Source organism: Dipodomys spectabilis, unplaced genomic scaffold, assembly GCF_019054845.1.
Source record: "Dipodomys spectabilis isolate Male_0828 unplaced genomic scaffold, ASM1905484v1 ptg000018l, whole genome shotgun sequence".
In the NCBI taxonomy this organism is placed as follows: Eukaryota; Metazoa; Chordata; class Mammalia; order Rodentia; family Heteromyidae; genus Dipodomys; species Dipodomys spectabilis.
Genome location: NW_024870695.1, coordinates 19,504,779 through 19,793,136, shown reverse-complemented (window position 1 = coordinate 19,793,136; position 288,358 = coordinate 19,504,779). Strand labels below are relative to the sequence as shown.

The 288,358-nt window shown below is 39.3% G+C and overlaps 3 protein-coding genes and 1 non-coding gene across 8 annotated transcripts; 2 read left to right on the top strand and 2 right to left on the bottom strand.

Annotated features, from left to right (window-relative positions):
- The first annotated feature begins 7,289 nt into the window (after positions 1 to 7,289).
- LOC122103617 lies at positions 7,290 to 7,396 on the top strand. Its single transcript, XR_006146791.1, has one exon. It is a non-coding gene; the product is annotated as a U6 spliceosomal RNA (small nuclear RNA).
- A 67,919-nt stretch (positions 7,397 to 75,315) lies between these two features.
- Positions 75,316 to 196,720, bottom strand: Stxbp4 (syntaxin binding protein 4). Its single transcript, XM_042672166.1, has 17 exons — positions 196,633 to 196,720; positions 186,160 to 186,286; positions 183,754 to 183,886; positions 175,131 to 175,237; positions 174,763 to 174,976; positions 173,638 to 173,716; positions 171,356 to 171,447; positions 165,144 to 165,240; positions 161,741 to 161,832; positions 153,984 to 154,073; positions 150,813 to 150,878; positions 126,934 to 127,110; positions 121,929 to 122,045; positions 120,910 to 120,959; positions 118,411 to 118,544; positions 87,270 to 87,327; positions 75,316 to 75,881 (listed from the first exon to the last, which is right to left on the bottom strand). The coding sequence occupies exons 2-17, from the start codon at positions 186,204 to 186,206 to the stop codon at positions 75,767 to 75,769; spliced, it is 1,668 nt and encodes a 555-aa protein (XP_042528100.1). The 5' UTR covers positions 186,207 to 186,286; positions 196,633 to 196,720; the 3' UTR covers positions 75,316 to 75,766.
- A 48-nt stretch (positions 196,721 to 196,768) lies between these two features.
- LOC122101738 (cytochrome c oxidase assembly protein COX11, mitochondrial) lies at positions 196,769 to 205,030 on the top strand. Its single transcript, XM_042672206.1, has 4 exons — positions 196,769 to 197,148; positions 201,161 to 201,316; positions 203,156 to 203,281; positions 203,813 to 205,030. The coding sequence occupies exons 1-4, from the start codon at positions 196,786 to 196,788 to the stop codon at positions 203,993 to 203,995; spliced, it is 828 nt and encodes a 275-aa protein (XP_042528140.1). The 5' UTR covers positions 196,769 to 196,785; the 3' UTR covers positions 203,996 to 205,030.
- On the bottom strand, positions 204,610 to 246,979 carry Tom1l1 (target of myb1 like 1 membrane trafficking protein). 5 transcript variants are annotated; one of them, XM_042672179.1, is made up of 16 exons: positions 246,855 to 246,979; positions 244,392 to 244,476; positions 242,573 to 242,651; positions 234,321 to 234,470; positions 233,619 to 233,741; positions 232,604 to 232,708; positions 231,257 to 231,373; positions 222,366 to 222,499; positions 220,350 to 220,410; positions 219,646 to 219,763; positions 218,006 to 218,102; positions 211,980 to 212,031; positions 208,668 to 208,773; positions 208,160 to 208,241; positions 206,014 to 206,078; positions 204,610 to 205,439 (listed from the first exon to the last, which is right to left on the bottom strand). In XM_042672179.1, exons 1-15 carry the CDS (start codon positions 246,910 to 246,912, stop codon positions 206,015 to 206,017), a joined length of 1,431 nt encoding a protein of 476 aa, XP_042528113.1. In that variant the 5' UTR covers positions 246,913 to 246,979; the 3' UTR covers positions 204,610 to 205,439; position 206,014. The 5 variants fall into 5 exon arrangements, with proteins under 5 accessions (XP_042528113.1, XP_042528117.1, XP_042528119.1 ...); XM_042672183.1 differs by having other exon boundaries at positions 204,610 to 205,432; XM_042672185.1 differs by having other exon boundaries at positions 204,610 to 205,363.
- Between the last annotated feature and the right edge of the window lie 41,379 nt (positions 246,980 to 288,358).

Here is a 288,358-nt window from a genome sequence, read left to right as displayed (position 1 = left end):
TTGCTTTCCAACCCTACAGTACCAAAGTTTAGACGAGCTCATTAGAATACAGATTACAGGGCCTAGTGCTGAATCATTAGTGATCTGTGACAGAGACTAGCTCCTGCCTTTACAATGAGCTGTCTAGTTGCCTAGAGTTTCCATCACCGAACTACCCCAAATCCTCTAGGGGAGAACCCTTCCTTACCTCTTCCGGTCTCTGCCTCCATGTCCACATAGTCTTTTCCTCATTGTTGTTATATGGGAATTCAATCATGAGATACACATGTTGAGAATTGGGTGTATTTATTAGGAGGACAATGACTGCAAGTGGACAGAAAACTTCCAAGTTAGAAACAGCGTCACCAGTTAGACCCAGTATCCTTATTTCAATGTCAATGGAGGTCTTGAGTCTTGTTTTATTTTCCTTCTAAAGTAAGGATACTGGGTCTAACTGGCACCATCTTGGCAACATGGTAGATGATTGAGAGTTTCCCAAAACTCTTAGAGGTGGATCCCTACCCCCATCCTCAGGTGGTGAGTGTGTCTGAATTCCTAGAGGCAGGGGCAGGGACTTGGACAGTAGGTCATTGGACCTACCAGATCTGTGAACTCACAGGGCTCTTTAAACTCTTGAGCTTCCTGTGACCCTGCCCCTGACCATGATTCTATTTAAGTCCCCCATTACCGCCCACCTCCCACCCCTACTGCCATTTTTGCATCATGCCTCGTGTCTCCTGACTCTCCTTAGGTCACCATGGCATCCCTCTTCAACTCTTTTCATTAGATTTGATCTGCTTTGTTGAGATTGTTTTTCTGCTCTTTACTACCCAAGTGACTCCATTTCCTGACAGTATTAAGTGCATACAAGGTTGAAAGTGAAATATGGATACTGGATCTAACCTGTGCCGTCTTGGCCACATGGTGGATGATGGGGATTTTTTTTTTTTTGTTAGTCATGGGGCTTGAACTCTGGGCCTGGGCACTTTCCCTGAGCTCTTCAGCTCAAGGCTCCCACTCTGCCACTTGAGCCACAGTGCAACTTCCGGTTTTCAGGTGGTTTATTGGAGATAAAAGTCTCATGGACTTTCCTACCTGGCTGGCTTTGAACTGTGATTCTCAGATGTCAGACTCCTGAGTAGCTAGGATTACAGGTGTGAGCCACCGGCACCCAGCTGGGTATTGGGTTTAACTAGAGCCATCTTGTCTTCATGGTACAGGCAGTGAAGTTTCACCCGCAGGTGAGAGGCATGTCTAAATTCCTAGAGGTAGGGGCGGGGACTTGTGTGATTGGTTATGGGACCTGTCAGTCCTGTATCTTAAACTTGGAAGACTCTTTAGTTTCCTGTGACCCTGAACCCTGACGTTGGCCCTTTTTAATCCCAGACCAGCTCAGGCACTGTTCTACCATGCCATGTTTTCATCCTGTTTCCTGTCTTCTGTCCCTCCTCTGGTCACATGGTATCCCACTTCAGCTCTCCATTGGAGTTGGTTTGTTGGTATTTTCTGCTCTTTCTTTGCTTTACTACTGTCTGGCTCAGTTTTCTCACAGTATTAAGTGTATTTGAGAGGCTGCTGGTCTTTGAGACTGGTGTCCATCTGCAGTTGCTGGGTCTCCAATAAAGACTCCCAGTTCAACCTCTCAAAATAAGGCTTCTCTGTATCTTGTGATTGAATTCTCACATAACATTTTTCCCTTTCAAAGAGACAATGGCCTAAATATCCTAAATATAACCCAAATACAAGATGATTTTGACATCTTTAACTTAATCATTCCAACAAGGGTCCTATTTCTAACTGAGGTCATTGTCACAGGCACTGGGGGTTAGAACATAGATGAACCTTTCATTGTCTATCTATACTTTTTTTTTTTCTCTGTGAACACCCCTGGCTCTTGAGTGCCTAATCTTTGCTTCTCCAGTCATCAGTTTTAGAGATTTAAAAAAACCCACAAGTTTTAGATACAGATATTGCCTCTTAATCAGATTCCTGGAGCCAGTTGCTTAAAAGAGAAATATTAAATGTAAAACCAACAAACACAAAGGAATGGAAGTATTTTCTTGTCTTAATACATTCAGGATTTGTGTTTTGAAACTTGGGGGGGGGGGAAATCATCTCTGTTTCTCCCTGTAATTCCTTATCTTTTCCTCTGCTTTGTATGTGATCAGTATAATTTTACCAATGAGATAAGTTTCTTCCTCTTTCTCTTCCTGTGTGTGAGTGTCCTTCCTTGTCTCAAACCATAGAAAGCTTGGAAGCCAAAGATTTGCAATAATACCAGCTCTTTCTGCAAAGTCTTAATTTCATGGCTGCAATCTGTCTGAAAGAGCCTTGTCTCCTTTTCCATATATTCATTTCCTGCCACCTAATCCTCCAAATATCAATTACAAATCCTGGTCCTCAGGGAGAAAATCACTATTTACCTTTTATGGCCCTTCACTCTTTTCTGCAAAGCAATTCTGGGTCCTAGAATCCTCTTCATAAGCTGTGGTTCACTCTTTGTTCTGTTGATTGTGGGGATTGAACTCAGGGCCAGGGTGCTATTCCTAAACTTTTTTGCTCAAAGCTAGTACTCTGCCACTTTGAGCCATAGTGCCACTTCCAGTTTTCTGGTCATTTAATTAGAGATAAGAGTCTCATGGACTTTACTGCCTGGGCTGACTTGGAACCACAATCCTCAGATATCAACCTCCTGAGTAGCTAGGATTACAGGCATGAGCCACCTGTGCCCAGCTGTGATCCCTCTTTGACATTGTGGTCAAGGCTATTCACACAGAATTCCAGCCCAAAGCACACCCACTGCACACCAATTCCATCCTCAGAAATATGCTTGGTGCCCACACTACCTCTTGGCTGCATTCCCCAATCCCAACCTTGTCTCTCAGCTACTGATCCTACCATTGGAGAATCCACTGCATGCAACCACACGGATGCATCTCACATACAAGGTGGAGATGGAACCAGAGACACACAGATCTGACTATTATGCAGTAGAAAGAGTTTCTGTGAGTTTAGAAGCCATCATATTCTTGGGAATGGGTGGGGTATTCATAAACAAATGTCCAACAAGTAGCTTTCTAAGCAAAAGAATCTATGATCTGTAGTAATGATTGATGCTCACGGCATCAGTATTCTTACCACAGCTAATCATGAATTACTAATATTGTTGCTTAATACAGAATTGGGACAAGATTTGCTTATGCAAGACAGTCTGTGATTTTCCACTAGATAGATTGAACAGATAAACTGTATCGCATAAATAATAGCACAACTTTGTAGACTAATCAGGAAGTAGTAAATTTTGAGTATTATCTATTTCCAGGTTCTTGATCTTTCCAGAAACGTACTCACACATAAACATGAAAGCCCCAATAATTCTTGTGACCCGAGGATACAGGATTAAAATGAATTTCAATGTTCCACCACACATCCATAAAAACCTCCAGTCTAGGGTGAGGAAAGAGGTGACATTGTCCAAAAAGAAATGCACTCTTTTTTTTTTTTTTTTAGTCAGTCATGGAGCCTGATCTCTGGGCCTGAGTGCTGTCCCTCAGCTCTTCAGCTCAAGGCTAGCACTCTACCACTTGAGCCAGAACGCCATTTCCAGCTTTTACTGCTAATGTGGTGCTGAGGAATCGAACCCAGGGCCTCATGCATGCAAGGCAAGCACTCTACCACTGAGCCACCTTCCCAGCCCCCTGAGAAATGCACTCTTTACCTGACTTATATAACTGTGACTCCTTCATACCTTTATAATAACAATTTAAAATGAAAAAAACCAACAAACCCTAGTCTAGCTCATATTGACTCAGCTGATCACTAAATATCAAGCAAGCTATTTTTGAAGTACTTTTTTGACAGCTTTATTTGGGTCTAATTGCCATACAATAAACCAACAGATGATTCGGCATATAATTTGATAAGTTTTGACGTCTGCATAGACCCATGGACTTATCACTATAATCAAGATAATGAATATATATCCACCCCTAACCCCCAAAGGTTTATGCTCTTTCCTGGTCCTTCCTCTTGCCATTCCTTTCTACTCCTCCCCCAGGCCATACTCATCTGCTGTCTGTCACCATATATTAGTTTGCATTTTCTAGAATTCTCTACCTATGCTTGCCTAGAGTTTATTTAAATAGAAGCTTATATGCATTTGTTTCCAATAATGGAGTTGTATAATGATCAGACCCTAAACAGAAAATGTGATCATCAGTGCTCAAAAGCAGCAAGGAGCCCTTTAGCTCAGTACTGAGGTATACACTACATGGAATGGGATCTGACAGGAGATACGGCACTTGGGTGATGTTTGGCTTCTTTTCTTCTTTTTCTCGTGCAGGTACCATGGCTTGAACACAGCGTCTCATGCGCTGGCTTGGTTTTTTTGTACAAGGCTGGTGCTCTTCTACATGAGCCAATCTTCTTCTAATACTGGCTTTTTGGTGGTTAATTGGAGAGTTTCTTGGGCTTTTCTGTCTTTGAAACAGAATCTTCAGATCTCAACCTTCCAAGTAGTGAGGATGGCAGTTATGACCCACAAGTACCCAGTTAATGTTCTGTTTCTTGATGGAGGTGCTAATTACATAGGGATTTCTAGGTCATTAACAATTTATTGAGTGAAAATCTACAATGTGTGGATTTTTCTGAATGTGTTGTAGATATCAACAAAACGTATCACGCGCATGTGTAGGCGTGCACATGCGCACGTAGATACACACACACACACACACTCTCTCTCTCTAAATGGCACATGAATCAAAAAAAGGGAGCGATGATAGATCATTTTTCCTCTGGGTTTAAAATCTGCCTCTGGCTTTCTGCTTCATCTTGGTTTAAATCAAATCTCTCAACTTCAGCTTTGACCTTGTCCTTTGGATTGTGATCCCTGATTATACCTCTGGCTTCACTTAAGTCCACATTCCTTAGACCTGGAAAGCAGACAACATTCCAAGCTTAGGGGCTTTGTAGGAACTGTTCTATCTGCCTGAAGTTCTTCCTGCCACTCTACCCATAACTATTATGCCCTCCTCAGCTATCAGAACTCATCCTAAACATCTTTCTCTAAAGCAACTCTCTTCTCCAAAGTAGTTCTTTTTGTCTCAAGCTCTTTCTTCCCTTTCCTTCCCTCCCTCCCTCCTTCCCTCCTTCCCTCCTTCCTTCCTTCCTTCCTCCCTTCCTTTTTCTTTCTTGATACTTTAAGAAATGTGTAATCATTTATTTGTGTTTGGCTGTGAAGTAATATCAGTTCCACAAAGACTGAAATCAGATGACTTTTATTCATAGTGTGAATAAGGCTCAATGATATGAATCCAGAAAGTGCTCAATCCTCATTTAATGAAGTACTTGTGTCTTGGTTTGGTGGGGGGGGGGGGGGGGGGTTGGGGTGGGAAGCCGTTCCCCAGAAGATGTATGTGGACATAGAGAATGGAAACCAAAAAGTCTTAAGAAGAGAGTGGACAGTTGATTGCACAGCCCTTTCTGTCTACCTGCACCTGCTGAATGTCCCACCACCCCTCTTTCCATGAGAACCCAACAGTGGAAGGACCATCTTTCTCTACTCCAGCAAGCCCACATTTTCAGATCAGAAGACTGGAACCCAGAACGCTCAAGGTCATGGCTGGAATGACCATCTCCTGACTTTCAATCCAGAGCTCATAGCCCTTTACCATACTGTCAAAAGCAGTACAGGGAATGAAGAGGGCATAGGGATGAAACTGGGGTAGAGGAAGAAGCAGCACAAGCATTTATGGGACACAGACATGGAAAACCACCTGGCTGGCTCTATAAATGTCTTGTTTGGCATTCTTAGACCGTCAGAATTCCCAAGCCTGTTTTTCCATCAGTAAAGTGGGGATCAGAACTACTATTCATTGGAATCATGAGAAAGAATTCAGGAGAGCATCCATATTGGCATTACTTTTTTTTTTTTTTTTTGGGTCCAGTCGTGGGGCCTGAACTCTGGGCCTGGGCGCTGTCCCTCAGCTCTTTAGCTCAAAGCGAGCACTCTACCACTTGAGCCACAGCACCACGTCTGGTTTTCTAGTGGTTAATTGGAGAAGAGTCTCACGGACTTTTCTGCCCGGGCTGGCTTTGAACTGTGATCCTCAGATCTCAGCCTCCTCAGTAGCTAGGATTACAGGTGTGAACCACCACCGCCAGGCTGGTATTACTTCTTGTCTTACGGCTTTCAAGAACTGTAACACTTCCATTGTTTTACAACCACTGTTGTTTAAACCATTCAGATTTTGTCTTACAGTTGCTTGATTTCAGTGTTCACCAATAATTCTGCTATGCTTGGACGTCCACCATGCTAGTCATTCTCTGGGACTCTAATGACATCTTCCCAGCCCAGAAAGCATGTCCAAGTGAAGGAGACAGTTCCAAAATTCTTACATACTTGAAAGAAAGCTTGATTGTTTTCAGAATTCTGAACTCACATGGTTTTGCCCTTAGATTTCTAGATTTGCTTTTTCTTAATCTAATAGAATAGAGATTTCTGATATGGAGATCAGCTCAGTCACTTCACCTTTTGAAGCAACCTGACTCGAGGTAGATTGCTCATAGACCATCAATCTTAGATGTCAGATACACATGCCATATTAGAGAAGTAGCCACTTCAGAGTTGATGCTCCATTTTACAAAAAAAAAAAAAAAAAAAGGCAAAGAAGAGCTTTCCAAATTTAGTGATTCATTTTGAACTCATCTCATTAAGATGAAACTGTGAAGAAGAATAAAAGCAAACCCTGGCTTATTTGAACTTGGCTATTCTTTTTTCCTGAGAAAATAATGGTGATGATGTGTATCACCATTTGAGGGTACCTATCATGTGCCAAGCATTACATATCCATAATTTTTGCTCTGATTTCTAGAGCAACCATCCCATATGAATGCAATTATGGCCAATTTGCAGATGAGCTCAATGGAGCTCAGAAAGCAAGGTGGAAGTGGGGCCCTATATGGTGGGTGGGGGTACAGGGGAAGTCTGTCTGTTGTGTTTTTCCCAAACTTCTACTGTTGTCTATTTTGGGAATGATTTTTCCTTTCCCTCTCCTTGGGTGTTTTTATCTGGATTCCATAGGCAGCTGCAGGAATACAAGTCTGAATGAGTAGAAGGCTAGAACTTGTTGAATTTACAGTTTATCAAAGTAATACAATATCCTTAAATAAAGGCTCCAGGAGGATGGATGGGCTCAAGCTTCAATGTGTCATTCCAGAATGTATCTCAGTAACTTAACCAAGAACAAATATTACCTTCCATCGAGTACAGATTCCATACAAAATTCTGTTGTTTAGAAAATATAAGCTCAGTGCTCACTTTGGCAGCACATTTACTAAAATTGGAACGATACAGAGAAGATTAGCATGGCCCCTGCACAAGGATGACACGCAAATTTGTGAAGTGTTCCATATTTAAAAAAAAAGAAAAAGAAAATATAAGCTCAGTAGGGGAACAGCACACCTAGTTTCACAAACACTAATTTCTTTCTTTCTTTCTTTCTCCCTTCCTTCCTTCCTTCCTTCCCTTCCCTCCCTTCCCTCCCTCCCTCCCTCCCTCCCTCCCTCCCTCTCTCTCTCTCTCTTTCTTTCTTTCTTTCTTTTTTGGTCAAAAAGTTTGAACTCAGGCCTGGGCACTGTCCCTGAGCTTTGTTCAAGGCTATTACTCTATCACTTTGAGCCACAGCACCACTTCCAGTTTTCTGGTGATTAACTGGAGGTAAGAGTCTCACAGACTTTCTTATCCAGGCTGGCTTTGAACCACGATCCTCAGATCTCAGCTTCCTGAGGAGTTAGGATTACAGGTGTGAGCCACAGCCTCCCTCACCTTGATTGAAAATACATTTCCATGGATATAAATTGGGCTGTGCAATGCATAATGTTTTGGCACCACTACAAGAAGATGGGAACAATTTAATGGTGATGAAATAATTTAAACAGCCCACGGTTCTGAATTGGTGGCACACAGCATAATATCTGTAGAACCTTCCACAAATCCAGCCCCTCCTGCAGATTTACTGATTGATAATATTGATACTTGAAGATATATGCAGGTGTATGTAGAATCCCCTTCATGGGAGATTTTGTAGGACATCCCTTGTTAACATCATCTAGACTGGAGTCTGCCTTTCCTGGGATATGTCCTTGGTATGTTGACTAGCAACACTAAAATATTTTCCTTTAATTGCTGGCTTCTATGACAAAGGATTATTCTTCCCTGCCTCTTTCTTCATGCCAGGAAACAAAAGTAAAGAATGATACTATGAAATAAAGGCTATCAGCTGTTGAAAAATGGGGGGTTTGGATCATCCATTCTCAGAGAATATACCTTTGCAGTCTGTTCTGAATATCTGATGCAAATAGGGTTCAATGGCCACTTAAGTGCTGGGAAAAGATTTGGGAAATAAGCCTTTTTTATTTTATTTATTTATTTAGTTTTGGTTGGGCATGGGGCCTGAACTCGGCCTGGGCGCTGTCCCTCAGCTCTTCAGCTCAAGGCTAGCGCTCTACCACTTGAGCCACAGCACTACTTCTGGCCTTTTCTGCTTATATGGTGCTGAGGAATCGAACCCAGGGCCTCAGGCATGCAAGGCTAGCGCTCTACCACTTGAGCCACAGCACTACTTCTGGCCTTTTCTGCTTATATGGTGCTGAGGAATCGAACCCAGGGCCTCAGGCATGCAAGGCAAGCACTCTACCACTGAGCCACCTTCCCAGCTCTGGAAAATAAGCCTTTTTAGTGGAGCCTAACAAGGAAACCAAAACATTTTCTTTTCACTCTATCATACGGGGAATAGATGGAATTAACATTGGAAACCCAAGTCCAAGTGCTTTGTTTTACATGAGGAGAATCTGAGCCTAAAATGTGGAAATGACTTCTATGACACCTGACTTTTTTTTTTCTACAGTGCAAACCATTTAATTCAATGGCTAACCAACCTAGGAATACAAACCAAGCTGTTCTTCTTCTCTTTCTTCTTCTTTTTCTTTTTCTGGAACTCTGCCTTCCTGAAATTAGAATGAGCACAGAAACATCTGTTGCATCATGTCCAGAAGTGAGATTCTATTCTTCAATAAAACACTAGCTGTCTGGCCAAGAAATGGGAAGGGAGGAAAAAAGATATCAGCCTGAGACAGATACTTTGTATCCACACAGAGGCCAACAAAGACTACAATTGCCAAAGCTCCCTTTCCACTGCTCTCCTGATGTCTAGTAAATTATTCTTTCTGGGCACATGCTCAACAGTAGACTTCTTCACAGCTTCATCATATAATATTTTCCTGGATCTATTCTCAAAATCAAAAGTGGTCATTTCTGACCCCAATCACTCTTTCTTTGCCAGCCCTTAAAAAAAAATATCTTTGAAGAAGGGAGCTAGGATAAGAATGAAGATTGGATATCAAGAAACCCACATATTATTAACATTTTGTTGGATGTTATAGCTCAATTGTGTACCTTCTACCCAGATTCATAGGTTGAAGTTCTATTCTTCAATATCCCAGAAAGCGATTGTATTTGGAAATAGGGTCTTTTTTTTTTTTTTTTTTTTTTGGGCTGGTTATGGGGCTTGAACTCTAGGCCTGAGCACTGTCCCTCAGTTCTTCAACTCAAGACTAACACTCTACCACTTGAGCCACAGAGCCACTTCTGGTTTTCTGGTGGTTTATTGGAAATGAGAGTCTCACAAACTTTCCTGCCTGAGATGGCTTTGAACTGGGATCCTCAGATCTCAGCTTCCTTAGTATTAGGATTACAGGTGTGAGCCACCGGTGCCCAGCAGAAATGGGGTCGTTAAAGAGATAAATGATTCCAAATGAAGTCCCTGGAGTGGGACCCACTCTAGTAGGGCTGGTTTCCTCATCAGAGAAATTATTCACACACACACACACACACACACACACACACACACACACACACACACACACACACACACACACACGGTTACACAGAAGACTATGAGCCAATACAAGGAGAAGAGAGGTAACTATGAGCCAAAGAGAAAAGCTTCACAAGAAACTATGCCTGCTATACCTTAACCATAGACCGAGGCCTCAGGATTATGAGACAATAATTTCTGTTGTTGAAGCAACCCAGCCCATGGTACTTTGTTATGACAGCCTTAGGATAGCAATACATTGGGTCACTGCATTTATCTACCATGGAGATAAGATTTCATTTAGTTGTTACCCAGTTCATGCTCAGGAAGAAATGTCAGTATCATCATTTTGACACCTCCATTAAAAATGAGAAACTGAACATAGTATCAGGGTTATTTGTGGGAAATTAACAACAATAACAACCAAAAAATCCTCTGAACTCTAAATCAACAAATAGCATGTATTTAGCTAATGGAAATGTCTGAATGTATGGTTTGATCAGGGTGTGGCTGTCTCTGCAGTTCTCTGGTTGTGAGGCGAGTGGTTGGGTTGGTCTAGCTCAACGTAGAAAGATGGAATCAAGAGTTATGGATGTCTCTTCCCCCGCCCAAAGAGAAAGAATAGTACCATCAAAAATAATCCTAGGTTTCCCTCAGATTGAGCTAGTTGTCATTGTACTGGTAATAACAACAACAGTAACAACTAATATGTACTAAACACTTAGCATGTGCAGGTCTGCTTCTCATTGATGCCGTATGAACTCTACCCCTGCCCCTTCGGCAGTATTTGGTTTTGAACTCAGGGTCTTGCACTTGCTACACAGGGGCTCTCCCACTTGAGCCATACACCAAACTTTGCTTTTCTTATTTTACGTTGCACCAACTCTTTTCATAAAAAGAACAATGGTGTGGGAGAAAAATGGGCCAGGATGGAAACAACTTTCCAGAAACAGATGAATAGATAAAGGGAAATGTGGCCTGTCCACACCATGGATTAGTATTCAGTCTTTAAAAAGAAGGGAATTCTGACATGTGAAACAGTATTGATAAACCCAAGGACATTATGCTCCGTGAAAAGTCAGTCAGTCACAGAAAGACATGACATTATGACATGATTCCACATATGGAAAGTCTGCCAGATTCATAGTAGTCAGATTCCTAGAATCACAGCACGGAATGGTATTTGCCAAGGGTTGGGGAAGAAGGATGAGTGGCGTTAGCAATCAATGGGCATAAAGTTGCAGTCAAGCAAAGATGAGTAAACTCTGGGGTTACGTAGACTTGATAATCAATCAAGGGCAATCCTGTGTAATAGATATGAAAGTGCTGAGTGGAACTGAAATCAAATCTCTGAAAAGCCTCTAACTGCTTTGTACTTCCGTTTTCCTTAATGGTGCAATGTAGCATTGGCAAAGCACATCCATCTTTCTCTCCCTCCCTCCCTCCCTCCCTCCCTCCCTCCCTCCCTCCTACCCTCCTTCCTTCCCCCCTCCCCCTCTCCCTCTCCCTCTCTCTCTCTCATCATCCACATTATCTAACTCACCTTTGGCTTCAAGAGTTCTTGTGAATGTCACAGTATGTTTCCTCTTTAGAAGTACAGATACTAACAAGGTGTGTTGGGAAGCATGGAGAGTTCTAGAAATTTCCGAACATGGCACCACCAGCCTTCCTCTATCACCAGCAGATGGTAGTGGCTTTTGGTGGGTTTCAAATCCCTGGTTCTATTCTTCTCCGCTGACATGTGCAGAGAGGAGTGGGAACTCTGTGTTATAAGCTTGTTGCTGCTGCTACTGCTTATTTGTGGTGCTGGTGATCCAACCTGGCACTTGCACATAGTAGGCAAACATTCAACCACTGAGCAACCTCACTAGCCTGTTGTTAGGATCTGGAGAGTCCCTAAAGTCTCCTATAGCTGAAGAGTTGGTTGCCAACCTGTGGTGTTATTGGAAGTAGAATCTTGAGGAGGCTGGGCCTAGGGAAAGGAAGTTAAGTCATTGGGGGGTGTGCTCTTGAAGGAGATATTGGCATGCTGGGCCCTGTTTTTGCTTCCCTGACACCACGGGGTGAGCTGTTTCTTCCTCGGATGCACTCTGCCCTGATGTGCTGCTTTGACACAGACTGGACAGCCACAGAGCTCAGTGGCCCTGAAACACTGAGCTCAAATTAACACTGCCTCCTTTCAGATTGATCTTCTCTCAGGTATGTTTAATCTTAATAATGATGGAATCAAATGGTTGCCATGTTAGGCACTCTTTTGAAACCGTTCATACGAAGTCAGGGAATGTTTGCTTGGTTCCCACAGCCATCTGACTCCCAGCAGTTATTTAAAAGTGGAGGGAGCGGGGAGAGAAGCATTGCAAGGATGTTCATTCAAGACAAGACAGGCTCGGAACCACACGAATGTAAACAATATACATTCCAGCCTTATGCATGGCAAAGACGATTATAGTGAAACACAACGTGAGGGAAGTCTTATGTAACTGTTAGTAGTTCCCTTTGTCTGAAACACATTCTCATCTCCTCTGCCTCACATTACTGCCTGTGAACTCCCACCAAGCCTTCCAAACTCAGGGTCTCCACCCTTGCACTTGCCCTGACTCTTCTGCTTATGTAACATCCGGGCCGTACCTCTACTTTGTAACCCATTGACTTTGCCTATCAATCTCCCTCGTGCATGACCGTTCATGGAGGCAGAGCTATCTTACAAGTAAAAAAAATAAACCAGTGGAAGTAGAGGTGTGGCTCTAGTGGCAAAGCACCAGCCTAGAGCAAAAAAACCTAAAGGGACAGTACCCTGGCCCCGAGTTCAAGTTCCAGTGAATGCATGCATGAATGAGTGAAGACACAGTGAATGAATGAATGACAGAAAAGGAGATCCAAATTACAATTTAAATTACAGATGACTCGACATTGCTTCCTTCCCCTTCCTGTGCATTGTCATCACATATCAACATCTCTTGTAGGGCTGGGAATGTGGCCTAGTGGTAGTGGTAGAGTTATTTGTAATAACTAGATGTGTCCACAAACCTACAAGTAAAGTCAACGGATAGTAAAAGACAAACACTCACACAGTGCGAACAAAGGAGGATGTTCTTAGGAGAGGATCCCAAGGGTTCCATAGCTATGTGCGCATGATCATGATCATACAAAATGAGGCTTATCAAAATGATCTCCAAGACACGGAAACAAGCTTTTTTTTAAATTAAATCGTGCTGTTTGCAGTTTTTTCCCCCTTTCCTTCGTTGTATTCGCTTTAGCCGCTGTTTTTTTATTTCTGTACCCCTTGTCTTGTATATAAGTTAATCTGATTTGGGGAGGGGAGGTGATGGGGGGGCACAGAAACAGGGGGACCAAAGGTGACCCCAGTCCACAGGAACACTCACTGGACACTGGGTTGGAAATGAGCTTTACAACCTGGGTGTGGGGGGGTCGGGGGTCGGGGGTCAGGGGTCGGGGGGGTGTCGGTAAAGGAAACCTGGGAAGGGAATGAAGGCAGAGGTGCGCGGCTCAGACAGACACGTACTGATCGCCTGACTCAGCTCACTGTAACCCTCGGTCCAGCGCCATTTAAATTAGATCCCCGACCCCAGACCTGCGGAACTTGGGGGGCCATGCACCCCGCTTCTGCACGTCCTTTCCCGAATCTCCCCCCCCCCCCCCATGGAACCCACTGGGTTCCCCACACCACGGGTGCGGTTTGGTTTTGCCAGGTGCACGTTCCCCTCTCGGAGCCCGGTGCCCGAGCAGAGGCTGGGACGCCGCCTTGCTGTCCGGCGTGCGCGTGCGCGCGAGCGCGAGGCTCCGACCCCCCCCCCCCCCCCCCCCCGGCCCGCCTGGCATTCATTCCCGCCCGCCCGACTCGGGAGCGCAGCGCTCCTCCCGGAGGAGAACCGGCGAATCTTCGCGCAGCCGGCCCCACGCCGCGAGCGCTCGCGCCCGCCCACGCCCAGCCCCCTGTCACGTTGGCTGCCGAGCGCTACCCGGCTGCTCCGAGGCTGGGAGGCGCCCGGGGTAGCTAAGGGGAGCTTGGTCACGTGAGAGGAGGAGTCTGACCTACTTTCCTCCCCCCCCTCCCTCCACCGCTGGAGCGTGCGCACTGTGTCTTTTGCGGGCTAGCTGGAGGCTCACGTGGAATCGCACGTGCCTGGCTGGCTCCCTCCAGCCCAGGCTGGGCCCGCGGAGGGGGGCGGGGCCTGCGAGGGGCGGGGTCGGCGGGGCGCGCAGGGTGGGGGCTGGTGGGCGGAGCTTGCAGCCGGGCGGGAGGGATGCAGCCGGGCGGGAGGGATGCTCTCTCTGCAGGGGTCTGCACCTGCAGCCCCAGGCCCTTCCCAGCCAGGGGTTCGGTTCCGCGAGGCGGGGCTTTACAAAGTTACCAATTCGGAATGGATTCGACAAGCGGGCTCCCAATCCTCCTGCTTCATTGCCTCGTTTCATCATCGCCAAGGATCTGACACATCTGAAAGCCCCAGGATAGCACCAGCTAAACTCATGTTCAAGGGACGCTGTGATGGGACCAGACTTAAAATGCAGAAATCGCCCTGTAGACACCGACACAGAAAGGCTAGCGAGGCGCTTTGATGCCATATACATGAGAGAAAAGCAGATGAACCACCGTAATTGGGATGGCAACATTTGTGGGAAAGTTTTGTATGTGTATTTGGGGAAATGCAGATGAGACTGTTGAGGGGAAAGCAACATTGACTCTTCATGAACTTGGTGTAACGTTGCAGCTTTGTTCCTCCCATGATTACTCTTTAACAAAAATAATTAAAAACAAAGTGATTTAACGCTCTGTTTAGAGACCAGGTCTTATGTAAATCATTTCCTTCCAGTAAGTCTGGCATGTATTGTATCGGCTGCATTTCCTGTGCTGTTCAGTTCCTCTCTCAGAGGGTCTTAAGCTTTCTGAGAAACTCCACAGAAATTATTTTAGCTCCCAAAATCCGCAATCCAACAAGTGTCAAACATCTCAAAACGCTCTCCAAGACTTCTCTGTAGAGGAAAGGCTCCTAAACTTAGGGCCCTTGATAGCAAAGACTATTTGCCCCCAAGAAGCATAGCAACTTTATACTTGTGATCAGCCTTCCTTTTCCAGTCGCTCTGTGAGATGGAAGTGCAGACATGATTACCCCTGTAATATACCCCTATAGTACATGCATGCTGTGTATGGTTGTAACAGAAAGGCAGCTCTAAGCAAGAAAGCTGATTCAATGCAACTCCACGACAGGATGAACTTGGGGGTAATTGGGTCATCTGCTAAATCGCTACCAGGACCTGGCATGCCTCTCTTCTGTCCCTTTGATGGTGGCAGATGTAGCAGAGGATCTTACTTGCTGCTTCTTTCCACAGGCATCACAGACACACATCTATGCAAACTCATTAACCTGAACCAGTGACCATAGCAGGGACTGAATTTTGCTTCTTTGGGTTTGTTCACTGGCTTACAAGCTTTGAGGGAACGACAGAAGACAAAGGTGAGAATTCCTGGAAGATAACCACATGGCCTTTATATACTGCTGTCACCACGCCTGTAATTCTCTTCCCTCTTTGCACCTACAGGATGCATAGAATGATAGCGAGAGCTCTTGTCTCACTGCAAACTATATAGCCTGTGTATTTGTACTCCCTCACCCTGCCCCGTGACTGCACAGGTCCACTTTTCCAGTGATAGAGAAAGAGCATCCCAACATTAGGAAAATGCACCTCTAAAACATACTATAAACACCACTTGAGTCACGATGAGAAACCGACAACATGATTTTGGCAGAATGATATAGAAGGCAGTATACAAATATCACCATGGATGTCCAATTTCTCCCTCCAATATGTATTGAATGCTACTAAATGTGGAAGCACATGTGGCTAAACAAAACTGAAGACATCCATGACCAGGTCCCTGAACTCACAGGGCGCATGGCCACATCAAGCCGACAAGAGGGACACTTGGAAAGCATGAAAATAATAATGTGAGACAGTGTGCAGGGAAATGCCCCAGTGGATGGTAATGAGGCATGGCAGGTGTTCTGCGTCCAAGCAGAGACTGGTTGCAAAATCGAGCCAAGAGGACCTGGAAAGAGTCGCTCAGATTAGGAAAATAAACATCGACAAAGGGAAGGGTGGTCAGATGGCCGGGTAGAGTCTGAGCAAAGTCATAGCAGTAGAAATAAGTCTGGTACCCTGAAAACTAGAAGCCATGTTGAGTGCGGTAGGGCCAGAGGGTTGTGCGGAGGAGAGAGAGAGCGGATGCCGGTTAGAGCCCCAGGCTCTTCCACCTAGCGAGTGTAGATGCTTTTAATTATTCACACAGTCCTGGCTTCTCTGCTCACCGTTTCCCAGACTCATCCAGGTTCATCAGGGAACATCTAGGGGTTTTCACATACACTCACAGACCAGTCCTTCGGTCCTCAGGGCCTCTGCTGTGCTTTTCCTCTTGCCTCTGGTTTCCCTCCTCTCAGCCTTTTCTGAAGAAAGCAAGAAGTAAGAAGGCTCACTGCCGCTTGACTGGTGCACAATGTGAGCTGGCATGATGCCACTCCAGGACCGTCCCATACTTTGTAATGTTCACCCCAGAGAGGGACAGACCTGCATCTGACACACTGGGTATTCAAACCTTTACACCTCTAACAACCATCGAGTTGAGATCAAGGTGTGGTCTTAGGGCAGGAACAGGACTGTCAAGATGCATTGAAGCTGTTAGAATGCAAAGCTTGAGGCCTTGAGGAGGTATGCCCAGGATGACCAGACATATAGGTGGGCCATATAGGTCAAAACCAGCAACCTAAAAGTGTCCATTTGACTCACAGCATATTGAGAATTTTTGTTTTTATTTTGTGGTATTGAGGATTGAACTCAAGGCCTTGAGCATCCTAGGCAGACATCCTACCACTGGAGCTTTAGTGTTTGGGGTTTTATTTATTTGGTGGTACTGGGGTTTGAACTCAGCTCTCTCTGTCTCTCTCTCTATCTCTGTCTCTGTCTCTGTCTCTGTCTCTCTCTGTCTCTCTGTCTCTCTCTGTCTCTGTCTCTGTCTCTCTCTCTCTGTCTCTCTAGTCAGTCATGGGGCTTGAACTCTGAGCCTGGGCACTGTCCCTGAGCTCTTGAGCTCAAAGAGAGCCCTCTACCACTTGAGCCACAGCGCCAGTTCCAGTTTTCTGGTGGTTTATTGGAGATAAGAGTTGTTCAAGTATTTTAGACTTTGCCAGAAAACCACGTAGATATCCAGGTACAGAGAACAAAGAAAGGTTTATTGTTGGGAAAGGGGGCCAGCAAGACTCCTTCTCACAAGGGAGAAATGAGAAGAAGCACCAGGTATTGTCTGAGGTGACCTATATAACCTAGGAGGCTTAGGAGGGGCTAGAAGGGGCTAGGAGGCAGAGGTCCTGGTGTGGATGTGTGGGCCAGGGGCTTCATCATGGTGGACTAGGATTTATGGCTGTTGTGCAAATAGTAGATAAGGGTCCTGCAGCTGCCCAGAGCTGAAGGTCATTCTAAGGGGCTCTTGTTGCCTTAAATGGTGGAAGCTGCCCCAGAGAAGTGCCATCCCAAGGTAAAGGGGTTGGAAGTTGATTATCTGTTTCCTTTAATACATGGGCCTAGTGCTGCCTAGGAAGGAAGCATGCTAAACCGTGGAAGGGGAAGGAGTGGACTGAGCTATGGGAAGGGAGCTCATTGGGCTAACAAGAGTCTCACGGACTTTCCTGCCTGGGCTGGCTTTGAACCATGATCCTCAGAGCTCAGCCTCCAGAGCAGCTAGGATTAAGTGTGAGCCACCAGTGCCTGGCTTAGCTCTGCCTTACCACTTGAGCCATACCTCTTGCCCAACATTTTGTTAGTTATTTTGGAGAAGGAAGCTTGATGATTTTTTTTTTTGCCCTGGCTGGCTTTGAACTGCCATCCTCCAGGTCTCATTCTCCTGAGTAGCTAGGATTACCGTCTGGCATCTAGTTTAGTTTATTTTTCCTATAGGATCTTGTTCACATTTGCCCAGAGTGGCCTTAAAGTGCCATCTTCCCATATTCGCCTCCAAGTAGTTGGAATATGGAGGCTCTCTTAACAACAGGCAGTGTTAGACTCATGACCATGTATTTTTTTTCTCCTTATTTTTGCCCCCTTATTCTTCTGTTTTTTCCCCTCTTATTCTCCTAAATATCTTTTTTATGCATTCTTTTTATCCCATAGCCCAAATCATACTTTAGACTTTGATTTATAAACCAGATATATGAATTTAGGGAGATATTAAACATAAACTCACCTGTGCATTCAACTGATAATTGGATAACATGTTTTAAGTGTCTAAAAGGATAGGCCAGGGGTTAGTTAGGAAGCCAACAAAAATCCAAGCTTGGGGTAGTCTATAGGAAGGTTGACAGGACTATATAAAATTAAGGGCCGTAAAGTAATGGAAATGCTTGTTAGAGAGGGCAGGGGCACCCAGACTAAATGGCTATCTCTATCACGGTCAGCAGCAGGTGGGTGGTAGGATGTGACAGTGTCCCATCTTCATGCAATACTTAGATCATTAGAGCTAGATCATCAGAGGTCATGCTCTATAATCCAGGATTACATGAATCAGGTAGGATAGGGAAAGGAGGAAATCCTAGGCATTAACTATGCCTCCATCAGAAAGAATGACATTGCCCCAATTGTTAGGAAATGGAAAGACTTAGAAAAAATTATGTTAAGTGAAGTAAGCCAGGCCCAAAGAAACATAGGTCCCATGGTTTCCCTTATTTGCAATAACTAGTATATGTCTGAGACAAGCAGAAAGGTCAGATAAGTTGATGTTAGGTGAAATGAACCCCAAGATAAGTATTCAAGAATTTTTTCTTTCTTGCGATTGTTTCTAACATATTTATAAGATGATTTCTTTGTTGCTTTGTATGTCCCTCCCCCACAGTATAACCCCTGCTTTCATTGTATTTGATGTTGGTATAATTTGTGGAGGGGAAGAGCAAAAACAAACCATTTAAACAGGGATACAGATGGACCCATTGAAACAATGAGATGTACAAGCCGTTATGTTGAAAAATGAACTATACAACTTTGGCCAGACGGGGGCGGGAGGGGGAGATGGGAAGGGATGGGAAGGGGAAACAAAGGAGGAGGCAACAATGCTTGATAATAAATGTACTCATTATCTTGCCCATGTAATTGTAACCCCTCTGTACGGTATTTTCACAATAAAAAAGTTAAAAGAAAAACAAAAACAAAGGCTGGGAAGGTGGCTCAATGGTAGAGTGCTTGCCTTGCATGCATGAGGCCTTGGGTTTGGTTCCTCAGCACTACATAAGCAGAAAAAGCCAGAAGTGGTGCAATGGCTCAACTGGTAGAGCGCTAGCCTTGAGCTGAAGAGCTGAGGGACAGTGTCCAGGCCCAGAATTCAGGCCCCCCAAAATACCCCCAAAACCAAAACCAAACCAAACCAAAAAAAGCTATGAAAAACAAAACCTAGCTGAGAGAGGTGGCATACCCCTATAATCCCAGCACTAAAGAAGGGGGGACGGAGGCACAACTTTGATCCCAACCTGGGCTACACAGGGAAGACTCTGTCTCAACAAAAGAAGCCAAACCCAAACCCCAAACCAAGCCAAACAAACAAACAAAACCCTAGAGGACTGCAACCAGCAAAAACTGCCAAATTGGCCTGAAAATAGAAAACGGCAATGATCCTGAGATAGCGTCACAAGAGGATTCCACTCATTTTTATGAAGGAATGGAAGAAAGTGCACATTGCCTGATGTGGGGGAAGTTGGCGTATGAGTAGCTAGGGCTTACATACGGCTGAATCATGACATCATTGTTGGATATGGCAAAGGATCAGAAATAATTCAAATGTGGGTATTACATCCGGGAACCCCTGAAGTTGAAAGATTACTGGGTAGGGATGATTATAGTTGCATAAGGTGGGAAGTCTTAAAATAACTGCGAATGCCTTACTCACTATCTTTTGAAGTTCGGTATTATTTGAAAACATCTGATGATGAGATAGTGCGCCCTGAGACCAGTCAGTAGAAAAGGATATCAAAATATTACAGTGGTGGAGAGGGGGCATGGTTGGTGACAGGCCCTCCATTGCCTGGTTGAGTATGAAGCATGCATTCAAGGCTAGGCCAACTCATCACCAAGGAATCTTGGCAAGGAATGGCTATAACATTGGGAGCTCGCAGTTGAGCATAATCCTGCTTTGGCAATGCCCTAGCACCGCATTAACTGGTTCTCAGATATAAGGTTACAGTCAGGATAGGGTTGGGTAACTCACAGCAACAAAGAAGCTCAGATCTCAGTGGCTTGAAGAGTAGAGATTGATTTCTTGTTCATTGCAGGTGGGTAGGTGTTCCATCTCACTGGAGGACAAAGACAAAAGATGTAACCTGTATCTGATCTCCTTGACAGAGTAAAAATAGAACCAGAAGGGTCCTGTATCAGCAATCGATTGCTCCTGCCTGGGGATGCCTCTCCTTGCCAGAACTAGTCTCATGGTTCCACCCAACTGAGACCAGAAAGAACAAGGAGCTGAAATATTTGGGAACACATTAACAATCGCCATGGATGTGGTGGAATCCTTTGCTGAGATACTAGGGATGGGATTGATGGTAGGAATCATAGTAACAATAAATAGTAGTCTCATTAGTATAGAGGTAGATAGTAAGTACCTTCCAAATGACCTTGGAGGATGGAATGGTCACAGAAAAAGTCATTCTCCAGTAGCAGTGTAGCCCTAGAGCCATATGGATTTTGTTATTGTCAGATAAGTGAACTTATTTTGCAAAGTGGGACACATTGATTTCAGATACATATCCACTTTGTAAAGGATGAATTCAGTGTATTTTTTTAAAAAAAAGGCAAGAAAGTATAAATTGAGGGCATGACTAAATTAAGTAGGACACTGTTTCTTGTACTCAATTGTCCACAGTAATAATACTTCCTTTATCGACTTATGCACCAAAAATGTTATGGGTTATAACATTCCGAGCAGCTGTGTGATCGGCAAGAGGAACAAGGATGAGAATTCCGCCACTGACGTTGACTTCCAGATGGTTCTCAGAAAGTACTCACGATGACATATTATTTGTAGAAATCTACCAGAGGGACACTTGGAAAAGGTGTGTGAGAAAGGATGAGGGAGAAGAGAAGAGTAGAAGGATGAAGGGGAGAAAAGAGAAGGAGAGGAAAAGACAGAAGGGGAGAGGAGAAGAAAGGAGAAGAGTAGAGAGAAGGAGAGGAACAGAAGGAGAATAGAAGGGAGATAAAGGGAAGGGAGGGAGAGTAAGAGAGACTATGTCTATATATGTCTTGCATCTTTATGTCTTGCTTTTAATGTCTATACTCCTTGCCCAACTATCCTTTATTATCAGTAACTTATTGAGTCTCTTTGGTCTCTCTCCTTTATAGGTATTTCCACAGCCTCTGCCAGGAATCATGTACTGAAATATATCTGAGTAAGTAATGATGATTTTGGAAAACATTTCATGAGTTGATCATAAAAACTGTGAAAGAATACTAGGTAACATTTGAGAGCTTATCACATATCAAGCACCAGGCTACTTTATGTGCATGAGGTTTATCCCTTCTCTCTGAAAAGAACCTCACAACAGCGACCACAGAGGTCCTGAGTCAGGAGTAGGCTTGGCTTTCAAGAAACAGCCAGGGGATCCGGTGGCTGCATTTCACAGAAGAGAGAGGTTGCCACTCAGACTATGTGCAATGGAACTACTGCAGACTAGGGGAGGCTTTTTAGGACATTGAAGGGCTTGGATTTTTGGAAGAATATGAAAACCAGAGAGTAAGGTCAGGAGAAGAGAGGCAAGATCTAAGATTATAAGAACAGCCCCTGGTTGCTAGGTTTAGAAAAAAATCCCACAGTGGACCAAGGCAGGAAAAGGAGAGTAATCACAAAGAAACTGACCATGGCTGAGTCTACAGCAGTGGCTGCCCACTGTGGGAGATTTGCTTCCCTTGCCACAGGAGATATTTGGAAACGTCAGCAGAGACCAGACAGATGTATACGGAGAAGGGTGTGTGCTAAGGAAGATGCGACCTCAAAACCCAGGACTGGCTCCCTTCAGCAAAGAACTATCCAGGCCAAATGTCAATGGAGCTGGGGCAGAGAAGCTGGTTTAGAGGGGTCGCTGGTGGTGATGGAGAGAAAACATGAGATGTATTTTGGAGGTAGTGCCGGTGGGAGTTGCTGATGGATTGCATACAGGCTGAAAGGAAAAGAAAGGAGCCAAGGATGACTTATTGCTGTAGCAAAAGAGAAGGTGGGGGGGAGAGAATGTGGACTTCCACTTGGCTGAGGTAGACCTGGAGGAGCAGATCATGGGAATAGAGGCAGGGGTTCAGCTTGGGACATGGTAGATTTTTTTCAGCTCACTACTCCCCTCCCCAAAGTTGAACAGTGGTCTCATTCCCTATCACTAATGAAAAACGCATAAATAATGCGAGAACAAAATGCCACTCCCCTCTCCTGTTATTTAAATTTAGCGTTGGACTGCATTAAGTGATGCTCTCCTTACACTTGGCTTTCGTGAATATTCACCTCAGTGTGCAAAGCTGGTATATGATCCGCTTGGAGAAGGGAGACAAGGAAGCTGGGAACAAGAAGCACTAACAAGGTCCTCCCCTTAGGGCCTAGACTTGATCTCAAAGATGATTGGGTTTCCCTTCAGGTTTGAATTTGACCCCAGGGGACAATGATCAACTCTTTGTTTGTACTCACTAAGGAACCCCTGGCCTGGGAAACCCTTGTCTTTTTTTCTCAGTAGGATATCTGAGCCCATACCACAGGATTTAGAAGTAAGTGTGTGTGTGTGTGTGTGTGTGTGTGTGTGTGTGTGTGTGTGACATTGAGTGTGCATCCTCACTGGAACCAGCAAGGCCCACGGTCCAGTTATGCCTTTGTCTGTGTTATTAGTATAGATGGATTATATAAATTCTCACAGCTTCGGTTTTATCATCTGTAAAATGAGGCTAAGAGCAGCTCCCCTTCTTCCCCTCCCTCCCACTTCTGAGACTGATGTAAGAGTTAAATGAGTTGTTATGAGAAGTGCCCGGACTACTGAGAGACACACACCATGTGCCCAGGAGAATTCATTTGCTGTGATTGTATAGATTTCAAGCTGGCAAGGAGAAAGTCATGAGTTCCAATTCCAGTTTCATCACCATGAACTTTGGTTAAAGTTCTCTACCACTCAGTTGCCTCGTCTCCCTAATGGCTATAGTAAAGTCATCTACGTTCTTGAGACAGGAACTCTCCACGGGAGAATCTTCACATGGCAGGAGGCACGGTGAGAACTTACAGAGAACAGGCTTGGATCATTAGTGAATGGAACCAGTCTTGAGGGGTGACTTGGACAGAGCCTTTCTCTGAAACACTAGAGACATCCCTTACTTATTTCTAAAGGCTCCTAAGAAACCAGAGGCCAGAGGAACAAGCACCACCAGCTAGGCCATTAGCCCTAAGAGAGGAGGCAAACACAGGCTTGGATGGAATACATTATATTGTGTTATGTTACATTATGTGGTGCTATGTTACATTAATATGTTATATGTTGTGTTATATGGTTACATTTATGTAATGTATAGTGTGTTATTTTAAAGAGGAGAAAGAAGGAAGAAATGACCATAGTTGAGAGATATGAAAAAAAAAAAAGAAACAAGCTAGGCAGGCACTGGTGTCTCACACCTGTAATCCTAGCTACCCAGGAGGCTGAGATCTGATGGTCAGGTTTGAAGCCAGGCCAGGCAGGAAAGTCCATGAGACTCTTATCTCCAATTAACCACCACAAAAACAGAAGTGGAGCTGTGGCTCAAAGTGGTAGAGAGCTAGCCTTGTGGGAAAAAGCTCAGGGACAGCACACAGGCCCTGAATTCAAACCCTATAACCCATTAAAAAAAAAAAAAAAAAAGGAAAGATAAAAGGAAACAACAAAAACTCAATGACCTCCTGTATCCAAAAGAAGGAACCAAGCAGGTTCAATGGAGAGCGGGTATGTTGGGAATGCATTGGGGATGGAACTCTTGGCATTCTTTCAACAAAGTCCAGGTACAGTCTGGGGCAGAGCAGGGTTGTGAAGGAAGGTGTGGGCTTCATACATTTCCGGCCATGACAGCATCCTGAATCTGTACAGTCTTCAATCACTCATTTCCCCCTGCCTCCCATTCACCAAGTGCTCACCACAGGAGCTCTGTCAGCTGATCCGGATGAAGAAAGTGACCCCCCTCACCCCACGCCACCTTACAGAGCAGTGACACATACATACATGCACAGCTACTTCAGAAGCCAAGCTTGGTGGAATGTGAGGTCTTATGAAAAGAGATTTGGGAAGCGACTCATACCTATTGAGAGCCATCAACTACGACAGAGAAGCTGACTGCTGTGATCCAACCCCAGTGCTCAGAAGTGAGGATTTAGGGATAAATAAAATAGGGTTCCTGCCCCATAAACAGTCCTACCACAGACCAGCTAGGGGACTAATTGCACGTGTCACTGTGACTGACAGGTAGCTGAGCAGGTCCCCTGGGTGGCTCTCAGATTTTTCTCCTTGCTAACCCTTTGCTCTCCCTGACTCCTTTGCCAATAGGCTACCTCTGATTTCTACACATCAGGACCAGAAAGGCAGGTTAGGAAGATCCTCAAAGACTGTTCCTTCATTCCATGTTTGTTGTTGTTGTTGGTCGTGGGCCTGGGCACTGTCCTTCAGCTCTTCAGCTCAAGGCTAGTGCTCTACCACTTGAGCCACAGTGCCACTTCTGGCCTTTTCTCCTTATGTGGTGCTGAGGAATCGAACCCAGAGCCTCATGTAGACAAGGCAAGCACTCTACCACTGAACTACCTTCCCACCCCCCCATCCCCGTTCTGTCATTTTTAAACTCTGTCCCCGAGGGCCCCAGGGGAGGAAATAGGAGAGAGCTGAGCGTTCTCTTTCAGTTCAGTTTGAGCTGTTGTCCATTTTAGTTTCCCTTGGTCTTCATTTTCATGTAAGATTTCACTTCAATGATGGGTTTACAAAGCTGGAAATGGTTGGAGGAATCCTGTATTTTTTAAATTTTTATTATTTTTCTGTACTTCTTTATTGTAAAAGTATTGTACAGAGGGGTTACACGACCAAGGTAATGAGTACATTTCCTATGGAGCATTGTTGCCTCCTCCTTTGTTTTTCCCCTACCATCCCTTCCCTCCCACCTTCACAACTAACCCTGCCCATCACAACACAGTGTCTTGTGCGTCTCATTGTTACAATGGGTCAACCTGTATCCCTATTTAAGCATTTTTTAAATATATATTTTTTAAAGAAGACATTGGATGAGAAATGGTCCACAAGAGCTAAGACTTTTGAGCTTGGGTCTCTTACTTGAGGCCAGGACACTCTCTGTTTCAGGAAGAAGCGGTGACGATTCCTGCTCTCTCTCCTACAATGAGCGCATTGGGCTTGCATGACATGTTTTATGTGGGAGGGAAGCGGAGCATGGAGGAGCTGTCGTTGATGGGTTCTGCTTAGCATTGCTCCCTGCCCATAGGTCACACGGTGTTAGGTGGGCTTGTCGGTGGAGTGTGTGTGCTGGGGTCCCTGACTGGGAGAGTTGGAGCTCCTGGGCATCAGAGAGTTAGCTGTGTTTTGAAAGAAGTCTCCCAGGAGAACAGAAATGAGCAACTTTCCCCTGGCACCAGGAGCCCCAGGGAAACTTTCTGATAGGGATAGCTTTGCCAAGTGCCTCTAGGGAGCCAGGGCATCTGATGATGCATGTAACACAAAGGAACCACTATCATCCAGCGGGAGGAGGAGGCGAGCCTGTGTGGTATGGAGCGCCAGGGGGAGCGTCCTGAGAGAGAAGAGAACTGGAGTCCTGTCAAGGGCTGATCAGGGATGCTGCCCCACACACGTAGTTTTGAGCTGACAGGACAAGTGTGTGAGCCAGCAGGAGGTAGACAAGGCATGGCATCATGAGATCATAGCAGGAGGCCTGGACAGGGAAGTCCTGGTCAGCTCTAAACAGGCAAATGGGAGTATCTAGATTTGGCAGAAGCACCTTTTGTTGGAAGTTCCTTTTGGACTACATCACATTCTTGCCAGAACCTGAGGTGAAGCCCCTGGAGATCACCAAGCGGGACATAGATACTAGGTGTGGCTTTGGGGGAAACTTGGTTTTACCACCAGGATCAGACAGAGACTGTTGAAGGTTTCCAAATCATGGAACACCTAACCTCACCTCCTTCTTCTGAGGGAGGAGCAGAGCCGCCATGAGCCTGGGAAGGTGCTCTGTGGATGACATTCACTTGGAGCCTTCTCCCCCACCTCTCCACTGTAAGAAACAGCTTGGAAAACAGCCTGAGTTCACAAGGAGTGATCGTACCCTTCCAAAAGTTTGAAGATGGTGTTTATTATTCCGTTGGCCTTTCCCCAAGTTCACCACCTGACATAACTCAAGGAGTGAACAGGAGACGGAGCATCATGAACAGCGGGTACAATTTCTCCCCTCAGAGAGAGAGAGAAGGGGGAGGGAGGTGTTGGCAAAGTGCCAAAGGTGAAGCAAGAGAAGGAGACGCTGGAGCTGTCCTTGAATGACTTGGCTAAGTCTCAGTGCCTTCACTTCTTAGAAAATCCAATCATTATTAAAGAAACTTGGGGGAGGGGGCAACCAAATACCTTCCAAGAAACCTGGTTGCCCTCGATGAAGCAAACATACACTAGAATACCGTTTCAAGTCCCTTCGCCTTTATTTCTCAGGATACACAAACATGGAGTGTTCACAGAAGCAGGTCCTATCTTAAGATGAGATCCAACTATCACAGAGTAGCTAGAAAGAAGCAACACCTGCTCTAACTTGAGGGACCAATGTGACCCAAGGATGCTTTTTGGTGGCTTTCCTAGCCTACCTCATGCTTAGAATATTTGTACTGTACTTCTAGCTAGCTAAAGGCCTGAACTTCCTTCCGTGAGTCAAGACTGGTCTATACTTTAAACCTTCTGTCCTTGAGCTAACTGTGGTCAGGGAAAGTTCATGTGTGGGTTGCAGAAACTGAATACAAGGGGAGATGGAATATAAATCAAGAATGGTTCAAAGCAGGGTCAGTGGCAGGGGAGAGCCTATGGTCAGAGCCAAAGGACTAGTGTTCAAAGGGAGAGTGGAAGATTAGGAACTGAAGTACTATATTGGGCAACATATGAGTTAGCTGCTGGCTCCTAGGCTGTAGACTGTGGAAGGTGTTTGTTGGGGACTGACTTTTCCAGATTGTTGGATTGTGTAACTTGGCAATGGTTTGAGCTGGGTCAGGTCCTCTGTAGAACTGATCTGTTGAAGCCAAGTGTGTGCCTTGATATTTATCTCTCCTCGATCCCAGATTATTATACTTGGTTCATTGTTACATCTCTCAAAGACATGTAAGGCCTCTGATTCGGTTGTCCATGTGTGAGTTCTCCTTTCTGTCTCTGGGGTCCAGATTTGATTAGCATGTATTCTACTCAAATTCATGACCAAAGGGCCTTTTTGCACTTTCCAGGAATGGTTCTTCAATCTTATGTCAACCATCTTTTCCTTTCTTTGTTTGAGACCATAACCTGAGATACCCCACAAAGTGCAGCCCTCAGATTCATCCGTTTAATGAGTCTAACCCAAACTGACATGAAGGTGAATTTGACAAGACTTGTTTTAGTTATCAGATTACATCTATTTCAGCATTTTATTCCCCTTCAGGCTAAGTGGTCCCAAGGGCTCTAATTTAATGGTTTTTTCCCCACTGAAAAGGGAAGAATGAATTGCAACATAATAGATTGGCAATAAGCTAGATTCATCTCCATGGAAGATACAGAATTTGGTGTGCACCTATTTATTCAATCCCATTTTTTTCACTAGCTGTGTAGGCACATTGCCTGAAGAGTCTAGCTCTCTGAATACCAAATAGGTACCCACAAGGTAACCTGACCTTCACAGCAGACTTGGCCCAGAGTCCATCCATTAGCTTTGCTGGCCTAGAAATTCTTCTATGAGTTTCAGAGAATCAGACAGATTGAGGAAAACCAACCCATCATCAACACCTATTCATTCAACAAATTGATGCATTTGGGGGGAAAAAAAGTTTACTTTGTGACTAGCATGGTTCAAGGTGCTGGGATTCAGCCACGCAGAAGATAAAGTCTCAGCCCTCATGGCCTTCACATTCAGGAGAAAAGTCGTACAACACAAGGAAAGCAAATAAATAAAAAATAAGTTTTCAGAGCATCATAAATGTCATGAAAACGAATGCTGGGATAATCAGGGATAGAGCAAGGCTCACAGGGCTGTTTGGAGAATTGATCATGTCAATTATATTCATTTGTAATGTGGATTCCCCTCCCCTCCCCCACCCCCCCTGCCATGGTGATGTTTGAGTTTCCACGCAAGAATATGTTTTGTAGCTATGGGGGAGGAGGGTCAGAAAAGCTAAACTGGAATCTAAGAAGGAAAGTGCCAGGATGAGCAGGAAGTTCTTGCAAGGTGGAGAGATGAGAAGGAATTGAGATGCTGGCTGGATACGAATGAGTCTGCATGCCAGCTCAGGTTGTACCATCCATCCATATATTTCTCTGTACCCATGCAGCTTCTCTGAACTGCAGTAAAGGGAGGAGGGGCATAATGTAACACTAGGTAGGGTTGTGTAGCGCCATCTTTGTCTTGCTTTCTATTTTGCCCCAGTTGCAAGTCTAGTTCCTGACACATGGTAGCTGCTAAGGTAGAGGTTGAATACTTTTGTATGAATGAGTGAAAATGATAAGAGCTAGGTGACTCTTTCTAGTTGCTGGTCAAGAAGTTATTGTCAGGGAGAGGATCTTCTCCCTTCTTGTTGGCAATGAAAAAAAATCAAGCCAGGACACTGACAGCTACCATGTTGGGAGTGCTGCAGAGACACAGGAAGAAGCCACTTTGATGAGGACCATCACGTGGCAAATCGAGGTGGCAGCGTGCCAGAACGGTGAGTCTAGAGACGGAAGCCAACTTGGGAGCGTGGGATCTCCCAGGAACCTCCAGGAAGGGAGCAATAATCCCACTGAGAACGGGATGTCAAGTCACTGAGCTTCTGCCTGTCCTTGAGCAGTGAAATAACCTCTCTCCTCCTCCCATACTTGCCTCTCTTCTCTTTCCATGCTAATGTGACTTGGGAGAAATGCAGGTATATATTGACGTTTTAGAAAAAATAAACTCCCTCCCTGAAAATTTAAGCCTGATTCTTCCTTCTAGAGGAAGAATCCCACTCAAGCCTAATTCCCTTCCTATGCATTAGTCCTTCAAATAAGAGAGATGGATCATGGGGGAAATGGTCAATTCTCCTTTTATCCGAAAGATCCAGAGGTTATTTCCCTCAACGTATATACCATATTCACTCCCTCGCCGTCACTCCTCACCTTCTTGAGGCTCAGAGGAGAATTTAATTAAGACAGATCATGCTGGTGAAAAGAGCTGGCACCTTCCATGCCCCAGTTCACTTTTCTGACAATCCCAAAGTCATTTTTAGATTGGAAGCATATTAATCTGTCTCTGTTCTAAAGTTAAAATAAATGAACTCATTATCCAATATGGAAGACCCCCAGGGACAAAAAAATTCTTTATCATTCATTTTACATTGTCAAGTTTATAAACTGAAAGCTACATAGAAGCAGTTGCTATTCTGAGTACTCAAGGCTAGTTCTGACCCCAATGGTGCTTTCCTTTGGGGAAGATTGCTCTTATTCCTATTGTTTGTCTCTTGGGATACTTTAACTGGGAGGTGAGGAAGAGGCAGCAATGCTAGAGTTTGAATTCAGGAACTTGTACTTAATCGCAGGTGCTCTACCACTTGAACCATGTCCCCCTCGCCGACCTTTTGGCTTTATTTTTTGGAATAGGGTTTTGTGTTTTTACCCAAGATAGGCCTCACATCTAGGTCTTACTGGCTAATCCCACATATCTGGCATGACATTACACTCAGTGTCTGGTTGAGATACAACCCCAGTAACTTTTTGGCTGGGTTGGCCAAGAACTGTAATCCTCCTGATTTCTGCAACTGACTAGCTGTAATTGCAGTTGTGAGCACTGCATGCAGCCCAGGGGCATTTCTGAAGCAGGAGAGCAGGGATCTGGAAGAATATTCTCATGACTGGCCTCTATCATTTCAGTGTGCACTGTGCGGCAATTAATGAGAGTGTGTGTGTTTGCTATAGATAGTCACTTTCCCTATCGATGGGCTCATGAAACAAGAGCTGCAGGCTTTCATCTTGCCGGCTCTGAGTAGAGAGGAAGTGGTGTGCTTGTGGTGACTCTTGTGAGATAACAAGATCTGGAACACAAGGACTCCAGATCAATGTTTAGAAATATTAGAGTTTGGTATCTTCTTTCGCAACATGCTCCATCGTCCATTGAACTAGCAGGGCTAATTGTCACAGAGAACATTGGAAGGGTACCTAAAGAACTTCAAAATAAGCCAGGCATCAGTGGCTCACTTCTGTAATCCTAGCTACTCCGAAGGCTGAGATCTGAAGATCATGGTTCAAAGCCAGCCGGGGCAGGAGAGTCCATGAGACTCTTATCTCCAATAAACCACTCAGAAAACTGGAAGTGGCGCTGTGGCTCAAGTGGTAGAGTGCTTGCCCTGAGCTGAAGAGCTGAGGGACAGCACTCAGGCTCAGAGTTCAAGCCCCACGACTGACAAAAAAAAAACCCCAAAACAAAAAAACTTCAAAATAATAAAGGCAAATTCTGCCTCTTTCCTCCTCCTCCTCTTCCTCCTCTTCCTCTTCTTCCTCCTCCTCCTCCTCCATCTTCCCTTCCTTCCAAAAAGGAAGAGAGAATCCTTTTTGGCCTTCTCCTTCGCCCTTCCTCTTCCTCCTCTCATCTTTCTCGTCCTCTCCTCTTTCTCCTTGTGCTTCTCTTCTATTTCTCTTCTTCCTTTTTTTCTTTTTCCCTTCCTTCTCCATTTGCTTTTCCAAATGGAGTCCTTAAATTCAAAGCAGACTTTCATCTTAAAATCTAAGGTCTTAAGTTTTTCCAGGAAAGGTCTGTTTGCTCGCTTGTTTGTTTTAATTCTTAGAGACTAAAACTCTGAGAAAGGCCAGGGACACAGTTCTCCCTGCAGGATTTTAGTGACTCTGTCCCAGAGTGAAACAGACTGAGTGAAGAGGAGCTCCCAAGCAGGATAAGGGAGTTTATTGTCCGTTGGTCCTAGAGAGAGGCCTGGCCTTCCAGAAGTAAATAAGACTGGAATGCTAGATGATCGATAGATGATAGTTGAACACAGGCAAGGCAGTCAGGGGGGCTAAGAAGAGGAGAGATCTGCATCTTGCTCACTAGATAAAGCCTGAGAAGGTGGCAGTGACTTAGAGGAGACCTTGCTCTTGCTTTGGGGAATTATGGGAATCAGGGCAGCCTAGACAGACAGGGCTTGAGATAGCATCCCTACACAGTAGGCTGTCACCACACCCAAAAGACAAGATGCAGGGAACTCTGAAGCTGAGCATTGTGGCCGGGAAAAGGTTAAGACGTTGGAAGAGCACCTCATTAGTACTCAGAAGTCTGAGAACTGGACCCTGGAAAGGTCAACACAGACTAGGTAAGATCCATGTGCAAGATCAATTGCTACTAAATGGATCCTATGATGTCTAAGTCACAGTTGACTGGATCCTATGATGTTTAAGTTAGAGTTGTTTGGACCCCACGAAGCGTGAGATGATGGGAATAAGATGAAAGTTTATGTTATGGTTATGGATTTTCAAAAAGGTTCACTGCTTCCCTCTGCTCCCTAACAATAAAGGAGTTTGTTATTACTATGCACACAAATGATGTCTCCTGTTAATGATTGTAACCACAAGACAGATTGATACCTTGTTTTCTGCACACACCTATAGTATGGGCAGAACTTGCTTACAAGAAGGAGCTCCGGGTCCAAGAGCCAGTGAGCCTTGACCCCCTGGTCCTCACTTGCATTATTTTCATCTGTTCTCATCTCTTCATCTCTGGTGTGCCATCATGCTGCTCCAGGTTGTGGGTTAGCAACACAAGAGGTGATTTCCCAGCATTCTACATGCTCCTCAGAAGGGCACAAGGTAAAAACCTAAAAGAAACATGACCATGGGAATGGCTCCTATGTTTGCCACTGGCCCAATCAAGCAGGGCATGCTGGCAGTATGTCAGCAGAGGAAGCAGGGCCCAAAGTAATGATGGGTGTCTGCACACTGGAAATGTATCTTTGCAGGTTGGTTTAAATGTAAGAGAAATGTTTTAGACCCTATAGCATCAATTCCCACGGAAACTCACCCTAAAAAAGATGTTACTTTGGAGATGGGTGGGCAGAGCTCTATTTTAGTCTGAAGTGTTGCAAAAGAAAATCAATTAATTGATTGAATGTACTTGGATTGCATAGATTTTTTTTTTTTTTTTGTCGGTTGTGGGGCTTGAACTCTGGACTTGGGCGCTGTCCCTCAGCTCTTCAGCTCAAGGCAAGCGCTCTACCACTTGAGCTACAGCGCCACTTCCGGTTTTCTGGTGGTTTATTGGAGATAGGAGTCTCACAGTCTCTCCTGCCTGGGCTGGCTTTGAACCACGATCCTCAGATCTCAGCCTCCTAAGTAGCTAGGATTACAGGCGTGAGCCACCAGCGCCTGGCGGATTGCATAGATTTTTGTTAATAGGCAGAATGAAAACTCTTGCACTAAAAAAAAATCATTTTTGGCAAAATTATGTTTGTGCCCCCAAGTTTTATGGCTTGATAACTATTGTCTTGTTTTTTAGGCTAGGGGTGTCCAATGGTTAAAATAAAAGCCAGCTTAGAAACAATAGGCTTCATTTAATTTTAGCTCCCTTTTATTTTTTTGTCAGTCATGGGGCTTGAACTCTGGGCCCGGATGCTGCCCTCGGCTCTTCAGCTCAAGGTTTGTACTCTACCACTTGAGCCACAGCACCACTTCCAGTTTTCTGAGTGGTTTATTGGAGATAAGAGTTTCACAGAACTTTCCTGCCCCGGCTGGCTTTGAACTGCGATCCTCAGCCTCCTGAGTGGCTAAGATTACAGGTGTGAGCCACTGGCACCCTGTTTTTAGCTCCTTTTTTAAACATGGGAGTTTTCCTTTGTCACAGGTAGTTTAATTGTAGACAGGACACAGGAGCAGATGGCATTAGGAGTTCATCTAGGTTTAGTAGTTTATTGTTGGGGATTTTATAAATAACTGCTGCTGTGTAAGATCCCTATGATTAACTAATGGAATTCCACTTTTCTATGTTACTTACACCCTTGGTAGTTTCTTTCCTTGTTTACAAATACCACAATTTAAAGGAATATTAACTGTCATGTTGAACATCAGAATTTGGAGGAATAACAGGAAATGACTTGCTCTTTTCTTCCCATCGCTCGCACCTTCTCATTCTTCCCTGACATTTTGGATGGACTCTAGGGTGGGCTCCATGATGTTTCAGGCCTCCTTGAGATAATTAAAAATTCTTCAGGTCACATTAGTCCATCAGTCCATTAGTCCATTAGTCCATCAGTCACATTAGTCCACAAATATTCCCAGTCCAAGGCTTAAACTTCAGTTGCATTGAAAATGTCAGTGTTGGGCATGAGTGTTCTTTGTTCCTCTCTCTCTCTCTCTCTCCCTCCCCTTTTCTCCCTTCCTTCCTTCCTTCCTTCTTTTCTTCCTTCCTCCCTCCCTTCCTTCTTTCCTTCCTTTCCTTCTTTCCTCCCTCCCTCCCTCCCTCTCTTCCTCTCTCCTTCTCTCCTTCCTTCCTTCCTTCTTTCCTTCCTTCCTCCCTCCTTCTCTCTCTCTCCTTCTCTCCTTCCTTCCTTCTTTCCTTCCTTCCTCCCTCCTTCTTTCTCTCTCTCCTTCTCTCCTTCCTTCCTTCCTTCCTTCCCTTTCTCTCTCTTTCTCTTCCTTCCTTCCCTCCCTCCCTCCCTCCCTTCCTTTCTTCCTTCCTTCCTTCCTTCCATTTCTCTCTTTCTCTTCCTTCCTTCCTTTCCTTTTCCTTCTCTCTCTCCCTCTCTTCATATTTACTTTTTGGTGGTACTGGAGTTTGAGCTCGCTCATGACCTCGCACTTGCCAGGTAAGTGCTCTACCATTTGAGTCATGCTTCCAGCTTTACAAAGGGCTTCAGCTTGTCTTTCAGACAGTGTTTTGAGCTCTTCCCAGGCTGGCCTCAGACGTTGATTCTCCTATCTGTAACTCAACTATCTGAGATTGCAGATCATGCCACCATGCCTTACTGAGCATGGGTTACCACTGGCTTGTGAGGCCATCACTCACCTTCCTAGAGTCCGAAGGGTCAGGAGACAGGGGCAGAAAGAAGAAGAGGCCAGAGGCAGGAAATGTCTCACCTGGTTGGTATTGTATATCACCACTATATTGGCTTAGAAATGTTTAGAGGCAATTTTCTTTTGCACAACTACTTAAAATAATAAAATTTAAGTATGTAATCCAAGCTACAAGAAAGGCAACTTTTTCTTTTTTTGTCAGTCGTGGGTCTTGAACTCTGGGCCTGGACACAGCTCAAGGCTAGTGCTCTACCACTTGAGCCACAGGGCCACTTCTTTTTTTTGGTGTTTATTGGAGCTAAGAGTCTCATAGACTTTCCTGCCTGGGCTGGCTTTGAACCGTGATCCTCAGATCTCAGCCTCCTGGGTAGCTAGGATTACAGGCATGAGCCATTGGTGCCCACCTAGAAAGGCAACTTTTTGTGGGCACTTTGTACAGCCCCTAATTTTGAGGAAGAGATACATTCTCAAGAAGATCATTACAGCTCTCCCCCCAGGTGGGCCTCAGTGTCAGGCAATTTCCCTTTCAGCATCTCTCTAGTGAGGTCTTGTACTGATTATATACACAGCTCCATTTTCATTTTCCCCAGAGGTAATAGGTTTCTTAGCTCTGTTGGTGATGGCAAACAGTTTCTTCCCAATCATACCTGGGTCATCCTCTTATTTTTTTTTTTTTTTTTTGTCGGTCATGGTGCTTGAACTCTGGGCCTGGGTGCTGTCCTTGAGCTCTTCAGCTCAAGGCGAGTGCTCTACCCCTTGAGCCACAGCGCCACTCTGGTTTACAGGTGGTTAATTGGAGATAAGAGTCTCACAGACTTTCCTACGCAGGCTGCTGGCTTTGAACCTTGATTTTCAGATCTCAGCCTCTTGAGTAGCTAGGATGACAGGCGTGAGCCACGGGCACCTGGCTCATCCTCTTATTCTTAGCTGCCTCAAGGCACACAAAACCAGCTTTCTGGGTGGTTCCAGTTAAATCAACCTGCCCCCACCCCACCAAGAGATGGTGGAGGAGGGACAAAGGTGTGCAGTGGGAGGCAGCCTGGGGAATATTCTCTTCTAACAAGTCCCACGCTTCCCGCTCTTGTTCAGTTTTTACCCTGATGATTGTTTGCAATGACAAATACACTGGAGGGGAGGAGCATTTCATAATAGGTGCCCTAAAAGCTTTCCAATGAACACCTTTCTGAATGTAAAAGTTCCATCGCTAGGACCTGAGGACCTATCTGGTTCCAAGTTTATATTTAAACAATGGCTACCTTTCACATAATGATGTGAGAACTGAACACAGCCTCTACAGACATTGACAGGGAAGTTAGTAACACGTTAGGCCTAACCTAAGATAAGATGCTATACTGACATTAAAAAAATCTTACTTTCAAATAATAGTCAATGACAGAAGCAATGTAGCCATATAAGGTTGAGTGCAAAAGAGCAGGAAACACACACACACATATGTAATATGTGCTATCAATTTTACAGTGTACCTGTGTATTTATAATGTGTATCTTCATAGAAGTACTAGAAGAAAGCACTATACAGTATACACTATGCAGTATACACTAAATGTCTGTGTGAATTTTCAGTTGGGGGATAGACAGCTATCACAAATCAATCTCTTCTTTACCATTCTAATGTTGTGATTTTTGTAATTCTGATGAAAGCATTACAAATTGGCTCATTGAGTGGAGCCATCATCTTATTTTCAGCATTTGTTATTTCTCTTTTGAGCCCAATCAAGAGAAATACTATTGGCCTTTTTGATGGCAGCTTGCCAACATCACAGATCAGGGTTTTAATGAATTCCTTCCTTCAGAGGCCTAATTGAAGCCCAATTTAAGGCAAACAAAACAAACATCTTACTCCATAAAGGGGAACGAGCACCCCTTTGTTGTGCAGGCTTTAAATCTCTTGGATCTCTTTAGAAAAAGAAAAATAGAGCAAAAAAATGAGCTTAATGAGCTAAATTCCTTTGCTGCTCAGGCTTTACTCATTAAGATTTAATGACATAAAATGCCATTTAGAGACTCAGATTTATACACTGTTTCCTGGATTCAGTCTCTTCTCCCCGAATGTTGAGAAGAGGGAATATTCTCCATGCAGGGGGTGAGCATGCTTGGGAGATCATTTGTGAGCCAACTTTCCCTCCAACTTTTTAGCTCTTTCCTTCCACTAACGACACATGTGCAGAGAGACACAAACCTGCCCGCACACCTCCTCCCACGCACATATGCACAGGCATACAGATATGTACATACTTACCCTCACTTGTTTTATGAGTTACCACCAGCCTTGTCCTCCCTCCTGCATTCAATCTCAAAGAACATTGAAGAACCCATCTCTGAGAACAAGTTTCTCAGAATGGGAGTGAATGGTGGGATGGAAAGCCATCATCTTAGGAGGCAGAAGCTGTATTTCAGCCTATGAGATGACCAACAGAAGAGTAACAGGTTGTTTACAGCATCTATATCAGATGGGGAAGAGCCCTGACTAGCCAAGTGCAGGTCCAAGGCTCCATCTCTAATCAGGACAATTGGATCATTGTTTGCAAATAGAGGCCTTGAGCCATAGTTTGTTTCCCTAAATCTTCATCTTAGTCTTTCTAGGGAGATATCTGGTATCCTAAATGGATAGGAGAGAAAAAGCGAGGTACTATTTGCTACAGAAGATTGCTCAAGTCTTTGACTTGAAAAGTCTTTGACTTTGAAGTCTTTGACTTCCCAACTTGTACCCTTCATTCATGCTCTGACCCTCTCTCAGTAATGGGGGGAGAGAGTGGTAGTAGGGAGAAGAACAGGACTGGATAAACCTCAGAGAGGCCTGGGCAAAGGGAGTCTCCTCCAGGAGAACTCATGAACAGAAGTCTGGCTAGGGCTGCTGGGGACGCCATTATTTTTGACTAGAAGGGGGAAAAGTGTGTGAGCTTCACACATGGAAGGTGATTGAACTTGAGCTATCAACTCCAGAGTGTGGCCTGTTCGCATGCAAGGACCCCAGAGATATAAGGGAGTAAAGTAAGTTACAGCGGGACACTACAGGACATGTGGGCCATGACTCATATCCTGATGATAAGGTTCTGATAATGATTTCTACGGAACCTACAGATAGACTTTCACAAAAGGGCCCACATTTAGATATCTGCCAAGACACAAGACTTAGGACAACAGGTTAGCACCAGTCCTGGTCAAATAAGGACTTTAGGCTCTTTTCCTTTGAAATTTCCTTTTCGTGCTAAGGAACCTGAAAGGTGGGAGGAAAGGAAGGAATAATGATAATTTTAATAAACCCAACATTTCTTCCCTAGTCACTGCTGTCTCCAGACTCTGATTGTAATTATTCCGGGAGAAGGGGAGAAGTTTTAAATTAAATGTGAAATTGACGTTTTGATTTAGACAGCTAGATTTCTTAATATTAACAGGTTAGCAGAAAAGAAGTTTCCAGATCTGCCCTCATATGACTGGGAAGGGAAAACGTGAAAACACAGACACAGTCTTTTCTTTTCCTTCTTGGTCACCAACTTAGCTGACTCAATAAACCACTTATGCACATGTACATGGACACATGCATGCATTATATATGAATGTGTATTATTTATAACAATGGGGGCTTTTCAAAAGTAGCATACTATTAAAATTTTATAACTGTTTTTTTGCATGACTCAAAATAGTATAGGGCAATTATTATAGACATGTTTTGTAATTTTAATTAATATATAGTATGCTAATAATGAATTCACAAACAACCTTTCCTTTATTTAGGGACATTTAGGTAACTTACAGTTTTATACTATGAGAAATAATGCTTTCATCTATTTCTTTTTATCCAAGTACCACTATTTTTTTTGGTAGGAAAAATGACTAGTCTTGAAATGGTACAATTATTTCAGGTTTTTAATTTTTTAAAAAAATTTTATTGTAGCGCTGCTGTACAGAGGGGTTACAGTTACATGAGTAAGGCAATGAAGTACATTGTTACCCCTTCCTATTTCAGGTTTTGATAGCAAGTACTAAAGTGTTTCCTATAAAAATTGTATCAATTTATCTACTTACCAAGAAGTATGAATTCCTGTTTCTTTATATACTTGTCAAGAACTTCATGTAAATATTTGTTAATGATCAAAACCTGATTTGGGGAGTAGAGCTCAAAGTGGTAGAGTACTAGCCTTGAGCACAAAAGCTCAGGAATAGCGCCCAGGCCCTGAGCTAACAACTCCCATCATTAACAACAGCAACAAAAAGTCCTAATTTTTATTTTGCTTCTCAGATTATTTTTAATGTAGTAAAGTTGTGCTTCTTTGAATAAATTTTTGGCATATTTGTATTTCCTTTTATATACTTTTTCTATTCATCTTGTCTCACTTTTTTAAAGGATGACTTGTCTTTTTATTTTCTATTCATTTATATTAGTGTTCTTTTTTCTCTCTGTCCATGTTTCTATCTCCTGTAACTACTGGGTATGATTCACATCATCATCAGTTTATTTGATTATCTTTAATAGTGCTCATAGTATCTTTTTTTAAATTCTAGTCCCGGGGCTTGAACTCAGGGCCTAGGTGTTGTTCCTGATCTTCTTTTGCTCAAGGCTAGCACTCTACTACAGTCACCCAGCTTCATAGTATCTTTTGATTTTAAAGTATTATTTAATGTAGACAAATTTGTTCTTTGTTTTTGTTTCTTTTCCACTGTTTGGGGGTGGAACACAGGTTCCTAAGTATGCTAGGCATGCTTTATCATTTGTTTTTACTACATGAACAAACCAAAGAAGAATTTCTCTAGCATTATGATTGATTGAATCTTTAGGTCTTTAATTCTTCTGACATTCATTTTATATGATATAAAATAAATCTCTTTTATTTATAAGATTACTTGTAAGATTATTATAGCACTTATTGTATAAATAATTTACAATGTAAATGTATTTATATACAAATCATTTCTTGATCCATTTTTCTATTATATGGATTTATTTTATTCTTGGTTCAGCACTGCACAGTTTTATTGCTAAAACTTTCCAATATAAATGCATTTTTTGGGCTGGGAAGGTGGCTCAGTGGTAGAGCGCTTGCCTTGCATGCATGAGGCCCTGGGTTCGATTCCTCAGCACCATATAAGCAAAAAGAAAAAAGCCGGAAGTGGCGCTGTGGCTCAAGTGGTAGAGCACTAGCCTTGAGCTGAAGAGCTGAGGGACAGCACCCAGGCCCAGAGTTCAGGCCCCACGACCAGATACAAAAAAAAATAAAAAATAAATAAAAAATAAAAATTCTTAAAAAAATGCATTTTTTCTCTGATTACACAAAAAAATGTTCATTGGCTTTTCTCTTGCACGTCTTCTTCCAGAAATGGTTCCAATTTACCCAGTCAAACTCCAACGCTCCTACATAAATGCTGTAGCAAGATTTTACTATCACTGACAGACCAACTTGTTTTAGGTAAGCCCTCCTGCTAAGAATCACAAGGAGGGGTAGATGTTGCAGTTTGGATACAAAATGCTCCCAAAAGGCTCATGGTGCTGAAGACTCGGTCCCCAGAGCAGCTGTATTCAGAGGTGGGAGCACTGAGAGGTAAGAGGATCAGAGGGCTCCAACCTCCTCAGTGGTGAGTCCTAGTGAGTTCATGGGTACCAAGAGATGGGGAAGGCTGGAGAAAGTAGCTCAGTGGGGCATGACTTTGAAGAGTCTCCAGACCAAGACATACCCACACATATTCTCGTTCTCCGCCTTCCCCCACTCTGTTTCTCTGCCTCTGACACTCTCTTTCCTAGCCACCATGAGATGGGCAGCTTTGATCTCTCTACCATGACATTCTGCTTTACCACAGGCCCAGAAACAATGGACTCAGCCAACCATGGACTAAAACCTTTGAAACCATGAGGCAGACTACACGTTGTCTCCCCGTCATTTGTTTCTCTCAGGTATTTTTCCATAATAATGAAAAGTTTTAAGCATACTGGGTAATACATTTAAAAAAGCAGTTTGAAAGTATTGGAGAACTACCAAGATGGCAAGACATATGGATGTAGCTAGGCCTGTTTTTGAAGAAAAAAATGTGTGTGTGTGTGTGTGTGTGTGTGTGTGTGTATGAGAGGAAGAAGTGGAGAGAGAAGAGGGAGGGAAAGGAAGAGGGAGAGAGAGAGAGAAAGGGAAGAAGGGTTAAAGAAAGATCTTAAGGTATTGGTTGCTGAGGAAATAGTGAGAATTTCCCTTTCTTTCTTTCTTTTCTTTCTTTCTTTTTTTTGGGGGGGGTCCGGTCGTGGGGCCTGAACTCTGGGCCTGGGCACTGTCCCTCAGCTCTTCAGCTCAAGGCAAGTGCTGTACCACTTGAGCCACAGCGCCACTTCCAGCTTTTTTCATTTTGCTTATGTGGTGCTGAGGAATCGAACTCAGGGCCTCATGCATGCAAGGCAAGCGCTCTACCACTGAGCCACCTTCCCAGCCCCGAGAATTTCCTTTTCATTTCACATGGAAAAGACACGGTTTTTTTTTTAAAAAAAAAAAAGGGTTCATGGCCCAACCGGGAGGACTGGCCCTTGTAAATAAATAAGGCAGGCTTTCCCTGAGATCTTTGAAGGGCTATACATTAGAGAAACATGTTGCTAAAAGTAGATGAATCTGACTCTCACAAAGACTGAAACCCCGCTAGGAGGGGTTGGGCAATACTCCTCTATTAAGACTATTGCCACCGGGAGCTGCTGGCTCACATCTGTAATCCTAGCTACTCAGGAGGCTAAGATCTGAGGATCGAGGTTCAAAGCCAGCCCAGGCAGGAAAGCCCGGGAGACTCTCATCTCCAATAAACCACTTAGAAAACCAGAAGTGGCGCTGTGGCTCAAATGGTAGAGTGCTAACCTTGAGCTGAAGTGCTGAGGGACAGTGGCCAGGCCCAGAATTCAAGCCCTACAACTGAGGGAAAACAAAAAGTCAATGGAGACAATCTTCAAAGGTACTGCCAAGATAGGCCAGGAGATCATGGAATACCACCACCATATTTTTGTCCACTCACATATTATAACAGCTTTGCCTTGAACACTTCTGGTCAGCTTGTGAAATCGTTCAATCTAGGTATATTATAAATGACAGATATTCATTCCATGTATTGTGCTAAGACATATCTGCTTATACTTTTCTCTGGCTCCAATTTTTCTTTTTTTTTTTCTCATGAGAATAGAATTGGGTGAAATTTTGGAGCTAAGTTTTCTCTTTGTGAATGATAATTCATTTTAAATGATTCTAAGTTAAATTGTCATTCTACATTAAATCAAATCATGCTAAAGGATATGGATGCAGTAATGCCAGGGGGGGACACATGAACTCTCTATAAGGAGCTCTTCCTAAAAAGGGTCAGAAAGGCAGTGGATAGTAATTTGAGTCATGATGGAGAAGAGGAGGGGCACAAATTGCCTTAGCTTTTCAGTTGACATGTGGTGTGTGTGTGTGTGTGTGTGTATCTATACACATCAAGTAATGAACAAGTTCAAGGTAAACTGATACTGAGCCAAATTATACTAAAGAATGAAGCCCAATAGAGAAGGCTTTCAGGGTGGAAATGTCATTCCATCCTTTATGCAAATTGTCTACCATTTATGCTAATGTCCTTGACACACAATAAGCATGCTGAGCTTCATGAAGGAGGCTTCACTGGAAGTGTGCTGCAGTTGCATTGGGTGACGAGCATTCTCTGTGTCGAGCCATGCTCCCAGCCTTGCTGGGCTTGTTGATCTTGGAGCTTCCCTCTCTATTGGAACATTGAACTGTGGAGAAAGCCTGGTGAAGAGGCAACGAATGCAGACAGAGCCGATTTCCTGGTGAAACTCCTCTTGGTCCTCTCCGCCTCTGCGGTGACCTTGGTGATTATAGCTTGATGAGATTCCTTTCCTAGAATATGTTCAAATTCTCTTGGCGTGCTGAGAAAAGAATTGGAAGCTTGGCATGAGAAACGCTGTCATGACTAAGTATTTTAATACTGAAAAAAATTGAATATGTAAATTTAGATTTTTATTAATAACACAAGCCATTGGCATGCTCTCCTCTCCTTTTTATTTTCTTCTGTCCTTTGGCGTCTCCTCTCTTCTTCCTCCCTTTTATCAGTTGTAACCTTTACATTGAAGTAAAAACAGTAATAAAATAGTTCATGCCTCGTTTAAATAAAAAGTAAGAAAGCTCAGCTGATTTTAAAAACTGCTCTTGTAATGATGACTTTAAATACCGGTGTGGCTGTGCTGGGGTGGCTGCTGCTGCCACCAGAGCTGCGTGCTGTCATGGTAACATCTGGACCGCAAGGCTAACAGTGAAGCTTGTCAAACACATCAACCTGGGCATGGGGAATGATAGTGAACGGAACCTAATTTTGACCGCCAGGGAACTTCCATTAAGGAAAGCAGATGTAAAACTATCTCTATAGAGAAAGGAATAAATCCAAAGGAGGCTACCCTTATTAACGCGGAGAGCCAAGAACTCCTGATCTGGATAGAGAGCGCGAATTCCAATGACTTCACTTCTTTCAACTGTCCCATCTGTTTGCTTTTTTTAAAAAAAATAATTATTTTGCTTTTGTATCTAACATATGTACCGTATGTGGTGATTGCTGAAATAATCTTCTGAAAACAGACTTCCTCATTTGGCTGTCTGGGCCTCCAAATTTGTATTGTTTCTCCTTCAGGGTAGATTTCCCCCTGCAAAAATCACCTCTCCAGACTGGCAGGAATAGTTTGACTGTAAGACAGGGAGAATAATGAGACAAGGGAGAAGTGGGAAGAAAGGCCAGCAAATTAAATACCTATCCATCTGTGAGTCTCTCTGCCCCTCATTAACTGGTAATCTAGGGCAACTGAGATGGTTCAGACACTGTGTTTAATTTGTTTCTATACTACAGGAAAGGGTAAAAGCTCATGGAAGGTCAAAGTGGGTTATGGAGTCCCAGGTGCAAGAGGTTATTGTTGATAGGAGTATTCTTGAACTTTTTTCTCCCTTTTCCCAGGGAAGGAATCTTGTCTAGGGAAGACTTGGGAGCTTCCTATGAGTGAAGTCTGCTGCCTGCTCCACCATCGAGTTTGGTGTGGTCATACTGAACGAAGAGAGCTTTCCCTCCTTCCTTCTTGTAAATCATTGATATTTATCAAGATGCTACTATGTAAAAGGCACTGTGCCAGGCAGGGCAGATGCTAGGATACACACTAATAACTTTAGCTCTGTCTTTCTGGAGCCTTCCTCTTTCTGGGAGACAGAGATGAACAGAGATCCACAACAAGAGGAAAAAACACATGACAAACTTTTGTCATGAGTGCTACAAAGAAAAGGTAAAAAAAAAAAGAGGATTAGAAAGACTTTGCAAAAGGAAGGTGAGGATAGATACACATCCCTGAGAGGGAAGCTCCCAAGGACAGGATAGGGGAGGTATGTTGGAATACAGCTTGTGCCAAAGCCCTGAGGTAGAAAGGAAATCACTCTCTAACAAAATAAGTCAGTGAGTGCATCTGGCCAGGTGAGTCAAGAGAAGAGAAATGCAGGTGGAGATGGAAGGCATGGCTAGAAACAAGATAATGTTGGGCTTTAGCAATTTTATTCTATTATGGTCTGGGGATGTGGTTCAAGTGGTAGAGCACCTACCTAGCAAGCATTAAGGCCCTGTGTTCAACCCCAAGTACTGCCAAAGTGGAAGGAGGAAAAGGAGGAGGAGGAAGAGGAGGAGGAAGAGGAGGAAGAGGAGGAGGAGGAAGAGGAGGAGGAGGAGGAGGAGGAGGAGGAGGAGGAAAAGAAGATGACAACAACACAGATCTCATCTCCTAATATGCTGCTGATATTTTTTAAGTTAGAATTCTAGCTATTTTGTGGAGAATCTTAACACACTTGAACGTATAAGTATAAATGTTTGGTTACCACCACTAAAAGAAATCTGCAGCTTGGCCTGTGTTCACTTTGCTGTTACTTTAGAAATTTAATTTGAAAATAGGAGATGGTTTTATGAACCGAGGGTCATTTCAGCTTCTATCTCAGTGGATGTCAAACTTCAGACATTGCTGGCCTTACAGATTTGGGAAACCGGAAAGAACAGATGGAGAATTTCCACCAAGAAGGCAAGCATCTGATGATCTGAAATTCTTTGGACGGAACTGCATCCAGGGGTGTGGGCCACATTGTTGGAGGATTTTCATGGCTTCCTCTGATTTATTTTTTTGTTTTCAAAAACATTCAAGAATCAACAGAGTACTGTTTTTTAGCCAGAATGTGAACAAAAACTATTTTCCGTTATACTTTCTGCTTTAAAATGTCGGTTCTGGGTAGAGTCCTTCCACTGAGCAAAAAAAAAAAAAAAAAAAAAGCTAATTGGACATTTGATTCATCTGGACAGCTGTGAATGGAATGTTTGCTAAGCAGCAGCAGATGTAGACCTAACACTGAATGGCAAAAGGCCACGGGCTTGCAGGAACCCATCCCCAAGCATCTCCAAGGCTTTTTGTATTTTCCTTGAATGTTTTTGATTTTTATTTTTACTAAATCTTTCTTTAATCTTCATTATTAGAAAGGGCCTACCCAATCCCTTGGGATGGGAAGAATCTTGTCACAACTTCCACTCTACTCTTTGGACCTCGGCACCAAAGAGTAGATTGGTGTAGGTAGACCAGAAAGGCTTGTTCCTGAATTGAAAACACAGAGCAGATGCTGACAGGGTGAAAAGAACATTGCCTGCTTGCCATTCATGGCTGGCACAGAGTCGTATGTCATGCTGGTCTCCAGGTAATGCTCTTTCGTGTATCTAGGAATAGATGTCTTTAGAGATGAATCATTGCTAAGCAGAAATGAATGCTCTTGAGGAGATGGTGCTGGTTTGGTTGTTGTTATTCTTTGGTGAATCGGCAAATCAATTTTATATCACACGTTGGTTCATTTTAATTAGCTGGAGTTAACCAGGAGTGAGCCCTGAAAATCACCTGCAGAAGTTATAAGAAAAGACCTTGGGTTCTATCTCTCGAGAGAGTAGTTTTTAATTTCGGACTCTTCCTTGATGATTTTGCTGTGTGCCCCTGGTTGAGGCTGTCTGGGCAAAGTAAGACCTCTGTTAAATTTCTGAACTCTCCTATAGTTCAAGGTGGTATGTTGAACAGCCATGATGAACTCAGGCACCATCTATGTCTCATTCTGAAGGAAGAGTCAGGAGGAAATGAAATAGTTTGGGATCTTCAAGTCCAGCTGTTCTGTGCTCCCCACAAGGCTTTTCAAGTGTCCTAGCCTGAGTTTCTGAATGTAATCAGAATGACTCTTGCCTTGTAGCATCTCTATCGGAAGCCAAAGCTTGGTTCCTTTCGTGTGAGCTGTCTCATTCTTCCTCTCAGTATTAGCAAAGCCAGGAAACGTTACGTTGGTCACTTTCATTCTGAGGGAAACCACATTTTCTGTGTCTATTTAAACCCTTGGAATATTTTCCTCCACACAGTCCTTTCTTGATGGTCCACAGCACAGTTATCAAACTTGTCTGCATAGTGCAATCACATGGAGACTTAAAAAAATTAAATCATACCTCATTCCAACCTCATTGCTCCCAAGTAAGGAATTCATGTTTGCTTGGTTGGACCTGAAACGCTTTCATGTTTCAATAGCATCCCAGCTGATTTTAATATGCAATTAGATTTAAGAAACACTGAGCTATTGTCTTCATTTGCTTTCCACAAGTCTAGGGTTCAGAATTATTATATTAAGAAGTCAATAATGAGAATTTGATTTTTATTCAAGTGTTGGCTGGTTTTGTTAGCAATGAGCTAGAATGTATGTATGTTCTTCATCATAACATTAGTATGACTTGGCCGTTTATGTTATTCTGCAGATACAACTAGTTCATGCAACATCTGCGGGTTTAGACTTCAGACCTCAGAAAGTTGTCAACAAGTCTACTCTCGTATTATGTCTACTTTAGTACTATAAGGCTATTCTTGTAATATCAAACCACCTATTCTTCATCCATCCATTCATCAAATATTTACTGAGTACTTCCTTTATACCACAAGTAGTGGCAGATGCATGGGTAATATTTTAAAGACCTATATGCCTGACAAAGGCCTAATATCTAGAATATACAAGGAGCTCAAGAAATGAACTCCCCAAAGTTTCAATAACTCAGTTAATGCATGAGCAATGGAGCTAAATAGAGACTACCCAGATGCAGAAGAAGTAAAAATGGACGATAAACACACCAAGAAATGCTTAACATCTCTAGCAAATTAAATTAAATGTAAATTAAAGCAACATTGAGATTCTATCTCACCCCAATAACAATGGCTATCATCAAAAATATAAAGAATAACAAATGCTGGTGGGGATTTGGAAAAAAACCAGCCTACAGTATTGTTGTAAACTAGTACAACCCCTATGGATGCCAGTGTGGGGACTCTTCAAGAAAAACTAAGCATAGAACAAACCTATGATCCAGCAGCACCATTTTTGGACACATTAGGATACAGTGAAGACACCTGCACACCTGTGTTCATTGCTGCACTATTGACCATAGCCAAGTTATAGCAACATCCCAGATACCCTACAATAGGTGAGCATGTGTCTAATAAAATTTTACTCATCCTTTAGGAAGAACAATATTATGTCATTTTAGGGAAATGGATGGGCCTGGGAAAAATTTTAAGTGAAGTCAGGCCCAGAGACATAAAGGGTACATGCAGAAGTTCTCTCTTATGTGGAAGTTAGATCTAAGTTATAAACATGTATGAAAACATATACAGCGTCATATACCTATATACACAAACCAATTAAGAATGATATATGTGGGGAAGATACAATGGTGTGATTCCTTTGGACAACTTACAGTTCAATAAAATGAATACTAGAAAGTTGAAATGTGTTTTTAGGAGGATACAAAGTCAAGGGGCAGGAGAACAGATAAATGGAGACTGGAAAGGTGGAAAAATACATTTTAACATTCAATTTACACCTATGAAAATGGCACCAGGTAACTTGAGGGGTTGGGAGAAATAGGGGAAATGCCAGAAGGGTTGACACTGATCAAGATGCATTGAATTCATAAACTCTGGTGTTGAATTGAAACCCCTTTGTACAACTTAAAGAAATTTAGAAAGAGCTTACACCCTCGTGTGGAAGAGATGGAGAAACAAATAATCACAATATAACATCAGGATTAATGGGTACAAAAGGAAGTCACCTACAACAAAAGAAACCCAAATAAATTCTTCTTAGGTAATAAGGGATACATAAAAATAAAATAGAGCTGGGTGCTGGTGACTCACGCCTGAAATTCTAGCTACTCAAGAGGCTGAGATCTGAGAATCAAGGTTCAAAGCCAGCCCAGGCAGGAAACTCTGTGAGACTCTTATCTCCAATAAGCCTCCAGAAAACCAGAAGTGGCATTGTGGCTCAAGTGGTAGAGTGCTAGCCTTGAGCTGAAGTGCTGAAGGACAGCACCTAGGCCCAGAGTTCAAGCCCCGTGACTGACCAAAAAAACCTCCAAACAAACAGAAGTATTGAAACAGGTGAATGGAAGTTCAATCAGTACATAGTACCTAGGGTTGGAGAGAAAATTTTAATAAACGGGAGGATGTTTTGCCAAGCTATGAGAATTCTCAATGACTCTCTGTGTATTATAATCTGAATGTAATTTGGTATAGTTGCCCAGAGAATAAGGTGTGTGGCAGGAGACAGTCTGTAGCAGGCAGCGATAAATCATGGAGTGATTTGTGTCTATATAAATCTATACCAATCAATATTAATCTATATTGCTAATATTAGTCTACATTAATAAGGGTTGTGTAAAGACCTTCATGAAGAATGGGGACCAAAAGAGATTAATTTGAGTATATTTTACAGTAGATTTGACGAAGAGTGGATTCTTGTGGAGAAATGTGATCGAAGAAAGAGGGTATAATCTCATGATGATAGATTGGAGGAAATTTAACAAATTCTTCTTTAAAAATGAGGATGGTCCTTTCTCTTGATACAGTGAAGGGCAGTGCCCTTTATGTGAGGGTCATGAGGTGCTTCATTGGAAGATCACGTGACCTGATCAGGAAAGAAAGGTTGGGAGAAAGTCATAGAGATCATCCTGTACGGCAAAATGATATATTTGGGATCATATTAATTTCCTCTCATTATCTCTCTCTCATGTTCTTGTCAAAATCAGCTTATGTTTTATTTTTAAGCAGCTTATCCTCAAATTTAGTGCTTCTGAATCACACTGTATTATTGTACATATGAATAGTTTTGTTGTTGTTTTTTGTTGGTCATGGAGCTTAAACTCAGGGCCTGGGTGTTTTTCTGGTCAAGACTTACACTCTACCACTTTGAGCCATAGCTCCACTTCTGGTTTTCTGGTGGTTGAGATAAAAGTCTCAAGGACTTTACCGCCTAGACTGGCTTTGAACTGCAATCCTCAGATCTCAGCCTCTTGAATAGCTAGGATTACAGGTATGATGAATAGTTCTCGATAGACTACAAGGATGACTTGTTAATGCCTATTATGAAAGGCAACCTGGTGGACTGATCTTTGGCACAGAAGCAGAACACAGTAGAGAATGCAATGTATGAACAACTGCTCAAGAGCAATGACATATATTTGGTCTTGGTTCTTCGTTCTTGGCATAAAGCTTCTAAAATCCTTTGATTCTCCAGAGTGTCAAGAGAAGGGTTTATATGCTCACTAGAAGACTGGTGGCTGAGTTTCTCCTTCTAGAGAGTGGAAGAGGGCTGAGGGTAAGTTCAATTACATTGCTCAATGATTCAATTAGTCACACCTGTGAAATAAACCATCCCCTAAAATCCCTAAGCAATGAACTTTGGATAGTTTGGGTTGGTGAATATATTAAGATGCTAGAAGGGTAGTATTCCTGGAGAGGGCACAGAAGCTTCATGCATCCCTGTCTTTAATATTTTACCCTAATCCATCACATCTATTTAGCTGTTTCTAAGTTGCATCCTTTATAATAGTGATCTGGTAGTAGGAAATAAAGTTCTTTCCTCAGTTCTATGAGCTGCTCTGTCAAAGTATTGAATCTGAGCTTTGGGAGACCCAAACCTTGTACCTACTGTCAGATGTTCTGGGTAGCCATCTGGGTAGAGCAAACCATGAGGTTTGCTCTGTGAAGTGAGTATCAAGACTTGCACTGAGTTGTTGGTATCTAATCGGTGTCCAGAAGTTCAATGAATTGATTGTGGTCTTGGAGAACACTGCAACTTGTCATTGTGATGAATCTAAAGAGAGACATAGTTTGGTTGCCAAGCCTGAGAATGGTGGTAATAGAAAAAAAATATTAGCGAATTGGAGATTGAGATAGACCTGAAAAGTGATGGGAAGAAATGGAGACCAGAAGACACACCACAGTAGGTAAATTGTAGCAGAAGATTTCTGTTATGGGTTAATTCTAAAAATGACCTCTGAAGGCTCATCTATTATTTAGGACCTGGTTGCTAGATTCTGGGCTTTTAAGTGATTGTGCCATGATGGTTCTAATATCACCAGTGGATTCATCAATGATTATGTTTTGTCCCTAGACCCTTACTCTGTTTCTGTCTCTCTCTCCTCTCTTTACCTTCTGATGACACGTCAGCCACTTTTCTTCACCACTTGCTACCTACCCTGAGATTCTGCCTTAATCATGCAGGGGTTCACAAGCAGTAGAACCAAACATGCATAGACTTGGGGATCTTTGAGACCATAAGCCAAAACTGGTTTTTCTCCTTGTTAAGTTGCAATGTCTGTTACTTTGTCACAGTGAAGCCAAGTAACCAGTATAACTTCTATGGCCCCAGAAACATCCAAAGGAAGTAGATCCTCCTTAAATGGAAGGGGCTGAGAGCCACATTTTGGAATTTTGACAAATGTAGAGAATCATCCATTGTCATAACCATTTAAACTCATTTCTCTGGGAATACAGGATACGACGACCTTTCATGTGGGAAGAGGAAGAGCAGCATTGGCATCACAAAGCCAGCTGGAAATGCCACATCCTGATAATTGAAGTTTGAGAAACACTGAAAAAAAAAGAACACTGAAGTTTGAGAGGCATTTCCAGGCATGTTAGATCATTCCTGTGACAATCAGAACATAGGTTCTAATATTCCCTTCACCACTCTGCCATGAGGCTCTATAAAAACAACCTGCTGACAGTGTGTCTCTGCTTCCTCATCCCTATAGTGGGAAGCACTCCTCATTTTTTAGGACTTGGGGAAAGCTAAAACAATTTGAATGGAAAGGTGAATTTGAAAACTGTAAAGGAAGAATTGAACGTTCAGCTCAAATAGTGGAGTGCAATGCCTAGAAAGCACAAGGCTCTGAGTTCAAGCTCTGGTACTTAAAAAACCAGGAAAATAGCTCTGAAAATGGAATAACTCCACTATTAAGTTTATGATGTTGGGGAGGGAACCTTCACCTCTCCCTGGCTAACACTTATGTGTTTAAATTTACTGCTTGCATTTCTTTCACTCCGATTTTGAGTAAACCTCTCTGTGTGTGAAGGAGATGTGAGCAAGTCAGCAGATGATGCATTTATTTTTGAACACGTTAATTTCTCTATCAGCTCTATTTATTTTCTGAGGGCCTCACTGTATCACATTAATGCCTTGAGTTGTTAACAATACCAGCTGGCACAGGCAGGCATCACGGAGATTCACAGTGTAAAAACATCAGAGGAGAGCATAAAGCACCACCACCCAAACCACCAGGCTGAATCTTCTCTTTGGCATGCTTGCTATCTGTCTTTGGGAACAGCTTCATCATTTCCTCCTCTGTTTTCAAGGCCCTTTCTTGATGATATATTCAGCATCTGCACAATGAATTTGGATCATCTCTCTACGTGTTCAGGCCTTAGGAAGGCAGCGACATCATACCACATTTTACTATTTCTGACTCTTCAGAGCTTGGCACGTAGTAGGAACATAAGAAATACCCATGGAATTGAGTATTGGAAGGAAACACAAAAAAGCGACTATTTTATCCTCATTCATTCATTCATTCACTCATTTTTGGCATCAGCAGATGTTTCTCAGGGTTTTTCTTGACAGGGTAGAACAGGTCCTGTGTCCCCACAGGCTTCTGTGCTACCTTTCACAGTTCATGTACATCTTTCATGAATGCCTTTCCTGATAGCTCTCTGAGGCTGGGCATTGTCTGTTCTGTTCCTCAGAACAGAGATTTCCACATTTCTTGATAACTATTTGTATTTTTTTAAGGATTTCTACATTTGTGGATCCTTTTGGAGACAGCTTTGTCTCTACAGCAAAACTTTTCCAGTTGAAAATCCAGCCTTTTTATGCCCCTATTTCAGAACTATCACCTACTTTCATCCTAATTTAGGAATATTGTCCATTTCTATTAAAAATATCTGAGAGTTTGGAGTGATGGCTCGAGTCTATAATCATAGCTACTTGGGAGACAGAGATTGGTGGAGATCTTGGTTTGAAGCCAGATGAGGCAATAAGATGTTCACAAGACTCCATCTCAACCAATGACTGGGCATGATGATGTGTTTTTGTTATTTCAACAACACGTAGGTAGATCAATGTCTGGGCTGGCTCAAGCATAAAGCAAGATCCTAACTAAAAAATCACCAGCAAACTAGGCGCCAATGGCTCACACCTGTAATCCTAGCTACTCAGAAGGCTGAGATCTGAGGATCATGGTTCAAAGCCAGCCCAGGCAGGAATGAGACTCTTATCTCCACAGAAAACCGGAAGTGGCACTATGGCTCAAGAAGTAGAGTGCTCGCCTTAAACTGAAGAGCTGAGGGACAGCACTCCGGCCCAGAGTTCAAGCCCCATGACTGACAAAAAAAAATCACCAGCATACATGCACACATGCACACACACACACACACACACACACACACACACACACACACACATATACCACCCCCCCCCTACATATGAACTAGCAAAGTGGTTCAAATGATAAACTGCCTGCCTACCTAATACAAGGCCAAGAGTTCAACCCCAATACTAAAATTATAATACCTGAGACAATCAGCTTACAGGAGGAAATGTTTACTTTGTTTCACAGACCCACAGTTTCAGAGGTTTTAGTCCATGATCATTTGGCTCTATTGTTTCTGGTCTTGCAGCAGGAATATGGGTTGGAGGAGTCTATTCATCTCATGACAGCTAGGAAACAATGACACAGAGAGGAAGAAGTAGAGAATCCCCAAATTCCCTCCAAGAGCATGTCTGCTGTAACCTAATTCTCCTCCCACAAGGCCACATATACCAAGGAGTCTGATGCCTCCCAACAGTACCACAGGCTGCTAACCAAGGTTTAACATATGAGCTTTTGGAGATATTTAAGATCCAAGGCCCCTAATATTCACTCTCAGTTCTTTAGAGGCAAAATGGCAATAGTGATTGAATTCCTACATATATATGTATATATGTTAATTACTACTGTTCTAGAAAGGAAAATGGTTCACAAGCCAAGGTCAAACAGCTTCTTCCAGGGAAAGGCAAGATTCTGTTCCTGCTCAACTGAGTTTACAGTCATGCTTTCTGTGGAGCCAGTGCCTGAGTTCTGTATGGACATGTTCTGTCTGGTGTCTATTCTGTCAAGGAAAATGCTGTCTTCATAAGGGTCCCAGTCTGGTCAAAGAACAATGACACTTTGAATTTAACTCCCTGTATAGATTTATTTTATTTTTTTAAGAAGCATCACTTCACTATTCAATCCCGACAATTCCACGCTAAACCATCTCTTTCCTACTGGGGCATGTAACTTGAACTTGTACTTGCATCATTTCTCAGATCTAGGACAGTGATGCTCAGCCTGTTTCTTGAGATGCTCGTTGATGGTTGAGCCTTTCATCCATTTGTAAGCTCAAAGTAAGCTCTGATGCAAACTCGTTTGGATTTCCAGGAAATCCATCTTCTGTCTCCCAGATAAACTGTCTTTGGCTATTATATACAAAGAGTTTTCTCAAGACCTATATATTTAACATGTGTTATTAGTGTACAAATTGATGAGTTGCATTATGATACTTTCACATATCCATACAATATCCCTTGATCATGTTCAACCCCAACTACTTTCTTTTGTTCTTTTCCCCTTTCCTCTTTCTCTCAAATAGTTCCTCTTCTATTTTCATATCTCTTAATTTTTTTTTAAATCTGGAGTGCACATATGAGAAACATTATTCAATATTTGTCTTTGTGAGTCTAACTTATTTTACGTAATGCAATAATCTCCAGTTCCATCTGTTTTCCTATAAATGACATTTTTTTCTGGTCAGTACTGGGGTTTGAACTCAGGGCCTTGCGCTTGCTAGACAGACACTCTACATTTGAGTCACTCCATCAACCCTTTTTGTGTTGTTTACATTTTGAGATAGGATATCACTTTATGCCTAGCCTGGCCTGGACCATAACCTTCACATTTGTGAAGTGACAGGTACCAGTCATTTGTGGAGAAGAGTCCCATGATTTTTTTTTTTTTGCCACAGCTGGATCTGAACTGTGATGTGCTGATCTTTGCCTCTCCAGAAGTTAAGATTACAGTTTGAAACACAGCTATATAATAATCAATTGTGTAGGCAGTCCATATTTTCCTTATCCATGAATCCACTAGTGAGCCTCTAGACAGATTCTATAATTTCACTATTATGTATATACAGTGCCACAATAAACAGGAGTGTGCAGGTATCTCCATGTATATTGATCTTGGTTCTTTTGAGTACATGCTTATGAGTGTTATAGCAGGATCATATGGTGGTTCCATTTCATTTTTCTTGAAGAAGCTCCTTTACTGGTTCCTTAGTGTCTAGACTCATCATCTTCCTGCTGACAGTGTATGACTGCTCCTTTTCCCCTGGCATCTTCACCAGCATTTGTTGTTTGTTTCTTCAGGCATTGTGAATGAGTGAAATGGAATCTTAATGATGTTTTGATTTGCATTTCTTTTATGTCTAAGTATCATGAACATATTTTTCAAGTATTTCTTGGCCATTTGTACTTGGTCTTTTGACAACTATCCAGTCCACTTATTTATTTGCCCATATATTATTTGTTCTTTTGTGTTAAAATTTCCAATTCTTTACATATTTTGGATATGAATCTTTTGTCAGAGGATTATCTGGCAAATATTTTCCCCCCATTCTGCAGGCTGGCTCTTCAGTCTGCTAATTGAAACTTTTTTAATTTGATAAACCCTATTTATCAAGTATTGCTTCTACTTCCTGAGCTATCAGAGACCTATTTAAAAAGTTGTTTCAAATGCCTAGATCTCAAATTGTTTTCCTTTAGTAGCTTCAATCTTCTACTAAAGTTCTGATTCATTTAAATTGACTTTTGTAAAGGGTCAAGATAGTTTCAGTCTTCCACATGTGGATAGTTTTTTTCAGCACCATTTGCTGAAGAGACTGTCTTTTCAGTACAGGTTTATTTCTGGGTCATCTATTATATTCCATTGGTCTACACATCTGGTTTTGTGTTAAGATCATGCTATTATTGCTATTATGACTTTGTAGTATAGTTTGAATTTTAATGTTGAGCTACTTTCAACATTTGCCTTTTTTTGCTCAGGATTGTATTGGCTATTCAGGGTCTTTTGTGCTTTCATTACAATTTTAGACTTGTTTCTTCTGTTTTTGTGAAGATTGTCACTGGAAATTTGACATGAATTTCACAGAATCTATAGATTGCTTTTAGCAATGCAGCCATTTTCTCAATATTAATGTGGCCAATCCATGAACATGGGAGATCTTTCAATTCCTTTCACTATCTTCATCAATTGCTTCTTTAATATTTTATACTTTTCAGTGTTGAGGTCTTTTAACTTCTTGGCTAGGTGTATTCCTAGGGTTTAGTTGTTTTAAGGTTATTGTGAATGGGATTGCTTATTTATTTTTCAGCAAGTTTATTGTTGGAATAGAGAAAAGTTACTGGTTCCTGCATGTTGATTTTGTAACCTACTACTTTGCTGAGTGTTTATCATGTTTTGGTGGGGTCTTTAGGGGATTTTGAGAATAGGCTTAGATTGTCTGAACTAGGGATGATTGGGTCTTTTTCACTTCTATTGGTATCCTTTTTTATTTCTTTCTTTTGCAGTATTTCCCTTGAAGGAATTCAAGCACTATAATGAATGAGAGTGGAAGAAAATGGGCACCCTAGTCTCATTTCTGATTTTAGAGAAAATTATTTCAGTTTTTTGTATCTAGTATGTGGATTTTGTCATAAGTAATTTTTTATTATATTGAGGTATGTTCCTTTTACTCCTATTATCTTCAGGGATTTTATTTTACATCTCTCTTAGTTAATGTTCTTTTAAAAACATAAGATTTCTTCTTTGTCCTTGCTATGTTCCAAAGGTTATGCTTAATTTCTCATTTTCATGTAATTCTAGGAATTCAAAAATTTACTCCCTGATTTCTTTAATGACCCAGGATCATTCAAAAATACATTATTTAATCTCCATATAGTTTCTCTTGCTATTGAATTCTAATTTTATTCCACTATATTATTCTGATAAGACACAACAAAATTATTATAATTTTTAATAGTTGTTAATACTTGCTTTATGGCCTGAAATATCATCTAGTTGGGAGAAAATTTCATCAACTTCTGATGATTTTATTTTAAATTAATGAAGACACAAGAAAGTGATGAATGTCTCTAATCCATCATCTACCCTCTCAAGGAACTCTAAAGACCAAAATTGGTCATTAGTATAATTACTGTCTGGCTATAGATTTCCTGTTAGCCTTTATTAAAAAATACATCATCATAATCTTTTTTCATTTAGGCTCTTAGTTATTGTTTTCCTGGCTACTTTGAACTATCTTTTCAATATTTGTGTACCAAATATATGTTTGATGGCTATGTTCGATTAGTCACTCAGCTAGGCACTGAAAATGCAAAGGGGAGAAATCAAGGACTTCGGTTTCAGATACAATGCGCTCCTACACAAAGTATTGCATCTGCCTAAGGAACCTAAGGAAGTATTCCTGGAGTAAAAATGCTTTGGCACTGGATAAGTGAAAAGAATGAACAGTTTGGGGAGCAGACAGTGACCGAGAAAGGCATGGAAAATTGGAAAGGTCAAGATTGGATGAAAATGGACATAAAAGCAATGATTCTACAGTCTAATACCTTCTGACCAAGTACTCTTACTGAATGCCTTTAAGAAGGAAGAAAGGATTCTTTCTAAAGGAAAGTTTGAAAAGAATCCATGAGAACATTTCAAGATTGTGGTTTTTCTCTGAGCACATTCTAACAGCTTTTTCCTGTCATTATGTGGTCATTTTGGTGGAAAAGATCTCTACATTCCAATTGCCAGGAAAGAAGAAAGCCATCAGGCTGAGTGAAGACAGAAATCTTTTGTGGGGTCCTATAAAGTCAGGGGTGGTTGCAATGTTTTTTGACAGAGACAAATGAGAGCATCTGGTAACTAAAAATAAAATGGCAGCTGTGATTGTAGGCTTTTCCTGTTTATGACAATGCCATCTTGAGCCAAAGAGCTCTGGAGAGATAGAAGAGTGTCTTTTCAGTGGGGTCTCTGCTTTAGACTTTAAGAATAGACTTATTCACCATCTTCAATTACCCAAAGAACAGGTGATCCCAGCTCACTGTCAGATGAGCATCAAATAACTTACACAAAATTACACAGCTGATTAAGGCCAGGTCTTTCTTAATTCAGTGCTACTCTTACTCAGCCTGGTCAACATGAGATCAATGACAATTATTTACTGAATGCTACAACACTACTTGTTAGGCAGTGGATTATCTTCAGTGCAGAGGAAATAGTCTAGATGTGGTTTCACTACTCAACTATTCTCAGGCTCTTTAGTTGTATAACCTCAAAGCCTCAGTTTCCTCACCTGCCAAATGGAGACAGACAGTGGTACTGATCATGAGGAATCAGGAAGATTAAATGAGGTTAGGCATTTGGGGCTTAACAGCATCTGGCCCACTTAATGTTGAGGTTGCTTTGATTTAATCCTTCTGGGCTTTTTTGTCAGAGCAAAAATGTACCATGTGTCTACAGTGATGATGGGAAAAGTTGATTCTTTCCGAGTACTTTCATTCTAAGTCACTCTAAAGCATTGACTGGCAGCTCTGGAGGCCCAGGGCTTTTCGCCCGTGTACCATGCTCTTCTCTAGACCCTCCCTCCCCAGCCTCTGGGTTCTTGGCAGCCACCTCCAGAGGGGACTCAGATGGTTGTCATTATGATCTCACAACCTGGGGAAGGACTTTTGTCAGTGGTATGATCTGTATTTCCTGAATCCTTTCAGCAAGGAAAAGAGGACAGAGTCAGGATGCTTCATCATTCATCTCTGAGATAAGCCAGATTTGGGTTGGTTCACAGGATTTGTGACTGATCATGATCCCTGGCATTCTAAGAATGGGTTCCATAGAGCCTTGGAGTTAAAAAAAGTCATCACATGCAGCACAGGACATCAACCTTTTGACAAGAATCCTGAGAGGAATGCAACTGGGTATGGTCCTAACGGCAAAACAGCATTTTCTTGGTTCCTCCTGAAGTTTGATCATCTCTAATGTAACAAGTCATCTTCTGGGTAAGCTTTCTGCCTAAGCACAGATATCCTGCTTCTCTGGTGTCCTGTAGTCCGTCATCCTGCCTGTGAGTAAGTGCGCTGACTGCTTCCGTGTATAATTAGTTGAAGGGAAAGCTCAACACTCAGGTGCATTAAGAACAGCAATATACTCCCCAAGGTAGGAAGAAACTTCAGCAGAGGAACAAGTTTGCAAAACACTGTCCACATAAAGCAACCTAGAGATTTCGGCAGTGTATTCATTAACCTCATAACGTCTAAGGCTCTTCAATTGCTATCTTTTATGGTAGTTCTGTCTTGCTTCAAGTAAAGAAAGCAGCTCTTTTTTTTTTTTTTTAATATCAGCTGTCTTAAAGTAATTTTAGCTTACTCTTTCTTATCATCCTTGAAAATGTGCATAAACTGGGCACTGGTTGCTCATGCCTATAATCCTAGCTACTTAGGAGGCTGTGGTTCAAAGCACTGGTCGCTTATGCCTATAATCTTAGCTACTTAGGAGACTGTGGTTCAAAGCCAGCCTGGGCAGGAAAGTCTGTGAGACTCTTATCTTCAATTAACCACTGAAAATCAAGAAGTAGCAGTGGCTCAAGTGGTAGAATTATAGCTTTCAGCAAAAAAGCTCAGTGATGGGCCCTAAGTTGAAGCCCCAGGACTGGTATAAAAAATTAAAAATTAAGATGTTGCTGTCAAGTGGAGGAAAGGGGAATGAATGGAGAACGAAGAAAGCAAAGGGAATTGATGTTTACTGATGACTTACATAATAGTATAATTACTCCTCTTTATAACAACTGGTCCTTTAGACATTGATTGACAAAAGATGACAAGGACTTTGTGTATTTCTTGCCAGGCTTATTTGCTTCTCAAGGCCAATACAGAGAAAATGACGGCAACCTTTCCTTTCCTTTACTAGGCCAAGACTTTATTTATTTATTTTTGTTATGTGTGGATTTTTTTTCATCTTTGTCTCTCCCCAGTCCTTATTAGGATGATTAATCAGAAGTAAAGACTCTTCAGAAATTCAATAGGATTCTTGCTGAATAAGACATATTATTTAAATGAGCTGAACTCCCTGACCTTCAAGGCAAAATCTCTGAACAGCTGAAATAAACACAGATTGAAAAGCTGCTACAAAAGTTCACTCCACGGCTGAAGAAGAAACTGAAGAACACACCCAAACATAATAAGCACCCTACGTGGAAAGTAATGTGTGATACCCCACACACAATTTCTCTCCTCAAACTGAGTACAATCAAGCTGCTCATGGTCAAGACCCTCTAAGTGGTTTTTTTTTTTTTTTTGGGGTCCAGTCGTGGGGCCTAATTCTGGACCTGGGCCCTGTCCTAAGCTCTTCAGCTCAAGGCTAGCGCTCTACCACTTGAGCCACAGTGCCACTTCCGGCTTTTTTCTTTTTGCTTATGTGGTGCTGAGGAATCGAACCCAGGACCTCGGGCATGCAAGGCAAGCGCTCTACCACTGAGCCACCTTCCCAGCCCCTTCTAAGTGGTTTCTACCTAAATCATCTCATGTCTTCCTCAGGAAATTACACAGAGACTCATTACTCAATGCTCTGTCTGCTTCACTTTAACACATGTATTCAAAATATAGAGATAACTAAAATCACAACAAAGAAATCTGTGTTTAAAATATCTGAGCTTAAAAAAGTCACATATAAACTCCCACAAGACTATAACCACTCCTCTTCTACCCTTTATGGCAACTGGTAATAAAGAAACTTTTAATGCATTCATATCATTTTTGCTTCCTCATCTAATATTTTTTTAAACCCATAAGCCAGCCTCCTCTTAACACTTCTGAGTTCCTTTAATCTAACTATCATGCACTGAATATTTCTCCGTTTGGAGAGCTTTTCCCTCAGAAACCATTATTTACAATAAATTTTTGACTTACTAAGTGAAATCAAACAAATCTCTTTTAATTTGATTCATTATATATATTTATATATTTTTATAAATATATTTTATATATATATATATATATATATATATATTTCTTTTGGTCATAGGGCTTGAACTCTGGGCCTGGGCACTGTCCTTCAGCTCTTCAGCTCAAGGCTAGTGCTCTACTACTTGGGACATAGCGCTACTTCTGATTTTCTGGTGGTTTATTGGAGGTAAAAGTCTTATGGACTTTCCTGCCTAGGCTGGCTTTGAACCTTGATCCTCAGATCTCAGCCCCTGAGTAGCTAGGATTACAGATGTGAACCACTGGCACCCAGCTTAAAGTGATTAATTCTTAAAACCTCATTTTCCCATGTTTGGTAGTTTGACATATAGCAACATCTCTTCTTCCACCCAAGGTTTTTAATCCTGGAAATTCTCATTTATGGCTTTTGCCTACATAAAGGTAGTTCCCACAAGCTACTTATTCATGCTTTTGGCTATAAATCCATGTCTGTTTTAATGTCAGCTAACACATGGAGTCATCACATAATGGCAGTGCAATATCCTTTTAATAGAGAACATATGGAGGACTGGCAAAGGTTGAAATGTTATCAACCTTCCCCAGCCCTCTTCCTGTAAGAAGGACCACCAGTGTCCTCAATAGTTCCTACAGTACTCTAAATCTGTCTCCTATAGAGAAAAATCAATGCCACACAATATTTGCTATTTAAGGAAGATAGCTTTTCCTTTTACCAAGGTAGGAATGAAAATTGGAAAGGAAACACATGTGTGGAGATGTTAAGTGCCAGAAATAGAACTGTGTTTCCCTTAGCCTTCCTAACAGCCCCAGTGAATTGGTTTTATGCCCATGGGGAAGACATCTCAGCTCAGAGATTAGTGTTTTGCAAAAATGAAGTATCCACTATGTGCCAGGCTGTGTTTGGAGCTCTCCCCTTTCCATCAGACATGAGGAGTAGAATGTAGGCACCCTAGTCAATAATATCTTATGATATATGCATATGGGTGGCTTTATCTTTGTGCCTCCAGATTTAAACTCACCTTTTCTTGTTACTTAATTTGATATAGAAGAGTTTAACAACATGCGGTCTACAGCCTGAAGATACATATCTTTATATTTATGCATATATTTATTATGCATATTTATATAGATTTATAATTATATATCTACATATATTATATTTAATTATGTATATTTATTGTACATCATATATGATATATTTGTATATATCTTTGTATATTTTATATATATAAACCAAGAAAAAGCCTTAGCCCATGAGTTAAAATAAGCTATAGAGATAGATACATCTATCGATATAGATAGATAGATATAGATATATCGATATATACTTTACTTTAACTCTTGGTCTAAGGCTTTTTCTTTGTTTGAGTACCTATACTTACAGCCTAGTTTAGAATGCTAGTAAAAAGCTGTTAAGTCTGTCTGTCTGTCTGTCTGTCTGTATGTACAAGTCATCTAGGGATCAATATATGGCTTTCCCTCTTCTCTGAATTACAGATATGTATACTTACTGTTTCCCAAAAGTTTTAGGGGAAAAAAGGGTTCCAGAAAAAAATTCATGACTCCTGTCATGAGGTAAATGTGAAAGAAGTTGAAAATTTCCTAGGGAAGGGAGAAAATTGTATCTTTGATTTCATTATCATCATAGTAATGTTTGGTTTTGGTTTGGAGGCAATGTAAAAGAGGCTAGACAGCATAGAATGTCAAGTTGTACCATGAAAACACAACAGCCACAGCAAACAATAGTATTTTATGTGTGTTGTTATTTGAATTCTTCAGATGAGTTAAGTAACTATGCCAAGGCCATACAGCTTGAGTGGGGGATACTCACATATGTGTAGGTTGATGACTCTAACTGAATGGCTGCAATAAATGGGGACTATTTGAAGGACATTTGAAGGACAATGAGATTAGAGGAGATGCTAGGGATAAAGTAGCTGGAACTGGGTTGAATGTATGGTATGGATTCAGAAGTAGATTTTTCTATTTTACTTATTTTTGTTCACAAAGCTCAGAGGCTTTGCAATTTGTGGAGTAGAGCTAATTCTTCTAACATAGTATTGCACCAACTACTGAATCTGATCATTTGTTCATCTTCATTAAGTTCCAGTGATATTTCTGATTATCCTAGGGGGAAAATGGGTTTACTGTGACATTTAAAAAATTCTGCACAACCTAAGAAACGAGAAGAGGGAATCCTGATTAAACTATTAGACAACTCTGGCTGCTATCCCTTGCAGACCTGGCCAGCTGCAAATGTTACAGGAGGTGCCTCATTTCCCAAAAGGTGTTTGGTGTTTACTTTAGCTCAAGCTTGTTTCTTCTGCTCTGATAACCAATGTCATCTTCCATTACAATAAAAGCTGTCAGAGGGATTTTATAGGCATATGGCACTAATTTAGCTTTTCCCCTCTGTGGTCATAAGAGAATCTGAAAAAATGGAAACAAAACAAAACAAAATACCCACTCAGCCATTTGTCAAGTTGTACTTATCCGACAGTAGTCATGTGCCACAGAGCCCAGAGAATAGGATCTCTATTTCAAAAGCAAGAAGATGGACACACTCTTTTTAGGGCGCTGGTTTCTACGTACTTCATTCTCCCTTTCTTCTCCAGCTTAGGGAAATGCGATGAAGGACTACACAGGTTTTCTTATGAAATGATGTCAGCCGCATCTTTCCATCACATTATTTGGAATCAGGACTGGGCTTTATAGTTTCCTGAGCCTGTTCATGTCTTTCCACTGCTTGTAACAACCTCCTGGGGCCGACAAAGCAGCTGTGATCATTCATACTCCCTTGAAGCTCAGGAAAGTTGGTCAGGATGCCTGAGCCAGGGTAGAGGCCAGTCTAGGAAAACTCTCTCAGCACTCTAGTCTGTCTGTACCTCAGAAAACCTTCAAAAACAAAGGACACCCTCAGAAGAGGATCGCAAGGGCTCCATAGCTATGTGCATCTGATCATACAAAATGATGTTTATCGAAATGAACTCCAAGAAATGGAAGAGGTGGTTTTATTGCCCCGTTTTCAGTTCTTTCTTCTTCCTTTCTTTTTCTTTTCTTCTTTCCTTTTTCTTTGGTTAATCCCCTTCTGTTGCAGTTTCTGATTTCTCTACCCTTTTTGCCTTGCATATAAATTTATCTGATTTGTGGAGGGGAAGGAAAAGCACAGAAATGGTGGGACAAAGGATGAACAAATTCAGCAGTGAACCTCACTGGACACTATGTTGGAAATGAAGTATACAACTTTGGGGGGAGGGAAAAAACTGGGAGAGAATGAGGGAGGAGCTAACACTGTTCACAAGGAAATGTACTCATTCCTGACTCACCTAATTGTAACCCCTCTGTACATCCCTTTTACAATAAAAAAGAAATAATCAACAATATAGAATTATAGAAAAACATGAACAAAAATATAATAGGGCTGGAGGCATGGCTCAAGTGGGAGAGTGCTTACTTATCAGACTTCAAGTTCAAGCTCCAGTAATGTTTAAAAAAACACACATTCAAATTATTATTCCATTACCTATAAACCAGCAAGGGTTTTCCTAAGATGTGTGTGTGTGTGTGTGTGTGTGTGTGTGTGTGTGTGTGTGTGACTGCGTGTGTGTGTGCATGATTCTATCTATGCATACCTAGTGGAAGTAGAGATCTACGCTTTGTAAATATATAGACACATAAAAGGGTATTTATTATGGGAAATGGGTCATATGATTATGGAGATCAAGAAGTTCCACATATGTTGACTGTAAGCTGAAGAATCAGGAAAGCCAGGCTGTAACTCAGTTTGAGTCTGAAGTCCTGCGAAATAAAGTAGATAATAGTGTGACTTTCAGTCTCTAGCCACAGGCCAAGAAACCTGGGGGTGGAGTAGTGTGGGTGTGAGACATGGTCTGAGAGAGGAAAAAAAGGCAGGCAGTGATTACCTACCAAGAAATGCTTACTTATACATACTCAGTGTCTTCAGCTAGCAGATTTCCTCTGACCCAAGAATGAGAAAAATCAGTGGATTATTTCTTGTGCAGGTTAGCCTCTGTCTGCCCCTTGGTTCCATCTATGATCTCCTCTGTGCCTGGAAACATCCAAACTCCAGGGATTGCACTTTTAGGGCTCTCCTGTGCTGTATTGTGGGGAGGATATTCCAAAGGAGGAGGGCATGGGGAGCGGGAAGAGAAGGAGGAAGCTTAGAACAGTCTCTTTCTCCTCTTGTTCCTCTGGCATCGATACTATGTTCTGAGAGTGGCTGCTCCTCTCTGCCACTAGAACTCTGGCAGGATGCCTTTCTTCTACTTTCCAGTGACCAGTGGCCTCCAGTGACATCTTTATCTTGTCCCTCAATCCCAGGAGCAGAAATGGGCTCTAATTCCTGTTAGCTTTTGGATACCTCACCAATGCTGGCTTGTTCTGGAACTGTCATCACGTATCTATGAGTTGTACCTTCATTTGGACCATCTGTGGTAATTTCTATTTTCTGCCAGGTTTCCAGCAGATAATTGCTCTACTTGGTACAGGTAAAATGATGATTTTCAAGTCCACTGGAATGGCTTCTGTCAGCATTAGATGTTTAGAGGTAATTCTTAAGATAGCTCCAGGTTACTGCCTTATTATACAGACATCGCCAAGAACTTCCAGAAGGCTTGCAATAAAACTTTCCACGTTCTGCTTAATTTTCAGAATTTCTGCTAGAAGCATCAGCAGGTGGCCTTAGATCTCAGAAATAACACAGTTTCAAGCAGATTATATCTATGTACCTATATAATTCAGCAGTGAGAGAATGTCTGTACAGGATTCAAAACTACTCTGCAACATTCTCCAAATTGCTGTCAGTACAGCTGACTTCTTGTCACCCGAGTACCCTAATAGTTCCCTCATGAAGGCCACATCTACACTCAAACTGTGTCTGTTAGAAGAAGGGACATGCTGTGAAGGAAGCTGTAGATGTCATGTCTTTAGGTATTAGTGTTTTCCTTTAAGATCTTTATGATTTTATAACTCAAAAATATTTAATACAGTGAAAGTTATATTCTCTGAGAGGGATACAGGAATGGACTGAATTGTGATGTATGTATTATCTGAAATCAACCATAAGTAGAAGATAGAACCATTGTTGGATCTGAAACACTGGTTTAGAAACAGAAATTGAATTACCCTATGGTCTGGCCAACCTAAAGAGAGTCTGAGTAACAGGGAAATAACATGTATGCAATAGGCATTTAGGGGAAATTTGGAAAAACCAGTTTTAGTTAGGGAAGTATTAGGAATTCACATATCTGTGTCCAGAATAAAAAACTATTAAAACTCAGTATCAAGAGATTTAGATAGACAACTAACCCAAAAAAGTAAATGCAGGTGGGAAATAAGCAGGTAGGTGAAAAGTGGTTCATCATCTTTAGGTATAAAAAAGGAATGAAAATTTAACTTACCACTTGGTGCCTATGAGAATGGCTACCACAAAGAAACACTGATAATATCAAGTGCTAATGAATCTGGGGAGCAACTAAAACATTGTTGACCGGAAATGTTATCACAAATATTCTAAAATCAGCTTTGAAGTTTCTTATTAAGATAGGTGAGATGGATACTGCCCATTCCCTTCAAGATCCTCATGCCCAGTTCCAAGACCCTTGAAAATGTGATCTTCAACGGCAACAGAGGCCAAAGATGTGATCAAGGGTACAGACACTTAGAAATGATGAAATTATCCTGGATTGTCAGCGTGGATCTAATCTAAGCACACCCAAAGTTGGTCATGTCTACTGACTGTGTAAAAGGGAGATGTGACAATGGGAGAATTGCCAGAGGGTTTGGGGAAGAAAGGTTAGAGACAGGGAAAGAGCTGACATGAAAGGAAGGTGACTATCCATCGCTGGATTTGAAGGTGGAGGAAAGGGTCAACAAGCCCAATTCCACAGTTTCTACTGCAAGTATATAAACTCTGCCAATAACCTGAAGAGATTCTCTCCCAAACCGCCTAGAAAGGAATGCAGCCTGCTGATTACACCTTGGTTTTCTCCTAGTGTTGGATACCTGACCTACATAACTGAAAATAATCAATCTCTGTCCTGTCTAAGTAACTTTGTGCTGATTTGTAAATGCAGCAATAGAAAATGACCCAATACAACACACAATCAAGCAATCCTACCTCTACGTACTTCAACTAGAGAAATAAACACTTCTGTTTGCACAAAACCCAACACACGACTGTTCACAGCAATCCTCCCAAGGTGGAAACATCTTAAATTACTTTAAGCAGGAGAACAATTCACCAAAGTGTGGCATCATCATCTCCTGCAATACAGCTCAGTCATCAAAACTTGACACATGTGACTGCCTGAACCAATCTCAAAGGTACTGTGCTAAGTGAAAGAAACCTAGCTGAAAGATCACATACTGTAGGACTATTTGATATTTTTTAAAAAGACAAAAGTGTAGTGAAGAAGAAAGCAGTGATTGCTGGAGTGGAGGAGGGTGTGCCTATAAACAAGACAAGGAAAGAGGAAGCTTCTGGGATGATAATAGTGGTTGTCAAATGTACTAATATATATTTTATTACTTCGGTTTTTTTTGCTGGTCCTGGGGCTTAAACTCTGGGCCTGTGTACTGTTGCTGGGCTTTAATGCTCCACCACTTGAGTCACAGTTCCCCTTCTGGCTTTTTGTGGTTAATGGAGATGAGTCTCATGAGCTTTCTTGCCCAGGCTGGCTTTGAACTGTGATCCTCAGATTTCAAGCCTCCTGAGTAGCTAGGATTACAGGCCTGAGCTACTGGTGTCCAACTTACTAAAATTTTATTTTCCCCAAATCACTTTTTTTTTTTTGCATGTTAACTTGAAAAATAATACACCTAAAGTATAACAACAAGTGAAGCCAATTTTGTTATTGACATAACTTCCTGGGAATTTCTGGTCCCAGGGAAGGAACCACTTGTCCTGATGGAGGAGGGAGGGGAGTCAGTTCATTGTTCTCTGAAGGCTCGTCTACTTCTGAGCGTGAGAAGAGTTCCTGAAGAGTTACCAAGTTACCCAAGACATCAAACATCTTTGAGAAGAGATATCTGAGTTTATCCAGCTCAACTCTTGACAGGTACGGGGTGCCTACCTGTTCTAGCCTGACCTGCCCAAGTTTCCGGAGTTTCCAGGACATAGGATCTCTGGTTTTAATATGGAAAGTTATTTTAACATTACTGTCCCATATTATTTGGGAAAGTCACACCATTTATCTGAACTCCAGCTCCTCATATGTAAAGAAGACAGAATGTGTCTGCTTCATCTCAGTAGACTATCATGAGATGAAAACTTTGAGGAGTGAGTTCCATACAAATGTGAGATGCAGGCATTATTACTAACGCTTGACTTGAAGTAGTCTGATAATTTGGAAAAAGAATCATCTTACCAAAGAATATATAGAAGAGTGTGTGCAAATATATGTGCTTGCAGGTGTTTATACATGCAAAAACACATACACTAAGCATCTAAAGATACTAAGTGTCTAAATATTTATGTTTCCTTCAGATTTCCCTTATATTGAGTATTTTCCACATTCAGATTTGTGCACTTTTTATCTTTGGGTGGCGAACACCAAGGAAAAAAAAAGCTGACAGTAGTTTAAATGTATGGATGATTTCTCCCAATAATAAAACTGCTCATTACCAAGAAACAGTATCTGCTTATAATCTTTTCATGCTCCTTTCTAGAGAAATTACTAATGCTAACGGTCCATACTGCAAGAGAAGTTTATTATTGGCTCAATTTTACTTTTGTCTTTCTGTTTTCCCTGCCCATATATCTGCTGGTGAAAGATGAGTTTTTCTCTTATGAAGCAGAACAATCATACAATTCCAGTGGGGAGAGCTATACATGAGATAATTCTGGCAAATTAGAGAAATGTGGTAATCAGCTCACTTGGACCAAATCATAAAAACAATAGTTTCAATATTGTTGCATTAAAATCTACTAATCTTGTACTTTGTTTTTAGGCTTTATCTATTCTTCCATTCCAAAATTACTCCACTGTATTTCTTCAAAATCTAGGGCAAATCAAAATGTGTGAGTGTTGGGCTTTCCAATTCTTTCACTGCATTGAACTGTGAATTTTTTGGCTAAATTCATGCGGCATACATTTCACTGTTCAATAAAATCCATTATGATACCTCAACATTAGCTAATATAGACATGCTAAGTTCAATTCTCAACCCATTTTTTTTTTTTCAGTCTGTCTTCCTCTGCCTTCTTTAAGGATACAGTTAGAAGAATTTGAAAGCTGGGTACTGGTGGCTCACGCCTGTAATACTAGCTATTTATGAGGCTGAGATCCGAGGATCGCGGTTCAAAGCCAGCCCAGGCAGGAAAGTCCGTGAGGCCCTTATCTCCATTCAACCACCAAAAAGCCAGAAGTGGGGCTGTGGCACAGTGTGAGAGGGCTAGCCTTGCGCCCAAAAGCTCAGTGACAGTGCCAGGCCCTGAGTTCCAGCCCTTCACTGACAAAAATAAACAAAAAAAGGAATTTGAAAACTAAAAATCACGCTTTTTAAACCTATTCTGGGAACATTTATTGAACTGTACTATACTATTTCACAGGTGAGACACAGAATGTAATACATGTACTCTGACGTTAATATCTAGAGTACACTAAGGAGGGACACAGGGGTGGAAGTTCTTACTCCGTTACTCTGAGTGGGAAGAGCTGAACAGCTATGTAAGAATGCAGTATGGCATCTCCAGAATGCCAGGCCTGGGCATGAGGAAGGCGCGTGTTGAGATGCTCATAGAAATGACAAAATGAGACAGGAGTCTTCACAAACAGGAAGAAATGTGATGAGGATGAGGGAGGAGAGAGTTCGATAGAGAAGTGCACTGGAATGCCCGTGAGGGACTAGAAACTAGTTTGGAAGGAAAGTCAAGGACTCAGATAGAAGAGGGTACTGAGAAACCTCTAAAGAGGAGAAGGAGCGTTTTAGAAAGACAATTCAGAAAGCAGTGTGGTGGGTAAATTGATGGGAACTGGTATGGCATAAAGGGAGGAAGGTTATTGCCTGTTGCAATCACCTAGGTGAGAAGACCTGAAAAGCAAATACACAGTGTTTGCACAGAGCAGAGGAGAATATAGTTAATAAATGTTCTAGAAATAGTAAATGACTTCTTTTTCTATCTCAAACACATTGCCTAGTGAAGAGGCAGAGAGAGGCCTAAGGGTCACTCTACGAAGGCTCTTCCCTGAGGAGAAAGTATCAGACTAGGGAATAATCATTCTGAACATTAATTCAGCCAACTTGTAGTTCCTTTCTTTTTTTGTGATCCCCGTTAAATTCCGTGGGAATGTCTTAGTACACGTTGCTGTAACAAAATGTTATTTAGTAATATGGAAAAATTGTAAATGATAGAAATGTATTGCTCACAGGTTTGAAGCCGGAAAGTCCATGAGCAGGGAACATCAGATTCAATGTTTGTGCTTCAAAGATGACACATTCTTGTTGTGCCCTAACAAGGCAGAAGAGGCAAATAGGTTCCTTGAAGCTTTTTTTCTAAGGGCACTAATCCCATTCTGAGTAGAGCCCTTTGGAAGTTATAACATAGGTTTATTTATTTATTTATTGTGAGTCATGGGGCTTGAACTCAGGGCCTGAGATTGTCCCTGAGCTCTTCTGCTCAAGGCTAGCACTCTACCACTTTGAGCTACAGCTCTATGTCTGGTTTTCTGGTGGTTAATTGGAGTTAGGAGTCTCATGGACATTCCTGTGCAGGCTAGCTTTGAACCACTTTACTCAGATCTCAGACTCCTCAGTAGCTAGGACTACAGGCACAAGCACCAACATCTAGCTCAACATAGGAATTTTGAGGGAGACTCATCCAGAGCACAGCAAGGACATGCTTGTTGCCAAGGGACTGTGGGGTTTGAGGATCTGTTCTTATTATACAAAGTAATTTCCACTGACAGGCCATATGGATTGGATAGAAAAGGTTCCCATTTGGGTCGAATGTGTCTTTCTGCTACTCCTGTGATCCTTTTGGGCTCACAGAAAGAAGCACGATCCTGGAGGAAGTTTACTGAAGTTGTTCAAGGATGCATATGCCTGGCCACACCATCCAGTCATTTGGCATGGGATAGCGAGACATGCTCTTCTTCTGCTCTGTAAACCAAAAAATGTACTTGCGGTTTTGTTGCTCCCAGAAACACTGCCCAGGCGGTGAGCCCGGTCCCTGGTCTCTGAGGACCCCCAACATTTTTGTTCTTTTCTTTTTCTTTCATTCCCACAGCTAGAGAGATCTTTCCTTGCTTGGAATAAGAAAGCCTCATTCACCTGTTGCAACAATGAGAAGTACAAAATGTCATGTCCAAACCAGCTTTACAATGTTGGTGGGGGGGAGGGAGGGGGGGTATGATTGGGTGGGGGGGAGGGGGGAGGGTGGGAAGGGAGGTGAAGGGTAAACAAAGGAGGAGGCTGCAATGCTTGGTAAGAAATGTATGCATTTTCCTGCCCATGTAATTGTAACCCCTCTGTACAGTATGATTTCAAATAAAATAAAATAAAATTAAAAAAAAAAAAAAAAGAAAGCCTCATTCTTCCTCATCACAGTGTTCTGCAATCTTGACCTGCCTGCATCATTCATGCTTTCCAGCTCTCTAAGTAACTAGACTTCTGCAACTCAAAAGACCATGCATTCTTCTGTTACGACTTCCTTTCTTGAGGCAATGACTGTTAAGAAAACAGCAATTCAAAGTATGTATAAAGAAGGGTTAAGAAAATAAGTGGAAAAAGCTCTGTTTCATTTCAGTTTTACATCCTTTGCATAGAATACAAATTATAGGAGGGATACAATCACATCTGTCTTCCATTATATTCCTAATGCCAAACAAAGTGTCTGGCACTTGGTAAGTGTATAAGTGAATAAATGAAGACAAAAGAATGAGAGCTAAACTGGAAATGAAGTCTTAGTTATGGGTAGCACAGAACACATTGCATTTGGCAGACATCTCCAACAATTGATATGAGAGAAGCATGGTGCTGGACCCAGAAGATAAAATGACAAAGAAGATAGACAAAATCCTGGCCCCATGGAATATCCCTATTATGACTCCTACTAAGACTAAAAAAAAAAAATCTGAGTGCTGGGGGCTCACACCTGTAATCTTAGCTACCAGGAGGCTGAGGCCTAAGGACTGCAGTTCAAAGCCTGCCCAGGCAGGAAAGTCCATGATATTCTTATTTCCAATTAGATCACAGAAAAAGCCAGAAGTGTTGTTATGGCCCAAGTGGTAAAGTACTAGCCTTGAGCAAAAGGAGCTCAAGGCCCAGAGTCTAAGCCTCAGAATCTGAAAAAATCCCCCAACAAATCACAAATTTCTGAATCATGGAAAAGGAATAACCAGAGTGAAGTGATATTTAATTTGGTGATGAGGAAAGAGAAAAAGGGGGTAGGTTATGGAAAGAGCGACTGATGTAATTATTCATTCTATGCCCAAGTAAAATCAAACTTTAAAAAATGACCAAAGGTAATATGAGTTTAAATGTAAAACAGTAATAGGAGGGAAGCAATACCAGAATGACATTTAAAATTTATAAAAGCATCATGCAGACACAGTGGAGAGAAAGATGTGGTTAGAACACATTGGGTACTTTCTTTCTAAAGATCTACAGGCATATTCTGTTTAAAGTTCTTTTCAGCGTCTCAAGTTCTATGAAATTTAAGATGCTTTAATATTGGTTCAGTTCTTTCTGTATATATATCATAAAAATGTCAAGTGTGTTGACCCTTCCAAAAAACTGCATTTCACTTTGCAGAGAAAATAAAAATGTCCCACTTTCTAACTGTGCAAACACTTTATACGGGCGTCACTTGACTGTTTTGACAGATGCTTTGCATTTATCATTGGAGAAGTTCCTCATACAACATAATTCTCCCCCCACCCTCCTTCTAGTCAAGGGATGCTAGCATTATTTTGGAATTATTCAAATTTCAGAGGTTCTTAATAAACAGCCCCCTAACTGTGGGTCATTTAATGCAACATAAGAAATAAAAGGCTTTTTGAGAAAGTCAAGAGACAGGAGAATGTTTTTAGATGGAACCCCTTGACTTGAAAATCAGTTCCATCCAGTAATGGAGAACTGACATTCAGAGAATGTTTGCTGTGTTGAATTGTCTTGGATAAGCAGCAAGAACCATGTTATACAGGTGGGAAAACGGGTCTGAAGGACTTACAATGCATTTGTATTGTGTTGTACTTTACTAAAGGCACTCACCCAACTTAGTACACATAGGTGTTAAACCCCATTGCCATTATCTGTAGAGTAAGGAAAAGATGAGAGTCTGATGTGCTTGAAACACAGTGAATTAGTGCTCAGCTGCTCTTTAAACAACAACTCTGTCGATAAAGGATGAAGGAAATCTAACACTTAACAATAAACACATTTGGGTTCATGGACAGGTTATTTTTTAAGGACAGAGAAAAAAAAATCAGAAAATCCATCAGCAATCTTGGGACCAAAAAGGTTTCATCATATAGAGAAAGCTTTTATGTGCTATTGTTGTTAGTGTAAACTAGCTGAACTTTTATGGAGGAGAATTTATGGCTATCTATTAAAAGAAGAATGAATATCTTGACCTGGCTTTGGCTATCCTTTGACCTTGGGATTTACTTCTACAAATGTATTATTACAAGAATACTGGGCATAGGGATCCATAAGGAAAAGGATTTATAAATGCATGTGTGTTCACTGCAATGTTTTTAGTTACAGATGAGAACTTACAATAACCTAAGTGTTACCAACAAACTGCTGGACAAACAAATTATGGGTTATCTGTGTAGGGATGATTTATAAAGACAACTAAACAATAACACTAATCTACATGTTGACATGAAAAGATGAGCTTCATGGTAAGCTTTACTGTGTGTAAAAATATTCACTCAAGTTTTGGTGATGGCGAATTCTGGAAAGTATATCTGGTTATCTGTTTCACTTAGTTATTTCCACCGTACTCAATTTTATAATTTTATAAATTAAAAAGTAATTTTAAAATTCTGGCTCCATACGACTTTGTAACTTTAAAAAATACACCCAGGAAGTGAACTGGTGTTCTAGGTTGTGATGGTTCTTACGATGGAGTACAGTACTGGTGCTCAATAAGGGAATGAATGGGTTAGGTGGACAGCTTTGCTGCTTCAAGAAAGAGAGATAGAAGGCCATTACATTCAGATCTTCTGCCCCACATTTGAGTCAGTAGGTCAATGAAGAGTTTATCATGACCACATTGATAGGGCAGATTTTGTGTTAAGGAAAGATTGGTTTTATTTGCATTGGAAAAGAATCCTTAGTGATTCTTTACCATCAGATTCTTTGAGCATCTGTCTCATAAGGATTAGAGCTCACAAAGTAGAAAGGAGGGAGTCTTGGCAAGTTCTCATCTGGCCCAATTAATTCAGATGCCAGGACCTTGTCAGCAACATTCCCATAATAAGGAGCTCAGATGCATGCTGGGACAATGCTTCCATTTGCTCCTTGGTAGTTCTTTTATTATGAACTGTAACAAGTACAACATTTCTCAAAGACTCAACTGGAATCTGCTGCTTTAATGGACTGTCTAAGTGCATCACTGGTGTGGAATCAAAGACCTGCCATGGACCCCAATTTCTATATGGATGTTCTGTGTGACCATTTGGCAAAGATTTCTACTTCTCTCTAAATCTAAGCTTGTTTTCAATCTGGGAATTATAGTTTTTTCTTATTGAATGGTTTTCTTTTATTTTTCCTTTTTGGTGGTATTGGTGTTTAAAGTCAGGGCCTGGACTCATTGGGCAAGTTCTCTGACACTTGAATCATTCTTCCAGTCTTTCATTCTCACTTTTTATTTTGGCTTTTAGGCTTTTTTAGATAGGCTCTTGCAACTTTATCCAAGGCTTGACCTGCATATGGCCTCCCCATGTGTCTGGGAACACAGATACAGGTTACATAACGCTTAGTTTATTTGTTAAGATGGGGTCTTGCTAATGTTTTTACCTGTGCTGGCACTAAACTATGCTCCTCTTAATCTCAGTTTCCCTTTCAATCTCTGCCTACTGAGTAGCTGTCACAAACAGGAGCCACAGTGCCTGGCATGGAGGGCCTTTAAGAAGATGAGAGTTAGGCATGGCGGCCACACTTTTAATTCCATCACTTGGGAGGATGTTAGTTCAAGGCCATCTTGGGTTATATAGTAGAACCCTATCTCACAAAATACTTATCACAAAGTATGCCTGTAAAATGCTCACCAAATATCATTACACTTTTCTAGTCCTTTTCTTTTCAGTATTTGATAGAAATAGGGAGAGAAATGATATAAAACAGCAGCAAAGAGATGAGATGTCCATGGACTGTGAGCATTAGGACTTCAATCTTGGCAACTCAAGCATCTTCTCTGTGCTTTCCCCAATAGAAAGGCACAAAACATTCCAGTGGTGTGTGTGTGTGTGTGGTGTGAATTTCATAGTATTAGTTTGGAGACAGCAAAAAGTCTGCACCTTCACAATTACAGATAGTTGCTTATAAAAATGCCTCTAGGTGTTGAAGGTCAAAGCACTTACCTGGTAGGGAAACAAGGAAACAGCTCCCTCTGGAGCTCCTCTCAGAACTGGTCTTCTTGGTGGGTCCTAGTAGATTAAACCACTGTCACAAGAAGCAGAAGTCTTAGCCAGCCATTTGGTAACTTTTCTTCGGGTTCATGAGTGCCTGTGGGTCTGGGTGTATATCATTCCTTAAGATATAAAGCAAAAACCCTACATGATATGGATGATCCAGAGGGCTCATCCTTCAGCTTGTACTGTTTTGAAGTCAGGGACCAGTTTCCATCAGTGCTTTGCCCTATTTAGGTCACTCTTGCCATAGGGTAAGCTTGTACTCACCATTTATACACCACGTGGAATCAGTAGACTAGGGAGATTTAGGATCTAGGGTGAACTTATCTTGCCCAGCTCTTGCTCACTGTTAACTTTCAGCCTCTTGGCAGTTGTATCTCTCAAGGTGTTAGTTCTAAGAGATGCTTCTTACACTGTTCTCTGAAACTCTAGGTTTGCATGCAGGGCTGGGGACTGTTTATTTTACTTGAGTCCTGGTCTTCATCTTCTTGCAAGCAGAGCAACAATAGTTTAAAAGATCATGTTCTGTTCATGACTTTCCCTCAGAGACTTGCTTTGGTACCGAATACCTGAGTAGAGAAAACCATTGATATAATAAAAATGTCCCTGAACTGCAGGAAGAAGTCTGTTGTAACAATACCATGATGTAGTGGCCCTACCTGGTTATTGTTGGGGTGCGGGGGGTGGGGAGGAAGGGGAAGGAGAGGGAAGGAGAGGAGAGAGAATATTCAGACAGAAGATAGAGGAGTTACAGGAGAGCATGCCTGGCTGAGAGGTGCCTTTTGGTTCGCTGTGGAATGTACAGCTGTGGAGACAGCTGTATCAATAGAACCACAGTGCCCTGCACGGTGGGCTGTAACCACCCTCTGGGTACAGCAGGGTGTGAGGAAAAGAAACTGGACATGGAATTTGAAGACTTAGGTGTGAGTCTCAGTTCTGGACAGGATGCTTCACCCCTCTGAATCACTATTTTCCTAGCTGGAAAACAAGAAAATATTCACTATATCAGCCTACTAAGCAAGCATTCTGTGTGCTTTAAGTAAGGTTTGAACTCAATTTTATAGATAGAGAGCCCATAAAGATGTAAGTTGTATTAAGTAGCCATTTAGATTCTTAAACCTCCAAAAACAAGTTGAGATCATTTCTCTAATGGATGAACAGAAAAAAATTAGTGAATTATCAAATGAAGCGCTTTACTATGTTCATATAATTTTTCAGTATAAATCTGAATTACAAAAATGATTGTTATCTGGTATCAAATTCTGGTAAATGACATATAAAATGAACCACATATAAAATAATGAGCTACATAAAAATTATCAAGGTGCACATAATTATACACAAAAAAAGATATATGCAGTACAAAAATTAATTATATGTGCTTTCGTAAAAGAAAACAATTACTGTAGTGGTAAGTGATCTTTTAAATGTATATAGTAATATCACAAAGCTTCATGAAACTCCCTAAATCCAGAATTAGATACTATTCGACAATCTAACAAGCAGTGCATGCTTTACTCCCATTTCACACATTCTGTTGCAGAGTTGGGCATCCCACGTCTCTACTCAGGTTGTGCATGTAGACAAAGAAGACCACGTAGTTCCACTTCCTATAGAAAATCATCAACTTTTCTGGTTGGGAAGTTCTCTAGAGAAATCCTCTTCATTCTCCTCTGAGCAAGACAGATTCAGGACATTCATCACAGGATGGATCCAAGAGGTGGTCTGTGTGACATGACTTGAGAAGGACAAAGAATAAAAAATTAAACTCTGAAAGACTGTGTTTTCTATCCAGACATGTGACTATTGCTTGTGAGTATGGATACTATCCTTTTTTTTTTTTTTCCTGTCGGTCCTGGGGCTTGAACTCTGGGCCTGAGTGCCATCCCTCAGCTCTTCAGCTTAAGGGTTAGTGCTCTACCACTTGAGCCATAGCACCACTACCCGTTTTCTGAGTGGTTTATTGGAGATGAGAGTCTCATGGACATTCCTTTCAAGGCTGGCTTTGAACCTTGATCCTCAGATCTCAGCCTCTTGAGTAGCTAGGATTACAGGCATGAGCCAAGAGTGCCCAGCAATGGATCTTACTGGAAGGCTTGAGGAAACAGTTAGAACTGGATCCAATAGTATTAGTATGTCTTAGATATGTTTTAAGGTTCAGTGACAATTATTTCTTTCTTCTTTTTTAGGTATTAAGAAGTGCCGGTGAATGTATCATCTTTGACTCTTTCTCTCCCCCACCCCCCACTTACCTTATACTGTCAATCAACAAATCTTGACTTCAGAATTTCTGAAATCTATTCCCTCCTATCTTTTTTCCCCTCACTGTAATAGCCCAATTCACTGGATAGCTCCTCTATGATTTTATTCTAGTTCACCTCAAATTCATTCTCTACTCCAGAGTAGAGATTTCCTTTAATGCCAAATCATATACTGTCACCTGGTAGAAGTTCAGTTACAACCAATACCTTCTGGATCAAATACATACTCTGTAAAGTACCTGATCTCTTATCTCTGATCTCAACAACACCTTCCTAGCTGCCCCTCTTCTGTTCCCAAAGATGTCAAATCTTCTTCCAATATGTGCCCATGGTCTTATCACTTATTATTTTGTATTATAAATGCCTGTTAACTTTTAGGTATTCTCATTACATATGAAACCCCTGGGGACAGGGACTATATTTCTTATCTCTGAATTGATGGTGTCTGACATGTTCATAGAACATGGCATCTGAAGGAAGAATGCAAGTACAGAGGAGGAAGGATGTGGGAAAGATACTGGGAGTGGTTGAACAACATAACCAACATTACCAACCTAGTAAATGGTATTTCTCAGACCTCGTATCTCACTGCCAGCCTTCAGCTGGATGGACAACTGGACGGACAGTTTCTCCCTGGAAACTTTCTAGCCCTGGCTTAGCCCACTGCCCACACACACCCTAGATCAGTTTTCTCAGCCTCTGTCTTAATAACCTGAATCTCAGAAGCAGCATTATGTCTTAGAACATCTAAAGGCCAGTGTAAGACTGGATCTGGAGGAATCTCTAACAAAGTATGTTCTGAGAGGTTTAATAAAATACTATGAAAAACAGAATGTTTCAGATTTACAAATAAATTGGTTTTGTGTGTGTGTGTATGTGTGTATATGTATGTGTGTGTATATGTGTCTGTCGTGGTGCCTGAACTCTGGGCCTAGGCACTGTCCCTCAGCTCTTTAGCTCAAGGCTAGTGCTCTACCACTTGAGCCACAGCTCCACTTCTGGCTTTTTCTGCTTATGTGGTGCTGAGGAATTGAACCCAGGGCCTCATGTATGTAAGGCAAGCATTCTACCACTGAGCCACCTCCCCAGCCTATAAATTGGTCTCCTTTAATGCTGGATTTCCTGGTATCTTTAATACACTGATGTGCTCTATAAATTTTCAACAGTATATAATGTTAAATAACATGCCACTGTTCCATGCACAGAGCTAGTGTGGTATAGAACACAATACAGGAACTATCACAAAAACTCACTCACTTTAGTGGCACAGTGCCAGCCTTGAGTGAAAAAGCTAAAGGACAGCATCCTGGCTCTGATACCACCCCCCTCCCCCAACATAAATCAAGCGGAAGGTGATAAGATGCAGAGAGCTTCACGGTTTCAAAACCTGGATGTGGTTAAGTGGTACAAAGAATCGTTACTTTGACAACTCATACTACTATTTTCTCTTTAAAATGGTTTAAAGGAATTTCTTGTTATGAATGTTAACCTTATTAAAGCATTTAATTGAGAATAGGTTAATTTCATTTCAAGGTCTTTATAAACCTGGAAAATTGCCTAAATTGAAAGTGTTTTTTAAGAAACACAAGTGCAACCTCTGAAAGCTGTGACGCCATGTAAGGTGAAATGAGGACACTGTAACCCAAGCAAAGTACAATACGAAAAGGAAGACTCTGGATGACTTACTTACTGTAAAATCTTATTATCCAAGATCTTAAACCTTGGGTTTATCAGTACATTTAAAATATGCTAATCCAAACAAGAGACTCTGCCAAATTACTTTAAATCCTCCCTCCTCTATAATATTTCTTAATTGTGGAGGCTAGGAAACAAGAAAATCAAGAATGATTACTGAGTGATAAGTTCAGGCGCAGGTTTGCTGGTAGGCTTTAGACAAGTAATATTCTCATGCTTGAAACAGCGTAACTGCCCCAAATATAGACAATCCATTAAATTGGTAATTTAAAATAACCAAAAGGAAAATGCCTAAGATAAACAGGGACAGACTCTGTATAGTGAATGTCAGAAAGTTCCACCAGGAAGTCATTCTTGCCAATACCATTCATTAAGCACTTTTTCACCAACAACTCAACATCAGACCTTATACAAATAGAAAGGTAATAACCATAAAATTGGATTAATCTTATCTTCACAGTATAGTATTCTGCACATACTCAAACACACACACAAACACACAAATGCATACGCTAAAATTGCTATCAAACAAACAATTCTAACAGCTACTCACTACACACAATAAAACAAGGGCAGCAGAGATATGATTTCTGTGCTTTAAGAACACATTTCATCCTTTAATCTTTGCTAAAAACCTTTAGAACCAATGTGACACCTTCTGTGACCTATGGGATGGATATATGTAGTGTCTGGCAAGAGGCTCCTCACTAAATGATCACAGCTAGCTTTATTGAAAAAGAGTTCTCTGATTATTATAAGAAAAACTTGGAATTCTGCCTAAGATGCTGGAATGGGGCCAGTATTGAGTATTCCATTCAATTTTATGTGTTAGTGAGCACTGTTACTAAAGAGCTTTGACATACATAACCGGTATGATGAGATAATCCCAGATTTACTGGCTTTGTGAACATTTTAGTATTACAAATATTTCCTCTCTGGTTTGTATGCTTGATAATTCACCTGAGAAGAGAGAATAAATCAGTCCCATTGACTTTGTTTAATTAATAAAGAAGTCATGGTTCATAAAGGGAGATGTTGCTATTTAGAATGAAAAATGTAGAGGGCTGGCAAGTAATGAAGTTGCCTCTGAAGCATGAAAACCTCTCATTTGGACAGACAGTACCTCTGGCAAATGTTCCTGCAGAGACACTGCATCTGACCTGATTTGAAGAACAATGAACAGTAGTTCAAATATATTTAAAAACCTGAAAAGTATATTTGTCTTTGAATGGTTGCCAGATCTGTTGTTGGAAAACAATAATATTCTGGTTGGGGAGATGACAGTATTGTGTGTTTTCCTAGAATAATATTATCCAATTGAAAGACAAATCTCAGTTTATAAAAAACTGAGAGAACATGTTTTATTTTATTGGCAAAGAAATGTAAGTGAATTATTTAAATCCCATTATATTACTCTCCTTATGTTTCCTACTTCCTAGCCAGAGGAGCAAAATGCTTTCAAAAAAGAAAGCACAATGATTTCTTTTAAAATAAAAATGCAGGACACTATGTTTAGTAGTGTCTTAATGACAAAGAGTGCACTACTTTTGTAGAAATTCATGTGTGTAACTGTGATGATGAGATGCTTTTATGACTTGTTCATTGTTGATGGCACTATTTTTATATACCTGTGGGGTTAATAAGATTTGGCTTTATTATTTTATCATGTCTGAGATTATGAAGCAAAAATGACTTCCAGTGTAATTTTTTTGGGGGGGTTAATTTTAAGTGTATAATATTCAAATGAAACAGAAAACAAAAACAACTAATTACAGTAATATAATTGCTTCAGATACCAGTACATTTTAGTCACTGGAAAATGTTATCTGGCCATAAACTACATGTGGTAATGAAAAGATTTAAATTTAAAAATAACTCTCATTTAAAAGTCAGCAAAAAGAAGGTGTCAGCACAAGGTAAGCTATGTCAATCAAAGTATGAAAACGTCATCAAACCATGACAAAGCATCAGGTGACAGCTCCAGACATTGGCTGTGAGAATTAACTACAGACTGCTAATATGAAATACCCACTTCAAAATATGTCAATGGAAATTACAGTCATTTGGCTCCTACTGACCTAGGAGTTCCTTCTTGAACATTCTGGAATTATACCTTTGGATAAAAAAGGATTATTTATGACTAATGAACTCTTTCTGTAAATATCACAGACAACTGAGCATTCTGTAACTGGGCACCTGGAAGTCCAATAAGGTAGCAATATTAGTAAAATCTCATCTAAATTTTTACAGTTGCAGAGATAAATTTTATTCTATTCTATATGATGTGTTCTATAAAAACACAATTATCTTTGAAAGTCTTAAAATCCAATTAATTAAAAAAATCTTTCCGTCTTAGATATCAAATTACTTTCTAATTACTTTCTAAGAATCTAAAGGTACATCATACTATTGCTCTTATACAGTATTGATATAATTTACTGTCATACTTCTAAAAGATGAATCCTAGCTGAGTGCCAGTGGTTCATGCCTATAATGCTAGCTACTCAGGAGGCTGATAGATCTGAAGATTGTGGTTTGAAGCCTGGGCAGTAAAGTTTGTGAGACTCAGGTCCAATTAACCACCAAAACATCCAGAAGTAGAGCTGTAGCTCAATTAGTAGTGAGCCAACCTTAAGCACAAAAACTCAAGGACAGCACCCAGGTCCCTGAGTTCAAGCTCTAGAATTGGCACAAAAAAAATAAATAAACATATGAACCCTGAAAAGAAAATTCCAGATAAAAATGAGTCAATATTTACATATTTTTTTTTCAGATAATGTATCCAGATCTGTTTTGTCATTGATTGTTAAACGGAGCTTAAAAAAAATCCCAGTCCCAACTGGTAGTTTTCCAAAGAGAAAACAACTCTGTGACTTTAATTTCCGAATCTAAGCCTATTAAAATAAACTAAAAATTTTAAGACATGTAATTTCAATAAACTTAATGATTATAATTTTTCTACTAATGTTTAACTACATTAAAAAATATAAAGACATCAGTGTATGCTACATTAGAAAACAATCTGTAAAATACCAAAGGTAGAAGGTATTTGCGAGGTTCTTTAGAAGACCATTTTTAAAGTAGTGAGGTATGAACACTAAAGCAGTTAAATGTGAATGTTGTGAACCTGTAGAGTGAAGAAATATAGGACTGAAAATGCCATCAGCCTCTCCAGTTCTCTCTTGAACTGGATTTGTTGATTTTTGGACTTATCAGTGTGTTTTGAGGAAACTGATATTGAGAAGGTGAAGCAACCTTACTCCAGGTCATAAACCTGGTACATGTCAAAGCCAGGCTCCAGATACAAATCGACCTTCTCAGAATTTAGCTGTTACATTAAACTCTTTTTATATGGGTTAGTTTCCATAGTGATACATGAAGAGGCTCTAGGATGGATTAAGTGATCATCTGAGAGGGTCTCTTCAGCTTTGCAAGATGAAATTAATTAAAGGATTAACCCCATGATCACAGATTATACCTCTAAAGCTATTATACCTTTTTTTTTTTAAAGACTTGCCATGAAATCCATAAAAAAAAAGCATTATCTGAGCAAACTGTGAATAAAAAGTCCTTGTGTGAAGCTAGAGTCAGAGGTTCTGTGCTTTGCCAGGAGTCATACTTTGTACCACTTGTCAAAATGAATTCTGAACAGGCCTATCTGTCCACTAGGTTGGCTTCTGGGGGTCAGGGACCTGTCCTCACCCTCACAGCCTGCGTCACTCTGAGCAAGTGGAGTTAATGAACGTTTGGTGCATGGATACCTTATATATTCCACAGAGGCTTGCTGTAGTTATACTACTGAGTTACAATACTCAGAGTGGAAGACTAGATTACTTACGACTGAGGAGTAGATTAAGCATCCTCAGATATCATAAAGTAGTGGATATATCCTAATTGGCTTAGAAATATGTTTATAGAAATTGAACATTATTTGGGGAAAACGGATTTATTTCAAACAAAGTAGATTAAGACGCATCAGTGTATGCCCTCTTCACCAATGTCCTCATGGCTAAATAATGTGCAAAGATCTGGAGATACATCTGGTGGCAGGTGATGGTTGAAGCAGTATGATAATGCAAACAATTTTGGCTGCATTTACTTTTTTTCTTTTTTTAGATAGGTGGTAGTCTATGTAAATGTTACTTGGATCCTAGGATTTGTGTTACATTTATACAAATAAATTATGTTACCTACACAACTCTCATTTTAATTATTAGAGTGTGAAATGTTACAAAGACACATCTGATGGCAAAGAGAGCTTGACCTGCCCCACATTCCCTGAGTCTCAATGATTTTATCAGAAGTGATTTTTATCAGATTGGGATTTTCAGCCTCTGAGATGGAAGGAATTCATAGAAATCCATGTCTCTAGGCACTTTATGACCGCGTGAAAGGTGGAAATTGTCAGCAAGTATCTGGTTAATGCTGACAGAGTAATAAAGTACAGTTAAGATCCAAGATCACTGCAGGCTCCATTATATTGGAATTTGTCACTTAGATATAGATGGTCAGGCATGGGGCAGCTGGGTAAGACTTCTGTCAGATAAAGCATTTTGTATTTCACAACAATTTTTGATACTCATTTCCTCATTTGTTTTTCAACCCCTTTTCTCAACATGTTCTACAGTTGAAGAAGTTAAGGCTCAGAAGGTTTAAGGGTCTCATCCAAGGCGATAAGGTAGAAGAGCTAGTACTGAGATGCCTATCTGGAGCACTGGTCTTTCAGAAAGACTATGCAGATTGCATTTGAAATTGCAGTTTTCCTAAGTACTAACCGGATTACCTGTGTGTTGCTGGGGAAGTTACTTAAAACTCTAAAGCTGTTTTCTAATCTGTGCAACATATAGATTGTTAATAGATAACATGTATGAATATACACCCTAGATCAAGCCAGATGCATTCAAGGTATACCGTGACCATTACTCTCTCACTTTTCTCTCTGATACTTTTCTGTTGCATAAATGAATTACTAAAAATTTTGTGGCTTAAAATGACTTAAATTTCCTAGCTTAAAAATCTGAAGTTCAGAAGTCTGACATGGATCTTTCTGGGCTATGATCAAGGTATTAGCAAGGTATTGACAATCTTTTGGGGGTTATCTAAGGAAGAATCATCCCCTGGGTTTTCCAGGATCTAAAGACCAGCCATATTCCTGGGCTCATGGCCCTTATCTTTAAGGCCAGCAATCTATGTTGGATAGTGTATCTTGGATTATGCATCCATTGTTACATGTCTGATGATTGTCTCTTCTGTCTTTCTATTCCACTGTTAAAGTCTCAAGTAGTTAGTTAGATCCACTTAGATACTTAGGATACTCCCTGTAATTCAATGTCAATGGATTAGCCACTTCCACTCGCTACTTTATCATGTAATCTAACATTGTCACAGGTCCTGGAGACTAGGATTTAGACATTATTGGGGACCCATTATTCTGCCTATCACACTTCCCCTTCACAATGATTCTTTCACAAAGACTGCAGACTGAGGGAAAAGGCACTAGTTTGAACCAATTCTTTGAATTAATTTAATTTTGTTTAAAACTTAGTAAAAGTATAGCAAGAAAGATTACATGTGACTTTCTAATAGAGAAAGCCTATTGGGTAAAGTAAAAAGTTATAGAAATCTTAACAGTTTATAATGTAGAAATAGAGAATTAGAGGCATGAACCACTGATGCCCAGTAAAAATAGTCCAAAGAAGGAGATATAGCAGAAGCTTGTGTAGACAACTTAGCTGGAGATATCCCCTAACTAAATGTGTCAGAGTGAGGAGAGGGAATGAAGAAGGCTAGGCTTGTGTGCAGGTGAATTAGACAGGTTCTTCTCATACATCAGCTTATGCACTCTGGAAACGATCCCTATGAAGTGATAATATATTTTAAAGCTTCGAGGCCTGTTAAATGAACATCCCTGAGGACGTTTTCTGTGGCGACCCCAGCACTGGAATCCAGGTTTCTCCATGTCTAAAGTCCATGTTCTTTCCTTTCCATCAGATGACCTTTATGTAATTAAATGCACTAGCACTAGGAATATTCAGTTAATTCAAATTAGCCTGGATGAGCTGGTAATACTATGCTCTTCAAAACACTTGGGGAAAAAGAAGATTTAGGTGGCAGGGGAAACAAAAGGAAGAAAGGAGGGATAGGCGTCTTGAGAACAGCAAGGGAAGGCAGCTGGGTCTGTTCCCGCATACAGCGCCTAATATCCTCTGCAGAACCCATCATGATTTTCTGAGTGGGATCCCTACAAGAACGCAGGCGGTATGCAGTACATAATAAAGGAAGACTTTCGTTGAGAACAGTTAAAGTAAATACATCTTGGTGCTGAATGGGGCTAAGTTCTAACAACAAACAACAAGAAACAAGACAAAGGCAAGAACACTAATGACTCACGGTGAGTACCTCACTCCTCCATGAGGCAGGGTGAAGGGATCACTGATATGCTGGTAGGTTTTTGTTTTAATTTTCAGTCTCTGGCTTTTCTGATCTCTAGAAGATCACTACTATTCTTGGAAACAAGTTTCTATTATGCTGTTTGAAAGTAGATATACAGCAGTCTACCGAAATCAGATCGGTTTGAAATGATTGTCTTGTCCTATATCAACAGATAACCCTAAAATCAGGAGTGGGAGTCATGCAACTTGAACACGTGTGTGGGTGGCTCTGGAGACAGGCATCCTGGATCACATGACCTCAACGGGTCTAGCCTCTTCAACAGTCTCTGTAACTGTAATGGTGAGACAATGGCACCCACCTTAGTCCTTTGGAAAACAAACTTTATCTTTCTCCTTCTGTTTTCTTCCTGCATCAAGATGAGGGAAGAGAACTGCTGGAATGCTGAGTAGAGCAAAAGGGCACAGGTAAACATCACCTCTTCCTATCTGCCCATAGGAGCACTGAATCTCAAGGTAGCTGAAGACTTTGCTAACTCTTTCTGTTTGGCTCAGCTCCTTGAATATTCCTTTCCTTTTAATAGTCCAGTGTAAGGCTGCTCCCATGTGTAAGGGGCAGTGGATTACTCAGCTGGGGACCACAGTGAGACAAGCTGGCTGCTAGGCGAGACGCCTCTTGCCTTCCTTTGCACTTGTTCCTTACTTCTTCTAAGGAATCTTAGTTGGGTTCTGACATTCAGCTTTGGATACTGAGAGAAGACTAAACTTAGGAAAAGACATCTCTACAGGGCGTAGACTCACTTATTGGTTATCTGTCCAAGGCCTAGGTTAGTAATGATAACCTGGGTTAATAAAGAATATGTTCCTTTAGCTTCTTTTGGGAGACCTTCGAGAAGAAGAGTATGGCTGAAGGCAAAATGCAGCTCAACACCACCCTAACTCCATGAATAACAGCCACTGTGGCATCTACTGTCCACCTTGTTAAGGGTTTAAATGATGCAATGCACAGGAAAATACATACAGCGTATTAGTGGCCACTGAGCATCAGTTAGTGCTAAATGCAAATTTGAATGGGAGTTTTGATTGTCCTGTCACCCTTACAGTACATATATGGGATTCCTGGATCCTTATCCCTCAATGTTCGTAAATACGTTCCTTTGCTTAGTAAGCAGTCTAGAGATTGGAAGAAAAAAAAAAGCAGGGTGCTGGTGGCTCATGCCTGTAGTCCTAGCTACTCAGGAGGCTGAGATCTGAGGATCGTGGTTTAAAGCCAGCCCAGGCAGGAAACTCTGTGAGACTCTTATCTCCAATTAGCCATCAGAAAACTGGAAGTGGCACTGTGGCTCCAGTGGTAGAGCACTAGCCTTGAGTTGAAGAGCTGAGGGACAGTGCCCAAGCCCAGAGTTCAAGCCCCATGACTGATCCCCCCCCCACCCCCCAAAAAAGTACACTATGAAACCCTAACTTTTCCTTAAATCCTTCCAAATATAAAACTTTATCTCTTTAATGGTGATATACTTTTTTTAAGGCTTTCCCTTTCACATCATGATGGCCTTTCTACCACATTGTAAAACACTGATGTCTCCTTATTTGGCATCTACCTTCTGTAGTCATGTTTCCAGGTACCCAGCATTCAGCAATACTATTAGATCATAGTATTCACCTCGCTTTATAATATGCAAACAGAGGTTAAGAGACATGTAGGAACATGCGTAAAGGGATAAGGATAGAGAATTTGAAATCTGGAAACGCCTTTGGAAAGTATATGAAAATTTGAAAGGACAGCAAAGACATGTCTTCTCTCTTTTCTCTTCAGATATATACCCAGCCTAATTTGTTAAAATGACAGAAAAAGGAATTTCTTGGGATCTTGTGAGTCCGTAAGTTTCCCCCTTGTGCTCTTATAATGCCAATGCTGACATGAACAGAATTATTTAGAACATGGAAGTGTGTCAGATTGCCCTGTCCAAGGCAACACCAGGCATCCAACAGCTAGAAAATATATTCCTGCTCAGGCGCTCAAAGTTTCTGAGTCACAGTCTACTATGGCAGAAAATATCTTGGATCAGAAGATTACGATTCTAGTTCTGGCTTGGTAATGTAGCAACTGTGGATTTTTTTTTTTTTTTTTTTTTTTGGCATTGCTTCAAGGCTCTTATTTTCTTTATCTATAAAGTAAGGGGAGATGATAAGGTTCACATACCTCAAACAACAAAGGGCTGTTGTGATGCCACTGGGTTAAGTGGTTCCTATACTGATGTGCTTATGTCTTACTAAATGTATTTCCTCACAGTAATATAGATTTCATGATATCAGGGAATATCTTCCAGTCTCTGTATTTTCCTATTGTATCAGAATGAATGATCTGTGTACATTTTAAAGTATTAAATGGCACTTATTATTAACATTGTAAAAATATTTTAAGATATATAAAATGGATTTTTCACTAGATATTTGCTTTTCATAAACACTATTATTTATGAATTCAGAGGTAGCCAATATTAAGTTCAAATAAAGATCCTGTTCCCTTTTTTTCTGATATTTCCCCTGAACAACAAACATTCATTCTCTTGAAGGGTGTGCCAGGGGTATTTCCCCCCCAAGTGACATCTGATATTAGCATTTAAATCACATGCAATAAAAATGTTGAGGCTTCATTTCTTGTTTCTAATTTTTATAACCTCCAAGAGGGTTTCTGGGTTTTGCTGATTATTCTGCAACTTTCAGGTTCTCTCCAGATGTGAGGAAAACTGCTTACTTGCTTAAGATGTTTGCACTTACTTGATGAAGTACTTGATTCCATCTGCTGTGTAAGCTTCCTCCCACCCATAAGGTAAATCTAGAGTGAAAGGAAACCAGAAATACATTTAATAAGGCATGAAGATCGCTTTTTTTTTATTTTATGCACACAAATCTCCCCATCCTGACAATTATTAGAGTACACTTCTTATACAAAAGGCTTGTCTAGGAAGGCAAAATCATGACAATTCAGATGAGCTTGGAGGTTTAGTATCTTTCCAACACAATAAATAAGCGTCGAACAGTTAACAATCTGCTTTAGTTGCAATAACTGGATTATGACTTGTCATTTACATGTAGCGAGCATTTTTGTCAGTGAGATTCAAGGAGAAAAAAATTGTGCTGCAGCATAGTCTGTGCCTGCAGGCAGAAGGATGGACAAGATGGCCCCTGCTTGTCTATTCTGGCTCAAAGTTTCTTTAATTGGCTCCCTTTACATTCTTTCGCTCAGCTCCACAGGGAATCATACATGAATGCCAGATCAGCAGGGGTTTGAAAGTAACTTTTGGATAAGACACAATTCCTTATTAAGTTTAAAAGTTTAGTGAAGTGATTTACAATGGACTGTGGCATTTTACTTCGGTAATTAAGAATTTTGTGCACTAAACATAAACAGCCCAATGATTTGCTAAACTTAGCTTCCATATCTATAACAGGATTTAGAATAGTTAGCTAAAAAGGGATATGGAAAGAAGTGTGCAAGTAATACAGAGGCCATACTGTATCAATAAGCTCACTGCTGTCCTCCTGACTCTGGGACTGTCCCACCCCTTTGCTCTATCTTCGGGTATTGCTAAGGATTTTAATTGACTTTTGGGATCAGTATCATACACTGATATCATCCCCCCCCCCCTTCTCTCTTTTTTTTCCGGTGCTGGTCATGGGGCTTGAAGGCCTGGGAGCTGTCCCCATGCTTCTGTGTTCAAAGGTAGCACTCTACCATTTGAGCCACAGCTCCACATTGCATCAGAATAGTTATTTAATGATTATTCCCATAAAGATATCCCTGTAGACTAAAAAGTTGGTATAATTTATTTTTTGATAGATTGTGTGCTGGGACAAAGTGTTTTTTTTTTTTTTTTTGGTAAGAAGACTGAATACTTCCTTATTTTTCATACAGTTGACATAGACTGTAACCAGACTGAAAGACTAAGTGATCACAACTAATCTCTCAGTGATAAATCAGTACTAAACACAATTATTACCCAATTGTAGGCTGAAAAACACAACAGTATGCTTTATGCAAAAAGAACATTTTTTATTTCTATGTATTTATATGATGGTGATTAACTCAGTTTTCCATTAGGAAAGGCTGTCATTTCTTCACAATAAGTGATTTGGAAGTAATTATAACATGATATAACTGCTTTGTAATAATCATTACTGTCCCAGATACAGAAATATTTCTATATTGACAAAATCTTTACACACTTGAAAATACATAATGCCTCTATCCCCCTTTTAAGTAGTTGTCCAAAGAAGTTGACACTTAACAAAGCAGTTTATGAATTCAATGCATCTTGACCAACGTCAGCCCTTTCAACATTCTCACTCCCTTCCCTTCTTTTTCTTTTTTTTGTTGTTTGGTTTTTGGTCCAGTCGTGAGGTCTGGGCGCTGTCCCTCAGCACTTCAGCTCAAGGCTAGCGCTCTAGCACTTGAGCCACAGCGCCACTTCAGGCTTTTTTCTTTTTGCTTATGTGGTGCTGAGGAATTGAACCCAGGGCCTCAGGCATGCAAGGTAAGCGCTCTACCACTGAGCCACCTTCCCAGCGCCCTTCCCTTCTTTTCTTAATTTTGTAGCATATGCATTGAATTCTTGACTACATTCCATTCCACTTCTCTTCTTCATTAATCTATTTTCCCCCTTTTCATATTGAAAAAGAGAAACATGCTATGACAACTGTAACCACCTGAAATTGTTTCTGGTTGGAAGCCCTGTCTGTGAGTACTTAACATTCCTTCCACCAGAAATCATTTGGTTCTGATCAAACAGTTCATGGGGATGATTCTAAAATCTGCACGAGTATCTTGCCAAAGGAAAAGTCTTAAGCATACTAATCTCAGAATACTGGCTTGTCACCTAGAACTCAACAAATCCAACCCTAACTCATCACGTTTTCATATAAAAGGATTTCATGTCCAATTTCCTATTCTATTTATGTGCCACAGATTCTCTATTATATCTGGCCCACAGGTGCATTCATTTAGCTGATCTTATGTATGACGTGGCTGGCATTTTGGTTTGGTGCTTGACATACGATGATGAACAAATAGACATTTACAATATCTTGATAATGTAGAGCATTTTTTTCCTGCAGAATTTACATTTGTTTTTTAAATTTTATTTTATTGTCAAGATGCTGTACAGAGGGGTGACAGTCACATGAGTAAGGCAATGAGTGCATGACTTGCCGATCATTGCTACCCCTTCCCTTGCTGTTCTCCCACTATCCCTTCCCTCTCCCACCTCCTACACTCCTCCCCACTCCACCCCAAGCCACCCCCACCCTGCCTGAAGTTATAAAGTTCATTTCCCATATACTGTCCTGTGGGTATCATTGTTGCAGTGGGTCATCCTGTGTCCTTGTTTCAGCATTTTGTTATTCTCCTTCCCCTCTCCAGATTAGACAAATGTATATACAAGATGCAGGGTACCAAAATCAAGTACAGTGACAACAGGGGATATACCATAGTGGGAAGAACATACGAAGGAAACAGCAAAAAAAATCACATAGTACATTTAAAACAATAACAACAAAGACAGACCTCTTGAGTCTGTATCTTGGGGTTCATTTCACTTAGTAGCATCTTTTTTTTATTGTGAAAATACTGTACAGAGGGGTTACAATTGCATGGGCAAAATAGTGAGTACATACACTAAAGCTACCAGCACGACTATGTTTATTGCAGCATTATTTACTATAGCGAAGATATGGAACCAACCCAGATGCCCCTCCGTAGATCAATGGATCAAGAAAATGTGTTATATATACACAATGGAATTCTATGCCTTTATCAGAAAGAATGACATTGCCCCATTTGTTAGGAAATGGAAAGGCTTGGAAAAAATTATATTAAGTGAAGTAAGCCAGGCCCAAAGAAACATAGGTCCCATGGTTTCCCTTATTTGCAGTATCTAGTATATATGTCTGAGTCAAGCAGAAAAGGTCAGATAAGGTTATGTTAGGGAAATGAACCCTAAGATATGTATTCAAATGTTTTTTCTTCTTTCATACGATTGTTTCTAACACATTTAAAAGATTATTTCTTTGTTGTTATGTATGTCCCTCCCCCACAGTATAACCCCTGCTTTCACTGTATTTGATGTCGGTATAATTTGTGGAGGGAAGGGGAAACAAAGGAGGAGGCTACAATGCTTGATAATGTAGAGCTTTTAAAAAGCCATAAATAAGACAGGGGAATATGATGCAAGAATACTTCATGACACAAAGGCTAACCTCCACAAGACAGAAAATACTCCTTCAACCTATGTTTTGTCATTAATTCATTCACATATGAGGGACAGCAACTTATTGGTCTTAGATGCTCAGAATGGGATTTTGACTTTCTGAGGGCTGAGGAGACTGCAGGTCAGTAAGACCCAAGTTCATGTCATAAGTTATTTCATTAATATCAACAGGATGTGGCTCTTTTTGTTGTTTTTGTTTTTATCCATGTCTACACTATTGTTCTTGGCTATCAGGTTTCCGAACTCCTTCCCTAACATGAATGTCAAATTCATGGCATTTTCTACTAACACCTACCCTCTAAGATCCGCCCCCCCCATCCACCTTCTGCTGCAGAAGACAATCTCTTCATAATCCCAACACCGAATCTTATTAAAGTACCTTTTAATCTTTACTAATATGGAAGATGAACATGGTGTCTCCTAATAGTTTAATTTCTACTTCTCTCATAAACAGTGAAGTTAATTAAGCACATTTCAAGATTTAAGTCATATATGTTTCTTGTGTCATCCATTATCCATGTGTTTTACCTAGTTTGCTAAATACATTTAACTTCAAATATAAGAAGAAATAAGGGAGATGGACAAGGAGTAAAGAGGCAGAGGGAGAGGTACGGTTTCCTGGTTCACAACCAATGCAGTTCACAATTCTTTACTGAGGAATGTGATACTCATCACAATGGTGAACTTTACACTTGCTTTGTAGTCAGGGACCATGAATTTATATGTAATATCCTTATCATTAGGATATCAATTGTATAAAATCACATTCTCATACATGTATATATTTTGATCATGTTCACCCCCTATTACTCTCTCTTGCCCTTATTCTACTAATCTTCTTTTTCTCAAATAGTTCCCATTCTAATTTAACATTTTTGAAGAAATCTAGATGATGAATATAAGAAAAAACGTGATATTTGTTTTTCCGAGTCTGGTTTGTCTCACACAACATTATTAACTCTAGAAGTTAGCTGTTTTGATAAACGTGAGTGTGAAAATATCTCTATTGCTGACTTTAATTCTTTCAGGTATACATGCAGGAGTATGGCAAGATCACAGGAAAATTCTACTTTTACTTGGTTTGGGAAACCACAACTATTTTCACAATAATCAAGCTAACTTTCATTTCTACCAATATTATATAAGGGTTCCCCCCTCTTTCCTTGCCAGCATTTGTTGTTGTTTGTTGTTTATAATACTCTCCAAATACAAACTGAATAAGCACAAGAACGTTTTTCAATTAAATGGCAGCGATGATTACAGCCATCTCGGTAGTTATGATGCGACTTTTATTAACCAACCTAGACCTGTACAAGGATTTTAAAGCAAGGCTAAGAATAACAGCTCCTTTTGCATTGCTTGTGGTTCTAGATATATAATTTAGATGCTTAACATAGGAAAAAATACAACTACTTATATGAGAAGTTCCATTAAGGTGAAACTTTTTTTTTCTTTTTACAATTCTTTCCTCAAGGCAGGAAAGTATATGTGTAATTTCACCTGTAACATTCACCACAAAACAGCAGGGCCTAGTGGGTCATTCAGAACCTTATCCAACAGTGTGAAGGGAAATGTTTAACGGCTGGCTTTGGAGGCAGGGGAAACTCAGACCTGTAGCATTTGTTAATTTCTGCAGTGTGAACACTAGCACTGTGACCTGAGTGATGTTACTGAACACACAGTTGATAGAAATACATGGTAATATATTGTGATACATCACACAAACAACCTCAAGAACAAAAATAACAGTAAGATGTAGGGCACTAACTCGGAAGTGGTGGGTGTTTAGTATCCATTACGTTTTCTTTTAATATATTCATTTAATTGTCATTTTAAACATTTTAAATTTTGACAACTAGTTCAGAAAAGTCTTGTAAGTCAGTACTAGCCAACTTCACTACTGTGGACATCCATTTTCCTTGTCCTAATAGAAAGTTCCAAAACTCAAGAAAACAGAAACATTGGGCAGGAGATGAGCACATGAAAATGATAACAGGCTTTAAACATGTGAACCAATGCAAAACGATAAACTCTGTATTTATCAATATTTATAATTAAGCTCTCCACGAACCTGATATTCTTTTAGCTATCTTATAAATATTGTTAACTCATTACACCCTCAGCACAAGCATTTGAGACAGGTGTAATGCATTGTTAGCACCAAGAGAGGAAACAGAGAGGGATGAAGGGTATAAGTGCTGCACTCATGGTCACACTGCCAATAAAAGATGTCATCACAATTTCAACACGGGCCAACCTGATGCTGGAACTTACACTTAAAAGTCTTGCTGTGCCAACTCCTCCTCTCCGTGCGCCCCTCCCCCTACATAGCCAACAATACATATTAAATGTTCAAATAATAGTTGCCCAGTTTTAGTAGAACATAAAAAGAAAACAATTCCCAACATCTCAATTTATGCAATATCATTTAGGGCAATGTTCTCTTCTTTTTTTTTAAAGCTAAAATAATTTCTAGGCTTGAACACAAAGTGGTCTATTTTAGAGACAGTTTATGTGAGATTTACAATTGTACCTGTTAATTTGTAGGTTTGACTGCAGTGCCAATTTTAAAGGAACTACCAGCTAATTTTCCCATGAAAAAAGGAATCTATTATACTGAGAGATGATTGTGACCTATGAATAACCATATAATGCAGTATTTCAAATATAAAAATAATCCTAAGGAAATCACTTTTAAAAAGAACTACCTAAAATTTCTGCATTGTGCTTTAAATACTCCCAATACTAGGCTTATATAAAAGCTGTAGTAACAGACATGATTTTTGGATCTATTGACTTGGTTTTTGAATACTTGGTTACATACAGCATTCCTGTCTGAAAGGAGGAAAAGCAAATGACATATACTCATATATAATGTACAAGCCCAAATTCCAGTTAAACTGTTAACATCATTTGATATGAATTATTTCTAGTTAGAACTCACCCATCTTTCAAGCTAAAAAACTATACTGTATTAAGGGAACTAGATAGTAAAAACATTCTCATCCCAAATGGGGAGAGGATCATTCATTTCTACACTGTTCTTCTCAAAGATTCAACACTCAGAATTTTTATAGTTGGAGCTCTTTACTTCCACGTAAGACTGTAGGCTCTCCTTGAACTACGATGAAGTGACGTTTGAGATGTCACCTTAAATGCTGTCTTACATTGTTAACTCTCTTCCCATTACCCAGACTGGGTAAGAATGTTATGATTTTATTGGCAGTTGTTTCTTTGCATTGATGGAATACTGGGGGAATGAGCTGTGTACTTGGGTTTGTTTTGCTTAAAATCAACAACATCCATTGTCCATCATCCTGTGTACTGATGGAGGTCGGCATAGAGCTTGCCAAAGCTTTCCTCTCTAGGGTGTCAAGCCCCATTCTGTACAACCAGCCTAAAGAGAGCTGCATAATCAAACTGTCTTTTCAAACTCTATTCTGTTCTGACAACTTTGCTGATTTAATCAGTGTAAAGAGCAGTAAAGGCTACCAGTCGAGAGAGAGAGCTGCTCTTGAGCATCTCCACGGCCATGGCTCACTTGTACATTTCCTGCAAGGATCCGCTCAGATGTCATTTGGTCAGTGGTACCTTGGTGGTCACCCTCTAAAAATAGCTCATTTCCCTCCTCTGTAATCTCTGGAACATATTATCCTCCCCACCACAGCTGCTTTCTTCTTTCTTTTCCTTTTCTCACACTAGAGGATGTACTTTCTGCTCACTGCTCAGGGTTATTACGAACACAGTAGATTTTTAATTGCTATTTGCTGAATTCAGGAGTCAATGTTTACTATACCAAGTATTTATGGCAATACAAACACCTAGTATTTAATCAGATGTAAAACTTGAGAGGAGAGCTCTTTAGAAAAATGTGTAGAAGGGGTGTTAAATTGAGAGGAGAATTTAAAGTGGTGCTGCAAAAGGACAGACTTAAATATCTGAGTTATTTTTCCATGAGTTGATATTCTTCTTTTGGTTACAGAGATGAAGATGATGTTTATCTTTATAAGAAGATAAAACGTTTCATTCTTTATACAAAGATGAAAAAATTGTTTAAAAAATATTGGTACTACTAAGGGCTAGCTAAGTGCTGGCAGATAAATGGAGTTCTTACTTTTTTTTTTTGGGTCCGGTCGTGGGGCCTGAACTCTGGGCTTGGGTGCTGACCCTCAGCTCTTCAGCTCAAGGTTAGCACTCTACCACTTGAGCCACAGCACCACTTCCAGCTTTTTTCTTTTTTCTTATGTGGTGCTGAGGAATCAAACCCAGGGCTTCATGCATGCAAGGCAAGTGCTCTACCACTGAGCCACCTTCCCAGGCCTAGAGTTCTTACTTTTAATTGGAGACTAGGATCTGGTGGATCATGGTGTAAGTTCAGCCTGAGCAGGATAGACTCCACCTCAAAATAACATATAAAAATGCTGAGGTGGAGGTATGGTTCAAGTGGTAGAGTACCAACTGAGCAAGCAAGTCATGCAAGCTTAAGGCCCTGAGTTCAAACCCCAGTACTACTACAAAAAAAGATACTAAGGGATCAATGGCTGATGAACATGAATTAATGGATTTTTTAGCAAGAAAAAAATGAAAAGAGATAATTGCATAGTTGTACCTTATCTTTTCTGTTCTAGTTTGGAAAAGTGACTTGGTGATCAGAGAGGGTAAAGTTGTTGTTTTTGATTCTAGGAAAGGAAATGTCACTGAGAAAAATATATCAAAGTTTACATACAGAAAAGAACCTCACAAGTAATGATTTTTTTTGGCAAGATATAAAATATAAAAGTAATCTACAATTTAAAATGAGACTTTAAACATTTCCCCCTAATAAAATTAAAATATTGAAAAAAAAATACCAGTGAGCTGGGCGCCGGTGGCTCACGCCTGTAATCCTAGCTACTCAGGAGGCTGAGATCTGAGGATCATGGTTCAAAGCCAGCCCGGGCAGGAAAACCCGTGAGACTCTTATCTCCAATAAACCACTCAAAAACCGGAAGTGGCACTGTGGCTCAAGCGGTAGAATGCTCGCCTTGAACTGAAGAGCGCAGGGACAGTGCCCAAGCCCAGAGTTCAAGCCCCACGACTGACCAAAAAAAAAAAAAAAAAAGACCAGTGTTTTGCTTCATTCTGTGAATTCCAGAGAGAAAGAAAAAAGACAGAGTTGAAAATGAGAAGGAAGTAAGCAAGGAAAAAAAAAAGCTAGAAGTAGGAAAAGATAGAAATTAAAAAAGAATGTTCTTTGCTCTTAACTCACTATGGAGTAAAATCTTATAGTTGTGTGTATACTAATAGACTATAGGTTAAAAAAGAGAATAAATAACTAGGATCACAGGAGGCTAAATTTCCATGGGTATGTGAAGTGACTTTGGGGATGGTGAGCTCCATCTCCTGATCTTACCTTCCAATCTGATCTGGAATCTGCCTTCTACGAAAGACCAGACCAACCTGGATTTGTAAGGTGCCTCACATAGAGCAGACTTAAGAGGTGTGTGCTGGCTGATGTAGCAATGTGCCTACCATGAAGACCTGAGGTTTGGTGAATCTTGCACACATGTAAGATTTTATTGTTGTTCCGGGTCTTTGTACTCACCAGGAGAACGTTCTCACAAATATTTGCACAACTGCCTTTGTGGATTTTGACAACAGGGTAGTAGACTAGATATGTAATACATTTCCAAACATTGTCACGGACTAAATGAAATGAAGCAGCGTCACTCTTTCTTACTCTACAGATAGAGTTGCAACTTTCAACCTCTCTGATTCTTAGGCATCTAGTGTTTTTGTTGTTCATATCCAGTCTTTTCAAACATTCTTAATGCTCTCATATGACTTTCAGGTAAACGTTAACACTATCATAAAAACAAAACTTCCTTCAGACATTTGCCTTGAAGAAGATTTGTTTGAAGTTTTATTAAATGTAACTTAAAACAGTTTCAAGAAAAGCAATAAAAATGCCTTCCTAGAGGAGATATATTTTTTTTCAGAAAATGGCCTTCATAAAGTCAGATAAAGTCAATATTGATTATATTAAAGAGTTCAAACTCAAACTCTATTTATTTATTTATCTTTCTCTTCTATTGTGAGCAAAATCAGTCTAGATAGGATTAAGATCACTGCAAAATGTAAAAACACATAGCCTGGTATTCAAGAACATCAAATCACACATCCACAGCACAATTTCGCTCAAAACCGCTCCAGATGGAAAACAGTCCCAACATCCATCAATTTGTGCAGAATAAATACACTGCATGCAGCATAACAATACGGTACGATACCACTCAGCACTACTAATAATGTTGCTACCTACAACTTTAGGGATAAACCTCAATGCACTGTAAGTGGGAGAAGCTAGATGCTTACACACTGTGCATAGAAAAATGAGAAATGGTAAAGCCAAGGCAATGAATCAGAACAGTGAGTGCACTGACACGGAGGACAGGGCCAGGAACACTGTGTGTAGTATCAGACATTAGTGTAAAAATGTAAAGACCTGGATTTGAAAGGAAAGCAATCAAATCTACTTAAAAAAATCTGATTTATAAACTCCGGGAATCTGAAACATCCTTTCTCTTCATCCTCTCCACAGGATCCCCATCCTCTATTTTATTATCTGTCCATTTCACAGTGAGTGATGTGGGATCTCTTGTGGACCACCCACACCAACAATTTTACTTCTAGACATAGACTCTTAATTTGAAAGACTACTGATTAACTTAAGATAGCTGATATGTGAAAGGGAGCAAAAAAGTCGCTCAATTGTGTCCTCTAAATCGTCTAAGTATGGTATATTGTCCTCTAAATATATATAAGATAAATATATATGGATGTAATTTTATTTAATACATCAGTACTTGAAATTAAAACATATAACCATGTATATATTTATTTGCTAATCTTTATTAGTTCAAAATCTTGTTAATTAGATGCCTGATTAGGGTTCGGTATTATTCAGTATTATTCTTCAGGTAGAAATCATGCTCAAAATGTATCAGCTGTTAGATCTAGTTTTGGTTTCTTTAAAATAAGCTGAGAATTAAGAATAGTTCTAAAACAGTTCAGGAGAAGAACTGGACTTCACACTTCATCGCTTTACAAAGTCAAGCATACAACAAATGCCTAATACCAAGCAGAGTAAGAGTTGTTTTGTTTTGGAGGGGAGGTGGGTAGAAACAATACTATTAAGTTGTGTTACAGTTCTACTGGTTTTCACAAAACTATGTGTCCTTAATTATCATAGCTTTCTTGTGGATTTTTTTTGGTATAGTTTCTTCTTTTCTATAGCTCTTTAATGTTCCCAGTAGTCAGTGAAGAATCTCACCAGAATTCTGTTGAGACTAGAATCTTCAGTGCTTTAAAAATCTGTAGTATGTATATTGAAGACTCTCATACTTATTTCTCTAGTTCATCTTTTGCTTCTGGCTCCATTTAAACAATAATGTCTTTACTCAGAAGTTTCATGGGCAACCTAGATTTAATTTTTTCCCCAATTAAGTGCTGATGTATTTCTCCAAAGCTGATCCTCCCTGCAATCTTATTATCACACAAAGGGAATCTACTCTGGCCTCCTTTCACTTGGAGTAGGCAGCTCTTTGCCTCTACCTTCAATGCTCTTTTGTTACCAGGAGTATAATTCCCTTCATCTCATAAGTCTCTATTTAAGTCTTACAATGCAGAAAGGTCTCAGTTTCTAACAAAGCAACACATCCAATATGGACACAGTAGTTCTCATTTGAAATGGCACATGTAAGGCTTTCCCAATTAACCACAAGCTCTATAAAGTAGGTATTATGCCTGTGAACCTAGCAAAATGTCTGATACCTGCTAGGTAGGTCCTAAAATGTTCGATGAGTAAAATAGCATTTTATTCTTATTTTTGCAAGACTTACTATGGTTTATATCTACATAACTAAACTTTTTAAAAGTGTGCAATTACCACTTACGGATGTTCTAGAAAGACTATGTTTGCCTTATTCTCCATTCAATGCAATGTTGCACACACAGTTCAGAGCACAAGTGTGATATTTAAGTAAATAAACAGTAATCCTCTGCAGTAATCCTTTGCAGTAATCCTCTGAGACTATCAAGTCTAAAAGAAAAAAAAGCTAAACAAACAAAAAAACCCTTGAATTCAAACTAAAAACATTCAGCCAATTATTTGCTTGTTTTGCTCATACAATGTAAACATCTAAACCTTTAGAAACAGCTAGATGAGTCAATATTTTGCTTGTAAAACAGATGTTTGATGTTATTTAGATACAGCTGAAACCATCACTTTACTTTTAGATCTCTATTGCTCTAGGATACCAAATTTTTGCTAGGCACAGTGGTGCATGCCTTTAATTTCAGCATTCAGAAGGCTGAGGCAGCAGGGTCAGGAGTTTGAAGCTAGCTTGGACTATATAGTGAGACCCTGTTTCAGTCACCCTACTTGCCCCGTCCCTACCCCTAAAGGAAAACAAAACCCAACAACAAAATGATAGAATTCTTAAATGAAACCTGTGCTATTTGTTAACCGTAAATGTCGGCAAGTCTTAGCCACATGATGTGTGTTGAGTGAAATAATCCAGACATGATCTAGTGTTTTAATAGGATCTTTGCAGCATAATGAGCCACAGAGCTCAGTCTTCATAAAAATCTGGACAGGCTACAGAAAAAAAAAAAAAAAACAACCCACCACTAGCTCTTTTTTCACACTAAAGGCTCAGCCAAGAGGAAAGGATGATGACTACCATACTGTCCATTTGACATATGATACAACTGGATTGTTGATCATTTTCTAGAGCATGAATACCCACTAAAATGAGACTATATGGTGATACTAGCAGAAGAGAGTTTGAAGAGATGTAGACTAAGGATATTTTTTATCATATAATATCTTTTTAAGAGTCATGGCCTTTGCCTACCAAGAATTCTGAGATCCTATCAGGTTAAAAATAATAAATTATCTATGTATAAGTAAACGAATATTATCATTAAGAAAACAACTTGAATCTTTAAATATTTACTGAGAAAATTCCCATTAGAAATATTCCTAGCTGTATTTAGCTTCTTAAGACATCTGCAGTATCACAATGCTACATACTTTTTCATTAATAAAAGGGTTGATTAAAACCCTTAAACAGATATACCTTCATGTAGCTGACTCAGATTTTTACTGTTAGTGGAGAGGGAATAGATATGTTTTCCACAGGAAATACTACTGAGATTTGAAATCTAGGTCACATAGCAGCACTGCTATGAGCTGAGAATAAGGGACCATTTTTTTTTCTTTTTTGCCAACTATTCAAATAAGAAAATCATTTTTAAACAATAGTTAACAATTACTTCCTTTGTAATTACAGTTGGTTAACTCAAAATTAGTTATAACCACAATTACCCTTTATAAGCTCTTCATAATCTTAACACGTTACCACTATATACAGGGAAGTTTATAGTCAGTGAGTAAACCAAGGGAAAACGAGTAGAGAAAAAGCTAGTTAATAAAAGTTGTGCTTCTGTGAACTCCTCTACTTGGAAGTCTTGAAGCTTTATTAAATACCAGGTTAAGTTGCTGTAGCATTGAGGGTTTGTCACCTGAATTCAGCACATTCCCAGAGTTGCTAGCTTTTGTGGTTTCCTGAGCTGTTATGGTAAATGCTTATCTGTGTGCTGTGATTTAGGCACTAATAGTCATCAAAAGGAACAAAGATACCAACATAATATTTTGAAAATAAAATCTCTAAGCAGGATTCTCAGATTCATGCGTGTTCCATAACAAAGTTTTGAGAGCATTTATCAGGTCTTCAGGAAATCGTGCCCATTTCCTTTGGATGTTTAAAAGTATGTTCATAAGAGTGTATACTTCAACCTTAAACTTTTCACTTCTGAGACATAAGAAGTAGGTTAGGCATGTCAGCTGAAATATAAACAGTCAAACAGTCAAAGGACTAGATTCCCTTGAGTTTGTCTTTATACCTATATTGGATTCCTAAAATGAAGATAGGAACCTAAATGAAAGTTTCCAACAACAATTCAGAAAAGAAATTGAAATCTAGCACATGTATCCTGCTGCAGTAATCCAATTTCCTTCAGACCTGAATTTGATTTGTAAACTGAAGAAACTGGTCCTAAGTGCTGTAGGGTGACATCTCCCCATCCCAAGGGCTGTCCTTATTCTTCAGCTTTGCTTTCCTTTGCAGTTTAAAACCAAGTCTATGCTCCAGGTTCCCTGCTAGTACAGCTCTGCCAAGCAATTATTTTAAACTGGGAGTGGACTAGAGGTTCAAGCATGTGAGTCGACAGCTTATTTTTGCATCATTGTTATCGTAGTTTAAGAAAGAAAAAACCAATGGTTTCTGCTTCAGAAGATAAAAGATGAAAGTATAATTAAAAATTCAGAAAATTCATGAAGAAAATACACATTTCTATTTGGGAAGGTGCACATAAAAAAACTGTAGGATATGATCTGAGGTAAGAATGTTCCACAAATACGACTTTCCTCTTAGTTGATGATGAACAAAGAGAACATGGAAAGAACTGTAAACCTGGTGGGATTCAGATCATATAAGCTTTAGTTCTTCAAATCAATAGCAAGCTAATGATATAATTTATCTTCAGATTATAAAAGAGAACTAGATGGTTTAAGAATTATGTTCAGTTTATTGCATTTATTTTTTTTAAAGGAGTCAATGTGTTTCCTAAGGAAGTCTTTGGAGGTTGATTTACTACAAGGTACTTAGAAAAACCCACAGTAGCCTGTTTCCTTAAGTTAATGTCAATTTACCATCTATACAAGCAATAAAAGGAGAGCACTGTTTTTTTTTTTCAAAAACTTTCCAATGTATAGTTTATAAATAAATATACTTCACTGATCTTTGCCAGAATCTTATCAATATAAACAGGTCAAACTACTTCTGTTATAGATAACTACTTCTGTTATAGTTCTAGGAAGGAGGTATTTTTAGCAAAGGCTAACGTTAACAAATCTTCATAGGTATTTCAATGTTTTGGAGGGTAGTCCTAAGATTTGAACTCAGGGCCTTGAGTTTCCCAAGCAGGCACTCTATTACTTGAGCTATGACCCAGCCCTTCGAGTTTTCACTGTTTTTTGAATAAGTAGCAAATTTATGCCTATGCTACCCAGATTAAGACTCTCCTATTTGTGCTACCTGAATAGCTGAGATGTCAGGCTCAGCCATTGTGTCCAGCCTTTCACTGGTTGAGATGTATCTCATGGACTTTTTTCCTTTGTACTGCACTGAACAGAGATCCTCCCAATCTCGACTTCCCAGTAGCTAGGAATATAAGACCTGTGCAATCATATATGTTTCCAATTTACCAAGAGTAATAGAAGGTGCCTAAGAAACTTCAAGGTTGGCTCTGGAAAATACAGGCGATAGCATTATAATATTCAAAGGGCCCATTGTGTTCTATAGGGAGAATTGAGGGCTTATTTATTTTTCAACTTTGCTCATTTGAACTCAGGACCTTGAATGTGCTAGGCAGGTACTCTACCATTTCCACTTGAATTATCCCAACTCCCCCTTTTATTCCTTTTATTTTTTCAGATACTGTTTTGTGCTTTTTTTTTTTTTTTTTTGCCTGTGCCAGCTGGATCATGATCTTCCTACCTCTAACTCCACACAGCTAGGAATATAAATGTGAACCACAGACCCTGCTTGTTGTTGAGATAAGGGTCTTACTAACTTTTTGCTTGGGCTGTCCTCAAACTGAGATCCCACGTAGCTGAGATTACTGGCAAAAGACCCTCAGGAGTTATGTTTGTTTTCCATCATGGAGCTGAGACAGAGATGTCTACGCTTTTATAGTCATGATTTGCGGTAATGTTGTTTCATAATTATTTTTAACAAAAAGATGAGCAAGATTAAAAAAAAAATCTCTTTATTATACTTAAATGTAAAGCATTTCCTAACATAAACAAATGAAGAAATGGTTCTCCCTTGGGATCTCTGTTCCTTTAAATAGTTCACATGTGGCCTGTTCCTAGAACCATTTCTCTTCCATCGGGTGTACACAGCACAGATACTGGCAGCACAGTGCCCCAAGGAACATATTACTGTTAACAGCCCATTCAGTCATTTGATTATCATTGTGTGGTTAATGGTTTCTTAGGATAATAACTCTAATTCAGCTAATCAAATGCTTTAATCAGTTTATTATCCTTTTTTCCCCCCTTAGAGCAGATCCAGGCCACATCTGACTTTAATGTGGTGATGACTGGGTGCATTGAAATTTTGAGGCCATTATAGATGACTAAATTCCTCACTGGATCCCCAGTTTGTCCTTTGGTCTTGTTCCTAGGAGGAAAGATGGCTCCTAACCTTCATTATATTTGCAAATTAGATTTGTTTATAATAATGTACATTTCAGTTTAATTTAAAATCTAAGCTTGTTTAACTACCCTGGAAAACAGTATGGAGGAGGGTCCTCAAAAAAATAAATATAGACCTACCCTATGGTGCAGCAATTCCAATCCTGGGTATCTATCCAACAGACAAGGCTACAATAAAACAACCCTGCTCATTGCAGAACTATTCACTATACCCAAAATATGGAATCAGCCCAGGTGCCCCTCAGAGGATGAATGGATTAAGAATATGTGGTATATGTACACAATGGAATTTTACTCATCCATTAGAAATAATGATGGTGTACCATTCATAAGGAAATGGGAAACCTTGGAAAGAATTATATAAGTGAAGTAAACCAGACCCAGAGAAACAAAGCTTACATGGTCTTTCTCATTAGTGATAGATACAATGTGCCTATAAATCTGTAAGTAAACATGCTGGGTGGTATGCAAGCAGTTCCAAATGAATTAACTAAACTATAATAGATTCTATAGAGAGCTCAAATAGTACAATTATTGTAGAAAGATGAAATCAAAGCTCAACCAAATAAGCACCAAGAAATGGGTACATGCAAGGGAGGGGCAAGAGAGGAGGAGGGGAAAAAGGGGAGAAGGGAGGAGAATGCAGCCAAGAATTCATCAATTCATCGTCTATATCACAAAATTAAGAAATGAAGGGAAGGGGTGGGTTGAAGGGGGATGAGACAGTTGAAAAGGGTAACAGTGATCAAGATGCAGTGTATCATATATTGCTTTGTTAAATGATACCTCCCTTCAACAACTACTTAAAGGTAATTTTTTTAAACATCAAGAAAAATGACAAAACCCACAAAACATCATCAAAATCACAGCTGAAACAAACAGGAGAAAGGTTCAAAAGGAAAGAAAAGAGAACAATGTCAATAAGGTAGGTGGAAAGAAGATAGGGTCATCTCTGCCTTGTTCCCTAGATACTAGAACAAATAAGCTCACTGAAGAGTCAGTTAATCCTCAAGTTCACAGGTAAGAATATTGAGGGGCAAATTAAAATACTCACCAAGATCATGAGGCAGACAGGAGACAAAGGCAGGATTTGAACACAGGCCAATAGCCAGAGAGAGAGAGAGAGAGAGAGAGACAGACAGACAGACAGAGAGAGAAAGACAGAGAGACAGAGACAGAGAGACTGAGAGACAGAGAGAGAGGCCACTATCTTTCTGTTACACAAACAGCAAAAATGACTAGCAACACAAAAGTGCGTCAAAAATCAGAAAAATAGACTGAAAGTAATTAGGCTAAAATGTACACAATAACTGCCTCAAGATTTTTTTCTCACTTATTTGTTCTTTGTAAATCTTTAGGAAATAACCACATAAAAGTTTTATTCCAAATTTAAAAAAATAAAGTTTAATTCCAATTTTATGTCAGCAAAAAATGAAATAAAAATATTGTTGGCCTAACTAACACTTTTCCTCTTATCTTAGCACTTCTCAATTTAGAAAACTGTGCACACAGTCAAATGACAACTTGTTGACAGCTTGAAGAGCAAGCTCACGGAAGAGTCACCAAAATCTGGACATAGGCATGGATTTGTTCAAGTTAGCAACTTTTAGCATATAATAGGACTATAGATATCAGGTGACTTCTCTAAAACATTTTTCTTTTAATTCATTTTGGATTATGTGTTTCTATATGCAGCATATGTTGACACATGCACAAATATATAGTGAAATTAATATAACTGTCACCATAGTTACCTTGTATATGAGTGTGATGGTAGAGCCAGTAAGAGCACCTAAAATTTACTCTTATCCCAGAACATTTTCTTTTTTTATAATAAGTTTTTTTATCGTAAAAATGCTATACAGAAGGGTTACAGTTACATGAGGAAGGTTATGAGTACATTTCCTATTAAGCATTTGCAATACATAATGCTATCTCTTTTTTTTTCTTCTTAGTCCTATGGCGTTTAAACTAGGGTTATATAGAGGCTCTAAGAGTTACAAGAGGTTCTAAGAGCTACTGAAATGTCTTATGACTCATAGAAAGAAGATTGCACTGACATTCAAAACAGTGTTGGAATGAAATATATTTTTGCCCTTACAAGCCCACTGAAACTTCTTACAGGTCACAAATGCTTACAGTCACAGCCCATGCCTTTCTCACATGCCATCTTGTCAATGGCATTCTGCAGTGCTAATCATTCTTTTTAAATTCTCCTCTCCTTGAGATCCCCACACCCCAACAGCCTACTCTTCCTCTACTCCTATTGGCCTGACTGCTCTCCATCCAGCCTCTCTCTTTCTCTCTCTGTCACAAAGGCTCCTGTTATATCTGTTAGGACTTCAACGTAAATACATTGCTAACCCCCAAACATCAACTCTAAATCCTGGCTCCTCTCCTAACTCCCTCTAGGCACCTTGCAACATATCTGCAGTATTCTCGCATGCTGTTCTTCCTTTCTCCACATCTGTCTTTCTTGAGTTCCTTGATTCTTAAAGGCTCTGCCAATCTCCAACAATCCACACTCACAAATCCAGTACTTTCTCTTCCTTGTTCCTCTTGTTACCTGTTATTTAGTCATATAAGATCTACTTCTGTGATGCTGCTGATTTAATTATCTAATAAATCCTTACTGGATGACTGATTCACTACATTCTTTTGTGGTCAGTACTGTGAATGATACAAATGAGGGCCTGCTTGTCTGTAGCTTACACTTCCGAGGGAAGACACACTCTGAGGTGACAGGAAAGTCTTTGTAAGGCAAATGAGAACAAGTGACTAGTAGTGGTCATGGGGTTGATCAGAAAAAGTCTCTTAAAAAGTGACATTAGAGCAGACACATGTAGGAAGTGAGGCTGTTGAAGATATAAAGGAATATCATCCAGGTAGGAAGAATGGCTAATGCAATGATCCTGGGGTGGGAATAAGCTTGGCAGGTATGAAGAACTACAAAAAGATGAATATTTAATATGCAGAGGAACAGTGGTAGACACAAAAGCACCAGGCAGCTAGTTGGAGTTAAAAACAAAAAGAGGACCTTTTGAATCCACTCTAGGGAGTCTGTATCTTACAGGAAGTGTAACAGAAATGCTTGCAGCATTCTGACTGTGTGAGAGATGTGATCTGATTTATATGAAAATAGAGGGCAAGGGAAAAGTCAGGAAACAGGAAGGGCTTTAGAGCCATTTTCCACCTTCTAAGTCCCCACGACCTGCATCCATTCCCTGTCCACACTGCTGCTTCCTCTTCTTTTATTTCCCCCTGAGTTGTGATTTACATTTATTTATTTTTTAAAAAGTTTTTTTTTATTGTGAAAATACCATACAGAGGGGTTACAATCACATGAGCAAGGTAATGAGTGCATTTCTTATCAAGCATTGTTGCCTCCTCCTTTGTTTTTCCCCCACCATCTCTGCCCTACCATCTCCCCAACTACCACGACCCCCACCCCCCACCCCCTCCCTTCTCCTGCCAAAGTTGTAAAGTTCGTTTTTGGACTTAGCATCTTGTACATCTCATTGTTGCAATGGGACCACCTGTATCCCTATTTAAACAATTTGTTTTTCTTCCTCTTCTTTACTCTGCACCTTAGTGCAGACCTGATAAAACTCCTGAACAACAGCAGTGATCAAACATGTACTTGCTCAAATAGCATCAATGGCTTTTACTGTTTACTACAACTAAAACTCTCCAGAACTTTTTTACCAGGTGTTTAGATAACCCCTGACCAACTCCTAACTTATTCTGTTTTTCCTCTTTATGTTATTTATGCTCTAGACAAAGGCTTGACCAACAGTAGCCTAAGAGCTCAGTCTGGCTTGTCACCTGGGTGTGTGTGTGTGTGTGTGTGTGTGTACTCAAGGGCCTGAGTGTGTGTGTGTGTGTGTGTGTACTCAAGGGCCTGAGTGCTGTCCCTAAGCTCTTTTGCTCAATGCTAGTGCTCTATCATTTTGAACCAGTTTGACCTCCAGTTCTGGTTTTCTGATGGTTAATGGAGATAAGAGTCTCACAGACTTTCTTGCCTGGGCCGGATTTGAATGGAGATCCTCAGATCTCAGCCTCCTGAAGAGCTAGGATTATAGGCATGGGCTACCAGCACCTGATTTGTCACCTGTTTTTTATAAATAAAGTTTAATTGGAACACAGCCATACCCATTTCTACATTCAAATGCTTTCATGCTGTAATGGCAGAGTAGAATAGCTCCAAAAGAGACACTGTACCCATAAAACCTACAAGATTTACTTATCTAGTAATTCAACAGAACAACAACAAAAAAGATGGGCAAACTCAGCTCAGGCAAACTGAATTTCTTCCTGTCTTACCAATAGCTCCATCTCAGAATGTAGTTCCCTAGGTTACTTCTCCCATCTTCACAAGTGTGAATCCCATCTATACATTGTCCCACCTCCCCTGTCTCCTCCTATCTGTCTGCTGTAGGCAGAATAATTCCTCCAAGATATCCAGGTCCTAATTCACAAAACCTGTGACTACATTATGTTACCATGGCAAGGGAGTTAAGGCTACCAGTCACTTGACCTGAAAATAATTATTCATTTATTCACAAAGGATGGTATAAGTAGACTCTAGATGTAGAAGAGCCAGTATCATGTGAAGATGTGAGAAAAGCTTGACTAGCTTTTAAGATGGAAAGGCCAAGGAAGGTGGGTAGCCATAGAATCTAGACTAAACAAGAGAATAGTCTTTCTTAGTGTCTCCTAAAGAGCATACAGCTTGGTTGACACTTTAATTTTAGTGAGACCTATTTTGAAATTATGACTTTCAGAACTCTAAGATAATATATTTGCATTAGTTGGGAGACTAGATTTGTGGTAATTTATAATAATAGCAATGGGAAATCAACTTACTTCCCCTCCTTTAAAACCACGGTTACCCCCTGTAATTCTTCAGTAACATGTCCATACACTAGTTTTTAAGTCAGGAATATATTTTATTCATTATAAAGAAAATGTCAAAGGGCCTCATTTCCCATAACCCTATACATTTTTTTGAATGTGGCCTTTTCAACATTCTATTTTATCACAAAACTAGCAAACACTTCAATTCCCTGATTGATGAATGTTGGAGAACAATTTTGTTTTTAAATAGCTGAGTACCTAACTGGAAAAATCCCTTAGCAAAAGGCTAAAAGTGAAATTTAATTTCTGCACCGAACATACCACTAACTCAGAAGCCTTTGCGTGTAGCTGGTACTAATTCTCCATGAAATAGAAGTGGAATGGAATAGCAACGAGTTCTTTCTTCACAGACACACAGAGCGAATTCTCCAACTGCTAGCATAGTCCTTAGGCTGAGCTACCACCACACTATCATGTCTATCAGCCTGGAGACACCCTATGTACAAAAAAGCAAAGACCCAAGGAATAGGGATGACAGTGTACATGTCATAAAGGAGGGCCAGTCCTCATGAAAGTCACTGTCTCAACAGAGCTGTTAGGTGCTTTAAAAAAAAAGTGACCATCCATATAAATATACCATATTTCCATATTTATTATATATTTTTTCAGAAAGTGACAATCAAAGCCTAAATTGTACGACAGCTTTGTTTAATAAAGTATCACTGATTTATTAAGCAGTTTGGATGAAATGTACCTGAGAGCAAAAAAAAATGGGGGAGCAGTACTGGGGTTTGAACTCAGGGCCTTTTGCTTGCTAAGAAGTGCTCTACCACTTCAGTCATGCCTCTAGCCCCTACGCATGATTTCATTTTTTTCTGCAAAAACCTAGCACCTTAAGGGCAGGGTGCATACTTGGTTCATCTTTGTCTCTGTCATAATGACAACCATGGTGCTTTGTACATAGCAAGATATTAACACACATTAATAATAAAACAAGTGTGACATGTCTGAAAATTTGTAATGTATAATGTCCCATGTATGCTAAGGTCATATAATCAGAATATTTTTTTGTTGTTGTTGTCGGTCATGAGGTTTGAACTCAGATCCTGGGCGCTCTCCCTCAGCTTTTCAGCTCAAGGCCAGCATTCTACCACTTGAGCCATAGCACCACTTCCCTAATCAGAATATTTTACAACCCAAATACTTCATCGCTCAACTAGTCAGAGAAAGTGAAGAATGTATCACTAATGAACAATATTCTTAGGTAAACTGTAAGGTCAATGAGCATTTGTCAGTTCACTTTTTCAAAAGGAACGTTTCATATCAACAAACATCATTTACTAATTCATAAATAATGACTTTAAGAATTGAAATACTGTTTTTTTTTTGTGTGTAGGTTAAAGTAATATGATTTTGAAATGGGTAGTAAAAGCAATAAATACATAATTTTGCCAAATTTCTACTGATATGTTATACAAATTAAGCTGAATTTGGGGGCATTTTTGTCATTAGCAATGTTCAACAAGGCAACTGGGAATTAAAGGAAGTACTTATAAAGAATTCACAAATTGCTAGTAATGAGGTACAATGTATCAGGCATTCAATTTATCAGACAGACATAGATAATGCTATAATTTTGTTTCTCTTACAGGTCTATAAAGAAGGAAGCTGAAAATGAAAATGAATAAAAGATGAAGACATTTCAATTATTGTCAAGTTATAAAGGGGCTGCACTTTTATGTACTGGGAAGACAGTCTAGAAAGAACAAATGAGTGTATTATGCTAGTATCATTTGGAATCAATTAAGCTTCCAGCACAGTTCTGAAACCGTGCCTCATAAAAATCTAAATACAATTCTGTAGACTGAGAAGAAATAAAGGAAACTCAAATAACCATAATTCTTATTATGCTTAAAGGGTTCATTTCCATTTGCAAGGCATTTACTCATTTCTCCTTTTATGGATCATTCATTTTCTTCCTTGTACAAATATAAATATGCTTACTCTTTGATTTAAAGTTCTAAGAAAGATATGAACCATAGAAGGAAAACACAACTTTACTCCTCTTATTAGATTTACAGATGAGACAGCTTAGTTAGTTCCTGCATTCATCAACTACTGAGAACGCCAGTATGTGTGTGCCATGTTAGACACTGGCATAGTGAGGAGGAATGCTGTTCAGGAGAAGATATATGACAGTATTTCTAATATAACAGCAGCTAGTCTCTTAAATAAAACTTGGAAAACAGCATTTGTGTAATCCTCTCAAATTTTCTTTTCTTTCTAGTCAAAAGGGCCACAGGGTGTTTATAATTCATGACGAGTTCACATATTGAGTCAAAGCTCTAAGACTATATTTTGATTCTCCTATTCTACTAGAATAGCATTTATTTGTTTTTTTTTATTTTTTTGGTGGTCCTAGGGTTTGAATTTAGGACCATAGACCCATTTAGCTTGTCTGCTCAGCTGGTTGCTGTACCACTTGAGCAACACTTCCAACCTGGCTTTTTGCTGGTTATTTTGAAGATGGAGTCTTGTAGACTTTTCTGTTTTGGCTGGCTTCAAAGTGTGATTCTCCAGATTTCAGCTTGTTGAATAGCTAGGATTACAGACATGAGCCACTGCTTCCTGGTACCAGAAGGGTATTTTTTTGTTCTACTCAAGATTAAATTTGATACATTTTCTTAAGCGCTGACCTACTTTCAATCTGCAACAATACAAGAGAATACATAAACTCAAAATTTTCTCTGGTGTTAGATTCTGTGAATGCTTACAATGGTAAATACCTGACTTGGAAAAATTTAACCACAAGGTAACAAGTTTTCTATGTACCAGGTGAAATGTTCTTTCCACAATAACACAGTAGTCTTTTCCCTAAGGTTTGGAATATCTTTCCCAGTTCTAGGAGAAGAAATATTGTGTGTATAGCATGATTAGTTTGTGGGGAGTTAGAACCATAGTGCCCATTTTAAATAGTATAGCTGACTTCCATCAAGGAAGCATGGGTTTTCCTTAAAGTCATTCTAGTAACAGAAATGTGCTTTCAGGAGATGTAGGAAAGTAATGATGGGACTGTGAAGCCCTGAATCCGCAGAATGAGGAAATACTATAGCAAGTATGATTCTGGATCTAAAGGTAGGATCTAAAAGATTAATCATGAAAGCATTTATAATGTTGCTCTACTGTTTTTCCTCCAGTTCTCTTAAAACCTCTCATCTGCTTAAGCAACTTCTAAGTATTTTCAGAAAACAAAGAATAAGAATGGTGAATAAACTGACATTTTATTTTTAAGAGTTAAGTATTGCTAATTGTGGGTGAGAACACCTGAACTGTTAAAGGCATGTAAGCAGGAGGTCAGTGCTTGCTTGGCAAGTAGGGGGAAAAAGATATCCATATTTTCAGTTGGTTCAGTAAAAAATACATGTAATCAACCATTTTATACAAGTTGAATAGCCATACTTTTATAGTGTAAGAAATACTGTAATGAAAAATACTCAAACATGCATATATTTATGCACATCTTTCATTATTTTCTTTGTAAAAATACCAGTAGTTAAGAAAGAGTATTGAAACACAATGTAAGATGATTAAAATCTTTGTTTTTGATTTTCAGAAAGCTGTTCCAAAGGACGTTTTATTGCTCTTGATGTACTTATATATATACTACAGAACTGACTACTAAGGATGTTGGGGCAAGCTATGTTCTCACCTATTTGGAGATGCTTTCTTTCAGCAACTCGTAGGCCAAATGGCTGCTCAACACAAGAGTAATTCAAGAGAAGGAAGCACGTGCTGCTGGGGGAACACTGAGGTCTGCGTGGGTGTAAAATCTTTAGCTCCAACTCCTTGTCTCAGTTCTGTGATCCTCTGAGGCTTAAGACCCTAGTTATCGTGACAGATCTAACCTGTTTCTGGAGCAGGAAGGCATTGCTTGTTTTTTGTTTTTTGCACATGCTCGCATGCACAGCATTTCAAACTTCAAGTGTAGGAGATGTGAAAGTTTTATCCTGGGAAGGTCCTATAATCTTGATCTGAAGGTCCATTTAATTATTTTTCTCTTTGGTACTGGCACTTGGAACTCAGTCTCATGCTTGCTAGACAAGTGTTCTACCATTTAAGCCAAACCGTCATCCAAACACCTCAGTGTTCCCCCAGCAGCACGTGCTTCCTTCTCTTGAATTACTCTTGTGTTGAGCAGCCATTTGGCCTACGAGTTGCTGAAAGAAAGCATCTCCAAATAGGTGAGAACATAGCTTGCCCCAACATCCTTAGTATTCAGTTCTGTAGTATATATATAAGTACATCAAGAGCAATAAAACGTCCTTTGGAACAGCTTTCTGAAAATCAAAAACAAAGATTTTAATCATCTTACATTGTGTTTCAATACTCTTTCTTAACTACTGGTATTTTTACAAAGAAAATAATGAAAGATGTGCATCCTTGAACTATTTTTCATACAGGGTCTCATGTTTTACCCTGGACAGCCTTGGATCAGGATCCTCCTGTCTATTCCTCCCACATAGCTGGGATTGCAAGTGTTCTCCACAATAAACAACTTGCTGTTTGAGACAGGATTTCACTAATATGGCCCTTCTCCCACACAGAGGGGTGGAAACCACAATCTTCTCTCTTTCTTCTAGCCATTGTTCTATTCTTGACATCTGTATTTTCTTGCTTTAATACAGTGGATCTTATAATCACATCTTTGTATGCAGGTGTGTGTGGATATGTGTGTGTGAGATGTTATGTGTATATGGGAAATAGGAAGTGAGCGAGGACCAGAGGGGGCTTTGCTAAACTATATGGTATTTGATACAGAAGCTGCTGCATAAGCTGCTTAACGCTTTTACACTTAAAGCTTGTTGTGTAGCACAGTGCATGTTCATCTAGCATATGTTCATGCTTCCTTCCTAAAGGATCAAGTCTCAGCTGTCCTTAAGACCCACTGAATTTCAATGAAGGCCAGTGACTCACCAACATACAATGAGAAGTATACAGTCTATCTATCCCCAAGTCTAGTTATCTATCCACTGCCCCTTCAGCCTACAACACTAAAGTTTCCTCTTGCAGGGGTTCCATTGTTAGTCTCATGATTGAGATAAGAGGAATAGGTTGGCCCTTCCTATTTTCCTTCTATGTAGTCTACCTGCCTTGCTACAGTTTTGAAGATTTTTGTCCTATCTTTATATTCTACTTATCAATTCCATGAGAATCTTGAAGGAAAGTAGTTGAATGATAGTGCTTATATTGCTAACTTACAAACAACTCAATATAGTTTCTTTTTATTAATGACCTCCTATGGGATATCTGGCCAGATTTTTTTTTTTTGGTCGGTCGTGGGGCCTGAACTCGGCCTGGGCGCTGTCCCTCAGCTCTTCAGCTGAAGGCTAGCATTATACTACTTGAGCGTCAGCCCCACTTCCGGCTTTTTCTGCTTATGTGGTGCTGAGGAACTGAACCCAGGACCTCATGCATGCAAGGCAAGCGCTCTACCACTGAGCCACCTTCCCAGCCCCCCGACTTTTCCTCGCAGTTAGCCACCAACAACAGAAAGATAAGGTGCAGATGTGAAGCCGTGGTTACCTGTGATGGTTTCATGCTAACTCAAAGTCAATAATAATATTTGTTCCATGTTGAGAAAAGCATTTATCTACCACAGTTGTGGTAGAAAATGTGGCAAAAAGCCTTAGACAATAATTTAATACCTCCCAGAGAGAAAGAGAGAAAGTAAATGTAAATCAATGGCTTTAAATAATCAACTTGTGGTATCAGTAATAGCTATAGCTATAGATCTTACACTACCAGGGCTCAGCTAGGTACTTTACATGTAGATCTGAGGTTCTATGAGCACACTGCTCATGAGGTCTAACTAGTGCTTGCCATGTTTCTCCACGGGCACTCTGATGAGTTTGGATGACTATGTTGGCAGTACTGCAGAATGTTCCTGTCATTCTATATGAGGCTTCTTAGATGGGATTCAGAAAACAGATGACAAAATGTATGTGACTGCACATTCTAGGAGGAAGGTCTTCATTAGATTTCACTGGAGTCCATGACATAGTAAAGGTTCAGAGTTGTTTTCAAGATATTCCCTTGAGCCTGATTTTAAGCTCTGTCTTATCCTTCGGATAGGATGTTTTTCTAAGGAAAAGCCATAGCACAATATACTAGTGTTTCTATATGAGAAGAAAGTAGAAGCAATTGCCCAAGTGAATGTTTCAAATTGTAACTTGAAATACCCACATAGCTAAGGCAAGGAAATGCAAATGATGATGGACAATCGGAGAGGTTGTGGCTGAATCATCTACCTTGCTTCTTCTTCTTAATTTAATTCCCTGCTTCTCAGTAACATATATGTGAAAACTCACTGCTCAGAGAGGAAGAAAAATGAGCTTAGTTTCTCTCAGTTATAAAACTTGGAAAGATATGGCCCAGAAAGTTATAAAACTACTTGCAAAATATGCCAACATTAGCAATGATATTTTTAAATAAACGAACAATAAAGAAACTATTCACTTACTTTAAGATGTATCATTTTGCAATGAATAAAAAGTACAGATGTAATTTTTTCTCTTTCAAAGAAGTTCTGCTGAATTTCAAATATTTTCTTTGAATAATCATGCTTGACAGATATCAAGGTAATGTTAGAAGGTAATTAAAATTAATGTAGTAATCTCTACTGGATATTGTCTACACAGGTGTTTCCCTCCATCATTAAACATAAAAATGTTTAATATATACAATTTTGAGTTTAAATCTAAGGCATTAGGAGAGACTATTTTCATTCCTCATAAAACCCACAAAATTTCTTAAGATTTTTTACAAAAAACATGTAACTTGTTTCTGTAAAATGTATTAGGTTATACAAAAACTTTAAAAATATACTCGTTTGCATGAAGTATGTGGCTACTATTACAGGTATGATTTCTAATTCTCCATATATATTGTGAAGTAGGAAGTTATACAAAAGGTCCTTGAATATTTCCTTACCAAGTCAATTCTTTTATTATCCAGAGCCACATTCTAAATTTAGTACTAACACTTAACATAATTTTGCATGTACATGCCTATGTACCTATCTTCTACTTAACTACCTACCTAAGTGCACATACATTTCCATTCATCCATCCATCCATCCATCCATCCATCCATCCATCCATCCATCCATCCATCCATTTATCTTCACATATCTGGTCTCCAGCATAGAAATTAAGAGTGAACAAAAGGGTTAGTGGAACATTAGAAACTAGACAACAGATAGTGACACTAATGAAAATGACAGCAAAACCAAGTCCCATATAATACTTTACTAACATGCCATAGTCTAATGGAATTTTGAAATGATTGTACCACGCCATCACAACTTGCATATGACATATTCAAATATGTCAAGTTGTTTTCTCCAAACATGGTCAGAAAAATAACTTCAAACTACATGATCTTCCTATCTGTACATGAAGCCATGCCTCTTTCCTTTGAATCTATGTTGATGAACAGCATATCACAGAAGTAAGGCTGTGTGACTCTTAAGGATGGGTCAAAAAGGTAGTACAACTTCTATTTTGCTCACTTAGCCATTTTTGCCAGGGCCTTATGCCACTGTATAAGTTTAACAACCTCCAGGCTGCCATGCCCGAGATGGTGCATAGAGGTAAGTGTTCTACTTGGTATCTCAAGATGATCGATCTTCCATTGGATTCTACTGAACTCCAGCCCACTAGATCACCAGGGAAGTACAACCCTAGCCGAAATCTGACTATGAGAATCTGAAGAACTGTCTACCTAACAAAAGAACCATGAAACACACTATTAAATGGTTATTTTCAGACATTAAGCTTTGGGGTGATACCTTTTGTGGCCATGGTTAATGGGATAGCTACTGAAAAGGCTGGTATAGTTCAAACCATGTGTTTTCTAGAAAAGATAGTCAGGGTAGGTGTATCATGTAAGTTAGATTATTTAATCTTCACAGCAACTTTCAAGACAAGGCCTTTACAAAAGTTCTTTTCAAATTTCTTTTTCTCTCATGGCAGCTACTTCTTGTCTTGTGGATACAACGTTTTACTAAGTACAATTTACTAATGATAATAAGTACAATTTACTAAGTACAATTTAATGCTAAATTAAAGTTAACTTAAATTTCTTTTTCAATTTTGGATTTTCAGATCACCCACACTCAGGTAATATAAGTTCAGGCCCCAAATCTTCATAAGTACTAGCAGGTGGGAACTCAGGGTCTTTTACGCTGATTCAGTTTTTTCCTTTAAGGCTGGCACTCTACCACTTGGGCCACACCTACACTTCCAGCTTTTTATGCTAATTGTAGATAAAAGTCTTACAGATTTTTCTGCCCTAGAGGGATTAGAACTCTGATCCTAAGATCTTAGCCTCCTGAGCAGCTAGGATTATAGTTGCGAGCCACTGGTGCCTTGCTTACTCTAAACACTTTTACATAGGCTTAATACACATTAATTTTCCCAGGCAAACATTAATAGAATATTTTATTTTCTTTTGTTGGCAATTTTGATCAAGATTCACTTTTTTCCTTTTGTGCAGCACTGGGTTTTTGAACTCAGGGCTTCATGCCTATGAGGCAAGTGCTCTCTGAAGCAAGTGCACTGAGGCAAAAACTCCAGCCCATTTTCTTGCACTGGTTATTTTGAGACTGGGTCTCAATTTTTGCCTAGGCCTGGACAAGGATCCTGGTCTACCTATTTTACATATCCCATTCTGGGATAAAAGGTATGTGCTACTATGCTCAGGTTTTTCCACTGAGAATTCTGCCCTGGCTGACTAGAACTGTAATCCTCCCAATCTGAGCCTCCTGACTGGCTAGTATTACAGTTGTAGCTACTATATTAGTTGGTTTAAAAGACTGTTTGTTTAAAAGACAAGTATATATTTCTAGTAACAATATGCTTATTATTTAAATCAAGAATTGAATTTACATATAAATGTATGTTCATGGGTATCAAATTTGTAGATTTTATATATGGGTGCCAGTATTTGAGATTCAAGTGTCCATGTATTTAAATGCATATTGTTCTATTATTAATTATTTTCCTCTAGGACATGTTATTGATCTTTTTCTTCCTTTTAACGATTCTGCAGCTGGAACTCAGGGCCTGGGTGTTGTCCCTGAGCCTCTTGGTGCTTAAGGCTAGTATTCTACTACTTCAGCCACAGTGTCCCTTCCAGTTTTGGGGTGGCTAATTGGAGATAAGAGTCTCAAGAAGACTTTTCTGCTCGGGCTGGGTTTGAACTGCGATCCTTGTTAGTATTATGCTCACCTTTGGTTCTCAGCTCCACCTAGACCTGGCCCCCCCCTCCCATCCTGGAGTTCCCTCCATACAGCTGGCCCTTCCCTCTCTCTGCCCAGACCCACCTGAACTCCCATCTACCTCACTTCCTATCCCTCAGACCCTCCTGCTACCTGGATGGTGGCAGAGGCCATGTGCTCCCTCTTGGGGGAAATATGGCTCCTCTCATAAACTTTATAATACATCTTTCTCCTGTGCCTGCCTGCCTCTGTGTGGTCCCCTGGAATGGATGTGTGGGATCCTCTTTCAATCCTCAGATCTCAGCCTCCTGGGTAGCTAGGATTATAGGCATGAGCCCCAGGTGCCGGCTCATGTTACTGATTTTTATAAATAAGAACATAGTCAGGGAAGTCATCTATAATTTCCATCGCAGAAAAATAAGAGTATATTAGGAAGAGTTATAAAAATAAATGGGACACAGAATGAAGGAAATGTGGAAATGCCCAGTCATTTAAGTTTTCTACCGATCTAGCCTACTGGGTTATTAGATATTACGCAGAACATAGTTTTGCTCCTCTTTCTAGTCCAATGCTGACTCTAAGGCAACCCGGTGACAGACATACAGTTCTAATAGCAAGGTAGTCTCTTGGCCCTTGCTTAGAAGTAAACGCCTGAGCCAGCAGCATTGAAGAACAGGAAACTGGTTCAGCTATTCCACAACCCTTTAATTAATTAAGGGGCCGACTGCCCCGGGCAGGGTCTGTTCCTGGTCTTCCCTCTCTGTGACCCTGTTTTCTTCCCCATGGTTCTATTTAACTCCCCTGTTTCAGCAGTCCTGTTTTCCACCTTTTTTTGTATTAGGAGGCTTTTGTTTAAGTTGGGCTGTACCTTCAATCTTTTTGTATCTGTTATATTTTACTGAAAATTTCCTCAGTGTTGATTGTACAATTCTAGGTTTTCAGTGCTGATATGGATTCATTTTTATATTCATTCTTCTATTTCAAAGTTAAAGGCAAATATTAATTGGCCATCATCAATTACATCTATTTAGGACACTTTAAAGCACATATTCAGTGGTGAATTAAATTTTTATTCACTATCAATTTTACAGTAGGCAGACTAATATACCAAACGGAATATACTAAAATGGAACTTTGCTTTTGTTTGGTTAAGTGACTTTAAAAAAAAAGTGAGAAATGAATTAGACTTACAATCCACATCAAGGATGGCACGAACAGATTTCACAAGCTCCTTAGACTCCAGGGCCAGGGTTGCTGGGATGTGGCGTCCATTCCTTCCCAGAGGGGAGAGGGAGGACTGAGAGGCAAACATGGCTCTTCTTTCACTATAGTAGTAATGAAATCACAGGAAACAGTATCTTGTTTATTGCTAAACCTGAATTCGTATTCATTACAACTCTGTACAAGAATATTTCTTTTTTGAAATATTTATAGTCTTACAGTCAGATACTATATAATCCAGGAACAGTATTTGTTTTCAATTCTTTCTTATTCAATTAAATAGACATACCTTGAAAGAAATTAACTTTATACATAACAGAAAAGAGCTGAAGAAAAAGTCCTCCCTTGTAAATCATTTGTTGTGCTTATTTTGTAAATGCTTATGTTTTATAAACATGATTGAGCCTTTTATTTAGTTTTGTAAAATTCAAATTGATTAATAGACATTATTCTTTATAGTAACATTAAATATAAATTCAGCATACACAGTTTCACTTCTGAAACGATTGTCTTTGTTGTTCCCTTAATTATTGAGGTGCTGGAAATTGAGTCCTAGGCTTTGTGGTAGCAAGTGATCTAACACTTGAGCTATACCTCCAACCATGAAATTATCTTTTATTCTTTAGGTGCCAGTCTGGGCACTTGAACTCAGGGCCTAGGTACTGACACTAAGCTTTTTTGCTCAAGGCAAGTACTCTACCACTTAAGCCACAGTTCCACTTTCAGCTTTTTTGGAGCTTAATTGGAGATAGAGTCTCAAAGACTTCCCTGCCTGGGCAGGCTTCAAACCACTACCCTCAGATCTCAGCATCCCAAATAGCCAAGATTATGGGCATTTTGATATAATTTGCAACGTTTTCCTAAAAAAAAAAAATCATTGCACTAAAACTTTCACTTGAAAAGAAACAGCTTTTACTGATTTTAAAACCACCATGCCTTATAATCCATCTTTTAAAATATGATAATATTAATTTATAAGAAGAAAGGAAAGAATCAATTTTCAAATTCAAACATATCTTTATTCTGAATGAACAAGGGCAAGGTCTGTAAAGAAGATACAGTATATTTACTAGATCAGATTTCACTAGTGTCTAACTTTTCAAGACAGGGTAAAATATTACTTACTAAAGCTTTTTAAAAATATTCTCTTTACCAGAAGAAGTAAAAGTAAGGGTAGGCTCTGGCTTTTAAATAATTATTTTATCTTTGATTTTTTAATGTACATATTTTTAATTAATCAAGTTCAGAATGATACTTTAGAGCAGGGGCAGAGGGAAATAGTCTTACTGAAAATAATATTCATCGACTTCACATAATTATTTTATATGCTGTATATGTAAAAACAGAAGGGTCAGTTTCTTTCATTATAAGAAATAAAACAGTCAAACAAGCCTAAAATCAAAAAGCTATAGATAATCTACCAAAAAGCATTATGTGGACACCTAAAATACCTGATGTTTTTACAACAAAGGGTAGTGTTTTCCAGAGTAATACACTGATTTTAGTTAAAAGCTGAGAAGCAATGAGTTTTCTCATTTCTCCAAGTGACACTGCTAAAAAAGACATACCAAGTAGTTATTTTAAGAAAATAAATTACTTTAAAAATGCACAATAAAGCTAGGTTCTAGTGGCTTATGCCTGTAATCCTAGCTACTCAGGAGGCTGAGATCTGAGGATTAGATCTGAAGTGAACCTGGGCAGGAAAACCTGTGAGATTCTTATCTACATAAAAAAAAAACCAGAAGTGAACTTGTAGCTCAAGTGGTAAAGTGCCAGTCTTGAGTACAAAAACTCAGGGCCAAGGCCCTGAGGTCAAACCCCAGACTGGCATGTGCATGCACCCCTCATTCCCCCCCACCCCCGCTGCCCCCGACCTATATATAGGATAATCCCCCCACATGCACAGGATAATCAGAATTTTCTCTTTTATATATGTTTTTCACGTGATGACCATAACCTTGTGGTCTGAAATAAATTTCATTTGTATATTTCTAGCTCCTAGTAAGAAACCTGAAGTCTGAAGTATAATGTGAATAGTAAGGAGTGTTCTCTGAATCTATTCTTAAAATTTATATATATTGAAAAATTCTATTTGACATAACAATGAATCTGCTGGGTTGAGGCTGTCCCTTATCAGTACATTAGTGACCAGTAACTTATACACAGATAGGCTGATCAGTGCATTCAAGTTAGTCTCATTTTAACAGATTTCTTGACAAATATGGGATATGTAATTTCACTCAAAAGTACAAAGTAACAACAATTAGCTAAATCTTCCAGGAATTTCTTTGAGATAGTATCCAAAACAATTATTTCCTCACATGTATTTCCAGAACATTAAGGAAGACATCTGCAGGAAAGATGCTGAATCTTAAGATCATTTAAGGTATTTTTGTTATTTTGGCCACAGTTGTTAGATGGGGCATTTAATCAGGGGACATACTTGTGAAATCAGTTAAATATTCTTACCTTATACTTGATAAAGGAGCAGAATTATCAGATAATACTTCTTGAATGGTCTGGCAACAAATAAGATGGTGAAGGTGATATGCAAATTTGACAACTTCAAAAAGTGTCTTTTCTTGCTTATAAATATTTATAACATCTCTTTTGCATTGATTAAACTGATGTTTCTATTATGGCTGGGGGACCAATTATATCTATACAATATTGCAACAATAATAAAAATAGTGATGAAAATATTTCTTTATAGAAAAACGCTTTATAAAGTTAGATATATGGCCTAAGTATTTTCAAAGTCATTAATACACTATGGATTTAGGATCATGTCACTCTCAATCTCCTAGCACTTTATATAACTCTAGCCACTGTTCATGATCCAGGCAACTTTGAATCCACAATATTTTAACACTTCTGTTTTGAGCTTAAAGAATGGGTCACAAAGCACTAAGCATTATTGTGACATTTATGTATGTCAAGTGTCTACACATTTCCTAAAAATGGCCTTCATACAATATACAATTGATCTGACAGAGGATTGTTTTTAGGACCCACAGGATATCAAAATCCAAAGGTGCTCAAGTCCATTACATAAAAATTGTCAGATTATTTCTGTATATAATCAACACACATGCTCCTAAACAGTTCAAATAATTGTAGACTACTTAAATCTCATATAATATCAATATAGTGGAAATGTTGTGTGTCTACTGTTTCACAATAATGACAGGAGAAAGTATATACAAGTTTACTACAGATAGAACCACTGTAGGCCTAACTACCCTAGATGAACAAGACACAGGTGAACTCTGAGAACCTGGTAAAGACATGACCTGGTGGGAGGCTGGAACATGGACCTCTGAATTAGTGTGGATTCAGTGTAGTGTTTGGGGTGTGGCAAATTCAGATTTTGATTATGGGAACATTCTTGAATTTTTTTCTCTTGAATACTTTCAATCAATGATTGGTTGAATCTGTAGATGTGAAACCCAACCAGAAAGAAGGCCAACTGTAACAGAAATATTTACCTCTACAAAATGAAGAAGCTTTTCAGTGGATGCCTCAAAAGCTTTTCGAGCCATTTCTGATTTTCGCAACTGGCAGTCAAGTACTGTGATTCTCTTTCTTAAATCTTGAACACTTTCCTAGACAAGAGACATCAAAAGGAAACAGCTCACGCAATTCTTTGATTTTACTTAACTGTTCCTTATTTTCAGTTTTCATGAGGTAGTATCTTATATCACCTCTTCGTGTATCTTCTGACTGGTGGGGACATAACAATTTGCATGTCTATTTCAATCCAACAGCCCCCTCTATCTTCCTTAGTTCTGCTCCCCCTCTGCCTGGTTCCCACCAAGTTCTCTTTCCCTGTGCTATATCCCCCTATGGGTCAACAGCTTTATCAAGGTTCTTTATGTGTTTTCATATATAGTTGCAATTATTCATTCTTCATCTTTCTTTTCTTGTTCCTTTCTCCTCCTAAGTCCTTTATGTGGATTCATGTTGTTTATCCATATAAATAACTATGGATATGGACATATATATATATATATATATATATATATATATATATACATGTCTATGAATATGTAAATTTTTTAGGTCTAGCTTCCATATATGAGTGAAAACACAACCTTGTGCTTTCTGTGCTTGCTATATTTCACTCAATATAATGTCCTCCAGCCGGGCGCTGATGACTCACTCCTGTAATCCTAGCTACTCAGGAGGCTGAGATCTGAGGATCACGGTTCAAAGCCAGCCCAGGCAGGAAAGTCTGTGAGACGCTTATCTCCAATAAACCACTAGAAAACTGGAAGTGGTGCTGTGGCTCAAGTGGTAGAGTGCTCGCCTTGAGCTGAAGAGCACAGGGACAGCGCCCAAGCCCAGAGTTCAAGCCCCACAACTGACAAAAAAAAAAAAATAATAATGTCCTCCAATACCATTTGTTTACCTAAAAATGACATAATTTCACTCCATGTTTGGTTAAGGGCTTATCAAGCCAAGAACCAACTGTTTATTTTATTGATTCTGTGTATTGTTCTTTAGTCTTCATTTCATTGATTTTTAAAATTTCCTTTTTTTTACTCATTTTTCATTTGTCTTGTTTTTCTCACCGTGTGAGATGGTTATTTACTTGAGATCTCTTTGACTGATTATGTAAAGCATTCATGGCTATGAATATTCCTCTTACCACTGTCTTTGCTATGTTGTGCTAAGTTGTATTTTTATTTTCATTTGCTTCTATGAATTTTCTGTTTGACCTTCTTTCTTCTAAGATATCCAATGATCATTTAAGAATGTATTGATTGCTGGGCACTGGTGGCTCACGTCTGTCATCCTAGCTTCTCAAGAGCTGAGATGAGGATCATGGTTCAAAGCCAGCCTGAGCAGAAAAGTCTGTAAGACTCTTTTTTTGGGTTGTGGGGCTTGAACTCTGGGCATAGGCATTGTCCCTCAGCTCTTCAGATCAAGGCTAGCACTCTACCACTTGAGCTACAGCACCACTTCTGGTTTTCTGGTGGTTTACTTGGGATAAGAGGCTCACAAACTTTTGTGCCTGGGCTGGCTTTGAACAGCGATTTTCAGATCTCAGACTCCTGAGTAGCTAGGATTACAAGCATGAGCCACCAGAGCCCAGCTTGTGAGACTCTTATCTCCAATTAACCACCCCCAGACTGGAAGTGGTTAGAGCACAAGTGTTGAGCACAAAACCTCAAGGACAGTACCCATTTACTGAGTTCAAGCCCCATTTACTGAGGAAAAAAAAGTGTATAATAATCACTGTATGCTTTTCTATTTTTTTGTAGTTTCTTATATTGTTGATTTCTAGGTTTATTACATTGTGTATTTGTTAAGAGCTATTTTATAACCTAAAATATAACCTATTTTGGAGAAAGTTCTCTGGTCCACTGAAAATAATATGTAATCTGTGTCTTTGGTTAGAACATTCTGTAGACATATTAGATATGATCAATAATATAATTAAATTCTGAAGTTTCCCTGTTTTGTTTTTCTTTTGGTCTGGATGAACTACATACTTGTGAGAGTGGGGTATTAGTGTTATACTACTACTGCCTTGATGTCTATTTCTGTCGATAGTATTTCTTCTGTGAAATTATTTTTACTAATTTGGTGCATAATAGTTTACAATTGTAATACATTCTTGATGGATGTTCCATTTATCAATATGAAGTCTCTTCTGAACAATTTTGGTTTGTCTACATTATCTATATTGCATAGATACTCCTGTTTGCTTTTGGAATCCATGGCTTATAGTAACGTCTTCCCTCCTTTAACTTTAAGGTTACATTTGTCTTGACCAATGAGATTCATTACTTGCATCTTGATTCTTAATTCAATCCACTAGTCGGTATCCATTGTGAAGAATTGAGACAATTAACATCAGAGTCATTATAGAAAAGTATGTGGTATTTCCTGTCATACTGTTTTTGTAGTATTTGGTTCTAATTCTCTTCTGCTTAAGTATTCCATTTAATGAGATTCTTTCCTGCATTTCCATGTTTGTGTTTATCTTCCTTTCTTTGTATGTGTAGAATTCTTCTAGGTATCTTCTGTAATTATGTTTCAGTGGTTATGAGTTCCTTTAGATTTTGCTTATCATGGAAAGTTTTTAAAAAATTTTTCCTTTAATGATGAATGATAACTTTGCTAGATACAGTAACCTAGGCTGATAATTATTTTCTTTCAAGATGGAGGGTATTTTTGGTTGTTGTTGTTTCTTTCTTCAGTTTGTTGTTCTAAAAGTTTCGTGTACTTGATTGACCATTTCTTTCCAAGATGTAGAGATTCTTCTACTACTTTAGTGACTATGTTTAATGATATAGGTTGTGCTTCTTCTTCTGTGCCTATAATTCATAGGTTTAGTCTCTGCTGTCCCAGAGATCTTCAATGTTTCTTTTGTACTTCCTTAATTTTTTCCCTTCCTGCAACAATGTTCTAAATGATCTCTTCAAGTCTTGACATTTTGTCTTCTATTTGATCCAGCCTATTGAAGAAGCTTTCAACTCAAATTTTTATTTGACTTGCTGAACTTTTAATTTCTTGAATTCAATTTGATTTTTTTTCAGGATTTTGAATTTATGTTTCTACAGTTTCCTTCACTTCATGTTTAGTTGTATTCTCTTGGATTTAAGCATGAGTTTGTGTCTACTTTTAATTCATTAATCATAATTATAATCAATGTTTTGAACTTTTCATTTAGGTTTCATTCTTCCCCAACATTAGAGGCCTTTATTGTGGAACTGTTTACCACTGGAGCAGTCATGTTGCCTTGGTTTTTGAGTTGTATCTCAGTACTGGGATTTACATGTCTGAGGCCAAGTAACTGATTAGAAGTTTTACTTGCCTCAGAGTTCAAAAATTTTAAAGTCACAATTATGAGAAGTCTTTAATTCAACGATGTATTTAAAAACGTCATTAAAATTCTGTTTTTTTCCCCTAATGTAATCAGCATGCTAAATCTAAAACAGATAATAGAAGATAAAGCAATCACATAGCCAACAGACTTTTGAAGATGAACTAGATATTGTAAAAATATAGTAAGCAATAGGTGGTGCTATTTTCAGAGGTATATATACCAATGAAAAAGAACTGAGATCTAAATGTATATGAAACCTTGATATACAAGAATTGGTTTGCAGGTCAAGTAGAAAATATGGGGCTTTTCAATAAACAATAAACTAGTTGGTTTCTCAAGTAGAATAAAGAAGAATAAAATGGATCTCCACCTCATACAGTACAATAAAATCAATTACTGAAAAATAAAAATTAAAAAAAATTTTAAGCACATAAATATACCTTTATAATCTTAGAGATGGGAAGACAGCTAAAAGGATAGGCAAAAAGCAATTAATAGATTATGAAGATTAATCTCCTCCATTTAATCATAGAATGGAAAAGAGAGAACACAAGAGTAATTTTTATAACAGATTACTCAATAAAGGATTAGTAACAAGGAGAATTGATATATAGCTATATCAAAACCCAATGGAAAAAATGACTAAATGATATGAAAAGGCATTTCATAGAAAAATGCCAATGTCTACATAATATCTATGTTCAAAGAGGAATGTAAGAGCCTTGGTCCTGGTGGATGGCATGGAGGGTTCAAACATCCTTTACTAACAAAGAAAATTTAATGTATCCTAATATTTGCCTTATTAAAACAAAAATTCATTTCATTTGCACTTGGAATATTTAAAGAACTTATCCTTTTCTGCCTACATATTCATTAATTATTTGAAGTTACTTGATATTCCCCGTTAGTGATATATTTATTTTTCTATAGTTGAACAACTTTATGTTTCTTTCAGCTTATTCAATTTTCTATCCTACTTCACTGAGCTATCATATATGTCTATTCTAGCTTTTGAAGGATATTCAATGAACACAGTATGTACATTACAAAAATTAATTTAATTAAAAAACTCAAATGAAGAGAAGTTCACATTGCCTCCTGGAAAGCATTCATATTTTTCTATTAAAATTGAGAGGTTTTCTAATGGAGCCTAATTTAGTTCATTTTACATCAAAATGAAAGACAAAAAATAAAACCTAACTCCAAATCTGGTTTCTTCATGTTCCTGGGTCTTTTGAAAAAATATTTAGCTTTCACACTTCCTTGAGTTTTCTAACTAAAGTTCAAAAACCTATCCTTCATATCCTCTTCTCCCATCTCCACAGGACAAATCAAGAAGTTCAGAAACACAAAGGGAAAACCAATGTAATCAATTAAATGTTAAATAGTTCCAGAATTGAATGCCTGAACGGAACAACGCTGGCCAATGACCCAAATAAATTTTAGGCACATGCTTTTCCATCTCAGAGCTATGTGGCTAAAGGCAGGCTCAAAACTTTCATGCCACTCTCTTCACAATGTATCACCCTATCATTGAATAATAGAAGACAAACACTGACCTAGTTTAGAAGTGCAGATGAAAAGAAAATGAAAACAGGATACATGACAGCAGCAAGGAAACCATGGCAACTAGAAGGGAGGGTTGTTTTGCTTACTTTATTTTGGTCAGAATAATCAGCAAGCTGAGCCTTCAGCTCTGTAATCTCAGCCTCCAGCAGACGGATCACTTCTTCATAGTCCATTTCCATTCCATGTGCCTGTCTCTGTGCAGCTTCAGCAAGATGAATTCGACTTCGCAAAGCTCTTGTTTCTTCAACCACAGCTTTGGCTTCCTGAAGAGTTCAAAGTTAGTGTTATTGGATAAAAACAAAACAAAACATGCAATGATTTTGTATTCTACATAAAATATTTTCTTCCTTTACTGGTTAGAATTCCAAGACTTAATACAGGTGTGTTCATCACTTCTTCACATGCAAAATGAAATATCTTTTATTTTATTATGTGGACTAGCTGTCCGGTCTTAGTTTTTCCTTTGATATTTTCCTAAGATAGTTTCAGTATGGATTCCCTAACTGCACATACCTAGCATAATGCTAGGAAAATAAAAGAAGCTGAAGAGAATTAAAAATGGAAAATAGAAGAAAAAACGTAGTCTTAGACAAAAGAGTAGGCTGAGACAAAACTGACAAGGCTCATATTCTAAAAAGGCTACTGCAACTTCATCACATGTTGCTGAGAGATGGAGCCTAGATTAACCCTCAGGGTAAAAGCTTTTTCTTGGGCATCAATCTCTATGCCTCACTTCTCATTTAAGGCACACGGTAGGATATTTAATAGTACAACATATACCTGTATCTGTAGGATTCAACACCCATAGACATTTATTGAATATTTGTTCTACTTTAAGTGCTCCATTGTAATTTTCTTATTTGTAGAAAAGCATTAGGAGAAAGGCATATTAAACAACAACAACAACAACAAACCCTTTTCATTCATTAGTGACCAGAGACAGAGAAAAGTTGCATCACTTATTCAATTAATGAACTCACAGCCAAGTCTGCTTGACTCTAACATTAATGTTCTCTTTTCACAATTTTACCTCAATTTTAAATAGCAAAGTAAACCCAAACAAAAATCAACGATATACCATTCAAATCCTCCACCTTACGAAGGGGTTAGGTGGCCAGTACCCTTGTTCTCTCATAATGTTCCTTGGAGCTGGGTCAACAGCAGTCCTTGAGGACACCAATAAAATTTGACACAGCAGTTACTACACTGTAAACCACGTCTTTTTCTTTACTTGACATGCATTTCTCTCTTCTTTGCAATGGAACTTTCTGCTCCAATTGCCATGGCTAATATTAAGCTACAGTAATTTTAATTTTCTCTGAGCTGTTATGGGGCATTTGCTTTTGCTTGAGCCTAAAAACATTTGAAGTGCTGAGCAGGTTAGGAATGTGGACGTATTCTTATGGGTCAGTTTTGCACTCATACATTCAATAATTAATATTAAGTACTTACATGTCATGTTCTGGCATAGGCAGTGAATAGCAAAGACAGAAAAATTTCCCTCTTGTCCCTCAAAATCTGCAGTTGAATTTGGAGAAATAGATAGTGAAGATTTCATACAGAAGACATCAGATTAGAGACCCACTGAAAGGACAGAGATGTAATTTTTCCAACAAGGAGCTTTTTGAGCAAAAGGAACCATTTGTGCAAAGGCTCTGAAGTGGAACTGTGCTTTGCATCTTCAGAGAACAGGAAGGAGGCCAATGGGACATCAGTAGTGAACAGGAAAGGAGAGGAAGAAGTCATAGTCAGATATGAGTGCAGAGTGAGTGTGGGGGTGGGTTGGAGTACAGGGGAAGACATCAGGCTATTCTAAGGGCTTTTATTTTGTGGGGGTGGGGGTAAGGAAAGTGATTAGAGGGCTTGAACTGAGAAGTAATAAGTGATATGAGCTGTCTTACTACTTGTACTACTCTGTTGAGAATAAACTAGAAGGACAATGTGAACGCAGAAGAGGACAGGCAAAGCTCACCATGGCTTGGACAAGTATGTCAGCAGCAGAGATGGCGGGAAGCACTTAGATTCTAAATATAATATAGAAGTAGAGCCAGTAGGTTAGGTCATCAATGACATTTATTTAGGAGACAATCATGTGATGCGATAAAAAATACAAAGGGGCCTTTTTTCTGGTTCAGCTTAGAACATTAGATAGAAGTTAGATAAAAGGAGGAAGGAAAGAAAAATGAGAAAATGGTAGACAAAACAAAAACCAGAAACTATAATGTGAACGAAAGAAGAGAGGTAAGAAGAAATGGGGCACCTTTGAGAAATAATATCAGATGGACTTTGATTGGAGTAGCAGTGTCCTGTGGGGAAATAATTGATCATTAAAATGATAATAATAGGAGAGTAGAAATGGACAGATAGAGGAGCTTGCAACTGGGGAAGTCTTGAGGTTTTCTAAGTGAAAAAGAATGATATGGAAAAATATTTAAAAAGAGGGAGTCAGGTGCTATGATCCATGACTGTAATAGCAGCTGCTTGGAAGGCAGAGGTGGAAAGATAGGGATTTGAGGGCAGCCGAGGCAGTTCGCATGAGAATCTACCTGAAGAACAAACTGGAAGGAAAGGACTGCCAGAAGTGAGGTGAGGGCATGATTCAAGCGGTAAAATGATTATTTAGCAAGTGCGAGGCCCTGGGTTCAGTTCCCAGTACCAAGGGGAAAAGCATGTTTTGAGGAAGCAGTCTGGTAACGGAGTGCAGGGAATAGAGGTATATGGCTAGCCAACAATAGAACGTGTGGCCTCCCACACCCCAGATTCCAAAGAAGTTTTATCTTCCTACATTGGAAATATCTTACAGTCGAGGGGCACTTGGGAAGGAAAAGGATGCCTACCTTGCCCACCATATTTGGCAGTCCCATTCAGGCATCCCAAGAAAGTCATCAGTGATTTTTCTGGGTCAAATTCATAGCAGACTGTTGGTGCCTGCATCAGCTTACTGGGACAGTTCTGTTCTAATGTGTCTTACGTGTCACCTCTGCTAATCTGCTCACTGGGACATGAGGTGTGTCTGTTAGCACCCTCATTTTAGATAAGGTAAAGCACAGAAAGGCTCAGTAACTTTCTCACACACACACACGTCGCCACTGGAAAGCTGAGATTTGTGATTTGAACCCATGCAGTTCAATTATAAACTTGATGTTCTTGGTTACTGTTCCCTACTAATCCATCAAATAGAGAAAATGCTTAAACAAACAAACAAAAATCAGTCCTGGTGACAATACCAGGTACTAGCCCTGCATTTGTCCAGGATGTGGTCTGTAGAGTCAAGCACAAGCAGAAGCCACTATACTGATCCCCATTTTCTATTTAACCAGGCTACAAACAAACAAACAAACAAACAAAATTAACCTGCCTCAAAAGGGCAGAAAATTCACCCTAGCTGCAGTGAAGAATAACTAATTTGATGATTTGTCTTCTTCACACTCACTTCATGTGGCTTTTATGCCTCTATAAAAACAGCACTTTTATTTTTGTTCAGAGAATGCTAGTTAATTAAATGAAGACTCTAGATGGAGATGGAGTTTATTCAGCCATTCTAGTGCATTGATGGCAATACAGTGTGAAGTGCAGCTGGGTGGTAAAAAGATGCAGAGGTTTTGATGCTGAATAAATTCATGCTATTTCTTTTGTAAATGTATAACTGTCAGGCTGGTGAATGTGACCCCTTAGCAAAGTTCTAGCCTAGTTCCCCCTAAATGGCTGTTTAAAAGATCAGTGCATGGAAATGATTACTTTTGGAGGAAACAGGAAAGAAAAGATAACAGCAGTATGCCGGATTTAGCAATAAAGGATCACATCAATCCATTTTCTCTTTTCTTCCCAGGCTGCCTTCTAATAAATAACTGCAAAGCCTTCCGTGTCAGTAATATCTGAGCCTGAATTTTCCCAGTACCTCCCCATGAGCCTGAAATTTCATTCGGGAGAAATGCTGTCATCAATTTACTGATTTACTTTGTACGGGAGCTTAATGCACAGTAGAAAGTTAGTTCACAAAAGAAAACCTAAGGTATGAAAATAAATCAGAAGAATCAACATAGACATGATTTCTTTTAGTGCAAAGTAGTATGAGCAAATTTAGTAGCAGAATTATAAAGTATAATCTGTCGGATTTTTTTTTTTTTTTTTTTGCGGAGGTGGGGGCAACATTGAGGAAATGACTCCAGCTCATCCCGCCCCTTTAAAATAAGGGGTTTCCTACCAACAATTTCACAAGGAATCTTTAGAGAAGATGGGACCAAATTCTCCTTTGAAAACATAATTCAAGCTAACGAAAATCCTTGTAGTCTACTGGAACAAGTGTGTTAGTTATGTGAGTATGATGAGATTAAGGGCAGTCTAAACTCAATGAAAGGACTATATGTTGTATCTTTTTTCTATATACAAAGCAACATACTTTCCAAGAAAACCAAGCAACCATGACCCCACCCCCTTGCCTCCTTCTGCCCCACCTGCTAAAGGAGTAGTACAGTGGTACCATGATGCATGCCTAGAATAAAAAGCATGTGTCTTGGATGAGATGTATCTAGGCTAGCATTTTAGGTCTGTGATTTTTCAAGAAAACCAAGCAACCATGACCCCACCCCCTTGCCTCCTTCTGCCCCACCTGCTAAAGGAGTAGTACAGTGGTACCATGATGCATGCCTAGAATAAAAAGCATGTGTCTTGGATGAGATGTATCTAGGCTAGCATTTTAGGTCTGTGATTTTTCTTTTATTCATTTTTCAGCTGTATAATGCTCTGAGAGAGCCTCTTCATTTATATAGTGGGACACACACCTATCTTTTAAGATTAAAAACAACTCTTACAGTAGGGGTTAAAAAAAACTATTACAGTCCTATCCTTGGTACTGTTTTTCCCTTTCCTTTTCATTATTTGAGAAAAATACATATAATGCCCTATGCTATCAGTGAGCCTGAGTAGATAATTTTTTAAGGCTTTTCCTGAGACAGTCAATTAGTAATAGCAGCTCTTGAACTTTAGAGAGGTTGTTTGGCAACATCATTTTCATGTGTCTTTTTTTTTTAATGCTAGCAAAAATTATGTAAAACCATTTCCTCTCTAGTTATGAGTTCTAACGGCTCCCTAAAGTAGCAGGAAGGAGCCATTAACTACAGTTACACATTGGTAATTAGGCTAGCATAGCCATATCGCTAACCCTGGAAGTTCCGTAAATTTTAAGCTAATCAGTAAATCTTCCAAATGTCAATGTCTGACAGGAGAAAACAGGAGAGTGCAAAGAGATATATGTTTCAGTGCAACGTAACTTAGGCTACAGAGTCCTAAAGAATACAGTGTCTTATCAGTTTCCCACATTCATGCATTTGAAAACCTTTCCTGGTCATGGCCCCATGATAGCTTATGAAAAAGATTAAGGGTTACTGCTGGAAGAAGGCTGTTCAGTAAAAAGCGCATAAAAGTAAAAGCAAGTTATGTACTTAACTTGAGGGTAGGGATGGGATGGAGAAAGATAGGGGCGAACCATGGAAAGGGTGACATCAAGATGCACTGTATTCGTAACTTGTGCAAACATTTTTGTACAATTTCTTCATAAAGACAGATAAACAAAAAGCAAGTTATATCTATTATCTTTAACTTGTGTATCTGATTCATTTTTACTACCACTTTCAAAGGCTAACCTCCAAGTGCTTTAGATACCTTTCTGAATGAATTTACAATTCACCCCACAGTCATGGGTACAGATGGGCGAGAATCTGAGTTCACAAAACTTAAATACCTCTGATAGAAACTCTCTCTTTTCTCTTCCTTTTTTCCCCTCTGTGTGCATCCAGCCCTGATACTCACTGCCTTTCTTAACCAGTCACTAAGCACTGGGGTCTTTGATGTAACTGGCAGCTATTTCTGGATTCCATTTGCACCTACAACATTACTGATCCAAGTATTGGCCACTTTATGCTTGGGGTACTAATGAAAATCACAAGTACTGTATATTGTGTTCCTCAACGTAATGAAATCTACATACTTCTGAAGGATCAAATTTCCTAAAATACTGCCCAAATTTAAGTATATTGTTTATAATAAAACAGATCCTCACTTTCCATGTCAAAGTTCTTCATTGCCTATTCCAGATCAGTCTTTCACTCTAGTGCATTCAACTCTCTTATAGTACCAATTTATATTAAAATCCTAGACTACATTCTCCCACTTTGAAGATGCTGTTGGTCACATCATCCACTAGGTGTATAAGCTTTTCCCTCTGTCCACTTCTCACCTGTTCTTCAAACTCTGCCTCAGCTTTCAATCTAATTTTTCTAATTCTAGTTATAGATAATCATTCTGCTTTTTATCCTTTATAAAATCTGTTATTTACAATTAACCACATAGTACTTACCATTTCCTACTTCTATCCTGAAGGAACATTAAAAAATTTTTATTATTTAACTTTTTAATATCAAAGGGTCTTGACTGCCCAAATTAGAACATAAATTGAGACTATGCATATATACTACGAATAGGTATTCCACTCGAAAGAAAATGAGAAATAACTGAGCATGAAAATAACTGAGCTAAAAATAAGTTTCACTTTTCATATATAATAATCATTAGAGAGACCTTTATTAGGCAAGAATCTTCCATAGGAATATTTCTTCATAAATTTTTTTTATTTTAGGTGAATATTGGAATTACATATCATTAAATAACTATATACTATGGAAAATGCATATAATGAAAAACAATTTTGTTATGCTCTTTGGATATAAATTCTAAAAAAAAAAACCCTTCTATTGTATCTATCAAGCAAATGAATATATAAAAACCTAGCAAAATGCTCTTTCCACGCTCGCTCTTTTCCAGCTCTCTTTCTCAGCTCTTTCCCAGCTCTCTCTCTTTCCCAGCTCTCTTTTCCCAGGTCTTTCCCAAGTCTTTCCAAGTTGCATGGAGGGCCAATATGGCCTGGTGCCAGCCAGAACAATGAATAAATCTACTGCTTACCTGAATACCACATGCGTGGTGTGGTTCTTACTCGGCTACCTCTTTTTAAAAACCTAACATAAATAAATGGTGCCGCTGAAACCCGGGAAGGGCTTAAAGTCAGGATAGGTGGGATTCTTTTCTGTTTTTTTTTTTTGTTTGTTTTTTCCCTTTTTGCTCTGAGGAATACCCACAGTTCTGATGGCCTTTTGTGAACCCATCTGTCTGCTGTGGACACAGCGCGTCGATATCATTGCTGCCTTCACATCCACATCCACACCACTTCTCTACTCTGGTGAGTGAAACTACTCTCTATGGTTCTCTGTTGCTCAGTCTCTGTCCAAACGTGGCGCCATGCCAGAGAGCTCCTACAGCCTTTAGCTGAAAGGCCGGTCACTTCTGAAGCCGAAGATGCTTGGTTTTGGGGGCTTGGCCATTTCTCTCTAGAGGGCTCTGGGGGAAGCCAGGACGCGGCTTCTGCCTGGTCAGCTCTCCTTCACTCACCAGACTGACTCTCCTACACATTTAATGGGGTGCTGCGAATCATGCCCGAGTGGTGACACCCCTTTGAAATGCCTCCCGCGCTCCCTGGAAAGCCAGAGCACCTAATTTTATGCCATTCTCAGATGTAGACAGTTTTTGCCACTGCAATGGTAAATGGTCAGAACTCTGTTTACTTTCGGGCTCCCTTTGCTCTCTCTCTGCCAATCATGTCTAATGTTCCCTATCTCTTCTTTTCTCTTTTCTACAACACTTTGGCTTGTGCCCTGAAGAGTGTGATGCAAGCTGGGTCCCAGGGACACCCCCTCTAGGTTCCCTCTCAAAGGATAGCCAAACTAGGCTTGATCTATTTGTTCAGGCTTTCTTTGCATTTTTTCAGAAATTCGCCATCTTGAGTTCACCATCTTGGCCACATGGCAGGTTAAGGGTTTGGCCCCATCTGACCCTTAACCTTCCACTAAGTTTAGTACTCCATCTATTCTAAGGTGCCTTGCTAACAAGTTGCTCCTTTCACAGGCCTGGTAACTGAGGCCCAACCATCTGATGTGCTTTGTTAGCAAAGATGTCTACACATTGTTGTCAAAAATTTTAGGTTTTGAGTTTTGCGTTTTTTGTTTTGTGTTGTGTATTCTACTACTGACTACGTGGTTCTAAAATACTGGGCATATCTGTGCTACAATTGTCATCACATCTAATGAGTTTTGTCATTGCAGAATATTTGTTGGTCAGTTCTTGATAAGGAGCAGGTAAGCTCTACTTATTCTATTTGATCAACTTGTTGCTTTAATTGGAAATAATAAAGGGCTTTTGTGGCAAAGACTGCAGTTCAAAGCCAGCCTGGGCTGAAAAATCCCTAAGACTCCATCTCCCAACTAACCTGCAAAGAGCCAGGCTGGAAGCATGGGTCAAGACTCTTATCTCTAACCAGCCACACACTGGAAGTGGTACTATAACTCAAAGTGGTAGAGCACTAGCCTTGAACATAAGTGCTCAGGGACAGTGTCCAGGCCTTGAGTTCAAACCTCCTTGGATAGCAACTGGGACAAACCATCCTAGCAATGAGCACCTAGACTCAGCCAGTCTGGGGAACAAGGGAACATGGAGAGGAGTAAGAGGAGATGATGTCACATCAGCTACTTTGTGCCTGCCCTTTCAAAATTAACCAGAGCTGGGAGGTCAATAGAAGTAAGAAGCCTGCCCATCCAATGTCTATACCTGTCTACCTATTTTTTTATTTTTATTTTTTTTGTGTCTGGTCGTGGGGCCTGAACTCTGGGCCTGGGTGCTGTCCCTCAGCAATTCAGCTCAAGGCTAGCACTCTACCACTTGAGCCACAGCACCACTTGCGGCTTTTTTCTTTTTGCTTATGTGGTGCTGAGGAATCTAACCCAGGGCCTCATGCATGCAAGGCAAGCGCTCTACCACTGAGCCACCTTCCCAGCCCCCCTGTCTACCTATTAACTGAACAGGAATTTAGATTCTTGCCTTTGTCACTTGACTTCTCCTCTACCTAATCGCCAGATGTCAGAAGTAGCTAGGGATATTTCTACCAACATTTTCAGCCCCAAGTCCTTCCTCTTGCCATTTATTTGTTCTCTAGTATTTTTTTCCAGCCCCTCAATGCCTCATGAGATTTCTCCAGACTTCATCTAAGGACTCATGCCACCAAAGGACAGCTGCTGCTCACTGCCTTCTCTAGGAGGGGACCAAATTCCAGTCTTTTACCCCTAATGTCAATGCCCCTTTGTCAGCAGGAAGTAGCCAGAGAGAATCCGCGCCCTATTTCATGATTATTATAAGGCTGGAATGTAAGGTCCGCTCTTGGATGGTGAGCAGATTCCACCCTCCTTGCAGCAAAGTCTCCACCTAGTACCTCCATTACCTAGGCAATTGGTACACCTGGAAGAGGTCACATCTGCATCTGCTGAGATCACATCTGAATTTGATGTGGCTACACCTTTCTTAGCCCATACCCTAGATAAGGCCTAGCCCAGGCCCAGACTCTCTCTTTCCCAGCTCTCTCTCTTTCCCAGCTCTCTCCCAGATCACTTTCCCAGCTCTCTTTTCCCAGGTCTTTCCCAGTCGCACGGAGGGCCAACATGGCTTGGTGCCAGCCAGAACGATGAATAAACCTACCCCTACCTGAAAAACAACAACAACAACAACAAAAACCTAGCAAAATAAAGCAACTATCAAGGTTGAAAAGGGGTAGTTATAGTTGTTTGGGAGATTTACTTCTTTTTTTTAAATTAAATACATGATTTAAAAATTATATATATACTAATTTATATTTTCTTTAAAAAATGACAATTTCCCAACATGTCTAAATTCAGTCGGACGACAGTATAATCACAAACATTCCTTCCAACCCCCCCCCCCATTATTTATTCCACAATTTATATAGAAAAACTTCCTTGTATGTATAAAATTGTTAGATATTTGCTAGATGAAGAAGCAAAGACTTCTTTAGTTTGTATCTAAGAAACAAATGCTTCCTTTTGCAAAGGAAGATTTTGTAAGCTTTCTGAAGGAAAATCAGGTCATAAAAATTATAATTAGATTGAATTAACCTTCCCTAGAGTTATCAAGTACTTTACCTGCCTTACTCCTGAGTATCAATGAAAATCAAAGAAACAATTTCAGTCTCCTTTATGAATAAGTTCCTAATTAAGAACTAATACCTGAGTATAGCTAACTGATAAGTTTCACTTACTAATATCTGATGATACATTTCACAATATAAATAAACTACTTAAACCCTGTTTTGGCATTATATTAAACACTGAACAAGTATTTTCTTGTTTAGTGAAGGTTGACATAAAGCTAAACTATTCTGGTTACCAACATAGCAAATGAACATTTATAGTGTTGGAAGGGCTGTATTCCCCACCCCCCCAACAGACAATCAGAGTTTAAAACCTTCTTCTAGTGCTGGTGGCTCATGTTTGTAGTCCTAGCTACTCAGGAGACTGAGACAAGAGGATCACGGTTTGAAGCTAGCACACACAGGAAAGCCCTTGAAACTCTTACCTCCAATTAACCATCAGCTGAAATGGAGTTGTGGCCTCAAATGGCAGAGAACTAGCCTTGAGCAAAAAAGCTCAAAATCTAGGCAAAATCTAGGCCTTGAGTTCAAGCACCAAGATCAGCAAAAACAACAATAAAGAACAGAACTGGCTATCATAATAACAGAAAAAGGAAGGAGGAGGAGGAGGAGAAAAGTTATGAGAGAAAGAAGGGAGGGAGTTAAGGAGGAAGGAAAGAAAGGGAGGAAGGAAAGGAAGAGGCAAGGAAAGGAAAGAAGGGAGAAGAGCATGCCACAATATTTAAGGCATATATAAAACTGTGAAATTTGTTACCAAAGACATATATGATGGTCACTTCCCAGATACGTTATTTATAGAGAAAACAACTGTAAAGACCAACTAAGCCCCAAACGGACCCAAGATTATATATGAACTTAATCTGTAATGTTGGAATAAATAGTATAACACATGGTTGCTACAACAAACCAATTTGAAAATAAACTGGAAAGTGTAGACTCACAAAAATGTGAATTGAAGATATGAGGGAGATTTTGGTTAAATATACATCTGAAACATGGTAAGAATGTTTTTTTCAAAGTTTGAATGAAGAAAAGAAAAATCATAAAAAGTACATTGTACAACACAAAAATGGTATTTAAAAATATCAAAAAAGGTAGAACAGTCATTTGTATACAAACTTTGGTTCTGAAATGGAAAGAATTTGATAAATGACCTTACGACATAAAAAGATCTCATGTATTGGTCTGAGGACAAAGAAAAACCGTGATTAACTATAAGAATATAAGAGGATAAAAGAGGAAAAAAGCACAATTGGGAAGGGGAAGCAGAAAAGATAAGATAAATATGGCAAGAGGGACAAGAGTTATATATCACTAGGAACTATATAAGAAAGCCAACTGCTTTCCTTACTGAGAAATTGTAAAGAAAATACTAATCTACAGTTATAGATGATCTTTTACTATCCAACTGGGTGATAACAAATCTAAGTAAATACTTTCAAGTACTTTATGGCTTATTTACATGGGATTAGGCATAACTAGAGAAATCTTGTTTTAAATTCATAATAAGTATTTTGTGAATACATCATTTACTACACTGTCAGGAGGCCCAGGCTGAAAGAAGACTATCGAAAGTGTTTCTCACACAGCAAACTGCCTTATCACCACTTCCTGCTCCAGTAACATTTACCAGTTTGTCAGTCAAAGTAATATATATTGCTTCAACACACACAAAAAAATGCAAGTGCTTGACATTTATGTAGAAATGTACCCTGAGAAGTGCTCTCTCAGCAACTGATAAGGGAGTTTTAAAGATGTATGCTTGTTGGTTTTTAGGTAAATATGAAAAATTATAGGGGATAATGTCACTTTTGTATCTGAATATACTTCTAACAACTTACCAGCTCCATGGTACCTCTTATGAAATGTTTTCGAGAAACTGACAGTCTTGTTCTATTTCTTTGTTTATCTGCATGATACTACTAGAAGTATTTGATATAAATATCTTAGAAATTCTTTTGCCAAAAGTTTCTTCTAGGTTACAACAGGCCTGTGTACAAAGCAGCTGATGAGGAAGTGTGTATGTGGTCTTTAAGAGTATGGAACCAAAAACACTTGTATCATCATGTACTTAGGTAGGCCAACCTGTTCTAGGCAATACTATAATCTAACTGCAGGGCTTCTATGAAAAGTAATCTCTTCCAAACAACTTCACACTGAAAATTCTGTGACTCAAGTTAATACACCACAATTAACATGACTTTTATCACACAAGGAAGGTAATAGCATTTCTCTCGGAATCTTTAAAATTGGCAAGCTTTTTTTCCTCATTAAGAAATGGGCATTCTGCCAGTGGCTCACACCTGTAATCTTTGCTACTCAGGAGAATGAGATCTGAGGATCGTGGTTCAAAGCCAACCTGGGGCAGAAAAGTCCATGAGACTCTTTATCTCCAATAAACCACCCAGAAAAACACAAAAGTGGTGCTGTGCTCAAGTGGCAGAGCACGAGCCTTGAGTATAAAGAGGCTCAGGGACATTGGCTAGGCCCTGAGTTCAAGTCCTAGGACTGGCAAAAAAGAAAAGAAAAGAAATGGGCATTCTGAAATGGATATGTATTAGTCTGTTTTCTGTTGCTATAATGAAATACTTGAGGCTGCAGAACTGGCCAGTAAGTTTGTTTAGCACACGTTGTGGGATGCTGGCAGTCTGGGCAGTATGATGCCCATTCTGATAAGGGGCCCTTTGGATGTATTCCACCACAGCAGATGGTATCAGGATAGAAGTGTGTGAAGGGGAAAGGGGCTTGCAAGTGTGAAAGGGAGTAATCACTTGGAGACATAGGTCCATGGTTTTCCAAGGTACATCTCCAATGACGGAAGGCTCTTTCCCTCTTTCAATGGTTCTACTATCTCTTCCTATATACTCCTGAGGACCAAGCTTTCAACCTAGGAACTTACGGGAGATATTCAAATTATATCTAAAACATAGCAACACCTCTATTTGCCAATGGTTGCTTAGAACGCTAACATTCTTGTTCAGTGAATCATAAAGCGTGGCTGGCATCTGTACAAACGGGAATGACAAACATCTTCATGTTCCTTTCCCAGGTAAGCTTTCTTTACCCATGGCAGTCTCTTGGGCAGAGTCTAATGGCAGAGAATAGGAGAGTCATTTTTTCTGAATCTTATGATTTAGAATTAATGCTGAAAAATGCAACTAATTTTGTGTAATTAGCTTCTTTAGACTACCATCATTTCTAGTTTTATAATTTTATGTATTTTGTAATTTACAATTTTCTTAAAGAGATTTCAAAAAACTGCTTAAGATAACTGTAGATCTACAAGCAGTTGGAAACCACCCCCCCAACAGAATTCCTAAGTTCTCCCCATTCAATCCCAAGTGCTTGTATCTTGCATTACTATAGAAGAATATCATAACCAGAAAACTGACATTGATATGATCCACCAACCTTACTTAGATTTAGGCAGCTTACACACTCACAGCAGTAAAAAGGAGCCACCTGTGTGTATACACAACAATCTGGCTGGATACCAAGGGAGTGACGCTGAGTGAAAAGAGCCAATTCCCCCAAAATGATACACTATATGATTATACTGCTACCATGGTTTTTGGTGGGTTTTTGTTGTGTTTTGGGGGGGACTTAACTCAGAGCTTGGGCACTGTCCCTGAGCTTTTGTGCTTAAGACTAGTACTCTACCAGTTTGAGCCACTACTCCACTTTGGTTGTCAGTGGTTAACTGGAGATTAGAGTCTCATGGACTTTCCTGCCTGGGCTGGTTTTGAACCTTGATCCTAAGATCTCAGCCTTCTGAGTAGCTAGGATTACAGGTGGACCCAATGGCAACCAGCTGAAGGTATGGCATTAATGAGTGATAGAGATAGCTAACAGATTAGCAGCTGTCAGGAATTAAGAGAACAGGGCAATGGCCATATAGGAGTAGTGTGATGGCTCTTTGTGAAGATTTTGAGTGGCAAATGAAAAGCATGCTGCATTTCACTATAGCAAGATTTAAGAACAGAAAGGAGTTACTAGTCAAATATACACACTTTTCCTCTTTTTCTCTCTAAAGATGAAATGGCATCTTAGACACCTGGCAGTACCATCCTGTACAATTAGTCATCATTTAAATTAGTAAGGAAGAATACTAAGGGAGTGAGTGGTCATATCAATTCTAAAGCTCAGAGGTTCATTGTTCTTAAGAATACAACTGCTCAAACATAAAATGGTAAATAATTTTTAAATATTCACTTCTTGTTATTGTTTCTCTTGAGGATAAATTTAATTTGCTGTTGAATTTTTCTTGGTTGCTGTGTCCATAAGCTGCCACAGCACATCTATCAGTCAAGTTCATGCTCAACCTTGACCCTCCACAGATAATCCCGTTCTGGTAGGATCCTACACTTCATTCTCTCCTCAAGCATCTGACTTCACATAGGCACAGTTGAGGAAGCTGCAGGCTGGCTTCTTGGCAGCTAGAGAAGTTGCCAAGTGATTAGGGCCAAGACGGGTTCAGACAAGTCAAGTATTTTGGTTTTAGACTCATCACCAATTTGTTACTGCCTGAAGTCATAACACTAAACTGAAAGAAATAAAAACTTTTGAAAAACAACTTAAGTGTGAGAATCAGTTTTAGAGATGTTGATCAGAGCAAGCTGCTGTAAGAATGGCCCATACCTGTTAAAAGTTGTTAGGACTTGAATAAAAAAAATCAACAACAACAAAAAGTATAATTTCATGGGAAATTGTGCTCATGAGTTGAAAATACTATGGCTGGGTTGTTCTGTAAGGCACACACACAAAAATACCTCATCAAAAACACTGAGCTTTTAGGGAACATAAGCCAATTCATATGGAACAGTGAGCATGTATTCTGGTAGCTATTTCTGATTGAAATAAACAAACAAGGAACCTGATCCCTTATGGCTGCGTTTGATACTTAGTTCCTTCTACTCCTTTCTTATTGTTCATCTGCCCCTTCTCTCTCTTTTAGTTCCCCAGGGCTTCTTTTAAGTCACTGCAATAAATATAGTTAAAAATAATTTCAATAACTTAAAGTAGCTCTTTTAAAAGCCAGGCCACTGCTTGCAATACTCAGAACAAACAGTGTTAGATACTTTTATGAGTGACTAAAGGTTATTAGATTGTGATCTGTTCTCTTTGGAAGCAAGTGATAATCACTGGAAAGCAAAATCAATCTTGTGGCTATTTTGCTTTTGTCATAGAATTCAAATTAAAAAATCCAGAGATGTATAAAATGTGTTCCATTATATGAAATATCATTGTTTTGGATTACATTTCACTTTAAGAAACTGTATTGCTTTGGGTGCCTGTAGCTCATGCCTGCAATCCTACCTACTCAGGAGGCTGAGATCCAGAGGATTACAGATCAAAAAGCTACCCCTAGGGAGTTAAGTCCTGAGAGTCCATCTCCAACACACACACACACACACACACACACACACACGCACACACACACACACACACCCCTAGCAAAAAGGGCTGCAGGTGTGACTCAAGTGGTAGAGCACCAAGTACACCAAGCAAGCCAAGTAGGTAGAAGCCCTGAGATAGAGTCCAGTACCAGTGAAAGAGAGAAAAAGCACATTATATAAGATGTCATAGTTGACTTGTAGTGTCTGTGCTCAGTTATTTGAAGCTGTGTAAGTGTCATGGATACCATTACTAACACTGCTCAGGATATGTGTGTAAATTCTGTGAGTCATCATAATACTTCAAAATTGAAGACAATAAATTTAATAATCCTGTGTTCTTTGCCAAAGGTAGCTGCTAAGCTGTGAAAGGTTTTTTTTTTTTTTTTTTTTTTTTTTTAAAGATTTACTGTACTTGAAGCTTCAATCTGAGATTTGATTAAAAGTGACATGTGGCCTAATATTCACTAATCAAAGAAAAATATGGCAGCCTGATTTACATTTTTCTCATCAAAGCATCACAATGTGTGTGAACAAGCTATATTTTTTGTTGCCTAATGGTTTTTATTGTAAAAATAGTGTACACGGGGTTACAGTTACATGAGTAAGGTAATGAGTATATTTCTTATCGAACGTTGTTACCTCCTCCCTTGTTTATCCCCTACCATCCCTTTACCTTCCCACCTCCCCAATGCCTCCTCCCTGCCAAGTTGTAAAGTTTGTTTTCAATATAGTGTCTTGTATATCTCATTGTTACAATGGGTAAACCTGTATCCCTATTTCAGCATTTTATTTCCCTTCCCCTCCCCAAATTGTATGTGTATATACATATATGCACATATATGTACATATACATACATATACATACATATACACATATATATGTATATATAAGATGCAGGGCACCAACATCAAATACAGTGAAAACAGGGGTTATACTGTGGGGGAAGCACATACAAAAGAAGTAAAAAAAATCACATAGTACATTTTAAGATGTTAAAAACAATACAGGCAAGAAAAAAACAGTTCTGTCCCTATCTTGGGGTTCATTTCTATTAACATCATCTTATATGGTCATATGTACATAGCTTTTGACCTTTTCTGACCGTCCTAGACTTATACTACTTATTGCAAATAAGGGAAACCATGGGACCTATGTTTCTTTGGGTCTGGCTTATTTCACTTATTTCCAAGTCTTTCCATTTCCTAATAAATGGGGCAATGTCATTTTTTCTGATGGAGGCACAGAATTCCATTGTATATATAAATATACCACATTTTCTTGATCTATTCATCTACTGAGGGGCATCCGGGTTGGTTCCATATCTTAGCTATGGTAAATAATGCTGCAATAAACATAGTTGTGTTGGTAGCTTTGGTATAGCCTTGTTTGTGATCGGTTGGGTAAATGCCCAAAAGTGGGATTGCTGGGTCGTAGAGGAGCTCTATGTGGAGTCTTCTGAGGAACCTCCATACTGCTTTCCCAAAATGGTTGAACAAGTTTACACTCCCACCAACAGTGCAGTAGGATTCCCTTCTGGCCACATCCCCTCCAGCATCTGTTATTAGATTTCTTTATTATAGCCATTATAATTGGAGTGAGGTGGAATCTCAATGTTGTTTTGATTTGCATTTCTTTTATGGCTAGAGAAGTTGAGCATTTCTTCATGTGTCTATTGGCCATTCTTATTTCTTCTTCAAAGAAGTTTCTCTTTAAGTCTTTAGCCCACTTATTAATCAGGCAGTTGTTTCTTTTGAGGATTTGTTGTTGTGAGATTTAGTTTTTTGAATTCTACGTATATTTTAGATGAGACCCTTGTCTGTTGTATGGCTAGTGAAGATCTTCTCCTAATCCGTGGGCTTTCTATTGATCTTGCTAGCTATGTCCTTTGCCATGCAGTAACTCTGCAGTTTCATGCAATCCCATTTGCCCAACCTATCTTTGATTTGTTGTGTTTCTGGGTCTTTATTAAGAAAATTTTGGCCTGTGCCAAGAAGCCCTAGAGTTTCTCCTAGTCCTTCCTGTAATGTTTTCAGGGTGTTTGCTTTGACTTTGAGGTCTTTGATCCACTTGGAGTTGATTCTGGTGCAGGGTGATATATAAGGATCTAGTGTTAAGTTTTCTACAGGTGTTTAACAAGTTTTGCCAGCACCATTTGCTAAAGAGGCTGTCTTTCTTCCATTCTATTTTTTTAGCTCCCTTATCGAAGATTAGGTGGCTATAGGTCTGTGGGTTCATTTCTGGGTCTTCAGTTATTTTTTATTTTTATTTTTTTTGGGTCCAGTCATAGCTCAAGGCTAGTGTGCTACCACTTGAGCCATAGCACCACTTCCGGCTTTTTTTTTCCTTCTGCTTATGTGGTGCTGAGGAATCGAACCCAGGGCCTCATGCATGCAAGGCAAGCACTCTACCACTGAGCCACCTTCCCAGCCACTGGGTTTTCAGTTCTATTCCACTGGTCCTCAGGTCTGTTTTTGTGCCAGTACCAAGCTGTTTTGATCACTATGGCTTTGTAGTAGAATTTGAAATTTGGTATTGTTATTCCTCCAGCACTGTTGTTTCAGCTCTGGATTGCTTTTGCTATTTGGGGTCTTTTATTGTTCCATATGAATTTTTGGGTTGTTTCTTCTATTTAATTGAAGAATGAGGCTGAAATATTGATAGGTATTGCATTGAATCTGTAGATAGCCTTTGGAAGTATTGCCATTTTCATGATGTTAATCCTCCCAATCCAGCAGTATGGAAGGTTTTTCTACTTCCTAAATTCTGTGAATAAGCTAAATTTTAAACATACAAAAGGAAGAAATGGTTGGATACTGGTGGCTCACGCCTGTAATCCTAGCTACTTAGGAGGCTGAGATCTGAGGATCAAGGTTTAAAGCCAGCCCGGGCAGGAAAGTCTATAAGACTCTTATCTCCAACAAACCACCAGAAAACTGGAAGTGGTGTGTGGCTCAAGTGGTAGAGTGCTAGCTTTGAGCTGAAGAGCTGAGGGAAAGCACCCAGGCCCAGAGTTCAAGCCCCAAGACTGATCAAAAAAACAAAGTAAACAGGACTGGAGAAGCAAAGGACTTCCACTCATTTTGTGGGATCATTGCTAAATGACTCCATGCTCTTGACCACATCTATGGTATATATATGTGCACAACTGAGGAAAGCTAGGAGTAGGACACAGAATCAGAGGGAAATGGGAAAACATACAAGAAAGGGGCCCATCAGCTATACTGGACATAGATGAAAAGGAACTAAACAACTCAAAGGCAGCGATGGGAGGGAGGGAATGAGAGGGAAAGAGGGAATAGCTTACACTACGCAAAAGGAAAGAAATGTAAATATCACTTGATGTGGAAGAAATAGTTGCATAGAATTCACAAACTTTATAGAACATGATAATGACAATTTGCCTCATGAAGGTTAAAATGTGTTTGTGACTTTATGACTATTCCACAATACTATGAAATATGTGAACTTTATGTAATCGCCTAATTTCAATAAAAATATGAAACAAATAAACAAAAAGGAAGAAATGTATTTGTAAAGCTGGACAACTATAGAAATTTATACTGGCACTGAAACTTTTCACAGCATCAGTGGTTTTTACATATTTTGTCTGTACATCAGCATCTAGGTTGTAAGTGTTGGGCTTCGACTTTTAACATGCATTGAACATAGAAACTGAAACAATTCTGAAGTAGTTCTGCTGATACTGCTATATTGAGAGTCACTTTTGGTGTACGTAATCTCCCATGCGCAGTGAGTAGGATTCATGGATACACTTAAAACAGATGCAGTTCAGAAATATTTTGCTTAAGAAAAAATTACTCTAAAACACAGAAATAGTCTTTATCAATCTGGATGTAAATGCTGAGAGAAAGATTTGTGGTATTTATATATTAGAAACTTTAAAGCAAATTTGGAATAATTTGGATATGTTATCTACAATTTCAAGTGTAGATTTTTTTTTTTCTACATCAAAACATAGATCCAGAGCGAAACTGGTAAAGGAAGTACCAAGCAAGCAAAAGTCTTGAGTTCAACCAAAAAAAGTATTTATAATAGTTTTGGTAGATTTTCTTTCTGTGTGTGTGTGTGTGTGAGTGTGTGTGTGGGGGCGCGTGTGTTTGGTTTTCTTGGTGAATAGAGGTTTAATTTGAGATAAGAATCTCAGGGACTTTCCTTCCTGGGCTACCTTTGAATTGCAGTCCTCAGATCTCAGTCTCCAGAGTAGCTGGGGTACAGGAGTGAGCTACGGGCACCCTGTAGGGTGGGAGTTAATACATAACTGTTTACTATGTGTGGTACACATCATATATCATAAGTGCTATCTCTTGCCACACTTTTCACATTCCTGGGAAAGATCACATCATCAAACCCATTTTATAGATGGGGAAACTGAGGCTCAGAAAGGTGACATAGAAATCTAGCAAAAGGAAGAGTCAGGGTATACACGTACCTGGTCTAACTACAGAGCCCATTATTCTCTAATTAATTCTTATACCAACTCACTGTTCATCATGTAAGATTTTCTGTTGACTTTTTTTTTCCATTTCTAACTCATCTTTTCCTGTTGAATCCTACTTAATTCTGATACAAAGTACTTTTGATGCACACTTGACCTTTTTAATATTAGAAACTAATCCTTACAGAAATAAAGACAGGAGGGCCTCATGTGGAAAAAGTAGGTATTGCTAGGAAAAGACTGCTATTTTACTTTAGGATTGTGTCTTACATCAGCCTAAATTACCACGATCATTTTATCAACATGGCTGTAAGTCCACAGCTTATATAGTCTAAGTACTTAGTAGAAAGAAAAAAAATTAATTCAATAAATATAGGAACAACTCTATCCCTTTATTTACAGATATAAATTAACTGGGATATTTTATAAATGTTCATTTACTGGCCATACAAACTGATGAAGGAATTAAAGGTAAGGAAAGGACTTGAAAGGTGTACCAACCAAGGTATAAAAACATTTAATAAGGGGCTGGGAAGGTGGCTCAGTGGTAGAGGGCTTGCCTTGCATGCATGAGGCCCTGGGTTTGATTCCTCAGTACCACATAAGCAGAATAAAGCAGGAAGTGGCACTGTGGCTCAAGTGGTAGAGTGCTAGCCTTGAGCTGAAGAGCTGAGGGATAGTGCCCAGGCCCAGAGTTCAAGTTCCCTGACTGACCAAAAATAAATAAATAAATAAATAAATAAAATAATAAAGGACTAAACAAAAACATAGACAATAGCCACAAATAAGACTTCTGTGAAGAACATGCTCTGATTTGTCCCCTAGATTTTCTTAATTCACCAGATTCAGCCCAGTACTAACAAGTTCATGAAGGAGAAATAGATATTCAGAGGCTGTTTTGCTGATATTTTGCCTACTCTCAATCTTTCTCATGTATCCATATTCATACGTGGACATACTTCTACACACATGTGTATATGAACATATTTAACCATTTGAGGGTAAATTACACGTAAATTACACAGGCCCTTTATCCTGAAAGACTTCAGTACTTTCTAATAAGGATATTCTGTTACATAACTGTAGCTCAATTCAAAGTTTAAAATGTGATTCAATACTTTCATCCAACCTACCCTATGGATTTCAGTTTAGTTAATACACCTGCATGGTACTTTACATTCCAGTACTGGATCCGGTTTAAGGATAGATACTATATTTAGTTTTCATGTCATTTTTACACCTTTTATTGCTTAATACTTAACAAAAATGGCATTTAATAGTTCTAATACAAACCTCTCTCTCTCTCTCTCTCTCTCTCTCTCTCTCTCTCTCTCATACACACACACACACACATTGCCTATTTCCTTATGGTTAGATTCAGCTTATATATTCTAAGCCAGATCTGCCAGATACCACCCTGGTGATATTATGTCTTTTCAGTCAATGACCTTCTGTTCTTCATTGATGGTACCAAGTCTTAGTACCCAAGTATTTTCTGTAAATTTAGCAACAAATTAAATTCTGAACATTACTATTTTTCATCTTTTAATTCTTTAGAAAGAAGCTTGTTAAGGCCATACACATGTGTAGATAATTTCCCATACTTCAATAAAATAAGCTTAAATTAGTATCTAAAGTTGAGCCTCATTCTGTCTTTACTACAACACATACAAAATGCTTATGTGCAAAGCTAGCAGCTTCTTTGAAATTACCATGAACAAAAATATTCTCTCCTCCTTAATTAACTAATAAAATAGCATTACTATTACTCAAAGGCTTATCCTTTGTTAACATATTGAAACTCAAGTTTGTCCAGAAGACACTTCAGCATAGCTCCTTTTGTCGAGGCTCTTGTCATTTCGCATTTTTTTTTTTTTTGGTAACTCTACCACTTGAAGCACTGCTCCACTTCTGGCTTTCTTTCAGGCTGGCTTCAAACTACAATTCTCAGATCTCAGTATCCTAAGCAGTAGAATTACAGGACTGAGCTACTAGCATCTGACAACCTGTGTCATTTTAAGCAATTTCTTATTTCCTAGAATAAGATATTTCAGGCTTACCTAGCATTCACTATCCTGTGTCTCTGAAATCAGTTGTTTCTTCTAGAAATCTAGGCTCCTTTTAGCTGCAGTCTATATATTCACTAGATTCAGGTTTTCCTTTAGTGTGAGAGTTACTTGATGGATTTCACCAAACTTTCTTTCCTTTTTCACCTCATTTTCACAATCTTGGTTGGTATATTATATGTCTTTTTGTTTGAATGTATTCTTCCTTGGGCAACTGGAAATATACTTTTCATTTCTGATGTGACTTTATTTTTCCTTCTATTTCTCTCCTGAGCTTTAATCAACTCTCACTCTCTTTCCTGTTTTTAAATTTCCATTCCCTTCGTTGTCTTTTAAATTTTATGATTTCAAGTTTTTGGTTTTGATTTTTAGTTCAAAAGGCTTATTGAGAATATTTAACTGAGTTTGGAATAAGAACTGCATTTTTCTTTCCCTAGCTATACAGCTCAATTGGTTTGAAAAGTTGTCATCAGGATAAAAACTTTATTCATCTTGTCTGATTGTCTGATAATGGGGACAGATCCTTTTTCTTAATCTTTTTAGAAGGGGCAGAAATGGGGTTTGAATTCAGTGTTTACTAGCCTGGTATTCTGCCACTTGAGCCACACCTCAAGCCACCATCACTTATTGTTTTTTTAAATAGGGCTTAGGCTGGCCAATACCACAATCTTCCTAGTCACGTGCAGCTGGGATAATAGGTGTGTGTCACTACATCCTGCCATTGGTTGAGACTGGGGCCTTGCTAAATTTTTGCCCAAGTTAGCCTTGAATCTTGATTCTCTTGATCTCTGCCTCCTGTGTAGCTGGGATTACAGGCCTGAGCCAGTTGCCTCTTCTTTCTATTCCATTTTTGTTCTGTGGAAAGCTTTTAGGTCAAATACTATTCTGTGTGTTTTCTTTTATGGATCGAGTTATTGATGGTGATGGGATAGGGTGGCGTTGATTGATACATCTTGTTTCACTTTTACAAGATCCACTTCCTATCTCCTTCACTCATTGACTGTTCCCCAAGGTATTCCATTCTTTCTCTGCTCATCAGAATTCTTCCCAGAAGCAATGATTCTCCAAAGCCCCATTTCTTGTTGTATTCACATTCAAGACCTTGTAGACAGTATTAGGAACCACCAGGTCCTAAATGATGTTCAGTGTTTATTTTGACATTCATTCCTAAGGCTGCTTACATTAATAGTGCATCTAACTTCTCTTCCTAATTATACATTTTCAAAGTTTCGAAGCTTTCTCCTCTCTGTTCTTAGGAGTCAGCCTTAGGAGTCAGCAGCAGGCAAGCTACAGTATTGTCAGAGAATTTTCACTGCATTTTCATATACCTCCAAGATTGCAATGGTTTTTGTCACATAGTCATATTGACCCTAGGTCCTCTATCATTCTATTGGCTTTCCTTGTTAGTTCTGTGTTAGGTCACTAATCTCTAAGCATTCTCTTAACTCTCTATTCTTGTTTATTTGTTATCTGTGCTCTTCTTTTATATTACCATTGCATTTGTTTTGCTCTATTCTACCTCAAATTCTTTAAAGACTTTTATATTTTTACTATTAATAACTAAGTATTTAAAATGTTCTGCTTTAGAATTTTTTTTTTTAGGAGGGGTGCTCCTTTTGTCTTTAATAAAGTAAATTATAAACAACAATAGAAAAGGAAAAAGAAAATACAGCAAAGAGAAAGAAAAAGAAAAAATAGAAAACCAATGAGATAGACTGTTTTGATCCATGAGAAACAAGTTCAAAAAGGAGTTTTAACAGTTCTTTGAGTAATAAATAGTGGCAGGTTTTCAACACGAGTACAGTCTCCAAAAGTGATTGCATTTAAGATCTCCATTGATTTACACTATATTACTGCTTACATCATTAAACTCCAGGGAATTACAAAGCATCATGTTAGTAATGACATCCTGCATGTGTGTGCTCATGCACGCGCGTGTGCGCGCGCGCACACACACACACACACACACACACACACACACACACACACACCATATGTACTTACCTGTTTCACATTCTGGAGCTCTTGTGCCAGTTGTTTCCTATGTGTCTCTGATTCAAATAATTTTTCCTAAGTTTAAAAATCATCGAATTATTAGCTTGTTAATAAAGGTATCGAGCATGACTTTTAGTCACATTCAAAAACCTATTTATTTCCCCAAGCATAGAATTCCAACAGTCTGAAAATGTAGCTTTAGAGAAGAGAATATACTTTAGGGAAGAGCTATCACTGCGAAAGAGCTATGAGTAAGAAGTATTTTTATACACTAGAGAGTATACAGAATTAGGGCTGACTATTAGCTTCCTAATTTAATTTCAGCTGAAGATTACCCATAAAATGAAGGATTAGCAGAACCAAAAATATGCAAAAAGATTATTGAACTAATTCAATGAATGCAAGTCAAATATTTCATATTAAAATTTAGTTAAGTATATATCCTACACTGTCCAATGTTGCTAAATACATTTAATCAGAAATAGAATAACTTAAGGGATGTTTTTCCTATAACTATAAAAGGAACTGCCTGAATCTTAAGTTGAATGATAAAGATTGATGGCAACATTACAATATTTCTAAGAGGCAATTTGCCTCCTTGATGGTATCAGCTCATTCTTGTCCAAGAGTTGAAATGAAGGTATATAAAGAAAATAATATCCAATCTAATGAAAGTGCCATAGATCAGGAGCTGAATGGTGGCTGGCTCTTCTGCTTTAATGCCTTGAAAATCACCGTCATTCTGTGTGCTCTGGACTTAAGTCTTCATCTGTACATGGGAAATACACCTATTTTTGTTAACCTTTACAAATAGGAAGATGTGACTTCTATAGAAAGGCTTTAACTTAAATAGAGCCAATAGTACTTTTGAAGATCATTTTTTTTCAAAATAAAAACTAACTACTAGGATAAAATTATCTTTGTTTCATTTTCATTTGTACCACAAATTAGACATTAAGAATCAAGCTAGTTGGGTACTGTTTGCTCACATCTTTTATAATACTCAGGAGACTGAGGGCTAGAAGATTGATTCTTGGAGCTTGTCTAGTTAGAAAAGTCTGAAAGACTATATCCAATCAACTAGCAAAATGCTGGACTGGAGTTGTGGTTCAACTGGTAGAGCTCCAGCCATGAAGGAAAAGCCAAGTGACAATGCAAGAATTTGAGTTCAAGCTCTGGTACCATTCTCTTCTGGGTTGAGGAAAAGTGATGACACATCATTTGCAAATTCTGTGCATCTCCTACAACAACTTTTGCTTTTGCCTCTGTTTATGGTACAGGGAATAAAACCTGAAAATATTACAAACACTTGAAATAAATTGTCTACTGCTTGGTATACTATTTTGTATAGTGATTTTAAATGGCTCTCAGTCTTGAAATTTTAAGGTAATATAAAGTAGAATTTGTTTTATCAGGGGCTTCAGGTTTCTTTACATTAGGATATGTTTTACATGAACTTTAAATGTGAGCATGACTGGATGGCTCCTAGAGTGTCCTTGTTCAAATGTCACATGAGTAGGCCTACAGTTTTAAATTAAAATTTGAATAATACTGATATTCAAATGAAAACTGAACAGAACACTAAGTTTAGCAGATATAAAATGTGAGGAAATGAAAAGATCTGAGATCATCTGAAAATCTTTATGAAGCACAGGTTTCATGGTTTATACAGGAGCAAATCCTATGAAAATGCTGTCTGTCTGTATATTTTTGTGCTAGTACTGGAGCCTGACCTCATGGCCTCATGCTCTTGCTTAGCCTGTTCACTCATGGTTGGTGCCTTATCACTTGAGCCACATCTCCAGTCTGGCATTTTGCTGCTTAATTGGAGCTAATAGTTTCTAGGACTCTTCTTTCCTAGGCTGGCCTCTAACTGATTATCTAGGTCTCAGTTTCCCAAGCAGCACCAAATGCCTGGTTAAGAAAGAAAGAAAAGAAAAAAAAAAGAAAAGAAAAGAAAGAAAGAAAGAGAAAGAAAGAAAGAAAGAAAGAAAGGCAAGCAAGCAAGCAAGCAAGCAAACTATCATACTAAAGTAACTGACATTGGAGAAGTTTTCTAAGAGAATATAAAGAAACAGCTGCCAATATGTTCTAAAAAAAAATAGTCACTATATATTTTCCATTTAAACTCTTCCCGCACTACAAGTAGAAAGACAGTAATTTCAGTTTTAAACAGGAATATATAAGATCTTCCTTAGCAATGAAATACTCATATACATTTGGAAGGAGTGTGAGCTGGCAGACTTTTGAAAGGAAATTGGATAATGCACAAATAAAGAGGAAGGGGAAGAGAGGGAAGAAATAGTATATTCCTACAGCAAATTAGTGTAAAATAAAGTGGTTGTGTTGCTTTTTAAAAGAAAATATTTGGAAAATATCGTATCTTTCTGTAAAAATCAAAATTTAACATTTTAGTAAAACAAAAATGACAGTATACAAAGAGAAGAAAAAAGCTACAGAGCATATGGGAAGGGAGGGTTTGTGTTCTTCCTCTAGAGAACATTGCCTTAATTTCAAACTGCATTAAGAAAAAAATGAAGCCCATAAAGCATGGCCTTACACATTCCCCAGTGAATATCAGAGGACCAAATTGTCATAGCTTGCTTCCTTGGTTCCTTGGCTAATCATGCTCCTGCCACCGGTATGAGAAGGAAAAAAAGGACTAACAAGTAGACATACTACCAGGCAGAAGCAAAGGTCATTCACACTAACTTCTTTATGGACATGAAGAGTTGAAATAAGAGTAGGAACTAAACTTTTTGGTTTTTTTTAAGATTAAAAAAATTTTAATGTCAAGGTGATGTACAGAGGGGTGATAGTTGTGTATGGAAGGTAATGAGTACCTTTCTTGTCAAACATTGTTACCCACTCCCTTGTTTTTCTCCCACTTTCCCTCCTGCCCAACTCCCGCCCTGTCCCCCAAGTTGTAAAGTTCATTTCCAAAAGGACAAAGGGTGAACCAATGAACTAAAAATTTAACTCTCTAGAGGCAATGAAATTGTTTCTATTTGATAATAACATTTTTTTCACTAAAAATAAAACTAAGATCCAACACAAGATTTTTTTCCTTCTCTCCTTCCCTCTCTCCTTGTCTGGCTCCTCCTCCTTCTCTAACTTCTTTGTTGTTGTTGTTGTTGTTTTTTTCCTAAAGAAAATATAAGAAGGCTGAGCCAAAGTTACCTTAAGCATAGTTACTTCTTCTAAGGCAGCATTTCTTTCCTGCTTAAGGCTTTCCATTTCATCTGCTTGTAAAGGATCACAGGGAAGAAGCTGTCAACATTAAAATACAGAAGTTATACATTAGATGCTAATTATGAGAACATAAAATCATTTTAATGCTTCTGAATTGTAAGAATCAACCAGTTTCTTTTTTTTTGCAGTCCATCTAACCATAGCCTGATGAAGGAAATACTGAAATATGGGGGAGTATCATTCCTTTAAACTTAATCTATGATGTTACAACAGAATTCAGATGCTCTGTTGCTGTGTTTGTGATTCTTACTTTAACAATATAATTTTCCTATGGGTCCAAATGTCCACGATTATGTTCAAAATGCCAAAGTGACTTTCAGGGATATCAACATATAAAAAGGGGATGGTAGTGATGTTGGTACTGCTATTGGATTTAGAAAGGAATAATCTCTCATAGTTTTGATATGCTAATGAGTGTGTGACTCTTCAAAAAGAAAGCATAATTGTATAATTCCAAGTTTAACTTTGCCTGTTTCCTCAGTGCTTTGACCACACTGATAATCTTGTACAACCCTACTGACCCTCCCTCCCTTCTTTCCTCCCTCAGTCCCTCCCTTCCTCCTTCCTCTCTTCTTTCTTCCCTCCCTTCTTTCCTTCCTCACCCCTCCCCTCCCCCTTTTTTTTTCTTACATTAGTTCATGGTACTGTACTTACAGTACAATTTAAGAACACTGCTACTTAACATTTACAGAAACCTACTCTTTTTCTTTTGTGCCTGAACTAGGGTCTTTCACTCAAGGTTTCTCTCTCTTAAATGAGACAGGTTTGACTTGCTTGTTCACCACTGGTGCTCTATCACTTGAGACATATTTCTGGTCACTATTCTAACTTTTTCATCTCATGGATGTAAGAGGATTTAAAAGTTTAAACAAGGTGGATATAATGGTGCATTTCTGTAGTCTTAGCTATTCAGAAAGTAGAGGTAGGAAGATCACAGTCCAATGCCGGCCTAGGCAAAGGTGCTTACTTCAAAAATAAAAGCAAAAAAGCCTTGAGCTGAAGAGCTGAGGGACAGCACCCAGGCCCAGAGTTCAGGCCCCACGAATGGTCCCCCCCGCCCAAAAAATAAAATAAATAAAATAAAATAAAAGCAAAAAGTGCTAAGGGTATGGTTCAAGTATAGAGTGCATTGCTAGTAAGTGTAAGATCTTGAGTTAAAACCCTAGTACTATAACAACAAAAATAACCCACAAAATATTTTAAATAAAATTTTAGATGATGAAGTTGTAGAAATTCATTGTTACAGTCAGGGATTTTAAGAATGTGATCATAGGGGCTGGAAAGGTGGCTCAGTGGTACAGCACTTGCCTTGCATGCATGAGGCCCTGGGTTCAATTCCGCAGCACCACATAAGCAAAAAGAAAAAAGCCGGAAGTGGCGCTGTGGCTCAAGGGGTAGAGCACTAGCCTCGAGCTGAAGAGCTGAGGATCAGTGCCCAGGCCGAGTTCAGGCCTCACGACCAGACCAAAAACAAAAAAACAAAAAAAATGTAAGAATGTGATCATAAACTTCGGAGTTTAATATGCTGGAGGTAAACCACATATAAGGAAGCCATTTAAAGTGGCAAAATAACAGATTGAACAGCCAAAGGATAAACTAAGACTTTAGAAAGTTTGTAATTCCATTGATATTACTGACAACTCAACAAAACATTATAACTAGAGAACTGGATAGTGGATGTTAATTTCTTGCATGCTCCTCTGTGCAAGACTTTATAAAATAAAATTTTATTCAAATATATTTCAAGTATGCACACAGCAAATTAAAAATACAGTTGCTACACAATACCAATGATTCTAGGCAAATGCTTATTTTCAAACTGACTTCCAACCAGACCTTCCTTTCCCTAAGTTTCCATCTTCCTTTCCAGTGTGGCTGTTACCATATCCTTTAGGATCCTAAGGGGCTTGAATCATTGTAACACTGAAAGGAATATCCCTTTGCTTTCTACAATTTCGTTTAGAAACAGCAAGAGACACAGGGAGTCATTGGATTTGTGCTATATCTAAACTTTCCCCTCCCTTTCATGTTGCTCTACCAGTATAATTTTAGTTATTTATTTTTATTTCTATCAATTCTGGATAGCCCCTTTTCCATCCATCTCTTTGGTGAGTCTAATTTTATTGATAAGCCTTTCCATTATAAACACATTCAATGATTGTCTTCCCTTATAAAATTTTGTATGACTGTGTTGATTCTTTTCACCTAAAAATTTCTGTGCAACCCTCCCCCTTTCTTCTTCCTTTTCTACTGTTCATTCCATTTGCTTCTTTGGGAATTTCACACTCTTTTTTCCTTTTAAATCCACATTTCTGAGACAGTATATGCAATTTGATAATTAAAACTGCTTTTCGACAAAGTAAATGCCCCCAACGACTTTAACATCTCTTTTATGTATAAGATCACTCAGGCCTTTTTACTTGACACTTTCTTTTCTAGGTTGTGATATCCTCCTATCTCATCTACCCTTCTGAATATGTAGGCTGCTTTCAATGACTTATTTTTATTTCTGCTGCTTAAATGGGACAGAGAGTGGGTGGTTCCCCAACGTTTGTCCCTTTCCCCCTTTCCCTACAAACTGAGCGATCACATTTACTGTCATGCTTCAATTATCACTCTCCAAAATATTCCCAATCCCTTTTCTGGCATTTGGTTCCCTGGCCTTTGGTTACTTATTTCCATCAGCATTTACACCCCCCCCCACACACACTTTCTAATGCACTACCTATTATAGTCTTTGCCTTGAATAAGGTTTTATTCTTATTTCCCATATCTATTAATATAGCATCAGATTCATCATCATTCTAATCAAACTTTAGGGGCTATCTTTACCTCACTCTTCTCCCTTGGTCAGAAAGTCCTCCTGATGACATCCTCATCGAGGTTATACAGAGCAAGTATTAGCTTGATCACTCTTTCCCATTCTTCTCACCACTACTTAGTTTAGTTATTGCTATTCTACATTTGCAGTTTCTCCATAGACCCCAGTTAGACTACTACTAGTTTCATTTCCTTTCTAGATAACTTAACACATATGGTTGCCCTTTCTAAAACTGTACTTTGGTGATGGCATGATTCTCTTTAATGAATTCCGACTAACGAGTAAATTGCAAAACTTTACATGCACTATTTACCCTTTAAGGCCTAAAGAATTATCCATTAAAAAATTAGAGTACTCCTTGCTTACAATCACATCTATTTTTATCAGCTCATTCTACTCTCTTATTACTCCTTGCTCATCTCTGGTGAGAATACGACTTGTCTTTTAAAATTAGTCCAAATGCCAACTGATTCTTCTAAGCTTTGTTACTATTACTGCTTTAACATACAGTGTACCCTTTTTTAAGGTACTTATTTGGGTACATGACTTTTCAGTATACTTATATTGGGCATGTTTCAACTTTCTTAATATAACATGCCATGAAATCTAACACCACACCGTGAATAGGATAGTTGATGAAGACATACCTCTTCTCTTTTAGGTAAGTCCCTAAGGGAGAGGCTAATAAGAGTTTCCTGCTATATAGCTTGCGAGAAATACCATGTATATTGTCACTCAGGAAAGGTACATATTACTCAATTTTGATCACATGCAGTTTACTTCGATCTTATTCTTCTTCTCCTCTGTTTCATCTGCTTATTAATTGAATAAGAACAGAGATTATGAAGTCTACTTTAGGAAATTTAGTCTTCTTGCTGTATTCTCAAGATGATCCATTCTCAAACCTTGACCAGTTGGATAAAACTATCACATTGTGATGGGAGTACAGCTCGCAGTTGCTAAGTTTGGAGTAGTGCTGGATGCAGGCTCCAGCCTCGTGTCCTCTTTGTTTAACCTTGTGCCAACAGCAGGTGTGGCGCTGTGTGAATTTTTTAATATAGCAATGATGATTAGAATCACAGCAAGATAACTATATTTTTGGTTCTAAATGCCATATTCTCCCAAACCCAAAAGTTCTTTGTCAAATAAAAGTAGGACTGCCTTATGCTGACTCAGCAATTCCTACTTAAAAGATAACATCTCAAAAACTCTCATGAGTCAGACAAAATGATGAGAAAAGAAGCTAGTACAAAAGAGTACCTCCTCTTATGATTCTATTTATTGTGAAGTTCAAGAACAGGTAAAAGTAATTTATACTGTTCTAAATCTAATTTGTAGTTCTAGTAGGGAGTGGGAATGGGCAGTTGGTGGGGAGGCTAATGGGAAAGAGACTTCAAATGATGATTCCACCTGAGGTATATAATAGAAAGTCATCAACTTGCACACCTAAAGTCATCGAGCATGTACATTGCATTTCGCTGAGAGTATTCTTAAAAAATTAATTAAGAAGAGGACAAACTAGGCCAGATGCTGGTGGCTCAAGACTGTAATCTTAGCTATTCAGGTGCCTGAGTTCTGAGAATCATGGTTCAAAGCCAGACTGAGCAGAAAAGTCTGCAAGATTCTTCTTTCCAAGTAACCAGCAAATATCTGGAAGTAGACATGTGGCTCAAGTAGTATAGCATCAGCCTTGAGAGAACAAGCCAAGTAAGAATGTGAAGCCCTGAGGTCAAGCCAGAATCCACACACACACACACACACACATACACACGACATGCTATATTAGTAAAAAAATTAATATATGAGAAAAAAGGCATTTGGTAACAAAATGACTACGAACTTGCCCCTGTTTTTGTGAAACTAAGATGGTTAAAGGGACAGCCCTGATGGAATTTCCCCACCCTCACAGACTCTCAGCCTCCTCAACCACAGATCAGCTGAGACAGCTGAGTACACTATATTGCTTTTTAACTGAGAAAAGTTGGGAATCGTGCTACAAAATGATCAGTTGTCTTTGCAAAGATAGTTGGGAAGCAGTGATTTCAATATTGTTTTTCAAAATGTGTTACATTCTCCACTAATGATTTTGAAGAGTCAATAAAAAAATAGAGTTGAGTATTATTAAATAATAACTCAGTGAGTGTAGAAAAGGTACATGATGCTTTGAGAGCATTTTGTTTTGGTTATCTGTGTGAGTGTGGTTGAAAAAAACACATTCTTATTGTGGATAGATAGATGAATAATAACAGTACCTGCGATGTTATCTTCTGTGTGGTGATAAGTAGAATGTGCCAAATGAATTTTGATGAGTATTGTACATCATTTTGATTTGAGGTTACAGCCGGAAACTACTAGCATGCAGAACCTCTTACACAATTGCCATTAGCCCTAAGCTTTTGTTATCAAATGATCACCAATTAAACACATGCTTATCTGCCCTAAAATCATGTTGGTAAAAGGAAATTAATTACTAATTCAGAGCATAAGTATCTCTTTGCAACTTCTAAAAAAAAAAACAACCCTGCCTCCACATACAGTTTCTAACTTCACTGACACATTGTAAGCCACCTCTGCCTTTCCTTATTAAAACTGGGCATGACAGCTTTGAAGAGTGTCTGGCAATAAAAAAAAAACAAAACAAAAAAAAAACACTTTGCCATCAACAGTTAGTACTGAACAATTAGCTAATGGGTGATTGTTATGGGCAATATGTTTACCAATAAAAGAAATTGCTTACTAACTAAAAAAGGAAAAGAAAATATTTTAAAGTGACATGCAAATTGGTACTGATGGGCTCATTCCTAATTCCAGCTATCAGGAGGCTGATATCTGAGGATCATAATTCAAAGCCAGCCCAGGCAGGAAAGTTCAGTGAGATTCTTATCTCCAATTAACCACCAAGAGCCAGAAGTGAAAGATTGCTAACCTTGAGCAAAAAAGCTCAGGGACAGCACCCAGGCCCTGGATTCAAGTCCCAGTATTCTCTCTCACTCTCTCTTTCTCTCGCTGTCCCCCCTCCCTCTCTCTGTCTCTCTCTCTCACACACATACACATACACAGTGATATGCATTATTTTCTAAATGAAAGAATTATATTTTGTCCAAAATTAATCATGTATTCATATACTATTTCTAAAACTAAATTATATTAAATATGTTAGGAGTTGATGGCTTGTGACTCTAAGCCTAGCCACTCAAGAGGGTGAGATCTGAGTCATAGTTTGAAACCAGTCCAGGTTGGAGGAGTGGCTCAAGGTGTAGAACAACAAACGGCCAAGCAAACAAACTGAGCAAGGCTGTGGCATTAAACAAGACCTATGAATTGCTATCACAGCAAAAATATTTTAAAGATCATGTCCAAGATAAGAATCATGAAGTAAAAAGAAAAAATTAAATGAAAAAAAAACTTAAAAAAAATGGTCTAACTTATCAGATAATAAACCTAGTATAATAAAGCTATAGTAAGAGTGTACTGGTAGAGAGAACTCAATCAATAGAACAGAATATTAGCTCTAGGAAAAGAATTGTATCTAATGAGATATTTATTAAGATTTGCATCAATGGCAAAAGTACAGAAGGAAAGACTGTTAAATGATAGTAGAATAATAACATGGTCACATATCTATAAATTAAACCAAATCCTAAATTAATTAAATATGTAAGTTATAGCTAACATATCTGGGTTAAGTCTCCCTTAAAAATTAACAATTCCGGCTGGGCATCGGTGGCTTATGTCTGTAATCTTAGCTACTCAGCAGGCTGAGATCTGAGGATCACAGGTCAAAGCCAGGCCAGGCAGGAGAATCCGTGAGACTCTTATCTACAATTAACCACTAGAAAACCAGAAGTGGCTCAAGTGGCAAAGTGCTGTCTTTGAGCTACAAAGCTGAGGGACAGTGCCCAGGCCCAGAGTTCAAGCCCCACGAATGACAAAAAATAAAAATAAAAAATAATTAACAACTTTGGTGTGTGTGTGTGTGGGGGGAGGATTGGGTGGGAGGGCGAGGGGAGGCTGGGAAGGGATGGGAAGGGGAAACAAAGGAGGAGGCTACAATGCTTGATAAGAAATGTACTCATTGTCTTGCCCATGTAATTGTAACCCCTCTGTACAGTATTTTCACAATAAAAAATAAATAAAAATTAAAAAAATTTAACAATTCCAAATTCCCTAGTGAGAAGAACTAAAAATCTGATAATATTCATATCAATTGTCATATTGACTGAACTACTTAGGAAGTTAAAAAGCTTCACGATTGCACTTCAACACAGTATAGAAACAGATAAAACTATGATTTTAGAAGGCTGAAGAGCAATACCCTGATTTCTAGAAGCAGAAGACTGTCCATTATTTATAAAGGAACATTAGGTGTGGGAGCGCACCTAGGATCCTTGTCACATATGGAAGTTATGTTTCATGAGGATAGTAAAGAAAGATTTCATAGGTCACGGGGTAGACAACGTTCAGTTTGCATTTACGACAGTGAATCAACATAGGTTAAAATGGGCTCACACACCATACTTATACCTGTTTAGCTACCTGGTTATACTGTATGTTATTTTAGGTAGCTAACAGTCACTATCTGTGATCTGGGGAATGGGTGAGACCAGAAAGACTGAGAAAAGTTGTACACATATTTACTGTTAATTTTAAATATGTCTGTATTTCTTTTTATTTTTTCAAGGAATATCTATCTATTGATATCTATCTGTCTATCTATCTATCTATCATCTAATTTGTATAATTGCCAAAAAATCAACCAGAGAAAAATGAAGAGAAGGCCACACAACCCATCCATTCAAGACTCATGGCTTATATTCCATCAAGGCCCTTCTACATTGGAGAGAACAATCAACACATACTCTACCTGTGAGTCTATGAGGTTAGAAATTTCATGTGTACCAACATTTACTTCATCCAACTGCAAGCAAAACAAATCTCTGGCAACCTGGACAAAATCTAAAGCAAATACACGTGAGTAAGAAGAGATAGTGTAATCTCATCTCAGCAAATGTTACCTTTCTCCATATGAAATCAAAAACTATGTATTATAACTACTGCTTCAATTTAACTTACATAGTCCATTACTGAATTTTAATGGAATATGGACTGAAGGGGCAGGTTAACTGTAAGTTCAGATAAGAAGAGATAAGCAAACTTACTGTTTTGTTTAACCTTGCTTCGTTACCGAGTTAAGACAGCAAAGCAAATATATCACAGACATCTGATTCTCCAACAAGACTTGAAGTATGACAAAGGTATTATGAGCAAAACTTTCTTTGAAACATAGGACTGAATTATGGCTTATAACTTTTCCAGCAGGAAAAACTGAGATTTAGAAACAGCAGTAGCCAATGGTTATTTAACAACTTCTGTATGCCAGGCATAGTATTTAGCAATTCCATCTTAACAATCCCTGTGGGAAGTCCCCTTACCCTTTCCAATTTGCATATGTATCAGTTGGTACCAGGACCTCTTGGTAATTAAGTAGCAGCAAAGTCCATAACTTTCTTCAGATAGGAGAGCAATCTACTGAACTCATTCATTTTATTTTGGCTATGCTATTTTCAATTTACAAGGATCCCTGTTCCTTAATTGTTAGTATTTTTTACATCTTATCTTCATTTCATGGATGCTTTAGCTTCCTTTGTCTTTGTAAAGATGACAATTACAGTTCATTGGCTTATTAGAAGTCCTCCTCTACTGTTTATCATCTCCCTTAACCCTTACTTTGGAGCTCTCTCTAAATGTCTGGTAACCCCTTGTCTATAACTTTATATTTAACCATTGGGCACTAAAAAAGTTTCTTGAAAATTCTGTGTGTGTAACTTGTCAAGGGCAGCTTTCACTATGGGGCAACTAGGTAGTCAGCAGACATTTCTGTTTAGCTTCTTCAGCAGGAATCCATGGCTACAAATTTCGCTGAGAAAATTTGGTGTGTGTTATGAGTCATGATTCACCATTTACTCCCCCAAATTCTCTGTAACTGGCAACGACAGGTTTAATTTCTCAAGGAAATACATTTAATTTTCTCAAGGAAATCTACTTCTTTTCCCCTGGAGGAGTAAGAGTGTGATAGGTGTGAGACAGTTAGAAAAGCGACTGAGAACAGCATGTATGATTCACCTCAGGCTTCTCTAACAATCTTGATTTAAATGTCCTGCATAAATCCAGTGTTTAGTTTGTTGATACTTTCTTTTTTTTTTTTTTTTTTTTTTGGGGGGGGGGGGGTTTGCCACTTATGGTGCCTGAACTCTGGGCCTGGGCACTGTCCCTCAGCTCTTCAGCTCAAGGCTAGTGCTCTACCACTTGAGCCACAGCGCCACTTCGAGCTTTCTCTGCTTATGTGGTGCTGAGGAATCCAACCCAGGGCCTCATGCATGCAAGGCAAGGACTCTACCACTGAGCCACCTTCCCAGCCCCGATGTTGATACTTTCGAGTTCCATTGTAATTTCTTTCATCTACAGACATTTATTTGGCTTTTCCTGCCTCTACTCACTCCTTTATTTTCTATACTTTTCTCATTCCCATCAACCATCTGTCCTTTGGCTTTGGCTAGACCACATGATTCTGTTTCTTGTTCTTATTAATTTAGGATTATTTCTAAATAGTAGACCAAATTAACTTTTTCCGCAATAGCTTTGAAACTAAAAGGTGAGTGTTTTTCTTTTTTGAAAAAAGTAATACAGATTTTTTTTGGGGGGGGGGTCCGGTAGTGGGGCCTGAACTCTGGGCCTGGGCGCTGTCCCTCAGCTCTTCGGCTCAAGGCTAGCACTCTACCACTTGAGCCACAGCGCCACCTCCGGCTTTTTTTCTTTTTGCTATGTGGTGCTAAGGAATCGAACCCAGGGCCTCAGGCATGCAAGGCAAGCACTCTACCACTGAGCCATCTTCCCAGCCCTACAGATTTTTTTACTATGATACAATAAAGCATCTATGTTAAAATGCTTAATGCTGTAATAAAAAAAATGGTTGCATCCAAAACATTTTTGGTAACAGAACAAATAGATATATAAATATCAATCAAAAAAACTGTACATATCAAAATTCTAAATAATAAATATAGACATGTATTATCAGCTACTGAGAAATCAAAATTGTCAGTCATAAAAAGTGTAAATATTAGTTTGTCAGTTATGTTATCTCCAGTAAGGATAATTAAATCACACCATAAAAACCTTTATACCATGAGAAAAAGCTGAACAGAGAAAAAGTAATCTAGGACTTCTATATTTTCTATTGTTTCTTTCACTACTACTGTTTCTTTACAATAAATAAAAGTATATATTACTAATATTGATATTTTATAGCTCAAAGGTTCTAGTAAAGTTCTCCTTTTTGCTGACCCAGGCAGGCCAGTAATTCTAGTTGAGGTTTCTGAGCACTAAAGAAACATATAGCACATGTGGTTTTAGGTTTCAATCTCTCCGCAAAAGGATATACTTTTTTTTTTAATGCCAGTAATTGGGACTGAGGGCTTTGGGTACTATTCTGTACCTTTCTGGCTCGAGGACAATGCATTGCCACTTGAACCAAAGCTCCACTTCCAGCTTTCGCTGGTTAATTGGGGATAAGAGTCTCAGGGACTTTCTTAGCCTCTGGAGAGGCTAGATTACAGGCATGGTCAACAGTACTGTACTCCATTCTCTCTCCCTCTTTTTTTTGGTTGTTTGTGCTGGATAATGGGACTTGAACTCAGGGCCTCAGCAGTGTCCCTGAACTTTTTTGCTCAAGGCCAGTGTTCTACCACTTGAGCCACAGCTTCACTTCTGATTTTCTGGTCATTAATTGCAAATAAGAATCTCACAGACTTTTCTGCCTGAGCTGGCTTTGAACTATGATCCTCAGATCTCAGTCTCCTAACTAGCTAGACTTTACAGACATGAGCCACCAGCACCCAGCAAGGATATATACTCTATGTACTATTCTTTTTTTTTTTTTTTTTTTTTTTGCGGCGGGGGGGAGGTGGGGCCTGGTCCTGGGGCTTGAACTCAGGGCCTGAGCATCAACCCTGAGCATTTGTACTCAAGGCTAATGATCTAGCAACTTAAGCTACAGCTCCATTTCTGGCTTTTCTGGTACTTAATTGGAGATGAGTTTCATGTACTTTCCTCCTGGACTTGTTTTGAACTATGATCCTCAGATTTCAGCCTCCTGAGTAGTTTAGGGTGTAAACCACCAGTGTAGGATATGTACTCTTAATGAAAATGTGTCTCAGTAACTCTCCCCCCACCTTTTGTATGAATACAACATGATAACTTAATATTACCTCCAAAAGACACTGTCCCATTTGAGTCTCCTGGTATTCTTTGTCTTAAGGCTTGTTGTTGTTTCTCTGTGGGTTGAATTCCAAGATAATTTAAAGCCTGGTAGAAAAAGGACTTATGTAAAACAATTTCCAAATCTCCAAAGAGTAAAACTTTTCATTCTAACATGATTTTACAATGCAGTGGGAAAAAAGTCAGTATCACGGACCAGAAAGAAGCAGATACCCAGAGAAAGTGGGCTACTTAAAGATTAATAGCCTATAAAAGATATCTTTCCTTATTCTGCCACCATTTCATTTCCCTCCCTCCCACCAAGGTGAGTACTTTTGCTCATTGTACATTTATAAACAGAGCCCAAGAAATAGATATCAAACTATTTCTTAGCTTATATGATTTGGCAGAAGAAAAATAGTAAAAGAATCCTATTACGTCAATTAACACTCAAAAAACTTGAGATTATTTGGTTGTCATCTTATTTTTGAGAGCAAAACTGAAGTTGCCAGGAAATGGGTTAAGTAGAAAATATTGTAATTTTTGCCTTTTTATGGTGTGGGTTCACATAAGCAGTAATGAAAATAAGCTCAATTTGGCATTCACTTCTATCATGCTCTTCTCTCATAGGTACTTTCTCCATTTATTCCTCTTTCATGAATAAAAATTCAGAGTCTACTACTTATCCTCCACTGTTCTTCATATCTTTGTTCTTTAGCAAAAGAACCAAGAATAATTTTTAGGTAGGAACACTGCCAGCTAAAATACCTAATAAATCCCTTTTGCAGCTCCATGAGGTCATAGGGTTATGTCCTAGCCAATGAACTACCAGAAGGACTGGAGCTGGGTGCCTGTGGCTCACATTTATAATCTTAGATACTCAGGAGGCTGAGATCTGAGGATCATGGTTCAAAGCCAGCCCAGGAATAAAAGTGTGAGACTCTTATCTTCAGTTAACATCCAAAAAGCTGGAAGTGGACCTGTGGCTCAAGTAGTAGGGCACTAGCTTTGATCAAAAAATTTCAGAGAGGAAGTGGCGCTGTAGCTCAATTGGTAGAGCGCTCGCCTTGAGCTGAAGAGCTGAGGGACAGCACTCAGGCTCAGAGTTCAAGCCCCACGACCAAAAAAAAAAAAAAAATTTCAGAGATAGTACCTATGACCTGAGTTCAAACCCCAGGACTAGCACCAAAAAAAAAAAAAAAAAGTAAATTAAATTAAATTTTTTTAAAAAAATGAAGAACTGAGGAAGATTTCCAGGAAATCTCCTGTCAGATGTAGAGATACACACTTTCTGTCTCTTTTTTTCTTCTCTCTTCAAGCCTTCATAAAGGGGAAGCATAGCAAAAGAAGCAAGAAACTACTGCTGGAATGTGACCAGTCACCTTGACCACAAGACATCCCAATAAACATGGTGGAATAGACACCATCTTTCTCTTCAAGACTAAAATACGTGAGTCCCTGAAACTGTACAGCATCCATTGTCATCTCTGAACTATTTTCTTCCTTGCTTCTTTATATGTAGAAGTTTTTAATGGAAACCACTGTTATTTAAGGTTCTCCAGTTATATATAGCAAAACTAATCTTAACTAAGGCATAGGGACTGACTAGATGACATGGTAGATTTTGACAGGAATATACAGGGCCAATCACATTGAAACTAAAAGGTAGTCACAGGTTATTCTTTGTAATTAACCTTTGAAATACTTTCAAGCGTGTCATTTCACTCACCAAATATTTATTTGGTGCTTACTATCTATAGGCACAAAACCACATAGAGGGTAAAGACAAATGGTATAGTTCTGACCTTCAAAAGGCTGATGATCTGCAGGGTGAGGACAACATGTACATAAATACAATGAGTACAGATGTAATTTAACACAACTAAAACCAACAGGCATGCAGTTTGCACAGTTAAGACAGAGACGGAAAGGGAGAATAGCAGGTACATTCTTTCAACAGTGTCTTAAGATTGCTAGCATCATCTACCTGCTTGTTTAATGTGGAATGAAGATTTTTAGCTTTTGAGTGTTACTTTACTCTCTTCAGCTACAAAATGTTACCAATATTACAATAAAATAGAGAATATAGCTTATCATCAAATACTCATTGGTACTTGCTTAAAGTTTATATATATATATAAATATATATTATAAATAATATATAAAAATGTATATATAGTCAGATTTAATTGAAAGCTTTATTGTTCTGCAGCAGTAACTGCTCTCCTAAGGTTAGTAATCTTTCCTGTCCATATTTCAATATTACTTATTATATTGTCAGATATTTCCAAAACAATATGTACTCTAATTTTATGTATTTTAATTTATTATTATTATTGTCAGTCACATGGCTTGAACTCAGGGCCTGGGTGCTGTATCTGAGTTCTTTTTGCTTAAGGTAGGTGCTCTACCACTTTGAGGCACAGCTCTACTCCTGGTTTTCTGGCGGTTAGTTAAAAAGTCTCACAGAATTTCCTGTCCAGGCTGGCTTTGAACTGCAATCTCCAGAGCTCAGCCTCCAGAATAGCTAGGCTTATAGGAACAAGCCACCAGTGCCCAGCTGCATTTAAAATTTTTACATGTCATTGCAACATTATTCACCATAGCCAAGATATGGAATCAACCTGGATGCCGCTCAGAAGACGAATGTAATTAAGAAAATGTTGTATATATTCACAATGGAATTCTATGCTTCTATCAGAAAGAATACCATTTGTAAGGAAATGGAAAGATTTGGAAAAAAATTATCTTAAGCAAAGTAAGTTAGACCCAAAGAAACATAGGTTGTATAGTTTTCCTCATTTGTTGTACTAGAAAGTGCCTATAAATCTATGAGTAAGCACACTGGATGGTAAAGGACAAAAAAATACACCTGGACATGATAAATTATATCAGACTTTAGACATTCACACAGTGAGGTCCAACAAGGATATTCTTGAGAGGATCACAAAGGCTAAATAGCTATGTCCATATGATCATATAAAATGATGCCTATTGAAATAAACTCCAGAAATGGAAAGAAGAGGTTCTAAGTTATTCTGTTTTGAGGAGAGTAAGAGGGAGCATAAATATGGTGGGACAAAGGGTGAACAAATGCAGTAGTGATACTCACTAGACAAATGTTGACAATGAACTATAACTCATGGGTGGGGTTGGAAGGGGAAAAACTAGGAGAAAACCAGGGAAGAGGTTACACTGTTAAAAAAGAAATGTACTTATTACCTGACATTTGTAACTATGACCCTGCTGTCCATCACCTTTACAGTAATAATTTTAGAGTTTTACATGAAGAGTAAATATCCAAAAGGATACCTTGACCAATTACTTTTGTTTTATTTCAAATTTATGATTTCACAATTGCTCGATATCAGCTACAAAAGTAGTCCGTTTATTTTAATTTTTTGCAAATGGCATTTCATTGTATGACTAGAATATGGTTCTTAGGATCAATTCTCTCATTAATTGGCTTTTAAAATTATTTCAATCAATGTTATTACAAAGCAGATAAAGGTCTCCTTTTAAGCATGTGAGAAGTGTCTCAGTCTTTTGTTCCACCAGAGTGTGTTAAGTTACATGGAATACACATTGCTAATTCTATTAAATATTGTTTGTTGTGTGTCTGTGGGCTTGAACTCAGCACCTCATGATCTTGCTTGGTTTTTCACTCAAGGCTGGTGTTCTAGCACTGAGATATACTTTCACTTCTGGATTTTTTGATTAATTGGAGATAAGAGTCACAGGATAGCTTTGATCTATGATCCTCAGAACTCAGCTTCTTAAGTAGCTAGGATTACAGGCATGAGACAGCAGCACCCAGCATTAGGTATTATTTTTAAACTGGCTGAAGCAACCAGTATAGCAATACTACTTTTTTAACTTTCTTAACAGCAATTGCTGTTTCACATTATCATTTTTGTCAATATGTTGGATATGATATGTATTGTTAATTTAAATTCCCCTAATTACAAGTGAGATTAAACATCTCTTACATGTTCATTATCCATATTTTTGACTCATAAATTATTTAGAAATGTTTTAAATTTTCATACAAAGAGTTTTCAGCTGATTACTAATGTGGAGGCAGCCTTCCAATATTGACAGACAAGTCTGTTTCCAGACATTGCCAAATGTCCCCTGAGGAGAAAAAGCTGCAATTCTGCCCTTGAGAACCACAGCTCCAGGGACAAACACAAGTGACAACTTGGTGCGTCACTTTCCAGAGTTGTACTCTGAATATGGTGCCTATATATAAATTTATATAAAATATGTATTTTTTGCACAAATTAAGTTTTATTACATATAATGTTCTGTTTAAAAATTATCAGTAAATGAAATCATCATAGATTTTATTCTATACATTTTAGACCTATTTCTGCTTTTAAAATTTTACAATAGTACAGTGTTTTAAGTGAACTTTTTAAAAGCACATTACAGTCATTTATATTATGTACATACTTTATCTTTGAAAATACAGGGACACAGAGAAGAATCTGAACCAGTACTATTATGTTATACTCCTACATCTAGTTTTCTAAGACTATCCCTTCTTCATTCTGAACCTACGCTTAAAAATACATATTTTTCTGTTTCTTTGGTTTCATTTCCAAAGGTTCCTCTATGTACAATTAGTTTGTAAATTAGTTTGTGTGATTCTCTCTTGTTTATCTTGTCTTCTGTTGTAGTTACTTCTGCCATGAACCTAGGAATGGACAAGAAGAGAGATCTTTCCTTTCCTTCTTTGCAAAGTGAGATGTATAAATGGTGTAGGTAATAAAAGGTAAAGAAGCACATAGTCTTATTGATTAAAAAGGAGATGGAGTCACAGAAGACGGGTGATGGTGGCTAATGTCTATAAATCATAGCTGCTCAGGAGGTTGAGATCTGAGGATTGCGGTTAGAAGCCAGACATGGTAGACACACCTGAGAGGCTATAAATTCCTCCAATTAACCACTGAAAAGCCAAAAGTGGAGAAGAATGCCAAGTCTTGAGAAAAAAAGCTAAGCAATAATATCAGGCTCTGAGCTCAAGTCCTAATAAGAATACACGTAGGTACACACACACACACACACACACACACACACACACACACACACACACACACACACACACACACACACACACACACACACACACACACACACACACACACACACACACACACACACACAGAGGAAACAAAAGATTATGAGGCAGTACAAAGTGATTGTTAGTATTACAGATATACACAATTATTAAGGCAATATCTTCCTCATCTATTTTAGGAAGTCAGGTCTGAATGAGCTAGATGAACTTCAGTTAGCATTTGGAGAAGGGGTTTAACTTGACAATGAGGAAGTTACTATTACAGCACCACACAAAGGTAATGACATGAGAATAAGCACAGTGGATACTCATTCTAGGTAGGAAATTTCATATTCTTCCCGAAATAGCATTCACAAAAAAACACAGGAAGGTAAAAGTTTTGAACTGTCAGCATTACAATTCATATTACACATAAAAAGCAGTATAGCACACTTTCCTTCCCAGCTCACTGGAAAGCTGGTAAGTAGTTTTCAAGTTTTTTTTTTTTTAATCATCCTAAAATTTCTTCTACAGGTAGAAAATCTGAATGTTTTATTCTCCTCAGGAATATTTTCCAGCGTCTTAGTACTATGCTATAATCTTTTAAAATTTAGTGGGCATCGGATGATTTTGCACTTTAGGATTTATAAAAAATGATGATTTCACAACTGCTCAATATGATCTGCAAAGGTAGTTCACTTATTTTGACTGCAAATGGCATTTCATTTTACGGTAGACTATAACTTATAATTGATTCCCTGATTAGCTCTTCTTAAAAAACTGAATAATGGACACCCTCCATTGTAGAACTGTTACATATAAATCCTATTACACTTCTATATCACTTACTTCATGTCTTCATGGCTTCTCAGTTGTAAACCATCATATTTTTCTCCATGCCAAAGAGAAAGAAACTGATTAACTTGTATATCAATGTAATTACAAGAAGTGTTATTTTTGTTTTGTACTAGTGAACTACCACGAGTATCCAAAGTTAATTATTAAGTAATTTAAAGCCAAGTTGTCATTCATTTAGTTATTTAATTGCAAATAATGAACTTCAAGAAATCAGTGGCTCTAGTAGTTGAACCTCTTCAAGAATGAGAATACTTCTTCTCTGTTGGTGTCCTATTTTAAAAAATGAAAATTTAAGGGATTTACCATTTCCAGTTTCTCTGTCTTAAAGCGAAGAGAGGGATTTAGGGAAATCTTTCCTTGTGGTCCATCATTTTCAGCACAGGCAGGAACAGTATCTAAGAAACAACAGGGTGCATATTAATTGGAAACCTAATTGGACAGAACTTTTTATTTGACAGGATGTGTTCTTGGTTCCTGCTGTTCAAAAATAATTCTGTTTAATCAGTTGGCAAGTTTCACTTTTGTTTTTCTGATTTTTTTTTCTTCTGTGAAGTCTAAAATGCATCCTATCAATTAGCTTTGTTTGAGTCCTAAAAGGTATAAAACTAGCAGTTGGGAACTAGTAGATCATGCCTATAATATTAGCTACTCAGGAAGTTAAGATGAGAAGAATCCAATTTTGAAAGCAGAAGTCTATATGACTTCATTCTGAAACATCCGGTCAAAAACAGTGTTGGAGGTACGGCCCAATGGTAAGAGTACCAACTCAGCAAGTAAAGCTGAGCAAGCAGGATGAGTAAGAGGCACTCTGCTGCTGACAATGGAGGGAGGGGAGGGTAGACAATTATTTGCTATTATTCAAAATGAAGTTCCATGGGAATGGCAACTTAAAAGACAAACAGACATACAACCAGTACAATGTCTTACTAACTGTAAGATAAAGGGTTTTTTTTATTGTTGTTACAAAAAAGAGGAAAATCATATTCAAGATTCCAAAAGATAATGGTATTCATTTGAATGGAAAACAAGTAGCTTCCTTATGTGAATTCTGAAAGCACTCTAGAAAAGCTCATAAATGCTAATCATTACAAGTTTGTACAGAAATATGACACAGGCAGAACTTTTTGAGCTAAAAACCCTGTCTTATTTCCCAGAAGGTATATACTGCAACTAGTATAAATGGACTTTTAAGAGCTGAACATAATATACCCCACACCTATCCCCCTAGACTTTTTTAAGAAGCTCTGATGATACAGATATGGCTTCGTCCTGATTGTAGGAATAAGAAATCCAGTGCCATAAGTGAGACCTTGAAAAACTATGTGTTTTAATATGCCAAGTTTTTAAAACAAGTTTCTATAATTTATGTCAATCCATACTATCTAAATTGTCACTTTTCTAAAAACGCTTTTAAATGGTATTTTACTAGTTCTACATAGGAACAAGAGGAAGAGAAAAAAATTTTAAAATGTCACATCTTTATGCAGTGTTTTAATTTTTTTTTAATTTCTCAGAGCATCTGTCTCTAAGTACAAAATGATTTGCATTCTCTTTCTTAAGAACATAAGAAGTGCACATGAAAATAAATAGTCTTCCTCTAAACCTTTAACACATCCTCAACATTCTATGTAAAATCTTTAATATAGCTTATAGGTGTCAAGATTATAAAAAAAAATGGTTACTGACTTTTAGCACCAAATGGAATTAAACCTTGAGAAAGACTGACTTTAGTGAAATAGATTTTTAACAATTCTGATAAAAGCAGGAGAGTCTCCTTTGTCATCAAGAATTTCTGACCATGAATGAGATTTAAAAAGTACCAAACATGCAGTATTTTCCTTAGGGCAAGTTCTATACGCCAGTTCAATGTCTGAAATGTGACATAAAAACTATAGAAGATGACCATGGATTGAAACAATATGGAAGACTAGGCAGCAGGTAAGTCAACTTTATTTTTTTTATCTTTTTGACTTCCACTTAGGAGACCTATCTTCCAGCTTGGAGCCTGACCTAAAATTAGGGCTCAGTAACCATATGTGAACCCCAGGAAACCTAGTAATGACTTCAGACTGATCTTACTCAACTCAAATGTAAATGTATGGATGAGATGCTAAGGAGGTGAGAGACAGACAAGAGGAGAGAAAGAGAAAGAGAGACCAGGACACAACCTCACATATGCTGAGAAGTACTTACCTCTAAGTACCCTTACTAAAAATTTGCTAGGTCTAACAGTAAAGATAATTAAAGGTTCACTCTATTTCTCTTATTTCTAGTCTGGTAATGAACTAACTACATTACATATAGAAGTTTATTAATATTCACAATAACCACAATGACACAGGTGTTGTTATTCTCAACTCAAAGACCAGGGCCCAAAAGGGCTCTGCCTGTAAATGGTCTTAGGGAAAGACTTAACATAAGCCCCTCACGCTTCAGTAAACCTCAAGTCATTTTCACCATAGGGACAACCTGCTTTCAGGCATAATGAAGCCTTATTTAAAGTCTATTAAGTCATATTATGTACTCTTATTGAGAGTGGGAGTAATTGAAACACTAACAGGAAAGAGAAATGAAATGTGTACTACCTGAATTAGACCTATCCCCTGAGCTGCTGTCTAATGAAGTAATTGTAGTATATTCTGTTTTCTTGTATCCAGGTTTCATCTGTGAAAGAAAATCAGAAACAAGTAATTTTCTAAAGTAGGTCAAAGACAGGTCTAGGTGGTCATGTTAACATTAAAAGAAAAAACCCAAAACCTCTCAATCACAGTCATCTACAAACAAAGTCAATTTGGAACTGCAGGTAACAAATGCTTTTAGCTCTACAATGTCCAAATCTAATAAAACATAAGGCCATGTACCTTATCTTTAAAGATAAAGTATAAAGGGTGGACAAAATTTTACATTCTGTCTCTTTAAGAAGCTCACCATACTGGCTGAAAGGCTACCAAACAGTTACAGTAAGATGATACAGTACAATGTTGGCATTAACTGTAATATTAAGAGTTTTCCCATTTTGTATCACTGTAATAGGGTAAACTATCTTCTACCACACACACAGAATAGATGACTGGGGTTAGCTTCACTGTGTTGGGAAAAAAAAACAACTAAGGAATAATAATGAGTGTCTGAATTTTATCAAGTAGAAAATGAAGATGGTGAAGATGGTAATTAATTGAACCATGATAGAGACTGCCTGAAACCAAATGTAACATTCCTCAGAGTTTGGAGTGGTATCTAGGTATATATATTTACAGTATCATTTTGTCATGTTGCTATTTTCTAACTGATGATGCTCTTAGACAAAGGAAACTTTGACTTGAAAATATATCTTTCTTGATAAAACATTATAAAAATATAGAACAACAAAACAAAACAGTAATTGGTTAACAAACAGCATTAATAAAATTATAGTTCTAGGGCTGGGAAGGTGGCTCAGTGGCAGAGCGCTTGTCTTGCATGCATAAGGCCCTGGGTTCAATTCTTCAGCACCACATAAGCAAAAAGAAAAAAGCCAGAAGTGGCGCTGTGGCTCAAGGGGTAGAGCACTAGCCTTGAGCTGAAGAGCTGAGAGACAGCACTCAGGCCCAGAGTTCAGGCCCCATGACCGGACCCCCAAAAAAAAAATTACAGTTCTATATCTATTCAAACAACATAAAGATACAGAAAGTTTATAGATTTTCTACATAAGCAAAGAAGTTTAAGATTACCTGATTCATTTTAAAAGAAGGTAAGGGAGCATCTTCAGTCTTGGGAGTAGATGAGATCTTTGGAACGAGTATTTCACAAGGAGGAGAAAAAAGATTAAATGTTGAGGCTGGAGGTCCACTTTCTCCTTGTAACAGGGATGGACACAAGGTGTTTTCTGGATGACCATCATCAAATTTCTGTCTTATGAATGCTATCTCCCAAGAGGACTCTGACCTAGCATACAAGACAAATCACTTTATGGATATGCGACAAATCTAATACAAATGAGTGCTAAGATAAATTTTTTAATTACTTAACACAATTAAATTACTATGCTGAAAGAGACATGTTAAATGCTTTTAGTCTATCTCATGGATAGACTCATTACCTCAACTTGGCTCTGGTAATTATGTGTTTTGCTTCTTCAAATGATACACCAATCATGGACTCCTTGTTTACTGAGACCAGTTGATCTCCTGGTTTCAAACGTCCATCCTAAAAAAATAAGAATAATAAAATTTAAAACACGACACATTTGCAAAGAAAATAATGAAACTTTTTGAAAAAGTTAATGGCCTTCATTAAGGCAATTAAAAATTACAAAGAATGTCTTAGAGAAAGAGCCAAAAGAAACATATTAGAGACTGTCAATAGTAAATGTTTTGATTAAAGTCTGATTTGGTAATGCAGTTGTATAGTTCATGCATTCCATGAAAAAATTTGCACAGTAGGGAATCCAGTGATATTAGGAGATGAGCCTGAATACCAGGAAAGGAGACCTGTTTTAAAAGCATAGCCCTCTGAGATTGGTAAAGCTCTGACTATAGTAATAATAAAAGTAAGCAAAACGTTCAAGGGATATTTCAGAATACAAGATGCTCATTCGGTGTAGTTTTTGAGGATTCCTGCATCTTCTTCCACCAAACTATGGATGTGAGGAATTATGTAGACTAGATTTTTAAAATGTAGTCAAGGATATTAATTATATTGATTCTATCCATATTGTAGCATCTTCTTAGTCAGCTATGCAGCTTAGTTGACTATGCATATATTAGTCAAGTCCTGCATATAATGACTGGCTGCTTGGAATTGTTCTTGTGAAGTCTTGAATCTGCTCATACATAACTAAGCAAATAAGAGCATTTCAATCTCTATCGTAAGATGTAATGTGGTTGTTAGGCAAGTAACTCAATCACTGGTATTTCCTCTCTAAGATTTAAACTGAAGAGAAATATAAGCTCCCTTCTTGTACAGTTACTAAAGTACTTTTTCCTTATTGCTAGTATAAAGGCAAAAAGTATTATTCACATAATTACTGAAAAAACTTCCTTGGTGCTTAGATCTTGATGGTCTCCTAGAGTTCCATGTGCTAGGACTTGGTCCTAGCTTGGCCCTTTGGAGAGGGGTTAGAAACGTAAGAGGCGGAGCCAAATGTTAGTCTTAGGATCCTTGAAGGTGTTCCCTTTAAAGGAAACTACAGGACTCACAGTTCCTTCTCTTTCTTTGCTTCCTGGACATGAAATCAGCAGTTTTGCTCTGCCACATATCCTGCCATGACATACTGTCATGGCAGTTCAACTTATCACAGACTGAAACCTCTAAGACTGTGAACCCAATCAATCCTTCCTTGCTGTAAGAATCCTTTCTATATCAGGCATTGGTTACAGTAACAGAAATTTAAAATATACAGATTAAAGGCTCACTTTTTATCCTGATAGTGTTGAAATAGCTTCTACAAATTCAGTGAAACATCTGGCTTTAAAGTCTTACTTATTAAGATATATCTTTTAGTTGAATAATCTTCAGTATGAACTGAAATATTTAAGAGAAACAGTAATATTTTACTTCTACTGACAAATGAGTACAAAGAAAACTAAGTAAATGTAAAATGTTCATGAAAAGATTTTATAGGTCCATATCTCAAATATTGCGTAAAATACATGAGTTATAAACACAAAACCTTATGATCCTTCTGTAATATAAACATTAAACAATTAAACTATAACAGGCAATTTGGTTTTAGAATTTTGTTTAATTTACAAATTAATTTGGATTTTCTATAAACACATGATGAATTTAAGTAGCAAGATCAGACAACGTAGCACACAATAGCTGTAGACATCAGTCATATTTTCTTTATATTTGAAAAATGTATGGAAGTACAGGAATATGATGCTAGGAAAGACTAAGTATATGGAGAAAATATCTACCATATGGATCCTTCGTACATATTCAATAACACAGAAGGGCTGATTTTTCTAAGCACAGTTATATCTTCCCTGCATTCTTTTTAGACATAGTTTCACTATGTATGCATTTAAATGAACTGTCCCAAGATTATACTCAGACACTTGTGTCCATTAGCTTGTAATTTACTATGCAAAATTTTAGTTAAGCATACTCACTTACTAAAAATTAAACTAAAATGTCAAAAAAAAACCTAACCATTTACACACACACACACACACACACACACACACACAATATTCCAGTTGCATATACATATATACACACATTAACACATACTGGTATTGGAAGGGTCAAATAGAAAATTTTTTAGTCTAATATTTAAAAGTAAGTATCTGTCATTGTTGAATCCAGCTTTACACAATAAAGTAATTCCTTATTAGAAATAAATAATATTAGTAATAAAGTATACTTATATAATTTATAGTTATTTATTTATAATATTAGTAATAATTAGAAATTATTAGAAATGGCCTTATTAGAAATGGCTTCATAAAGTAGATGTTAGTTGAGATTTAATGTCAACAGCAATATTAACTAATATCCCTAAGCCTGACAGCAACTGAAAGAAAAACATGATCAAAGCATGCAGAAGACACAGACAGGGAGGCAAAGAAAGGTTTTAAAAGTGGTGGTGGCAGGCAGTAAGAAAATTAGGTTATTGTGTTTCAGTGTGAATGTTCTCAGAACTTATAGTTCCTTCCTCTTACTAAATTTCCTTGAAGAGGCAAGATTCTATGATGATGACTATAAATCAGATGATAACTATCTTTCATCTGGGTAGAAGCCTTTAGAAGTAATGAACTGAACTGCAAACAGTGTAGTGTTTAGCAATCAGATAGACCAGAATTTGGATTTGAGCTCTGCAATCTACTAGCTAGACTTTCATAAACAGTGAAAGAGAGACAAGGGGACAGAGGAGTTCACAATCTTCTTTGCGTAATCTTGTTCGCTGTTAACTTCTGTATCCATGGATCCAATAGGAATCACAGTGGGTTTTCAGGGGTGTAGTGAAAAGGCAAAGAAAACACAAGTGGGCCACAACATTTAGATTGATCTATGACTTCCCACTCTTTCTTTCTTGTCTGGCTGTATAGTGTTGGTAGTGCTGAGGGAACTTTTTATGAATCTCACTTAACCTGTCTTGTGTTGAAGTATTCTAATGTAGCAAAGGAGCATTTTCCACCAAGATGAGGGAGAGAACAGGAAAAATGTCTTTGGACTGCGATAGCAATGCACATGAACTGGCATTTTTATGTTTACTTTCCTATTATCCCACGTTGGCCTTGAACTCATGATCCTCCTATCTCAACTTCCCAAGTGCTGTGAGGCATGCACTACTACACTCTGCTTATTTTTTACTTTCAAAAAAGTATTTACAAGATATTTTTTTTAAATCTTTCACTCAACTCCTAGAATAAAATCTAAGCCCATCATGTGAATTTCTGAGCCTGTTTAAAAGTCAGAACCTGAAATGAAAACAAAGTTATTTCTGTAAAACTCTGGCATTCTAAACGAATGAATTCTGCTCCAGCTGGGTTAATGTATATGTGAAATTGTGACTTCAGGGGTAGGCTGAGCCCTCTTCCTCAGTCTGTATTCTCTCTCAGCAGTGACTGAGCAATTACATGACTTGGCAAGCCACCTACCAGAAACTTCCCCATGCTGACCTTCAGACAGACCTTCCTCACACGGACAGTCATGTAGACGTTGAAATAAGTGTATGTCACTAACCATAGCCACATTGCTGTTAAAAACTACTAGCACTCTTCACTTCCAACGATAACATATTATTAGAATCCAAGTATACAGCCTGATTCTGATTTAACTAAGTAATTATGCCCAAAAGGAATGCTCCTTCTGTAAGCTTTTAGATTCCTGCCTGCCCCATACTTTCACAAACTACAGACTAAACTTTTTTGGGGGCGAGGGCAGCATTTGAATTTGAACTCAGAGCCTGGCTTACTTGATCCATGTCCCTGGGATTTTCTGCTTTAATTTGTTTTTCAGGGAATTGGTGCTTTTTGCTTGGACCTACACCTCAGACTGCAGTTCTGCTACCTATGCCTCTGGAGAAGCTGGGGTAAAACACATTCTACTGTGCCCGACTTATTTGTTGAGGTGGGAATCTCTCTAATATTTTACCCAGGCTGGCCTTGAACCGTGATCTTCCTATCTCTGCCTCCTACGTACAAGGGATTCCAGGTATGCAGCACTATACATAGTCCTGTACCCTTCTTTTATCTCTAGTTGTTAATATAAACTTGATGAAAGCTGTGTAATCACTATGAAACTCCATCTATTTTCTGGGCTTCAAAGTGAGAGTAAATATCTATAACATAAGGTTGCTGTACCATTCAAACAGCATGCAAAGTACATTGTAAGTTTTAAATAAAGTAAGGTGACTCAGACTCTTCTATCTGTTGTGGATCATCTTCACATGATTGATAAATTATGTAACTCTTCAACTGACAACTTCTGATGACTGCCCACTAGTAGAAAAAAGGTTAAAGTCCTCTACTTCTAAAAATGAGCACAATAAACTAGCTTTTTTCTCGTCTCATCACACATCTCCCACCCTGGCATAAGCATTCTCTAGCCTATTCTCAGAGAATGTTCATCTAATCAGCTGTAGGCTTTCCAACTCCATGTATCAATTTCTATTTGGCATGCCACCATTTACCCACCTATGACTCTAGCTGATAAACTCTCACTTTAACTTCACAGCCGGATTCAACACTATCTTCTGCTACAAGTTTTTTCCAATTCCCCAGCTTTACTTAATTGTATTAATTTTTATTTATTTATTTATTTTTTTGTCAGTTGTGGGGCTTGAACTCTGGGCTTGGGCACTATCCCTGCGCTCTTCAGCTCAAGGTGAGCGCTCTACCACTTGAGCCATAGCACCACTTCCGGTTTTCTAGTGGTTAATTGGAGATAAGAGTCTCATGGACTTTTCTGCCCAGGCTGGCTTTGAACCATGATCCTCAGATCTCAGCCTCCTCAGTAGCTAGGATTACAGGAGTGAGCACTGGCGCCCGGCTTGTATTAATGCATTTTGTCTTATCTTTGCTTACTCTTACTTCCCCATCCTGAATTACAGACTATTAATTCAGAAATTCCAGAGCTAGGAGCCCTAATTTTTCCAGTTGAACAAATCATGTCCTTCTCATGAATGTTTTCTCCAGTGCAGTGTTAAGAATACAATAACAATAAATTGCTGAGGTCCAGAAGTTGGCCTGAAAAAATTAAGATGGTTATGACAAAAATAGCACTGGCAAATGAGAGTGATCTTGAAAAGTAAGCTATCACTTCCTTAGCTACCACCAGGAAACTGGTCAAAAGATCCATCTAAGTGCCAGGGTAAGGTTTTACAGATCTGTGAACAGATCTGTTCTTAAAGTTAAATATGCCTTTCTGCATCCTTTGTGGACACAGACCAATCAGAAGCACCTGCATCTGTGTGACTTTTGTCTTTAACTACAGGACCTGATAACAAGATCAAATCTAAGATGTCACTGATTATGAGTCAATATTACTTACATAAATAGTATTAAGAAAAAAAATGTTGGCAATTAAGCATGGATTGTAAGACCCATCTCAATTCTAGAGATGTGAAAAAAATATACACACACAAAACACACACTATGCAATTTATATGTATGCATTATATATGGATATACATAGCTTATAAGCATATGTGTTAGCATACATCTTAGAATAAACTAAGCTATCAGGTTTGAGAACCTTTTGATTCTTGCTTGCTTTCCGAGTGTTACTAGGAGTAATGAAATTAACTAAAACCACTTAAAAACCTCAGGTGATATCTAAATGTGACACTCAGGGCCAGAGAAGAAAAGTAGATATGTTGGTATGGTACCCAAATGGCAGCATGGAATAGTAAAAAGGCAAATCACAGAAATGAAATGATCAAGGGACCCTTCAGTCAGTAATAATTAATATTAATTAAACAAGTGATACAAGTCAAGCATCTTACTAAGGACACTACTGTGAATAAAACTGGTTTGAATTTTTGCCCTTAGGAAATATATGTACCAGCTAATAGTTCATTAGGGTTGCTAAAACAATCACAGATATCAAGACTGGTGAACATCTCACCTAGGAAGTAGCCTTTGAATTGGTATCTGGTAATAGAAAGGGAAGAAAGTCTAGTTCCCAGTCTAATGTAACAGTAGATAAGGTAATAAAGCAACCATTTCCAGGGACTGAAAGAAGGCCAGTTTTTGGAAGCATAGGGATGGAGAAATAGAGAAATCAAGGGCAAAAGCCACACTACACAGAACCCTGTAGGAAGGCAGGGTAGATATTACTGAGGCAGGATGGGAGAAAAGGAAAGTAGGCATGGTGCATCAAAGCAGATCATAAAATCAAATGGATGACAGCTTAAGATAAGCAGGGAGAGTAGAATCAAGGGCTTCTTAGTGAGAAAAGAAGTCCTCAGTACATGAGCTAAATAGGTCATCCTGGGAGAGGAAGCAGTTATGATATGGTTAGGTTTTCTGACTTTGTGTTACTTCACTGTGCCACTCATCACTGGAGAAGCCTCTGACTGGGAAGAAATGAGATGAGGGCACTGAGGTGAATAGCATGCCATGTAGCTCAGAAATGTTGAGTTTTGAGATGCCTCTAAATCTACATGGAAAAATCAGGAAATTGGATGGGTGGGTATGAAACTCACAGGACTATTGAGGCTAGGAGAGACCTAAGACCAATTGCTGAATGTATGGACAGGGGTCTAGCTGATGGGTGAAAATGGCCTTGGAGCTTTCCTCATTCCTTAACTCAGTACCTGGGATAGTTGTTCTCAATCTTTAAGCTACCTCCAGAGAGGGAAATCTTGTTTCCTTCCTGAAGTGGAAAACTGTGCTCATTACATGCCAAATTTTGAACTCTGGGATTATGGTTTTCAGAGAAACATGATATATGGCTTAACTGCTCAAGAATTCTCACATTTGCCAGAACAATAATATCTGGTTGTGGGAACCGGATGGGTAAGTATAATTATTTGAAGAATATTCTTTCAGAGTTCCAGTAAGTCCCTTTTAGTTTGGGAATACTTGTGAAAAAAAAAAAAAAGCCAGCTATATACTGTATTAATTCTAAAAACTTACATTAAAATGAAATTACAGCACCTTAAGCCATTCCCATGCATTTCAGAAAATATTAAGCTGACGAAGTCACCTTCTTAATAAGGGGAGCCTTATGAGCCTATCACTTGTCTTATAAGCCATCCCCAATATGCAGAAATTTCTGTAGATTAGGAACTTACTACCATATGCAGAAGAGTATTTAGACCTCAGTATGGACATTATTAAATATTTTTAAACATAATTGTATCTACTTAGTATCTGAAGAAAAGAAAACTACCTATGGTGCTCCACCTTGAGGAAATATTGAGAAGTAAATGTAACCAGTGGAAAATAAGTGAACTCTTCTACATCTTTCTCTACTCTGGCTGTATTCTTTTTTGCCTTGACTAGAACATTAATAACTCTATGCTGCTCTCTAGTGGAAATGAGACAGTATAAGTCCATTAGAAAGTTTCACTTTTTAATTCTCTCTCTTTTTTTTAAAATGAAATTCTAAGCCAAAGCAGTAAGAAAAAGTATTTATCATGGGTATAATTTCTTAGTTTGCTTACAATGACAGCAGAAAGTGTCATTCAGCGCTATATCTATCTAATTATTACTCTATCTTCAAATGGTTTCTAGTGAAATAAAAGAAGCACAAATGCTTGTCTTTTTTTTTTGGTGGTGGGGTGGGTTGCTACTAAGCTTTGAACTTGGCTTCCAGCTTCTTAGGCAGGCCATCTACCACTTGAGTCATGACCACCACCCCCCCCCCCCCCCAGCCCATTTTGCTTTATTTTCTAGATGGAGTCTCTTATTATTTTTGCCTTTCCTAACCCCAGCCTTGCTTTCCATCTACTCACATCTCCCCTGTAGATGTGATTAGAGGCATGAACTACCACATCTGGTTCCTCTATCTTAAAAGAAAATTATCGTCATTCGTTAGGCATCTTGATTTGTTAATGTATTATATCAAGTGTGTTCCCTTCTTCTCCCTTCTAGCCCCTAATACTTTAAAACTAAAGTAGCACTAAATAACTTGATTCACAGAAGAAAATTCTCATTTTTTAAATTTATTTAAATTTAACATTTAAATATGTTCCTATTTAACAATTTAAAATGAGTACCCACAAATATGTCAATATATAAATTTAAAATTTAAACTTTGCACTTGGAAAATACATTTCAAGAACTTTATATGAACAAACCTGAAAAAACCTAAAACCATTAGAACTATTTTTAAAGTTTTTTCTAGAAATAATTTTTTCCTCAGCAAGAGAAAAAAATAATCCAGATGAACAAACTCCTTGCTAAATAAATTTTTGTAGTAGGGGAAGGCATAAGAGCAGGATCATGTATTTAATAAAACCCAAAAGAACAATAATAAGAACAAATTTACCAAAAGGGCTCTTTCTCACATATATTCTCTCTCATAATATCAAGCTATATAGAATAATAGTTAAGAGTGTGACATGTTATTCTTTCCAATATGTAAAATCTATTGTTAGGACAGAGATCCTTGAGGGTGAAAGTCTATTTTGCAATTCTTTTTTATCCTTCATTGAGGACCTCCAGGTTCTACTAAAACTTATTGATAAAGTAGGAAAACAACTTTATAACTGGTGAGTATTTTGTTTGTATAATGGGAGGGAATGTTTTTACTTTTATTTTTACCTTGTGACAATCTCCTCCAGGAATGACTTCTTGGATATATACCAATGGGCCTTCATTCCTGTTAATTCCTCCTAGGATTTTCAAACCCAGGCCTGTTTCCTTGGTAATTGTTATTATCTGAAAGGCAGGATTCCTAGGAGAAAAATAAGGAAGTACTCATAGGTTAGGCTAGAGGTCTATACCCTATCTCTTCTTTATATTGTTGAAGCAGACAACCCAAATGCTTAGCACCATTAGCAACTACATTTACAAAGTATGGTGATAAACAAGCAGCCAAACAGATTCTCTTACTTACCGATATTTTAAATTCTGTTTTTCAAAACAACTAAAACATAAAATGAATTTACAGAAATAATGCTTATTTCTGTGGAGTAAAATATAAAAAAATATTTTAAACACACAAAATAAATAACCTCCATTTCAATCTTTTATATTTAAAAAGAATTTCTTTTCCTATTACAAAAATAGTATTTGTTCCAGCTACCCTTTCTACAAAAGTATAAAAGGATTCTACAAAAGGTATCACCAGTTTATGTTTTTGAAATTCAATACAGTGAATTCTCTGGTTAAACAAAATCTGAATTTCAATTTGGTCAAAGTTTGAAGTAAGGCTTATGTCAGCCTGTTTATGCACCATGGAACTAGACTGAACGATATACATGCATAATGCCATTCAAAGTAATCTAAAAGACTCTGAAGATTTTTACCCTCATTTTCTTTTTCTAAAAGATCCCAAAGTCTTACAGCTTAAGTTGGTGGGCCTAGGGCACAAATTTAGGAAGTGTCAGTGTTATCCCCATTTGCTTTTCTTCAGAGGCAGAAGGTGGTCTAGATCTGCCTCACTGGTGCATTAAGTCATTGCAGAGTACAGAGGATCTCCAGCTAACTCCCAACATACCAAACCCTGATATGACCTCGGAGAAAAGTGACTTCATGCCATTCCATATCACTGTATCTTTCAGAAAAAGCTTTCTGAACATTCTTTTCAAAGGATAAAAAAGAATGAAAAACATTAAAATACAGCATCAGCTATTGGATATTTTCTTCTCTATGTATGAATCACATCTCAGATTTGCTGCACTGTTTCAGCTCTATAAGCCCATGTGGTTACTAGGACAACAGACAATTAGCTAAATAAAAGCCAAGAAGGACCGGGTCCAGATGTTCTATTTATATGGATTTCATCACCTCAACCAATTCTTCAAGGGACATTAGGTTACAAAAGCAGAATGAAACCTCAAAGGAGAGCCTAAGGAGAGAACAGAAACTAAGCTATCTGTCTTTCAATTCAGCAGCCAATCTCTGCAGTGACCTCTACACCCCTCTAAATGTGAATTTCTTTAAAAAATTACACATAACCTTTAGCATACATTATTTTTTTCAATGAAAGACTCATCTTTTCTTAATCCAAACACAGCATGTGTTATTCAAATAATAGTGTACTTACTTCTTATCTTTTTTGCCATGATAGTTTTGTTTCTGAATTGACATTGAACTATATCAATAGGGCTTGAACTCAGGACCTGGTCTTTGACTCAAGGCTAATACTCTACCACTTGAGCCACATAGTCACTTCCAGCATTTTCTGAGTAATTTACTGGAGATAAGAGTCTCACAGACTTTCCTGCCTGGGCTGGCTTGGACTTGGAATCCTCAGATCTCAGCCTCCTGAGTAGCTAAGATTATAGGCATGAGCTAGTGGTGCTCAGCTGTATATCAATAGTTTTACATCTTCCTTTTTACACAGAATTGTTATATGCAAGCTCCAAAATCATAATAGCGATATAAACGTTATACATGTTTAAGTCTTTGTTTCAGGGGTTGGGGGAGGTCTGAACTAAATCTTCTGGCCTGCTAAGCAACTCTCTACTACTTAAGCCAAGGCTCAGGCCTTTTTGCCTTTAGTGTATTTTTCAAATAGGGTCTTGAATTTTAACCTGGGTTAGCCTCTGACTGCGACCTTACTACCTGTACATCAAGTAGAATCTTGCACTTTTTTATGTATGTGCTGGTACTAGAGCTTTTACTTGAGACCTCACAGTCTTATTTAGCTTTTTTTTATTCCAGATGGACACTCTACCAATTGAGCCATACCTCCATTTCTGGCTTTTTGCTGGTTAAATAGAGATCAGAGTCTCTCAGATTTGTCTGCTTGAGCTGGTTTCAAACTTTGATCCTCAGATCTCAGGCTCATGAGTAGCTAGGGTTATAAGTGTGAGGCATCAGAGCCTGGCTTAATGCCTTCCTTAAAAAACTTCTAATTAAATGTTAATGAATAGTACATGTATTTTGCTCACTAATATGTAAATGTTTAGTAAATGGATAGTAATGCTAATTATTTGTAAACATGTTCACAAATAGTAAATATATCTCAAAGTGTGAGAAAGTAGTTAGTTTAAAATTTACTTTTCAAGTAGGCTCGATGGTTCTGTAGCAGACAGAATTTTGTTCATGTTTTCACCCCAGTCCTGGGGACTTAACAGCTGTGTAAATGAAGATCTTGATGAAGAGTTTAGAAATCCTCTTCCAAAGACTGGAACAATAGGAAACAAATTGTTAGGTCTCAAAACAGTTCAGTTTGATGCCAACTTTGCATAAAAACATCATATTGTTGAGGAAGAACACAAGTTAGCCACTTAAGGGACAGCTATTGGAAAAACCAGTTTTTGGAAAAGTTCTCAGAAAACCCACAATCAAAACTGCAATTATACCCCTAGCAACTGCCAGTTAGACAAAGGGTTGAGAAACACGTCCCCAGTTGCTGGAAAATGGACAGGTTGGTCAAGTTCCTGGAAAAAGCAGCTGTAGGGTCATAAACAATTAAAAAATATATTGTTGCCTGCATTCCTATGGGTAGGTAGTCTTATGTATCCCAACCAATGATCTGCTTGTTATGTATGATTTAACCAATCCTGTAATCACTAAGTTGGAAAGCCCCTACCCTTACTGGAAATGATTATGCCCCTAACCAATGAGCCTACCCTGAAACTTGCCCGTGAAATGCTGACCAATTATGTAGAAGCCCGCAAACCTTAAGCCAATCATGTAACTGCTAGGATGGAAACCCCCTCTTCTTGCTGGAAACCCTATAAAAACCTTGCTAAACATGTGGCCGGGACTCTCAACTCTGACCCGCTGCGTCAGTGACAATGTGAGTCCTGGCTCCAGCTTGCAATAAATGGCTCTTGGTACTTGCATCGGACTTGGCTCCCTGGTGGTCTTTGGGGGGTCTGCGGCCTGGCACAACAATATATACATGGCACAGAAATATATAAAAAAGTCATCTAGGCTGGGCACCCGGTGGCTCATGTCTGTAATCCTAGCAACTCAGTAGGCTGAGACGTGAGGATCATGATTCGAAGTTCAAAGCCAACACAGGCAGTTATGAGATTCTTATCCCTAATTAAGTACCAAAAAAGCTGTGGCTCAAGTGGTAGAGCTATATGCAAAAGTACAGGGACAGTGCCCGGGCTCTGAGTTCAAGCCCCAGGACTGGCAAAAAAAAAGAAACAAAAAAACAAAAGCATTAGGTAAACATGACACATATGCATACCTGCATATAGATGCTTATGCAAATCCATACCTTCATTATTTTGCAGCTCTATATAAAATCTGTGTTCTTTGGCAAAAGGGATGCACCGAATGAAATTTTAGATAACTATTACAACTTGCACCAGAGCTAAGCTTAAAAATTACATACCAACAAAAGTTTGAGGACAATGTCTCTTGTGAGGATTAGGCTATAAAGAGTGTGGTCAGAAAAATAATTGAACAATACACTAGAAGAGAACCAAAATTCTTAACTCATCAGCTCTCTTGAGGAACTTCCTGCAGAGTCTATATTACTCTGACTCATTGTACTTTATGAGCTTCAACAGTTTCCTATGAAAAGACTTAAAAAATATGATTTTAATGTCTTCTATAGCTCCACTGTGAAAATTACAGGCAATCGTGTAGTTTCATTTAATTAAAACAATCTGAACAGAGGCTCAGTACTTCTACATAAGAGATCTGAATGACGCAAAGGAACACTATGAATCAGTAGTGCACATAAGCCTTTAACCCTTCTATTAAGTGTCCTCCTGGGAGGTAAAGAAGACAGATGCTCAGGTGGACTGTCAGGTTTAACTAAAGATCAGGTTTAGGTTTTTCTTTTTAATTTAGCTTTAAGGTACAGCTGATTGATAACCAACAGCTAATATTTACTATTGAAAAATATATTAAGGCCTTTTAGCACAACTTTGTCATTGAAGTAACTAAACACAGAGAGGTTGTGTGCTTTGTTAAACAAATGTATAGCATCTGACATAGATCTTGCATGTGTGTGCATTTCTTTTGCTTTGTTTATTTTTTGCGCTGGTCCTAGGCCTTGAACTCAGGGTGAACCACACTTATAGAGCCACCCCTCTAGTCCTGAATTTTCATGGGTTAATTGGAGATAGACCCTCATATACTTTGTGCCCTTTGTCTTTGAAACACCATCTTTCAGGTCTCAGATTCCTACTGAAAAGCTAAGCTTTGAGATTTGAGTTACCAGTATCTAGCTTTATTATTATTTTGAGAAAGGATCTTGTTTCACATTCCAGGCTGCCCCTGAACTCAAAAATCCTCCTGCCTCAGTCTCCCAAGTGCTGGGATGAGAGGCAGGTAACCACCATGCCTGCTCCGACAGCATGGTTCCATTGTGAGCTTTTAGGGATTCTCCCAATCGCAGTTTTCATAGTTAAAGAAGTACACTGACAGTAGTATTGGGATTTTGTTTTTGTTTTCCAGTAGATACTAGTGAAATTCTCTGTTGGAATTTACCAGTGAGTCTCACTTCAAATAGCTGCTGTTTTCTCTGAAGCAATTACAGAGGCAGAGAAATGAAATCATGGGATTCATCTTCTTTTCCAACTACCAAACACAGAAGGAATCACAGATTCTTCTGTAAGATTAGACCCAGAAAAAGGGCCAGCTACCTTTCTGGAGCTGAGCCTGAGCTGTACTTATAGCCTGAAGCATACACTTCAGTTTCTGCAGTAGCATGTGACAGGAACAGTGCAAGTATGCAGATCACCAGCAGCCAGAGAAATGAAGTCACCAAGCAACAGTGTCAGCAGAAGCCCCACAGCCATAAACCAAGGAAGTCACTCAGGACTACCCCCTGAGGAAGAAAGCCTGGGGGAGGACCTTAATATCCTAGGGCTCTGACTAATTGTGATTCAGAGGCAAATCCTCTGTAGTTGTCTTCAAGACTGACACAGCCTTAGGAGAGGGTTCAGTTCTAAAAGTGTATTTGCACAAATTCATTACAAATTGCTTTAGCCCTGCATGCACGGGACACCCTCCTCAAGAGAACTTTTGATATTACCCAATACTAGCTACCACTTACTGACACTATGTGTCATACAATGCCTCAAGCATTCCTGGAGTACTTATTTTATTAATATTGTGAAAAATGCACTAGATGCAGGTCCAAGAACCCAAACCCAAATGGCAAAAGTGCCATATGCTAGTTGCTTGACGTTAGAAGTAACCCAGCCCCTTTGCATTGGCTGATACATATTATAATTAACCAGATTTTATTTGAAAGTTATTAAAAAAACCATGTGATTTAACCACTGTCACAGGGCAGCTGCATGGTATAGTTTGAATTCAGCTTTTTCTGGTTTTCAAATCCAAGTTGTTGATTTTTTGTAAGATAGCATGCTGAGAAACTAATGTATGTGGAAAAACTGAAAAACTTCATTCTCCAAGAAAGTAGGAAGAGAGTATTAAAGTAGTAAGATGTTGGTTTTTGTTTCTCTCTTAAGAAAACAATTAAACTTCCTTACAATAAAGATGGGTTTAACTTATCCATATCAACAACAGATTTTGACCTCAGGACTTCCTGCTCTCCCTTCATTTTCTTGCTCCAGGCTGATGTTTTACCACTTGAGCCACATCTCTACTTCTGGCTTTTGTCTGGTTAATTGGAGATAAAAGTCTCATTGACTTTTCTTCTTTGATTCAATCCTCAGATCTTGGCCTCCAGAGTAGGTAGAGTTACAGACATGAGCCACTGGCACCTAGTAACTCTGTGTGTGTGTGTGTGTGTGTGTGTGTGTGTGTGTGTGTGTGTGTGTGTGTGTGGCCTCCAGAGTAGGTAGTAACTGTGTGTGTGTGTGTGTGGCCTCCAGAGTAGGTAGTAACCTAGTAACTCTGTGTGTGTGTGTGTGTGTGTGTGGCCTCCAGAGTAGGTAGAGTTACAGACATGAGCCACTGGCACCTAGTAACTCTGTATGTGTGTGTGTGTGTGTGTGTGTGTGTGTGTGTGTGTGTGTGTGTGTGTGTGTGTGTGTGTGTGTGTATGTAGAAAGTACCATTGTCACTGCAGCCTTCCTTCTCTTCTGCTATTTCATCTCTACTCCTCTTATTACATAAGTGTTCTTCCAAGGCCCTCAATTAACAGGGGCTGTTGTAATATCATACATACACACACACACACACACACACACACACACACACACACACACACACACACAGAGTTACTAGGTTACTACCTACTCTGGAGGCCACACACACACACACACACACACACATCTGTATACACAACTCCATATCCTTAACAATGACACAGAAGAAAAACATTTTGTTTTCATTAGAAGTATGCACATTCAAGGAAAATAGTGTTTATCTAGTCTGGTTAGTTTTACAGAAGGAAAGGATAGGTCAGCAAAAATAGAGAAAGTAGAACACTACAAGGAAAAAAAGTTGTTTTCTAAGATGAATGCATTCCAGAAAACTTTTTTCTTACAATAAATTTTTTTCTTACAATTTTTTTTTTTTTTGGGGGGGTCTGGTTGTGGAGCCTTGAACTCTGGGCCTAGGTGCTGTCCCTCAGCTCTTCACCTCAAGGCTAGCACTCTACCATTTGAGCCACAGCACCATTTCCGGCTTTTTCCTTTTTGCTTATGTGGTGCTGAGGAATCGAACCCAGGGCCTCAGGCATGCAAGGTAAGCGCTCTACCACTGAGCCACCTTCCCAGCCCTTTTTCTTACAATTTCATTAAACTATAATAATTAGAAATCTCACCACATAAGTCATTATGCATATAGTATTTGGAAAGTATTATTTTTACTAGAACACATTAGTTGTACAAGCATTATTTCATCATGATATTTCTGCACATTTACACAATGTATCCCAATCAGTCACACTTACTCTATAGCTCTTCCTTCATTAAACAATTTCATCATGTTTCATAAATAATGTTCATCATGTTTCATAAATAAACTACTCTGTATCCTCATTCATCTTCTTCCTTATCCTTCCCTTCCTGTTGGTAGCCCTCCTCCCCCAAGCAGAATTTACTGGAAAATACTTTCTAAAACTACTTCTTTTGTATATTCTAAAAATATAGAGAAAATTAAATGGAATGGGATAAAAATACCTTCTGCCAAAAATGATAGTAAATATTAATGAAATGGCAATACTGAAACATACAAATTGTCAAAATGTTATCAAATGGGGTTATATTATTAGTTTTGGAGAACAGTAATGGGTTTTAAACTCAGGTGTTGGCATTTGAACTCAGGGCCTTGAACTTAGTAGGCAGGCACTTTATTGCTGAACCCAGCCTCCAGTATGGCTGTACTAATATACTTCAAATACATGATGTATTACATAACTTTTTGGATTGTTGCTAGTCTCTCTATTTTCCTAAAGAAGTCCATGAGACTTTTTTTTTCTTTATGCTTTATGAATCATGTAGTAACTCTGTTTTTGTGATCTGCTTATTTTGCCATTTTTTTCTACTCATTGATTATTTTTTTCTGTTCAGCTTCTGAAATCCTAGGGAGATTATCCATTTGACAGAGACTAAGATTTGTACTTACATTTTCCCCCACCTTTTGTTTTTGGTTATGGATTGGTTATGGCTAAATTTATTAGTCTTGTATGATTTCTGAGTGTAAGGTCAAATTAAAAAGTCTCTGCCCACTGAGGAATACATGAATGACTCTCTTGCGTTTCCTCCAGCACTTTCCTGATTCCAATTTAACATCTTTGATCCATTTGAACGAGTCCTAATATGCTATGCAATGTGAGGCAGAGGACCAACTCCTATATTTTCTTCCCAGAAGGTCATCTAGTTGGCTCACTATACTTATTAAACAGATATCTTTCCCTCACTGACTTAAGATGTGACCTTTATTATCAATCAAATCTCTAAAGTATTTGGGTCTGCTGTGATTTTTCTTCTCATTTTTTTCTTCTTGTCAGTCATGGGGCTTGAACTCAGGGCCTGGATACTGGCCCTGAGCTCTTTTGCTCAAGGCTAGCGCTTTTCCACTTTGAGCCACAGCTTCACATCCAGTTTTCTGGTGGTTAACTGGAGATTAGAGTGTCCCATACTTTCTTGCTCATGCTGGCTTTGAACTGCAATCCTCAGATCTCAGACCCTGAGTAGCTAGGATTACAGACAGGAGTGAGCCACCAATGCCCGGCTTTCTTCTGTGATTTTTATTCTAGCTTTTGGTCAGTCAATTCATTCATGTACTAAAATCTATTTTAATCACAGAGGTTTTTTTTTTCTTATACCTGGGTTTTTTTTGATACCTGAGGTTTTTTTTTGTACCCGGGAAGACAAATCCCCTCACGTTCTTTCATTAGCCAAGTTTCCTTAGTTATTTTCGATTTTAAAAAAATACATATACATTAACTTCAAAATCTCTATCATGGTTTAAAAAAAGCAAAACAATGGGAATTGTTATTTCTATCTTCATGGAGTTCTTTTTTGAGTCTTCTTATCCAAGAATTTTTTGTTGAAAATTATGCATCTGCAGTATATTGGTTCACATCTAAGTGTACCTTCCCATTTCTTAGCACACACACAGGCACATACTACACATCATGAACAATTACAAGATTTTTCACCAATCGTTGCAAAGATGAAAATAACTCACAAGAGCTTTGCAAGCAGGAATGTAATTCCCAAACTTCCTTGACAAAATGCTTTTACATTTTCTTCAAAGTATTTAACTGGGAGGTCAATGAACTCTCGTGTCTCAGAATAGAGCGAATGTCTATAGAATAAAGCTTACTCTGTAATGGTGGTAAACCCAAGTCAGGGTCTTAGCTGGGCTTGGTAGCTCACACTTTGTAATTGTAGCTACTCAAGAGGCTGAGTACTGTAAGTGCTTTTCAGTTTCCTAGGGTGACTGCACAAGTACATAAAATACTTGTTGATTCATGAACAGTTAGTGATTACTGGATATTTGAATGCCCCTTCTTAACATCTGGGATTTAATTTATTTCTTCCAGTCATTTCTTACCTTGATGTCATTTTTCCCTTTAAGTCCTTCTCCTCGTTGTTCTCCATTTGTTAAGCTACTGACAAATTTTATGACTTAAAAGGGAAAACAACAGAGCTGGGGTTTTTTCCTAAAGAAAACTGCCAATACCCTTTGATTCTTCATAATTACTCTTATGTGAACAAACTGACAGGTAGGAAAAAAAAAAAACGTATTTTCTGCTACTGTGTAAAAACAAGACTCAAAGAAAAGAAACTCACAGAACAATCTGAATTTTCTTCTGAAATCAACCACTTATAGTCTGTTCAAAAAGAAAGAATGAGAGAATGATCCCTGCCACTGGCTTTATAGTAGAAGTGTGTTGCCTCTGAAAGACAAGGCTTGAGTTCAATTTCTGCTGCCACATGCATGGCCTGACAACACCATTCATAACATTCCTTTTTGAACCTATGAAGAGCAAATAAATGCATGACATCTGGCTGACCACTCCACAAGCTCATACACATATCTTGAGGGGGAAGATTTTCTTTCTGAAATGGTCATGCACTGACCCATGAATGGGATATGGCAGCCTGCACTCAGATCTTCTGGGAGAGACAAGCGAAGAGGTGGGCAAAGTATGAGTATGTTTCATATTAATGTTGTCTAAAGAGAGGAAGTAGACATGAGGACATTAGATATCAAGAAAGTAATTATAAAGATTATTAACTGGAAAATAAACTATATGGATTCAATGTAGACTTACAAGAAAAGAATGCCTACTATATATTTACTCACTAAATATCAAAATTTCACATTTTTCTTGCTGTAAATGCAGACCATGAAGGAACAGAAGAACAACAGCATTAGCCAGGCAACAGAAGTTCATGCCTATAATCCTAGCTACTTAGGAGGCTGAGATCTGAGGACTGAGGTTGGAAGCCAGTCAAGGGCAAACAGATCCAAGAGGGTCTCATCTTCAATTAGCCAGCAAAAAAATCCACAACAAAACAAAACAAAAACAAAGCAAAAAAAAATCCCAACAAGCCAGAAATGTTAGTGTAGTATGTGAAAAAGCCTCAGTCTTGAGCAAAAAAATCCTAGTGAGAGCAAGAGGCCCAGAGTTCAAGGCCCAGTAAGCTACCAAAACAAAAAACAAAACAAACAAAAAAACACCAAACGCATTTAGAAACAATATCACAGCATAGACTCTCCAAGATAACATCAGCTATATTATAATCAGTGTTGTTTTCATATACTGGCAAAGATAAAAATGACTATCTATTGTGGGCTCAATCTCACTGATCGTTTTTAAATAATGTTAAAGTTTCAGGAAATGAAGACATTAAAAGGTCAGTGAATAACTGATTTCACAGTCTCCTTTACTCTGTACCCAAAGACAATTTCCCTTTGCTAATGCTTTTTTTTTTTTTTTTTTAAGTTTTAGGAATCCAAGCAGTGCGAAAGTGCAGCTGTTCATTCTTTCTAGAATCCAAGCAGCTCAGGAATGCAGCTCTTTGCCTCTGGAGATGCACAGGTAACAAACAATCTTCCCCTTAGCCCAATCAAATGCTTCTAAATAGCAATCATTGGCTTTTTGAGACAAGATACCTTCAGCATAATAAAGCAGGGTTTTCTATGGCCACACAAGTCACATATCCATGAAGCTGGCCTTGATCTTCATAAATGTTACTTGAACAAAGGCATTGGAAAAATGCCTTGATGAATGGTTTTCATTTTACCTTATCTGTCCATCACACAAACGTATTCAATGTTTTATAAGAGGCACCTTTCCAAAAGTTGACATAAAAGAACTCCTATGCTTCAAAAGGGCTTCCCTTGGCTAGGGTTTAAAAATAGGCTTTGTAAAACTATGCCTTTGTATACCTGCTCTGACCCGGTTTCCTTCCACTGCCTGCTCCGCTAATGATGCTAGAACACACTGGCCTCGTTTTGGGTCTTCAGTCCTATCTAGCTCTTTTCTCTGGGCCTTTATATGTCCTGGAATTGACACTGCATAGGAAGCTCCTTATAGTTCAGGGGTAGGTTCAAGTATCACTTCTAGAAAGATCTTTTACCTTTTCATAAAGATATAACTTTACTACCATTCCTCCTCATCAGTCTCAGTTACTTGAAACCCTTCTATTGTCTTCATTGCAAAGATCTCACATTCCCTTATTTCATCCATCAGTTACAGGATGAGCTCCTGAGTCCTACAGTAGAAAGTATAATGGATAACTGAGGGATCTTGTCTGACTTGTTTTGGGCTACAGTCCCAACAGATACAAAAGTGCCCAGCTCCCAGTTAAAGTGCAACATATCATATTGAATGACTTTAAGTTTCTCGGAATTTCAGCTTCCTCATCCATAAAGGTAGGATCATCAGACTTTCCTTTAATCATCACAAATAAACCTCAACTTGAACTAAATCCTATGCATCAGGCACTGCGATGTTTATATGCTTATCCTCATTTATTATTATGATCTCCACTTCACAAATAAGGCCAAACGCACTTCTTTATATTTAAAAACATCTAAAAACTGCACACAGGGTGAGAGCTCATAGACACAAGCTAGAAAGAAAATTTGTTCTACCCATGGTGAAGAGCAAAAGGAATATTTACATGGTATATCATAGAGTGAAGAATTCCCATTATTTTAAGTACTATAATATACTACGAGTAGTTCCTACTTGACAGTGGATCAATGCACCTGTATTAATAAATCCTCCCATAAGGCTTTCTGTTTGTCTCTTTTAACTAGCCACATGCTTTGCATTGGGTAATGTTTTGGAAAATGACTTCAGATACATAGAATGAAAGATAACTTTTACACGTTTCAGTGGGAGAATACATTCTTGGGGGATTCTTATTTCTTCTAAGATACGAATGTTTCGAGCTAGAGGATGGAATGAGATTTTGCTCAAAATAGTTAACTCCGTGATAACTCTTCCACAGTTATCACATTATGATTATTTTTTAATAAAAGTTACCTAGTTGAATCCAATGGGAGGGGGCGGGTTGGGGGATGGGGGCCTAAGGCCACCAGGTCAAATAACTGGTCTAGAGCCAGGGCCATGGTGAGAACCCGGGTCAGAACTCATAGATGCCTAGCCTAAATAGGATGCTTGCTACGACGTCAGCCTAGGATGGCACTGGCTGACCTCACTCGGGACAATGAAGAAAGCTACCACAGCCTTCCTGGTTTTCCTTTTACACCCAAGATGCCCATCCTGGTCCCTCCCTGCTGGACCACACTTTTCCTCCCGGCTCCAGGGGTGGCGGTTTTCCCGGGTTAAGTAGCCAAGAAGCAGCCAACTCCTGGAAGCCGGAGCACACGCAGGCGCGGAGAGCCGCGGCGGAGCGGGGTGGGCCCCGGAAGCCCCGGACCCGAGCGCGGCCCCCGGGCGGAGCCGGCCGCTGGGGGCCGCGAGGGAGGTCCGCACAAAGGCTCGGCGGAGTTTCGGGAGATCCGAAAGCACCATCCCGAGCGACCACGAGCTCGCGCGCGGAGATCCGAGACGCACCTTCCTCCCGCAAGTTACAGACAGACCTGGGGCGTGGGGAGGGGGGGCGGGGGAAGCGGGAATGACAGGCACAGCCACTAAGCGAAACGCGAACTCACCCTCACCCGGCCGCCCGGCCTCCGTAGCGCCCGGGTCTGAGGAGTCCCGTAGCCTAGGCAGCCAGCGGCCGGCTCTACCCAGGGATCGCGAGACCCGGCCGCAAGCCTCGCGAGACTTGGCTGGGGCCTCCCCGCCCCTCTCCAGACGGGGTGATGGGAGGGCTCTGGCCTGGGGTCTGGGGCCGCGCCGTGTGCGGTGGCTGGCGCCGGTGCCCCCCTGCAGCTGGGTCGGCCGGGCGGGTAGGACCTTTCCTTAGGCCCCGGTGGACGGAGGCCGGAGGTGAGGGGAAGGCTGCGAGGCGGCTCGGGACGTGGGGGCGCCCGGGCCCGGGGCCGGCCTGGGGTTCGGCCGCGGAGGCGCCGCGGCGGCCGAAGAGCACGAACCGGTTCGCGCGGGCGCAGGAGGACGAATGGCGGCGGCGGAACCGGACGCTGCTCACCTACGTGGCCGCGGCCGCCGTGGGCATGCTGGGGGCCTCGTACGCCGCCGTGCCCCTCTATCGGCTCTACTGCCAGGTAAGGGGTCGGCCGGGCCGGGGAGGGTGGGGTGCAGACAGACAGTGTGTGTGTGTGTGTGTGTGTGTGTGTGTGTGTGTGTGTGTGTGTGTGTGTGTGTGTGTGTGTGTGGACATCCCTCTCAGGGGTCAGTCACTGCAGAACTTCACTGGTGTGTGTGTACAGATTGGACCCCCCCCCCCATCCCTCCGGGTCAATCAATGCAGAAATTGGGTCCTTTGGGGGAGGGGGGCGCAGGGTACAGGCCGATCCCTCCCCCCCCCCCCCCCCCGTCCCTAGCCGTCAATCACTCCAGGTCTATCCTAGGTTATCTGTAGGACAGGAAGCAGGCTTCCTACACAAAGTGACCAGCCCAAGGTCATCATCAGGCTGTGAGTTGACGGGGTAAAAAAAAAAAAAAAAACTCCAAGTGAATGAGTTGCTGTAGTGAGCTAGCATCTTCCCATCTCTCAATGACCTTTCTTGGTTTCGGAGCTCCACCTCACCAAAAAGCTTCAGCAGCCTCCACTGCTCTTAACCCAGCCAGCCGCCGGCCTGTGCTTTTCAATATCTAACCTGTATTGACACATTCATGTTCTGAACCACATGTGGTTTCCGTGCTGTTTTAACTGGAAATTCATCCAAAGAAAGTTAGAGGTGTAATGCCTCTGTTTTTTTTTTTCTCCTTCTTCGTGTATAGCACTTTAGATCAGAAATAGTGCTGTGTATCTGAATACGGTTCCCAAAACCAGAAGCATCAACCTCACTCAGGAATCTGATCAAACTTAAAATTCCTCTACCCAACTCCAGATTGACTGAATTAGTAATCCTAAAGGGAAGAAAACAGCAACCTGTATTTTACTAAGTACTGTGGCTGAATTAGAGGCAAATTAATGTCTACCAACCACTGGTGGATTTAGTTTAGCATATTTTATAAATTTCTCCATGATTTTTTTCTTTTTTTTTTTTTTTTTGGTTGGTAATGGGGCTTGAACTCAGGGCTTCGGTGCTATCCCTGAGCTCTTTTGCTCAACGCTAGCTTTCTACCACTTTGAGCCACAGCACCAGTTCCAGTTTTCTGGTGAGTATTTGGAGGTGAGAGTCATATGGACTTTTCCAGCTCGAGCTGGCTTTGAACAGTGATCCTCAGAGCTTAGCCTCGAGTAGCTACGATTACAGGTGTGAGTCACTAGTGCCTGGCTTGCCTGGCTTTTTTTTTGGTCTTGGGTCTTGAACTCTGGACCTGGGAACTCTTCAGCTCAAGGTTAGCACTTTACTAAATAGTTTGCGGGCTTTGGCTGGGTCTTAGAGCCACCTGTGGAAATTCTTAAATACACATGACAAGGCTTGTCCACTTGAGATTCTGGTTAGGTCAGGGGATAGAAAACAGAACCTTGAGTTCAAAATCATGCTACAAGTGAGAGTTATATTGAGTTATTAGTATACAGTGTATAGTTACATTGAGTTCAATTAGTGTACAGTTTGAAATTCAAACACTGCTGTAGAATCACATGGAGAGCTTTTAAAAACCCTTAAGTTATGTCAAGGGCCTTACATCCAAGTGTTTGAGAGCTGGGCATCTATAATTTTCAGGTATTTCTCAGCATGAAGAAGAGTTGGAGAGTAACTAACTTAATCCTATGATTAGTATTCATGGCAGAGTTTATTGCTCTTTCCTTGACACCATTGTTAATGTAGGGTTTACTTTCCCTAGCTTTACTGAGACTAGCTTACCTTTCAAAAGATGAAAGAGCCAATGCCAAAAGGGCATTTCTTTCTGCTCCTAAAACTAGCATTTGAGTGGGAATGTGCTTGATTCAAGCTTGATTGCTTGAATGAGTATAGAATGTGAATTCCTTTTTGCAGGAGGCTAGAGAGGAAAAAGTGTGAACCCTCAAATTTTCAGTTGTTTAGATTATAAGCAGAACTAAATCAAAATAAAAAATCTAGATTCTCTACAAAGGACTGAAGAGGGAATAATTTTGCCCCTTTGAGAACATTTAACAATGCCTGAAGACATTTTTAGTTGTAACAACCTGAGGTGTGGGGAATAGTGGGATAAGATGCTTCTGACATCGAATGGGTCCAGGTTAAGGATGCTGCTAAATATCTAGCAGTGTAGAGAATAGCCCCACCTTTCCAAGAAAGAATTATCCTACCCAAAATATTGTTAGTGCTGAGATTTGAGAAACCCTGCTCCAAACTGAAGTAATTGACAAATTGCAAATTGGACAAGTAGGTTAAAATTGTGTGTTTTGTAATCCTAAAAGCAAGTTGGATATTAAGCAATAGTATTTCCAAAAGAGCAAATCTACTTCTGGAATCACAGTGTTTTAGAGCAAAAATAAACCAATTGTGTAAGCCACTTTAATACAGTGACCTTATTTTATGAACATATAAGATATAACCAAAGAAAGATTTATTTAGGCCTGGTACTGGTGGCTCATGTCTGTAATCCTAGTTACTCAGGAGGCTAGATCTGAGGATCATGGTTCATAGCCCTCCTGGGGAAGGAAAGTCCATGATACTTATTTCCAATTAACCACCAGAAAACTGGAAGTGGAGCTGTGGCTTAAACTGGTAGAGCACTAACCTTAAGCATAAAAGTTCAAGGACAGTGCCCAGATCTGGAGTTCAAGCCCCATGACCGACCAAAAAAAAAAAAAAAAAGATAAGATTTAGTCAGTTAGTTGAAGAACTTGACCATGAAATCTTTTCAACTTCTTTTAATTTTGTAACGAATTTAACTTAGAAACTTGAATGATCTGTACTCATAGAATATATTAGGGAATCTTTTGAAGCAGGACACATTTTTGTTTTTAATTTAAGAGACTTAAATTCTTGAGGAAAAGGAGCTCACTCTGAAGCAGAAGATGATGTGTATATCTTACAGATAGAGACTTGTTCTCTGATGCATCTTTTATTGTTAAAATGTAATTTAACAATGTTGAGTGCAGCGAGGCAACATATAAGAAGCAAAAAACAGTAATATTATGTTTTTATAGGAGCCTTTTCTTGGCTGCAGATTTGGTGTGTATTTTCCTAGTATAGCAGCAGGTATATATCTGGAAACCAGAATTCTGGCAACCTCAAACATCAGGAGAATAACAGCCTTGGAAGTAAGAACCTTACTTTCTTTTTAAAGCATCTAATGATAAAATGATGGCAAGGAAGAAGTGTGAGACCTACGTTACTTTTATGCTTTATGAAAGGTTGATTCAGTGACCAAAGAAATCAGGTTCTGATTAACTGTTGACACCTATAAAAGATGAAAAACAGTAGATCTATGCAGAGATGTAAGAAAATTATACAAAACATTAACCAGGCTGGGGAAAAATGCCTTAGAAAAGCAGACTGACAAATTAGTTTGAACGATAAAAGATGTGATATGGAAGAGGATCAGACAGGATCACAGAAAAGTGGACGTATTGTTTTCATTGATATGACTAGGCCATGTAATGAAAGGTCACCAATAGTAGTTAATATAAGTTACTAACAATAAAGGGAAGTATGTTTAATAAAAGATTAAGCAGAGCCTGGGAGCTGTTTGCTTAACACCTGTAATCCTAGCTACTCAGGAGGCTGAGATCTCAGGGTTGTTGTTCAAACCAACCTGTGCAGAAAACTCCCTGAGACTCTTAGCTCCAATAAACTACTTAAAAACAGGAAAGTGGCTCCTTGGCAAGTGGTAGAACACTTGCCTTGAGCAAAGCCTCAGGACCAGCAAAACAAGATTAAGCAGGAAAATATGAGTTGTAGCATTAGTGACGATAGTTTGCTTATCTATATGATCTGATTTTCCCAAATGATTCATTTTTGACCCAAGGCAGATAACCATGGGATTGCTGAAAAGCATGTAACAAATAACAGGCTCTTTCACCCCCAAAGTGGGCAAACCATTGCTAGGTATAGGAAATGGTCAGTGATAATGCATAAACTTGGCTTCAACTAGAATATTAAGGTATCTTTAAAGTTTTAATTTTATTCACTAAATCAATTTCCAAAAGTATTAACTTAGTATCTTTCTTTTTAGACTACAGGACTTGGTGGATCAGCAATAGCAGGGCATGCATCAGACCAGATTGAAAACATGGTGCCTGTTAAGGACCGGATCATTAAGGTGACCTTCAATGCAGATGTACATGCCAGTCTCCAGTGGAACTTCAGACCTCAGCAAACAGAAATATATGTAAGTAACTAAAGCAGCTATTAGACTATAACTTACCACAGTGTAAATTTTTTTCACCATATCAAGTTTCATCTAAATAAAATTTCAAGATAATAAAAGGTTTCATGAATAATTCCACTTAGTTTATGGAATCTTAGTATTTCAAAATGACTACTTGTTAGTGTCCTCCACTTAATGTATCTACTTTAAGTTTTTGTTCTGTTTTGTTTTGCTTTGCTTTAAGACAGGTATTACTGGTAACCCAGGCTGGTCTCAAACTCAGGATTATCCTGCCTCAGCCTCCTGAGTGCTGAGATTACAGATGTTCACTAATACATACCCAAGTATGTATTTTGACTTCTAAGTGGGGATAGTAGAAAATGTCAGCTTGGAACAATGAAAAATGTCATCTGTTTTTATTATAATACTGTTAAGAGTTGACCAGGCAGTTCTCTGATTACCAGTGTTGGATTTAGCAGTACCTATCATGCTAAATGGCTTCTCACTTTTCCTCAGTTACAGATACTGGACAATCATTTGGTTATAATAAAAAGTATCTCACTAGAGGTCAGTTGTCATGCCTATAATAGCTGTTCTAAAGACAAGATGGGGAGGATCGTGGTTTTAGACTAGCACGGGCAAAAACTTAGTGCAGTTTCATTCCAGCAAATGAGCTAGTCACAGTGGTATATGCTTGTAATCCCAGCTACACAAGGTAAAGAAGAGTTTGGCATCAGTAAAAAGAAAACATAAAAACCCAGAGTAGTTTATTGGTTTCTATCAAAAGTATTCTCTCTAAAGAAAAAAAAATTGAGGTGTGGCAGGATTAAACCAAAGGTCTCATACAAGCTAGGCAAGTGATCTACCATTGAGCTAACATCCTAGAAAGAAAAAAAAATTAAGACTTTTAAAATAAATATTTAGATCATATTAAATAATGAAGTGACATTTGTACTCCAATAAGACCATATGTAAGATCCCCTAAAATTTTAACTCAAATTTTAACAGAAATTTGATCACTACAGATCTAATTTCAATATTTATTGGAAAACTATTGCAAATATTAGTTCTTGTTCAGTTTACTAAACCTGACTGAATCTCCTTTTTAAGTGTTTACTATGTTACGATTTTGCACATCAATTCCAGTTACATGGTGATATTACAGAGTATTAATTGTGACACACAATATCCATTGAATTGTCTTTTAAGTTTGCTACTTTTTTTCAAAGCACTTTTTGTTCAATAAAAGTCCTACTCAGTAATTTACTCTGGTTATGAATTTAATTCACTATAATTTAAATAAAGTTTAATATTAATACCCTTTTAAAAATATGCAATCATGACTATTCCAGTTTATGTTATGAAGAAGTTAGGCTTGCCAAGTGCCAGTGGTTCACACCTGTAATCCTAACTACTCAGGAGGGTGAAATCTGAGGATATCTGTTGCAAGCCAACCTGGGCAGGAAAATTCACACAACTCAATATCTCCTATTAATCACAGAAAAAGCCAGAGGTGGCATTATGGCTCAAGTGGTAGAGTGCTAGCCTTGAGCAAAAGGAGCTTAGGGACAGAGCCCAGGCCGAGTTCAAGCCACAGGACCTACAAAAAAAAAAAAAAAAAAGGCTTTGGTTATGATAGGTTTGATCTAATTTAATTTGCAAATCATTTCTTGAATACTTCAGGTATAGGAGAGAGTAATCTGTAACAGCATTTATTCTTCATTGATTTAAAATTGTTTGTATCTTCAGTTTATTTTAGTGACCGTAGGTATTATGTAGATAATAGAGTAAATGAGTAATAGAGGGAAAAAAGGAGCCATGTGTATTTTAAAGTGTTACTAATGTATACTCTCTAAACAGGTGGTACCAGGAGAGACTGCACTAGCATTTTATAAAGCTAAGAATCCTACTGACAAACCAATAATTGGAATTTCTACATACAATGTTGTACCATTTGAAGCTGGGCAGTATTTCAATAAAATTCAGGTAAACTGAATGCACATATTATACAATATGATAAGGGCCCATGAAACTGTTTAATACAAAACTTCTTAACACTGTCATAGTAGTTACGTGTAATATCTAAAAATCATTTCTATTTGTTGTTGTTGTTGTTATGTGTAATATCTAAAAATCATTTCTTTTTGTTGTTGTTGTTGTTGGTCGTGGGGCCTGAACTCTGGGCCTGGGTGCTGTCCCTCAGCTCTTCAGCTCAAGGCTAGCGCTCTACCACTGAGCCACAGTGCCACTTCCTCATTTCTTTTAAACTTGAAGCTGTTTCTATCATTATTTATACCTGGCTATGTAGAGCTTAAAAGCCCAACCAAATGAGTGTCTGTTTTTAAGAGTAATTTGATTCTCAGTCCTTGAATCAAAACCCAATTGAGATGGAAATCAGATGGTATTATTCTATCATAGAACTTAAAGGTAGGAAATGAACTGTTCCTTTGTTCATTGCTTTGTTTTAGATACTAGAGTAGAGGTGTTATTAAACAAGTATCTTTCTGTAACTTCCAGTGCTTCTGTTTTGAAGAACAAAGGCTTAATCCCCAAGAAGAAGTAGATATGCCAGTGTTTTTTTACATTGATCCGGAATTTGCTGAAGATCCAAGAATGGTGAACGTTGATCTCATCACTCTTTCTTATACTTTTTTTGAAGCAAAGGAAGGGGAAAAATTGCCACTTCCAGGCTATAACTGAAGTAGCAACCAAGACCTGCTTCAAATTTGTGATTTTTGAAAAATCATTTATCCTGCCTTCTCTGAAGAGAAATATTCTACAATCATGTAAATTGAAGCTTCTATTGTTAAATGGCTCTGCTGTTCTTTTTCTCTAATTTATCCCACTTAAAATAGGTTAAGCTTGTACCATATATGCCTATGAAGAATATGTGACTGTTTAATAACACACTGACAGTATTAAAAGAAACTGCTTCATACTTCTTATATATATACATATATACATACATATATATATATATATATATATATATATATATATATATATGCATGAGTTTGATGGTCCAGCTTAATTCTATAGTTTCCTTTTTGATTAGTAACCCTTCATACTTTTAGCAATGAATCTGAAAAAGTTTTAAAGAATTTATGCTCCAGATTGTTTAGGTCAGAGGCCAGAACATCTGGCTACATATTTTGCTATCTCCAAAATATTTGGCTATTTATTTCCTTGAGTGTAAACACTTATTATTTTAAATATTCCAAGTGAAGAGAGAAGAGTCACTGAGGACTAAGGGCTTTTTTTTTTAAGACTTCAATATCTGTGGCTGTTTTACTTTTAGAGTACCGAATAGGTAATTATTTGGAAATTATGGTGGTATTATTGAAATAAAATGCAAGAATTATGTATATCAGGCTATGTTAGCATTTACCTTCATAGTTCCAACTCTTAATACTAAAACACAGGGTAGGATTGTGAAGATGTACTGATGTAAAAGTTCTTTTGAACACAAGACTAAAACAAAGATTATTAAATTATTTTAATAGTAATTTGTCATTGTAGTTTATGAAAATAATGCACAATTGAATGGTTTCCATTTGTCTTTGTTCCAAATAGAGATGTTAATTACAGTCCTAGGGGGAAAATATTTAGCATTACAAAGAATCATATAAAAGCTACCTGATACATACTCCAGTAGTGACTTGGTTCAGGGCACTTGAAATATAATTAAAATACAATCATCAAGTCTTTACAACAATTCTAAACAATAGTATTATTAAAAATTAGTGCAAATTGACTTTTACATTCAACTTTAGTTAAATGAAGGCACTCATTACACATGTAGCATCAGAATCATTTTGTAGTTGAATAATCTTCATCTATTCTTATAGTTGGGTCTTGAGTTTTCTGTGTAGAAAGTTCTATGACATAAGACTGTAGGTTGGCCTAATTACTAAGCAATTTCCTTATGAAGTTTGATTGTTTCTTACAGCCAATTTATATGGAAATAAATTTTGAGCCATCAAGGAGCCACAAATGTTATTATCCTGATAAAAGAAGAGAAATGGCCTGCCTTGGTCTTCATAACTTGGTTGCTCTTGTCTTCCAGGCCTGAAAGTTGGACAGGGTCTGTTCTTTAGAGCGCTGGTATCCTTGTGCTACTAGTGAGCTGATAATCCACTGTAACCAAAAATAAGAAACTAACAATCTCCATCTTAACAATCTTCTTCACTCCCTGATAACTCTTTCCTTTTTCTAATGGGAGGCTGGAGAGCCAATGTCAAGTAGAGAAAAAGAAGGAATATGCTTCTTCTATTTAGAAAAAGGGAATAAAGTTAATAGGTCACTGGAGACCAGGCATTCATTAATAAATAAATGCAATGAATGGTACTGTAAACAGACCTGTTTAGAGAATTAATATTGAATGAGTTCTACTGGTAACCAGTTTATAGGTATTGACTGCACATTTAAGTCAAATGCCTGGTTTCAGCGATGAGTTTCTATTGAATGCCTGTTGGCATTAATGTTTGTATATCATAAACCAACGTCTGCATTTGTAATTGGCCAGATCATTTATAATGGACAAGATTACAAACTTAGGTATTTCATGAGTGAACAATAGTTAATTACTGTTTGAGTCATGCAGAGGATTCATATTAGGCTCTGGTGTCCTTAGAATATATAAATAATATAAAAAGTGACAATGACATAGAAATGATAATGCATGTGAATTGTAAGTTGTATAAACTGAGTTCTTGTACCTCAACGATCTCTGTGACTTTTAGCTCCTTTGTGGCAATGAAGATCAATTTCTTCATAAATAGCTCTGAAACAAACAAAAAAGCCAAAAAAAAAAAAAATGGAAAAAAAAAGTTACTATATATCTGAGTACTATGGTGCTTTTAAATTGCTCGAACCGTATCTAGAAATATGGGGCTATTTGGGAAAGTCAGGAAACATTAGTGAATAGATGCTAAAGTCTCGATCCTAAAGCTTAGGTTTCTAATTTTCTTAAGTTCCAATGTAGCAATTCATACACCTGCTTAAAAAAATACACACACACACACACACACACACACACACACACACACACACACACACACACACACACAAAGACAATTCATTTTGTTGATTTAAAGGAAAAATAACGAGTAAAAATTATTATCCTGGGCTCATGAAGAGCCTGCTGTAAAAAGTCCAGAACTTTTCTGTAAGATTCTGTGCTTTTAGGGAATTTGCCCCTATAAAGGAAGAACCACATTCCATGGCCCTACCTCTCCAGCTTTACTGTTTCTTTACTATGCTCACCTACAGTACCTGTAATAGTACCATATCTACTAACAGCCATACCTAGTTAGTTAATCTGAATATAATAAAAATTCTCTACCTATTTAGATGCAGAAACGTATTTTAAATTCTAAAAATTATATCAAGTTTAATGCCAGTTCCATAAACCACTAATAGATCAATGATACATCTGCTTTAGCAAACAATGTAAGCTAGGGAAACTTCCTAAGTCCTACATCAGGAAAAGTACATTTAACAAGTTTTAAGACCCATTAACAATTCATAAATGATTCCAGAGCTGATGTAATGATTTAATTTTTCCTAATTAAAAAAAATTATTTTGTCGGTTGTGGGGCCTGAACTCTGGGCCTGCATGCTGTCCCTCAGCTCTTCAGCTCAAGGCTAGCACTCTACCACTTGAACCATAGTGCCACTTCTGGCTTTTTCATAGGCGGTGCTGAGGAATTGAACCCAGGGCCTCATACATGCAAGGCAAAGCACTACTATCACTGAGTCATCTTCCCAGCCCTGTATGTAAGGATTTAAACTACATTGTGGTCAAAGTTTCAAAGGCCTAGCCATGCCATGCATGGAGCGTGGGGGTCCAGTGGGGTATCTTTTTGAACAGGAGATACCTCAGCTCAGTGCTGGCACATAAAATACAGATCTGGTACTACACAATATCCAAAAGTATGAGAAGCACAGAGACTTTGTATTCAAATAGCCCATTTCATTGTTAGCAACTATGAATGTGCAGGTTGCCAATTGTTGACCAGTGATTTCCATGCACTTGACTTGAACATTTTTAATGATTCAGTAGGGGGCTACCTTTCTATCATTCAGAGGATATAAAACTCTAATGTGCCTTTCATCCAATATGCACTTGATTGACAAGAAATCATAAAATAATGGTGGTGTAAGGATTTAAAATTTAAAAGAAATTTTATATTCTTTATTTGTCATATTAACAATTTATTCATCATATATGATAAAGACTAAAAAGTTCCTATATATAAGTTTCCTTAAATTCTCAAGGAACAGTTAAAATACTCTGTCATTGTGGCACTTAGTTCATGGGTGAATAGTGCCCTTGTCAAGCTAGAGAGAAATTGGCTTTCTAAGAAGGTATCTGAAGAATCCACTAATGCACATGTTGGTTCCAGTTATTTTTTAATGTGCAACCCCAGCATTTTTATTGTTTAGTCACAGGTTGTGAGAAGACTAAACAACAGCCACTATAACACTTCATAAATCATGTTCAATAAGGTCATCAATCTTTGTCAAGACCTAAATAAAACTAAATATATATATATATGTGTGTGTGTGTGTATATATATATGTGTGTGTATATACATACACACACACACACACACACACACACACACACCTAGATAGATATAGATATATAAAACCAAGCTAGGTTAGCTCTACTATCAAAGGGAACCAGACGGGCTGGGAAGGTGGCTCAGTGGTAGAGCACTTGCCTTGCATGCTCAAGGCCCTGGGTTCGATTCCTCAGCACCACATAAGAAAAAAAAAAAAAAAAAAGAAAAGAAAAAAGAAAGAAAGGGAACCAGACAAGAAAATAATCATTTTATGAATAACTTATAAATAACTTACTCTGTGGTAACAGCAGGAGCTAAAGGATCAAATTCCATTACCTCGTAGTAATTGGGTGGCTGGCTATCATTGTTTATCATTGCTTTAGGTGAAAAAGTAGACCAGTTAATAAATGGTAAGCTTGCCACAGAATGTACACAATATTATACTTAGTGTAACAAATCTAATTGTTAAGTCTTAAATACAAGATTCTGAGAAACACAACCCAAACAAGCAGACCAGTGTTCAGGTACTCTGAAGTTCAACTAATCTATGTATAACAAAAATATTTCCAAATGTTAACATTTCATTTACCTTAGTGTTGCAAATACAGCATTCAGTTCAACACATTTTTATAATATAATGGTGTCACGGCACTACATTTACCCAATATAGCTTGAACATGCAAGTGAGCTTCTCTAATTTCCCCTCTCTGTCCATTTGTTTTCACTTCCTAATAGATTCTCAACAGACTCAGATATTCCCACCAGTTTTCTTATTTGATACAGATCAATGAGACCTCTTGTACCTGGGTGACTGCTGGGTAAGGGTGGTGGCCTTTGGTTTGCTGGTGTTGCTGTGATGGTCTGTAGGCTGACTGGCTGTAGTAATACTGAATTTGAGTGTTCTGGTAACTGAAGGAAGGACATGTTCAAACACACATTCCATGTTAGGCAATTTTATTATTAGATCCTTAGGCTTCCAAGCGTCATTGTACCAAAAGCCATAGGCACTCAATTGGATAAGAACTAGTTATTTAGGGTTTTTTGTTGTTGTTTGTTGCCAGTCCCGGGACTTGAACTCTGGGCCTAGGTGCTGTCCCTGAGCTCCTTTTACTTAAAGCTAATACTCTGCCACTTAAGCCACAGTGCCACTTCTGGCTTTTTCTTTTTTTTAATCATTATATTTTTTATTGTAAAGCTACTATACAAGGGGTTTCAGTTAATGAGGAAAGTAATGAGTACATTCCTATCAAGCATTGTTACCCCCTCCTTTGTTTTTCCCCTACCATCCCTTCCCTCCCCACCTCCCCAACTCCTCCCTCTCCCCAAAGTTGTTAAATTCGTTTTCAACATGGTATCTTGTATATCTCATTGCTACAATGGGTCAACCTGTATCCTTATTTCAGCATTTTGTTATTTCCCTTCCCCTTCCCAAATTAGAAAAATGTATATGCAAGATGCAGGACACCTCAATCAAATGCAGTGAAAATGGGTTATACATAAGGGGAAGAACATACAAAAGAAACAAAAAACCCACACAGTACATTGTAAGTACATTAAAAACTACAACAAGAAAGACAAAACCTCTTGTGTCCTTATCTTGGAATTCATTTCGCTTAGCATCATCTTACATGGTCATACATAATAGCTTTTGATCTTTTCTTCTGGCTTATTCTTTGATAAGAGTCTATGGAATTTCCTGCCTGGGCTAGCTTTGAACTGTGATCCTTAGACCTCAGACCCCTGAGTAATTAGGATTACAGGCATGAGCCCACTGGGGCCTCACATTACTTTAGTTTTTAAGTAAAAACTACTTGGAAAATGTACTACATTTCTGTCTGATTTCATGCCCATTTCCCATTTAAAATGTAAAACATATATTTTTTAATGTTGCTCTTAGTTGTTTCACTCTGAACCTCCAACAGGAAAAAAAATAAACATCTTAAGCTGCAGAAAGGTACAAAATGATATCAAAACAAAAAGATGATTTAATATTTATCCAGGTACCAGTGGCTCACACCTGTAATCATGGCTATTCAGAAGGCTGAGATCTGGGGCTCACAGTTTGAGCCAGCATGGGCAGAAAAGTCCATGAGACTCTTACCTCTAGTTAACTACCCAAAAGCCAGAATTAGAGCAGTGGCTTAGGTGGTAGACTACCATCCTTTAGGGAAAAAAGCTAATAAGAGCTAGCCCTGTGCTCTGAGTTCAAGCCATAGAACCAGTACAAAAAAAAAAATCCAAATTTTAAGTGATTAGAAATATTCCTTACTATACTTCTTTTTTTCCACAAGTTCTGGATACCTAGCTTATAGACACTATCACTGAAGTAATAAATAGGACAGTCAAAGCTCCTGCATTCAGGCTGCAATCAGCAAATGCAGGTCAGTGTCAGATGGCATATGCTACAGTAAGACATAGAAGGTAATGAGGTGCGATTGTGCACTGATAGACACTGATGTGTAACCACTGTGGATATTTACGCAGGACCCTGCTGACATGGGCCTTCTGATTATCTGGAAGGACACTAGTGTACAGGGTCTGAAGTCGAGGTGGCCAGCATGGTTGGAACAGAGTGAAGTCATGACTGGAGCAAAGAGGCAAAAGGTAACAACACTACAGAAGTACCCACACACAAGGTCAGATCAGCATCTCAAGTTTTTACTTAATGAAACAGGAAGAAAATGGAGAGATGGGTGCTAAGTAGATCTGTGACAACGACTTGACTTTTTAAAAACCTTGCTATGATTTCTAGGACTAGAAATAGTGAGATAGGATGGGAGTGCAAAGAAGGGCATAAGGTACCGGCTGATATAGAGCAACGCCCAGTAGGCCACTGTAGTATACTGATGGAGAAGTGGAGGTGGTGAAATACCATTGGATCCCACATACCTTTGAATGTAACGTAACAGGTGGAGGTCAAGCACTTTCCATCTGAGTGGGAAAGTGAAGTGAAAGAGAGAGTCTGAAAAAAGAGCCCACTGAGCTGGGCGCAGGTAGCTCATCTCTGTATCCTAGCCACTCAGGAGACTGAGATCTGAGGATTGTGATTCCAACTCAGCCTGGGCAGGAAAGTTCCTGAGACTCTTATCTCTCCAATTAACTACCAAAAGTCTGAAAGTGGTGCTATGGCTCAAGTGGTAGAACACTAGCCTTGAGAGAGAGAGAGAGAGAAAAAAAAGCTCAGGGACAGTGCCCACACCTTGAGTTCAGGCCCCAGGACTGGCACCAAAAACAAAACACAAACACAACAAAAAAGTGGATATGAGTTCTGAGTTTAGGGAGAAGATCTGGTCTAGAGACGTGAACTTGTCGGTAGACATGACCTTGGTTATTTCAGCACATCAAACCAGAAGACCACAGAGGAGTAAATGTCAATATAGAGAAATCTAAAGCCTGATCCCTGAGTTTCCAACACTGAAAGGTTAGGAGAAGAGAAGGGCTAGCAAAAAAAGGCAGTGAAGGCATAAAAATGGGCAAGAGAAGAACTAACAATACTATCTGCCAGCCATGTGAGGGAAGGGAAGTGTTTTGTTTTTTTGTCGGTCATGGGGCTTGAACTCTGGGCATGGGCCCTGTCCCTCAGCTCTTCAGCTCAAGGCTAGCGCTCGGCCACTTGAGCCACAGTGCCACTTCTGGTTTTCTGAGTGGTTTGTTGGATATAAGAGTCTCATGAACTTTCCTACCCGGGCTGGCTTTGAACCACGATCCTCAGATCTCAGCCTCCTGAATAGCTAGGATTAAAGACGTGAGCCACCAGTGCCCTGCAAGTGGTTCATTTTATACATAGGTAAAACAAAGACTAAGGACTGCAACTTGCTTTTGTTTTTGTGATGCTTGGAATGAAACCTGTAGCCTTGTGCATCCTACACAAATACTGCTCTGCCTCTACCATCTAGCTATATCTCCAGCGTAGATATCATGGTTTTGAACTATCTTTTCTAACAGAAGTATCACTCAACTTGTCCATGTTAGAAAGATTAAAAAGGAAATAAAGTTCTAAACTAGGGCCTCATCAACAGAGTCTAAACAAATGCTCAGGAAAACATGAGAAAAAAAATAACCACTGCTTTGGGGCCATGATAATCTAAGAGCCAGAAGAGGGTTGTGTTACTTACATTATCGTATGTGTGACTTGAGGTGAGATTTTGGCTGGTCCTTTGGGCAAACCTAGGATAGTGTGATAACACAGCATGATTATCCTACAGTGAGAACACAAATGCAAAATGTAAGATGATTTTCCTAGTCTAAAAACCGATCCCGCATCTTCAATAAAAATATAAAAGTAATGCTGAATAAAAAATAATACTTCTAACATTATCTTCTGGTTACAAGCCCTTCAGATTATGAAGCCCATATATCAGGGAGAGCAAAGTTATAAAGCACTATCCTTTGACAGTGGTAGTCCTGAGACCCTGAGGTGTGAATGGTACAGTAGTATGAACAGAGCCTTAGTCTTTCCACCAGAGTAGCTAAAGCCACATCACTTTGTAGAAGAGAGTAGAGGTTACAAAGGAAGGTGGGAGGAGTCCAGTGCTGGGTAAGGTGGACTAATAAACAGGTTATCATCTTTTTTTCCTCTGAATATATGAAGTAAGCATTTAAGGACAGTGAAAATACCAACAGCCTATTTCGAGAAAGATGAATTCTCTCTGTCTCTCTCTCCCCTCCGTCTCCTCTGTCTCCTCTTTCTTCTCCCCTTTCCACTTTTTCTTTCCCCACTTTCTCTCTCCCCCCCCCCCCTCTTTTTTATTCCCTTATTTGAACACAATGTGACCTGAGCCCCAAATACAGCCATCAGTGATGGCAGAGCTCCAAGAGAAGCACTGTCATTTTCCCACAAGGAGCACAAAAGAGGAATGTGTGGAAATCCCTAGCTATGCCTTCACATCTGTCCTCATATCTTAAGCCACAGGTAACCTTTATATGGCTGCAGTGACAACAGACAACAGGAAAATTTTCCTTTCCAGTTACTAGAGCTGCACAATCTTAAAGGGCTGGGAGAACTGTTATTTCTTTCTTTTTGCCTTGCCAATTGGCCACAAGCACATCACAATAGAGGAATGTATGGTATAATTGGCTAATTAATGAGCCTCCTTCATGACTGGAGAACAGAGCAGAGGAGTTACAGGATATCAGTTAAGTGTCAGAGAAATCACAGCAATAGAAGAAGTCAGGGAGGGAGGGAAAGAGTCATAAAGTTGTTTATGAAATCCTGGGCTTGATCTGTTGTATTCACTGGTTGATGCAAGTAGATTCAAACAGCATTGCACAGACTTTAAAATTGTAGCTGACTTCGAAGCCACAACATACAGAGGCGGAGTGAAACAGTCACATTAATCTAACCAAGTTGTTTGATTACTAAAATCAAAACATCAACACCACTCTGGACATATTAAATAAAGATTAAGAATCTCATAGTAAATATTAAAAATGCCCAAGAAAGAATTCAAGATTACCAGACATACAAAAAAAAAACCAGAAAAATTTTAGTGCAATTAAGAAGACAATATAAATGGATGTCAAGAGAACACAGATGTTGGAATTATCTCACAGAAATTTCAGCTATTGTACAGATGCTCTAAGGAACAATTTCCAAAAACAAAAAAAAAGGTTTTAGCAAAGAAACAGCCAATATAAAAAAGTGGAAATTTTAAAAGCAAAAAACATGTACGGTAATATCACAATGAAATTCCTTTTTGTAATTAATATATGCTTAAAAAAAAGACAACTGAAATTGTTTCAATCTTACAGATAAAGCTCCCCAGCAAAATGAGGACAGAAAACAAAAATAGTGAACTTGAACCAGCTCAGAGAAATTATTCAATCTGAACAAAGAGGGGAAAAAAAGTGAATAAAGAAATTAACAAGCTTAACTCATATCTGAGGTAACACAGATCTAACAATGTGTCATTAGAGCCCTAGCAGAAAGCAGACAGTACGTAGTGCTGGGAAAAAAAACCCAAAAAACTGAAAGAAATAAAGGCCCACTGGGTGCCAGTGTTTCAAGCCTGTAATCTTAACTACTTTAAGAGACAGAGATCTGGAGAATCTCGCAGTTGAAAGTCAGTCTTAGACAGAAAAGTCCAAGAGACTCTATTACCAAAATAACCATGGAAAAACACGGCTGGAGGCAGAACACCATCCTATCAAGCAAACCTACCAAGTGTGTGACCCTAAGTTCAAACCCCAGTACTAGCTTTCAAAAAGAAAAGAAAGATTGAAAATTTCATAATTTAGTGAAAGTCATAAACACACATATATATATCATTTTATCTATCTATCTATCTATCTATCTATCTATCTATCTATCTATCTATCTATCTATCTATCTATCTATCTATCTATTCAAGTTCTGTTTCTGGATTAAATCCTAGCCCCTGCTGTCCCCAAGGTTCAAGATTGTCCAAGTCATAATCTGAAAACTGTGTGGCCTTATTTGGAAAAAGAAAACAACAAAAAACCATTTCCACAGATAGCATTAGGAATCTTGAGATGAGGATATTACATTGTTTTCTATTGTAGGGCTACACATGCAATGAGGTTGGAGACACAGAGAAGGCCACCTGGATAATACAGACACAGAAGCTAGAGATGGGGTCAAGGAAGCCAAGGAGTGCCACGTTACCAGATACTGGAATAGGAAGAGAAGAGATTCTCAGACTTCTTGCCTCCAGAACATTGAGAATAAATATCTGTGGTTTAAACCACCTAATTTTCAGTAATTTCCTATGGCAGAACTTAGGAAACTAATACACTCAGCCAAGCCCAAATAAATAAACCAAAAGACATCATGCCCAGACATCACCAACAACTCAAAATTAGAGATCAAAGCAGTATTTACAGCAGCCAGAAAAGGCAACACATTATCTATCAGAAGAATAATGCTTCAAGTCAATGTAGATGTCTTCTTAGAAACTAGGCTATTAAAATATTAGAAACATATGAGTGGAACAACCTTTTGAAGCTGCAAAAACAAACAACTGCAGACCTAGAATTCTATGCTCTACTGAAACTGCCCTTCAGGAACAAAGATAAACTAGTTAAATAGAACTGCTGATAGAACTGTTAAAGGAATTAAAAAAAAAAAAAAAAAAACAACAAAAAAACTTCAGCGAGAAGGTAAATCAAACCAGAAGAGAAGGGCAGCAGAAATAGTAAATACTGGATAAATATAAGACCTTTTCTCTTGAGTTCTTATAATTGAAAGGTGCAAGCAAAAATTAAAATATGGTCTATTGGGAGATTTTCAATAGAAATATGTAAGATAACCAAAATAAAAGGAGACTATATAATTTATATATATATATATAAAACATATATATAAAACATTTCATTTCAAGTGGTTTAATGGCGATTACAAAGGCTGGAAAATTAAGTATACTGCAATCTCAAAAGCCATGCCTTTAATCTTTCTATATACACGTATAAATATACATGCCATAAAAGGTACAACCAAAGCCATACTAGATGAACTAAACTGGAATTCTGAAAACATTCTAATAATCTGAAAAAAGGCGTAAGTGATCTGAAGAAAAGGGAAGAATAGTAAATTATGCAATGTAGACAGTGCAAAATTTATTAAATATAAAGAGTATAAACAGATCAATCTCCAAACCAGGAATTATGAAGGTACATAAAAAGTGAATTACTCAATATGCTACTTCCAAGAAATGACAAATACTTTGAAATAGTTAAGAAAAAGATGGGGAAAGATATCACTCAAACACTGATAGAAAGGAAACTAGAGTAAGCATATTATTACAAAGCAAATATCAGGGCAAAGAAAATTATGGGAAGCTGGGTGCCGGTGGCTCACGCCTATAATCCTAGCTATTCAGGAGGCTGAGATCTGAGGATCGTGGTTCAAAGCCAGCCCAGGCAGGAAAGTCCATGAGAATCTTATCTCCAATAAACCACTCAGAAAACTGGAAGTGGTGCTGTGGCTCAAATGGTAGAGCGCTAGCCTTGAGCTGAAGAGCTGAGGGACAGCACCCAGGCCCAGACTACAAGCCTCATGACCGGAAAAAAAAAAAAAAAGGAGATAAAGGATATTAGATAATAATTGTCAAGCCACCAAAAAGATGAACATTCCTAAATGTACAGTCATTCAATGATAAGAGCTTCAAAATACATGATAAACAAACACCAATTTTAGACAATCTCTTCTAGAAAGTTTAAGTATTATGTGGTTCTATTTAGATGCTATACTTGAAGGCTAACCATACAGATTAGTGATTGCTGGTGCATGAGGCTGGGATTGGCAGATGTGACTACAAATGACTAGTATAATAGAAAAAGGGAAGGAAGAAGGAAGTGAAGAAGGATGTCAAGGAGGGAGGGAGAAGAAAAGGGAAGGAAGAGAGGAGGAAGGTAGGGAAGGAAGGAATTATATATATAACTTTATATATATGACATATAACATTTTATTTATATATATTATATATCATATATATGTGTAGGTGTGTGTATAGCCATTACATTGGTTTGACATCTGGCTGGTGGAAATGTATTACCAATTAACTTACATACCTAACATTTAAAAGAAATTAAAAATATTGTCTTTTTATAAGACAAATTCAAATTCTGTTTATTTTTTGCTCTTTTTATTCTGCATCTCCCTAAACTTAAGTCACTACTACTCTTTTTGGATTTTTCTGCATCCTACCTTTATTTTTTTATGAAAATTGATAAATACACAAATGTTATATACCATACATGTGCTGCTCTGCATCTTTCCGCCCAATTAGTAGTACAAATATTTGTGATTAACAGAGGGCTGACTTTCTCCTCTAATTCTGCAATACTATAAAACTATTTTACCAGTCAGTACTTTACTAGTCAGTACTTATTAATTTGCTGTTCCCTAAAATACTGTAAACCATAAATTTGTCATATCTAATTGTGTAATAAATGAGCATAAATTGTTTGAAATCAGACTCCAGCTTTAAAGGTAACTATCGTCATTTGCACCTTGTAAAAAATAGATAATTTTGGGCTGGGAAGGTGGCTCAATGGTAGATTGCTTGCCTCACATGCATGAGGCCCTGTGTTTGACTCCTCAGCACCACTCACCTTGAGCTGAAGAGCTGAAGGACAGTGCCCAGGCCCAGAGTTCAACCTCCATGACCAACAAAAAAAACAAAACACACAAATACATAATTTAATCCTAAGCACTTGTGGCTTATGTCTGTAATCCTAGCTACTCAGGAGGCTGAGATCGAAGTTTGAAGTCATCCGAGGTAAGAAAGTCAGTGAGATTCTTATCTCTAACCACCAGAAGACCAGAAATGGAGTTGTGATTCAAAGTGATGGAGCATAAACACTGGGCAAAAGAACTCAAGGACAGTGCCCAGGCCCTGAGTTCAAACCCCTAGATTGACAAAAAACAAAACAAAACAAAAACCCACATAATTTTGTGATACTTTTTGTCTTTTCATAGCTAATGAGATCTATTACCAAACATTTGGGCTTTGGTCAATATGAAAGGTAGGAACAAAATGCCTTAAACTTACATTTCTCTAACTATATCATTTCACTTATTTATGGATTATTATGTCTTTGCCAGTGATCTATTAGTTGAAACTTGCTGTTTAGCACATGCATATTGGCAAGTTATATTCACTGTAAGTCTCAATCTCTTGCATTACACAAATGAAATGATTGTAACACTGAAGCAAGAACTTTGGGAAAGATTACAAGATCGTAAAAATTACATAGCACTTATTATGTGCTAGGCATTTCATGTGGCTTTACTCTTAACAATTTTAAACCTTATCTCTTTCTCTTCCTTGGTCTTTATATTTGTTTTCCTCCATCTCCTGTTACCACTAAGAAATAACAGAGATAACTTATTACCATCTCTTGTGTAACATGATAATGGTTATGTTAGGAATTTTCCATACATTGTTTCTCATACATAGTTGTAAGACTCCTGGGAAGTATTCTTAGAAGGGAAATAAATGAAGGTTCACAGTGGCTCAAATCCAATCATAGGTCTTATAGCTAGTGAGAAGCAGGACTGATTCCAAGATCTGTCTGACTCTATAGTCTATACTGTTTGCTCTGATGTCCACCATGTAGTATTAAGTACAAAGAACCAGATGCTATTGGTTTTGTTCTGTAGTATTAGTGATGTACTTACGGGGATATTTCTGTATTTTCTGAAGCTAACAAATCCATTTGTGGATAAAGACTGGGGCTCAAGTTGTTTGTTACTACAGGATTTGGAGCACTGAAACCTAGAACAGAAAATGGAGTTGTATGGCCTTAAAATATTTTCCACAGAAAACAAACAAATATAGATTAATTTGGATATTTCCTGCCACTATCATATAATCATAGGATTTTCCCTAAAGGAGATTAAAGTGTATCATTTATCAGGGGAGAGAGAAATAGAAATAAGACAGAAAGACAAGAGCTATTTGCTGCAATGAAAAGAGATTATTGTAAAGGGAACATATATTATTTTGTTGGACTTTTAAAAATCTCATCTCTTGTCCTATTCAGCACAAAAAGTAAAAGATTATACAGAGCTCTACTCTAATGTCTAACCTTTTAACTTCCCATAATATCAAATGAGGTACTTGAAACAGAATAATTCTTAAAAATTTCTGATTAAAAAATAAACAAGAAACTGGTGCTGCTGGCTCATGGCTGTAACCCTACCTACTCAAAAGGCTGAGATCTGAGGATGGAGGTTGGAAACTAGCCAGGGAAGGAAGTCCGTCTCTTATCTCCAACTTAAGCACAAAACAAAACAAAAAATAAAAAACACTGGACATGGAGCTGTGGCTCAAGTGGGAGAGTGCTAGCCTTGAGCAAAAAAGCTCAGGGACAGCACCCATGCCCTGAGTTCAAGCCCCAGGACAGACACACAAAACCAATCACACATACACACATACCACCACCACCACCACCACCACCACCATCCCTACCAGAGAAAACACTCTAATACGACCCTCTACAAATCTTGCTGGCTAACATAAGCAAGCAGGCAATATTTTAGAAGTGAAGAAAGCTCTAAGAAAACCTCAAATTCATTGCCACTGAGTATTTTTGCTCTGGAAATGCCAGATAATCTAAGAGAAAAACCACAACTAGATTTTAGCATTTTTTCACTGTCCTTATTTTGGAACTTGTTAGAAACGAGGACAGAAGAAGGTAACAACATAACTATATAAAATGGGTGGCCCCAAGCCTACAATAAGTTGTATAAACATCATTTCCTTTACTTTCACAGCAGCCCCTGTAGGAAACCATTATAAAAGAGAGTCTCAAAGGTTAGGTGCTTAATTGTGGCAGAACTGGTTGTTCAACTTTTACTTCTCTGACTCCCTCTATATTTTCCCTCTCCTTTCCACCCCCACATGGATGATGACTCATAATTCCTGAATTCCTCTCGGTGCAATTCAGCCCCTTACTTAATGCTGCTGTAAACCCGAGAAACCCAAGGATGATAACATAGAGGTTAAGAGTATGTGATTCCCTGGGGGACTAAAGTATTGGCTATGAGCTGGACAACCTCTACAGGGTACGCTAGGTACATTTCAGAAGAATTTAAACCAGTAGGATGAATTTCAAAGGCCTCCCCTAACATATCCTATTCCTGTACAGGGTCTGACCCAGCCATTTTCCAGGAAGTAATTACATCTCCTGATAGAATTCTCTGATACCCAAAATGACTTCCTTTCTGGAGGCAGTTAATCATGACACCAAGAACTGGAGCACTGATTCCTATCAAGCTCTTCTGATGGTGTGAAGAGGTCCCCACTGCTTATTTACTTAAGTTTGAAAACTGTGCATTCATGTTGCTGAGTTCTCCTTGAGTGACTGCAGGAACGAAAGAGCTGGGACTCAGGTCCAAGAGATCACAAGATGGAGCAGAAGGCTCACTGGCAGTCTGAAAAGAAAACAGACAAAAGCAGAACTCAGAAAACAATGAGGCATGAGAGTTACCAGGGCAGTACCTCTCCCCATAAACTTTACCCTGGAGCCTATTTGGATTGCATTCCAAAATACTCCATTCGGTGAATAACAAGAGTATGATTTACAGCTCACCATTCACGTGGGGTCCTGCTTAATTTGGGATACTTCTTAGGACTTTTGATTTAAGGCAAATAAATATTCAGTATCACCCAAACCTCCTGAAATTTGTTAATGCGTGTCTCTTTTTAAAGATCTTGTAGGTAAGCCTTGCTTCTTACTGTACCATGGGTAAAAATACTCAATTGTTTATGACATTTCTTTTTTTTAGGGGGGGGGGGTCCAGTCGTGGGGCCTAAACTCTGGGCCTAGGGGCGCTGTCCCTCAGCTCTTCAGCTCAAAGCTAGCACTCTACCACTTGAGCCACAGCGCCACTTCCGGCTTTTCTTCTTTTTGCTTATGTGGTGCTGAGGAATTGAACCCAGGGCCTGAGGCATGCAAGGCAAGCGCTCTACCACTGAGCCAACTTCCCAGCCCTGTTTATGACATTTCTAATCACTTACATGGGTGGCTTCATTCTGGTTCCCCCTTTGCTCCAAAAGCCTCTGTTGGTTTCGAGTAAACCTGTTTGAATAGCAAAATGCAACTACTTAAGATGCTACAAAAGTTAACCATTAGTACAAGTACCTATATTCGTATTTATATGAAATACAAATATTTCAGGGTGGTGAAAGCAAGCCTCGCCTACTATGAAACAAAAAACAAAGGGTTTTCATTTGTTAATTTGTTTTTGCAGTAATGGGGTTTTGAACTCAGAACCCTACATTTGTTAGGTAGGACTTCAACTATTTGAGCCACTCCACCAGTCCTGACAGTATTTGAGAAAAACTAAGAATCCCATCAACAGAAATTAGTGTGCATATTTTCTTGCAGATTTTTGTTTCTCTGAGAATTTTGCTTACTGAAAGTCTTGTTCTATGGCCCAGGTTGGCCTCAAACTTGCAATCTTTCTGCCTCAGCCTCCCTACGCCAAGGAAAGTAGGCAGGCAGACTCTGTAAATTGTAAAAGATAAGGGTATGGCATCTCCAGAGCTTCCAAAAGTACATGTGTCCTTCTCCTACCTTACTCGCACTTAGCTTAGTAACACTCACTCATCTGTGATTCCTGACCTAGAGAATTTAAGTTAATATTTTATGATAACGAATTATTGTCATGAATTATTCTATGGTAAGGAATTATTCTATAGTATTGAATAATTATTGTAATGAGTTATCAAGATTGTCAAAATTTGATACATCACCCACAGGAAACGAAAACACCAAAACTAGTATCTCTTCTAGAGGTGAGAACTTCTCCCTGAACCTCAGGAAGCAGGTGCTTCTATCTCACATTTGCTGTCTTCTCTTTGGCACACGTGAGGTTCAAAGTAGAACCAGAATGAGCTATTCACAAAAGGAGGACGATTTTGCTAACTTCTAGATGACATCAACATTTTTCCTTAAGGAGGCCTTTAGACAGTAGCCTTATGTGACAACAGAGCTCTCCCAAATGAAAATCAGAAGGCAGTACTAGACAGAAAAATATGTCTTTGGATACGTCTCCTCCTTACGAAGATTTATATCAGAGGAAATGAAGGGCAAGAATTGTGATTCTGTTCATTGCTAAGAAAAAAAAAATGGTTCTGGAGCTCACAACATCAGTCAGGCCCTGTCATCTTTTCTTACAAACAACTATTGTCCCTGAGAAGCAGTTAATATGAGATAGTGAAGGAAAGAAACTATCATTTTATACTTCTGGTTTTTATTTGACTGGTTTTCTTGGCTCATTCATTCCCAGTGTGTGTGGAAGAGAAGTCATTTTTATACTGGGATACTAATTGAAAGGTTAAGAAATCAGTATTTAGCTGGGTAGATGCCAGTGATTCATGCCTGTAAGCCTAAGATGTAAAGGATTGTAACTCAAAGCCAGCCCGGACAGGAAAGCCCAAGACACTCTTCTCTCTAATTAATCACCCAGATCAATTGGAAGTGGAGGTATGGTGTCTCAAGTGCTTGAGTGCCAGCTTTGAGCAAAATAAGCTAAAGTTCAGGGCTGCCCTCGTACTGGTTAAAAAAAAAAAAAGAAAAGAAATTGAAATATTTGATAATTTAATGAGTGCCAATATACACTGGCTAGTTTCATCCTTTAAAAAAAAATCAGCCCCTCCAAAGACAGGAGAGTTTATCTGAAATCAATAGCTAGATTTGAATCTAGGCCTGCTCACCACTCTCTTGTTTGTCAGACTGATCTCAACCTTCATCTGCTGTTAACCATCTAGGGAGAGTACTAAATATTACTAGTAATTTTCAGTAGGAAAGGTGCCTCTTTCAGTGTCTAGAAAGTCACTTCAACCAGGAGGAACACTATGATGTCTACTGAGTCATGGCCATATAAGAGAAAACTGTCCCACCAAAGATGCCACAACTGTCAAGTAAAAAGAATCTAGAGTATTTCCTTATGTTTCCTCCAATAGGAATGTTAAGCGAACGATAGTGAAAGTCAGGTCTGAGATGTATCAAAAAGCAAACCAATGGCTCACCTCTCATACCCAAGGATGGCATTATTCAAATCTTCATTCACTTGAATGAGCTCCACAGTTAAGTCCTCATTCTCCACCACCACAAGCAGGTCCATGATCCTCTCTTGCATCTCTCGGCCTATCTTGTACAGTTTCTGTCAAAGAAAGGAGAGATGTTTCTTCTTCTATACTAAGAATGTTCTATAAAGACAAGTAGTTTCTATCTGCAATTGCCTCCACATTGTCGCCTATAAGAAACTACCAAGGTAGAAAACTGCCAACACTACTTGTCCTTCCTAGAAGATTGACTTTGTTTCTCTGAAAGGCAAAATAAGTGTCAGAAAAACAATGAGGGTACACAGGAAATAATGATGGCCTAGAATTAGAAAATGCTCTATGCTAATATACATGCATTGTTTATTAGCTATGCTATGCTAGGAAAAAAATCACTTATTTTCTAAGTTTTAAGTATTCTCATTGATAAAGAAATAACCACTGAGGCTGGGAAGGTGGCTCAGTGGTAGAACACTTGCCTTGCATGCTCGAGGCCCTGGGTTCGATTCCTCAGCACCACATAAGAAAAAAGCCGGAAGTGGCGCTGTGGCTCAAGTGGTAGAGTGCTAGCCTTGAGCTGAAGAGCTGAGGGACAGCGCCCAGGCCCAGAGTTCAGGCCCCACGACTGGACCCAAAAAAAAAAAAAAAGAAATAACCACTTGTCCATTCTATCTCAAGAGGCCAACATAAAAATCAGATGTGATGTGTAATGAACTCTGTAATCTAAAATGTAAGTGTCATTATTAATAATGGTAGACATAAGTTAAAGTACCATAATTTTATTTTTTATACTTAAACATTTAAAGTTTATGGTTATATTATGTTCTGATTACTCAGAATCATTACATTCTGACTACTCATAAACTGACTACTCAGAATCACCGCACAGAACCATGATGCAATCATCCAACTCAGCTTGCCAGCTTGTTCTCATAAGCATCCAAGAGACCCACAGTCCTTTTGTAGATTTATTATAGTCCAAGACTGAGGAGCAAGATCTCTACATTTAAAAACCCAAAACAGCCAGGCACCAGTCACTCAGGCCTCTAATCCTAGCTACTCAGGAGGATAAGATCTGAGAATCACAGTTCAAAGGTAGCCAGGTTTGGAAAGTCCATGAGATTCTTATCTCCCGTAAACTACAAAAAGAGCTGGAAGTGGAGCTGTGGCTCAAGTGGTAGAGCACTAGTCTTGAGCACAAAAGCTCAGGGATAATTGCCTAGGTCCAGAGTTCAAGCCCCAGGACTAGCAAAACACAAAAAATTAAACAAACCAAAACCACAACAAAAACTAAAAATACCAACAAAAATACCAAGCTTCCCAATGTGTTTCTATGTATAGTGACATTTGAAAATTGCTGCTTCACAACTATTTTCTTCAGGAAAACCTCCAGTAAGCCTGAGGTATACCTGGCTGGTATTACTGTTTCCTTCATTTCATCTTTGCCAGAATCTATCACGCTAATATAAGGCCATTTTTTCTCCTGGAGTCACAGGAAACCTTGTTTATACATTGCACAATTACATTCTCCCCTCAAGAAAGGATACTACTGAAAAATTTATGTTTTCGTGAAATCATTTAGAATCTCAAACAATCTATTCTAAGACTCCTGGAACTCTCTAAATAAATAAATCAAACTATTACTAACTGGTATTTAGACTCCAGGGTAAAAACCACTACTCTCCATAAAACGAAAAAGATATTTACAAGATAAAATGAAATGAAAAAGTGAAGCAGACAGACAGATGATGAACCGGGTTTTTATACCTACAGGAGGCCACCAGGAAAACTCTCCTATTTGCTAATGACATGGTCACCATCAGTATTGATATAGCACAGGAATCGAAGTTTTCCTTCATGTTTGAGATGACAAAATATATATTTTATACTTTGTCGGTTGTCGCAACCTGGGGAAACCAGGGACAAGACAATAACGTACACCAAACTGTGGAACTGAGGTTTGGGGCATTAGGGCCTGAAGTCTTCCACCAGCTCCAGATATCCTGGGTCCATTTTACAAGGTAAATTTATGTAAATGTACCTCAGTAAATACCTTGTAAAATATGCAGTCACAATTTCCTGGAAGTCATAAGCACCAATCATGTGTTATAACTTTACTCAAGGGATAAATAATTTTTATCTTAAGAAGCAGGTGTAAGCAGTAAATTACTTACAGTTAGCATAGATTTCTATCTATTCCCAAGTTCCCAGAAAGTCTGATGTGGAATTAGTCTACACCTGGGATAGAAATCCGACTTCTCTTTCAAGCCAGTACTGATTGACCTTTTCAGAAAACTCTCAGTCATCTGAGTGTTCATGTTGGGAGGAGGCATTCCATCTTCCCAATCTCACAGCTGGGCTTTTGGTGGCTCTCACAGTGGGCCATCTAGTCTCTGCCTTATAGTGGAAAAACCACCCTAGAAAATCAGTAAATAAATGGGTGTGGCCAAGTTCTAATAAAGCAAAGGGAGAGGGTAAGCTACCTGCAAAGGCAAGACTTTAGACTCAGCAGAACAAAGGTGTGTTCAGTATACTTAACATAATATTTAGAGAAGTAAGATTAAAATGTAACCCATGAGCTGGGCACCAGTGACTCACGCCTGTAATCTTAGCTTCTGAGGAGGCTGAGATGTGAGGATCACGGTTCAAAGCCAGCAGGGGCAGGAAAGTCCATGAGACTCTTATCTCCAATTAACCACCAGAAAAACAGAATTGTGCTGTGGCTCAAGTGGTAGAGTACTTGCCTTGAGCTGAAGAGCTCATGGACAGTGCCCAGGCCCAGAGTTCAAGCAATATGACCCACAAAACAAAACACACACACACAAAACTATGTTATTTATAATTACAATGTTACTTATAATAACAATAACCCTATGTTACTTATAATACAACTCTGTTTTGCAGAGTTGTTAAGAATAGGAAATGGTTTAACTGAAACCCTATGATGTTTGATGAACACCAGACAGTCAATAAATACATTGTGATTGCTTAAGGAGGAGTTACTAGAAGCTTCTCTAGATAACTAATATAATCCTGTAATATTTTCATTATTATCCAGGACCAATGTCACACAAAGGGGGAAAAAACCCACAAAACAACAGCAGCTAATAGAATCCCTCTGATGAATAAGAACCTTCCTTTGTTCTTGCTTTAAAGTGTATAGACATTTTCCCTCTTATTGCTCAAGGGCAGCCTTGCTAAAATAAGGTTAAGATCAAGGAAATACAATGGGTGTCAGATGCTTGTAGAAATTAATTTGAAATGAATTTGCAGCTAACATCAATAGCTTCAGGTCACATGAAGACCCTGCCTTTGCCCTTTGGAAAGCAGATGGAATGGGAACATGAAAGGAATACCACATCTCTCAGCAGGCTTGCCAAACAGAATGTGGAAAACCTCTTCAAACGCTGGCCCACTCTGATCTTTGCAATTGATGTGTGTCTCAGAGGAGGGCCACACCACCTGGAAACAGCATAGATCAAGTAACAGGGACAAAAAAGATGGGTCACAGAGTTCCCCACAGCAGGCCTTTGCAGGGCCATGGATATGGAGAACCAGGAGAGGTGAATCAAAACAAGAGTGACAGTGGCTAGTGTCTATCACAGAACCCCTGGAATGGTTTCCTTTGATTGTAAAGCCCAAGGCCGGCTTCTAAGGCAGAGTGAAATTAACAACCAGTTCAAAGTTGGAGCTAGACAAAATGGACCTCATTAAGAGCACCCTCTTCTGACCTCCAGATGCCTGCAATCTCTCCACTAAGCACTCAGGAAGAACACAGGAAAGGAAATCCCTCTGCATATTCAGCACCGACGAAGGTAACCCTGGGTTCACCAACAGGGGGCAGTATACTGAAAGCAAGAAGAAAAATGGAGGAGCACAAAGGAAGGGGTGGCATTGCTTAAGATGCACTGTGCTCCTAAACTGTTATGTTGACTTGAAAACCCTTTGTACAACTACTCCAGGATAATGTTTTTAAATGACTGAACATCTAGCTTGAAGAAGGGAAAACAGGAAACAATACGCATGTAAGTTGTATGAAAGTTTCACTAGACAAACTATCGGTACTGTAATACCGTGCTATCAGCCCATAACATATTTCCTCTCTCTTAGTGCTCCCCACCCAGCCTACAAGAGACCAGACAATGTGTCTTATCTGCTCGAATAAAAACTCCTCCCTGCCACACCAACAGTGTGTGTGTGTGAGAGAGAGAGAGACAGACAGACAGACAGTGAGAGAGACAGAGACAGAGAGACTAGGATTTCAATTCAGTTGTGTTTGATTGGCAGGCACTCTATCCCTAGAGCCATATCTCCAACCCTAACACTGAACAGTTTCTGCATTCAAGTTGCTTCTTTATAACTCACAAGCTGTTTCATGCCTACAGAAGCCAATATGTAGTGTCGCTGTCTACACTAGAACATCAAGTCATGGATTCACAGCAAGAAAGGAGTGGAAACCATGGACAGAATTCAGGATTCTGAGAGTGAGTCTCATTCCCATTCCATCACTTGCTTCCCTCTCTGAATATTCAACTTAGTCCCTTAAGGGAGAAAGATAAGGCTCTTTGACTTTAAAAAGTCCCTCCTACTCTTAACACCTTACGAGTTCCTGAATGGTAGAAATAGAAGAATGGGCAGGGGAGAATAACTTTCCTTGTCTTCCTCTTATTTTCATGGTTTACTCTCAACATTTTTCTAATAAACTTAAGTGAGGCTTTCTCTAGTTGTCCTTTCAAAAAGTGAGCTGCCTGATACAGTCGTAATACTCTGTGTATACCTATGAAAATGGAACCAACTAACTTGAAGGGATAGAATGAACAGGGATGGGTGGGGAGGAGAAAGGTGGAAGGGATGAAATTGATCAAGATGTATACTGTACTTATAAATTGGCATGCTGTAAGTAGTTAAATTATCTTGAAGTAGTTGTCAGGGCTTACGTCAATAAATTGTGAGCTCTTTTTATTCTGAAATATTTTCTTCGTTCAGTGTCCTATTCAGGTGAGACAAAACATAAGAAAAACCAAACTGGGGAGATACTAGAGAAAGCTATGCAAGCTAAAAGGAAGTTGCCCAAGGTCAAGTGTACAAGGCCAAGAAAGCAAATATTGGAAACAAACATCGCAATTCTTCATTTTCTGTGACAACAATAGCCATCTGAACTCTCATGCTCCACTAGGGCAAAAGAACTCCATTCTCACCCAGAGAAGTTCAAAGTCCAGAAGGAAGGGCTGTCCATAGTACAGAATGGCTTTATTCTCAAAGAGTCTTCATACTAAAGCACAAGATTTCCAAGAACCACTAGGGCTTTCAGTGATCCTGTGGCTCAATATGAACTGGAATAACACAGAGATTTGAGTAAAATGTATTAAATTTCATAGGGAGGACATACACAGGGAACAGGTTCCAAATAAGCTAACAGTAAGTAGAACAAGAAGGCAGTTCCAAGTATACAAGCTGCCTTTAATGCTAAAGAATAATGTGACAAGACTGTGTTCCCTGGCTTAAGACAGCATGCACAAATCATGGACTAGTTTTTGAAAGATGGAGGCCTTTCCTATGTACCGGCCACATTCCTTTTGCCCACTAGATCTTGGACCATACTTTATGTCTTACTCAGCTTGTTAAGACATTAATCCTATCACCAGGTGCCCTATGGTTCCTAATGGGGTTCAGCTAACAGGGCTTGCCAGTGGTAAATGGGAGACAGGAAGGAGAATTTACTCCTTCTACCAACATCATCGTGTCTCTCCACATCATTCCTTCCATTGGACTTGCCCTTCCACATGGCTGCCCATCTCCTCTGAGGACCTCCTATGTGCTTGCTCCTGACGTACAAGGGCAGCCAGCCAGGAAGCTGACATTACTTGGAGGTCCCACTGCTACTGAATCCAGTAGATTAGATGAGGGTGAGAAGACCTTTGAAAAAATACATACGAAAGAATCATTTTGTTTTTCCATAGTCTGTCTGTGTGGTTTCCTTGCTACTTCCTTCAGTGTAGATGTGCTCCTTATCCTTTCTTTCCATGAACGACATTATCACATTTTTTTTAGATCAACAGTTCAGAAATTAAGAACAGCATTCCTACACCAGATCTTTGTGTTACTAACAACAACAAAAAAAAAAACACATAGAAAAATGTGTTGATCAACAAGTTGATCCAATGCCAGAACCCATTCAACTTGAATTGGCCATGCATGAGCAGTATTCTAATGCTGATTTATAACCTAAGTCTCTTTACTATTCAAGACAATACAGCCCTGAGCCCTGGCATTAAAATAACCCAACAAATTAGCATCACACTTCCAAATTCAATCAGATTATCTACACCCAAAGACTCTGAGACAAAACGGGATTTCATGCTTGATAGAATAAAACATAAAATAGGATTCACATATTTAAATAGAACATACATTTTTACTGAAGGACTGTTTGCCACAGATGGTTGAGAACAGGAGAGAAAAAGTCACAAATCATTTCATTTTCAAGCTCAGAATGGTCTGGAAAGAACATGTGAAATAAGATATATTGCTATGGCCATTTTTGAAAAAAAAATCTGCTTTGTACCCTTGTACTTTGATATTTAATTTTGAATTTAACATTCTTGTTAACATCCTAAGAAAGTTTTTATCTACAGAAAACTTCAGTTATGAATGTTTTTAAAGGATTGCTACAATATGAATTCTATTTAATGCTTGGTTTCCTTTAATTTCATTTATTAATAGGATGTGCTTAGTATTTCTTTTGTTTACAAAATATCATCTAAACTCTTCATTTTTATATTTACACAAACTAAGACCAGTGATGGTAAATGAGTTGCCCAAGGGCAAAAACCTCAAAAAACACTTACTTGCAAATTAATACATGATAATGATCCTAAGTAAAACACTCTAAACCTAACATAATATACTAAGAGCCAATGATCACAACTGTTGATGTGCCTTCTAAGGTATATTACTCTAAAGTTCTATGGAATATTAACAGATATTTAGCAGGGAGGAATTCTTTGTTCACAAAAAATGTTCATTAATATTGGGCCAAACAATCTCTGAGAGTCTTACTATAAGCATCAATTTTACAAACCTCCAAGGAGAAATATAGTAGCTAATTGGTTTTGTAAACTTACTCAACCATGGGCATGATCTCTCACTAATATATTACAGTCTAAGCCCAATGAGTATAAAGAATATAGTTTTGCTTCACCATAATTTGTCATCTTAATTCCACCAGGAGGATCTGCCTAAAAACCTGATCTGGTGTGTAGCACCTCAGCTTAGATGGAGTTGGTTTATTTATTTAAATGTGGTTTGATTGTCATATGCTTTCCTTCTGTAGCCCAGGCTGGTCTCTAACTCATGATACTCTGCCTAGCCTCTCAAGTGCTAGGTGTACCATCAAATACCATGTGGCTGATATGGTTTTAGTGGTTCTTTCTGTCATGTTGATTGATTTCCCTTTTTGGCATGACTTGAAGTCCTCAATGTCCTATATGGCTCATATTTTGAATCTGGAAGTTTATGCTCCCAAGGCACTGCTTTGAATTCTTTCCTTTTCCTTCACTCCCTCTCTCCCTCCCTCCTTCATTCCCTCCCTCCCTTCCTTCCCTCCTTTCTTTGTACCAGTCCTAGGGCATGAATACAGGGAATGGGAACCAGCCCTGAGCTTTTGTGCTCAAGGTAATGCTCCACTACTTATACCACAACTCCACTTTCGGTTTTCTGGTGGTTACTTGGAGCTAAGAGTCACATGGACTTTTCTGTCCTAGCTGGCTTTGAACCTCCATCCACAGATATCAGCCTCTTGAGTAGCTAGGATTACAAATGTAATCTCTGAATCCTTTTCTTATTACACATTCACATTCATTGATATTGTCGTGTGGAGTAAAAGGTGTATCAGAGATCCTGGTGGTTTCTGGGTATAGGCTTGTATACAATAAGAAATAACCTCTAAGGTTTTTCTTTTTATTTTTTAAACAACTTAAAACTATCCATTTATATGACCCTCCTGAGGCCTCAGACAACACAAAAACAAAGACCTGCACGTGGCCTATAGCTCACAGTTTGCTGACTCCTGAGTTAAGAGAAAAAACAATCCAGCACATTCAAGATTGTTCACAATTCAGTCCTGCCCAGAACACGGAAGGAATGCACAGGATGCTCCACACATCTGAAGACTGCTAATATTTGCTCATTGTTCTTTCCAAATGATTAAGAAAAACTGTTATATACTAATATAACATTCTAAGAAATTAAGGAAAGCTAACAACATGAGAAATGAGGAGTGGGAAATGAGGCGTGACTATATCATATAAACATGAACTATATGACCACAGACAGGTCCAGATGCTCTGTCCACTTGTTTCTTTAGTATACTGCCTGCGTATATCTTTCCTAAAAACCACACCACTTTTTTCCTTGTCCTTATATAGGATCCCACCACATTTGGACAGATTTTATATTACATCACTTGTAATAGTTTACTGTGCTGTTTATAAACCAGTTTTATTCACTAGCTATAATTCTCAAAAACTAGGACAGTTTATTTCCATATCCTGTACCACATCATAGTCACTTAAGACATTTGCTGAGCTGGAGGACACAGAGGCAATATTTATACACTGGCAATAGTAAGAGACTAGACTGGACAAAGCTATAAGTGTTCTATTATAAGAGGGTAAGGATTCTACTTAAGTTATGATGCATTTCTGGTCAGGGTTCAACTTAGATCTTTTTAAGTTTAGAAATCAGATGAAGTCAAGCTGTAAGAGGACGGACTAGACATTATTATTAACATGTCTTCTACCTCCAAAGCTCAAAGTTTCAGACCAGCTGTACCAATGGTCCCTGATATCATACTGTACCTGCAGAAGCTCTATGTCATCCGGGTTTTCAGACCCAGGCTTGTTCTCCAGCAATATGGCAGTCATCACTCGCACATTCATTTTCACCATATCCAATTCGCTGTGCAACTTTCCAATCTGTAGACAATAACACCCAGCAATCAGTAAAGCAGACATATAAAGACACCTACTGCCCAGTTCCAGAATATATCCTGGAAACTACCTTCGTAAAACTATTTTAAGTATATTTAAGTTTATAGAATTATAAATATAATTCTTGTGCAAATGAAACTGTCACCTTCTAAATGGACTTGAGATTACTTAAGAAAGCTGTAAGTGAAGATAAAAAAAAAAATCAGATAAGAACCAGTATTGGGAAGAGAGATGGTACTAGGTACCTAGTAGAAGGTACTAGAACCTGGAAAAAATAGAATATATTATCCTGAATTTTTTTGTAACTCATGCGGGGGGGTGGAGAGAAGAAGAAGAAAGAAGAAAGAAGAAGAAGAAGAAGAGGAGGAGGAGGAGGAAGAGGAGGGGAAAGGCGAAGGAGGGGGAGGAGGAGGAAGAAGTGGAGGAGGAGGAAGAAGAAGAAGAACAGAAGGAGGAGGAAGGAAGGTAGCAAGGAAAGAAGGAAGGAAGGAAGGAGGAGGAGCAAGAAGATGAAAGAGAAGAAGGAGGAGGAGGGGAAGGAAGGGGAGGAAGGGAAGGAGGAGGAAAAGAGGAAAAAGGATGAGGATTTTTAAAGTGTTTTTAAAAAATTTAAAGGAGAAAGGATTAAAAATATTACTTTTGTTTCCTGGATTAAATTCTAAGAAGAATTTAAGCATATTAACTTTTATGTAAGAAACACATAGTTGATATTAGTTAATACACTAAGTAAGGTTTAATATTTAATGGTAGTTTTATAAAAGGACATAAATGAGCTTCAAAAAATTATCTCTGATAAACAGACAAAACAACATAATAAGGTGAACACCTAAACAGCTTTCTGAAATAATATATGGACAATCCTATTGGTAGTAAGAGAAAGCAACTGGCAGATGACACAAGATCCAATTCATAGCCAAAGACTCCTCAAAGTCCTCAAACCTGCTAGCAAAGCACAACTCTTAAAAAGTGTGAACTTTAGAATCAGACAGAACTCACTGAAAGTTCTCCTGAGGGATGAGCAACAATTACTTCACTAAGGTTCAGTGTTCTCTAAAATGAAATACCTATATCCTATAGTGTAATACATTTGTATACACACACCTGTATATACATATACATACATATATATATATATACACACACCCCACACACATACACACATGTTGTTTAGAACTTAGAAAAAGTATCAATAAATACAATTATCACTGTTGTTACCTGTTCTGGGACTAATGAAATAGTCGGGTTCTTGGTAGCAGTTATGGATGGAAGAGCAGGAGCAGTTGGGACCGATGTTGGTGCATGGGCTGAGATTGGAGCAGTCTATCAGTGTGAAACATGGAAATGTTACACTCTGAGTTAGCATAGTAATCTTAAGTCTAGTTTCCTCCTTCAGCTAACTCTGGCACTGTCAAGCCAAAGTCCTGGATAAAGGACATTAGCCCACAGTCAGCCATCAGGTACTGACATGTCTAATATGTTGTAAGAGTCTTAAGCAAATGACTTAAGAGTCATAAGTTGTTAGATATAATTAACTGAATTATAATTTAATAAAGTACTCTTGGTTTTTCACACAGGTCTACCTGGTGAGATTGTCGCCACTCTCTGTTGGATTGTAAATCAATTCATGTAAAGTCTTTTCAAATCAGAGCTGGTAGGGCATTTCCTCTAGCAATGAATGGCTTCCTGGGTCAAGACATTCTCAGCAACATTGGATGTACAGCGCTAAGCATGGGGCTTTATTTTAGTATTTATTTATTTACTTATTTATGGTCAGTCATGGGTCTTGAACTCAGGGCCTGGGCCCTTTAGCTCAAGGCTAGCTCTCTACCACATTGATCCACAGTGCCACTTCTGGTTTTCTGGTGGTTAACTGGAGATAAGAGTCTCATGGACTTTCCTGCCTGAACTAGCTTTGAACTGCAATCTTCAGATCTCAGCCTCCTGAGTAGCACCTGGCTTAGCATGGGCTTTAGACCAATGCTTCTTAGCATTAATATGTCAAAAAGTATTTGGAAACCTAACAAAAGAAGACCGTATTTACACCCATACTTCCTTATTATATCAGACATTAACAGCAAAGTCTGATGATGAACCTTTGTTATTTTGTACAATAGGGTGAAATCCTCCCGATAAATTCAGCTTTCTCGTAAACTGCTCAATCCCTTATCTTAAGAGAATGCCCAAGGAACATATAACATTACTTTACATGAGTCAAATGAGAGCCTCCTACCTCCTGTCTTGTTTCAGCTTCTGCGTCTGAGGGAGGAAACTGGACACCTTTCTTCAGCAAGTCCAGGTACACTTCTTTCACCTCAGTTACTTCCACGCCTCCTGGAAAACCCTGTGACCAAGTCTGAGTTCAAGAAAGAGAAAGTCCCAGAGTTACAACCATAACAAAACCGAAGTTCTTAAGCTTATGATGGAAAAATGCAATTATATGATCCTTACCCAGAGAGAGAAAGCTACTCTTTTTACTATCCTGGATAAAATGTTCCTTTTCAGAAGGTATAAACAATGTCATAAAGTATTTTAAATAATCAGACTTGCATGCATCAGTATCTTGATAAAATTCTGGATATAGATGCTATCCATCTCACTTTCTCTGTTTTTTTTTTCCCCCTATACTAAATCCAAAAGTAATAGGAAGATTCTAATAGTAGATCTTTGACAAAGTAGCCTTGAACTAGTCAGTTCTCCACTTTAGAATATAGTTTCCATAGCTACCAAACAGACATACTATTACTATGGATAGAACAAGATCTGACAGGGAAAAAGGGATGAGAGGACTATGAAGTCTTCAGAAGAAAAGGTGCCATTGTGCCAAGAAATTATTATTCCACATCAACCAAAAAGATGCTTTCCAGGTCCTTTTTGACTACCATCTTTATAATCTTAGAAATTTACCATCCCATGACGTGTACAACAGACTTACCTTAATGAATTTCAAGATTCTATTCTGAATGACTAGTGGCAAGTTGTATCTGGGATTCAGCAGCTTAACTAGACTATCTTTGACAAATTCCTTCTTCACAATCAAAGACTGGAAATTCGGCCCACAGTTCTGCATGCACATGTCAATCAGCTAAAATAAGACAGAAAAATTGAGCATTGTACTTCTTGTCTCCTCAATTAAGGCAGACATTGCCAAATAATGATCATTCGTTTTCTCCCCAAATGTATGGTAGCTCAGCACCAGCGGCTTAGGCCTATAATCCTAGCTACTCAGAAGGCTTGAGATCTGAGGATTGTGGTTCAAGTCTAGCCCAGATGGGAAAGTCTGTGTGACACTTATCTCCATGTAACCAGCAAAAGGGTAGATGTGGAGCTGTGGCTCAAGTGGTAGAGCACTTCAGCCAAAGATCTCAGGGACAGCACCCAGGCGCTGAGTTCAAGCCCCAAAGAGCACTGTTGATGACACCAGGAAATAGTGCAAATGCTAAATGGGAAATACAAGCATAACATAGGGGCTCTATAGATAGGTAACATTTGTCCCAGGTTCTCAGTGGTAGACCTTGGGTTTTCCTGTTGTCTTGGTTTTAGTAACTACTCTAAAATATGTCCTGGTTTTCATATAAATTGTAGTCAGCCTAAATATAGACCTTAATAAGCAAGTATGGTGATTTAGGGTCAGGTGTCCCTGTAAGACTTTTTGAAAAGGCTATTCCTAATCTGGGTTTTGAAAGGGGGCTAAGAAAATAGAAATGAGCATAGAGCTGCAATACATTTGGCTACTGTGTGGATCTGGAATATGTATCTCCCAAAGGTTCAGGAGTTAAAGGCTTGGTCTCCAGCCTGATGCTACTGGTGACAACTTTAACAGGGGGGAGCCAGTTCCTAGTGAGTATGCCTTCATAGGGAACTGTCCCCTCTCCCTCACTCCCCTCTCTCCTCTCTCTGGCTCTTTCTCTTTCTCTGTCTCTGTCTCTCTCTCTGTCTCTGTCTCTGTCTCTGTCTCTCTCTCTCTCTCTCTCTCTCTCTCTCTCTCCTGCTTCCCAGCCATGAAGTAAGTGGGTATTTCCACTACGATAGGGTTCACTGTCCAAGCCGAAAAGCAACGGAGCCAAGTGATCATGGACTGAAACCAAGAATTAGAAAGAAAACTTTCTCATCACACATTAGTTACCTTGGGTATTTGATATGGAAGATGTGAGTTCTGAGCATGAAGATAAACACTCTTGTTTGTCTCTGGCTTTTTAATACAGGTAAAGTGGGGACACTGGGATTAGGAGCGGGGATGCCATATTACTCAGACATTTACAAGGCAAAGTAGAATGTGGATTTGAATCCTCTGAGTGGTTTCTGTTAGTTTATTACCATCACATCCCTAACCCAGACTTCAAGACAAAGTAGCATCCTGAAAAGGTTTTAAGGGAGTGCTCTACAAAGGGAACTGGAGGACAAACAGCAACCCAACAGCAACAATGACAATAAACCAACACCAAAATGACAGAACTATCTAGTAGTCACCCACTAGTATAGGCCAGATACTGAAAAGACCTGAAGTGGGGTAATCTGTGCAAGTGAGGACAGGACAGGATTTGAGAAAAACAAAAAATCAAAAAACAAAAACACAACCAGAATAATTTAGAGTGTGTGATGGAAGAAGAAGAGCGAATGAAAGTTAAGTGTTTTCACCTCTGCAACAGACTGAGGGTACCAGAGTGGAAATTTGGGAGTGGATGGAATGGTATTATGGGGGGTTTTAGGAGCAAAAATAATGGGCTGAAATTTAGGTACTTTCAGTGGGAAAAGAAAAGGGGGACATTCAAGTAGATGGAAAGCAGGGAGCTGTCCAGACACAGCTGCAGCTCAGGAAAGTGAGGAGTTCATCATTATTCTGATGATAAACAGAGAGGGGAGGAGAGCTGGGGCACAGGACCACCTATTATTCAGGCCAGAAAAACATAAGGAAGGCAGCTGAAGAAAACAGAAAACAGAACACAAAGTAAGGACAAGAGAACACTGGTAAGGACAAAAGAGAAGATTCCAGGAAGAAGAAACATTAAAGCACTAGAATATGGACAGAAAAAATTAGCAGGGTGTGCTGGTAATTGGGATCATTAGACATCTTCAAATAAGCACTTTGTTGTTGCTGTTGTTAGTTTGTTTGCTGGTTCTGGAGCTTGAACTCTAGGCCTGCCCACTGTCCCTGGGCTTCTTTTGTTCAAGGCTAGTACTCTACCATTTGAGCTACAGCATCACTTCTGGCTTTTTCTGTAACTGGAGATAAGAGTCTCACAGATTGGGGCTGGGAAGGTGGCTCAGTGGTAGAGTGCTTGCCTCGCATGCATGAGGCCCTGGGTTCTATTCCTCAGCACCACATAAGCAGAAAAAAGCTGGAAGTGGCGCTGTGGCTCAAGTGGTAGACCACTAGCCTTAGCTGAAGAGCTGAGGGACAGCGCAGAGTTCAGGCCCCACGACCGGCAAAAAGAAAAAAGAGTCTCACAGATTTTCCTTCCTGCTTCAAACTGTGATCCTCAGATCTTAGTCTCCTGAATAGCCACAATTCCAGGTGTGAGCCACTGGCACCAGCAAATAATCCTTTTTAATAAACATAGGCTAAGAGATCATATGAAAGAATTACATACAGGAAGTTCCTTCCTTAGTTACTTACTGTTTTACTTTGTTCGTTCCTTCCTTCCTTCCCTTCTTTCCTTCCTTTTTGGCCAACAATGTGGCCTGAACTCAGGGCCAGGGTGCTGTCCCTTAGCTTTTTCACTCAAGGCTGGTGTTCTATCACTTGAACCTGAGATCCACTTTTGGCATTTTGTTGGTTAAATAGCGATAAGATTCTCATGGACTTTTCCTGCGTAGAGTGGCTTCAAATTGTGATCCTCAGATCACAGCCTCCTGAGTATCTAAGGTGATAGGTGTGAGCCACAAACACCTAATTTCAGAGAGTAGATTTCTAAAAGCATTCTAAAAGCAAAATTAGCTCTCTATGCCACCATCTTTAGTTAGAGAGGTAACTTGACCAAGATAAGCTATCAGCATCTGTGGAGAAAAGACGTTCTGAAACCTAACTTTCCCCAATACTGTGTATATTTTGAATATTACTTTCATGGTAATACAAAAAAGCAGCAGGGGAAAAGAGCCAGAAGACAATCCAATGCTGTGCCCACGTAAGCTATGTATAACACAAGAAAAAAACAGTGAAAACAAAGGAAAACAGAAACAAAACCCCAGATACAATAAAAGTAATTTGTACTGATACAGCCAGTTAGACCACGTTGAAAAGCTGAATAACAAATGGCCTAGAGCTTGAGAATGTCTTAAAATGAGTAAGTTTTCAGTCGGTCAAATACCGAGAGGGCAAGTAAGTGCCCTAGCTCAATGTCAGTTTATACACATCTTTGCCTGGCTATTTTGTATGAAAGACACGGTCTCTACATCTCAGCTCCTCTCATAATGAAGCAAATAACATACCTCTTGGTAAAATTCTACATTTTTACAAACCAAGTTTTGACCCTTGCATCATAACATTTTTTGGTAACAGTGAACACAATACTCTCAAGAAGTATTGTACACATGAAAAAAAAATCAACTTGTCAACAAGAAATTCTGAGAATGTTAACATCTGGATATCAGCAACCAGGCCCATTGTATTTTCCCATTGGAATCCAGACCGTCAGATTTAATTACTTCTACATCGCTTGCTCCATTATGTCTAAAGTACTCAACCCCCAGCCCAGTTAGTCATAAAACCTATGGTGGGGACTGTAAAAAAAAAAAAAAAAATTACATAGTCAGGTGGGGGGAGGGAGGGAGTATGGGAAAGGATGGGAAGGGAAAACAAAGAGGAGGCAACAATGCTTGATAAGATATGTACTTGTCATCTTGACCATGTAATTGTAACTCCTCTGTACGGTATTCTCACAATTAAAAAAAAAATAAAAATAAAAAAAATTACATGAGCTGCTTTTACGTATTTTGAAACATGGCTTTGGTGCAAATGTGTTCAGAAAACCTCTCTTTGCAAAAAGGACAACCAAGAATCCATTTACTAGGTGGGACAGAACCAAAGTAACCAAAATGAGTGATTCTAAACTTCACTAATTTCCCAGTGTATTTGACTGGGCAAAAACCCCCTTATCTGAGCTTGGATAACTGCAAAATAGACAACATATCTACCTCTAGAAGCTTGCTGCAAGGAGAGGTTTGTTTCAAAGACTCAACAGAACGTTGAGTCCAGAAGTCTGTTTTCAGAACTCAATACATGTGGCAACTATTGTGATCATCTGCTTCTGTGGTGGCTCAGGAGAAAAAGTGCTGATCAACAAATAGTCATGTTCTCTTCACAGAGGGATGAAAGAAAAAGAGCTACTTGGCAGTCTCATTTCTCACTGAACATTTCTACACTAGGCACAGTGGTGACAACCTGGTTTCAGGTTTGACAGAGTTGAAGACTACACCTGGACTACCTCCGGTAACCATGCTAACATCCTTACCCTACTAAAGAATCTTGGAAGAAAGCTGAGTCTTCTCATCTTCTCTCATGACAAGCACGGGGGGCCGGTCATGTTTTATGTGTCTTCTGAAACCACTACAGCTCTCCATCCAGTGGGTATTCCATAATGGTCTATTAAAATCCACTGATTCTCAGGAACCTGTTCAACAACTTTCTTTTAGACAATGAGAGTAGTATCTTGCTGAGATTAATCACAATGGACTCATTCACGGAAAGTCTACAGTCTCAGACTCCGAGCAGGCTTTATAGCCTGGTAGCAGTGCTTTTTAAAAATCAAAACAGAAGTCCTGACTTCTTGGGCTGAGTGTATAGCTCAATGGTAGAGTACTTGTCTGCCAGCTAGAAGGACCAGGGTTTAATGGCCCAGCACTGCAAGAGCGAAAATGAAAGAAATGAATGGCTTCTTGACAAAATTGTTCTTATCAGTTGACAGGAGGGCATGAGGATAGAGTCAGATCCCATCAAAGACTTAATCAAGGATAACAAGTCGATGGAGATCCAAAAAGATAAACAATATACATAACATTTATAATTGGCTTCAACAGGCTCTTATCACTTCATAGCAATTAGAGGAAAATGTCAAACAAGAGGATAGCTTTTTAAGCAGTCTGTTAGAAAATGTACAAGTGCATTTGACAGACACCGGGTGATTTCGCCTATGCCTAGTTTCCCTCATAATTCAGCGGGGCTTACGTGAATACTGAACTTAGCGCCCAGGCCTTGAACACACCTCTGCAAGGTATTTAGGTGGACTGAAGTCTGATCACATAGGCCATCAGAGTCACAACTTGGGGACCCTTATGTACAAATGCCAAGAGTCAAAGGAGAATTTTCTCAAGGAGCTAAGGTACATTCCTGTTATCTTGGTTTTGTTAGTGATGACACACCTTTTCACTCTCAAAACTGTACTGGTTTGGATGATACATTGCAGCTAGCCTCGCTGTGTTTACAAACATGCCTATAGCGTGCAGCCTGCATAAAACCATCAAGAGTCAAAGGCCCATTTCAAGAGAAGTTGAGACACAGTAAGTCTTTTCCCAACCTTAATGTACTCTAACTCTTGGGATAAAGTTGTTGTGTTCTAACCCCTAACCCACGATACTCCTCGTTACTTTTGCACAGATTTTAGACTCTCTTGTTCTTACATACTGATATGGAAATCTCAAGGCAGAAGGTCCATAGCGATGAGGTAAGGTTAATAGAAGAAAAGCAGCAAGCAGGTAGTGACTTAAGCGGTGATGAATGGAAGGGAAGAATGGAGGGTCACAAGAATGAACACTCTAGCCCCCTTCAACTTGCTCAGGGAAGGAAGTGCTCCATCCTCAGAGAGGAGGGACCCTAATGGAGGATGATATAGACACAGAGATAGCACCACCAAAATGTCAAGAAGGCTGGACGAAACACAGAGGCAAACCATTATAACAGGTAAACAATAGTCAGGTGGCAAAACAATAATACTCCATGCTAGAATACAGAAAGTGGTACACATTCACCTCCTCCTATCCTCTTCCTCACTCAAATTCTCCTAATCTTCTGCATCCTTGAGATCCATTTCATTTTAGAGAAAGTCATTCCTTAGAGTGGATTCATTTCTTTATGCCCTAGCTTGCTAGAACCTTATATGAGTCCTTCAGTCTTCACAGGCACTACTAGGAGAGAAGAGGTGAGGGCCAGTGCATGGACACTGAGGCCCATGCACTGAGGCATACCTAGCCTTGCATCACACATGCAGAAGGGTATTAATGGCACAGATAAAGCACTGTAGACTGCTATTTTTAAGAATCCTGATGCTTTTGTGGGGGGGTAGAGCTTGAACTCAGGGACTAGTTGCTGTCCCTGGGCTTTTGTGCTCTAAGTTAGCCTCAGCTCCACTTCTGGCTTTTGGGGGCTTAATTGGAAGTAAAAGTCTCCTGGACTTTGCTGCATGTGCTGGCTTCGGATCTTGATCCTTAGTTCTCAGCTTCCTGAGTAGCTAGGATTACAGTGGCTGAGCAACTTGATTCATTTAGAGAAGCAAAGTAGTACAGAGTCAGAACATGGAACTTAGAATTCAAGAACTGGTATCAAATCTCAACTAGACTACATAATAACTTGTGTGTGTGTGTGTGTGTGTGTGTGTGCACGCGAGCGTGCATGCACTAGGACTTGAACTCAGGGCCTGGGTGCTGACCCTGAGCTTTTTTGCTCAAAGTTAGTACTTTACCCCTTGAGCCATAGCTCAACTTCTGGTGGTTAATTGGAAATAAGAATCTCAAGAGACTTTCCTTCCCTGACTGGCTTTGAACTACAATTCTCAGTCTTTTGTGTTGCTATGATTACTGGAGTGAGCCACCAATGCCTGGCCATAATAGCCTTTTAAAGTTACAAAAATCAGAGTTTCCTCATGTGTGAAATGGAAATACAAGCATCTCTGCTGATGTCCTGAGGATCAATTAGGTCCAAGCATTTCTATTTTGTTTTAATTTTATTATCTTTAAGTAGGGATATCAACTTTACATTGTCAGGGTATGAGTACAATGCATCTTGATCAATGTCACCTCTTCATCATGCCCCCTTCCAACTGTTTCAACTCCATCCATCTCCTCAAGCTATTCCAGGCATTTCTATCCATCATGTTCAATACCGGGCAGAGCAAAAGCAAAACAAAAGAAACTAATGGCAGGTCCACTGTTCTGATATTTCCACAGAAGTACCTTACTCCTTTCTCCATTGTTTCCTTTGTTCTGTTATCTAAAGTGGCTGCCACATAGTTAACGGCAAGGGAGAGTTCAAAATCAGTGAGAGCAGGAAAATGCCCCTAAAACTATATTCAGATCCCAACTGGAGGGTCTCCTTAAGTGGCTGTAATCATGAAGACTAATTCAATTCATGTCTTCTCTTCTAGTTCAATTCCAAGTACACAAGATGGTACGTACTTCCTTCTATATGACCCTAGAGCCTGGAAGCTCTGCCCCACAGCCCTCTGAATAAACATTCTCCCACTTCTTAAACACCATGTGATGTTTGTCCATCAGAGCCATAACCATGCAAGACCCAGGGCCACGTGTAGGTAAATGAAGACATGCAGAAGAAATGAGAAGGTCACACAGGCAGCAGGCAGGACTTGCAACACATACCAAAGTAAAAAGAGAAAACTCACCAATGTGACTGACGAGGTCATATGGCGCAAAACAGAGTGGGGGAGGGGGAAATGGGAACATGTCAAGTAAAAGTCCATACCATAGACTATACAGTGCATATGAGACTTAACTTAAATCAACAAAGAACACTCTCAACATTACATCGCGTGACAGAACTACGGTGAAAAACCCTGGGCAGCCAACACCTCAGGATCCCACAGAGTTGTTCAAGGCAGCAGAAAGTCAACAGAGAGTAAGACTGTAATCACTCCATCTTCAACTAATAACTAAAATATATGTACACGAATTTCTTCATCTGCTCAGCACCTACAAGCTTTTAACCATCAGTTCACCTGACTAGAAAAAAAATTATCTCTATGACTACTCTTTCTTGCTACAAATCTAGATGCTACCATATTTAACTGAACTCCATTCTGTTGATTCTCCATGAAGAGAAAAGTCTTAACTCACACAGTCTATAACTCTTTGCTCACCCAATAGTTACCATATAATATTTGTACTTTTGAATCCCAGATTAAAAAAAAAAGTCTCTATTGGAAAAATCATAGAGTCTAGTTGTAATATTAAAGTACTTACTGACAAGGTGAGTTGGATTTCCTTATGGTTGTAGTTTCTGGAGATCCTTTTCTTCAAAGCTTTCACTGCATCTTTTGGCCTGTAGCAAGAAATACATTGACATCACCCCAAGCAGTATCTCTAAAAAGCAATCTGTATGACCCAAAGAACAGAGGAGAGCAAGACCTTGGCTCTACTGTGTCAAGTAAGGTGGGTCTCTTCACTCCTCCCTTCTCTATTTCCTAATGAAGATAGGCACACAACACCACCTGCCCGTTGTTGAGAATCAAATAAAATGTCTACATAGAGTATTTGCTATAAAGCACCACTCATCCAGGACATGTGCTCAGATCCACTTCACTCCAACAGTGCTCAGAACTGTGCAGGAATGGCAATCCCCAAAATGATGAAGTTGGCCACACTACACTAAGACTACTAGTACTTCTCTGAATTACCTTGTAAAAGGAATTACAACAAACTAGGTCTGTTTTTGATGTGCCACAACTTTATGTTGCAAAGTAAGAATAGCAAGCAGAGGGTCAAAAATCACTTTACAAGATTGCTTTTTTATATTATCAGTGAAGAAACTGGTATTAACAGCAAATAGGAGAAAGCAATACACAGAGGATTTTACTCAAGATTACAGAGGTAAAACTTATAAACACTTAGAATTATTAGCCGTAAACATTTTCCACTAACACACAAAAATAATCAAGTTGTAATGACGATCAGTTCTTACTTTACAATATGGAGGAAAAATCAAGAGAACTGTATTCCTTATGATGACCTATAGTTACCTAAGTTTAAACTAGTTGGCCCTTGCTCATGACTTTGAAAAAAAAAAATAATTTAGGAGCTGGGTGCTGGCGGCTCACACCTATAATCATAGCTACTCAGAGAGCTGAGATCTAAGGATCAAGGTTTGAAGCCATCCAGGACAGGAAAGTCCATTAGCCTCATCTCCAATTAATCACCAAAAAAACTGGAAGTGGCACTGTGGCTCAAAGTGGTAGAGTGCTGGCCTTGAGCAAAGGCCAGTGCCCAGACCTTGAGTTCAACTGTTAGGAATGGTAAAAAAATTTATTTATTTATTTTAGTTTCAAAACTGTATCAAAAGACAACAGATTGGCCAGGCATGGTGGTGCACAACTCTATTCTCAGCTACTCAGGAGGTGGAGGTAGCAGAGGAACACGGTCTGGGGAATACCCTAACAAAATTGCTGTAAGACTTTATCTGAAAAATAAACTAAAAGCAAAAAGACTGGCTCAAGTGACAGAATGCTTGCTAGCAAGCTTGACTTCAATCGCCTAGTACTGCAAAGGCAGCAAAGCATTTAAGAGCATAAAACAAACATAAGTGAGCTGGCATTAGGGGAAAAAAAAAAGCAGAATAAAGACTGCTAGATTGTTTCCAGATAATTGCAAGGGCTGCCCACAGACTGGTTAACACCAGAAGTCAACTAGCTCCTCTATCATATTTTCCAGTTACATAAAACACTGGCAATCAGAGGAGGGACGGAAAAGTTCCTAAAAGGGGAAACAATCTATCTCTTTTTAAAAAATAGTTTTTTTTTTTCTTTATCTTTTCAAAAACAAGGAATTTGAACCCCAGTTAAAATTATGAAGGAAAAGGCAAAGAGGAAATAAATTATAATAGTCTTAGATACTCCAAGTGCGGAACCTAAGAAGAGACCTCTGATTTCTTCTCAAGGTAATGGGTGTCGAGGAATGAGGAAAATACTGTTCCCACAAGAACTCCAACAGTGTGGACCCGGGAAAACATGTCACAGTTCTGATGCTCCTCCCCAGGGACAATGGTTTGACCTCTACCTGAACTTACCCGTCCTGGGTAGCATTAATTATGTCACAGATGTGCATGAACTGGCCCCAGTCTTCAGTCTGAACTCCAGCAAATGTAGCCTTTTCTGCAAAGCATACGAAATGTCAGTTCTCTTGAGATAATCAGCCTTAGGGTACACCAGTATCATTTTGTTTAGGTTACCAAAGGGCAGAGTGACTTTTTTTTCTTTCCTGAACATTTCCCAGTAATTCAGGAATCAATCAGAGTCAAGTTCAGAGTGTTGCTGTGGCAACAGTAATGAATGACTTATTAATAAAGACTACTCGTCCAACACCTGGTTTCAGGACCAGAACTGCTAAAATCTCCATCTGCCAGTCTTTCAGAGAAAATCAACTCCAGAACTGGACTGTTGCTTATTGAGCAGTCAGTCACCTACAGGGTGAAAAGCACAGTGCTTAGCATTTTATGCAACTGATTTAACACACTATTGGAGATAATATAACAGAAATTCAGAAAGATTAAGGTAAGGACTCCAGTTGTGCGGGAAGTAGGAAGAAGGACTTGCATTCAAATTGAGGTTGTTTGACACCAACTATTGCGTTTGTTTATAAGGAAGAAAGGAGGGAAGGGTGAGCACTCAGAATTACTAAGTAAAATTACTTCTGGTTACCTATACTAACCAAGGCAGTTCCTGTACCTGGAGTATGATCATTAAATAAGTAGGTATGTTCTCCTCTCCAGACATCTTCAAGAGCACAAAATATTGGAGCTAGAGATGGTGCTGTGTACTCAGTTACTCGAGGCAGAGATAAGAATCATAGCTTGAAGCCATCTCATTAAAAAGCAGGAGACCCTATCTGAACAATAGCTACAGCAAAAAAAGGGGGGGGGGGCGGCGGTGCTGAGGGGATGTGGCTCAAGTGGCAGTCACTTTCCTAGCAAGTATGATGGGAATGAATGAATGAATTACTATCTTAGAAAGATCACTAAGCACCAGCACATAAACACCTTGAGAGTAAGGAAGCAAAACAATTGAAAAAACACCAGATGCGAAGAAGAAATAATAATAACTGGCATGACTGAGTGAACCCCAAGAGTTTAGCTTTCTTCCCACCTTGGAATAGAGAATATTTGAATACTCCTACTCACCCTTCAAAAGCCAGAGCAAGAGTTTTTCACTTGCTTTTTCGTAAGTTGTGTGCATTAGGCATTTCTCTTGTATTTTCAAGGTGTCCTCTAGTAACTACCACAAAGGGTGTCCAATCGTCCTATAAGTGACTTACTCAAGGTCTGAGATTCAGGTCTGGTCCAGGTACAAACCCAGGTATACACAGCTGGCAGTTAATGTTTACCCAGCTAAGGAATTAACCAGACCTGCTAAAGTTTCTGTTGTCTTTGAAGAGACAACAGAATCTGTACTGGGTCTGAATCTGTATTTGCCCAGGGCTCATTTCTAATACCCACTGTCTATCAGACTACCCCTCAAGGGTAGCTCCTCTCCTAAAGGCGTGAAAACTCACGCGCATTGGGGCGTATGGGATCACCCAGCAGTCAACTTGATCCCAGACCTGGAGCTTCTAACCAACAACTAGTAGGTTCTCAGGATTGCATCACCGCCCTAAGATTCTTGACAGATAATGCCACACCCCATCCCCAGGGGGAGGAATGGGCGGAGGGGGGGGGGAGGGAAGGGAAGGTGGAGAGGTGAAGGAAGCTGGGGACTGGTTAAGAGTCCAATCACCAGTTTCTGCTTCCACCTTAGTGATTCAGAACCCAGGCCTTGGGAAGGCAGATGCACCAGAAGGAAACCTGAGCGTCCCCGGCGGTCTCCAACGTGGGCTCCCCAATCCCTCTTTCCTCCACTCCCATGTCCCCCCCCCAAAAAAATGAAATAAGACCCAGCAACAATAAAAACACGTTTCCAAGTCTCTCTGTTTACCCAGAAAGGTAAACCCAGGGGGTTGCACGAGCTAAGATCGGTTTGAAGGGACTTGCTCCTCCAGGGAAGCCACATCAATTCATCTCCCTAAGTCTCTTCTTTCACCCCCGTAGGTGAAAGAGGCAACACACACGGTGCCCTGAGAGAGAACAGCACTTCGGCAGCAAAGGACCTTCTCTGGGCCAAGAAGTTTCTGGCTCGCGTGGTAAAGGTGCATGCAGATCGCCTGGCCCGAGCGCTGTGGCTCACCTGTCTGGCATCCACGGGGGACGTGCATTGGCTGGGGAGTGGGGGGAGCTCAGGATGAGAGGGTCGGAAAGAAACGCACGGGGTGCCGGGGAGAGCTGCGGGGGAGGGGGGAGGGGAGGGCTGCGGGGAGGAGGAGGGGAGGGCCGAAGGGGAGGGAGAGGGAAAAGGTGGGGGAAGGGAGCGCTGCCCTCTGGGTCCAGCTCCGCCGGTCCTCCGGTGGAGGGGGGCGGGGGGTGGAAGACAGGGGGTGGAAAGGGCTCCGCGGTCCCCGAGGTCTGTCTGTCCGGATGTCGGTCCCGCCCTCCCCTCCTTACCTATCAGGTGGCCCACGGAGGTCGCGTAGGGATCCCGGTGACTCTTCCCAAACGCCATGGTCGCTCCAGAGACACAGCGGCCCAGGAAATCCGCCTCCGCCGCCCGGCGACTCCCGGCTCCACCCCGCTCGCTCCGTGCCCCCCTGTCCCCACCCCCTTCCCGGCTCCTCCTCCTCTGGGCTGGAACGCTCCGCGGGCGCCGGCGGGCAGGGACCCGGAGGCGGGGAGCCAGGGGGCGTGGCCTGGAGATGGGCGTGGTCCGGCGTGTGGGCGTGACCCGTCGTGTGGGCGTGGTCCGGCGTGTGGGCGTGGCCGGTGCACCTGCCGCACCCGCGCCCAGGGGCGTGGCCAGGGCTCCAGGTGGGTCCCCCTCCAGGAAGGAGGCCGCGGTGCTGCCCAGCACCCAGCCCCAGGTGGGGGGGCTTCTTGCCACCTCCTCCCTTTTAAAGAAGTGGGGCGACCCAGCAGCCCCAGCTTGGGGATTGGAGATCCTCCACGTCCCCTTTGCCGTGCTTGGGAGACCAGGTAGGTAGGATGAGGTTATTATAACACAAACCTCGGAGTCGCGGTCAGAATTCAAGGAAGGACCGCTAGGTCAGCCACCTGCAGCAGAATGAACCACAGCGAAGTGCGTGCCCCACGCCCATCGTCACCCCCGGACACCCGAGGTGGGACCGTCTGTGCTCTGCCTTTTAGACGGTCGCTGCAGGTGGAGGAGGAGCGCTTGGCTTGAAAAAGTGTGGGGAGGTGGAGGGGGGTGGAGTGGGGGGCTCGCCGGCCCCAGCAGCCTTTTTGTCTTTCTCCCATTTCCTGGAGGGACAACAGGGCGCCGGCCACACACAAGCTCTCCATTTCTAACCACATCTCCTAGGAGCCCGGCTTTCCAGCCTCTTTGTGCGAAAGTGAAGAGGGATTTATCCTGGTTGCTTTGGCAGGAAATGGGTTGGCTGTAGAGCTGCTTTGGAATGCCAATCTGGATTTGAGAAGCCCAACCCCTCTCCAGTTACCCCCACCCCCCTTTCTGAACCAGAATGTATCGCCTTTTCCTTTGCATTCAATTAACACCAGCAGAGTGACGTTTGATGTTTACAATCTCCTGTGAGGAACTAGTTAGAGAGAGGGGGAGAGGGGAGTGTATAGCCAGGCAAAGCTAATTAGCCATGTGATAGACACCTCTTCTGTCTGTAGATCTTGCATCTGGCTGTCAACCCAGACTCAGTTCCACAAATCTGTTTTTCCAGCACCCTGGAAATGGCGACTGGAGAAAGGCAGGGGACCTTGGCTTTAATATTTTAATATACTAGCCAAAGCCAATTGAGGTGCGCTCCAAGGACTAACTTTTCACTTAACTCTCATTCTGTTGTTTTCCGTGTGTTGATGCTGGGTCTTGAACTCTGCCTAGTGCTCTCTCTCACTTGACTTTTTTCACTCAAGGGTGGGGGGAGGGGCAGGCACTCAACCACCTGAGACACATATCCACTTCTGGCTTTTGGCTAGTTAACTAAAGATAAGACTCTCAGCGATTTTTCCATCCCAGCTGGCCTCTAATCGTGATCCTTAGATCCCAGTTTTCTGAGTAGCTAGGAACCACCAGCACCTGGCTACATTTTTTCCCCCTAATATAAGTGAGTTAACATAGGTATTCTAAAAATTTAGAATGAAATATCTCCTTGTAATTGTATTTCTCATAATGAGGTGGGGCCTTCCTGTGACTAATATTATCAGGGTGACTAGCTGTTTTAGATGGGGCCATTTATAATACTCTGTGGTTATCTCCCTAGCTCTTTCTGGCACTGGTGGGAACCTCATTTGTGACATGACTAGCCTAATCTGTATTTCATATTCTAGCCCCTAGCAAGATATTTTGCCTTGTCTGCTCCCTATTCTCAAGAGAAAGTCAGTCTTAGATGAGGCTGGTATTGGTATCAGTACCAGAATAAAAACTAAGCAAAGGAAGGGATAAATTGTCCGCATAGATTCTTTACATAATTCTGTTGCTTCTGTGTAGGAGGTGGCTTAGTTTCTCATGTTCCTTGGTTGTATTTCCTCCCATGCTGTAGTTGAGACACAGAAAATAAGAGCAATAGCAGCAAAGAGTCCATTTGGGTCACAACATCTGGGTGAAGGAGAAGCTAGGTTGAGTGAGTGAGTGAGTGCTACCTCTGTTTGAGGTCAGCTATGCCTTGTAGATTTTTTTTCTTTTCTCCTAATGTGCTTGAGGGTGTTCAGAATCCTAGAAAGAACAAAGGTAAAATGTCTCACTGACAAGGGCAAGATCCTACTACACTTTCAGTTCCAAGAACACACTAAGTCTTAGTTTCTGTGGAAGTCATGATGATTTGAATAAACAGAGAAAATATCACTGGTTTTAATATGGGCTTAGTGTCTGGAACATAAAATCTATTTAATTTAGACTTTACAGTCTTGGGAGATAGGTCATGTTACCATGTTTGTTTGTTTTTTACAGATACATAATCTGAGACTTAAAAAGATAAAGCTAATAAATGGCTTGGCTGAAATTTGAATCATTGTTGTCTAATTCTAAAAGCCTAAATTACTGTCATAAGCTGAATTTGTTCATTGAATGTGATAGCTTACTTCTAAAGGATCTGTTTGATGACAGGGAGACAGAAGAATTCAGGAAAAGGCAGGGATATACTTTGCTGGCAAAAGGTTTTGCTTCCCCCCTCCTTGTATTTGTTCAAGAATATATGCTTTCTGTGTTGAAAGTGTCTTAAATATACGTACATGTATTATTGAATCTATAACTTTATGAGACCAGATCCATTATTATTTCACAGATAAGGAAAAAAACCAAAGTTATTAATTTTTCCCAATCGCATTACTACTAAAGGACTGATTGTAAAACATGTGAACTTTAACCCTGGGCATTAAACTCAGGTGAGTAGAGGAGCCCAAGATACTAGCTAGTGCTTTGAATTGCTCATATATTAAAAGAAGTGAATTCTACAGGGAGGTGCTTAGAGAATGAGGTTAAGAAAATATGGTTAGCACATATGTATTTAAGAGGAAGGCAATCTGCCACAACAATTAATCTGTTTTTAACTACTAAAATGTCTAGATTGTCAGAGCTGGATGTGACTTCAAAAATCATGTATAATCTCGATTCCCACCATTTTATAGAGGGGGAAAAAAGGACATCATAGGAATAAGTGTCTGGGCTCCAGACTAGAACTTGGAGCCAACTTCTTCCATGGCTAGCGTGCATTCCTCTATTCCTTATTTGGAAAATTGTTTAACCTTTAAATATGCTCCCTTACACTCTCCATAGTATTTTCTCTAGCCTTCGTTTTCTCTTTCCCTTTCTGGGTCTAATTCTGACTGCTGCTACCAATTGTCTCTCCCCTGACTCTCTGATAAGAAAACTAATTTCTGTAGGTATGTGATCAGCAAATGTGACAACCAGGCTAAATCTGTTTGACTTACCTGGGCTCTATACTACTCTTCCTTTCCTGCTAGCCATTACTTTATTCTACATGGTTTTTACATTTTTATTTATTTATTTATTCATTTTTATGCTGGTCCTGGGGCTTGAACTCAGGGCCTGGGTGCTGTCCCTGAGCTTCTTTCTGATCAAGGCTTTCTGCTCTCGACCACTTTAACCACAGCTCCATTTCTGTTTTTGGGGGGGGAGAGTTTATTGGAGATGAGAGTCTCATGAACTTTCCAGCCTAGGCTGACTTCAAACCATAAAAGATCCTCAGATTTCAGCCTCCTGAGTAGCTAGGAATTCAGGTGTGAGCCATGGGGCCCCAGCTTATCCCATATTTTTTTCCTCTGCTCATTTCCAGTCCTGGTCCATTTTCTTCTCTGTTCTATAAAAGCTTCCATATGCCCTCACAGCCTTCTTTTCTCCTTCCTGCATTTCACTTTGTTCATCTTCTGTCCCTTCTTTGTGAAGACAGTTCTGGTCACTTCCACGAGAAGTGGCACTTCTTTCTAGTATCAGATACATATTTCTGCCTTAGAACCCTCAACACTTTATATTATATGTTTAAAAATCTGTTTTTTGACTCCTAGATATAAGCCCCTAGAAGAAATAATACCTGTTTGTTGGACTGTACACATGGTGCTTAGCAGACTTATGAGATATTCTTTGAATAAATGAATAATGAATAAATAAATGAAAAATTTGAGCTCCCTTTCCTCCTAAAGTCTAGTTCTAAATTCTTTCCTAAATACCTTTTTGGAAACTTGAACAACTCAATATGAGCACTACACTCATTCTCTTCTTCCATTATCTGTTCACCCAGACTTCTTTTCAACTTTTCCAGTCCTCAGTACATTAAAATCATATGGATGGCTGTAAAGAATATTGATTTTAATCAGGAAATCTGATGTACTTAGTCTTAAGTATATCACGAGCAACAAAATGTTTAAGGAGCCTCAGATAAACTTGCAGTATAATCTCCTAAATAGAAAAATCTTGAGTTACTCTTGACTCTCACATCAATCAGTTCTGGATTTCTCTATGTTCTGTTTTGCCTCTTTCTGTACATGCCCCCCCACCCCACCCCATTCCCCTTCCAGACACCACTCAATACAGCAATTCTTAAATGTCGTATGTCTTAATACTTATCAGGGATGAAACTGAATTACAGTTTGGGTTTTCCTGAATACAACCAAGTGTTCCTCATGAATCTGAGGACATATGATTTCTTCTTAAAATTGACTATTAATTGTGCAAGAAATTTTGCCAGTATTTTTTTTTTGGTCTGGTCGTGGGGCCTGAACTCTGGGCCTGGGCGCTGTCGGCTTTTTTTTTTTTTTTTTGCTGCCGGCTTTTTTCTTTTTGCTTATGTGGTGCTGAGGAATCGAACCCAGGGCCTCAGGCATGCAAGGCAGGTGCTCTACCACTGAGCCATCTTCCCAGCCCTTGCCAGTATTTTTGAAAGCTGTATATACAAAGATATTATTATTATTATATACAAGTGTATTTTATGTATGTATATATATATATATATATATATATATATACATACATACATACTTTGTTTTCAACTCCTGATAATGAAAATTAAGTTCCAAGAATAGACTTTGTCCTCTTTCTACTTTTGGGATAACTATCACCTTCACATGGAAGGATTCCTCTCCCTCTACACTAACACCTCCAGGACAGTTTTGTTCCATTTCTATGGGATTTATGTTGGACTCAGAGATCCAAGATGAGAGATCCTTTATTACTTCAAATACTGCTCTAAATGGTTTGTCATATTCAGTGAAACTTACAATAGCTTTATACAGAATTCTACTAAATGTCTGAGGTCACTCAGAATGGGGAGGTGAATCTAGATTTCTTTCATTCCAAAGCTTGGGTTATTTTCCATTGTAACTAACACACACACACACACACACACACACACACACACACACCCACCCTTCCCTCCAACACACACACACACACCCTTCCACACACACACACACACACACACACACACACACACACACACACACACACACACACACACACACCCTTCCCTCCAACACACACACACACACCCTTCCCTCCAACCCCTCCCTCCCAGCACACACACACACCCTTCTTCCCTCCAACCCCTCCCCTTATTTTCCATTGTAACTAACACACACACACACACACCCCTTCCCTCCAACCCCTCCCCCCAGCACACACACACACACACACACACACACACACACCCTTCTTCCCTCCAACCCCTCCCCCCCCCACCAAAAATTCTGCCATTCATCTTGAGAATATCTGTACAGTGCTTCTTTCATGTAGCAGGATCAACTGGAAGTTTGTTGATTGATGTAAAATCTTGATCCTACCCTAACCATCAAATTTTAAGCTATGAAAATGGTTCACTGGCTTCCTTCATCATCCTTTTAATTAAGAAGGTCCATTGGGATCTGGTACTAAATGAAAGGGTAGGTTTAAAATGTCATCTCTGTGGATTTCTAATAAGCTTAAAAACCAAAGTTTTATCTGGAAAAGCAAAAGATCAATATTTTCATAACCTAAGCCAATGAGCTTTCTGTGGATTCTACAATATTACTAGTTCACTCATTTGGGATTTGTTATTTAATTTGTGTGTAGTCCTTTGGAATTCTAGCTCAGCTTCCTAAATTAGATTAACTGGATTGAAATTGGAGTTCCCAGGTGATTAAAAATAAAAACACAAAAACCCTCCAACTTCATAGAGTTGTTTTAAAAAAATACGAGACAGTGTTTGCATCGCACTTAAATTGGTTCTGGGAATGTAATAGAACTCAGCAAATACTAGTTACTGATCATTATTATTGTTTTTCCTTCTAGTGTACCAGGTGACCTAAAAGTCCTGTTAGAGAATATATGAAAAACCTGAGAGTGGTTAGATTTTGTAGCGGGTGTTAGGGCGGGCCCACTGGGATCCTGCCTGGAGATTTGTTCAGCAGGAAAAGTCTTAAAAGATGCAGTGGACGAGGGCAACAGACATTTAATTTAGAGGTCAAACTTGGTTCAAATCCCAGTGCTACCATTTACTGGCTGATCTTAGGCAGGTATAACATTCTTTCAAAATCTTATAACAGTGGAGCTCATTTCCATACATCTCACAAAGGTGGCTTTCAAGACTAAATGAGATAAACTGTAGCTGTACTATCATGCCCGCCTGCCTGCAAAGCTAGGCAGTAGATAGCCCAGACTGACCTTAAATTCACAATCTTCCTGTCTCAGCCTCCCAAGTGTTTGAATTACAGGCATAAGTCACCATTCTAGCAATGTAATGCCTTTTAAAAGGAAGGGTCCATCAAGTCAATGATGACCGATCTCTTGCCTTCTCTTCCTGTCCCTTCTATTACCACAGTCACTATTGATCTCTGCTCATACCCTGAATGCATTTCTCCTCTTCTCTCTGGTGATGTGATGTTCACTCTCCTGGATTTCTCATTCTCTTCACGATGGAGAGTCATAGCCTCTTTACCCTCCTCTCCTCTCGTTGTCTTCATAGCATTAACTGTTAGAATTATTTTCTTCTTTCATACAAAAGCCAGCTCTCTAGACTCAATCCTGACTCAGAGTTGCTCATGTGTTCATGTCTTTTTCTAGGCCATTGTCATCTCTTGAGTCATCATGGGAATTGATGGTGCAGCATTATTATTATGTCCCATAGTATACTTTGTTTGAAGTTGTTGACATCCATGGAAAGTTCCAATGCTGTTTTTTTTTTTTTATTTTTATTTTTACATTTGGATCTTACCATAAAATGTGCTTGAAATACTTTTCAGACTACTGCCTGGACTCACCTTGTTTTTTTTCTTTTTTGCAAATAGTCTTTAAATAGATTACCAAATGAAGCATCAAAGGGTTGTAAGAATGACAAGCAGATGGTACACATTCCAGCAATGACAACTCCTCTGCAGCTACTTGGCTGAGAGAGACAACAACACACTATTAGGTGTAAGATGCATCAGAGTATTAAAAACATAGAGGGGAAGGGGGCACAATGTATCTTAGCGATTTTGAGATTTTCTTACAAGTGCTCTGTAGGTATTTGCTTACTAAATATGAACAGAACCAATTACTAACGGATAAACCAACAAAATCTAAACTAAATTACCCATCAACTTAATCCCCTGTGTGAGGGGAATTCATCTGTATTTAAATTCTGCAACCGGTAATGTGAAGAGTTGATGATGGTTGTGATTTGACCTAAGGAAGTTTGTAAATTCTGAACATCATTTTCACTTATTGTTTTACTTATTCCCTATATTTTAGTTGTTTTTATTTGAAACAAAAGCTTATTTTAAAATGTTTCACAGACTCTGAGACAATACATTATTGAAAAATGGACTCTAGTCTTGATTATCTCAGAGACAGGGAACAGCCAGCTTCTGGTCAGACTTCTTAATTTTACCTGTGGCCAGGTAACCTTTTGTTTGTAGCTTCTGAAATTTCTTTGTTCCTCTTGGTTTCTGCTGTAAAGACTTGTGGTCTTCATCCCTATCCTGGGGTTGATTCTTGGGTTGTTTTGGGGGGCTTCTTCTTGCCACATGCATTTTTTTGTGTGTGTACTTGGTACTGGGGCTTGAAATCAGGGCCTTGTGCTCTTGCTTAGCTTTTCCACTTAAGGCTGGAACTCTTTTGTGTGTGTGTGTGTGTGTGTGTGTGTGTGTGTGTGTGAAAATACCATACAGAGGGGTTACAATTACATGGGCAAGGTAATGAGTACATTTCTTATCAAGCATTGTAGCCTCCTCCTTTGTTTCCCCTTCCCATCCCTTCCTTTCCCCCTCCCCCCCCAGCCAAAGTTGTAAAGTTCGTATCTCGATATAAGGTCTTGTACATTTCATTGTTGCAATGGGTCCACCTGTATCCCTATTTAAATGATTTGTTTCTTCCCTTCCCCTCCACAAAGTATACCAACATCAAATACAGTGAAAACAGGGGTTATATCGTGGGGGAGGGACATACAAAGCAACAACTCTTAACACTTGATCTCCACTTCCTCTTCCAGCTTTATGCTGGATAATTGGAAATAGGAGTCTCTTAGATTTATCTTCCAGGGCTGGTTTCAAATCATGACTCACAGATCTAAGACTCCAGAGTAGGTAGGATTACAGGTGTGATCCACCAGAGCCTGGCTTGTCATTGTATCTTAAAAGTCACCTGGGATGTATCTTTTTATATATTTTCACCTGTGATATATCTTAAAATTATCAGCCTCAATTATTGCTCAGATTTCCAGTAGAAGGAAGGCTCTGCATTTCTCTGGCACAGAGAATAAACAGCTTTTTGATTTGTATAGGTAATTGGTTTTTAACCATGAGAGGGCAGCCTTGTTTAACTTTTAAAATGTTTCTTCTAAAAACCTAACCAGGCAAGCCATGCTGATAGAATGACTCACCAGAACGGGAGGAAGCCTCCAGAAAGCCTGCTGGTTCTGTTTTCCAGGGTGCTCAAGGAGAGTTTCTCAACTGCTTTCCCTTCCTGAGCATCCCACATTAGCATGAAAACTACTGTGACTTACATAGCAGGTAGGGAGTGCAGGGACAACTCCCTGTGTGGGAAGGTGATGGGTACCATCCATTGGGGAGATGCAGGAAGAGATCATTCGAAGGTTATATCTGCGATTTGAATCTATGGATGACAAATACATGCCTATAGTTGTGTAAACTTTGAAATATACTTAAAGCCTCTCTGGTTAGGCAAACCATTAGGAGAAAGCTAAGGTGGATATAACAAGGGAAGATGTTATGATCAGTCCTTGTAGGTAACCTGGAGCTAAAAAGACAGCACCTTATGTTTTATATCTTTAGTTGGCCATTTTATCCCACTGCAGTGCATTTTATCATAGGAACTCCTAAACTACTGAGGGAGCATGTTTAATAGATAACTGAATTCCATTCTCAGTGTGAATAGGTGGTTAAACATAGTAGGGTAGGAACCAACTTCACACGGAGGGTTGAGATCTAGGATTAGATTTGGGAAGCATAGGGCTGATGCCAGGTCTGTTAGTGCAATCCTGGGCAGATGGTGCAAAGACCAAGAGAAGAGAGCTCCACAAAGTCTGGATCCCACACGCTCTGTACCTCACTCTTATACAGCATGGATTTTAAAATGCTTTCCCAGTGCTGCAGCAATGACAGTAGCTGCTAATATATGCTTAAATTATCTTTAGGGTGCTTCTTTGTCAGCTTTGCAAACTGAGTTCTGAGAACATATGGTGACATTCACTCATTCATGTTACAAACACCTGAAACCCCCAGATGTAGGAATCAGTGGCATGGAGGAACCAAATAGATTAGTTTCTGCATTCTATGTCTCCACAATCCACTAAGGCATAACTTGTAATCTAGTGGGGAGTTTGTTTCTTGGGTAAATGAATAGGAGATTCACTCCCGTTGAACAACCTAATGGTCACAAGATATTGCTTCATTTGGCTTTTTTTCAACATAAAAAGATCAGTGAGCAGCCAAGATGGAAGTAGTATAGAAATGATATTTGATATTGGTCTTACCCCGTATTATGATTTAAGTTTCCTACTTTGTTCTTTACAAACACATTACCACAACAATATTGATTGCATTCCAGAACTGAATAGGAGTGCTGGTTAGATCAAATACTGCTTTGATATTACTATATCAGGGTTCCTCACATAATTAGAAGTGCATTCATTCATGGAGAAAAAAATTATGAAAGAGGTAGTATGGGATCAATATCACTTTTGAGTGAATTAATTTAATTTATACTTTGTCTACAACGAGAGTGAGTCCTCTATAGTTGAATGTGGGCATACTTATCCATTCTAGTGTGCATATGGGCCCAGTGATCTTCATGACAACTCAGCAGCTTACCCATGGCCTCTAGCCTCAGAAAACTTGCCAGACTCCTGTACCCTAAGTAAACCCTCCCATGGTCCTTTTACAGTGTAGGCCTTTCCCCTGAACATTAGCTGCTGTCAGTCAGCGATCAACAGATATTCTATAAGAGGCCAGATAGTGTTTCAAGCTTTATTGGCAGCTACTCAATTCCGCCAGCCATTGTAGCAAGAAAGCAGTTACAGATACACAAGGAATGAACGAATACACAAAAACAGTGGGCCTGTAAAGCCAACTTTGCAAACCCCTGTTCTAAATCCTTTAACCCCACAATGTAAATGATTGTACTAGGAGAAGGCACCCAAAATAAAGACAGTAAATTTATTAGCCAGTCTCAAGCTGCTCAACAAGCCCTGGGAGAGCCTTGTGGTGAGGTCCTTTGTACCAGTTGATGCAATTTATTTTTCCTTTTGGTTCTGAGAGCTGCATTCAGGACCTTGCCTATAATAGCTAATAATAATAATATTCAAGTGGTGGAAACATTTGATCCATATTTCTAGCCATTTTAAATTTGATGAGGTCTGGTCTTACTACTTTTATCTGGGCTGGCCAAAACTTAGGATTCTCCTACCTCCACGTTGAGAGTAGCTAGGATTACCGTTGTGTGTTGTCATGCCTGGTGCCCTAGTTGGTATCCCTCTTGTAGCCAGACAGATTGATGGAACAATGGCTGTTATGATCAGCTACAGCTGATCAAAAATTATTAGTACAGAAAACCCAACAGTCATAAAAATGACATCCAAATACAGGGTGGAGTTATGGGTAAATGATATTAAGACTAGATCATTGTAGAAGTTTTGTTAAATTTACAATCCTGAAGTTCTGATATTAGAGAAGGTCTTGGGTATTTTATGTCCAGAGGGGAATTACACCATTTTAAAACCACATTCCAACTTCACTCTAGCATTTCTGTCTTTCTGTTGGATTTCTATCATACTGTATATCTGATGTCTCAGGATCAAAGATAACTTCTGTGACGATCATTTTCTGAGGACCTAGAAGACTGTTCCCTGCCTGTAGGTTGGGAACCAGAGTTGTTTATAAATTATTCATCACCCAATATTGGCTGTGTTAAGCAATGTCCCTGTTCATCATTCATGTTATACTTTTGTCTAGTCTTTGAATGGCTTGAATAAGGGTAAGTAGTTTTCCCTTTGGGAACACACAGACCTTTTCTCTGAGGATGTATGATGAGGAATAAGCATGACCCTATCTCCCCTCTGGGCCCCTAGTGCTGCTCACTGAGGCATTAGAACTCCATATGATGAAAACTGATGACAACTCTAGTTTATTCCAGTTGTTGCTTCTATGGAGACTCTGGGTGAAAACCTATTAGTATTTCTCACCTGAGTACTGTGAAGGATTTGGGGATACCTGGGAATAGATTTAAAGGAAGGTCACATTATTAATCGATACACTTGTATGTCCAGTTATTCCTGGCCATGGATGAGTCCTCCACATTACTTTTAGCAGTTCTTGGAAGTTAATTCAAGCCTTGTCATCTCTGATAATGTCTTATGGTCCCTCTTTCTGGCTGCCAATCTTTAAATAACTTATATTGGGGAAGACATTTTTTTTGTCTCTTTCTTGCACAGTATGGAAAAGAAGGTGCAATTTTGTAGCTATTCAGGGCGGAAACACATTTTGTCATTGAAGAAGAGAATTCTTGGATTTGTTAATATATCTCCTTTCACAGCTAGGCTGAGCAACATTTTACTTCTCTGACTCCTTTCTATTATTAAGAAATAAATAGCTGTTTATCCGACTGCCACACATCAGATGGCACTCTGCTTTTGGAATATCTTTCTTACAGATCTCAGAATACATTGAAGTTAGTGATGCAAATCCCTTGGGTATTCCCTTTTGAAAGCAGGCAAAAATAGACATTGCTGCTCTAATCATTCTGTTACAGATGGAACTGTATTATAACGTACTTACCATTTGCAAATATAAGTACTGCTACCTTACTAAAGCTTGCACAGGAAGTCACTCATCCATTTGCTCCCAATTGGTTCCAGTGTGGAGGACCACTGTACTAACATGCTGCTATAGACTTAAGTCTACAAGATCGGACTCCAGGAATCTTCAGGGTCCTCTCAACTGCCTCGTTTGCTTTGGGTTTTATTTTTCTGTTAGCAGGAGAAGCAAGCCCCCTTTAATAGTTTAGTAACAAGTCAGGTAGTCAGTGTGACACACCGATGCCCACCATGTTGTGGTCCTTGATCAGGCAGATGTCACAATGAGTAAAAGGAAGTCCAGGGACCAGCTGATTGGGAGATGGACAGAGGCCTGCAGTAGGCTTTTATTTTGCATGAAGCTTGTCTTTTATTTATAGAAAGCTGTGTTCCATGCTGCTTACGTGGCGGTTTACTGTCCTAATTGGGGGCCCTCTGTTGGATTTTAATTACAGAACTATTTAATTCCTGGGAAGGGCTGACAGATGTGGATTGTCATTATAAATTAATAGGCAAGTTCTGGGTAGAAAGTCCTGAAGTCTCTCCTGCATTGATTCACATACAAGCTCCTAGTTGGAACTGGGTGGCACCTCTAGAACATCTTTGGTTAACCATTGTTTCTTTTTGTACCCATACTGGCGCTTGAACTCAAGGCTTTGTGCTCTCGCTTGGCTTTTTTTTGTTTTCTCTCAAGGCTGGCTCTCTGACACTTGAGCCGTATCTCTACTTCTAGCTTTTGGCTGGTTAACTGGAGATAAAAGTCTTACCTATTTTTTCTACCTGGCTTTGAACTTTGATCCTCAGATCTCAGCCTCTTGAGAAACTAGGATTTCAGGTGTGAGCCACCAGCACCCAGCCTGGAATAGCATCTTTAGTAGAAGAGGCAATTGAAGTAAAAACGAAAACAAAAAACCCCCACAGATTCCTGTTAGGACTTGGTGTTTTCTGTTGGGATGGGGAAGGTTGAACTGGGAGTGATATTAAGAGAAGGATCAAGGATGAGATGTGGCTGGGTCACCTGGAACACCTGGAAGTAGGAAAGGAAAGGCAAAATATAGTAACAGCCTTTTTTTTTCCCCCCAAAAGCATGTTTTGTCGTCAAACTCTAGAAAGAGCTGAACTACTGACTAATGTCTTCTTAGTCAAGAGCCCAAGAATAGAATGAGAAAATAGGCAAGTTTCCCCCTCTAAGTCTACTTCTTATTTGGTAACTGTATCATTGAGATAGGAAGCCTTGTTTGAAAAGCCCTCTGCCCATCACAATGATGCCCATGTCCATGGTTTTGGTCAGCAGACCTGGCCTCTACCCATTTGGAAGTAGCTTGGGCCATACCACTCAGTACCCTAAGGATGTAGAGAAAGATCATGGCATTTGAATATGTTTTAAAACTACTCTCCTTAAAAGCACAGTTTGCCTTCTTAAGTATGTCACCCAGATCAGTGTACTGGCCCTTGAAGACTACAGTCTCTTTCCCGCAGCCATCCTTGGGAGGAATAAAAGGAAGAGAGAGGAAGAGAAAGAGCCTGGAGTTGCTTGTTGCAGTCAATACCTGTCTCTATGGGAAAATCAACCCATCCAAGCAGTGTGTGTAAGGCAGGATTTCTGTCAAGGAAAGCATCCTCTTAGGAATGAGTTGGAATTATGCCGAAAAGGTTTTAGAGCATTGAAGAAGAACTTGCTAATTACTAAAGTGGTAAGATTGTACACTGCAGGAAATAGGAAATCTCTTTAACATCTAACAGACAAAGATGAAAAATGTAATAAGTAGTGCATGTTAAAAATAGGCCCACTACTTTTTCAACATAATCCTTACCCATCTTTTAAAAGCCTATAGGGAATAGGTGCCCTTCAACTGAATTCCTGCTCACACTTTTAGATTTGCATATTAACCGTGATACCTTTTAACAGGTAGAGGGTACAATGCTTTGTGCCTTTACATTTTAGTTGTACTTTTTTTTTTTGGCCAGTCCTGGGGCTTGAACTCAGGGCCTAGGCACTGTCTCTGAGCCTGTGCTCAAGGCTAGTGCTCTACCACTTGAGCCACAGCATTACTTCTGGCTCTTTTTGGAGTAGTCTATTGGCAATAAGAGTCTTATGGACTTTCTTGCCCTTGGCTGGCTTTGAACCACGATCCTTAGATCTCAACCTCCTGAGTAGGTGAGATTACAGGTGTGAGCCACCAGTGCTTGGCTTATTGGCTTTGTACTTCTTAAGAAAACTGTTTTTCCCCCTTTTTTTACAGTATTATTAAAATACCTAGTTACATGGTATGAAAATTGACTATTTTTCCTGAAAATGTTAACAACAGTGCATAGATATGAATAGCATAATTCCAGGGCCATATAGAATTATCTGTGCAGACTCAAGGCAGCTAAGGATCTTGGGAGCTTATATGTCTATTTTGTCATGTACCAAATGACTCTTGAGCCTTATACAGCCTGTGAACCAGACATCCTGCAACTCTGCTATAGGTAAATTTTGTTATTATAATTTCCAAACATTAGTGAGCCCAGACCAAGAATTCTCAAGTGAAAGAGCTGCTTCTCTTTTAATCTCTGGCAACCTTATGATTGGAGCATTGTTTTCATTCTTTTTCATTGATTCGTTTTTATCTATTACTGTAAAACAAAGCTCAAAGGCTCTCACACCAAAAGGCTGCAACAGGTTCACAAAGAACATTTATACTGTACTATGAGGACGGTAGAATTTGTTTTCTCTCTATTGGCATTGCTTGTTCTTTTTGTTTATTCTTTCCAGTCAGTAGTTGTCCATATAATATGAACAGTCTCCTCTCATTTTTCAATCATGCTATTAAGTCAAATCCTGCTAGGGAAACACATTTTGTAAGAGAACTGCCTTTTTTCTCCACCCCTCTCCTTTTCCTTCCTCTTCCTCTTATTCCTTTTCTTCCTCACCCTCTTTTACTTTCTCTTCCTCTTCTTTGTCTTAGTCTTTATCTTCAAAGCAAGCATTTTGTTCCTTTTTGTTTGCTTTGCTTGATAATCAGTTGTTTTATTGTCTGAACATCAACGTAATATACAAGTAATGATTTTTTTCTGGTTACTTTGCCAACTCATTTTGGTTGCAATGGTTGTTCTATGACTTTAAGAAATTATTGGAATTTTATACCCTTTGATCATTCCTGAAGTTCTTAAGATCTACTATTAAAACATAGTGTCTATAAACCTAGTGTCTATAGTGTACTCATAAAATCTGCTGAAAGAGTAGATTTTTGCATTACTTTTCTTATTACAGGTATACTTGCATGTATTAGTAATGAAGGGGTGGAAAAAACCTGGGGAGATGATCACTGTGTCTTTATCTTCGATGGCAGTGGTAGCTTCATAGATGTACACTCATCTTTAGAGTCATCTGGATGGACCTATTACATCTGTACAGCTATTTACATATCCATTATACTTCAATAGAGTAGTTTAAAACAAATAAGCATATTGTACAAGTAAGTTTCTGGATGCTACAGAGATATTTCTTAAGATTTTCAAAAGACCTGAAAGAGAAAGGTCCTCACTTGTCCCCTCCCTTCCCTCCCCTCCCTTCATCTTTCTTCCTTTCTTTCTGTGATGGTATTAGAGTTTAAACTCAGGGCTTCATGCTCTACCAATGAGCTCAGACTCTAACTATTTTTTGCTGTGGTTATTTTGAAATAGTTTTGTTGTTCTTTCCCTGGACATGCTTGGACCATGATCCTTCTATTTTATGCTTCCACTGTAACTGGGTATGACAAGTATGTACTACTATGCCTGACTTCTTCAGTTGAGATGGAGTCTTGCAACATTTTTGCCTGGGCTGGCATAGAACCTTTATCATCCTGATTTCAACCTTCTAAGTAGCTGGGATGACAAGTGTGAGCCATTGTACCATGCTATTGGTTGAGATGGAGTTTTGTGAATCCCCCCCCCCCCCACCTTTGCTGGCCTCAAAACTTGATCCTTCCAATCTCAACCTCCTGAGTAGCTAGGATTACTAAAATAAACTACCACACCTCTCTAAGAGTCCCTATTTCTGATAAAGCTGGGAAGATCAGATTAAAAGCTGTTTCTGAAACCATTCTACCTTTGTTCTCCCTGGCTTTATTCTACTAAGCCAGTGGACTTCACATTCCTTACCAATCATTTTCCTCTACTTTCTTCTTCTTTTGGTGATACTGGTGTTTGGACTGGCCTCACTCTTGCAAATGCTCTACAAGTTGAACCATCTCCTGGTTTGAATTGGGCCTTACCTACCTTTATTCCAAACAATTCTGACTGACTCAGTGGAGATGTTCAAAATTAAAATTGTGATAAAAGTTAAAATTTCATGGAAAACGTACCTGTGAATGTAGTACAGTCTATGGAGATATAATGCTTGATTTTTTTAAATTTAATTTTATTTTATTTGTGAACATACTGTACAGAGGGGTTACAGTTACATGGGCAGGATAATGCGTACATTTCTTACCAAGCATTGCAGCCTCCTCCTTTGGTTTACCCTTATAATGCTTGATTATTAAGCCAGGAAACCTGGGAAGGTTTAGCATGCTAGCTTTACCAAAAAAGAGCTATATGCGTTGGGGAAACCATTTTACAAAAGCCAGACCATTGACCTGTGGCTTTTGAACTTTGCAATTGTGTATGTGTGTGTGTGGGGGGGGGGGAGGGGTGTCATCCTATCTTATCACCACAGGGTAACTAGACCAAGCAAATTGAGAATAGATGTGGACATGTTTAACAAAGAACAAAGACATTTTATTAATAAAGAATAGAGTCTATGGTAACATTAGGTTCCTAAAGAGTGAAAGGGATTTACGGAACAACTTAATCATTAGAAATATTACTGCTGGTGTTTCAGACAGTAATAATTTACAAGTATTGAACATTCTCCCTTCATCATTTACTACACGAATGTGAACAGAAAATTTTAGGAGTAAATAAATTACAGTACAGCTAAACGATTCTAAAAAAAGTAAGCATCTTTTTCGATGCTCGTTTTTGAGAACAGTTTGTGAAGAGAATGGGAGAAGGCAGTCAGGAGAATTCATGCTAAATCGGTCACTAATCTGTGTGTATGGCTTAAAAGGAATCATTGGACTCCCCCGGACCTCCGCATTTTCCTCCTACACAATAAAAGAGTTTCGTCTAGTTCTTTAAAATGCTTCCAGCTCAATAAATCAATAATCCTAATTGAGTAGACAGGACATGCAAGCACGAACAGATAGAGGAATTCTTACAGAGTAATTTGCGGGCAAGTACCCACAAGTTCAGGCAGTGTGTATCAAATATTTAGGGGAGTCACATGAAACACCCCACTTGGATGTCTAGCTCAGAAAAGAGGCTGACCTTCTGACTGATGAGTTCCATGACAATGTTTTACTAGTTACAAAAATTAAATGAAAAACTTGTATCACATCAAACTGACCTGCACCCCTCCAAGTCTCTACACAACATATATAGACCAAGTTAAATTCTACTTAGTGTTTTTCATGGAGTACATTTAATATCAGAGATGTTCGGTAACTTGCTCGAGGTCACATAGCTACCAAATGGCAGAAAAAAAGATAACTTTTTAAAGTTATAGTTGTTCTGGAGTTTGAACAGAAATGCTACTGTTTGTGCTTTACCACTTGAGCCACATCCCAGCCCTTTACTGATTGTGATGGGATCCTGCTATTTTTCTTTTTTCTTTTTGTTTTGCCCAGGCTTCTACCAGCTACCATCTTCCCAATATTCACCTCCTCAGTAGCAGGGATTATAGGCATGAACCACCATGCATGGCCTCAAATGAAAATCTTGGTTCTAAGTGCAGCCTTCCCAGTTGCTGAGCCATCATCATTGCCTGACTTCTACTTGACCAAACCTTACTTCATGCACTCCTCAAAGAAGCTGGCTGGGCAGCTGTGTTTGTCTCCTCCCCATGTAAGTTTGCATAATATTCTCACATTTTTTAATTAAGTAGTGGGAGGCTGAGAAAGGTAGGATCGTGGTTCCAGGCCATTCTGGATAGAAAAAAATCCACCAGATTCTATTTCAGTGGAAGAAGCTGGGTATGGTAAATCCAGCTGTGACAGTGGATCCCCAGCTAAGCATTAGCCCAGATAGGAAGCAAGATTATCTCAAAAACAAAACCATAAAGGGGGCTGGGGACATGACTCAAGTGGTAGAAACCCTACAAGCCCTTAATTCAATCTCTAGTACCATCTAAATGAATAGATAAATTAATAACTTTTTTGTATTTGCATCTCTAATATTTTTCTGTTGTCAGTATGTCAGGAACTGGTAGGTACTGTCAGTTCCAAATGACTTGCTGTGTATGACCAACCTGAGCGACTTTCTGTCCTTCATTTGCTACACTGCCCAGCTTATTCTTCCCATAGCAATTGCCTTACAGTGAAACATTTTGTCTCTGTTTTGAAGACAGGAATCTTTGTGTGGGGATGAGGGAAGGAAAAAAAAAACTATTATCACTGAGTTTCTTTGTAATACTTCTCTTGTTAGTCTTCTCCATATGCTATCTCTGTTTTGGCCACCGGAGTATTTCCTTGAGTGGCTGCTAATAGATGAATGCACAGTGCTTTATTAAGATGTATGGCTGTGTCACCCTAGTGCCAGGCCAGGCTAGGCATCAGCGGCTCTGGAGGGCAGCTGCAGTTCTTGCTTTGAAATGAGGCCCACCTTGAGTTCTCTGCAAACAATTGAAGGATTGGGCCATTCGGCTAGTGCCTGAAGTAGCTCCCTTGCTTTCCCCCTGTGAGTCCTCCACGGGAAATATTCCATACAATGAAATGAAAATCAACTGAGAGAGAAGTCTATCTATCACATACCAGGCTACACACTCCGGTTCAAAAAGCTCAGAAACAATCATGTGGGAGTTATATTCTCTCCCACTTAGAGGCAATTGCTGAGCTTCAGATTGCGTACAGTGATTTGGCATCGGCTTGGAGACACTGGCCTCATGAGTGTGTGTGTGTGTGTGTGTGTGTGTTGCCAGTCCTTCTGATGGTTGCCCTTGAAATCATGACTCTTTTTCTATCCTGCTCATTAGAGAGTATGCTGCAGACCAGAGGTGACATGTCATGTACGAAAGTTGAGATCATCTTTAGCATTAGAGTTATAGGAAGGTACTACTACTAATTACTATAATTGGTTCACACTAAGGAAATGTAAATGTGTCTGGCAAAATCCAGATATCTGTGTTTTATAATCCCTAAAAGAAGTTTAGCACTTGAGGGTTTCTGAATAGACAGGCTAGCTGAGGATCATCGACTACAAAATATGTCGTGGAGAAATGTACATTCAGCTTGCTTTGCTGATCTTTTATAATAGAGAAGTATTATGAGTCTCTCTGTATGTAATGTATGCTGGTATCAGGGCTTGAATTGAGGGCCTCATGCTCTTGCTTGGCCCTGATGCTCTACTTCAGCCACAGCTCCACTTTGGCGTTTTGGTGGTTATTTAGAGATGGGTCTCATGGAATTTTCTGCCCAATCTGGCTTTTGAACTATGATCCTCAGATCTCCTCTTTCAGAGTAGCCAGCATTACAGTTATGAGCCACCAGCACTCAGCTCTTTGCTTCCTGCTGTACTTTTTTTGTTGTTGTTGTTGGTCGTAGGGCTTGAACTCTGGGCCTGGGCGCTGTCCCTCAGCTCTTCAGCTCAAGGCTAGCGCTCTACCACTTGAGCCAGAGCGCCACTTCCAGCTTTTTTCTTTTTGCTTATGTGGTGCTGAGGAATCGAACCCAGGGCCTCAGGCATGCAAGGCAAGTTCTCTACCACTGAGCCACCATCTCTACCCCTTCTGTACTTTTAATAAGGATTGGATCAGAAGTCAGGAGGCTCCCCTTTACCTTTCATAAGTGCCTTCTTCATGATAGCCACCATGTTTATCCCAGGAACTCTGAGTGGTATGCAAAACTGCTTCTTATGGATGTCTTAAATTAGAAATTATGAATTAATATTATCTCATAAATCTGTATATTCAGATAAATAATATCATATCCAGTAACATTTTATGTTAAACTCCAAGAGGACACAATATGCGTTATAAAGGTTTTAAAAACCAATCTTTGGAGACAGGTTTAAACTATTGTCACAAGCATGCAGCTACCATTCAGCTACTTTTCAAGAACACTTCCAACCCTTCCTAATTTCACAACCTCTAACCCCCCCCACTGCCACTGAGACACTCTGTCTGTGCCATCAATTTTCAAGTTTCTTGTAAACTAGAGAATTCACACATGGCAGAGATCATCTTTCCTAGGACAGGCTGTTACTTAGGATTTCTGTGTTCATGCCGATTCTTAGGTTACCTCGATAAAGCGAAATACATGCCTAACTGCATCAGATAATTTAACACAAGAAAGCCAATGTTTCTGGAATCATCTGGGTGTCATGTGAATCTTGATTGTTATGGACAGGTGTCCTCTATACAGAACAAGCAGGTTATTATATTCTCATGTAATGAGATTTTGCTCCTTGCCTTCCCTTTTCTTATTTTCTGCATCTCTCCACTGCTTCTGTCTTCTGTTGAAAGCTTATATCATCATATCATCTCCCACCACACACACCACACACACACACACACACACACACACACACACACACACACACATACACACACACACACACACACACACACACACACAGAGCTGGGGCTTCAGTTCTCCAATTTTCCTGAAGTCTTAGGCTAATGTTTCCATTAGTTTGTTTTTGCTTCCTTGAAGCAGGATAATTGATTTGCCCATATCCAGATCTATACATTATGTATTAGTAGATGAGAAATCACACACAAATGGCAGGACTTGGCAGGAGGCATCAACACAGATTAGCTTGAGCTGATCAAATAATAACCACAAGTCAGCTCTGCTCTCAGCTCAATGAGTCTCTAGAGGAAAATCACAGGAATCTTTTTCTATTTTTTCACAATGGCTTTCTCTTTCTTCTACTCTTAATAAAAACATTTATTCCCTGGGCATCCCGGGGTAAAATTTAGTCCTAATCAGTAACAGTCATCATAGGATTAAATATTAAAAAGCAGAAATAGGATGGGGTTGTCAGAGTTCAGGGAATAACGCTGTGAGAATTAAACTTGTATTAAAGCAACAATTAAAGTGCTTCCAAGGTAAAATGTGAGCTCCTAGAAAGACCAGGGGACTGGCAGGTTGGCCCTGAGAATAAGAAAGAATTCAGTGCACTCTGAATCAATAAACAGAACCTGCCAAGGAGGAATTGCCAGTATTTTCTGGCTGATAGAAAATGTTTTGTCAGTGATGGGCTAAAGGCCAGTAGTATAAATTTCCATTCAAGTCTGAATAGCTGAAAAGGGTCCTTGTCTCTTTTATCTGTCACTTAACAGATAGAATCTGTATGGGTGTTTGACCAGGCTAAGTCAGCACCTCTCTTGGAAGCAAAGGAAAATGGGATGAGAAGTGATTGAGCTCACCATCGCCAACACAGTCTCTTTAGAAGTAGAATCTGTGCTTAGCCCAAAGCTTTGCTGCCAGCTCAGGACAGCCTGACCTCCCACTTAACCTTAACTTAATCCTTTTCCAGTGAGGGGTGAGATGGAGCTGAAGGGAAAGGGTTGGTGCAAATAAACCAGAGCCGTGGAGGCTCGTTCCTAAGCTAAATCTCCCACAGTGGCTAGGGCATATAGAGACTTCTGGATAAGGAGACCAAGAGACCTTTGATAGTGAAGATGGACATTCCATGTGAGTAGATCTCGAAGAGTTGGGGGACCATTTGTGGGAGGCAGAAACACATTATAAGCCAGGAAATGTGGATCTCAGGAAAGGGAGCATGAAGATGCATGTCAATGTATCAGCAACTGGGCATATCGTCATTCTGTCTTTATCTCTTTGCTGTTGCATGGGGTATTGAAATGTCTTATGATTGATGAGTGGATTCCTCTCTTGACTTCTACACTCCTTCTCGTGTTCCCATTTTCCCTCATCTCTGGCCTCCTGTGGGTCTCGGCTGTGTGAGGATTAGTACTTGAGCAAAACACTTTACAGAGATCTTATCTTGTCCACCTTTGTCACGTAACAAACAATGCTACTCTCAGAAGACAAGTTTATTCGCCCTGGCGATATGTTGCTGGTGTTCTAAGGATTCACTGGTTTGAGGTATGTGAAACCCCATGATAAGGTCTGGCCTGGTAAGTACATACGTGATGCTAGGGGTGTTCATCTGTTGTTGTTGTTTTTCCCAATAGCCTGACAAAACCTGATCTAGGTTTTGTATCCCCACCTCCCACCCTGATTCTGTGATTCCTCTATAACTCATGAGTTATTTGAGGTATGTTGCACATTGTGCTGAATGACCAAGAATTAGCTCAAGAATCAGGGGAAAATATTTGACATTTCCTGGTTTTTAAACTACAACTGTTAAGGTCTAACATAATTTTTTTTTCTGGTTATTAAGCATTTGGTTAAGTGTTTCAACACCAACTGATATGTATGATAATGCACTTTGAATTCAGTACAAATAGTATACTTAAATAACTAAGTACCATTTAATATGTCCAGACATGGAATAGAAAAGGATGTTTCTGCTTGTTTTTTCTTCTGCAGTAGTTTCCCTACATATAAGAGAGAGGGAGGGAGGAAGAGAGGGAGAGAGAGAGAGAGAGAAACAGAGAGTGAGAGAGAGAACAGGATCTGTAAACACAAACAATAAAGAACTCACTTTAGAACAAATAGTTGGTTGCAATAACTGCGATCTGGGAGGAATAGCTGACCTTTACTGGCATGCAGTTTGCTTTGCCTGAGGAGATTCGATTTTTCAATGTGATCATCTTCTTGGGTAAATCTCCTTTTTTGAGAACATTTTTATACTTGTGGGCTGTCAACTTTTGCCTTGCTCCTCCTGCCCTTGTTTCTCTTTCATTGCAAATTGAAAACATCCTACTCTAAGCACTTCATTTCTAGTGTCATTTCCACTCAGGCTGATGGAGGCTCGAAGCGTCCAATGAATGATGATAACCACAGGCCAAACCCGAACTTCTGTCATGACCATTGGCTCCACTGGCTTACCAGAGAGGAATTTCTCTAATTGGCTGTTTTAAAGAGCACAATAGCCTATCCATGAATTGTTATAAATAAATAAGTATATTATATAATATATATTATGTATATAAATGATAGGAGCCATTTTTGTTTTAAGATAGTCTCTTTAAACTGAGCTCTTTAAAGCCATGTGAGAATTAAGCATGAGATTAGAAGTCTCTAGCAGTTTTGGTAATATGACAAATTATGAGGGCAGGCAAAGAAGCTGAATTCCCTTATAAATTATTTAAGAATTCCTTCCAGCCTGAGGATCTGAGCCTGTGACACTTGCCACATATATGTGCAAGCCCTTGGCTTTGATCTTTTGATATGTATACACACACACACACACACACACACACATGCACACATGCACGTACACACACGCCTTTACATTTTCAAACTAAGGCAATGTAGGCCAGATTAGTGGTAGTACATTGAAGAGAGATGAACTGGAAAGGGAGATCTTTGATTATCAGAACGGCATCTCAAGCCTGGAATTTTAGCAAAATGCATTGGCTGGTTATTCCATTAGTTTAGCTCCACATACAACCTATGATTGTCAGAATATAATCACTAATTTATTTGATGATTAGTAATTGTACCAGCTGCTTTTTTAGGATTTCTTCCATTCTATAACCGGATTTGATGTTGTTGTTGTTGAATGTGATCATTTGATTGAGTAATTTTAGTTGTATCTCTTTCTCTTTGAGAAGATAGACCAGCTCAAGTTGTGCAAAGTTGCTCTTTGCAGGAGGTGTGGTGGATTGAAGGAGGTCCTGGCGGCTGTGGGTCATTTATTATTTCATTTGCTGGTGAAACTAACTTGGAATGATTTTGGTGTTTTATTGGAGAGAATAGGAGCTGAGAAAGGTCAGCCAGCTTCACTAAAATCCCATTGTTAACAAAAGGCAGAGAGTTAGACTAAGTCTAACTCTAGACTTGACACTCTTTGTAGCTGAGAGTGCAGTGGATGGCAAGGCCTGGACACTTACGTGGTTACTCAGCCTGTGGGGGGAAAATGCCATTGAAGGAGAGAGGCGAGTATAAAAGCTTTGAGGACAGAGGAGGGTTTGAGAGGAAGAGATGCAGGCGAGGCTGAAGTAGGGAAAGGTAGATTGTACGGTGGCAGGATGAGCAAAGAAGTGAGACCGAGCAAAATAGGTTAGAAAGGAATGGAAGTTTAATAGGACTCAGAGGCAGGCTGTGGAGAATGGAGAAGAGTGTGAGGGAGTGATAAGACTGAGAAGATGCACGTAAGGCTTGTGATACAGTGCCATGTGACCCAGCGCCAAGTAGCCCACACCACAGTGAGGCTGAGTTCAGAGGAGGAGAAGAGCCATGTGTGCATTTGTTTTTTTGCAGCATTTCTGTGTTGACAGAACCCAGACCTGACTGTGTCTCCCTGAGTGATCTTTGAAAACACAGCTCCTGGATCTGTGTGTAGCAGAGCACTTAACGAGTCAGCAAGTAGATCAAGGAATATCCTGTCATCCCTCAAATTCAAGGTTATCTCCTCCCTCCACCAGCAAAACTGCCAGAGACACCGAAGGAGCCTGAAAGGGCTTACCCCATTCATGGGCTTTATCAGGCAAAGCAACTCTGAGGCTGTTTGTGAGAAAGACAAGATAGCAGGTTTCTAAAGGGAAGGATGGAAATAACAGGGGTAAAGCAAAAGACTCTCAAAACCCAAACCCAAAACGGACTGCATGCATATGTGTATGATTTTCTTAGCTGGATCTTATGATTTAACTAGGTATCTTTGTTAAAGAGAGGGAGTCTTCACTTAGAGAAAATTGACATCAGGATTGAGATGGGGGAAGTTTTTTCCCCTCTCACTCAACCACAAGACCTCTTTTAAAAGAATAGGACATGTCATCTCGGGTGACTTTGCCGGGTTCAAAGCTGAGTGCATGGGCAGATGTCTATATCGAGGATTCTAAGCAAGACCAAGTAAGCAAGCGAACAATTTGGTATGGCAGGCAGGTATCGGATCCTGCCCAGTAGGAGAGCAGGCTGCATAGTACAGACAGGTTATGATTATATTTGCTGGCAAGAACTTTTATAGGCTCTGATTTGGCCACTGTGTGGGCCTTCTCTGGTAATGGAGTAGAGTCGAAAGTTAACCAAGTTAGTAGCCAGATCTGAGTTAAAATACATGCATCTACTTAGCACATATGTATTCGCATTTGTTATGTGCTAAGACACTTATAGAGGTTAAACTAGAAAGCAAGAGCCCCTCCAACATGACAGCTTCCATTCCATTTGGATCTCAACATCATTCTCTTTGGAGAAAGTTTAATGCATGGATTAATATATTTTGGTCAAGTTTGCTGCATTTTTGTAACCCAAGAGTTAAGAATGGCTTTTCCACTTATAAATGGTTCCGCTGAAAATTAAAAGCAAAAATAATATTTCATAGTGTAAGATTCAAAATTCCTTGTCCATGGGAATGCAGCCAAGCCTCTTGTTTATGTACAGCCAGGCTGTTTTTACTCTACAGAGGCAGAGCTGAGTAGTGGTGACACAGATTGCTAAGCTGGAGAAGTCTGAAATATTTACTGCCTGGACCTTTACAGACAGACCTCTGGGATCAAGTCTTTGCACTCACTCACAACCTTCTCTCCAGTTCATTGTGGAAAGGCCCTGTCAATGACCTTCCACTGTGATTGCACTTGTAAAGCAAAGCAGTATTTTCCTGTTGACAGACCCAAGGTCTTCCTGTTACTTGATCTTTCAGCAGAATTACACACAATGGGTGTCCCTCTTCTAATATGTTTTTTTCTTTCTGCCTTTCATGACACTATGTACTCCTTTCTTTTTTCCTCACTGTTTACTATACCAACTCCCCACTCTCAGTAAAACAGAAGGTATAAAAAAAAGTTCATGGTGTTTGTACAGTGTGTGACCGCCTCATCTGAGACAAGCTAACGTTATCAAACCAGTCCTGTGGAGCTGTGTCCAATCTGCCTCCATCCACCTCAGGCTACTTCCTTACAACCTTTCACATCCCTTTGCTATCAGCTACACACCAAGAAAAATGTCCACACTTTTCAGGATGACTTTGTTTCCTATGGTTTTGTGACTATTCCCAGATTGTTGTTCCTGTTCCACACAGGAATATATCTGATCTCGAGGTCAGATGATGTGGAGCATGAACTCAGGTAGTTTAAGTCCTACTGCACTATAATTCTCAAGAAGATGCACTCTGGATTCCTGGGAGGATTATAACTTTCCGTAGGAGAGAATAAACCCCTCAGCTGTCTGAAGCTAGGAAAAAGCTCTGATAACCCTGTATTAGGAAATTTAACATGATTGTCTGTACCTAGGTGTCCTTCCCCACAGTAAGTTCCCTACTACAGCTCTGAACAGGTTGCATATCCTCTTGTGTGCTTGGCTCCACTTCCACCAGCATCATTTCAGAGTTACAAGGAGACCTTCCACTCATAGGTAGAGAGCATTTGTTCTCTGGGAACGTTCTCCAGTTCTGCTGAACTGTCTGCTTAGGTTATCCAAAAATATCTCCCAAGGTTCCAGTTATTGTACTCCAGTTACAAAGTCAAACAGGTATTGAATGATTTGCTCAAAACTCATAGACTGAATAATTTTGTTCTAAGCCCAATTTTGTAAAACTTAAAGATATTTATGAATAGATGTATAATCTATATAACATACTATAATACTATGTACTATATATTATGTATAATATTCTTCATCAGAGTTCCCAGGATCCAATCACTTCCCTAAAGCCCATCAGCTAGGAAACAAAGCCCCCAGAACACAGAGGGAAGGCATTTTATATTTGAACCATAACATAGGATCTGAGCGAAGTCTCTATAAAACTATGCCAGTACAAATGCATGTGTCACAAAAACCCGTGAACCTGACTTCTCTGGGTTGATGAATAGAAATACTTTCTCTAACAGAGCTGAGAAGGAGCTGTGGATTTCCATGGTCTACACAACCCTGCCTCTCTCCGGACCCAAGGTGACAGCAGGTACCTTTTGCAGTGTTCCAGGTAGTCAGCAGGCTCTTTTGCTTGCCTGTGGATTGTCCCTCGTTATTCTCTGAAGCCAGAGCTCTTGAAAATAGCTGAGAGCTTTGTCCTTTATTTTCTTGCATTCTCTGGAAACAACTAAGTCATTTTTTAATTTTATTGTTTTCCTGTTTGGCTTGGTTATTTCATTTACAAGGATTTCCTGGAGTAAACACCTCCCTCATCTCCTGTGGTTCCTGGAATGGGTTTCCCCTCTCCTTTCATTGCATGAGTGATTGGCAGTTTATAGCATGCCATTATAAAATGTGGCAGACTGGCTACAGTATACCTGAATCAGGCATGGGAAAGCTTTCCTATTTCTAACTATTTTGTGCAGAGATTGGGAATTCTCTATGAAATCATGTTACTCTGACCAAAAAAAAGTACTTGATATATTGAGTTACTCCTTATACTTGCTGCAAGAAAATATAAATATGTGAAGTGGTGGGGTTTAGAGGACCATTGAAGAAGATGGAGGAAGAATGGGAGAAGTTGGTCACTAGAGGTATTACTTCTCAAGGCCCAGAGCACTATTCGGATTTATGATATCAAGTGAGCTTGTTCTACAAGAATCCTTAAGAGATTATGGATAATTTTTAGCATATTTAAAATTATGAGTTCTCACAAAAGACCAATTTCATTAATTGCTGGTGTTATAAGCTAGAATCATAATCCTTTTCCCAAATTACAGAACATGTTTCAACCAAAGTACCTTCTTTACGTACGCTCATACTAAAGAATAATTAAAAAAAACACGCCCACAATAAATGTGAAATATCTCCAAGGATAGTATTGATTTAATCTCTTCTTCAGCTATCGTGAGGGTTCTAAATGAGATCTGTTTATAGCAATGTTATCATTCACAAGTTTCCAAAGGCTTTTACTTAATCTTTTTTTAAAAAGAGCCAAAATATTAATTAGCAGTTTCTCATTTCTTGGGGACGGTGTTATTCCAAAAGAGGATACCTAGAATGAAAAATGACAGTTATAGTGATGGTATGGCATCATCAGTGTAAGATTACATGGATTTGTCTCAGGAAGTCTGATGAGGAGGGAGCTCAGACATCATGGACTAGTATTGCTAGCAATGTTCTCTACAGGGACCATGTGTACCCAGGCTCTAACAGCTTCAGTTTCCAGCCCCCAACCCCCAGATCTTCTACTGGATCTCCATTACATCAAGAATGGTTGAAACATTTTAACACAGCATTTAAGGTATTGAGTAATCTATGCCCAACCTCCTCACCTTCCACTTCGCCTACCATAGCACCATATGCATTTTATGCACAAACCCTACAGAACTCTTGTTCTTCAGCAAATGAGCCACACTATATGTCTGCAGTTTGCATATGTATGTATATATATATATTTATATCAATAGGATAGCTGAATACATAAATACATATACTTGTATATATAGGAAATATGTGTATATACACACAGAAATATACCACATATAGTCTATTGGTTTAATTTCTGTTTTTTTTTTTTTTTGTTTTAACAAATTCATTGAAAAAGGAAAGCCTTTACAAGCCCTTTGGGGTTACAGGTTCCAATCAGAGGGTTATTAGTTCAAAGGAGAATTGTTTCCACAAGTAGAAAGCTTTGGAGAAGTTGTAGCTCTAAATTTCACGACATATCATCTCATGGATCCTGACATCTTGTAGCCAGTATAGCAGTTTAGGCATACCTTCACAGAGCAGCTGTTGAAGTCTTTAACTTCAGAGGAAAATAATCACCTTCCTTGAAATTTTGCTTTTGTCCATGGAGAGGTGAATTTCCACAGAAGGTTTTGATTCACTCTTTTGCTGGAGGGAGGACCCGAGGGATCAGAAGGCGTTCCTGAGGTTTAAAATCAGGGCCTGGAGCTGTCTGTAGCTTTTTTTGTTTAAGGCTATCTCTCTACCACTTGTGCCTACAGCTCCACTTCTGGCTTTTTGGTGGTTGATTGGAGATAAGATTCTCATAAACTTTCATGCCCGGGCTGGCAGCAAACCACAATCCTCAGATCTCAGCCTCCTGAGTAGCTAGGATTACAGGTAGGAGCCACCGATGCCTGGCTCCATTTACTTCTGAATGTCAAGAATTTCAGGCACATTATTCACCATTAGTTTATAATAAACTGTGGTTATGAGTTAAGGCTTGGTGGTCAACCTGGGTTCACCACATGTCACATGCCACACATCACATGGGCCATCTGTTTGATACCTTTTGTCTTACTTTCCTCATCTACAAAATGAGGATAACAGTATCTACCCGACATGGGTTTCGATAGTTAACAGGAAACATACAAAGAATCCTAAAACTAGTAGGAGGTAATCACTCAATTGCTACTGGTTTTAATGATAATTATATCTTATCAGAAATTAGTTTTTTAACTTCATGCTAGGTAGTGTATTCACCCTGTTCCCTCATTAATAAAATCTTGTGCCCCTGGTGCTGGTGGCCCAACCCTGTAATCCAAACTGTACAGGAAGCTCAGATCTGAAGATCACAATTTGAAGCCAGCTCATGCAGGAAAGTCTGTGAGACTTTATTTCCAATTAGCCACACTACTCCTCAAAATAAGCCAGAAGTGGAGCCATAACTCAAGTTGGTACGCACTAACCTTGAACAAAAAAGCTCAAGTACGGCTCCAGGCCCCGAGTTCAAACTCTAAGACTTGTATAAAACAAACAAACAAACAAACAAATAAAATAAAATCTTCTACAGAAATCTACACATCTTTCCATTCACTGTAATGATTTCCAAATATATGCAGATGCATGATGTTTGCTCTCAAGAAACTTGGAGTCTTCAATAAGAATGAAGACTCCTTAGACATACAAGAACTGTCTGTGGCTCCTGGGGCTTTTGACTGTCATCAAGAGTTACATTATTGCTCAAAGCCAAAGTTTGAGGAGTTAAAATTGATTTTTTTTATTTCATTATTTTTCTTTCAAAAACTGACTTCAGCCACTACCCTATACAGAAACACAACACTGCAAGTCTGAAACCATCAACGCAGGGTCTGGGCTCTGCGTTGGTCATTTTGCATTGTTTCTTGTAAGGGTGGAAAATATATTAATTCCCCATTAACATGAATTCCTTTTCTGTTCCTCTCCTTATAAATCCTTTCTTCACTCTTGTTTCTACAACCCTAACCTAACACTAACTCTTGTTACTTAATCTACTAACAAAACCACAGTGGCCTTACCTCTTGTTCCAAATCTTGTCTTCTGTCTACTCCTTTGCTTTAAGCTCTCTCAACAGCTATGGATTTTCTCCTGCAATAGAAATGCATTCTTCTCTTTGCTTGGCTTGACTGAGAAGGAAAGGAATGCTTAGTCCTGCATGCAGTTAAAGGGAAATTGGGGAGATTCATTGGAATTTTATCTAGATAGATCATGTACTGCCTGGGAAAGGCTTCAATCTGAGAAGATATTGAAACTGAACAGAAGCCTTGATTACCCAATTAATCAAGCTGAAGTTGGGTCCAAACAAAACTAAATTTAGTTCTGTTTTTCCCTTTATCCCTAGTGGTAGTCTTTTGAGATTTCCCTCTTTATCTCCTACAGTCAGTTTTTATTGTTGGATTCTTTTTATCTACATGAATTTGCCTTTAAGCACTTGCCTTGTAACCTTTGATCTCTCTTCTTGAAAAAAGTGGGCAGAATCATGAAACACTTCTTCAGGAGCAGTGCTGATTTCTAGGACTTACAAATGCTTTTCAATGTACTTTCCCTCTATTCTGCCTTTCTCTTTTTTCCTTGAAGACCTATGTTCTCCACAATTTTCTGAGAAATGATAAAGTACTTCAATCTGTTTCTTTTGATATCCACATATCCACATACATATATATTAACATATCCATGTACATACCTGTATGGATAAATGATACATAGAGATTGTACATGTTGATAGGCTACTATGTGATACTTTGATAGACATACAATGTTCAAATTAGAAGTAAGCATATGTCCCTTCTCAAATGAGAATTTCTTTATGGTAAACACACATGCATTCACACACACACACACACACACACACACACACACACACACACACAATCATCATCTACAGTCACAGTACTGAATATCAGAAATTCCTTCTTCCATCTAACTATAAATTAGTATGCACTAATCAGCTGTTTCTCATCCCTGCTTCCCTATCAGTTTTAGGATTTAGATCTGACACTGTAGTTACATTTTTCCCTAAGCACCTTAGTCTATGTTCCTATTCTTCCTTACTTGGATTACACCATTGTCAGCTACCCAATGTTTTTACGTGACTTTTGAACCCATGTTTATCTTGTATTTGTTTTCTTCTTACCATTTATATTGCATCTCAGGTATCCCTTCTTTGGAGAGTCCTTTCTTAGAACCCTCCTCAGAGTGAAGTTACCCAAGTCTTGGCTGTTATCTCCTCATCCTGTTTCATTTCCCTCATGATACTTACCTCAGGCTGAAATCGACTAGTTTATCCTATTTGATTCTCCTGGTATTTTCTCTCCAACATCCCTGGTAAGATGAAAACTGTTGAGGCTAAGGACTTTTCCTGTCTACTTCTCAACTCTATCTAAGCTCCTAGCATAGTCCCTAGCATGCTTGGAACAAACAACAACAATAACAACAACAACAAAAACCCCAAAGTTATTTGTTAAATGAATCATTAATTTCCTAGGCATGTTTCCTTATTGTGTTTCTGTCCGAGATATACATGCTTGAAGAATTTAACCCAATGTTTCATTTCTTTAAATATACCAAACAGATGATGCCGCTTATTGAACAAGCACTTGCATTTTTATGTGGTAGGTCAAATTAATCTTAAATCTAGGCCATCATAGTTGCAGTAGGTGGAATACTGCTGCCAAGTTTCACTGTACCAAGAAGCAAACTCTTTCTGTAGATATCACAGGAATGAAGGAATGATAACACACCAGCAAGGAAAACCCCCAAAGAAGCTCAAAAAGGTAGAGGCACATGCAAATCAAGGAGCTGTCCTTCCTCATCCACCCTCCTCCCCTCATCAATCATCAAAGTCTCCTTTAAAGATAGATCTTTCCAGCCCAGAGAAACAAAGGCAACAAAGGCCAGAGCCTATCTAAGTGGCTTTCTCCCGTGTGGATGGATGTCATTGCAATGAAATAGGTGACTTCTTAGGAAGATTCAGCTGAGCTGAGATTTTTTTTTTCACATGAAGGAACAGAGGAGATTAAATGTGGGACTGTCAATCTGAGCAATGCCCTTGCAAGATAGATGATGCCATCTTCCTTTTTTTTTCTTCCAATAGCTTTCCTGGCATCTAATTTGCATGAGTTGTGAGATAAGTCACAGCTCTGTCTCATTTGCAAATCTGGAAATATAAGAGATAGACATTGAGGCCACCATCAGTAAATCCAGAAAGCATAACAAGGTAAAGTCTTCCTCTTTAGAGACAAAAATGATGTGCTGGTCACCCCCTGGATAGCAAAAAAAAAAAAAGAAAGAAAGAGGACCTGTGAAATTAGATGGATAGCTCCTTAAGCAAATATAACTGCAATCAGTCAGATAAAGAACTTTAATGTCCACAAAAGGACATTAATGTCCACTAAATGTCCATAAAAGGAGTCTGGCAGAAGAGTTACAACAATGGACAAATAATACTCATCCAGCAAAGCATGATCAGTGGACTGGGTACAGCTTCATGATAACATAATTTTTTTTGAATAGTAACCAAAATGGGTCTATATTTCTTTTTCTTCTTTTCTCCTCTTCCTCCCTTTCCCCTTTATTTTTTCTTTGTATGTCCTATTCCACATGTGAACTTTTGCTAGATCCATAGCATGCAAAACTTGAGAAACTAAGAGGAATAAAAATAAAACACCTCTACTCCAAGAGTTAAAAACTTGTTTTTGTCCCAAAGGATAGCTTGACCTTTAAGAAATACTCAGAGTATACAAAGTAAGTCAGGGGCAGAAGTCACATCAGGATGCCATTAGTAAGAGTCTGTAGGTTGGAAAGTAGAAAGATATCTATGGGTTTAAGCATCACAGGTCTTTGAACCAGATGGCTGGAGGGAGTGTTTACATCTTACTCTGTCTCCCTTAGGCTAATTTGGGATTAGAGAAGGCAATAAGTAATGGCAGGTGTATCTGAAGGCTTTTATGTGATGCTCCTGGCAAGGACTGTATTTTGGAGAGGTGGAAGTGCCCCTGAGAGAAAATATGGGTGAGCCTGGGCAAAGGCTGCCTTAGGGTATATCAAGAGTGTCCACTAGCCATCCTTCCATTGCTGCTGGCGTGAGCACAAGAGGAAATACGGGTGAGTCATTCTCATGGGTTTCCTGCAGCTCTGCATGGAATGAAGTCAGTTGAATGATTTCCTGCCCCGAGGAGATATTGAGCGTGAGGGTGGGGGTGGGGGGGACTTGATCTATACAAGATTTGATGGAGAATGAGATGCCACCCCTGAATAATGAGTGAACTGATGTCCGGAGGTGATGAGCTACTGTTATGTTGAAACAGCAAGGAATAGTAATAGTGAGACTCAGGGTAGCTGATATTGATGGATTATCCTCACAATGCAGGACCTTCCAACTTTCAACTGCTAGAAGACTTTCCTTGGACTAGAATCTTTTATGGCTTATCTCATATAGGCCAATAGTGCCCAGAGAATTAGTGCCACCCCCCGCTCTCATCAATCATCCCTCAACAGAGTAGATTAGTATGTGTTCATCTATGTAAGTTCTCTTGTGCTCACCTGGGATAACCCAGAGGCCTGTCTTCTCTATTGACCCTCAAGATCCCCCATCATAATGAAGCTTGCCTTCCCTTTCCTGTATTACTTTGCATCCCTCCCCCCGCCACCCCAACAATGTTTCTTGGAGATAATCTCCCCTTCCAAACTCCAAACCAAAACCCCACATGCCTTTGGATCTCTACCTCAAGATGTTTTTGTAGGGGAATTCAAGCACAGGCAAACCAGATCCAACAGTTTCCTCATACTGCACACTTTACTCGAGCAAGTACTATTCACCATCAGTAGCTGGAGCTCACCAATCATTAATGGTATGGTTGACCACCTAGTCTCCCTTTTCGTGACCATGGGGTTCACTAATGCTCTGAGGTGATGCTAAAATTGTTTTTGTCCTGTCCAATGAGGACTGGCTTTCACCTGTCACCATATAGACTATAGGCCAACAGTTGACAGACCTATGCTCAGAGACTACTCTGCTCTGTCTTAGGTGGACAGAACATCGCTTTCCTCCATTTCGAAGGATGCCAAGACACTTGGAAGCAGCAGAGGACAAGGTGGACGTCAAGAGAAAAAGGATAGAGTGCTGATTTCTGTCATGGCAGTAATGGTGAGAAAAAAGTCATGTTCTCACATCTGGGTTGATGTTGAGTTCAGTGGAAACAGATGAAGATTCTCTTTAAAGCAAGAAACTGGTAAACTATCCCAACCCTGACCTAAATGGGTTCGTTCCCTGAATTAGATTTTGAAGGGCTTAACTACTTGCTGAAAGTGCACACCAACTAGTTCTCTCGCGCACAGAACAATTGTGGAGTGTTTAGCTGGTTTTTGTTTTCATTAAACTTCTCTTTTAGGGTCAAAATGATCATGTCTGGGATTGATCTGGACTCATTTGTTCTTTGATGTTGGTCCTCATGTTTTGGGCTGATTTTATCTGGACTCTCATGAGAACTAATTTATTGTAATATATTTACAAAGCTCAACTTGTGCCTATTTAAGAAATCTCATCCCTCTTTCTGAATGTCATGGTAGAAAACTTTATTTTTCTAATAGGACAGTTCTGTAAGGGCTAAGACATCTTTCTTGTACTAATTCTATCTATCTATCTATCTATCTCTGTTTATCATCTATCATTTATTTATCATCTATCTAGTCTATTATGTGTTTACTGAGGATTAAATTTAGAGCCTCCTACCTGCGCTCTACCTCTTCAACGTGGTCCTATTTACTTTTTTGAGATAGGATCTCTACCTCTTGAATAGCTTGAATAAGAGGTGTGTGACACCTTCCTAGGTTGATGTATTTTCCATAGTGGATATTACACACATACATTATCATTTTTTTCAATAACAATTTTAAGCAAATTTTTGGTCTTCTCAATAAAAAGACATAATATTAAATTGGCCCATAAAAACATTTCTACCGGGAACTATTCTAAGTCTCCACACGTAACTTTTCTGGCTTTTTGATGACACAGCTTAGAGGATTGAAGGAAATGAATATTTAGCAAGCTTCTTATCCTATCTTTCTGAGTATCAGTTGTCTCAGTGAGAATTTGGTATTAGATAGATAGAATATGATATCAAGTTCAGTATGACTTTTCTGTGTTATTGATTGAAGCACCTCCATACGTTTTAAAAGGAGACAAATTACCAGGAAAGTTAACATTTTCATAGTATAATTAAAGAAACTGAATGGCATTTTTCCCTAAGTATTCATTGTAGAGAATTTAGTTTCTAGCCTTTTAAATTCTTAAAAGACAGATTAGGTTCTAAATGAACTGTGCCTGTGCCAAGAGCCCATTCCTATGTGATGCATTTTTTAAAACTTGTATTTGGATAGTCTTTAGTTGTTCAAAGGAGGTACCATTCAACAAATCAGTTTATGAATAATGCATCTTGATCAATGTCACTCTTTTCATCATTCTTCCCATTCCTCCCAGCCACCCCTTTTCCTTCAGTTTTCTTAATTTTGTAGGATATTCACTTAATTTTGACTGCAGTCTCTTCTTCCCCCGCAACCATCCCAGCCCCTTCTCTCTTCATTCATCTATACCCCTCCCCTTGGCCCTTCCCACCTTTCAAGTACCAGTTCGTTTTGCTAAGGAATTACATGGTTTCAGTTATCCCCTGCAAATACCATACTCTGTTTAATCAATGTGATGCATTTTTCACAGAAGTGATGTGACATACACTTTGGCATAGGTCCCTGGCATATATTGGTGATCAATGCAGGCCCTGCATCCTTCCCTGTGATCAAAGGCCTCTGTGTTTGACGCCAGCAGGTTACGTCCTTCCAACTCACCGAAGTGTAAAAAGCACATTGCACACACCTGTGTGTTTCCTGGTAGCACTCTGAATGTCACTTCCTTTTTTAAAAATAATAATTTTATTGTCTTTAGGTAGTTGCACAAAGGGGTTGCGATTCAACAAGTCAGTTTACAGTGCATCTTGATCAATGTCAACGCTTTTTCATCTTTCTCTCCCATCTCTACCAACCCCGCCTATCCCCTGAAGGTTCTCATTTTCGTTTCTCACATTGGATACATTGGATATTATAATTGCGTTCTCCCACCATTTTTCTCTTCATTTGTTTACCTCCCTCCCATTGAGCTTAACCACCCCTTACTTGCTTCTTTCGAGCATCATCTTAGATGAAATGAATTTCCTTCTGATCTCAAACTTTGAACTTCTTTCCTTAATTCTTTTTCTATCTCTGGTACTTTGGATTTTTATTTGTTTATTCTTTGAGATATCCTTCTTGGGCCTCATACTTTCATTTACTGTCAACAGATTTTGAGTTGTATGAATGCTTCTGCTTCTTTTAGTGTTGTCATAGGTATATTAGCCCCTGATTTAAGATTCAGAAATGCCTACCATTATGACCTTACTCAATGGATGGACCAGCCCTCTGTTCCAAAGAGGATATTCCAACAAAATTGTAGATAGATCAACTTTTATAGGTAAAATTCTTTAATTCCTTGTAATGATCTCCAGGTAAGTTTGAGGATAGTCTATTCAAAGTATACTGAGTCTGTAAACTGTCAAATCTTCATTAAGATAACAGGAAAGAGCTGCTTTTATAAAAAAATAATTTGTGGTACTTTGAATCCCAAAGTAGATATGCTTCACCCATTAATTACTTTAAATTATCTGACAAGTGTTTGAAAACATTTTCTGTAGGAATATTCTTCAATTGACTATGTTTCATCAAATACTTCCTAATGAGCTGATTTAACATTTCACAACTAGAGACTTAATTCTATGTATATGATATAAAAAGTCAATGGATTATAAAGTTATGGCATTTAGAATTCAAATCTTCAACTAGAATATTACCAAGTGCTCTGCATTTATGTTTCAAAGCAGATTTTATATCTGGTATTCTGATCAGTATAAAAGATTTAATGCCTTCACTTGTGTCATCAACTTGGCTAGGTGATTGCCAGAATCTTTGTTGCTTTAGTGTCACCTTGAGTAGTTTTCACTATGGTTTAATAGGGCCAGGATGTTGGCAGTAAAGAGTCGTCAGTAGTCACTGGGTTAAAGTCTGTGTTTTGACAGTCATATATTCTCATTTTCAACTCTATGTATAAGCAAAGCTCTGAGGTTATTACTTGCCTGGTAGGATAAGGGGCTGAGAAGAAATAGAACATTGCTCTTCAGAGTGGGGCTTAACTTCCAGACTTGAACTTTTCAGAGACTGCATTGGTTTAGTTCTTTACTTGAGGGAAGAAACATATCTTGAATTCTTTGTGGTCCCTGAGAGCTAAAGCGAAGCCAACATGAACACAATCCCAAGAAGTTGATGAAGATTAATATGACCCTGAATTCTTTAAAAGGATCAACAGTTAAAACATAATCTTATTCATATGCATTTCTTGGTTATCTGGCTAACTTTGTGCAGTTATGATGAGAAGCTATTTTAAAGATAAGATTAATCAGCTCTGGAGTTAGATAAAAGTGTGTTCACTGGGACAAAAACTGACCTCAAAAATGTATTTCTACTCCTTTTGCCGGTATGTCTTTTCCCAAATCTCTCAAAATTAGGCTGGATGTGGTGGTGCAAGTCTCTAATCCTACCCACTCAGGACCTCAGCTGTAGGAGGATTGCAGTCAGAGATTGATCAGGACCAAAATGTCAGCCTGAGACTCAATATGAAAAATGAACTAAAAGTAAAAGAACTGGAGTTGTATCTCAAGTGCCTCACAAGCCGGAGGCCCTTTGTGAAAGCAGAAATCTTTCCCAGTAAGTTTGTTTGAACTGTACCTCCTTCAAGAATGCTACAATTCGCCACCGTCGTTAGTTACCAGGGAAGGAAAAGCAGGAGCAAGGAGGAGGAGGAGTGACCAAAACACTGAAGGGTATATGAACAGAGTGACTGGATTGGCTCCGTGGTCCTGGGTTCTAGAAGGTTGCTGGCTTGTCTTGTTGACCTTTATTTTTGCTCATGCATTGAGTTAAGCAACCACCATATATAGTTGTATCTGCTCACATGGATACTTGTGAATACCTGGGGTTGTATAATACAAATTATGCTGCCTGCTCTCAACCTCTCAGAGGTAACCTGTGTAGACAAATCTCTGCTGCTTTACTATTTCATATCCTAGTTCTAGTGTTGCCCTTGATCATTTTCATGACTTGGTGGAGGTTCAAAAAAAAACAACAACAACAAAAACCCAATAACAAAACAGAACAGAACCTCAATGTGTTGTAACTACTTAAAACAGTGTGAGAGAGAATCACCCTGCTTTCCCTTTGGAGGATAATTTAGGTTAAGCTTTCCTCCTGGACCCACAGAAAGGACAGCTGTGGAAAACTGATGAGTGGGTTTTGTACGTGGCCAGGCTAAAGGCTGGGAGAGCCTGGGAGGCTTCAGCAAGGAGTGTGCTGATTAGTTGAGCTTTTGACTTGACATATGCTGCTGCTTAGTTGCAAGGCCTACTGGGAGCAGAGTGGCGCTATCTGGAAAAATACTGCAAGGCTGTGAAGGAGTCAAGAAGTCTCCCAAGACCCTTGTTCTTGCAGCTACTCAGTTACCTGTGGAGGGCTTTCAGCTGAGTCCCCTCTAGAAAGACTGTGAAGGAAGGTGTTCCAGCAAGCTGGGGGAACACATGACCAGACCCATGAGCATTAAGACTCTTTCATTTCTGGGGGGAGAAGAAAGTAATTGCGCTGTTTAAATGTAAGCAGGACTTAGAGTTCCTGCATAATGAATGATAAAGCTGAGCATAAGTCTCTGGATATCTTCTTAAAAAAAGAGGATCAGCCTCTTTATAATTTGGATACATTTGTTAGCCAAGCAGAGTCCTGGTTCTCTGGGTATTATATAATTTTGAATGGATACAATGGAATGAGAAACATACCTTTTTACATTAGCACACATTAATTATACAAAGGTTTTGTTGTACAAAGGGGTGTTATTTCCGTACATGCATGTAATATACTTTGATCAAATTTATCCTTCTATTATTTTCTGATCTGTCCCTTACTTTAAGCAATTGTAATGGGTTTCATTATTTTATTTTCATACCTGCATATAAAGCATTTAAATTATTTTTATTCTACCCATCACCATCTTCTCCCTGTTTCTCCTCCTACTCTCCTGTTTTCCTCTTAAGTTTTCCCCATTTTACACTCACCACATTCAACTTTTAGGTTGGTTTTGCATATGAGAACAAACATATTTGTCTTTCTCAGCCTGGCTTATTTATTTTACACCCCAGTTCTTTCCATTTATTTTTGCAAGCAGCTTTTTTCTTTCTTTCTTTTTTTCTTCTTTATTCTCTTGGATTTCATTCCGATCCTTATATAAGCCCTCTTTAATTTTATTGATCATTCTTACATCCTTTTTAGATACTTCTTTTTTAAAATTTCATCTACTCCACTCCATCCGTGTCTTTGGATGTGGAATTTCTGAGTTTTTGAGCAGTCACATTGTCTTCTTTGTTTTTTAAACGCATTTCTTGTGTTGTTGCATGGAGGTTTGCCCATCTGAAATCAATCATTTGCTTGGAACTTGTAGTCCTACCCGTGTCTTTAAGTTGAGGCATTCTCCGTGTTAAGTCAGGACAGGGCTGAGGTGCTGTTTGTCATGACCCAAGCGTTTGCCTTCGTGTTCAGGGTACCGCCATGGCTCTCCAGCAATGATCTGATGGAGGAAAACGAGCTAGGGTCTTTTGCAGAAGTGTTGGTGCGTTCACACCGGAAGCTTCCTTTGTGCTCTGCAGTCATGGCAAGCTGCAGGAAGCTATACAAGCCTGCGGGCACCGCAGGTCCCAGCTCCATCCTTAGTTTGTTTCCGCAGGAAACAAGCATCCACTAACGTGGATCTCTGCATGGGCTAGAGAATTTGAGGAACACCAGCCCCGAGTTCTCTGTGGGTAGGCAGCAGACGGAGGGACCTGGCGCTCTGCCTTCTGGTCACAACGATCCCATCCATCCATTCATCCACTTCCCTGTAGTGGAGGCTGGGGTGGGGGTGGGAATCACAGGGTTCGGAGGGCCTGGACTCAGCCTGGAGGGAAACACATGTTGACATGCTGTTCTGCCCCACGTCTCAGCGCTTTCAGACCCAGGCTAGTAATTCACTCCTGGTCCTTGGGAGAAGGCTGTGGAAATCATGTGAGCGCTGGTTTTATTCGTGGGGGATAAATGAAACAGAAAAGTGTCTGCTTTTCCTGAATTGGAGGAGGCAAAGATTTTTTTTGCCATGAAACTCGTTAAGATAATTTGTAAACTAGAAAGAGCCAGAAAAAAACGAGTCCAAACAATAGTTCGGAAGGATTCTAAGTTTTTAAATTTAATTTTATGGGCAAGGTGATTTACAGAGGGGTTGTAGTTACATACGTGAGCTGTAATGAGTACATTTTCTTGTTGAACATTGTAACCCCCTCCCTCCTCTTTCTAAAACAATATTTCCACGCCTGCAGAAATAGAGCTGAACATGGAAGACAAATCAAGGATCAGACTATCTGGGAAGAGAAGGAAAGGTAACCAAAGCATAGGATGCTCGGTCGAGGAAACAAGAATCACTACTTGTGGATGACAAGGTCACTGAAGTATGGGTCCTTGTCACAGGCATTTTGAGAACTGTGCCTGGCCTAGGCTGGCTTACATTGCACAAGTTGAAGAACATGATTGTTTTTTGCCTTTATCAGTTTTCTTTGCACTTCTGCAAGGAGCTTTCTTCAGGGGTTTATTGTGTTTTTAATAGTGAAAAATTATGCTGCAAGGCTTTTTTGTTTGTTTTTGTGGAAAGGAGTATGTTACCACATGGACATAATCCGTAGAAGACTATAAGTATTTGTTGAAGTAAACAATCTAAATTTCTAGCACAAGGTAAATTATTATTATCCATTTGATGTACTTCTCCCAAAGCATTGAAACTATCCTATTCATTTGGAATGCTTTCAATGGA

Bases quoted from the DNA above. Each gene is read 5' to 3' on its own strand.
- LOC122101738 (XM_042672206.1), top strand. From the start codon at position 196,786: ATGGGAGGGCTCTGGCCTGGGGTCTGGGGCCGCGCCGTGTGCGGTGGC. The intron at 201,317-203,155 runs GTAAGTAACTAA...CTCTCTAAACAG, and splicing joins CTCAGCAAACAGAAATATAT to GTGGTACCAGGAGAGACTGC. The intron at 203,282-203,812 runs GTAAACTGAATG...TGTAACTTCCAG, and splicing joins AGTATTTCAATAAAATTCAG to TGCTTCTGTTTTGAAGAACA.
- Stxbp4 (XM_042672166.1), bottom strand. From the start codon at position 186,206: ATGAACAAAATTCTGTCTGCTACAGAACCATCGAGCCTACTTGAAAA. The intron at 175,238-183,753 runs GTAAAAATAAAA...TTATTTTTTTAG, and splicing joins CTGGAGGAGATTGTCACAAG to GATGGACGTTTGAAACCAGG. The intron at 174,977-175,130 runs GTAATGAGTCTA...CTTGTATGCTAG, and splicing joins ATTACCAGAGCCAAGTTGAG to GTCAGAGTCCTCTTGGGAGA.
- Tom1l1 (XM_042672179.1), bottom strand. From the start codon at position 246,912: ATGGCGTTTGGGAAGAGTCACCGGGATCCCTACGCGACCTCCGTGGGC. The intron at 234,471-242,572 runs GTAAGTACTTTA...GTCTTATTTTAG, and splicing joins AAATCCAACTCACCTTGTCA to CTGATTGACATGTGCATGCA. The intron at 212,032-218,005 runs GTAAGTACATCA...ACACTATCCTAG, and splicing joins GAAAATACAGAAATATCCCC to GTTTGCCCAAAGGACCAGCC.